Below are 256574 nucleotides of genomic sequence, written 5' to 3'. Positions count from 1 at the left end.
GGTCGGATCTATAGTAATTCCTTTGGAAGTCACTAGGTATCTAAGGAACTCGACCTTATATTAGTAAAACTAACATTTGCTTAGTTTATAATATAACTATATAGCTTATAGCTTCTTAAAGACTTGCTAAATATAGGAAGTATAAGTATTATAGTCCTTTAAAAAGATTAGGACGTTATTAAGGAAAGCTATATAGAAATCGTCTATAAGTTGCTCTAGTGCCTAATAGATATAACTTTAGAAGGTTGCTAGGGCGTTGGTTAACCTAAAGGGTATAACTAAGTATTTAAATAGGCTATATTAGGTATAAAAGGCTATCTTCTATTCATCCCCCTCTTTAATATAGATTCGATAGTAGGCCTCCTTAATATCCAACTTACTAAAGTACTTAGTACCAATTATACAGTCTAAGATCTCTAAGATCAAGGGCAATAGGTAGTAGTTCTTCCTTATAATTTTATTAAGCCCTTAGTAATCGATATAGAGTTGGAGAGTACTATCCTTCTTAGATATAAATAAAACTAGGCTTGTAGCTAGGCTCTAAGATTCTTAGATATACTCTTTCGCTAGGTTTTTACGAAGGTATTCCTTAAAGATATCTAACTCCTTTTAAACTAATAGGTAAATAGGCCCTACTAGCGATATTATACTTAGTAATAGCTCGATAGTATAATTAGTCTTACAATATAGTAGTAGAATATCAGCTTTAGTAGAGTCTAATATATTAGCGAAGTCTTAGAGCTTGTCATACGCAACTGTGGCAAGGGCACCCATGACCGCACCGCGGTCAGGGGTGACGAGCGTTCCCTTAAAAAGGGGAACCTCACCTGGAACCCCTTTGTAGGAAGATAGACTGTATCAACATACTTTTGTGACATATACTAGTGTTCAGGAGTGCCGTTTTATTAGCTAACGAGGCTGAGAGGCATTGATCTTTCTTACCCTTATACGTTTACCGCTAGATGGTCACCGAGGACCATCGGCGTATAACAAGTGGTGCCTACTAACGATTCGAACCTATTCGCTTCCCATCGAAGGGAGCTAAGTTCGGATCGAGAGACATCACAAGTTATACCTAGCAAGTTATATAGAGCAACGCCTAAGGCAGATAATACTCCTTTGTAAAGGAGTAAGCTTCGGAGTACACGATCTATAACGAACCGGTTTACGACCTAGCCACCGTTATTCTAGTACTAAACACTCGCGAGGAGTCAGAAACTAGACGGATTCAAGCCTTATAAACGCCAACGTCTGTAAGGACGTACGGTAGACACTCAAGTTCATCAAGGACTTCGAGGTCATCTACAACGTCTAGTAGGTAACTGCTATCAATCCCTAAGAACTCCAATACCTAGAAGCCGTAGTATTACTCGAAGAGGCACTAGAAGAAGACGTCTACGCCCAACGGTACATCGAAACACTGTACATCGTAGAGTATCCTCCCTTTTAGATACTCGACAATCATATTCCTCGCGCCTACTTTGCAACTATTAGGCGTAAAGTCCGAATAGCCGTTAGTAAGAACCTTATCCTAGACCCTAGGATCGAAGACGCTGCCTTAGAGACTGAGGACTTAACCTAAGAAACGCCAGAGACTTTAGCACTAGAGAGTTGGGGACCGCCAGAGACCCCGAAGCCTTAGGGGACCAACGATTAGTAACTAGGACTAGCTACACCGCTAGAAATATCGGTAAGAACTAGATGTAATCCGACTAAGAACTAGCTAGCAATTCTACTAAGCCTAACCTTCTAAGAGCAACTAGAGCCCTAAGATACGCCAACTATTCCTCAATAGGGACACGAAACCTACATTGTTAATAGCTACAATCTCGGTGGACGCTACTAAGTACCGCTAAGAGGATTATAGGATCCACCGCCTCGGAACCGACAACCTAAAGAGGAAGACCTATCATCTCCGACAGCTTAGCTAATCAGCGCTTTCGACTAGGTTCCCTGGCTACTACTATAGACGCCTAGCCAACTATCCTAGTACCTATCCAAGCTTCCTAGACTAGACATAGTTATCTAGAATCCTAGAACAGGATATATAGACAGTTCACTCGATTCCAATATCTCCTTACTATTCCAAGAGATGCTGAGCCTACTACGTAGACAAGTAGCTAGACCCTCTAGACAAGGAGCTAGACCCTCTGGACAAGTAGCTAGAGCCGTAGATATCTAGGCCGCTTTTGCTATATAGGACTTTCTCACCTAGATGACTAGAATAATAGAGAACCTAAACGTTATAATCGAAAGGGCGAACAGGGCTATAGGTATAGAAGACTATTAGCCCGAAACCAAGGACGGAAGTACTACGTCTTTGTAATCGTCTATATCTACGTCAAAATAGAAGATTTAGGACATTGGTCTCTTTTAGCCGGATATAGAGAACAAGGCTAAGGAACCCTAGGACCTATAGTACGACAAATAGCAGCTATACTATAGGGATGTCAACCTTTGGGTTAAGTAGGTAGATCAGGTCGTTAGATACTACCTAGTAAGAGAAGAGACCCTATATATAGAGATATAGACCCTACTTCGAGGATCAGTGCTACAATAGTACGAGCAGTAGCTCTCTGCTATAGAAAAGGTAGTATTGACCGTGTCTATAAAAGCGTAGACCGAGCGCTTAAAAAAGGAGTTTAGTATTAAAAGACACGAAGTAAAGAAATAGCTAAACGAAAACCAGTATACTATAAAGGACAACTATAAAGACAAGCTAGTCTAGAAATTTACTATAGAATACTTCAAATATATACGCATTTAGGGAGATACTACTAAGGAGCAACGTCTAATATACCTATATAACTACCTCTATCCAGAGCTTTGCTAGCTATACTCTAAACCAGATATAGCTATAGAGACAAGCGTGTTCCTTAGTATCCTCGACATTAAAGTATATATCGTCAGAGACAAGCTTTGCCAGGACGCCGCCGAGGGCTATATCATTGGCTATAGTCCCATTGCTAACAACGTAGATATAGAGTACGACGACGAAGGACGAGGAGACGACTAGGAGGATAGCAGAGCCTTCTAGATAAGAAGAGGTAGAAGAGGATACCGCGATCCTTAGAGAAGAGACAGAGACAAACCCTAGCGACCTAGAAACAATTGGTATAGAGATGGTGACTAAATATAGCTATTTAGTGACCGAAACTTCTATAATACAACTAGATGTAGAAGAGGATATCGACTATTCAACGATCGTAGAGGAGGAGTTAGACCGTTCAACGGCTAGAGAAGAGGCGACAACGGCAACTAAGGAAGATCACCTCGACCTCGACGACTTCAATGGATTCGGATATATATACATAAGAAGTAGTTCGAAGATAGCACCTTCTTATACTATAGTGAGATCATAGTGATAGGAGACGACGAAGACGCCAACCTTTACTGCGAAATACTAGAGAAGACTAGGTACATTCTTATTGACGAATACAACACCGAAGTCAAGGACGAGGAGCTAGAAGACAAGGAAGCTAACAGTTCTTACTACTTATATTATACCTTTTACTAGCCTAGACCAAGTTGGAACAAACTACTACGATAGCTCCTATAGATTTAACAATGTACCGCCTATAGCAGAGTCTTTGCGATACATTGTAAGCTTTTTAAGTATATAGCCAACGATAGTAACGAAGACAAATGCAAGCCTATACAACCTTAAATGGACCACTAGCATAACCTTAATAATAGCGAGGATAAGCTTGATAGTAAGGATATAAACTTTACGCTAACCAAAGGACAGATCGTAGAAGCGTAGCTATATATATCGCCACTGAAAGCATTGGACAAGCAAGCTATATACCTTATAATCAACATTAGCGTGAACCTAGGCGAGCTAGACACCAAGGTTTACTTCGATATAGGTAGCAACGCTAACCTCGTCAATAAGGAGTTTATCTCTAAGTGGGCTAAGAACTTGTATTGGATTGACGTAAAGCTGCACTTTGTCAAAGGCGTTAGAGCCTATACCAAAGTCAAGAAGCAAGTCGAGTTTAACTTCTATATTCAAGGAATTGTCTATAGTACCAACGTGGACGGTCATTTTACTATAATAGCCAACGTCATTGAAGGCTTAGGAGCGAAACTATTGATTAGAACTGACTTTATACTCTACAATAGAGTAAAGATTAACTTCAATACGTCTACCTATTACTTCTAGTCCGTTTACAATATAAAGGTGAGAATATATATAAAATGGAAAAGAACAATCTAGAAGGTAAAAGCCGTAAACACTATGACGGTCGTACCTATAATGGAACATCTGATCAAGACTATATTCAAGCCTATAGACACCGATAACGACAATCTAGGTAGCTAGAAACGTAAGCTCTACTTCGCTTTATACGTCGAGGGTATACTAGACGCCATTGTAGACACAAAGAGCGTATACCAGGCCATCGTAAGGAATAACACTGCTCGCCCGATCACCATTGTCGAAGGACAGCGTATTAGACACCTTCTTCAGTATAGCCTAGAGGAGGACATCTAGGCAATAGTATAGAACTTTACATAGTAGACCTAGGATAACGTTACAGACGATAAATATATATAGATAACAACAACTATATAATAAGAGCTTAGTAGTAAGGAACCGATAACAAAGACATTGACAAAGGATAAGTATAAGCTACCTACTAAGCAGGAGTTCTATACGCTATCCTATAACATCGAGAGCCTAGACGACATCCTATATATTAAGTCAGCAACAAGGGTAAGCGTCTATAGCAAGGACAGGCGGTATATAAAAGAAATAAAGGCATTGCTAGACAAGTATAACGTCTTCTATAACCGTGGTATTGTCCCTATACTAAAGGATTAGAAGATGAAAATTCTACTTGTCGACGAATAGCAAAATTAGCTTAAGCCTGTTTAGGTTTACCTACTAAGCGCTAAAGACTAAGTGATCGTCGACGAAGAATACGACAAACTATATACGTAAAGAAAGATAGACTTTATAGACTAGCCAACCCCTGTCGCTTGCCTAGTCTTCGTAGTCTACTATATAGTTGTTGAAAAAACCAAAGGCAGAGCTATAGTAGACCTCTAGCCCCTAAATACATTGGTAGTACCGGATATATACCCGTTGCCCAACTAAGACAACATTATAAACATATTGATAGGCAATACGATCTTTATAGCATTCGACGCCTCCAGATTCTTCTTCCAGCTTCTAGTCGTAGAAGAACACTATAACCGTATAGTGGTTATTAGTCCTAGAGGTTTGGAATGCTTAAACGTTGTGCTAATAGGATTTAAAAACTCGCTAGCTTTTATATAGCGCTTTATAGACCGTTTATTCCGTAAGCATAAACACTTTGTATACGTCTATATCAACGACATTATCATCGCTAGTAAGAGTATAGAGGAGCACCTCAAGTACGTTGAGATGGTTCTTAATATCCTCGACAAAGTATACATTTATATTTCGGTAGAAAAATCCTTCGTAGCCTACCCGTCAATGAGACTACTTGGCTATATAGTCAATGGCGAAGGAGTAGCCAAGATAGACGACAAGATCGCTATATTTAAGAAACTTAAGTTCCCCAATACCCTCGAGACCTTGGAATAGTACCTTGGTATAGCCAGATAGCTACGTAAGGGTATCCTATAGTATATAGCGAAAGCATAGCCTCTATAGGACTATAAGACTAAACTCCTTACTCAAGGGAGAGTAAGCGAAGACCTTCCTATCGCTAAGTCGAAGAACGCTAGGAAGGTATTCACCTCGAACGTTAAATTCAAGCCTACGCTAGTAGAACTAGAGTCCTTTAGGCTATTGTAGGAACACCTATATAAGTAGTACTTCCTATATTATCATCGTCCTAACAAGCCGCTATTCATCAAGCTCGATATAAATAGCAAAGGATATAGAGCAATCGTCTTTCAACTCTATAGCGAATAGGACAGCACTAGTATCCTTAGCTAAGATATCCCGAATAGCGAGATCTAGCCTATTATATTCTTATCCCGCCTAACTTCCAATATAGAAAGGAAGTACAGGAGTATAGAAGTAGAAGTCGCCACTATCGTATAGGTAGTTAGGAAGCTCTGGAAAATAGTATAGTTAAACCAATACCCTATGAACATTCTAATAGACTATATAGCGACCAGAGGTATCGTGAAGTATATATCTCTCGCCACTATAGACCTCGCAAAGGCCAACCTGAAGCTCGTCAACGCTATAAACTAGCTATCCTAGTTCGACCTCAACATTTTCTATATACTAGGAAAGCTCAATGTTATACTAGACGCCTTGTCATATCTACCAACCTTCGAGGAGAACGCCCCTAACGAAACCTAAGACGCTACCAACGAACTGGAGGACATTTAGTCCACTACCTAGATCGACATTGAAGAATACTACACTATAGACACTAGCACCTTCGAACCAGTTATCAATGACGAGTTCAAAGCTAAACTAACTGTAGCTTACTCTAACGACCGCTAGTACAATAAGATCATTAGGAGTCTCTATAATATAGAAGAACAAGCTAAGAAGATCGCTAACTAGAGAGAATACGAAGAGCGAGAAGGAGAGTTGCAAAGAAAGTAGCACCGAAAGCTATAGCTTAGACTCTACGAACTAAAGGACAGTCTCCTCTACTACGTCGACTACAAAGAAGCGAAGAAGCTTTGTATCCCTAGTAGCTATATCAAAGACATTCTTACTGTTGTATACGACAATACTCACCACTTCGGTATAGACAATATAATGGCGAACCTCTTAGTATTTACGTTTAATCGAAAGCGCTAGATGGTACATAAGTACGTTCGGCACTGCCCTATATATAGAGAGAACTAGACCTTAAGAGAACCGAAGCCTAGAGACCTTCAGCCAATTCGGACACCGCTATAGCCTTTCTATATTATCACTATAGATTTCATCGTCGGTTTGCTCGCTATGCTCTCTAAAGGGACACCGTAGTCAATGAAAAAGTACCTAATCCTCAACGCTATATATACCATCACCTACAAGTTTAGTAAAAAGAAGCTTCTTATAGCTAGAAACGACAAAATGTCAATAGAGGAATAGGCAGTTATAATCCTTAGAGCGCTGACGTATATAGATTAGGGACTCCTAGCGTAAATCATTAGCGACCGAGATACTAAGTTCACCTTTGACCTATAGAAAGAAATCTTTTGTATCCTAGGCGTTAACCTTCTTTTCTCGATAGCCTATTATCCCTAGACGGATGGTTAGTTAGAAAGGACGAACTAGATAGTAGAAATCGCTATCTATATAGAAGCTACGGAAAAACTAGGAACGCTATAGCCTCTACTTCTCTCTACGTTATAGTACAATCTCAACAATACGCTTATAGTCACTATCGGAAGATCGTTGAACAAGTTGGTATATAGCTTTAAACTACGCTCTATCCTAGATATACTTTACTATAAGAAGGGTATCGTTACCTCCGCCGAAGCTATTAGTGTCCTTAGACAGTAGTATTAGGAGGAAGTAGTGGAACAGATCGATTATATAAGCGCTATCGCGAAGATGCGTTACGACGATAAGTATACGCCTACCGAGTTCGAAGTAGGAGACACCGTTTACCTACGATTGTACGACGGATACTATCTCCTAGGAAAGCCTAAACGAAAGTGGTCACTATAGTGGGTAGGACCGTTCAAGATTATCTATAAAATCGACAAGAACATCTACGAGCTTGACTTCCTAGCTAGTTGGAAAGTCTATCTAGTGGTTTTAGTTTCTTAGTTATAGAAACCGGATTAGGGGAAAGACCCCTTTGGCCGTGATGCGGAACCCCCTGGCCCTGTGATCGTTGACGGAGACAAGTACTAGGAAGTCGAGAGAATCGTGTAATAGTATATCACTTAGAGGAACTGGAGACCTAAAGTCGAGTATCTAGTACAATGGAAAGGATTTATTGCCAAAGACGACTAGTGGATCCTATATATCTAGCTTGTTGACGGTGCTAGGGAACTTGTCGAGGAGTACGAAAAGGCGAACCCTATCGACTAGGAGAAGAAACACTGTAATAAGGGTATCGCTATTAAGGAATAGGAGGAAGTAAAGGAGATTCCTCGATCCTAGAACCGAGTTGTCGTTGAGCTGCTATAGAGGAAGGGTAGTAACCATTAACAGCTATACTATTATTGACTTTCTCCTTCCTTCTTTCTTATTTCCCTCTCTTCCTTTTGTTCGATTACACTTTCCTTGTCAGAATATGTTCGCTTTAGTATATTTATTACTGCTATACCACTATTAGACGTATAAGCACCGTCCTCTATCTTATAGATCCTTTGATTTTTCTTCTCCTTACCCCTTACTTAGATATTACCAACGCTTTTAGTTATAAAACTGTAGTTATTCAGTTCGTTAAGCACTTTGCTTATTCCAGTTTTCCTATATCCAGATTTGCTATTGACCTTGATCTGCAAATGGTTAGGGAAAGCCATCCTATTGCTATAAAGGTATAGGGTTTTAAGCCTCGAGGGCACAATGTTCTATTCTCCGGCCGTCGCTAGATGGCAATACTGTTCATTGGCCGTAGGCACCGCGCTATTGTTTTTGTTTACTTTTAGAACGGCCCAATGTAGGCCACTACAATTTCCTTTCTTTTTGTATATCAACCTCAACGTATCTATCTTCCCTAACAATTCCTTATCGTAGTTATTTACGTTCGCTGTACGATCGATCGTCAAACCTTCTTATCACTAAGCTACATATATTTATACGAGCTACCGTCAGTCGGTATACGCTTACGCTACATTCGTGAATCGAGACAATCTACTGTATATTCTTACGATATCTATATCAACGACAGAGGCGACTATATAGTCGATTTTTTTAGCTTACTAACGTCATTGAGTAGCGAAGCGCTTGAGCACGATTATATCGATATTACAGAGGGAGATACCCAACTAGCCTTCGTTGCTTATAAGATACCTCCCTATATAAGAGAGACGCCCGCTAAAGGCTACGCTATCAACACCTAGAAGAGGGAGAGTGCCCGACTTGTAGCTAAGTAAACGGGAGGAGTAAAGAAAATTGACAATACGCCTAGCGTTCCTTCGTACGCCCTAGGAGCTTCCGTGTCCTATTAGGCTATCACCAAAGACGTTGTTACTAGAACTATTTGCAACAACGAAATGATGGCCGCTAAAGAAGCCGATATAGCCAAAGTAATCTAAAATAGCTTGGAGACCGTTCGTAAAGAGCGATAGTAGAATGTCACCGTAGACCCTATCGTAGTGTCTAACAACGAATAGGAAGTCTACGAGGACTACAACGAAGCGCTAGATAGCGACGCTATATAAGAGCGTTTAGAAACTCTCCTAACTTATAAGTATATGGAAGGGGAGCAGCCCCTACAACGTACGCTAGGGATCAAGTATCCGGAAACTAGCAACGTCTCCTCCGCTAGCGCGTAGTACTAGGAAGTCTAGTAAGCTCTATATATCGTGTTAGAAGACGAGGCTACCGCAACTAACGACGACCTAGACGTCTCCGACGACGATAGTGCCAATTACACTAGTGATAAGGAGAATATAGCGACCGAGCTATATCGTATTCTAGAGCTATAAAAGACCTATATGTCCTACGGTTATTCCCATCGCCCTACGAAAGCTATAAACAAGTATATCGCCACTATAAGCGAGGCACTCGCCTATACGTATATAGACTTCGGCTATAACGAAGAATATATAGCTAAGCTTACGACGTAGTTCGTTAGATTCTATTGTATAGTCCTAAAAAAAGATCCTAGTGACAAACTAGCCGGCTTCGCTTACAACTTACATGTCTATAGGATCAAAGGTATAGTCAAAAAGGCCCTCAAGGAGTTCTAGGAGACTGGAATAGTGACTATAAGCCGTATGCCAACCGCTATTAAGATCCTCGCCTTATAGTATATATCGCTTAAAGGGGAGGGCAACCCGTCTATTAACGCGATATTGGCAAAGCTCGGCCTAGTATACTACAATAACGCTAAAGCTATAGATACAACAAGCGGTACTAATTATATAGTTACTATAAACAACGCCGCCATCAAATCCCTCTAAACCGATATAAAGACCGTACAAGCGTTCACCAAAGACCTATTGCATTTCGTATAGAAGTACCAAACGCATATCAAGGAAGTCGAGAACATCGCTATAGAATCCGTAAGACGTATCAACGCTATAGATATAAATAGGAACGCCGGATACGTAGAGCTAGATACCTTTGCCTTCTAGGCCGACCTAGATGAAATACACTATCATTGGATCGAGAAGATCAGCGATATATAGCAAGCCTACGACAAGACTATAACGGAACTCCATTGTACGGACAATACGCTCTACAAAGACGTCGACGTAGTTATACGTATAACCTCCGATATATAAGACATCATCTATATAAGTTTGTCGAAGCGTATACAAGACCTCGAGCGTTATACAACAATCCTCGAGGCCCAAACGATTATACTAGGCGCAATTCCTAGCGAGACGGAAATTACAAGATAGACCATCACGACCGTCCAGCCCGACAAGCGCCAAGAACCAGTACCTAAGGTTAGCTAAGCCGTAACCGTAATAGCTATATACTCCACCAAGACCACGTAGCCGCCCACCTAGAGAACGCCTACCAAGGCACCCGTTGCCAAAGCCGCGCCGCTAGTTGCATCGATGACACTAGCCAAGACGCTACAAAGCTAGCGTAATGAGAGTATCCGTTCAACGTCGGGAGCTAAAACGGTCGAAGTCACCGCCACCAAGCGCTAGCGCAAAGTAACCATTGACGACAAGGTATAGAAGATGCCGATACGTCCTCCTAAGAAGCTTAAGAAGACGCCTACTTCCGCTGAACGTAAAGCGGCAACAAAGGCCTCCAAGGTCGAAAGAGACGACCCTTATACTAGTGATAGCACGGTCGATCTCAATAAGTGGAACAAATGAACGGATATATCGCAATAGAGGACTTCGCTATAGGACGAGATGACAGATGTAAAACCTATATAAGGTATGATGTAGATTAGTTTTCTTCCCTTTCTATACGCTCCTTCATCCTATATTGAGTTCTATAATGATGGCGAGGACGCCATCTTTTTCTTCTTGTCCCTAGGCACTTGTTATACGCAACTGTGGCAAGGGCACCTATGACCGTACTGCGGTTAGGGGTAACGAGCGTTCCCTTAAAAAGGGGAACCTCACCCGGAACCCCTTCGTAGGAAGACAGACTGCATCAACATACTTTTGTGACACATACTAGTGTTCAGGAGTGCCGCCTCATCAGCTAACGAGGCTGAGAGGCATTGATCTTTCTCACCCTCATACGTTTACCGCTAGATGGTCACCGAGGACCATCGGCGTGTAATAGAGCTCCTTAGGGATTTTGTCCTTACTTTAGGACAGTTTCGCCTATATCTCTTTGTCCTCTTCCTCTTTAGGGAACAAAGCTTGTAGTATATTAGAATATATAAATAGAGCGTAAACATAGGGTTTTTAGTACAACGTTTTAGCGAACTACTTTAAGCGTTTAAAACGAACTTTAGCGGTCTTAGGTATAAACTACTATTCTTTAGCTATTAGAAATAGTAAAATATATTCTTCTACTATTGTAGATATCCCTAGAATAATGGCTGATCTTCCTTTAATTAAAGGGCGGTTAATAGCTATATAGGAGACGTTGAGCCTCTATATTACACCTTTTCTATTTAATAGCTCTAGGGGTATAGAGAACATTCTATATAACTAGGATACCTAAGCGTCTACTATACGAGTCTATAGCGAAAAGGGCTTTACTATAGGAAGATAATACTACTTTATAAACTCGAGGCTAACTATATTAATCTTAGTATAGGTATCTAAATCTATTGTAACCCCCTAGGGTTTCTTAGTATATAGGGTGGTAGTAGCTTAGAAGTATTCTATAACTTAGTCCTTATATAGGAAAAGTACGCTAGTAGTACTAGGGCCTACTACTAGGTACGAGCTTTTCCCTCCTTTTCGCTATTGTCTTATAAGTAACTAGGGCTTGTTTTATATTCGGTTCTTAGGGTATAACGAATACCTCTATAGCCTCGACGTCTTATACCTCTAACCTTGCCTATACCTTTAGGCTTCTTAGGATAGTTATAGAAGAAGTAACCTATCTTGCTATAGGTCTAATAGATAAAGGAATTGTTACTTCTATTCTTCGCTTCCTTATTATTATAGCTCTGCTTTTCCTTCCCTACTACGTTGTTAGAGTAGGGCCGACTATAACGATCCTAATATATAAATTGCCCTCGACCTCGCTATCTATAATCAGAGAGCTGCCTAGATCCTTAACCGACTTTTAAAGGTCTCTAGCAAATGTTATACTGCTTAACGTTCTAAATCTAGGTTACTAGCTAAACTATAGCCTTATAGGTCTTAGGCTTTTCAAGGAAGTATTAGTCGATATACAACTAAATCTATAGTGATAACTTAGAGTAGAATAGGAGAGCCCGTTTCTTATTGTCTTAGCGCTTAGTCTAGGCCTCTAAGGAATCAAGGTATTAATAGAAGTTTAAAGGGCTTTAGCCCTCTTATTGTTTCGCCTAGTCGATAGCCTTAGCAATTTTCAACTAACTGTCGGCAAGGTCCTTAATATACAAAGTGGTCTAGTCTTCAAAGACCCTCTATATCGACTCTACTACTGCTCGTTCTTCTTTTAATAGATTATTATAGTAGCTATACTAGTAGATATATAGCATTTATTCTATTTTATCGATAGTAAAGAGGATTCAATTCTTTTCTATTTTAAAGCATTTAGGGTTACCTTTAAAGGTTTAATAAAGATCTTAGAGCTAAATCTAATATTTTCAAAAAGCAACGTTCTTTTCTAATAGTATAATGTTCTTAACCTTAATAGCTTAGCGATCTTACCCTCTATCTTCGCTATTATCAGTTGATTTAGTACTATTCCTCTTCCGTTTACTAGGCGGCTTACCTATTCTTAACGACTAAAGCAATTCCTACTTCTAGTCCTTAAGCTTTTTTAGGGCCTAAAGCTAAGTAATATAGGCCTATACCCTCTATAGTAGGTCCCCTATAGAGAGCGTCTCTCTCTATAGTAGAACACTAGGAGGTAAAGGAGATAAGTAGCGAGAGCTAGGAAGAGACTTTATTTTAAAATTATAAAGTTATATCGGATTTATAGGCGAATTAATAGTAACTAATAGCGATAAGTAGGACGAGGATATAGATATCTAAGTCGGGGTACTATAAACGGATAGCATCTTAGCTAATAGAGGAAGAAGGATCAGAATCTATAATAGGAGTCTTCGAATACTATTAGTAAAATGCCTTAAGGTAGAGAGTTATAGTGTTTAGGACGAGTAGCTATAGTCTCTAAAGCAATACTATCTATATATATCTCCTATTATAATTAGAGGCTAATCCTTAGAGGATTAGGAATCTTCCTCCGCCTCGGTAGGCGACTGCCTACCCTTTTAGCTATAGTTCCTAGGCTCCGAGTATATACGTTATATCGTACGTTATAGATATAAGCTTCTGGGTTCTAGGTGCTTACTCCGTCTTAGAGCTGTGCTAGCTCCTATTCGATAGCGGTTCGTGTACGTGCTATGACAGTATTACCTAGATAGGAACCTAGAGAATATATTAAAGCTTATATAGAGGCTAATTTAAAGGCTAATTCAACTCTATAAGCAAAGGCCAATAGGTTTTAGATAAAGAGGTCTAGAAATAGCCTTGCTAACGACGCAAAGAGCAATATAAACGAAGATTCGCTACTATATTGACTAGCTAATTACTCTAAGAGAGCTATAGCTATACTTCCAACGAAGAAGCCTAAGGTCCTTAAAGTAGATATAGTAGATACCAACGCCCCTAAAGAGGGTACTGCTCCTAAAGAGAGTACTACCTAGGAAGAGGGTAATGCCCCTAAAGTAGGCACTGCCCCCAATATAGGCAACGCCTCTAACGTAGGTACCAACATTATAGCGATATTTAGCTACTAGTACATTGCAAGAGTATAGTAGTAGAAAGCTATAGGCAAATATATAATGAGCTTTGCTACGATCCTAGCTATATTCTAAATAGGTTAGAGATATCCCCTAATCAACTTAGTGATCTTAGATTCGAAGTTAACCATTTATATCGTCAACTATCTAAGTAGGTTCAAAAGGCCTCCTAAGTTGGCTACGTCTAATGACTATATCTAGGTAGGCGAGTACCCTATTTAGATTAAAGGATATAGTAAAATAGATATTAAACTATAGAACAACGAGGGTATTATAGTCCTTACACTATACAACGTAGCTTACTGCTCAACCTTTATATACAATATTGTATCGTTGAAGTAGCTTAATCGACGAGGGATCTAGTAGAACAATAAGCTAGAGAGTATACTAAACTATCTACTTAGACGCTAAGATTATATGCTCCTTAGATATACTACGAAGAAGCTTTAATAATATATTCTTGAATATATGCCTAAAGACTATACGCCTATAGCCTTTACCACCTAAACAAAGAGACTCGATCGCTAGGCTCGCTATATAGAGAATGTAGTAGATACTATAACTTAGTACCTACGCCTTAGCTATATAGGCCTAAAGGCCTTTAAACACTTTGTCAATTGCTTATAAGGAGGGTATATTAAAGGTATACCAACGTTTAAGTATAATAGCTATAGCCTTAGCAAATTAAAATATAGGCCTAATTGTATTCCTAGACCATTGAACTTGTTACGGACCGGGCTGTACCCGGGCTAGGTATATGGGGCTGCGCCCAGGATCCGCAGCGGCCCCGGGACGGACCCGTGGCGGGCCCGCCTCGCGCCCAGAATAACATCGGTCCGAACCCACTTCGCGAGCCCCTAAAAAACTCTACGCGCAGGGACCGTAGCCTATACTTCTCCTTTTTCCTTCCTTAAGGTAGTTGAATAGAACATCGTGCGCTTATCTACAGACGCTATAAGGCCAGTACGTTACAGTTCAACTACCTTCACACAGATGGAGTAGCTGTTACTTTCAGGTGTGGACGAGAGCGGTACGCCAGGCGTTTCGACGCTGGTACTGAGTGGGCCGGACGCCACTATAAACAACCCAGGCGTCCTACAGGTCCCGGACCTAGATTGGGTCCACAAACACTTCCAACTCTTGCAGGAGACGATCGCACGTTAGAACACAACCATTGAGGAACTTCGCGTAGCCTAGATTACCATAGCTCAGACTATGAACGCCCCCACGATAGCAAACGCCTAGGCTCCGACGACTGACACCGCAGCTCTGGCAGCTCCCTGGACGTAACGGAAGCGCCTCCCTATAGGACAACCCTTCGACGGCAAAAAGGAGCTCTTTGCCGCCTGGAGGGCCACGATAGCGTACGTCCTAGTAGCGGACCGGGACTTTATCGGGGGTCCCCGCGACCAGTGGGTGTTCATTTAGAGGAACCTTAGCCGGGGGGTCCAGGCCAAGGTCGTAGCCTTCTACGAGTTAGGAGGACCTAGCTGCAACTACGACCTAGGAGCGTTTCTCGAATATCTCGCAATAGTCTACGTAGACCCCTACAAGCAGGTTATAGCCTTGACGGAGCTAGATATGCTCCGCTAAGGAGACAACGAGCTGTTCTCCTCCTTCATTGTTCGCTTCGAGGCGAAGCTATCGAAGGCTGGAGGACTCAATTAGAGCGACAAGGTACGACTTATCAAACTACAACGATGCCTCTCCCTAAAGTTGAAGCATATCGCAGTAGGACAGGGGGTCCTGCGGAACGACTACGCTACGGCCATTGCGAGGTACCGCGAGATCGCCACCGACCTAGAGGCCCTCCGCCTAGAGGAACGACACCAGCGGTCCCGGGGTAAGCGACCCGGGCCCAACGTGGACGCGGAGAAGGATACGGATAGAGATACACCGATGACCAGGATCAATACGACCCACACTGCCCCAGCCCGGGGGGGAGCCAACAGGGGTTATGGAGGAAAGTAGTAGCGGAACGGAGGAAAACGAGGCGCGAACGCGCCATGGGCGAAGTAGGTGAGCGACGAGGTACACGTAGCGCGCCAACAGGCCAGAGCCTATATCCGTTGTAGGTGCCAGGGCCACTTCGTGGCCACCTGTCCCTTCGCCCTGGCCAAGAGACCGGCTCCTCAGGTCGACATCAACAAGTTGGAGGCTAAGGAATAGGTAGAGGAGGACTCCCCCTCTGAGGAGGAGGAGGGAAAAGAGTAGCCCTCGTACAAAGTCTCGTATAGGGGCCGAAAGGACCTAGCCGCTTACAGAACGAGTTCACAGAGATTAGAGAGAGAATGGATAAGCCCCCCTTTCTTATCCCTATTTTTCTGAACTCCTCTGGTTTTGTGAACGTACAAGTGGATAGTGGGTGCTAGAGCTACAGAGCTATTAGCGAGAGAGCATGTCAGAGGTTAGGGATCGAGCAGATAAGCCTGCCGACTCCCTGCACCCTGGGTGTTGTAGTCAAGGGGGTGCAAATCACGAAGAAAATTACGCGCATCGCCCACGTCACGATAGACGTCGATGGGTGGATCAGTGCCGCCACATTCTACGTAGTACCGGGGCTAGCCTACAACGTTATATTGGGGCTCCCCTAGATGAACCACCGTGGGATCGTGCTGGACTTGGCCAACGGGGTCCTTACTGTCAATTCGCAAAGCGGCCTACAGGTACGCGAGTGCTCCTTATGGTAGAAGGAAGCCAACGCCACCCTAATAATAGGCGTGGTGTTCGTAGGCTTGGCCCGTAGGGCACAAAGGAAGAAGTCTGAAGGGGCACGAGACACGTTCCTCGTCACTAGTATCCGCGAGATAACCATTATACTAGGAGCGGCCATCTCCTAGCCCAATGCCGACCCAGACCCAAAGGTCGCCCTGCCGGAGGAGCTGCGTGACTTCGCCAACCTCTTCGACAAGGAGAAGGCGAACGACCTCCCCCTCTATCGGGGGGAGGCCGACCATTATATCCGTCTCAAGACGAGCCTGGACGGGAAACCTCCCGAGCTCCCGTAGGGACCCTTGTATAATATGCCAAGGGACCATCTCCTAGAGATTCGGAAGTAGGTCGTAGACCTATTGGATAAGGGATGGATCTGGGTAAGCTCCTTATCGGCAGCCGCCCTAGTCCTCCTCGCAAAGAAGCCGGGAGGAGGATAGAGGTTCTACGTAGACTACCGAGCCCTAAACAAGATCACTAAGCAGGACCGGTACCCGCTCCCCCTGATCAAGGAGACCCTTCGGTCCCTAGCCGGGGCCAAATGGCTTACGAAGCTGGACATTAGGGCCACGTTCCACCGTATCCGGATAGCTAAGGGGGACAAGCACCTCACAGCGTTTCGCACGAGGTTTGGACTATTCGAGTGGCTAGTCTGCCCCTTTGGGCTCGCAGATGCTCCCACGACGTTCCAGAGATACATTAACAACGCCCTCGGTCTAACGCTAGGAGACTACGTGACGACATACCTTGACAACGTCTTGGTGTACTCGAGCGGGAGCCGAAAGGACCATATAAAGAAGGTATGCGAGGTCCTCCGAAGACTGAGGGACGTAGGCCTCAACCTGGACCTCAAGAAATGCGCATTCGCGGTAAAGGAAGTCAAGTACCTAGGGTATATCGTGGAGGCTAGGGTCTATGTCCGCCCCGACCCCGAGAAGATCAAGGCCATCCGCGAATAGGAGGCACCCCGCAAGGTCTAAGGAGTACGGAGCTTCCTAGGATTCGCTAATTTCTATCGCGACTTCATCCCCAACTTCTCCGAAAAGGCGGCCCCATTAATACGCCTCACCCGCAAGAACGTCCCCTTCCGCTAGGGCAAAGAGGAGCAGGACGCCTTCGACACGCTTAAGGCCACGTTTATATCGGAGCCGATCCTCGCCCAATGGGATCCCGAGAGAGAGACGATCGTAGAAGCGGACTGTTCCGGCACAGCACTTGGTAGATGCTTGTCTCAGCGGGGAGAGGACGGGGTTCTTTACCCTGTGGCCTACCACTCCGCGAAACTGAGCCCTGCCGAGCGCAACTACACCATCTATAACAAAGAGCTGTTAGCTATCATCTCATGTCTCAAGGCCTAGTCGGCGGAGCTTTGGAGCGTAGTGGCCCCCTTCACTATCCTGACCGACTACAAGAACCTTGAGTACTTCACCTAGCCACGTCCGATCAGTGAACGGTAGGCCCAATGGGCGGAGACGCTCTCCCTATTCAACTTCGAGCTGAAGTACCGGCCAGGATCCCAGGCCTCGCGCCCCAATACGCTCTCTCAGCATGAACAAGACGAGCCTGAAGATAGCTAGTGTATCGCCTAGCTGCTCCCTCCGATCAAGGTATACCAGACTAGCGTGTAGGAGGAGGCTAGGTTGCCTATGGGAGAGACGCTCTTCGAGGACAAGCAGCTCGTAGCCCTATGGGATGAGGGTGTTGTCGGAGACGAGCACTACGCTCACCGGCTCCGGGCTATTCACGACGGAGCTCGGAAGTTTCTAAAGGAGGCGAACGTAGCGCAAACCCAGATCGTAGACTGCTCCCTCAACGCGTAAGGCGCACTCCAGTTCCATGGCCATCTCTGGCTCCCCACGTGGGAGCCCCTGACCACTACGATCATCTAGCGGATCTATAACTTGGCCATGTCGGGACACCCAAGGCGCAACGGGCTGTTCAAAATGCTCTAGAGAGATTACTACTAGGACCTTATATCGTCCGACGTAAAGCGGTTCATTAGGAACTGCAACCAGTGCCGCCGGAGCAAGATCTCCCGGCAGCTACGTCAAGGGCTTTTGCAACCCCTGCCTGTCCCTGATCGCTTCTGGAAGCAGATCTCCATTGACTTTATAACCGACCTCCCCGCAAGAGACGAGGGGGCGCCTAGCTACCTTATAGTGATCACCGACCGCCTCTCTAAGTACGTATAGCTCGAGACGATATACTCGATAGGAGCGGAAGAGTATGCCCTCTAGTTCCGTAACGTATAGTGGCGCTTCCACGGGTTCCCGACTCAAATCATAACCGACCACGGGTCGGACTGGTTAAGCAGGTTCTGGACCGCGCTATATAAGGCGGTAGGGGTAGAGCAGCTCCTATCGACTTCTCACCATCCCTAGACGGATAGGGGAACAGAGCGGGTCAACCAAGAGGTATAGGCTATCCTCCGGATCTTCGTCTCCTTTACGCAGTACGACTAGCCCGAACACCTCCTGGCCTACCAGTTCGCGCTCAACAACAGGGACTCGTCCATAACCGGGGTAAGCTCGAACTACCTCCTCCACGGGTTCGACATAAGCCCTATACAACTCATTACGATCCCGACGGCGCCCACAACGACCCCGGAGGGCCGCGCTGCCAGGTTCCTCCGCCATCTGAAGGAGGGAATGGAGTGGACCCAAGCAGCCATCGCGTATATGCAGCAGCAACAGCAGGCGAATGCGAACCGCTCCCGCCGCCCAGCCGAGAGGTTCAAGGTAGGGGACGAGGTATAGCTCTCTCTACGCAACATGAAGACGAACCGCCTTAGTAAGAAACTCGACTGGCTAAATGCCAAGTACAAGGTGGTCGCAGTACCTACCCCCTTGACGGTGACGCTCGATATACCAAGTGGTCTACACCCAACCTTCTATATCGATCTGGTCGAGCGAGCAGCCTCCGATCCGCTCCCTTCGCAGAAAGTCATGGACGAGCGGCCAGACCCTGTATAGGTTACGTCGAAGGAGGGTGTTCCTCAACAGGAGTATAGGGTAGAGGCGATCCTCAAAGCTCGGAACGCTAAGGGGAGGGGAAACAACCGCGACGTGTACGTCAAGTGGGTAGGTTACGACAAACCAACGTAGGAGCCCCTAGAGAACTTCTTGGATACTGCCGCACTCGACGAGTTCGAACAGGAATAGGGAGACGCGCGATACAACGACGGGCCGGCGTCGAACCGGAGGAGAAAGGGAAAACGCAATGTTCGTATATAGACTACCCTACAAGAAACGACAACGACAAAACGAACATAGCTCGGTGGCACCACCAGACGTACGGTCACCCCGACACGTCTAGCTACGGCCTCATCACGAAAGAACGACAAGAAAAACACGAGTATAGGGAGGCCCCGACGCGCCAACTAGGTCTCCTTCCTCAGATACGGGTAGTCCTCCGGCCTCACCCTGGCGTCAATCCCACGGTACCGCGGAATACCTAGGCACGAGCTGAGGGGAGGCGGGGTCAGCGGCCGACGTATCACCTGCTCTGGGATCTCCGAGGCAGGGCGGGGGCGGATATCAAAGTTACTGCAACTGCTCCAGTCGGTAGGTTGGTTCGATAATAGGTCGAGGCGCGGGATAAAGCGGGAGCGGGGCCGCGGCAAGGGACGGAGCCGTCTCTGGCCCTACTCCACGGCCTCTTCGTCTCCAGACAGCACCATATCGCCAGCGGGTAGGTACTCGACACCCTCGTCAGGCGACGAGAGCACCTCTACAATCGGCTATCTGTTGGACCCGCTAGGGGTCCAGGGTAGGGGATCAGCGCGCTCCCGAGGAACGTGGGCGAGGTTCTCGAGGGGAGAGGATAGACGGCGCTAGGGACGTAGGACGAAGGGAACCAGGGCAATGTCGCGCCCAGTGGGAGTCGTGCCGTAGCCGCCTCGTGGGGAGGGGCCAGACTACGGCGAGCTTAAAACGTAGTCGACGAGACGGTTGTTGGTGTTAACGACTGTCGTGATGGCGTCGACCAGATAGCGCATATCGCGCCGGTAGGCTTCCTCGTTGCTCATTAAACGATAAGTTAGGCGGGCGGCTAGCTAGGCAGAGCAGTCCAGGGAGGAGGCAGGCGGATTGTAGGGCACTAAAGCCCCATAGCGGCTCGACGTAGCGGGGGAGGCGACCAAGGTCCGGGGGACAGTGCGAGTCGGGGTCCGCTCAATGGTGGACGGAGGGAGCAGTACTAGCTAAGCGGGGACACGATACGTCCATACGTTGTTAAAAGCAGTCCGGAAAGACTGCGTCAGCTTCCAGAATTCGCGCTTGAGGACTACGCAGCGAGCGGGCTACAAGCTCATCTTCTTCTGGGCTAGGGTCTCGATAGCCTGGCCCGTATTGTACGCCTTGAGGATTTTCTTCAGACCGGACCGAAGGCAGGGGTTTGTTGCCTACAATACGAAGTCCTACTCGCATATGGCATAGGCCCTCCAACATTCTTCGCAGGATTTGCCGCGACCAGGGGTACATTCGACCTTAGTACCACTAAGAAGGCGAGCGACATACTACACGTAGAACTCTCCCTTGTCGGGGAGCAGTTCGTTTTCTTCGTCGTTGGAGTCTCCTTCGACAACGAACCTACCGATCGATAGCTTATCGTTCTTCTGACGATTGTTTCAGTTCTATGACGTCGCGGTTAGCGAACGACTTGGGTCTACAGCAGAGTCGTCCTAGAAGCACTTACATTACGGTCTTCGTTATTATCGCCACCAGGACGGCGGCCCGCGCTACTACCTCCAAGAGTAGCGGCGGCGACTGACATTTTGGCGTTCCTACACGCGAACGTGGCGAGCGAGTTTCGGAACTGTGTCGCTATCGAAGGGGGGGACGAAGAGACTCTTGCAGGAGCCGAGGCGGTAACAAGCAGCGCGCTCGAAGGTATAAGCAGACGCGAGGTGGGAGCGTAAAAGAAAAGAAACGTGTACAAGGTGGAACGGGGAGAACGATGTCACCGCGCAAGAAGGGGGAAGAACGGATCGTGGGGGAGGAAGGGGAGGCGCGCGTTGGGTACGGGAAGAAAATACGAGAAAGTCAAGTTGCACGGGAGGAGGGGTTTAAATGACAGTAGGCGGGGTTGGATCGCGTACAATCAGTAGGCACGCTCGGTGCGACGCGGTTACAATATACGAACGCGCGAAGCGAGGAAGGGCCAATCAACGGCTTGCCGGGCGATGTAAACAAACAACTCGAGCCCAGGCAACAGGACGGCCGCGAGCGGCAAGGCCTCAACAGGCAACCACGCCGGACCACCCCAATAGCGAGGCAGGCGCCGTGCAACCGGACAGCAGGTACCGGCGTCTATCACGACCGGCGCCGCGCCGGACCCGAACCGCGCTCGATACGACGTCACGTATACTCCAATTCAGCTACCCAACGGGGCGGGGGGGGTATATTACGGACCAGGCTATACCCGGGCTGGGTATATGGGGCTACGCCCAGGATCCGCGGCGGCCCCAGGACGGACCCGTGGCGGGCCCGCCTCGCGCCCGGAATAACGTCGGTCCGAACCCACTTCGCGAGCCCCTGAAAAACTCTACGCGCAGGGACCGCAGCCTATACTTCTCCTTTTTCCTTCCTTAAGGTAGTTGAATAGAACATCGTACGCTTATCTGCAGACGCCATAAGGCCAGCACGTTACAGAACTATAGCCTAGGTGATAGGATCGCCCTAGATCTATACCCTTTCTAAAAGGGCCGACAACACTTTAAACATCTACTATTAGCGATAGATCGCTATTCAAATATAATATAGGACTACTATCTATACAACTACAAGGTACTAGGTATCCCAGTAGCTATTAAACACCTTGCTATACTACTTAAAAGGCAGTATTAGCTATATATTAAGGTCCTAAAGTATAATAACGAATTTATATAGGCGAGCGCTATTACTACCTAGATAGAGAAACAAGGTATTCGAATAGAGCCTTTAGCGCCTAATACACCTATATAGAACAGAGGCGCTAAACGCTTAGGGGGTATAATCAAGGAGAAGGCTAGAACAATAGCTATTAGTATATAGTTGCTAGGGCAACTATAGCTAAAGGTCACTAGAGCTATAGTATATCTCTATAATAGGACACTATCCTTAATAAAAGAGTAGATAACGCCGTTAGATTACTTTTATACCTTCTTCGTTAAGAGAGATAGCCTAAGAGCCTTAGAATATAAGCTATACCAAGGGCATTTAAAGGTCTATAGTTGCAAAGTATTCGCTATAATAGATACTACTAAAAAAAAGAAAGGCGTCTTAAACAGTTCCAACTAAGAGCTTAGATTAGCTACCTTGTAAAATATAATTCCTTAAACATCTACTATATCTAGAACCTAGCTACTAACTAAGTAGTGTATATATATAATATAATCTTTAACGAGAAGTAGATATACCTAAACAATTTAAAGCTTATAGTATAAGACATTCCCTAGATAGACCTTAAAGAGCTAAAGCGCTAGCTTAATGCTAGAAGCGCTAATAATACTAATTAGCTAGATAATAGTAATCTTATACCTATAGCTAAGGAAAAGGATATAACAAAGGCGTTTAGTACGCTCTTAACAACCTTTAAAGAACTAGAAGAGAGCCTAGCTACTATCGAAGAAGTGTTAGATACTATTATAGTAAAAAGCAATACTATTAGTACCTTCCTAGAGTTCCAATATCCAACTTCTCTACCTACTTTGCTAAACGCCTTAATCGCAACTGCCTTTCTAGGCTTATGTTCGTCTAGAGCCTTTAAAGGAGTGTTCTAGCTATAGGAGGCCGCCTTTAACGTAGGAACGTTAGGCTCTAGAGTAGCTAAACGTAGGTACTTAAGGAGGGTCCTCTATATAGAGGAAGAGAGAGAGGAACTCGCTTAAAAGAGTAAAAAGAAGGCTAAGAAGGTAGTCGGTACTATTAAGAAGGAAGATAGTAATACTAAGAGGATCTCCTAAAAAGAAGTCGATCGCCTATAGTAAGAAGGTAAGCTTAGATCTATCTACTAGTCGATACTTTTGCCTATACCTTAATAGTACTTTGAACTCGAAGATTACCTATTAGGCTAACTGTTTCTAGAAGCTGAACGCAATTATCTTCGAAGCTATAAAGTAATAGACTCCTAGAAAGAGATTCGCTATTATAATAAGGAGGTCTAAAGTAAATAGATCCTAGATTATATATAGGTATACATCTATAAGTTTAATAAGAGTAGGTACCTCGTTAAGTATAAGGTAAGGCTTATAGTATATAGCGATTAGTAAAAGAAGAGGTTTACTAAAGAGAACTATATAGCTATACTCGCTATATAATCCTTTAGAACAGTGCTTACTACTATAGCGAGGTTCGACCTAGAACTAAAGTAGTTTAATATAGTCAACGCCTTTATTAATATAAAGATTAATAAGGACATTTATATAGAGATACTATATAGCTATTGTAAACTAGGAACTATCCTAAAGCTAAAAAAGGTACTCTATAGCCTATAGAAGTCTCCCCTCCTCTAGCAACAAAAGTTAATAACTACCCTAAGAAACCTAGGGTTCTAGGCTATACCGTAAGAGCTTTATATTATAACGAACAAAGGCATTATCATCTTCTTTTATATAGATAATATCGTCTTCGTCTATTGTAAAAAGGGTCAATACTAAGCTAATAAAGTAATTAGCTAGCTATAAGAAAAGTATAAACTTATAAAAGGAGATAACCTCCTATAGTTCCTAGGTATAGAGATTTATTACAACTATAAAAAGCGCTTGATTTAGCTTAGCTAGATAGCGTATATCGAGAAGATTATAAGGTTAGCCTAGGAAAAAGGAGAGCTAGAGACTCTAATAGCTAAAGGCGAATTGCTCCTATATAATAATATTACTAGCTATAGCTCTATTAAGCTCTATTAAAGGAAGATTAGCTTAATCCTATATACTACTATCAATATACGCCTAGACATTGCCTTTATAGTGAATTAAGGTGATAGACTGCCTAGACATAGGGACCTAGTTTTTCTATTCGTTTCAGTGCGTTATATTCGTTGCCAGGGGGTCTAGCCCTCTAATTATATATATTTAAGTAGGCTAAGCCTATCTTCTTCGTCATTAAGCAAGACATTAAGCAGTTGTCAATATACGTTCGTTGACACTACGTTGGTGGTTCTCCTTCTTCTAGGAAGGCTATTAAGCCTCTCCTTTTGTTGTCCTACCTCTGTCTAGACGATAGGCATTCGAGCTATTGAGCTCTAACCGTATTCTCGTTGTCTTCTGTCTTTTCTACTATATTCCACTAGATATACCTGAGCTACGTATCTTCCTCTTAGGAGATATCCTTCCTACCACTCGATATACGCTATCTTCATCCGTCTAGAGGGGCACTATATTCCTCTAGGAGCTATCTTATATGCCTAGTCCTAGGTGTGGTAGGGTAGGTTAGTATAGAGGTTTTGCACTATTTCAATAGCCTCTAAGTTTATATAATTCAATTAGAACCTAGGACTAGAATACTACTATATAGCTAATCGAATATTACAATATCTCTATTGAACAAGGTTCTAGGCCCTCTAGCTAGGAAGAGGAGATATCCTAATTATAGCTAGTAATACTAGCTTTGCCAACAATAGTATTAATTATAAAAGCTTATAAGGTTACGCTATTATACTATTTAGAGGGCTAATCGCCTAGTAAGCTAGTAAATAGGATATAGTAACTATATCGACTATAGAAGTAGAGTTGTTGGTACTTATATAGGTAGCGAAAGAAGGTATATTCCTTTAACGCTTACTAGAGGCATTGGAGATCTATCTAAATAACAAGATCCTATCGATCTAATATAATAACAAGTAGATAATCTAGCTAATCAACGTTAAAATACCTATACTATAGACAAAGCTAAAATACGTCGATATTTATAACTATTAGCTATACTAAAAAGCTTAGAACAAGAGGGTTAGTGTAAATTATATACTTTTAAACTAGATATTAGTCGACAGCCTAACGAAGGCGTTAGAACTAGAGCCCTATAAGAAGTTTATAGAAATGTTTAATCTAGTAGATATCTAGGCCTTTATTAAAATCCGTATCTACTAGGTAGCAAAGAAGGAAGAAATATAGGGCTAGAAGAAGGCTCTAGCTAAACAGAAGGTTCGATTTATAGTGTAATATATAGGATTGAGAAGGGTAGGCGTACAAGGCTCAGTAGATCAGGGCGATAGCAAAAGGACCTTAACACTATAGAATTACTAGATTAGGAAGGACATAGTGTCGGGAATAGCTTTATAGATTACTAGATTTGATAGGCTAGAGCCAGAGGCTCGACCTAGGGGGGTATATCAGAACTAGCCTGGCCTAGGGTAGCGGGCCGGCCTACCGAGATTAGGATCTACCGGCCTAATGCCCAACTGCCGCCTAAGACTAGGCTCCTAATCAGGAAAACTCTCCTACAATACAACATCCTCAACACCACGATTGATCCCAGTTGTGTGCATTGCTTGCATCGTGATAGCTTCATCTTCCTAAGCCTGCGTAGCGGTTCCAACAGTACAGTTGCCTGCGCCTCTATTTCAAAGAGGGCGGCACGGCCACGCTGGCGGAGCGCGTGCGGTGGTCACTGGACCTCGCCCGCGCGATCCAGTACCTGCATGACCACAACGTGCGGCAGGTCGACATCGGCGGGCGCAACATCCTGCTCGACGCGGAGCGGAACATCCGGCTGTGCGACTTTGCCGGGTCGGCGATCGACGACACGCCGCCGACCATCGTGGCCCAGGACGGGTTCCGCCACCCGGACGACGACGAGGCGACGGCCGGGACGCTCCGGGCGGAGCTGCACGCGCTCGGGTCGGCCATCTTCGAGATCATGACGTCGACGTGTCCGCACTGGCGCGAGGAGGCCGAGCCGATGGGCAGGGCGCTCGATTTGATGCGCGAGGGCGTGTACCCGGATGTCGGGGGCGTGGTGCTGGGGCGTGTGATCGCGGCGTGCTGGAGGGGGGAATACGCCTCCGCGCAGAAAGTGGCCGACAGCATTGCGGAGGAGCAGGAGAGGTCTTGCCTCGGCGACGGTGCCGAGTAGAGTGAGTTGACGGAGATGACTCTCGCTCAATCCCTCAGATACTACCAATTGACGCTGGCACATGGCTATAACGCTGCATGTTGCTTGTTGGCCCTTGACCTAGGTACCATGCTGTAGTCTCTCCTATAAAAAGCGCTCTGATCCGATCAGCTGTTTGATACACCAACCACTGGCACTGTCTCAATCGCACAGCTTCGTTCCCATCTCTGACTCTATCAAGCGATATGAAACATAACAATATTCGATGCTCAGCAATAAGTACTCTCGATGATTCCAATGCACATGTAGTCGCTCATTTTCTCGTCTTTTCCATTAGTACTTATATCCGCTAGTACATATAGGGAGGTCGGTCGCCAAAGGGACCGAGATGAGCTACGCCGTTCTACTCTAGCAGCTCGCGTAGACTAAAGCCCGGCGACGGCTCCTTCTTGACCATACGGATCCACTCTTCCCGCTTCATAATCCGTAGGCTGTCTAGCGCGTCGTAGCAGACCATCAGCTCTGTGTCCGCGGGCAGGGGCGCGTCGTCGCCGTTCATCGTCCCCAGCGCGCCGAGGATGTCGTTCCGCAGGCCCATGAGCCACGGGTGCACCGCCGTCACGTAGTCGTGCACCGTGACGAAACCGCCACCGTCACCGCTACCCTCGGTAACACCGCCCGTCCCCGTCACCACGACGCTGAGATCCTTCACACCCACCGGCTTCACCGCGCCGCACGCGCAGTGGCTTCCCGCGACACCACCACCACCACCACCACCACCATCATGAGGGGAATGACCACCGACCTCATCGCCGCCCCCCACCCCGTCCTCACAGCGAAACCCATCCGCGCCATGCTCCCAATGCACCTCCTCCCAAGAATCCACCCACTCGTCCAACTCCGCCACGCGCACCGTGACAGCCGAGACGCGCGGTTCGCTAACGGGCTGCCGCGAGACCGGGTGCCACGCGCCCGCGCCCGCCGCCGCGTCGTAGTAAGGGGCGCGGCGTGCCGCGAGCGGGTCGGTCGGCCCGCCGCCGCCGCCGCCACCGCCGCCGCCGGCGGCCGTCATGACGGCGAGGCCGCTGGTCTCGAGCGTCGGCCCGTCGAGCGGCCAGAAGAGCAGCCTTCCGCCCGTCGCCGAGGGGGGATACCGCTTGCTGGGCCGCGCGGAGTGCAGCGTAGGTGGGGTAGGGCGGCTGGAGGGACGGTTGGGGAATGCCTGCCAGGTCGGTCATTTTGTCACGGCGGCGACCCCCGGAACGGATGGATTGATTTTGGCTTGTTGTTGTTATTGTTGACAATTTTGTTGTTGACCAGATTGCAGAGACCAGGGAATGCAAAGTAGAGAATGGTCAGAGGCTAAGTTGTGTTTTAACCGACAACCAATTAGGCAGTTACACAGTATCCGTAGAACAGCTGAATGGTACATTTTTGACTCTCCACTAACCGACCTCTAACTATTACACCACACAACAATCAAGCGGAACACCACAGTCGCAGTCGAATTACCCATCTCAACCCCCTACCACCATCACAAATAAACTCCTCAAAAAGCAAATCACACAAGCAGACGGATATAAGATCTTGCGCAGCCACGACCCCCAAAAACACCAAAACCGATGCTAACCACCTCAGGTCCCTCCCAAATCCCTGGTCACCCACAGTGAAAAGAAACCCCACCGTTACAGGGAGATAGCATAAAGTCCGCTAAAGAGACATGCATCATGACGCCAGGCCCAGACCCTAGCTCTGAGCCGGAGCCATAACTTCCTCCGTCCTCCCAAAGTTCTGGCTCGCCCGCCGCAAGTTCATCATCATCTTCTCCAGCAGCGCCGCATTATCTTGCCCACTGACATCGGGCGAAGCGGCAGCCGCCTGTTGCTGGACCAGCGCCATTGGTTGTTGGACCTGCGGCGTCTGGAACGGCTGTGCTGGCTGAGGCCACGCCTGAGACGCCGGTGGTTGCTGCGCGGTCGGGCTTGGCGCCGGCGCTCCCTCCTGAGGAGACCACCGCAGGGTTTGCGTCGGGTGAACCGTCGCATCGCCCGGGGGAGGCCATTGCCCACCCTGAGGCGAGTGTGCGTGATTGGTTTGTGCGATTGGCGTCGCCGTCGATGTCCCGTTGGTTGGAGGCGCTTCAGACGGGGATGGTAAAGCTGCCTGCTGTCCGGCGGCTGCTGGTACGGGCGGCCTCGCACTACTCTGCAAGGGCGCTGCCATCTGTCTCACGTACGGCGGCAATGGTATTGGGCTATGGCTGTGTTTCGCGGGCGGCGGCTTGGGCTGTGTTGCGGCCGGAGCTGGCTGCGGAGGTGATGGGGCCGGAGGCTGTGACACTGGCGGCCAGACATTGTGCATAGGCTGGCTCGCATGTTGTGTCGGTGACGCTCCGTATTGCGGTCGGATTGCAGGGTGCAGCGGCACCGAGCCAGATGGGCTGCCCTCGTAGGATTGACCCGCAGGGGCTGTTTGTGGTGCGAAGCCCGGGCTCTGATAGGGAGATGATGCCTGAAACGGACTGCTTGCTGCCGCCGGTGTCTGGGGAGATGGGGATGGTTGACCGTTCGTCGCCGGTCGGGGAAGAATCTGGGCATATGCGGAGGCGTGCGGGCCGTAGGATGCAGCGGACGGTGTAGGTGGGGCATTGGGACGCGGTTGAAGAGGCTTCAGAAGCGAGGCGGGCACCTGCCTCACCGGACTCTGGCCAGACCCTCCCGAGAGAGCCTTTTGCGTCTTGATCAAGAACTCCCGGTGGTTGCCTTCGTACCCGTTTGTGAAGCCTCCCCCTTGCCCGTAGGCATAGGGCGTCCGGTACCTGGACGAGTCCCTGCTTCAGTGTTAGCCTTCTTCTCCAGAGCCTGAGATGAGACACGGCAGCGTTACCTGTTATGATGAACCTGGAAATAGCTGTATTTCTGGTACGCGCTGATTGGTCCTGCTGCTCCAGACGGCTGGTCGCCAAAACTTGGAGGTCTCAAGGCCGAAGAAGTCATCGGTGGCGGATGCGGCATGGAACCACCAGCCGCGCCCGATGGTGAAGACCAGGCTCTTGAAGGAGGCTGAACAGATTGCCCTGATTTCATGTGAGCAGGGGGCCAGGTCAAGCCGGGAAGCTTCGGGAATCCATTACTACCTCCGACGGGCGCGAAACGATCCGACGAATAGAGTGCTGATGAGTGCTTGCGTTGAGTGTTCGAACCAGACGGCTGATACTGCTTTACTTTAAGCGGGATCTGGTACGGCGGCGGCTGCGGCAGTTGGTGATGCACCACCTGTTGCTGTTGTGGGGGATGTTGGAAGACATGATGATGCTGGAATACCGGCTGCGGCGGTGGTTGTGGCTGCATCTGTTGAGGTGGGGATTGCTGGTGCAAAAGCGGGGACGCCGACGCCGATGGCCCGTTGACAGCAAACATCTGCGACGTGAAGACGGGAGATTGCGCCCCAGAAGTTGGCGCAATCGGCTTCCGCGGCTTGTAGACATATGGCTTCTCCTGCTTTGGCGCCTGAGCACCTGGTGATACCACGGTGACAGACGGATGGGTTGGGTAACCTCCCGGAAGAACCGGCATCGATGGAGGCCCCGCGGGCATCCGCACCGCGGCCGGGGCCACGGGCTTCGGTATTGTATCCAGGAAGTTGCCCTTGGGGTTATACCAAGGCCTGGAAAGGTCCTCGGTATACTGAGCCTTGGCTTCCGTCGACGTCTTTCCGAGGTAGTACCAGATCTGGTTCTCCTTGGAAAAGTCCACTTTGACCTGCTCCGGATTCTTGCCGGGATCGCCCGTATGGAACTCGGCCCAAACAAATCCGGTGGCGAACTCGTCGTCCTTCCTGGGAGCTTCATCCACAGCTCGCTTGGCATTGATCGCCTTCTGCGCCTTCCTGGAGGTCGGCATCGGGATGGCGTTGGCTGAAGCCTTGGGCAGGCGGAAATCTGCAGGGTCTGGCAGAAGCAACCACTTCCACTCGACTTCAACCCGATCGCTGCGCATCGTTAGCCGGTGTCTACAAGCCCGACTTCGGTTAACGTACCCATTTGGAATGACGTCGACGAGCACAGTCTCCTCGTCCGGACGGTTCTCCACTACCACACCAGCAAAGATATCCCCGCGGTAATATTGCAGTTGGCAAATATCGTGCATCTTGAGGGCCCTGGCGGCTTCGCGGAGGTGGGTATCCTTCTCGAGCGCCTCGCCGTCCAGTTTCCTGTCTCTCTTGGTCCGATGGAAGCGGCAGCTGAACTCGAAAGCCTGCTCCTTGTATTCGGTACCGTCCTCCCCAAACACGGGTACCTCGGCTGACTCCACGAAGACGCCAGCGGCGGCCGCACAGGTGGCGTGGTAGGACCTCGGGCACTTCTTCTGAGAGCATTGAAAGCACGCGCCCTTCTTGGAGCGGCAGTAGAGACACTTGAGCTCCAAGCGGGCCTTGTCGATGCCGGCCACATTGGCGACGATCTCCTTGTCGTCCACCGTCTCGAGGTACGTCTCGGGAAGATAGAGGGCACACATGCGATGGGCTTTGCGGCCGTCGTCCGTGGGCAAGATCTCTGCCCCCGGGATGTCGTTGGGACAAAGACAGCAGGGCGGTTCGACATGCGACTTGAGACGCAGGCGGATTTTCTTCTTGGCCCGCGGCTCCTTCTCGTCCGCTGCGCGCTTGCGTTTCCGGCCGGGCACCTTGACCCTGACGGTGTGACTCGAAGGTGGACTCGGAAGGCCTGTGTCTTGATCTTCCTCATCTTCTTCGTCTTCTTCATCCTCGTCTTCCGTTTCCTCGTACTCGGTCTCCTCTCCGCGCAGTTTGCGCTCGATCTCGTAGACATCGATCCACACGCTGTCCTGAGCCTGGGCACACTGGCACCTCTTGGCGATCTTGCCCATTGGAAGCCAGCTGTCCAGTGCGAAGTTGACCGCCTCGGCGCAGTTGTAACCCAGATTGTATCCAGAGTGGTAGCCATATGGATACGTGACGACGAACTCGCCGGGATACGAGACGCATTTGTTGACGGTGATGTTGTAGTGCTGCTTCAGGTGCGACGGAGAGATGAGGAAGGACTTGTGCCGCAGGAACTGATCGCAGGCTTTCGCTTCCGTCGGCCAGATGTTCTTCATGGCGGCTTCGAAACGGCGGGCGTCGGCTTGAGAAATGCTGTACCACTGCTTTGGCGCCCCGAAATGCAGGTAATTGATGCTGTAGAGGTCGACGTCTTCCAGATGCCAGGCAAACGTTGCCTTCCACATACCGAGGTACAGATATGCCGTGTTGACGCCGGGAACCTTGGTACCGAGGACGTCGAGGAGATTCGGCAGCTTGTTCAAGTTCCAGATCTTGGTGGACTCGTCGAACAGCGTGCCCGGAAGATCCGCCCCGTACAGAGGTGGAGCATACGTCAGTGTCTTCCAGTAAATCTTTTCCAGCTCTTCGCACCGTTCTGGCGTGAACTCGGAAACATCCATTCGATAGTCAAAGTCCTTGAACGCGGCCTCGTCGATCATGGCGGAGCCTTCGCGGCGGATGTACTTCCGCCGCGCCGACGTGGATTGGGTTTTCGGGTTGGACTGCTTAGAAAAGCCCATTCGCCGCACAACTGGAGCATCGCCCTCATCTTCGCATTGCTCCTCTGGGACGCCAGGGTCATTTTCCACGGAGTCCAGGACCTCCTCTCTCTCCGGGTTCGGCGAAACAGGCGTCATCGGGCGGTCCTCGGGTTCTTCGGTTTCGTCCTTTGCAGTCCTTGCCGACCTGCGCGTCACCCTTCCTCCTCTCCGCTTCTTCGCCGGAGCGGCGGATGGCGCGGATCGCGCACTCGCACTCGGCTGTGCCGCCGCCCGAGATCGGGTCGCCGGTTTTCTGTCCGAGTTGGCACGACGCTCGCCTCGCCTCGCGGGAGGTTGATGTTCGCTTTGCTCGCATAGCTGCCTCCATTGCGGGAGGTTGTAGGAGCGCTGGTGGAGAATATTGACCTGTCGGTAGGTACCATTGGAGCCCATGATGTCCTGCTTGATCGGGTCGCGCACGCGGATCTGCTTGACAAGGTTATCCAGCGGCGGCAATGCGTCCTTCCATTCCTGGGGCGGAATGATCTTGATGATGCCGGACTTCATGCCGTACTTGTCAACCTTTTCCATCTAGATCCCCCCTGTTAGCGGCGCCGTTGGTAATTGAACTCGGGGCCAGGGTGAGAGTGCACGTACGAAGAGCTTGAAGTCCTGAAACTGCTTCATAGTCGGCTTAAACACGGGCACATTGCCGGACCAGTGGTCGGGGAGGATCTCGCCGATGTCTTCGGGCGGAGGCGCCGGTTCAGGTGCGGGCGGGTCCTTGAGTTCCTCCTCGAGTTCGGCTTTGAGCACGCCGTCGAGCTTGCCGGCAACTTCATCGAGGTCGCTAAGCTCCGAGTCGCTGCCGTCGACATCCATGGCATTGTTGCTGTCGGGCGGCGAGTGCAGGCCAATCGGCTTGGAGCTGTCGGAGGGCATGTCGACATCCACAGCCATGGGCGCCGAAGCGCCAATCGCCTCGATGGACATGGTCTGGTAGCCGGGGCGCTACATGCGTCCCGATGTCTGGCAATGACGACAATCGAGCTGCGACGATGAGAGCGAGCTGAGGGGTCGGGTGCTGGTATCACGGATCGACAAAAACCGGTGCGCCTCCCGCAGTAGCGCCAGCAAGTGCCGCGTCGGCAGGAATCGATTTCTGAAGGTTCGGCGTCCGGATTGCAGGCGGGGGGGCTGGGGCGAGACGGAATTCTGGCTGCTTGCCGATGCCAGTGGGTCGATTTGGAAGGAATCTGGGCTGATCACCTCCCTGGCAGGGCCGGCACAGAGGGAAAATGCGGGCGGGCACCAAACGGGAAAGGCGCTAAACTTGGCTGGTTTCAGTGGGCAGGTGCAGTGAGTTATCGCTAATCGCATCGATCGCAAGGCCAGGCGACGAGGAATCGTCCTTGCAGGGCTGGTCAAGCCGCCGAAAACCTCTTCGATTAGACGGTGTTCTTGTTCCTCTGTCTTTGCGAGTTTGAAAGGAAAATCATATAGTCGCAGGCTGTGTGACTTGAGACCAGGCCTTAATGCGACATCCGCGGTGTTCGGCTTGATGGGGGGTGATTGAAGGGAGGAAGGATGGCCCAGGTCCTTGCCACTTGAACCGTCAAAGTCTGGGCCCACTAGCCTCGATCGGGAAAGGAACGCACGAGCCATCCAAGCAGCAGATGCTCATTTCGTTTGCGGCTGAACCACGGCGGGGGCGTATTCTGCGATGAACGGGCGTCATGCCAACGTCCCTCCACGCGGGGATATCGCAGGACAACAAGTTTCTCGGCCAACACCTACTCGCTGCTCCAATTATTCGGGCATCTCTGGGCAGTCATGAGAGCGGAAACTGAAATTTGCCACGGGTCAAGGACGAAGGAAAGGTGTTCGGGAAGTCCATCTATCCCGCGTTGCGATGTTCCCTGCAAAGGCAATGACGACATAGGAGCTGTTGAGCGTGGATGGCAGCAGGAATGGAGCACTGCCGAGTCTGGAAACTCAGAACGAGATGTTGCAAGAGTACTCAATCGAACTGATGATGAGCCCTGACAAGAATTAAAATGCAGACAATAATGGCAACGACTGTACAGCCCCGTGCCTTAAAACGAAAAACATCCACCTCACCATTGCTAACCTCAAGAGCTCCAACATCATTGTGCAGGCAGGAGCCACAAGATCTCCGCAAGCTACCTCCACTATCACGCAGGGACTCAGCCAGCCCGCCAGCCCTGCAGCAGCGAGATGGCGACAGCAAATCGGGTCGGAGCCAGATAAGATAAGATGCGGGAAGCCCATCCAACAAGTTGAACTCCGGAGCCCCTGAGCCACTCGGGGTGCACCACAGGTTTGCGGAGTGGGGGTTCAGGCGAGCAGGGTTCTCCGCCGGCCCGCCCCGGAGGGGCGCACAGGACGTGGGGATACACAGACCATTTGCCAAGTCGGCCGAATGCCAGTGGACTGGCCGCTTGTCAGGGGGGCGGAGATGCCAGCGTCGCAAATGCGCGCACCAGAAGGCATGTCGAGGTCGTCACTAAGCAACTGTGTTTCTTTGCGGAAGCAAGGTGCAAGGTCAACAACCATGTCCCGGGTACAAGAAGCCGAAAAAAGAAGGTAAAAAAGAATATACAGAAGTGAAGAATAAGTCCGACATCATCGCGTGCTTAGATGCCCAGCTCCCAGGCCGAGGACCTCAAATGCCATGAGGACAGGGTCTACCGCCAGCCATGCGATGCCTGCGTATACCGCCAACCGGGTCAGTTTCCGGACACCCCGACGAAGACAACCACCCTATCGGAGGAAAGGCGAAAAAAACTTACCCGTATAAACCACCAACTTTGTAACCACCTCGACGTCGTACCGAACTCGCGGCTTGACCAACTGGGAAAACACCTCCTTCTCGCCCAGCTCGTCCTCCTCCTCCCCAAGATATAAATCCCCGCCGGCCACGGTGTCCGGCGCCGGCGAATCCAGCGTCGGGCTCGCCACCGCGGTCCCCGTCCCCATGGCCCTCTCGAACTCGGCCAGCCGGCCGCCGCTCTGCACGCCCGAGACCTGCGAGCACTCCGCGTCCACCGCCGCCGCCTTGTCCCGCAGGCCGTTCATGCTGGCCTTACTCCTCACGGCGCCGGTGTCGCCGCCGAGGCTCTCGCGCCGCTTCCGCTCGCGGTACGCCAGCGTCTCGTACGCGTCGGCGGCGCTCTGCGGGCCGACGCTCACGGCGCGGCCGCGGCCGCGGATGCTGCGCACGAGCTTGGGCAGGTCGCTGACGTTGGGCAGGACGTTGTCGTCGCGCAGGCGCAGCGGCACGTCCTTGTACTTGGAGGCGGGCACGAAGAAGCGGCGGGGCAGCGAGAGGCCGTGGGTCTCGATGACGCGGAACAGGTGGGGCAGGACGCGCAGCAGGGTGGGCTTCATGAGCTCGCGCCAGGCGAAGATGACGGCGACGCCGAAGAGCAGGCGGGCGACGGCGCGGGGCCAGCCGAGCGCGGCGATGTCGAACGAGGCGGCGGGGCCGTTGTAGAAGCGCGCGAAGCGCGAGTGGCGCGCGAACCGCCAGGTGCCGCACTCCAAGCCGATCATGACGCCGGCGAAGGCGACGCTGTCGTCGAAGCACGGGCAGTCGTCGGCCGGCTCCGGGTGCACGCGCACGAGCACGATGATGATGAGCGCAATCGTCAGCGGCGCCAGGTAGTTGCTCGCCAGCAGCCAGGCCTCGATGCGCGGCGCGTAGTGGAACTCGACCAGCGAGATGGCCGCGCCCATGATTGAGCCGACGATGACGTCCAGGAAGCCGTGCATGCCGCAGTACAGGCGGCCGACGACGATGGAGAGCGCGTAGAAGTAGGCGAGCGCTTCGAGCGCGAGGGTCGTGGGCGGTGAGAAGGTGTTGCCTTCGCTGCGCAGCGTGAGGATAGCGTAGACGGCCACGGACACGGCGTTGGCGGAGTGGGTAGACGGAAAACCGTACTCAAGGGCCGCCGAGCCGGACATGGTGATGCGCTGGAGGGGCGGAGAGAGTGGTCGCGGAAGGGAGCACATGTCCTTGATGAAGCCGGTGAAGAAGACGCCCGTAGCGAGGATGTGGACGAGTCTGTGGTTGACGGTCCATGTCAGCTTCCGCTCCCACGCCCCTTCTTGGTATGTTTTCAAGTGGCTCTACCCTTTGCCGAAGTCCTGAAAGCCACACCAGAACAGAACTGGTAGCCCAACCATAAAGAATGTGTGGGTGCCAAGGTTGGCCGTGATGGCGAAATAACTATCAAGGGCGGGCGAGCGCATCGTGCTCTGCAGCGCGGCCAGGTACGGCGTCTCCCACCGCACGATTGGGAGCAGGCGCTGTCGCAGTTGGTACCGCCATTTCGGAAGGGCTCGCTTGTCTGGTTGTTTGCTGTTAGTCGTCGTATATCTACCTGAAAGCACATGTCTTGGGGCGCCGCTGCTCGAAGTGCGATCGAAGGGGTCGGCCGAGGTGCGAGGCGGGGCAATCAGGGGGACCGCGGGGAGGGCCGATGAGATGGCGTGGCGGGAGCGAGAGCTGGAGCGGGGAGGGGAGGGCTCGCGGCAACTCACGTACAGTGCTGTAAACTCTTCAATCCGGCATCGACAACGCCATTCTCGGCTTTGGGCTCAACGATCGTAGGCGGCGCAGCATCGGAGAGCCCTGAGCCGGCGCCAGAGCCGCGGTTGGGCGGATCCATGGGGTCGGAGCCGTGCCGGTGCCGAGGCGTTGCTCACCAGATCGGCCGCACAGTGAGCAGCAGTGGCGGCAGGCGGGCAAGCAGCGAGCGGGTGTGTTGCGTCGTTCGCAATGCCAAAAGGCACGCATTGATGTGGTGTTGTCGTGTGTCGAAGGGGGAGCGGTGGGGGTACCGACCTTACGCACTCCAAGCCAAGTAACTGAAGTGGTCCAACCCTGAATTTCCACTTTGAGGCCGCCCCCCAATGAAGTGCGCCGTTGGTGGAGTGGAGCTTGGCGAGATTGATAACGTTGATTCGTCCCCCAGAACTTCGAACCCCTGCGCAACCCCTGACGTCGTGTCCATCATCGGCAAGCTTTAACCCACGGTCCACGGAATTCCAGCACGTGAAGCGCCCAAGTAGGTCGGCCAGACAGCAGCAACACTCCCAGCGCCCACCTCAGAATATGACCTTGCTGTCGCTAGTTGGCAAAACAGCCTGCATAACAGGCGCCACGGGTGGCATTGGCTTCGCCATCGCGACGCGGTTCGCCCAAGAGGGCGCCAGCGTCGTGCTGGCGGGCCGCTCTGCGTCCAAGCTCGAGCACGCGCTCGCCAAGCTGCAGCAGGTCGAGCCGTGGGCAACAACACCAACAGCAACTCCCGACAAACCGCCCGCTGCCCACAGCACCGTCTGCTTCGACGTGCGGAGCACGCAGGGCTGGGAGACCCTCGTGTCGAAACACCCAGTCAGTCATTTCCCCTGATCATTTCATTATTCCCTCCACCTCCCTCGTATCAGCTCTCCAGAAGAAGCCAGGCCCGCAGCGTCCACTAACACCACGGCACCACCCCTGCTCCCGCCGCCCCACGCGTAGAAGATCGACATACTGGTCAACTGCGCCGGACAAACACAGCAGGCGCTGCTGCTGCGCACGAGCGAGGCGCGCGTGGACGAGCTGCTCGACAGCAACCTGCGCAGCGCGGTGTGGGGCTGCCGGGCCGCGGGCAAGCGCATGGTGGCCGCCAGGAGAGCCGGCGGCGCCGGCGGCGCCGGCTGCATCATCAACGTGTCGAGCCTGCTGGCGCGGCGCGGCGCCGTCGGGACGTCCGTCTACGCTGCCGCCAAGGCTGGTCTGTTAGGTACGGAGACTGGCCTGCCTACATTACCTAGTGGTGTAGTGGAGTGTTAGTGCAGGACTCTCAGTCCGGGTCTAATACGTGCATGCCGTGGCTTAGGCTTGACGACCGCGCTAGCCCAGGAGTTTGGGCGCTCCGGCGTCCGCGTCAACGCCATTGTGCCGGGCTACATCGACACCGGCATGACAGAGGGTGAGTCTGCGGCTGCTTGATTTCGTGAATATCATCGCGATGAAGCCTCTACGGTATTTTCCCACACAGAGTTGCCGGCCGGCCATTTGCGCCTCTCTCCAACTCCCATCCGGTTCCGCATTCGTACATTTGCCCAAAAGCTAATCCTACATCCCGTTCGCCAAAGATATCCCGCAGAAAGACGAGATCATCAAAAGGATACCGCTCCAACGCTTCGGGACGGCCGAGGAGGTCGCCGACGCCGCAGCCTTCCTCGCCAAAAACCAGTACGCCAATAACTGCATCCTCACTCTCGATGGCGGGTTAAGTGCCGCCTGAGGCTGGTTTGTCGCGGGCAGACGACGCGCTGCCCGTCTGATAAGGACTTCTCAGTCATCGTCAATGACAATGGCACCCCCGGCGCTGTCGTCGAGGACCACGATTTCATTGTCCTCCTTATTCGGCTTCGACCATGCGGAAGTCTTCGCCTTCTTGGCCGCCCCAACATCCTCAGGGCCATCCGGATGTGGTCGCTTCGCTGGCGTGACTTCGACTATGGCCTCGTTCTGTTGCCTACTGCCGTTCTCCGTGCCGAGCCCGTTTTGGCCGTGCGCATCCGGCGCTAGTGTCTTCTTGGGCTTGGTCGGAATCTTGACTTCTTCCGAGGAGACGGCTTTGATGGGCTTGTCCTCGAGGGGCTCCTTGCTATACGCGGGTTAGCAGAGCTGGAGCAGAGGGTGGACTTGGGGATCGGGGCCATACGCCTCCTGGATAGCGACCACCACGTTGACGTAGGGGTTCTCGTCATCCTCGTCGGTGATGGTCAGGAAGGAATCCGGCTTGATGCCTGTGAAGTATTGTTAGATATGCATGGCCGACGGTGCGCTCAAAAACGCGTGCTTACCGAGTTCACTCAGCTTTTTGTCGAGGTTGTCCGTCTCATCCGGATCGTAAAGAATGCCGACCTCGTTGCTGACGGAAATCTCCTTGTCACCGTAGCCGAGTTGGAGCTTCAAAAAGTCCTCCACGAGGTCGTTCAACGTCGCCCTCGACAGGTCGACATAGGCCCGCGTCTGGAAGACGCTGCAGACCGGGCAGTCGGGGTTCGGCGCCCTGGATTTATCCGAGGCGAGGAGACGGGCGGGCGCAAATGGGGTCAGGAACACTTCCTTGGCCCTGTCGTACTCGCCCTTGAGCACCTTGAACGCCTCGAGGACGCATAGACCGGCCACTATGGCGTTTGTTGTCGCGATGGCGGGGATGATGTTGCCAGCCATCTGCTTGATGTCGAACTTAGACTTGCGATCAATGCCGAAGAGAGTCGACCTGATATTTGCGCTCGCAGCGACAAAGTCAAGCGTATCGTCGTCATCCTTGTCAAACGTGATGATCGCAGCCTGCCCTGAGCCGTTTGTGGCAGCCTTGAGGTCCAGCATACGCTTGCTCAGCCGGTCCAAGCTATCCTTGAAGACGACGAAGGTCTCTTCTAGCGACCAGACTCTCTGGTCGTCTTTCAACACGGCATCTTTATTTGCCAAAGCCCCCGATGCCCTCTCTAGCAGATCCTCGTACTTGAGGGGCTCTGGCGGCTTCCTGCTCTTCCACATGTCCTCCATAGACCGTAGCCGGACTATGTCTGTGTTGAACACCTTGTCAAAGAGTATCTGGTGGAATTCCGGGCTGCCGACTGACTCGCGAATCGTTCTTAATACGGCAGACTCCCTCTTGAGTTCTTCGATCTCCTGTGCGTTGTCGGCGTCGGAGGAGTGGTCAAAGACCGACTCGTCCTCGCTTGTTCCAAAGATCTCGTTGAGCAGGTAGCTCTTCCCCCAGACAATGCAGTGGATCGGTTGGCTCGGCGTGCTCCGGATGGTGCAAACGGGGAACGTCTTGGGTGTTTCCTTCGGCGCGCAGTCATAGCAAGCCGTGACGCCTTTCCTGATGACCTGAACCTGGCCATTGAAGCCGGTTGTCCCGCTCTCGATCAGCGGCACATCAGCTGCCAGGCACATCTTGTTGACGTGGCGCCTCGCCTCCAGATTATCCAGCGCATTGAAGACCAGCCGGAATCCGCCAAACCATTCGATACTGAAACGAGGATCTTTGATGTTCGCATGGTACGCAACGATCTTAACGGCGGGGTTGAACTTCTGGGCGACTTCTTTTGCAACCTGAGTAAACGGTGGCTTATCAGTTGGTGGACGGCAGCGGAGGTTTGGAAGCTTGTGTGGGATGTTTTACCAGCGCCTTCGACTTTTTAATATGTTCTTGGCGGAACAAGAACTGTCGGTTGAGGTTGCTGAGGTCGATAGTGTCGAGATCGACGACGTGGATCTCGCCAAAGCCGGTAAGCACGAGGTTCTTGAGCAATTCGCAGCCAATGCCGCCGGCGCCGACCATCAGAACGCGCGACTGTTGGATGCCGGTTAGCAGCGACATCAGGTCAGGTTCGCCGCCAGACCGCATGAGAAACATGGTTGGGCAGCGGCGAATGGGACGACCAAGTGCAGGACGACAAGAACGGAGAGAGTCGGCCAGGTGAGGTGCGAAGACCCAGGGATGGAAGAGGGTTGAGGTTGAATGCGGAGCAACTTGCGCGGCGAGGGACAAGAACCATTATTGGCCTTTGGGTACACACCTGCTTAACCTGCGCATTCAAACCGCGACCCAGCGACTGCGCATTGAAGGTATCGGGGGTCAAAGAGGGTGCGGGCAGCGGCGCAACCGGCGCAATCGGCGCTACAAACGCGGTGCTACCGGCCGCAAGTGCCGGATCCATGACGCAATACCAGCGACGGAGAACGGGAAAGAGGACAAAGATGGAATGGTTTGCGAGCTGCTGAATGCAGGAGCAATGGGCCAAATAGCCATTCGCAACAGCGCCGTCAAGAGTTGGAAATTAGCCCAGCGTCGCGGGATGCCCACGGCATGGAGGCAGTTACCGTAACTTGAGGAATTACTGCCGTCAGGAAACGCTCTTGCGGATCGGCGTGCTGAGTGGGGCAACACGCATGGCGCGCGCGCTCCCGTCCAGTGGAGCCGCTCCACTTAAATTGCCCACGGCCTCCTACCACAGGCACAGCGAGCGCATAGATCACCGCTCTATCCAAACACGGGAGCAACCCATCAGATGCCGGGCGACAAAGACGAGGATTGATCACCGTACCTTAGATACCGACGCAGTGCTCTGTACATGAAGAGGAGTGCCCTCGCTGAACTACGGCCGGCAGGCAATACCTACCATGGAGCCCTGGTCCTGGCAGGCAGTTGCCCGAGCCGGACCGTCGGGGGAACCACAAGATAGGCTCTTGAAGATCTAGTTCTTCAGATCTAAGCACGGCGGTTCTTGCGTGGCAGCGGCTGCAGGAGGTGGACGAGCAGTTGGTTTTTCTAATCAAGACTTCGTCCCAGGTTCGGCGAGCTCAGGCCCGCACCAGCCTGCGTCAGTGGCTTGTGCTGTCGGGAGACTTGAAGCGGACAAGCCTAAATGGGTAGGCATCTCTGAGATACACGCCCGGGCGGTTTGTTAATACCGATGAGGCGTGGTAGTATCAGTGCCTGGTAGCCCAGTTAAGAGCGCACTCGCCGAAGGCCTCCTATGTTCTCTCGGTATCTGGTGGACCTGAAAGGTCTCTCGAGCTGTTCCAGGTTGTTGGGCAGACAGTTGACACAACTGAACCGTTTTGCCGCAGGCTTTGCCAACACCAGACTCACCACCCCAGCCCTTCGCTCACTCATTATAGTCCAGCCTCCGCCACTCCCCAGGTTCCCAATTTCCGACCGACACCGGGCCCCTTCTCAAACTCTGCCGCCGTCCTCCAATTCCACACTTCCCCAGTAGACTCAACCAGCAGCAATAAACGCTTGCTGATTCCTGCAGAATACCGTGAGAGAAATAATCAAGCGACAGATGTCAAGACCGAAGAAGGTGTCGGCCTGCCCCACAACGTCCCTTCGAAAGGGTCATTGTCCGCCAAGTCTCTGTTGCGGCTGGTTGCACTTGCACTCTTCACATCAAGGAGGGAGGAGCATCGGCAAGGTGGGGACGTTCAAAATCAAAACCGGTAGGTTCACAGCTGAGATTCAAAGCCCCGGGAATATCTCTTATGCCCCTGTTGATGAGAAGATGGATGTGTCCGTCCAAGGGGCGCGATATGGTCAACGGCTCGATGGCGTCGGCTTTGGAAGTCACGGCACACATCCAGCGCCATGATACCGGCACCTGCGGCAGCCGTTCCGACGGAAGATGAGGCTTCCCGGGCCGCTTCCTGCAGGACATCCAGCCGCCGACTGAGGATGTAGCTGTTGTTTCTGTTGGCTGCAAGGACCTTGGCCATCGTCAAGCCGAGCCCCGAGCCTCCGCCGGCGACGACTGCCCGTCCCATTCAGATCCAACAGATTCGCGGGCCCCGGATCGCTAGGAGAGCGTCCAGGCTACGACAGTTAACAATCAACAATTGTGGCATAAACTCCTGTTGCTGGCTGCTCCATCCCTCTCATGAACATCCTGCTCTGCTTAAGACAATCACTTACCTATACTGACGTGTCGGGCAGGGTATATACATAACACCACGAAACGTTGAGTTGTATCTAGCATTTTTCAATCAACTGCGAAACGGGATCCGGGTCTTGGGTCCAAAGTTGTATCACCTCTGTAACTGACTTCATCAAACTCGAGGCAATGTCTTTGAGTGTCGGAAGCCCGTTTCGCCCCCAGGTGGCGCTTCTCTTCGTCGACCTCCCCTTCGGTGCCGTGACCGTCGTCGTCACTCTCCTCGTCCTTAAGCTGCCACCGGCCAAGAAGGCGGAGACGCCCATGGTGAGATCAGGTCCGGACAACAGACCTGAGTGGCAGCGTCTGCTTCATCCACGGGGTCGTCTGCTTGCTGCTGGCTCTGCAGTGGGGTGGCACGACATAACCCTAGAGCGACGGTCGTATTATCGCCCTCCTCGTCCTTGGTTGCTAGCGCCCTGCGCCTGGTGCTCTGGAAGAACAGAGGCATGCGAAAATCCCCACGTTTCCTTTTGCCTCTGGGCAGAACAAGACTCCCCCCGACCGAAGGTTACGCTTTTGAAAGGGCACCTCATCAGCCAGTTGGGAGGTGGGCCAGGGTAATGTTGCGTATGTTAAGGGTGGGCGCCCAGCCAGAGGCAGACTAAGGTGCAGGGGAGCTTCCAGTGGGTACTCCGCACTCCAAACTTTCCAGGCGACGGAGTACCACTGCAGAACTCAGGCTTATGCAAATTAAGCAACAGCTAATGAAGGCCTGAAGGAAGATTTCACATTACGAGTGTTAGAGATAGGGGCTTGTTTAATTCATTTACGTGAGCATAGCGTTTGTATCACAAGGCTAATTGGGAGCAGTCATCTGCGAAGCCGTGAAATCTGGAGCGCGGTGCACGTTCCCCTCCTTGAGAGATCGAAAATTGGCTTGCTGTTTTCATGCCAATTTCCAACCCCTCTCGCAACACTGAACCATACCACCACTCCTCTCTCTCACAAGACCGTTTGCCCCTCTCACATAATGTCCGACGACGAAGCCGACCCGGAACTCCTCGCCCTCCTCCGGCAGCACCTGCAGGGCAAGCTGACACTGGCCGACGACCCGGAGACAGGCGTGCTGGAGGGGGCCGAGTACGTCTACGACAACGCGACCGACGTCGCGCTCGACATGCGCTCGTGCAAGAACGCGGCCGCGGCCATCTACGAGCAGATGCAGCGGAAGCAGTACAAGCCCGCCGCCTGGTCCGCCCACGAGCTGCACCCGGACAGGGCCGCGCTCGGCGAGCAGGCCACCGTCGCCTTCATCTTCACCATGGACCTGCTCAACTTCTCGTTCTGGTCCGAGCGGTCCGAGGCCGACCGGTTTGCGGTGGAGTACCGCGGCAAGCGCTGGACCGGGTACTGGAGCCTGGTCGCTGCGCTGCGGCGCGCGTTGGATGAAGGTAGGCTTGCCGTCCGTGTGCAGATGCCGAACGGGCCTCGGTTGTCGTTGTCCGCTGCTTTGCCGGCGTTCTTTTGCTCCAGATAAGAGGTTAATGCACCTTGTCAAGGCATCCCCATTACGGACTCGCACTTCTGGCAGGACGAGGAGGCGTGCACCCTAGACGCCCTGAAGCAGGTCTTCAGGTCGTGCACAGACGAGGAGATGCCTCTGCTGGCCGAGCGGCTGGCCTGCCTGCGCGAAGCAGGCCAAGTGCTCTACGAAGTACGTTTCCGGCCGAGCCGGCTCGGAAGCTTTCCTTGACCCTAGTTCCCATAGCCGCATCCGCAACCCGGACTCTGACTTGCTCTCCCAGAAATACCAATGCAACCCTGTAAACCTGATTGAGGCGGCAAACGGCTCCGCGGCCGGCCTGGTGAACCTGCTGGCCCGGGATTTCAGCTGCTTCAGAGACGAGCATGTGTTTGAGGGGCGGCGGAAACCGGTCCGCTTCTTGAAACGAGCGCAGATCCTGGTGGCGGATCTGTGGGCGTGCTTCGAGGGCGAGGGCTACGGGGAGTTCAGGGATATTGACAAGATCACCATGTTCGCCGACTACCGCGTGCCGCAGATCCTGAACAGCATGGGCTGCCTAATCTACAGCCCTCCGCTGGAGACGGCCATTCGGGCGAAGAGGGAGATTCCCTCCGGAGGAAGCTGGGAACTACAGCTAAGGGGTAAGCAGAACGCTTTCCATGGCCACAGCCACACACCACGCTGACCCCGTCCAGCATGCAGCATCTGGTGCGTAGAACTAATACGGAGGGAGATTGCGAAAGCGCATCCGGGAACGCACATAAACGCCATCCTCATCGACTTCTTCCTGTACGACACGATGAAGGAGATGGAGGCAGCAGGAAAGGAGACCGTCCCACACCACCGGACAAGGAGCATCTGGTACTGAGCCAGGCCCGCTATATAGTCCACAGCAAAACCGATTCGCTACCTCGGAGGTCTTAAGCAAACACAGACACAGCCAGACCAGTCTTTGATAAGCAACAGTGACCTCTCAGCAAATGCCTCCCCATCCGAATAACTCCAAGACGCCGCCACCCCGAAAACGACCACCGCCAGAGCAAACCCGCAGAGCAAAGCGTAGCACCGAACCCGCCCGACGCGAAACGCATCAGACCCCAACGGAGCCCACCGCAGTCGAGTTCAGAAGCTCGTCCATATGGGCCCTCTGGATGCCCGCATTCCCCTGCGCCTCCTCCTTCAACAGCACCGCCAGCACCTCAATCGGCGGCTTCAGCCCGAGCCTCTGCGCCCGCTGCCACCGCTTGATCCTGGAAATACCGATGCAGGGCTATTGAACCACCACCACACGTTAGCCTGAGTTACCCCCGTGTGTCCTGTTGCCCCAAAAGCCAGGCAAGCAGCAACAAGCAGGATGGATGAAACGCCAGACAGAGAGAGAGTGTGTGTAAACGTACCCCGTACTGCGAGCTCACGTCAAAGTACCGCAGCACCTTCTCGCCCGTGCTCAGGCCCTCGGCGTGCTTCCGGTGCACCGCGCGCGCGCGGCGCCCGGCCTCGATGCCCGCCCAGTACCGCTCAATCGCCGCATCCGTGACCTGCGCGGCGGCGCGGCGGTCCGGATCGGTCTCCTCGTCTGCCGCCGCCGCTGTCGGCGGCTGCTGCTGCTTCAGCTGCTGCTGCTCGATCTGTTTGAGTCGGCTGTCGTCGGAGGAGGAGGGGGAGGGGGCTGGCTTCTCGTCGGTGGTGGCTGGTTCGGGCGAGGGTGCGGGGATGTATTCTTTTGCGCGAGATGGCGATTTGTAGCCTTCCTTGCCGGTCTTGATGGCCTTGGTGACTTTGTGCTTGAAGCTGAGCGTCGACTGCTTGCCTGCGCCCACGGCGGGCCGAGACGATCTGCGGGTGGTGGGCATCTTGTTGGTGACGTCAGGTGCGAGTAGTAGGCGGTGTCTGCGGGGAGAAGAAGAATCGTGCGATCCGAGGAGTGGTGGTCACAGTTGATGGCAAAGAAATGGTTTGGTTCAATTGCGACCTGCAGATTGACGTGAGGTCTGCGGAAGGGGGAGGCGAACTCGGACACACAACTCGATTGGATTGCTGCTTGCGGCTTGGCGGCCTGTCAGTGCAGAGGCGCTGGCGGGGCAACGTGCAAATCACGACCGATGCGCCAACTCACGTGATCTGGGCCTGGGCATGCACTAACAGAACTCAGCCAAAAGTCAAGGCCATGTTGTTAGTCAGCGGCGGTGACATACCTCCCCTCACCCCGGTAATCCCACCAGACACATTGAACAACCAAACCTAGGAAAATGAATGAAGATAAACTTGCAAGCTTGACCTGACGTATTCCATCCAGAAGATATATGCGGTTTGCAAGCAGCATAACGGTGTGTCTTGGGCCCTACGAAGCTACATTTCTTCCGTCTCTGCCAGCTTCCGTCAACGGGAACCCATTCTCCGTTTTGGGGACCTAGAAGAGGAAAGAGTGTGAAATAAACGAGCGAAACTCGGAAAGAAATAGCAACAGTCGAGGGGGAGGAAGCGACAAATCCTCACTTAGCATAGGCTGACCTGGTTCTTATGGAGGTAGAGGCAACCGACGGTGGGAACCTCGAATTGATGTGGCTCCTCGGTCGACGACCCAGGCTCGAACATGTTTGAGCGCGCGGCTCCCAGCCAGCTCGTTGGCTGTGTCTTGCCTAGCTACATATGAGCCCGGCACGCATGAACCGCGCTTCCAAGATGTCGCAACCAAAGGACCCTGTGGGAACTTCTCTGAGACAAATCCCAGCGTATCCCCAGCAGTGTTTTTGGTAAAGAATCAAGGTATCTGGCCAAGCTCTGTCGGCACATTTTCTCTATCATCTCAGGAGAGCAACCCACAAAAGCAAATCGTACACCGTCATTCCCATTCCCTCTCGGCAGCAGATGCCCCAGCGCTGCGCTCAAGACCCTGTAGCCTCCCGGTAGAAGGTCAGACTGCGGCTCGCACCCGCCGCGCAAAACATCTCGCTCTTCCCCATGCCCGGCCCCAGGGCCCGCTCGGTCTTGGGCAGCCACCTCACACTCCACAGCGCCGATTCCGTCTCGCTGTGCGTCGCCACGCAGACACCGCGGGCAACATCCCAGACCTTGACCTTGCCATCGAGCGATCCGCTCAGGAGGTACTCGCCCGTGTCGTTCCAATCCAACGACGTGATCCACGCTGGCCTGGTGCTGGGCGTCGTCAGGTTGCCGACGTGCTCGCCATGCTCCATGTCGTACAGCGCAATGATGCCAGCGTTCCCAGCGGCGGCAAGGCGCTTGCAGCCTGGCGAGAAGGCAACAGCCCTCACCGGCTTTGCCAGACCTGGCACACCCCCGTTAGCTGACCGTCATATCCATCCACCCTTTTTAACCATCTCCTGTACTCTCACTCACCAGACAACGAATACACCATCCTCCCGGCATCATTATTGAACACATATACCGCGCCACTCTCGTGCCCGCTGGCCGTCAGCCGCCCGTCGCGGCTCAGATCGACCGCCATGGCGAAGCTGCCGCCCCCGCGCGCGCCCGTCTCGTACGTCTGGATGCGCTCGCGCGCCGCGATGTCCCACACGTGGATGCGGCCGTCGCTGGTCGTGCACGCGAGGTAGCCCTCGTCGGCGCTCAGCGCCACGGCCCACACGTCGCCGCCGCCGTCGGCCTTGGACGAGGAGGGGGCGAGCTCCCAGTCGAGGCGCCACTCATCCTCGCCTGCGGTGTCGTTATTTCCCGCTCGGTTGCGGGTCCAGACCTTGATCTCGCCGCCGAAGCCGACGCTGGCGGCCACGGTGCCGAGCCCGCCGCGCGCGGTGCATACGTGGTGGCACCCGAGCTTGTGCGCGGCGGGGATGGTTTGCTGGAGCGGGAAGGACGGGTCGGTGGTGCTGTGCACGCGGAGCGCGGACGAGCCGCTCGCGGAGAGGATGGAGGTTGGCGTCGGCGCGAGGGAGAAGATCTCTGCCGGGTGCGCTGCGAGTGGGTGGTGTTAGTGGCGGAGCGCTAGGAGAATTGGGAGGGGAAGGGAACGAAAGGCATCAATGGCGGGGTCGCGCGGCTTGCCTTCGTCCACTGTGTGGGCGGTGAGGTATTGTTTCGACTGGAAAGGGAGTCAGTAATTGTGGCCGTGTGCATGCATGCGTCGATTCTTGCCATTGTCACCTGTCCATAGACGAGTTCCTCGCTTTGGTGTGATTTGCTTCCTGGAATGGTCGACTCGCGATGGTTGCGGGCGTGAACTCGGGGTCGCGATTGCTGCTACAGGCGGATAGATGGTGGGGCAATTGCAGCTCCCTATCAGACGTCAGGAGGAGCCACATCAGCCGACGACACGGAGCAAGATCCGTGTTAGTTAGGTACCTATTTCAGGTCTCTCTTGTCAAGCTGCTTCTCGAATACGGAGTACTTCCCCTTCCATTCCGATCATGCCGCTGGCCTCTTCTAATTGCCTGTCGGAGGCTGGGTGCTCCCTCCCGAGTAAGCATCACCGGTATAGAGCGCAACAAGACCCCTAATAATGTTACAATATATGTACACCAGATCTTTCCCCAGGCTCCGTACATAACTCGCGCGGTTGGATATGCCCGAAGCGCCATCGGCGCACAGCATAATCCTCCCTCCGCCTCGGCAATGCGCCTCGTACATTCCACTTCCTGTTGAGTCTCCCCTCAGCTTTTCTTCGCCTGAGCCGCCTGGTTCATCAACTCCTTTAGCTCTGTATCGTACCCGAGTCAGCATAAAATCTTCCCGCCTAACGGGCTTGTTTGGTTCGTCCTCACTCGCTGTGCAGTGCGGGCACAGATAGTGCATCCGCTTGATCTCCCCGCATGCAGGACACTTGCACAGAGACGTCGTGTCCTTAAGCGCCTTGCCCGCCATCTGCCTATGCCTCTTCTTCATGTGCGAGGTCTTTTTCTTCGGCACCGCCCTGAGGATCGACTCCCAGATCCCCTCGAGAATGGATGGTAGTGATGGCAGGCCAAGCTGCAGGCCAACGGGGACGGCGAGTGTGAGAGACGGGAACAGCGGAAGCGACAGCTGCCGGACCTGAAGTTGTATCCTTGATGTCGGAAAGACTGCCGGGGCAAGGAGTTTCGGAAGGAAGTAGCTGGAGGACGCCATCCTCATCGTCGGTGCTGCCAACGCCATCTTGTCTTCCCTCGCGCGGTTCCGCCGAAAATCGGGCGAGTTGTCGGACGGTAGAACTGGGCCGGGACCTCCCTGAGCTCAATCGGACTCCTTGAATTCTGCACTTTGCCCGCTGAGAAAAGGAGACTCCGGCATGCCCCTCTGTCGTCGCTTCGTCGCTTCGCTGGGGCTCGTTTCTGTGGATCGCGCCGTCAATGGCATCGCCGCAGAAAAAATGGCGGCACACGGAATCTTCCACCTCGAGTGCGGCAGACAGCCGGCAGGGCTGGCACGGTCCACCTGAGCTCGGATGCCGCACGCTCTCACTAACCCAATCGGGGTCGCGCCTGGGGGCAGAGGTCCCACAGGGCCAATCACGAGCAGTCCACCTCCCTTCCCCCTTTCCCCAGCCAGCTTGAGCAGGGAAATTATCGCTTGCCCAAGCAGCTGGTGCTGAGAAGTCGCGAAGAAAATCCCCTTCGACAACCACCTCACCCGACAGATCACCCGGCCTCAATTGCTGCCCCCAAACCCTCCATCGTCCCTGACTCACGTTGTGCATCCTCCGATTACCTCGCGCCACGCTCTTTTCAACCACTTTTTGGAATAGAGACCCCGAGCGCGGCTAGATCAGCCAGCAAACCGAAGAAAATGGCGTCGGTGCCTGCCGCGACCATCTACCCCCAGAGCCATGTCGGTTTCGACAGCATCACATCCCAGATCGAGCGCAAGCTGCTCAAGCGCGGCTTCCAGTTCAACATCATCTGCGTTGGTCAGTAGTGCATCTTGTCCCGCTCTCGAGCTGCTCTTCTACTCCACCTCGTATCCGTGGGCCGGCACTGACGTGTCTCGCGTTGCAGGCCAGACGGGTCTGGGCAAGTCGACTCTGATCAACACCATCTTCGCGTCGCACCTCATCGAGTCCAAGGGCAGGCTCAACCCCGACGAGGTGATCCGCTCGACCACCGAGATCCAGTCCGTGTCCCACATCATCGAGGAGAACGGTGTCCGCCTGAGGCTGAACATCGTCGACACGCCCGGCTACGGAGACCTGATCAACAACGACCGGTGCTGGGACCCCATCGTGAAGTACATCAAGGACCAGCACTCGGCGTACCTGCGCAAGGAGCTCACCGCCCAGCGCGAGCGGTACATCCAGGACACGCGCATTCACTGCTGCCTGTTCTTCATCCAGCCGTCGGGCCACTCCCTCAAGCCGATCGACATTGTCGTGCTGAAGAAGCTGTCCGACGTCGTCAATGTTGTCCCCGTCATCGCCAAGGCTGATTCGCTCACCCTGGAGGAGCGGCAGGCGTTCAAGGCTCGCATCAAGGAGGAGTTCGCGTTCCACAACCTCAAGATGTACCCGTACGACAACGACGAGTTCGACGAGGAGGAGCGGGCTGTCAACAGCCAGATCAAGGTGGGTCCTGCATGTTCCCTACTGATTGGCCAGAAACTGACGCAGCCCGCAGAGCCTGATCCCCTTCGCCGTCGTTGGTTCCGAGAAGTCCATTATCGTCAATGGCAAGCAGGTCCGCGGCCGGCAGAACCGGTGGGGCGTTATCAATGTCGAGGATGAGAACCACTGCGAATTCGTCTACCTCCGGAACTTCCTCCTCCGCACGCACCTCCAGGATCTCATCGAGACGACTTCTCAGATCCACTACGAGACGTTCCGCGCTAAGCAACTGTTGGCGCTCAAGGAGAGCAGCGCACAGGGCAGCAGACCGATCAGCCCGTCGGCGGACCGCGAGCTCAGCCGCAGCTCGCAACGGATGACCATGAACGGCTACTAAGCCGCCCTGGGACTCCCTTCTCGGCACTTTCGGCGGATTGTGCAGTGTTCTTGCCTGTACGACCGCGAATCCTTTGATATCCCGGCAGAAGAAGTGCCAAAAGCTCTTACAGCAGGAGACGGCGTCCGAGACGGACGTTGCGGGGGGAGCGAATAGCGCGGCGCAACTTCGATGCGGTTTACAGGTCATACCCCTTTGGCCTATGGTGTTTACGTCTTGTTGGCAAATCCGTATTCCGTGGATTGGCGTTCTTTCCCTCCTATTTTCTTTTAGTCTCCGAAGCTCGTTCGCATCTTTGCTGCCTCTTTTCCTTTTTTACTTAATTACCCCGGCCCTCGATGCTTGATAGGGATCTGGGCTTGCTAGTTTCGATACCTGGCGGAATACCAACTACGCGATGTGCACTGCAGGGTCCGTTGTCAGCTCGGGTGGTGACTGCCGCTATGCCTGGTGTCAATTTGCTGAGACAGGTATATTGGTGGGCCTGATTGCGGTTGTGAAAGTGATGGTCAAGTTGGACATGTCTGTCCGTGTATTGACGCTCACGCATTTGGCTGTGGTGCCACTCCTCGATCGTCCCTGTATTGATACGGTTGCCGCAATGAGAGGTCGAGGTACAGAACTCGAGAATACAAGTGGCCACCTTCAGAAGAGCGTGCCGTGATTTGGTGGTCCAGCACGGCCACTGTGATATGGTGCGCCGACAGTTGCACAGTCGCTCAGGGTTAGGGTGACTAGCTCAAGCGGTCTCCCGCCTGGCCGACCGACGCGTCTCTCAAAACGCGTCCACTCACACCATGGCTCACTCACCCCGGTCTCAAACCATCACTCCCCCACGCCACGGCAACCACACGCAGCTCACGCTTTTTCCTTGGAACATGTGATGTGAATCAACTCAATTACTTAAATTCTTACCCCCACATACGTACCAAAACACAGCCACCATGTCAGCCCGCCCACCACAACCATCGCCATGCCGAGAGCGCAGCCAAAACCGAAACCACCAACCCCACCACCACCGGCCCTCGCCAAACCCCCCGCTACCCCCAACCCAATCGTCTCCCTCGACCCGACCAGCCCCCTCGACCCAAAACCCCTCATAGCCGACATCCCTCCGCACGCGCTACTGCATCCCCGGCTCCGTCTTCCTCGTCGAGGCCATCGACCGCTGCGTGCCCGTCCCTGCTGCTTCCTCCTCTTCCTCTTCGTCGTCTTCTTCTGCTGCTACCTCGTTGCCCGCGGCAGGTCGCAGTCGTGGTGGCAGCAGCAGCCGTCGTCGCAGCACGACTACCTCTCGCTACCGCGCCGTGCGCCTGCTGCTTGGCGACGGCGAGCTGTGTATCCAGGCGTTTGTCCGGCCTGAGATGCACTGCTTTGTCGATCGGGGCAGCGTGTGGGAGGGGTGTTATGTGCGGGTGGATCGGTTTGAGCTTGGGTTTGTGGAGGAGGAGGGGAAGGGGAAGGTGGTGTACTTGGTGGTCGGGGATTTGGTTACTGTCGGGTGGAATGAGGAGTATCTGGCGATTCTGAACAGGGAAAGAGAGGCGAAGGGTCCGGGAGAGCCTGAGGGTGAGAAGGGGGTAGGGGATCAGCGGGAGAGCGGTGCTCCAGAAGGGAAAGAGGAGGAGGAGGAGGATGTAGAGGACCTGGAAGAGGTGTTACAGCAGCTGGTTGCGGATGCCGAGTCCGGCGAGACCGCTGCACCGGCGTTGCACGACGACGGGACGGCCCATCCTGTTGCGGATTCTAAATCTCCCGCCCCCAAGCCCCCCATCAAGGAGGAAGCGCCCGAACCCGAAACCGACTACATCTCCGACTCCGAGGACTCGGCCTTCGAAACCCTCCAAGTGTCCCCCAGTCGGATCCAACAGCGGCGCATCGCGGTCGCCGCCCCTGACCCCCGACAGGAATTCCAAACCGCCATCATCCAGCAGAACCAGCACCAGCATCAGCACCAACACCAACACCACGAAGCCCACCACCACCCACCCCCGGTCCCGAACAACCCTCTCCCCCGCCCTCGGCCCTGGCAACCGACCACCCCTCTCCAGCCGCACAAGCTCACCCCGCTCTCCGCCATCCCGCACCTCCCCTACCGCCAAAACTGGATGGTCAACGTGCTAGCCGTGGTGACGGCGCTCGCGCCCGCCGAGCCGTCGCACATCGCGCCCTCGTACCGGCAGCGCACCGCGCGGCTCGCCGACCCCAGCACGCCCAAGCGCGTGCTCCTCAGCGTGCTGCTCGACCCGGACGCCTTCGCGCCCGCCGTCGGCAGCGTCGTGCTGCTCCTCGGCGTCAAGAACCACGTCGCCGACGGCGGGTCGCTGCGCAAGTACGTCAGCGACCGGCCGAGGGGAGGGCACCGCTGGTGGGTCGAGCGGCCGGAGGGGCTGGGCTGGTGTTGCGAGGAGGCGGAGCGGTTGAGGCTCTGGTGGGAGGGGAGGGGAGGAAAGGTGGATGAGGTTGGGGATGGGTAGAGAGTGCTGGTCCTGTGGAGTGAGCGTTGAAGGTCTAGAAGGGTCTTCAGGGATCTTCAGCGTTGAGCTGGAGACGGGTTTGGTGGGGTGGCGAGGCGAGCGGTGACTGACTTGAAGGGACACTTGCTGGCCCTTTCCGTGTCTGTCTGCTGTTGCGCCGAGTAGCTCGCCTACTTGCGTCATTGTGCTTGGTATTGACCAACGCCGGACATCATCAGCGTGGTTCCCGCCGTTTCTGGTTGGTTTGGAAGCCAGGTGGTTACTCTCTGTTCAGGACCGGATCCAGCTGCGGAGTCTCGTCCCGCCAACCGACGGCATGAGTCCCGCTAATAGCGACCCTCGGTTTCGTTCTCCTGGATAGCGCCCTTGCGGTCACGCAAGATCCGGATACCGGCTCTGGCAGCCGGCGCACCAAACCGCTCTCCGGGGATGTTCTGGGGGCAAATGGCGAAGATGGCGGACCCCCGCGAGCTGTGGCTCGCTGATGGCCTGGGCAGCTGGGGCCACCGACCAGATCCCGTTCTTTCCAGTCCAAATTCTACTGAGCAACGGTTCCTCTGCTACACGACCAAGCTTGCGACACGGTACCCGAAGCCGGCATACCTGTGCATTCTCGACCGTGCGTGGCCAGGACGGCGAGGCGGCGCTGACCCCGATGACGCCGTGGGAGGCCAAGAACGGTCTTCCGGGCGCGTTTCACTGGAGCATGCCGACCAATGCCTGATCAAGGATGACACAGGGACGCATTATTTTTTGGAGGATCTGTAGCGTCATGAGGTCTACGCAGGCTCTCTCAACAAATCCGCTGCCGCCACCGCTGAGCCCCTGTCCCATCCCACGCCTCACAGCGTGATGGTATGCACATAGCGCAGCTTCCCCTTCTCCAACCTGAACTCATGGCTATCCGCCACGCCGCCCACCGCCGCGAAGTTGCACAACACATCAATGCTGCCCATCTCGGGATCGATCACATAGCGCCTGTCCGAGATGCGGTTCGTGAAGCCGCCCCTGGGCGCGCCGACGGTGCAGGGGGAGTTGCGGGCGGAGCCCTCGATGCGCTCGCAGGGGGTGCCCCAGGGGACGGCGTCGTACGCGGACGCGTTGGTCCACATGTCGAGGTAGGCGTCGGCGGTCTGCTGCAGCAGCGCGCGCGAGGGCTGCTGCGCGGCGTCGGTGATGGGGCTCCAGTCCTCGGCCTCGATGTACGCAAGCGTCTGGGCGGCGTTGAACGACAGCGAGCCCGTCGTGGCCGCGATCGTGTCGATCAGCGTCACCTGCGCGCCGTCCGCCGTGTGCCGCAGCTGCGTGCCGATCACGTACGGCTTGGGCGTCGTCGCGATCAGCTCCGTGTAGCTCGCGCACGCGACCGTGTCCGCCGTCGTCTTGTTGTGCGCGATCTGCAGCGCCGTCGCCAGCACGCCCGTCTTGACGTCGGCCGCCTTGTTGTTCTCGCGGTATTTGTAGTCGGACGTGAGGAGCTTGGCCAAGTCGCCCAACGCGCCGTTGGCCTGCGCCGCGATGTAGCTCTCGGCGGCGGAGACGAGCACGGCTCGGCTGCAGTCCGCTGCCCCGAGGGATGGCAGTGAGAGTGTGGTGAGAAATGCGAGCACCGCTTTGTTGGACACCATTGTTGTCGCGTTCCGTCCGGCTTGTCTAACTTGGATGTCGACTGGGGCGAAATCCGGAGGTTGGCGGACGCTTCCCAGGTACCGGGCGCGCGGCGCCATATATATATATAACTGAGAACTAGATTACGGACGGAGATCCATGATGTTCTCCCAATAGTTTCACCGGGAGTGAATGGCATAGCTGAGAACCCCTCATGATTATCCTGGATCAATTGCCGATGGAGTCCGATTCATTTAGCCATATTGGGGGTGTAAGTGGTACCAGACAAACAACGGTTGCCTCTGCGATGAGTCCACTTGCCGGTTGTCGTCTGCACTTACGTGGATAACGACTAACGGTTGTACGGTGCCTGATCCTTTAAGACCCTCCTAGCCTCCATTTCAGGGCATTTCATCATAGGTCCTCATTGGAGCGCGTGTAGCGCCGGCCCCGGACAACTGCCCGGGCCGCTTCCGAACATGCAGTACGCTGGTTCTCGCCCGTTAGTCACACGCTTATACAATCTTTTGTTTCTACTTGTGGTCCCAGCGCCCTACGCTTTAGCTCCTCTTGAAAAGCCGGAATCGATTCTGAGAGAGGATTTGTTCAGCAAACCAGAACTTACCGGTGAACTATCGTCTGCTTGGGCGGTCGGAAGTCGGGAGCAACCCGCCGCATAATACTCTGCGCGGTTTGAGGTTAGGCATAGTCGTAAACCGCAAAGGGAATGATGTATTCGTATGCGGAGGTGGTCGGATGAGCACATGGTGCATACCTAATCATGGGAAGCTGTGGCTGAGCCGCTCGAGCTGAAGGCCGAACGCCAGACGGTGAGGCAGTGCTCCTCGCAAGGCTCCTAGCCATCATCAGGCTGCTTGACGGTGTATCTGTCGGTTCCCGACAGCATCAGCATCGTCGCATTGACCGCGACGCTGGTAGTGCCTTGCCCAGGTCCTCTTCTCATCACACAGTATGGCTTACAAGCACGAGCCGCTCCCAGACAATGAAAGGTTCATCAGGCTGGTCTCGATCCAGCCCGGCACCGCCGAAGCGGACATCGTCGTCTACCTCGTCATCGCGCCCTTCTCGGCGCAATATCCCCCTCGCTACGAAGCGCTGTCCTACGTATGGGGAACAACAGACCACCCCGAGACCGCGTACGCGACGTCACTTACGAGCAGCGGCCGCTGGCCGCCGCCGTCCGGGACGCTCTCCATCACGCGCAACCTCGCCGTGGCGCTACGCCATCTCCGCCGCACCGACGCGCCACGCGTGGTCTGGATCGACGCGCTGTGCATTGACCAGGCCAACGACGCCGAAAAGGGCCCGCAGGTAGCGCTCATGGGCGAGATCTACCGGCGCGCGACGCGGGTGGTGGCCTGGCTCGGCCCGGAAGCCGACGGCAGCGACCGCGCCATGGCCGTGATGGACTACCTCGGCGCGCAGGTCGTCCCCGGCTACGGCGGCCACTACGGGCTGCGGCCGGCGCCGGGCGCGACCGACCCGCGCCTCAGCGACACCGCCGTCGCGCTGCCGTTTGCCGCGCCCGAGCTCGAGGCCGTCTACCGGCTGCTCTGCCGCGCCTGGTTCGACCGGCTCTGGGTGCGCCAGGAGATCGGGCTGGCCAGCAGCGCCAGCGTCGTCGCCTGCGGCGCCCGCGCCGAGGTCGCCTGGCCGCGCTTCCGCGCCGCCCTCGCCGCCCTGATGGCCAAGCGCCACCGGCCGTTCGAGCATTCGCGCGAGCTCGACGCCCGCATCGACCGCATCCGCGGCTTGTTCTTCCAGCCCGGCACCGTCAGCCTGTCAGCCCTGCGTCACTTCTTCGGCTACGCCCTCTGCGCTGACCCGCGCGACAGGGTGTATGCCGTGCTGTCGATGCTGAACCGGCCGCTGGGGATCCGGCCTGATTACTCGTTGACGGCGATGGAGGTGTACGAGGACGCTGTGGTGCGCCACATGCGCGCCACGCTGTGGATGGATATTCTCTTCCAGTGCGAGCTGCCGGTGGACGGGGTGCCGACGGGGCCCAGCTGGGTGCCGGACTGGTCGCGGTCATCGCGCAATGTGTGGGATTGGGGTCACATGTACGCGTCGGGCAAGTTGATGGACTGGTTTCGCCTCGACCCGGAAAGAAGGACGCTGACGCTTGCGGGGGTCGTGGCTGAGGTGGTGGAGGAGGTGCGGCCGATCCCGTTCGAGCTCAGCATGGCGCCGGAGGAGGTGTTCGAGGTGATCCGCGCCATGTTGCCGGGGAAGGCAGAGTTGGAATCGGCCTACGTCGGCGGCGGGACGCTTCTGGAGGCGTACACGCGCATGCTGATGTGTGGCCTTCTCGCCGAGAGTTGGCAGCCGCCGCAGCCCCGATTTCCCACACTTGCCCAGGCACAGGCCATCGTCTCGCGCCTGGCAGCCAGCACCGCAGGCAATGCAGCCGCCGGGCTGGAGGACGCGGCCAGCGATGATATCGTCCGGCAATTTGCGCGCGTATCGCGCAACTACCTCGCGGAGAAGTGCCTGTTCCGCGGCCGAGACGGCCATGTGGGCGTGGCACCGCCGTCGACCCGCCCCGGTGACGCTGTCTGCGTGGTTGTGGGAGGCAATGCTCCCCTGATCCTCCGCGCTGCTGACCACGGGTGCTTCCTCGTCGGGGCTTGCTATATGCCCGGCGTCATGCAGGGCGAGCGCCTGCTCGGGCCGCTCCCCAGCGATGTCCAAGCAGTCTCGTGCCCCAACGGCGACCCGGCCACGGCAGATTACACCAGCTCGCAAGGATTCTGGAACGCTCGGACTGGAGAAGTCTTCTTCCTGGACCCGCGACTGTCAGCTCTGCAGGACATTGCGCCAGACTACCCCGAGCACGTACGTCAGCTGCTAGAGACGCCCTGGGGTCGCATGATCGCGGAACCGGAGCATCTGCGTCGGCTCGGCGTGAACATTCGTTACTTCCGCATCGTGTAATGTGTCGTGCTTTACTTGAACGAAATGCCGCTCTGGGCCGGCGCCTTTGCATTGCTCGCGGTTTTCTCCTCCGACGGCGAGGACATGCCTCCAACATCGACGTACTCGGTGATCAGGCAGTACGCTTCGTCGTCCTCAATGTCAGAGTACACTGTTGGGACTCTGACAAGCGATGTCAGCACAGCAATCGATCGCCTCCCATCTTCAGGAGGAAAATCGCCGTGCCGGGGGGGTTGATGTTTAGGATACTTTTCGTTTCTGTCTTTTCACAGGTCTTGAAAGGGGTGAGCAGAGCAAGCACCTCACTTCCTCAGTCGCGCGTTCAACCAGCCCCAAAGTCCGAAAGCATCGTTAACGGGCAATTTCTTTCATAGCTACGAGTGTACATCATAGCGAAGTGCAGTGTATACCCTAGCAACGTTTAGGGCCTATGGACTCCTACCTACAGCCAACCAGCCTGACGCTCGGCACGAGCACGCGGCCATCGTCAAGCAAGAACAGGCTGGCTCCCACTGCGGCCACCACGCTACCTCACTGTCGACCCCCCTCACCTGCTTCCGCCCTCCACCAAGCAATAAGAGAACCGCCGGGTATCGCATAGCCTCGAAGCCTGATCTAAAAGAAAGAAAAGAAAGGCGAAAGTGGTGGTATCAACAGAGAGAATGTCCGCGCTAGCAAGCAACCGGCCACACACCCACACCCCCCTTGCGGCCAATCCATCCCATCCACTTTGCAAAGAGCAAAAACGAGCAGAGGGAAGGGAAGGGAAGCAAAGCCCGGAACGCGCCTCCTGCATGTCTAGCTGCCTGTCAGTTATGACAAAAAAGGAAAACGGAAAAAAAAAGAGACCGTTCTGACGCTGAGATGTGACTGTAAGTTGAGCAGAAGAATGCCGGGCCCGTCTGTCTGAAGGAAGGGGTATATCCATCCATCCATCCATCCATCCATCCATCCATCTACGCGCCGCCGCCACCACCACCGCCGTTGCTCCCTCCCCCTTCAAATCCGTTCATCAGCCACTCTCACCACCACCAGCAGCCCCCTCCAAAGCCGCGGCTGCAGCCGCTCCCAATCCTGTTTCCGCCTCAGTACCAGTGTCGCCGACACTCGGCGCACGGCTGCTGCTCGCAGTCGTCCCCGCGACCGCTACCTCACCGCTTACCACGGCCGGCGCCTGCTCCGCCTTCCCCTGCACCTGTACCTGCACCTGTTGTTGTTGTTGTTGTTGTTGTTGTTGTTGTTGTTGTTGTTGTTGTTGTTGTTGTTGTTGTTGTTGTTGTTGTTGTTGTTGTTGTTGTTGTTGTTGTTGTTGTTGTTGCTGCTGCTCCTGCTGCTGTTGTGCCAGCCTCCTCTCGCGCAGCCTCTCCTCCCGGGCCCTGATCTGCTCGCGCTCGCGGGCGATGGCCCTGGCGCGGCGGGCCTCGATCTCGTCGCGGCGGACGAGGCGGCGGAGGGCCTCGCTGGCCTGGACGAGGCCGTCGATGCTGATGGCGTGGTTGGTCATCTGGTGGTTGATGTAGGTGTAGACCTCGGCGGGGCTGGCGCAGGCGAGCAGCAGGCTCTCGTTGAGCTTGAGCAGGGCCAGCGCGACCTGGAAGAGGAAGGCGCCGCCGTCGTGCGGGGTGCAGAGCACGACGTCCCAGACGCGGAAGAGCGCCTCGGCCGAGAGGCAGTCGGTGAAGAGCGAGAGGAACCACTGGAACGTCATGGTCTCGAGGTCGATGGCCAGCGCGTCGAAGTGCGCCGACAGCTTGGGCAGCACCTCGGCCACGTACTGGCGCAGCACCACCTGGTCGGCGCGCGACGCCAGCAGCGAGTGGTCCAGGTAGTTGGGCGGCAGGATCGTCTCGATCATGGACGCAAGGATCCAGAAGGCGTCCTCGGCCGACGGCATGATCAGCAGCAGGTTGGCGACCACCAGGTTCATGCCCTGGCAGTAGCCGACGTCCGGGTTGTGGCGGGAGTAGGCCAGCAGCACCTCGTGCAGCTTCTGCACGCCGGGGCCTTTGCGGAAGAAGATGTTATCGGTGAGCGTGCGCGTGATGTCGGCTTTGATCTGGAGCACCACCTGCGGGTCGTCCTGGTCCTCGGGCCGGTTGATCAGCGACGAGTAGTAGCCGGGGATGCGGAGCGAGTTGGCGCCGGAGCACTCGGACCAGATCTTGGCGCGGTAGGCGACGGGGATCCCGCCGAGGACCAGCGATCTAAACTCGATGGCTTTGGCGCGGCCGATTTTGCCCTGGATGCCGAGGCTGGCCACGCCAATCAGCTCGCCATCGCTGAGCCGAGTCTCGGGCATGACGGCGGTGGCCCGCTGGAACCTAGCTTCAGCGGCAGCCGCCGCGGCCTCGCCATCGCGTTTTCGCTCGGCTCTGACCTTCCTGAGGAAGTCGTTCCACCGCACCGTCTTCTCCCGCTGCAGGGTGTCGTGCAGCTGGTTGAGGTTCTCCAGCAGCAGTTTCACCGGCTCGGCGTCCTCCTTCGCGAGCGTCGCCGAAGGCTGCTCGCCCTCGGATGGCGGATGCGTCTCGGTGTCACTAGGGGTTATCGGGCTAGGGGTAAGCGCCGCGGTGGTCGTTGCCGACGGTAGGAAGCCTCGGTCTTCGGACATGATGCTGGGCGAGTGGCTCGGTGACTTGGGCGCTTCGATCGCGTCCAGCACTTCGAACCCCTGCGCGCTGATCGAAGGCGTGTGCGAGAGCAGCTCGGTGGGGAAGGTCGCGACCTTCAGATAGTCCTGCCACCGCTTGGGCTTGGCGTCTTCGCGCATGTCCTCCGAGGAGCCGGGCGTGCCAGGGCCGCCGTCGCTTCCGAGGCTGGTCTTCCCGCTGGCGCTATCCTCCAGCAGCACCGGGGAAAGGCCGCTCCGGCCGTGGGATATCATTTCGGCGCGGCTGCCCTTCTTCGCGTGGCGAATCATCTGGGCGGCTTCCCGTTGGCGCTTCTTCCTCCGCTGGTCGTAGATGAAGCCGAAGCGGTCCGTGAGATAGTCTGCGCCTTGGTAATTGTTGTAGATGTGCGTCAAGGTGGGTGGCTGAGCCTCGGCTGGAAGGATGGTGTCCATCTCGACCGGGCCGTAGCTCTGCTGCGGCACGATCGGGTTGCCTCCGGGAGTATCGACCATCGTATCCCAACGCTCCTGCGGCTGAGTCCGCGGTGGCACTTCGATCGGCCGAATGGGCCCAGGTGGCCGGCGCATAGCCATCAGGGCCTTCGGGCCGCCTTGCGCCGAGACGGCGCGAGCGGAGCCGCTCGTCTTGACACTCGAACTAGAAGATGTCCTCAACGAGCCGCCGCCTTGCGCGCTGGCTGCGCGCCCGCGAATCTCCCCATCGCGCCCGACCGACGCAGCTCCGGCAACCAGCCGCAGCGCCATGCTCGCGAGAGACGGCTTTCTCGCGCCAGACCCTGAGTGCACACTCGACGCCCTGCTAGGGTTCCGTGTCGAGGCCTCCTCGGGCGGGTTGAATAAGTCGTCCTGAAGCGGTGGACGACGCTCTGCCGGGGCGGCTTTCACTACGGCCGGCCGCAGCGTGCTGCCTTCTCTGGTCGCGCTGTTAGCCCGACTCGACTTGTTAGCCGAGCCGCTCCCCCAAAAATAGTCCTTCCAGCCCCGTGCTGTGCTCTTCCCGGCCTCGGAGTCAGAGCCAGCAGGCAGCGGCACCGAGCTTGCGCGGATGGTAGCGTCGTCGACGGCGTGGCGAGCATGCGCATGCCTAACGTCCTCGGCCATCGCGTCCGTCATGAGATCGGAGAGTCCGTCTTCGGACGCCCGCCTTGACGCCCCGCTGGCCCTTGCTTCCCGCTCGATGGCCCGCAACCGAGTTTCCAGATCCAAGGTGGAGAGACCGCATTCCAGAACGATCTTGCGCAGCGCCCGCTCGCGCTCCTCCGCCCGTCGGCGCATGCTCGCGATCTGGGCATCGCGCTGGGCCAGGTCTTCGGCAATCTGGCGCACGAGGTTGACAGCGCCGTGCCGCGCGATCAGGCGCTCAATGTGCTCGTCGGATGCGTGGTGCAGCGCGCCGGGGATCTTGCGCGAAGCCAGCGGCGTATCCTCGAACAGGGCACCGCGGGCGGCCGAGGCGGGCGAGGTAGCCGTGAGGTGCTCGACGATCGCCGATGGTCGCAAGCCCTCTGGCTGTTGGTTCTGCTCTGTTTGACCTTGTCCCTGCTCTTCCACATCGCTCCGTTCCGAGACGGCCAGGCTCTGGCCCGATGTCTTGCGCGATGAGGTCACCGTATTCTCGTCGTCGTCGCGGAAGAAAGGCGATCTTTCTTGGCGGGGCGAATCGGGCGAGAACGAGGGAAACGAGGTCAGGGACTTGTCGGAGGGGGCGATGGACGAGGCCGAACTCGGCGGCTGGGACGTCAGCCTCTTGCGGGTGCGGGCGTTGGATCGACGGCTCCTTATCGAGGTGCCGGATTGCTGCGAGATGGAGCGCTCGAGCGGGGCCGTCGAGGCAGCGGTAGTGGCCTCCATGTCGTCGGGGCACCCTGTGGCATCGTCCTGGGGTTGCGGCTGTTCGGGCGGCGATGGAGGCGCCACGAAGTCAGTCGCCTCCACACCCTCGCAGGTCTATCACCCTGTCACCTCCCCTCTTTCCATGTAAACAGTAGGTCGGTATCGAGAACGGACGAGTGTGGCGCTCGAAGATGGTCGAAAAAAAATTACGGATGGAAATCGTTGAATGGTCGCACGCGCCGAAATTTATCAAGAGCTGCAGTCGTGTTCGTCACGCGTGGTCCAAGCAAGCTAAACCACGGTCAATTTCGGTGATGCAACAACCTGTTTGGCGGCTCGTCATGCAGGACTTGCAATCATGCGTGCCATCGTGCCTGGAATTTGTTGGTTTGCGGATCTGCGCCCAGGCCACAACTGCCGCAACAGCGGGAGATCTCCAGGCTTGCGCCGGCCGTTGATTGGCCCGGCACGCCAAGCCTTCAAGCCAAGCGTTCCAGGTTGCCCTTGAACCAACAGCCCACCTTTGCTGGGGTGCATGCCCCACGCCGCTCCAAACCGCTGGAGGTCTTTCTTTTTGTCCCGAAGATTGACAAAACTCGATTCTTTCAATTCTGAAGTCCAGAATGCAGGCTGAGAGACAGGGCGACGTTGCGTTTACAGCACATTTGCACGGCTGACCGAGCAATCTCTTGACTAACTCTTTGAGGACAAACCAAGGGAATGATTGATGACGAAGGAACTGACAGCCGGGGGCTTTGCTTGACAGCTCGATTGCTGACATCCCGGTGCCACAGTCGCTGTGCAAGCATGACGATGCGGGATAACCCCAGGTCTTCGGTGGCTTGAGGATCGATAACCTTAAATGCCTAGCCCAATGTGTAGGTACCTTGGCCCTTACAAAAAATTGTCCGACCCGTACCAGAGCATCTCAAATGTCACCCAAGGTGTTACGTTTTGCACCGAGTAGCACTAACTACTCAGAGTTACCTATGCTGATTCCTTGTGCTTAATCTCACAACTTCATCTCCGCTTGAGGACGACCATGGAAGTGCAACAACCCTGGGCCAAGAAAACGCCGCGGACGAATCTCACCCGCCAGTCCTGGGCCCCAATATCAGCCTGGCAAAGCTTGAAATGGGAACGGGGGACCCATGCAGTGCCTAGGTTATCCAGGAATGTGCAACGGCATCTCCAGCCAAGATCGAGACGCAGAGTCCATCACGACTCCTGCAGGCTGACTCGTCAACCGAGTCAGCTATTCAGATTGCATGGCATCAACAACAACAGAATTGCATGGAGTCAACAACAGAAAGGTGCGGATCATTAACTAGTAAGAAGTGTCACGAGTCTCGGGAATAGAAACCAACACAGGGTGTCTGGGTGCCTGGCTATCCGTGTGTGGTTCTAGGACAGTGTCTGTCCAGTGTCTAGCTTTTATAGCCGTGAGCATTACACATATTCTGTACCCGGGGTGACTACGACGAGGGGGTTTGCGGGTGCGAAGGACATGAGCGAGCCAGCCGTCACCCTATTTGACAGCCTTACAAGGGAACTAACAGTGTCACTACTCCTTTCTCATATCTCCTTTTCCATAGTTTGCTGGCTCCGTCGATTGAATAGAAATCAGTTGTATAACTATCTGATTCATGTTTCTACCACGAAAATACTCCTCGCGCTAATTTATCGCCATCTTACTCCACGAAGAAAGTCGTCAGGGACCGCGGCGGCACGCTAACCTTGAAGCCGGAGCCCCGAATCTGGTACGACGCCACCTTGGTGTTGTTATGAGTGTTGTCGGCCAGGTACGCCACGGCCGTGTGCTTCTTGAGGTTGCAGCCGGCCAGCTCGATGTCGACGTCGCGCTCGAAGTGGGCGGCGTTGATGACGGGGATGGCGACGGTGCCGTTGGTGTTCTCGAATGCGCTGACGTACAGCGTCTCCACGCTGCTGGCGGCGTCGATGCGGACCGCGCCCGGCCGCGCGAAGCGGAAGTAGCCCGCGAACGCCCATAGCCGCGCCGACACGTCGAAGCTGTCGCCTTGCAGCCGGATCAGCACGGCGTCGCTGCCGCTGCCGCCGTTGTTGTCCTGCGAGCACCACCAGTGCAGATAGCCTGACGTGTCGCTCCGGGTGAAGGCGTTGTGCCTGGAAAGGGGGAAAGAATCAAAACCATGTTAGTGGAGGAACTGGGTGAACGAATTGAGACAGGATCGCTCACATGTAGAGTGCCCACTGGAAACCCTCGGCGAGCTGACCGGTGGTGTCCCAAGTGTCGTTCCAGTTGCCGCTGCCATCTGACCACTCCGTCTGGAGGTTGGGCTGGCCCTGCGTGTTGAACTTCTCTTTCGGCTCGCTCTGGTAGTTGTGCCAGGTCGCAACGTCGTACAGGTGGCCTCCGCCAGCCGACTCCAGCTCGTAGAGGATATCGCGCTCCTGGCGCGCACCGGTGGCATCGCAGCAGGACACCAGCAGGTCCTTGCGGTACTTCTTGACCGTGGGGTAGAGGACTTCGAGGAAATCCTTGGCCTGGTAGCCGTCCGAGTCCATGCTGGCGTAGGTGACGGGGTTGAAGTCGGGCTCGTTGTAGGCGCCGAGCATGCCGATTTTGATGCCGCGCTGCTCGTATTCCTTGACGTACTGGACCAGATAGTCGGCGTAGGCCTGGCGCCAGTCGTGCGTGCAGTTGCTGCCGCGGACACCGCAGATGAAGCCGCCGTTGATGTCCGTCGCGTCGGTTTTGAAGCAGCCGGGAGCAGACCAGGCGTCGGCGTAGACGAAGAGGTCTGGGTTGGCTTTCAGGGCCTGGCGCGTCAGCTTGAGCTGGCAGCTGTCGGCCGTGTCCTCGTCGGAGCCAAAGGTGTAGTTAGCGGGCGCACTGGGGGACGCAGGACAGCTGCCGAGGATGCCATCTGTCGGGCTGGACCCAATGCGGTTGCGGAGGATCGACAATCCGCCGATGTTCTCGCTGAACAGGTAGTCGCTGACCAGCTGCTGGTTAGCGGCAGACAGTCCACGAGACCCGGTCTGGTCACAGGCGACACCGAAGGCACCCGAGCAGCCGCCGCCCATCATGGTCTGATATCGGACGCCGGCGTTGACTTTGACCTGTACAGGAGGCTCATTCTGGACGTATGCCCACGGCATGGGAACATACTGAGAAGAGGCTGTGGCGGCGGCGCCGAGGAGGATCACGAGTGATGCCATCTTGACCTATGGGCGGAAGACAATCGCGCGTGAAGAGCAATCTCTCAAATTCGAGAAACCAGCAAACCTCGCAGGCTTTATACACGGTAGGGTAGGTATTGGCTACCGCTAACTAACAGGCCCATGAATACCTGACTTCTGCCGGGCATATTTCGGGGTTCCTGGTCTTCCCCGGTCGTCCTCGTATCATACATCGTCCCAACGACATCGGCCTCTTCGGCGAACGCCATTGTGATTTATCCAGAAGTGTGGTTAGGTGCGGAGAAGCTGGAGTCTCGCAAGGATGCAAAAGCAGATAACACGGGGTTAAGACAAGCTTTTCGCCAACCTCGGCGCTAACCCCGAGTATGACGTTGGCCGACAGGCCAAGACGGACAGCTCGGTGGGCCGATATGGATCCTCTCTTCCTCAACGTTCCATGCAGAGTGATATTAACCGGATGAGCCGCTTGCAAAACCGGGTCGTTGCCGTTGCTCAGTGCATCCCCGGCTGCCCCCCGCTGCCAGTTGTTGCTTTGCCAGTGGAGCGGATCTACACGGTGCCTAACTGCGCCTGGAAGGTGCTATGCAAGGTACGGATAGTACACCCGAAATGGGCATTCTGGGACATGGTGTTGGAAACAGGCCACGGCAAGTGGCCGCAGTTCGGCGTGTGACTGTTGAGTCTCGACTCTCAGCACACTCCAACCGCTGCTCGTGCCCGCAGGCACAGAGCGGCCAATGTCAGATTCGGCAGTCCTCCATCCTAACTATTCAGGAAAGACTAACCATTGAGATGACGACTGTTGAAGCCCTTGATATGACACTATATACGTGTTGAAGATGCTGATGCTGGATCCCTCGGACCGTCCGGCTGGTATATTGGGTCTCTAGAACAATGCTAGGCGAAAGCTGGGATGAATGGAACTGGAGGACGTCGAGCGTTTTCCAGCCGCGAACAGGCGAAATCGGGCGCATGGATTGAGTTGTTGCAGCCGTTCATATCTGGGTGACCACTTCCGACTCCAGCTCCTCGAAGCCAGCGTCATCCACCACATCGCCGTCAAACTCGTAGCGTCCATCCGGCCCGAGCGCCTGGATGTCTACGTGGACCGGCGCTGTCGGCGCTCGGCCCACTTCAATGTCCACTTCGGCCTCTCCCCAGTACGGCGCCACACGTTCCCAGAGCCGTTCCCAGGCACTGTCCTCGTCCATCTCGCCCGGCCGCAACCGAAACTGCATCTTCAGCGCACACCGGCCGCGGAAGAAGATGTGCCCCACGCACCGGAAAATGCGGTCCGCCCCTGCAGGTTCGAGGAGCAGGTCCCTGAGCACGCGGTTGTCCCCGGGATCCTCCTGCGACACGGCCAAGAGCAGGCAGCAATACTCGACCGACTCGAAGCCGTGGATCCAGTCGGGCATCTCGCCGAACAACTGGCGGCCGTGCAACCCGTAACCGATGTCGCGGTCCAGCTGCCCGTCCACGTAAAGGTGGCGGTGTCTCTGCGATGTGTCGAGCCGCCATCCCACAATGACTCCTCAGCCGTGTTCCAGCAGAACTCGATCCAGATATCTGGGGCCGTGGCCAAGCCGTTCCTCTTGAAGCGACGGCTCCACATCGCCTTCCGCAACTAGCAGTCTCCGTTCGGGGCCGCAAACTGAGCCATTAGATCCTGCTATTGCACGACCGACCTCTTGGTCTGAAAGTTGCCGTCGCCCTCATACACGATGCAGTCTTGAAGATTCTGCGCCATGCAGCCGAGTGCGCTGAGGCAATGCGTTGCAAACATGCGACGCTCCCTAGGTCCCGTCGGATTCGACATGGTGCGCATCTGTGGACAGACCCTGTGAAGTGTGCTTCCACTCAACGTTAAAGCCCCGTCCACGTACTCGAATTCATCTTCGCCTGCCTGGCGGGCTTCGTGCGGCGGCGCGGTGTAGAGTAGTTTGACATCGTGTGCTGATTGCGCATCTTCAAACGGCCAGTACCGGCTGTCAGGGGTAAGCACTGATCTGAGTGCCATCTAACCGCGGAAGTGATGCGAAAATCCGCAAGCGAATTGAATCGGAGTTCCAAGGACACTTTGACTCTGGGAGAAACGGCGAGATGGAAGCGCAAATGGACTCGGACTTAATGGATGTATTCCGTATGTTATGTATGGAAGAGCAAGCCTTGAAAGCAGCACTGGCACCACCCCAAGACACGACGCATGGTGATGTGATGTGCCAAGGCCTGAGCCCAGTGATTGCACAGCAGGGCACTCGCCGCTTTCGGCTTTTGCAATCCCTCAGAGCAGGCGGACGCACGAAGCTGAACCAACAGCGCCACGCCCGCAATCATTCTCCTTGCCAGGCCGAGGCCCGTGCTTGCAGGACCAACACCGCTGCAATCCGGTCGTTGGACCGTTGTTTGCGGTTCGTGAACCACGGTTATGCCGGAGGTTTTATTGGACTGGAACCCATAAAGTCTCTCTCTCATCCGCTCGTATCTATCTCATCCGAAACCTCCAGGCTCCATCCCAACACTTGCACCCATCTTCCACAACAACACACAACACGGAGTTCGAACCCCACCGCCTACCACTACCATCATCACCGCCACCACGGGCCACGCCTGAGCACCAGCTTCCTGTCGCCTCGCCGCACAATTTCCTCGCCGCCCATGTCTCGACCTCCCCTGCTTCAGGACTTGCCCGAGGACGAACCATGGCCGCCGGTTCCGCCCGACGCCGACGAACGTGCTTTGGACGTCGAAATGCCCGAACTGGCGGTCAGCAGGAACTCCATGATCTACCGGATCAAAGGGCAGCCCTCCAAGGTCTTCAAGTTCAAGGGTGGCTTTCGAGAATACCAACTCCAGAAGGCCGCCGGGGACTGCGCCATTCCCGTCTGTGGGAAGGTGATCGGCAAGCTGAACATCGGGAATGGCCGGCTCTACTTCGACGGCTTCATCATGGATCTCGCGACTCCCCTTTCAGCGCCCGGCGCCGTGCCGCCATCGCAGCGCCGGAGCATCATGCACCAGATGATTCACGTCGTTGAGCGGCTGCACACGAGAGGCATTGTCCATGGCGATGTGAAGCTGGAGAACATGCTTCTCGACAACCAGGGTCTAGTGCGGCTGTGCGACTTCGGTGAGGGGCGGTATGTCGACGAGGACGAGCGGGTCTGGCATGGAGCTACGACCATGCCTTTTGAGTCGCTAAACAGGCTCCAGAGGGCCGAAGAGTCTGGACGTGACCCGTCGCCGCCTATTGTGGAGGATGATATGTTTGGGCTTGGCCTGAGCATCTGGCAGCTGCACACTGGGGAGACTCCGCATGGGGAGTTTGCCGATGATGACATAGAGCTCAAGGAGAGACAGCGGAAGGGACAAACAGTCGACGTGGCTGCGGTGCAAGATCCGGAGACCCGTGAGATCATCACAAGCCTCCTCCGGATGGGAGGAGCTCGTATTTAGTGCGGAGAGTGTGGATTGTTGATGATTGCTCGCGCAGTGGTTCCGGGTAGTTTAGAGCTGGAATAGAACATTTGGTTTGGCTAGGTTACTTGACGCCTAACGTGAAGTGAAAAGAAACTGAATGTATAGCCACATAACTGACGGGGCCAGCGGGTATTGCGTGGATATCAGTCTCCATGTTGGGGCAGAGCAAACTGTCCCTGGTTGCGGTGGTCACCTGGACACGCTGAGTCAAAATCCAGCCTTTTGTTCTCCAGATTGATTCGTCGGTCGAGCAAGCCCCATTCCAACCTTGCCTCTCCCCCTCCGAGATTGGCTTGAGCCTGTGAGCAAACATGAAGCCAACGGGCCCCAAAAGTGGCGAACCATTGCCTTCCCTCCCAGTCAAACTGGAGATCCTGGGCAGAGGCCAACCGACAGGTCGTGTGTAGTAGACGTCCTAAGATTCCCCGAGTTCTTCTTATCGGCAGGAGCAACCACCCGGCCCGAAAACCAAGGTTTCGCGGGACTCAAAGGTTCCAGTTAGACTCAACTCCACATCCTACAGCCAGAAACCACAAACGAGTTGAAGAAGCGGCCTCGCTCTAAGTAAAATTCCGAGAAGACCATCCTGCAGGTGGGGATGACATGTAGATCAAATTTGTGGTCCACCCTCTCGCTGGTGCGCTGAGCTGGCGGCCCTCGCTTGTATCCGTTGTTCTTCGCAAAGGATGTTCGTCTCTGCTGGTTCCTGTCTTGATTGTGTATTGCCACGCGTCGTTTTCTTGTAGAGGCGCCACCGCCAGATGCATCGTGCCACGACTGTGACGGGATAGGTGCTGTCTTCTCATATATACCATTTCAAGACGCTTCTATCTTTACGAGCCAATGAGAGCGCCTGCCGTTACTCGAGTCAATTTAGGCGGCTGTCATCCGAAGTTATTTGAGGTTGATCCCTAGTAAGAGATGATCTGGTTCGGTGGAATGAGAGCCCGACCGCCCACTGAACGCAAAGCTTTTTCTCGCTCAGGCAGTACGGGATGTCGTATTTCGCAACGGTGGCGTTCGTATTTTGGAAATGCAGCAGGAGTCTGGTACGACACTTATATGATCGGAAACTCGCCTATAAAACCACCACGCCTACTCGAAAACTGCTTGTATGTACCTCGAACTGTCTATGCACCAGCCGAGTTTCTGAGCAGCATCATGCGACTCAGCACCATTTCGTCCGCCTTCCTCCTGGGCTGTGCCGCCGCGGCACATCTCCAACAACGCAAAGCCTCCAAAACGGTCACGCTGTACGACTGGTCCTTCGCGCCGGGCGAGCACGGTGTGATCATGGTGTCCCAGTTCCTGCTCTGGCCCGATGAGGTGCTGTGCGCCGCTGAGAACTATACGCTGCCTTCGCCGCGGTTCCCCTGCAATGACACAGCTTGGGAATGGTCGCTGGCACAGACCAACAACACGTGGGACATGCACCTGTGGTACACAACCGACACTGGGTAGGTCCAGGGTGCTCTTATCGTGGTTACTAAACAACGATCCAACGATCCTGACTAAATGCTGGGTAGGACACTTGAAGGAGTTCTGCATCCGCGGTGCAACGGGCTCAGGGGTTGCGAGCAGATCGGCAACGTCACCGGTACACTTGTGCCGCCTCAAGGAGAGTGAACGGGAATATCTTAGTCTTGCGTTTACGGGGGCGTGGCACAATTAAGGTTCTTGTGATACTGCCTAGGGTTGGTCAGACATGAAAGAGGCGCTTTGCGAGTGGCCAGCAGTCTCCGGTCCGTTGCCGTCGGCTTTACTTGGTGTCTCGCCGCATCTTCCCTTCTTCTCTTCCAAGTTTCTTTCCTTCTCCGCCACACAAATCGCGAAAACCAGCGCCAAACCTCTCTCGTGATCTCTTCACGCCTACGCCCATCCCACGGTTATTCGGTCACCTGAACATTCAAGTAACTGTCGAGGCACGTTGATGATCGATCGAGGACGGATCGGAGCGGTTGACGGACGTAGTTGCATGACAAGTCTTTTGCTCATTGCATCTCGTAAATGCAACCTGTTCGGGATTCGGTGAGGAGCGAGGTAAGTGGCTACCTGAGGTAGATATGCATGCCTCGACTCTGAGAGTCGCTTTTAGCTGAGCTATTCATCAAGATACATGAGTATCAAATCCGCCAACTCAGGCTAATTCATATCGATTCTAGTAAGTATTCCAATTGGCAGTAACAGAAGAATGAGAGAGAGCGGGAAGAAGATAGACGGAGCCTTGGATATCATCACGGCGTTGTTATGTGCAACCATGAAGTTGAGGTGAGAGAAACGAAGCTATGAAAGCAGCTGGTGGAGTATGAGCTACGCCCCATACAGTAAAACTGTTGTCACCGATGCTATTCATCGGTTTTTGTAAGCTTTATTCATGGTTGGGTCTACAGTAGGGGAAAAAAAATAATAAAATAAAATTAAAAAAAATAAAAAAAATTTGCGAAGCAGGTGGATTCGCTCATCCTCTCTTTGACCCCGGCCAGCACTTCTCATTCATTCACTACCCCGACTTGCCTTACAAAAGAAACACGAGTTCAATTTCCAACAAGCCGATCGTGATCCAGACGTTCCTAGTCTTCGCAGCTCTCGACTGACTTGCAAGACATTAGCGGCATATAACTCAGTCCTTCCTCGTCACCTTGCCAATGCCCTCCAGCCCCTCTAGAATCTTACAGGCCTCTTCCCACGATTTATCACCCTCATACAGCTGACTCCTCAGGTACGCCCACGACAGCCTCTGCACGGCCGCCAACCGCTCCGGGCTCTCGTCCTTCGTCTCGGCCGCATCCCACCCGCTGATCCCCCCAAACCCATGCTCCCCGCCCACCACCATCAAGGCGTCCTTCGGCCCCGGGGCCAGGGCATACGGATCCAGATGCCACTCGGCGCCGCGCACTGTCAGATACGGGCTCCCATCCTGCTCGCCCCAGACCACCAGCGCGGGCGTGCGCATGCTGCTAAAATCCACGTCGTAGCACGGCAAGATCTGCTTCCCCGTCTCCGACATCGCGTCCCCACCCCTGCCAGGTGCCCCAAACACCACCCCCGCCTTGATCCTCCCGTCCGCCAGCTCGGTAACCGCGCCGTCCCGCGGATCCGTGTTCTTTGCCCCCAGCAAGAGGCAGGCGGTAACCCCGCCCGCCGAGTGCCCAACAACAGCCACGCGCTCCCGATCCAGCGCCCCGGCGCCAAGCCCGGGCACGGCGGCCTCGATCTCGGCCAGGCGGTCCAGCAGGATCGTCATGTCGCGGGCGCGCGAGTCGACGAAGAGCTCGCGCACGGAGCCGGCGTCGAGCGCGAGGCCGAGGACCCGCGAGTTGAGGTGCGTGGGCTGCAGGACGGCGAAGCCGTGCGCGGCGTAGAACTCGGCCAGCGGCGCGTAGCCGTCGAGCGACGGCAGGTAGTTGCTCGGGCCGTGGCCGTGCGAGAGCAGGATGATGGGCAGCGGCGGGCGGCGGCGGTCGCTGGAGGAGGAGGAGGAGGAGGAGGGCGAGGGGCCCGGGGAAGAAGGGAAGGTCACGCGCAGCTCGAGGTCGACCTTGCGCGAGGGCGTGCGGAGGACGACCGGGCTGAAGGAGAGGACTGGGGAGGGAGGAGTGGTCGGCGGGAGCGCGGCAGCTTTGCCGATGAGGGAGTGCGGGTTGAGGTGCATCTTGGTTGATTGGATGGTTTGTCTGGCTTGGGAGAGGACCAGGAGTTGTGTTTGGTTGTTGTTGAGGCCGAGGCTGCACTCTTACCGACACAATGCCCACAGGTTCCACGGGTAGATATAGAATAGAGATAGCGGCCTCCTCGAGGACTTGTAAACGGTCCGCGGGCTTAAACCCGTCTACCACCGTTAAGTCCGTATCCCCGTCGAGAACTCCAAGACATCGTCTCTACTGCTATTTGTCAAGATGACAAATATCAGGCAAATAAACACACCGAGATGACTAATAACTATCACTTTCAATTGACTCTAACCGGCCTGGCAGCTGCATGCTCGGACTACATAGCTCCGCAATGCGGGGAATCCGAGTGCCTGCATCCCGCCTCCACCTCTAGCGCGGATCCTTATTTGGACAACAACTGCATCTTGGCAGCGTGTGTTAATGCATAGTCGTCAAACATAACGCCGGGTACCTCCCAGCTACTAAGCACTACCAAGCCTACCTAGGTACATCTTGGAGAAGCCATACTTTGTAAGCAAAGACACGTCGAAAGACCTAGAAATATCTGCAAGGGTACCTGCAGGATGGAGATGTAGGATGCAGATATTGATGGTAATTCAAGTTGGATGATGTGTGGAAAAGGAGGAAGTGGTGGGAGAACCCCTCCGGCATGGAAGGGGTGGGTTCTCCACACAGGACCCTCACAAGGAGGATCTCACAGTACCTCGAGACCATCTCATACGTCGGACGGTGACTGCTTCGGAATTCTTGAATGCAGATAACGCTGATTTATAGCAAAGCACACGATCCTGGAGTTGTGGGCCTGTGCCATCCAATATGTCAACCGGACTGAAGCGGCGCTCAGGGATGGATTTGTTGTCGCCAGCTTGGGTGTCTCGAACTCTCAGCGGGCATGTTCTTGAGCTGCTTGCAATGTGCGAGGAGCGGATGCCACACCGTCAGCCCGTCCCGATGTGCGCCGTATTGTAAGGGGAAAAAAAAAAAATAAAAAAATAAAAAAAAATAAAAAAAAATAAAAAATAAAAAATAAATAAAAAATAAAAAAATAAAAAATAAAATAAAAAAATAAAAAAAATAAAATAAATCAAGAATAAAAAAAAAATATCTGACTACAGCCTCGAACCCCTGAAACACCGAATCCAAATCCAATCTCCAATCTCCAAGCAACCTCTATCACCACTCAAGTTCCAACAGGTACCTAGCTATACTAGTATAAACTTTCGAGGAATCTCCCCATGGAAGATTGAAGATCTTTCCAGAGCTAGCTGATCGCCATCGTGACGCCTATAGTATATAGCCCCAGCGCCTAGCCGCTCGTAGGTATGATGATCATCGTCCTCGCAGTGTGCCCGATCTGTCGCCTTCTTCACAACCAACACCACTTCGGTCATTGGCTGAAAGTCCTTCTTTCCTGTCAACCCAGACCCGAATCTCAGGCAAGTTATTTGTATCGCATCCTCCGACTCTGGGAAGATGACTGCCTCGTCCTCAAACTTGATCGATGTGAATCGAGTAGTGCCAAGCCCATCCTGGGCCTTGCCATTGGGAAGCTGAATTGGCCGCAAGGGATGTTGAGTCATCGCACGCCCCAGAATTGCGTCGGCAAACACGCCCACCCCGTGGATCTCGGCCCGCGATATCGTGCTGGTGAGCTCCTGGCCGGTCCACGTTACGATGCATTTCTCGAATCTGACCTCCCAGTCCACGGGCTCATAATACAGGTTGTATCTGATGGGGTCTCTGCACGACAGCCACGACCATGACGGTATTCCCAGCTTTTGAATATACGCTCTGTTGGTTTCCCTGTCCCGTTCTTCATTACGGTCCATCTCCAGAGTGTAGCATGAATGCCACAGGAGTCCCATCATGAGATCTTCTTGCCACAAACCGACAACCGGCGTCCAGTTTGTCATACGCTGGAAGTACCGAGAAATGCCAGCGAAAGCGGCGAGTCGGTCGGTAGGCCGTGTGAGGTGCATCCTGGAGTATTGCACTGTCCACTCACTCCAAGTATTCGAAGGGTTGCTCCAGTCTGGTCGACCGGGAAAAGGCAGGCTGCGGTACTTCGCCCCGAACCGAGCGAGGGGAGCCGAACTAGCCTCGTGGCTGTTGTCCTCACACATGTGCTTTGATTGCTTGCACTGCCAGAAGATTAGATTGGTAGAGAAGTGAATCACACGAGGTGAGAGAACTAGTTCTTGCAAAATCCAGCCTCTCGAACTCAGTACCGACTCTTTCGGCAGACGAGAAGGTTCGCCTGCCCGGCCATAGGCGAGGACATGATGACCGAACCGAGAGAGGTATCGAGGCACAACGTCGAGAAACAAACCGCCAGTGCTGTCCCTCGCATCCGCCGCGGCAAGCGTAACGTACGCGTTGGAGTAGATGCTCCCCATTTTCGACGCCTCGATCTCCCAATCGTGTGCGCTGAGCGAATCGTCGCAGGCCTCCTCTTGAAGGATGCATAATGCATCAATCCAGATGTGCCTGAGGCCAAGGCTCGAGGTTACCCGAACGGCATCCCGGAAGGTCCTTGGCAGCTCGGTCAGAGGAACACCGCACGCAAGGCGAGCCATGGTCGACCTGGTCAGCTTGAAGGGCACACCGGATGGACCCCAACAGTGGCTCAGCGCCGTGTAGTCGATGTGCCTGCCAGTAAGTGGGACTTGAATAACCAGAATACGTTTTTCGGCACCCTCTGCGTACACTTCGACAAGGCGAGAGGGGCGAACATCCCGGCTGAAGGCTGGGTGCTCGCAGAGGCTGTGTGACGACCTGCACTCCCGAATCCAGTTGAGGGCTTTCCAAACACGCGCTTCCCATGTGACCACGCCTTCGGGAGTGATGAGGTCTTTTCCATCTGGTGAAGACGCTTTTGCTTGATTTAGCATGAAAAGTGCCGACAGACCGTCGCTAGGTCTCGGTACAAGAAGAAATACTCACTATTTGCGCACACAGTCAGTCCTCTAAGCATAACGCTAAGACTTTGAGGCGTGCAATCTTCATTGAGTGCTTCCAAGTGAACATTACGGAGCAGTCTGCGGCGGCAGTCGCTACACTGGAGTGGAATCGCCCAAATGGCCTGGGCAGCGGTTACTGTCGAGTCCGACAGTGATTCACGGCACTCAGGGCAGAAATCCTCTTCGTAGAGGTCGATGATGTTAGGCCATCCCGCCATTCCCACCATGCCATAGAACAGAAGTCACGGCCTGGCGATGGAGAGCGAGCACGCGTTGGTATAGCCAGCGTCTTGCGGTGGTTGTTGCAGAGAAATTTGACATGAGGCGCAGAAACCCCGCTGTGCTTTGGGTTGGGGGTGGTCGAATGCAAACGGCTGCCTAAACACCCCCAGCCCATGTGGCGGGAGCCAACCTATTGGTGCTGCGTTTTGGACACTCCAGCTCAGCTGAGCAGAGAACCCGAGGAGTTGCTGGTCGTAACCCGTAGCATGCGGTACGATGAGCTTGACATCCCTTCAACAAGCCTCTAGCCTGTAATCTTCTGAGCAGGAGGGCAGCTGGAACTCGGCGGTACGGGCTGGTCCGAGAATGCTTGAACACCTCTATTGTCACGGTGTCACCTACGTATACCAGGATACGATTCGTGAATATGTAATAGACTGCAAATCAGATATCGTAAGCCATATGTTGTACCTCCCTCTTAACCCCCAGCAAGTCGCTCGAGCCCCTGCTCATCCATTAGGACGCACTCAAGGACCACCCTCATCCATTCGCTCACCCTTTGTCTTCTCGAGTGCAGCCTTTCTCAGCCTTCGGTATCAGGCTCATATTCGTGGACTCCATAAGTCAGTTACCATATGCTGCTCGAGAACCCGCACTGACCCATTTCCGTCCTTCTAAGTAGCCCTACTTTCCAGTATGACCAGCCATGCCGGTGTCACATCCCCAGAAGCAACCCCACGAGTGTTTTCGAGCAGCCAGTGCACCTTTTGTTTTCTCTGGAATGCCCAAAATATCAAGCAAGGATACCTCTGCCGGTTCGTCATCTCATCCTTCAACGTCACCTTGCCGTTTCCCCGGTATGGCTCTACAACCCGTCCGCCGCTTTTGAGGTCCGACCTTTCCCTAGCAAAATTATACTCTCCCCTCATGCCTGTCATCGCCAACGCTGGACATTCCCGACACCGCAGACGCGCCCGCCCCTGCAGGCGCCGTCACGCTGGCGATGCCGCTGCTCTGGCTCGTTCTGGGACTCATCTGCTCTCCACCCTCACCAGTTTCCCGTTCCCCAGTTTTACCTCCCACCCCGGCATCCACAACATCGTACTGACCACCCCCCGCGGCACCACCACCACCAGTGCCCGTCCCCGCCCCACTCCAACTTCCCCAGCTCCCTCTCGCATCGCGCGCTCCTTCCAGCACCGCCGGCTCCTTCCCAAACCCCCCTTCACTCCCCACCTCTCTCTCCGCGCTCCGCTCACCTACACTCGCGCCCCTCTCCCCCTTCCCCTTCCTCACCACCCCTTTCGACCCCAGCCCAGCCGAGGCCGACCCCCCCGAACCCCGCCGCGGCGTCGGCGGCTGCGGCGGCGGCGGACTTGGCAGCGCCTTAGTCGGCGGCGGACTCAGCGGCGGCGGCGTGCCGACCCCGACCCCGGGGCCCGCTCGGCCGGGCTTCCCCGTCCCCGTCCCCTTCCCCGTCACTGTCTCTGTCAAGGAAGTGGACGATACCACGGGCGACGGCGCCGGCGCCGGCGCCGGCGTGACAAGGTCCGGAATCTCCAGCATGCTCTCGTGCGGGCGCGGCGGGCGGGTGGGGGGTGCGTGCTGCTGCTGCGGGTTGGGGTTGGGGTAGGGTGGGTCTGCCTGCGGCAGCGAGTAGCCTGTGTGGTACTGGTACGAGGACGGGTAGGAGTGGTAGGTCGGCGGGGGCAGCATGGAGGAGGAGGCGAGGGAGGCGGGGGGAGGGGGTGGGGGTGCCTGGGGCGAGGCGGTGTTATTGCTGCTGTGGCTGCTGCTGCTCTTGGTGGTACTAGCGGTGGTGGTGCTGCTGATGCGGACGGCGGGGCCGGCGAGGCCGGTGGGAGCACTGTCTGCTTTTAGGGCTGCTGGTGGTGGTGTTGCTGATGAAGGTGGTGGTGGGCTGGCAAAGAAGGGAGTGCCAAGGCCGACGCCCGCGCCGACGCCGATGGGGATCTCGTGCCGCAGGGACGAGTGCGCGGTCGAAGTCCCCGCTGGACTTCCCGGGGCGGTGGCCGTGTAGCAGCTGCTTGCACGGTTGACGGTCGTGGGATCAACGGGCCAGGAGCCAGGCACGGGGACCGGCAGGGAGAAGGTGGATCCCTGAGGGGAGAGAGCGTGCGGGGAGAGGGGCGCCAGCGGGCTAGAAGGCAGATAGGCTCCGCGGGGTGTTACGGCGCGTTCGTGGCGCGGCACAAGTTTGTTGGTCGTCGGCGAGCAGATGGGCGATGCGGGAAAGACGGCGCCGCTGGGTCCGTGGCCGGGCGGCGGGCTGTAAGCGGGTGTCAGGGGTGTCAGGGGTGGGGACGGGGAGCGGCTGCCGGGGCGGAGGATGGAGGGCAGGAATTTGCGGTCGCGCAGGCGGAGGGGAGGAACGATTGCGCCTGTGCCCATGCCAGAGCTGGTGGGGGAGATCAAGGGGGTGGGTGAACTGGCCGGCGGGATGTGCGAGACGCCATGTCGTGAGCGCAGAGCGCGTCTCTTGCGCCGGCGGAGCCAGACGAGAGCGAATGTGATCAGCAGAATCAGCGCCAGGGCAGAGCAGATTGCAGTTGCCGCCTTGCCCTGTCCAGTCATGCCGCTCCCGGACGTTGTCGATGCGCCTGCTGCTGGAGTCCCGGTGGCCCCTGGAGCTACGGCGCGAGATTCGGATGTTGCCACGGATGGCTTCGGCGTTGCCGACGTCGTCGTAATAACCGTAGATGTAGAGCCGATGGGAGTCGGACGCTGTGTCTGTGCCGTCGTTTGCGAAACTTGTCCCACGGTAGCCGAGCAGATGCCCGGTGTGTTGACTTCGGTGCTGCATTTGAAGTTTGCCGGCGGCGGCCCGGGGTCAATTATCGAATGGAACCCAATGCTAGCAAAGCGTGTCAGCACTGGGCGGCCGGGGCGCGAAAGGAAGGGCGCCAGGACGGCTCACTTCTGGCAAGTGTTGATGATCAAGTCGACGGTTGCTAGCACGGCACTTAGCCCCTGACGCACTCTCTTGTAAACGAGGGCACACTCACGGTCTTGTCCGAGACCGCCGGTCTGGTTGATCCCAACGCCGCAAAACGTCGAGTCGCACCAGTAGAGCGACCAGAACTTCCGCACCGGCAAGCTGGTGTTGAGATACTTGCAGCCTTCAACCCAGCCCGAGTGGTCTCCCCAACCCTTGAGCACGCTCTGTAAGAACTGTCCCTTGCAGCTGTGCAGGCACTGACTGGGATCAAGCTGCCATTGTTGCTGTTTTATCTCGGCCGGGTTGAAGTAGCATTGACAAGCATTGCCGGCACTGGTATCCCGGGTTCTGGCCCCGTCCATGTCCGGTGGGTGTGGCGTAGGAGTTGCCATGGCAGGGCGTTGTCGGGAAGAGGCAACGAGGAAATTTTACAGCGACAGGTATAACGAAGAACATATCTCGAATCTCCGACAGGAGCGCCGCCAGGCGATGGTCGTGATGTGCAGCAGATAAGAAGCGGCTTGCAGGACAGCCACGGCGGACGGGCCAAAAAGCAGGGCAGAAGCCTGAGAGAAGAAAACCAAGGTCAGTGTCTGAGTCGAAGGCACAATTCGACAGAAACAGACTTCTCAGAACGCCTCAGTTCTCGCCCACCGGGCGAGACAAGATCGGGGAGGGGGAGCCTACCAGGGTCCACGGGCGACTGCGCCCGGCTCGGAATATATACCCCAGGAGAGCGCAACACAGCACAGCACAGGATCTCCGCGGTTTATCTGTACTTGCCAGCCGCCCGCCGACAGGCACGGCACTTCTGTCCAGATCGCTTGCAACGCTGCGCAACCACAACACAGTCACAACGTCATCGAGGCGGGAGGACGAAGAGCAACACCGTCGAGCTTTCAGAGCACTTCCAGTGAGAGGGAGTGAAACCAGCAAGACTGGCGGACACTCCCACATACACGCACAGATGAGATAGATACGTCCTTACTCCAGGCCAGGCCCCAATCAGAACTCCCACCTCCCCATCATTCACGGTGCCCTCTTTCCCTCCCCTCGGGCCCCCCACCGGATACCGTAAAACCCTCCAACACCTTTCACCTCCCACTAACCCTCACTAACGACTAGGCAGCTGTGCGAAAATACGCAACGTTCCCGTTACACGCCGCCCTGCACCCATCCGTCCCGGCCCCCGGACGACACTGAGTCTGACTCTCTCCCCCCCCCCTCTCTCTCTCGTACGAGGGGAGGACCCACCCACAATGCGTGTGCTATGAAGTGACTGGCATCCCGTGTGCAACGGCTGGATGTATTCCCTGTGCGCGTATGCGTGGGTGTGTACCACACAGATGCTACCCCGTCCGGACGAGGGTAAAAGACGGGAGGAGGTGTCTGCTGCTGTACCGAAATGTACCCGAGTCCGCTTGCAATCTCCAGAGCACACTTTCCCGTCCCTTGCGCCCGTGGCTTGCGCCGCTTACCGGGCCTTGCTGGACGACGACCGCGGACAGTTTCCTGGCATTCTGCATGGCTTCCTTGCCTGGCTGTGCGTGGAGAGAGACTCCCGACACCGCAAGACGCCTCGTCTGCGTCCTGCCGTCCGTCGGCTGTGCGGGAGAAGGGCCGCCGGTGGGGCCGAGAATGGGGGTGGCCGACCGGAGGGTGTGTTGCAGGGGGCAGCGGGCTGTGAGGTTCCTCGCCAGCCGATTGAACTGGCATCTGGTTTGTGGCATCTGGTTTGTGGACGCGGGGATGAACCAGCCCAAGTTGGGCGTAGACGCGAGGCCCTCTATTTCTTTGGACGACACACCAACGGAGAGGAGTCGGCTGGGGAGGGATTAACTAGCCCCATGTCGTGATTCTAGCTTGTCCTGGAGTATTCCTCACAACACTGCCTGGTGATGAAGAACCTAGCTACCTTACCTACCTGCCCTGGGAACTGGCCGTGAGGAGGTGCTAACACTGAGGCCCCGAGTGTGTAGGTGTCTGGTTTGTGACGGCCCAATGAAACGGTGCATCCAGTTTGTGCCATCGGGTGCAGTGCCGCTGGCGCTGCTTCTTCTCGCCCAGGCGCGGTGCGAGGGACAAAGGTCCAGGGGCTCTGGGACCCGGGCATGTCCAATCGCTGTCTGAATTGCCCCGAGTATCGGTTCGTACTTTCTAGCGCACAGGTGATACGGTAGGGAAAGTGAGACCAGCCGTGTGTACCTGACCTCAGGTACATGCCGTAGTGTTCTTCTAGGTAGCCAGGTATGCTGCCTCTCTCGCCCGGGGCGCGGTCACGCATGTCCGCAAACGCGACGCCTGCGGATTCGTTTTTCGTCGGGCTCGTGTCGTCTCGGCTTCACCGATATTTCGTCGCTATTCCTTCCCGCATCGCATTGCATGGCATCCTGCAGAGCATACGATAGAATCGGCGCAGATCCCATGCCGACCGGACCGCCTCGGGACGTCATGAGAAGGGCTTTCGGCTGAACCCTGGCAGCTCGTGCGGATACGATGGCGCAAGAACCCTGCAAGTTGCGTGGCCTGCCATGTGAGCGTCGAGATCGACATTCTCGAAGCTCAGCCGCACGCCTGCGCGGGGTTTTCGACGGCTCAGCACAGCATTCCATGCTTGTATCCGCGTGGCGTTCGGCGGTGGACGAGGAATCGAGGGGGCAAAACCACACCACGTGGATGACGATCGGACGCGAGAGAGCGGGAGGCTTTCAGGTTTCGAAGCGAATTAGACAACCCTGGCTTGTTGGAAATCTGAATAACACCGCTGTCAGTGACCCGGTCTTGCGCCCCGGGTATGTACATACCACCTGGTATCTTTAGGAGATAGCGCAAGCAGCCAAGCCAGCACGCCGACGTGTGACAATGGGCATGCTGCCCAAGAGTCCAAGGGCAGGACACTCCGAAGACACTTGCGTTGACATGGTGTCCGGCTACGGTCCTTATAGCCCAACAATCGAGGCTGCTGAGCCAGCACTATGTAATGCTCAAACCACAGATCATTGACTTGACCAGACCAGTAACTCATCTTTGACCGAGACAAAGTGCTTGGGAGGCGAGTTGTGACTGAGCCGCCCTGCGGTATTACGTGTGCGACGACTCGATGAATCATAAAAGAGCTGAGTTTCGTTCACGGTCTCCTAGTCTCGGGGAGCTTATCCATCCTCGTCATTTCTTTTCCATACGCAAGCCCATATCTCATTCAACGGAGTTATCATTATGTTTCAATACGCTCTGGAGACGCTACCCTTGCAACCAGCTTTATTGTTTGTGCTTTTGCAAAGAAGGGCCAAGCAGATTACAACTGACTGTAACCTGGGATTTGCGGACTATTTCACTGGTCAAGGTAATCATCGGTCACTCAAGGCAGACATCAGAGCTAATGTGTCAGTAGTTACCTGATTCATCGGAATCAAATCTGCCATTGCTGCCCAGAATACCCACTTTCATCCGTATCTCTTCTACCAAGATGGCAGGAGAGCCTAACTTGCGGAGGTTTTCAAGATGTGAGAAGACGCGATTGTCTTACAGGAGCAGGGTGTCCAGGGGTCGCAGTGTGAGATCAGCAGGCTCGCACTAACAGATTCGCTCGGCCGAGGTGATTTGGACCTCGGCCCACTAAGGTTCCCCGCGCTCCCGCGGCCTGCTTCAGGCTGGGTTTGAGAAACGACGCTCAGGTTTTCTTTTGAGTTCCAGCGACAAATTCAGTAGAGGGGGAACCAGGCGTGAATTTCCCGAGGTGGACTGCGCATAATGTCCGACTCGGCGAAGCGGCGCGTCCAAGCGATCGGCAACCAGCTTGCCGACAGCAGCATCCCGGCCGTCTTCAAAGTCGCGCCGAGCGGGCCGCGCGTCGCTGGCAAAGTCGTGATCATCACCGGTAATCCTACCACCTCGAGCGTCCAACAGATTAGATTTTAGACTTTTGGTACTCACCAAGTTCAAGGCGCGAACTCGATCCTGGGCATCGGCCGTGCCTCGGCGCACCAGTTCGCCGAGCACGGCGCCAGGGCCATCTACATGTGCGACTACGATGGCAGCCACCTCGAGGCGCACAAGCGCGAGATCAACGCGCTGTGGCCCCAAGTCGACGTGCACACGCGGCAGTTCGACGCGGCCGACGAGAAGGCCGTGAAGGAGGTCGTCGACGACGCGGTCAAGCGGTACGGCCGCCTGGACGTCTTCTTCGCCAACGCGGGCATCACCGGTCCGCACACCCTCTTCACGCAAATGGAGGCCGACGACTTTATGGAAACCCTGCGGGTGAACACGCTCAGGTCTGCGCATCCGCATCTGCATCTTCCCCCTTCTCTTCCTCGCTCCCTACCTACCTAATCACCCCGGTCGGTTCCCCGCGCACTCCCAACTAACCCCGCCCACGCAGCGTCTTCCTCGCGGCCAAGCACGCGGCGCCGGCCATGCAAATCACCTCGGCGGCGAAGCCCAGCCCGTCGGGGAGCATCATCGCGACGGCGTCGGTGGCGGGCTTGCGCTCGAACGCGGGCAGCAGCGCGTACTCGGCGTCGAAGGCGGCGGTGATCTCGCTGGCGCAGACGGCCGCCTTCCAGCTGGCGGGGACCGGGGTGCGGGTTAACGCGCTGTGCCCGGGCCTGATCGAGACGGGCATGACGGCGCCCGTGTTCGACACGGCGCGCGCGCGCGGCACCCAGGGCCGCATCGGCCAGCTCAACCCGCTCAAGCGCGCCGGCCACGCCGACGAGATCGCCCGCGTCGCCCTCTTCCTGGCCAGCGACGAGAGCAGCTACGTGAACGGCCAGGCCTGGGCCGTCGACGGCGGCCTCAGCGCCGGGCTTCCCTACGTCCTGGGCAAGATGGCCTGACCTTGGCCCGACTAGGGTGGGAGGGGGAGCTGAAGCCAGGGGAGTTCAGCTTATGTGTTTGCAGATGTAGGAGGGCCGGGGGTTCGGTTCATCCTGTAGCCCTCCTGGGAGGTAAGAGATTCTGAGATTCTGCTTCAGCGCTTTCCTGACGGATCGGATTGTTGCGTGTCGCGTGCTTGAGGGTTAGGGCTGAATGTGCCTTGGAGGGTATGGGCGCAGGGGAAGGTCTCACTTTCACAACCAGGCATGCCGCACGGAGGAAATGAGACATCGCAAGCTCAATTGGACTGGAGTGTCCGGAATACAGTAGTTAGACGAGCTCTCTGCTAAGAACACCGAACGAAAAGTCGAAACAGGCAGCTGACAATCCGCCTCAGCTTAAATCGTGCAATGTCGGTCACCCCTTTTGGACTGAGGTCCCGAGGGTGTGGGACAGGCGTGGGATGCATTTCGCACTAGTGTGAAAGCCACTGTGGTCGGGCGCGGGGTGCACGAACGCCAAGGTGGGGGGGTAGTCTGGGGTGCATGTGCCTAGGCAGCCCAGTACGCTCGGCTTGGGGGGTAGACGTTAAAGAGGTCCCGCCAAGACTAATTTCGGCCAATTGTCGGCAATGTTTTTACAGCGTCAGTACCCCGCTAAGACCGCTAAGCGGTTTGTACTATCGCTAAGGGTTAGTTCGCTAGGGGTACGGGGGGCGGCGCTAGCCCCCTACTAGTTAGGGTAAAGGTTATAGTTAGGGTAAAGGTCAAGGTTAAGGTATAGGTTAACTTTGTTTTCTTTTTTTTCGATTTGGTTAAAGTTTTATAAAGCTATTGCTATAAGTCTTTGCAATTCTTGTTGTTGATATTGCTTAAAGTTATTGTAGCCTCGTTCACCTTATAGCGATTGTAAATACTTATAAGCGGTAGTCTCTGAAATTAGTCTTAGTAGGATCTCTTTAACGACGACCGCTTAGGGCCTAATAACTGCTTAGTGCTTTTATATTATATAGTGTAGTATAGTGTAGGTAGTTTATAGCGTTTAAATCGAAAGTTTAGCAACAAATAACTAGCGCTTTATAAGCTATTTATAAGATTCTTAGACCAAACTTTGGTGGAGAATAAGAATTATCTCCGATCCTCAGATCCGTGGTGGGAGAAGACGTTAGACGGCAGCCTAGTTCCATTGGGTTAGCTAGCTCAAACATAGGTGACCCCAACTGTATCCTATAATATGCTTGACTGAAATCCAACCTCCTAACCTCTAATTGTCTACCTGTGTAAAGGTGCCTTGGTTTGTACAATTACAGTGGCGGAGCCCGTTATCCCCCCACAGCTAGCCCTGTTGTGTTGAGGAAATGGTTATACAATCTAGACTACAAGCCTTGTTCCAGTGCTAGGTCAAGATCTGCGGTCTATCAACCAATTGCAAAGCCCTCCACTGCAATAGGCGCAACCACATTTCAGCCCTAGACACTAGTCAAGCTAGTGAAGCGAGATTCTAGTAGGGAACTTTAGGTATATATACAAGCAGCCTCTTTTAAAAGGTCGTCGTTAAAGAGGTCCTACTAAGACTAATTTCGAAGATTACTACTTATAAATAATTATAAATCGCTAAAGGTAAGTAGGATTGCTATAACTTAGAGCAATATCAACAATATAAAACTATAAAGACTTATAACAATAAATTTATAATACTTTAACTAAATTAAAAAAAAAGAAAACAAAGATAACCTATACCCTAACTATAATCTAAATCCTAACCTTAACCTAAATCCTAACTAGCAGAGGGCTAGCGCCACCCTTTGTACCCCTAGCGAACTAACCCTTGGCGATAGTGTAAACACCTTGGCGATCTTGGCGATGTACTGACGGTGTAAAAACATTGCCGACAATTGGCCGAAATTAGTCTTGGCGGGACCTCTTTAACGTCCACCCTCCAAAAGTAGCCTTTGTCTGCTGGAAATGCAGAAATGCGGAAGCACAGCATGTAGCAATACGGGAAAGAATAGGTAGCAAGGCCGAGTCCGAGTATTCCGTGTATAAGGCACGGTATAAGCCGGTTGATTGGGCCTTCCCATCGCTGACCGCCGCAATGGCAATTGCTGACGCTGTTGCCCAAGAAACTGACATTCTAGGTTTTTTGCAAACCTCGAAAGTGGCAGGAAAGAGGACCCCTCACTCCAAATGGGGCGTAACGTTAGTGCTGGTGATCATGGCCCGGGAGATGGCTGCTGCAAACTGGAACCCTGCAACGCTGCTGTAGTTACCCCCAACTGTGCACGACCGAGCAAGCTGCTGTGGCAAAATGATCGGTCATCACAGACACCGGGCGTTTGTGGGTTGGTGGCATGGTGCCGGGCGATCGGGTCTCGGGTGGGAAATGGCAAGAACAAGGCCAATGGCTGCGGTCTACGTCAGCTACCTCCTCATGTCACTGTCTCCTGCGACTGGCTTTCCACATGTAAACTTTTCGCGCTCGCGGTCCAAGGTTTCTGCTCGAGTTACCAGGTGCCTATAAGAGTCTGCGGTGCTTGTGAGCCTGCATGCGTCACGCAGTCCATGCGCAGTCAGTCGCTCGGTGCGTGAGCCCTGGACAGCGAGGCCCAGAACCCCCACACGCACCCTCACCTATCCCTGCAGGCCGCCCGCGAACAGTACACTTGAACATACCTACACTAGCCAGGTGTAGGCTCATCAGCAAACCAAAAACAACCTTCAGAAATCACCCACTTTCATAAGCCACGGCCACCTCGGCGTTCGACCCATGCCCTCCGCGATCCGATTCAAGTCTCTCGCTCTCAGGCGCCTTTGAGCGACTTTTTTCTCACGTGCTTCAGAGCTTCTCCTGAAGAAGAAGCCCACTTCCCCTTTCCGTCAACCAGCCCTGGTCCGGGCCGTCTCCACCGTTCGCACCTCGTCATCTGCCAGCATGTGCAGCAGCATGTGCACGACGAGATAGCCAATGCAGCCCTCGCATTCGGGTCCTTGGGCTGCGATTGCGCCTGAGAGTCTTGATCGTCTTGTCGAGAGCTGCGCTATCTGCACATCTCGGTCGCTGATTCCCCTTTCGCCTGTCGCAGAGCGCCCCATCCGGCGCTGCCGACAGCCTACCGCAATCCCTTGTCCAACGCCAGGCACAGCGACCTGGCCGGATACGCCAAAACCCGGAATTGTGATTTCTGCTGGCATCCATTGCGATGCCGGTGGGGGACAACGCGCTGGTGTCGAAGCGGAGTGGAAGGCCGTACGATCACGACGGCGTGCGCGAGGAGGCGAAGGGGTACCGAACCAGACAAGTTTCCGGACGTGACGAGGCCGAGATGGAACTCTGGGACAGACAGAGCTTGTCCTCGACGGCGACAACATGGAGCCGCCAATCCAGCCTGGGACCGTCCCCGACTGTCTCTTCCGCCGATGAAGAGCAAGAGGCGGAGAATCGGATATCGGGGGGTCAAGGAGGGCCTCTGAGCGATCCGAGGCTCGCTGGTGCATTCCAGCCTTCCACGGCGCCGCTGGACAGTTTAGCGATCGGTCCGGAGGAGCGCATCTCAGCCGGAGGTCGACCGGCCAACTTTGGCGTTGTCGTGCCAGGAGTCTACCGCAGCAGCTTCCCGCAAGTCGAGGACTACGCGTTTATTGAAGGCCTGCAACTCAAGACTATCATGTACGTTGCCAGGTCCGGGTGTCCTCGAGGGATTTCAGGCGCTGACGCGACTTTCTAGCACGTTGGTGCGGAAGGACTTCCCCCGTGGCTATGATGCCTTCCTCCACAAAAACGGCATCAGGCATTACGTGTTCGACATGAAGGGCACGAAAAAGGAAGACATCCCGATCACGACAATGAGGTCCATTCTCCGCCTCGTCTTGGACCGTCGCAACCATCCGTTGCTGATCCATTGCAACCACGGCAAGGTACGTGTCTCGGTCCGCTCTCATCGCGACGCGGTAGCGGCGCGGACACTGACACAGCGCAGCATCGCACCGGCTGTGTCATCGGCGTCGTCCGCAAGCTCTCCGGCTGGGCCCTGACGGACATCATCAGCGAGTACGAGGCGTATGCGGAGCCGAAGGCGCGCGCGTGCGACATCAAGTACATCACGGGCTTCGAGCTGGCCAACATCTCGAGCTTGTCCCGCGAGGCGGCGAGCTCGCCCTTTCGGAGTTTCGCCTTCCTGCGCGCCAGCATCTTCGCCCTCGTCATGCTCGCCGTCTGGCTCGTCTCCGGCAGCAGAATCGCCGCCGCCAGGGGCGCCCCTCCCCCGCAGCGCAAGCCGCCAGGCGAGGCCGGCCGGGGGATCTAGCCCGCCATGGCAGCCATCATGATTGTCGCCAGGTTGAGTGAAGGGTAGTGTGGCGAGGAAAGGCGAGGTGCTTTTGCCGGGTTACGACGCCCTCAACGGTCATTACCGTTCTACAGGACGCCATCGAGCTATATGCGGGCCTTTCATCGCAAGATTCTTCGACCATCATCTTTCGGCATCCATTTTGTCAGCTGTTCGGTCGCTCGGGTCCCGGCGCCCTGATGAGCTGGCACCACACATGATGGGCGGCAGCAGCCAGCCAGTGCTTCTTGCACACTTCACCGCACCAAACCAACAAAAATCAACAACAAAAAAAAAAAAAAAAGAAAAGAAAAGAAAAAGAAAAAGAAAAGAGAAAAAAGAAAAAAGAAAATGGCCATGAGTGGTTGCATCACACTTTGGGCACTGGCGAGCTTGGGGACTTTCGACGAGCATTTTTTTCCCTCATGGTTCTGTTGTCTGGGATAGCCGGAGCATCATACACGCAACATTGCATCGGGTCGGGAAGCATAGAGAGGACTGGGTTGGAGACACATCAAGTGCTGAGCCGTCTCCTTTGGCGTTCTATTGGCTGGCTGTATTTTTTTTTTTTTCTTTTTCCTCTGCTATATTCCTTTTCCTATGTACGGGTAGTTTGTTTTGTGGTTGCTGTCAAAACTACCCCCAGGCTTGTATGTTATTTGTACACTGTGTGGTCTTGCATTGAACACTACGGCAAGGATTATTCCAGGTCTTGTACGCAACGGGGTATCATCTTTTGCCTTCTCTGGAGATGGCCATGCCTTTGTAATACAGAGATAGAAGAAAAATGTCCCCATGATCAGATGAAAGGTGCAGTTCTCCCTTGAACTTGCACCTTCCAGATAGCCTTCAGAGTCTAACCAACCAGGCGGTGCTTTTCCCTTGCCTGATTCACCCCCCCAAACACCATCAACCCATCAGCCACGGCATCTACCCCGCCAACCCACCACTCGCTTACGCAAGCTTCAATCCCGATAGATCCCCCACCGATTCAACTCCCTCCGCTCCTCCTCCTCCCGCTTCCTATCCCCGGTGGCGTACACGTACAGGCCGGCGACGGCGTTGGCCGCGCCGAGCGCCATGGCGGAGCCGCGCACGACGCCGCGCACGGAGAAGAAGCGGCTGCGCAGCGAGGCCGCGGGCCGCCGCCGCCGCGCCGCCAGCAGCGCGTACATGCCGCTCCACGCGGCCGTCATGCCCGCCCCGTCGATCTTGAAGCCCGCCAGCGTGAGGTAGCTGCTGAAGATCAGCAGCGGGGTGAAGAGCATGGGCAGCGGCTGGAAGGGCCGCGCGTGTTGGGAGATGATCAGGGAGGTGAGCGTCATTGGCGGGATGGCGGAGGCTGGGGTTTGAGAAGGTGGTGAGATATTGCTCTGTTTGTTTTGGTTCTTTTTTTGTTTTGGGCTTGGTTCAGGTCAAGGGGTGAACTCAGGGTGGGAGCACTCACTGCCCCAGGCTGTGAGCCTGGATGTCAGCCCTTTCGGCGGTTCGAGGTCCTCTGTGGGTGCCATAGGGGAAAAGTGCCCTTATCAGGGCTGAACGCAGGGTTGTAAGGCTGGAGGAACAAAAATTGGGTGTTCCGACTCCTCAATTGTCCTGGCCCGGCATTGAGCTCTGTGCTGCTTGTCTCGCCGCTGAGTCGCGCTGTCGCAAAAAAGTGCCCTTTTGAGAGCAGTGACGTCGCGCAGCTGGCTTATCTGCTTATCGCAATGACTAAGCTGTTCCCCCTGTTCCTGACCCCACGACGTTTCCGGTAACGCACGGACAATTTCTGTCAGCGAGCCAACTTGCGGGACGGAAAGTGTCCAGAACACACATGCGCTGCGTTGGACGGGAACATCTTTCGCCAAACCTCCAGAGGCACCCACGGCCAACATGAACCCCTGAGTCGCATCATCCGGCCGCTGCTTTATGATAGCCGGGCCCGCGAATCACCTCGGCTTTTCTTGCACCTAAATACGGGCCTTGCTGCGCTTTTCCTCAATCCAATCGTCGCCTAAACAACATTCGCGAGAAACACGCCGATCTCGTCCACTGCATCCATCTGAAACCCCCCCACCGATAACACGCAACCGACCTCCCCTCTAGCACCAACACAGAACTAGGGCACCATGCCCGACGCCTCCGCCTCCGGCGCCTCGGCGTCCCAGAACGACGGCTCGTCGGCGCGCAACCGGCGCGAGCACAACCAGGGCAACCAGGAGCGCAAGTACACGGCGGAGCAGAAGGCGGCGGTGCTGCGGATCCGGCGGTGCCAGCCGACGGCGTTCTACGAGATCCTGGACGTGCAGAAGACGTGCAGCGACGGCGAGATCAAGAAGGCGTACCGCAAGCTCTCGCTGCTGACGCACCCGGACAAGAACGGCCACGAGCACGCCGACGAGGCCTTCAAGATGGTCGCGCGCGCCTTCAGCGTGCTGGGCGACAAGGAGAAGCGCGAGAAGTACGACCGCTTCGGCACCGACCCCGATAGCAGGTTCGCGAGCGCCCAGGCCCAGGCCCAGGCACAGAATCCGTTTGCTGGGTTTGCTGGCCGGAGGGCTGGTGGCGGCGGCGGTGGTGGTGCAGGGATGTGGGGAGAGGAGGAGATTAGTCCCGAGGAGATGTTTGCAAGGTTCTTTGGCGGCGGTGGGTTTGGAGGGCCGTTTGGGGGTGGTAAGTGGCTCGGGCTATCACGGCTTTGTTCGTTTGTCTTGCAGGGCTCAAGGTGTGCTAACGCTTTATCCTCCAGGCTTCGACGCCGGGCCGCAGTTCGTCTTCAACTTCGGCGGGCCGGGCATCCGGGTGCATCAGTTCGGCGGGGCGCGGCCACGAGGGCGGCCGCGCAACCCCGGGCAAGAAGAGCCGGCGAGCACTTGGAGCACACTCGTCGGCTTGTTGCCCATCCTGCTGCTCGTCATATGGCCACTTCTCTCATCCATCTTCTCGGGCATCACCTCCTCGTCGACGCCCGCCACGCCCAGTATGGTCTTCGATGATCCGCACCCGCCACTGTACACGGTCGAACGCACGATGCCGAACCTCAAGGTGAAATACTATCTCAACCCCGCGGACATCCAGTCGTACAGCCCGTCTAAGCTCTACTCGCTCGACAAGAAGGCCGAGGTGTTGCTCGTGCAGCAGCTGCGCAGTCGATGCGAGAGCGAGATGGCGCACAAGCGGCAGCTGCAGGAGGCGGCGCAGGGCTGGTTCTTCCCGGACCCGGAGAAGATGGAGGTGGCCAACGCGTACCCGATGCCCGCCTGCCAGAGGTTGAACACGCTGCGGTTATAGTATGATGGAGAGCGGAATGTAATGTTTAAACGGGCCGGGAGAAACTGCTTAGATGTTGCGCCGTGGCTCCGGGACGGTCTACGGTATTGGGCCATGGCGGCGTTGGGTGGGTGGTATTTGCATATGAGCGTGCTTGGGATCGTTGTATAGGTATCCATAGATTCATTTCCCCGTCGTGGAAGGCGTCATGATGAGTTTTGCGGCCATTGCTTTTGCAGTATGTCGGGGGTGGCAGGGAGGGTTACGACGTCCTTCACAGTCCGCATGTCCTCCGTAAGTGCCGGACGCCCGTACCACTGGCAGCCCGCATGACGTAAGTGGTCTCTGTCGGCTGGGCCCCAAATCCTCAGTCTAGCGTCGTTCTCTCACATTGTCTCATTTCCTAACAGTGTTCAAGGAAACTGAGGACGCGTAATTTCATGGCCAAAAGGCCGAGGAAGGGTCACGGAGAGAGACCTGCCGCCACCTGGCAGCCTGGAGAGATGACGAGGCCTGCAAACCGCCTGTGGCTCGGGGCTCCTCGCATTGGTCAGAACCTGTTTTGCCCCGCAAAAGTCGCCCGAGCTGCTTGCCTTTCAAAGCGGACCCACCCACTGTTGCTCGACGACAAACAGTGAGAGCCACCCCATGACGGATGCCCGCACGTCAACCACCAACCACTCTCTGCTGTATCTTGCAATTGTTCCTCGAGTCACTCCCAGACAACCCAGGCAAACTTCCTTCTGTGCCGGGCTTCTAAATTGTAGACCCTGCGGATAGACCGCTAGTTCCGTGCTGCATGCTCATGCTGCTGCTCGCTGCTCTTGAATCGCACTCGAACCCCGCCATCGACCTCGACCGTCGGCTTTGCAGATGATGCAAACCTGTTCCACCGTTCGCCTCCAGACACCACGACACTATCGGCCATCCCACTTCGGCCAAGGACCGCGGTTTTGCTTGCAACTAGGTATAGAGAACTAGACCGGCCCTACACGACGTATCTCCCGTTTCGACTGCGATCGAGCAGTTGCCGCCGCTGGCCTGCCTTCGCATTCTACCAACTCATGTGCCGCGGGCCACGGGGTCCCTCTCGTCGACCACGAGCTCTGAATAGGCGTAATTACAAGCTGGTCTCTATAGCTGCACGATGGTGACGCGAAAGCCTCTTCCCGCGCACCCCGCCCTCGACCCAGCTCTCTTGCAGCAGGCACGGGAAGCATGGGCACCGAGCAACGAGGCAGATGACACAAGATGGGACGGCGAGGCAGTTCGGCCACGTCAAGGCCAGGCAGGAAGCACGGAACCGCCGCCGTCCGACACCATGAACGCTGTGAGGCCTGGCGTCAATGCCGACTTTGTCGGCGTTGGGGAGGAGGGCAACGTGTGGGCCGAAAGTGCAGCCGCGCCGAAACAAACGGATGGCCTGAGCGAAGTGCCGGTGGCGCCCGGACCCGGCAGTAGCCATGAGCCGGACGCAAATGGGAACCAAACGGCTGCGACGGGCCAACCTTCTCTGCCAGTGCCGTCAGCCCTGGGGCCCGAAGGGGGAGTGCCGAAAGCAGAAACCAACCCGTTTAAACGGAAGATGTTGTCTCTTGGGGCGGAGGCTGCGGCCGGCAAGCAAGATTCAGCTGACCGCCCCCAACTGCCGGCTCTTCCCGTCGACGACTTCTCACAGCTCAGCCTCAACGAGACCAGCACCAATCCCTGGCAACCAGCGCTCGACGAACACAAGGCGACCCCCCCGCCGGCCCCGAGGCTACTGGACCAGGAGGTCGCCGGGGACAATGTTTGGGCTTCAGCAAAACCATCGCGCCAGCCCACCCCTAAGCCGACACCAGCCTCCCCGGCGCTCTTGTCTCTCCCCTCGGAGGAAGGATCTGCCGGTTGGGAGGAGGAGCCGAAGAAGCAGGCAATTTCTTCGACGCTTATTGACACGGCTGACGAGGAAGTGCTCGACGATACCCGTACATGGGATGACCTCAAGCCTATCGACAAAGGCAAGAGCCCTGCGCAGCTGCCGCCGGTGCTGAACAAGGGGGCCGCGGGAACAGACGACTGGAACTTGATCGACGTGGAGACGCAGCCTAGGCCCCTTTCGAGGCAGAGCACTTGGGAAAACTTCAAGGATGAGGACGATGCTCCAAACACAACGTCTGCAGCGGGGGCAGGCGGGGAGACAGCTCCAGCTCCTACCTCATCTCCGCAACGGTCGAGCGAGGCAGCGCCCCCGAAACCGCAGCGCCCTGTTGACAAGTCCGAGACATACCAGATCAAGAACATTACATGGCACGACCCAACAGCGGCCAAGAATCCCAGAACGTCGCCCATCCTCGTCCAGAACGCCAATGGGCCATGCCCGCTAGTGGCGCTGGTCAATGCGTTGAGTCTCACAACACCGGCAGACGTGACAAGCACGGCGCTTGTCGAGACGCTGAGGTCACGCGAGCAAGTCAGCCTCGGGTTGCTGCTGGATGCCGTTTTCGATGAGTTGATGTCGGAGAGGCGCACGCAGCCGGACGTTCCCCTGCCGGACATGACGGAGCTGTATGATTTCCTCCAGGGTCTGCATACCGGAATGAACGTCAATCCGCGCTTCATACCGACGCCGGGTGTTGTCCAGGCCTTCAAACGCACATCGCTGACGCACCTTCATCCCACGGAGCGCATCGACATGATTCCGGGGACCTTTGAGCACACCAAGGAGATGGCGCTTTACTCGACCTTTTCGATCCCGCTCATCCACGGGTGGCTGCCATCCAAAGACGACGTAGTGTATGAGGCGTTCTCGAGGCAAGCGGCGTCGTACGAAGACGCCCAGAACCTCTTGTTTCGAGAAGACGAGCTCGAAGAGAAGCTGTGCGACCCTCAGCGCGGCCTTAGCTTGGAGGAGCAGCAGATCTATCAGGACCTCCTGACGATCAAGTCTTTCCTCAGCATATCGGCGACGCAGCTCACCCGGTTTGGGCTCGACGTCATCAGAAGGGCCATGAAGCCAGGCTCAGTGGCGATCCTCTTCCGCAACGACCACTTTGCGACATTGTACCGCCACCCGCAAACCCTGGAGCTCTTCACCCTGGTTACCGACGCCGGCTACGCCGGGCACGCCGAGGTTGTGTGGGAGTCCCTCGTCGACGTCAATGGCGAAAGCGCCGAGTTCTTCTCGGGCGACTTCCGCCTCGTCGGCGGCGCGGCTCACGACCAGCCGGGTCCCTCAGCCGGTCGCTCGGCTGACGCGGGCCACGACGGAGGCAACGACGGGTGGACAACGGTCCAGAGTCGCCGCGGCCGCGCCCACGCCCATGCCTCCCGTCAGAGCGCCTCGGTGGAGCCACCACTGTCCCCGAACCACGAACAGGAAGACCGAGACCTCGCGCTGGCGCTGCAGCTCCAAGAGGAAGAAGACGAGCGCGCCCGCGCCGATCAAGCGCGCCGCCGCCGCGAGAGCATGCTCTCGGAGCAATACATCGAGCAGCAAGCCCGCACGGGCGCCAACACCGGCGCCGGCGGCCACGCACGCCGCGGCAGCAGCTCCGCCGCCCTCGCCACCGGCCGTGCCCGGGGCGCCTCGCACAGCACCACCTCCCTCACCTCCTCGACTGGCTCCTCCGGCCGCCGGCAGCAGTCAGCCCCGCGCGCCGGCCGCGCCGCCTCCACCTCGTCTCCGTCCTTGGCACAGCCAGCGCACCAGGCATCGTCCTCCGACGCCACCACCGCCGGCCGGCCTCGCCCCTCCACACAAACAGTCCGCTCCCTCCTGCCCCCGCACACCACCACCACCAGCACCCCCACCACGTCCACCGTCACCGCCACCAACCGCCCTGCGAACGCCGACGCCCTCGACGACGACGACGTCCCGCCCCCGTCGTACGAACAGGCGGCCAAGCAGCTGCCGTACGTCCCGCCTGCGGGCCACCCCAGCCACCCGGCCAGTCCTCCGACGGCGGACGGGGCCAGCGGGAGGAGCGGGGCTGCGGGTGGCGGGTTCCTCTCAGCACCGCCGCCGTCGTCGCAGGGCTGGGATCCGGGGCTGGCTCCCGCTCCAGGGCAAGCGCAGGGGCAGGAAAGGCGGAGTCCGAGGGGTGGATATCCCGCTGTCCATTACGGTGATGGTCGCGGCGGTGAGGGACGGGGAGGGTATAGAAGGGGCTGGGGAGGCCCGTCGTCGCCGGCGCCGGTGCCGGCTGGGAGCGCGGCGGGTGGGGGTAGCGGGCGGGAGCGGGATTGTGTAGTTATGTGATTTACCTGCTTTTTTATTTCCAAATCACAACTGAGCGGGCGTGTGCGAAGCAAGGGGATCATGGATACGAGTTACGATGGGATGGTCATGGCGTGGGTGGTTTGGTTTTCGGCGAGGCAGTGAGAGAGGGGGTTTTAAATGCGGTTGGGTAGGCAGGCTTGGGGTTGCACGGTGTGGGATGTACTTGTATTGATAGATGGGATCGGCTGGGGTTGGGTCATGGCAGCCTGGCGAGCGAGGGTTTGGCAATTGGCCTGGTTGAATACTCTACCAATCGCACGCTTCGGCTTCATTGTTGCTGCAATAGCACGCTTCAGCTTCATTATTGCTGCCTTCTGTCGTGGTGTCGTGGACTTCTTGTCTTGTTGTCTCCTCGCTAAGGGGAATTTAGACTTAAGACGTGTTGAATGTGGACAAACCGGCAGCACGGAGTACTGAAGAGCGAGCGGACATAAAGTGTAACGTATTGATGATGAAGGTGTAAGTTACCAGCAGTGTACGGGATCCGATTGGCTAGGGTTCCTGTTACAAGGTAACGTCGGGGGTGGGTCTCGTTTCGTTTCCCTGACATCACCCGCCCCCAGATGTTGTTGATGTTGGACGTGGACCTGCGTGTTCGAGTTGGGCCTGTCGTGCCGCGTACGGAATAACATTGTGCATCCGCGCCAACGAAGCTGGTTCCGGGGACGGATTGATCTGCGCGAACTCCCAGCGTCGCGGACTCTGAGCGTTCATTTGCTCGTTTTCATTTTCCCGACCACTCTTGCGTCCGACCGGAACGGCGCGGTGAACTCAGCCCGTTGAAAGTTCACAGTGAACACAGCGGTGCCCAGAACTGAGCTCAACCTGCGTTTTCACCCTTCATAATCACAACAGCCACTCCCCGAAAGAAATACACCACCCACCATGGCTACTTCAACCGTCGGCCTCATCAACAACTGGTTCCCGCCTAATCGCGAGAACTACGAGCTCATCCTGTCCGTCTGGAAGTGGTTTCCCCTGGTCCGTAATCATCCCGCCCGCCACCATTCCCTCTCTCTCGCCATCTAACCCTCACCCAGGCCGCCTCCCTCCAATGGCTCATACCCTGGTACGGCATGGGCAAAACCTCGGTGACCTCGCGCCTCAACCTGCCCGGTCGCCTGGGCTGGCTGCTGATGGAAACGCCAGGCTTCCTGACGCTGCTGTACACCCTGCGCACCCTGCGCTCCCAAACCACCACCACCGCCGCCGCCGCCGCCGGCAGCGGCGGCCAAGAACCCCCAAGCCTGCCCTACCAAAACCAAGTCCTGGCCGCCCTGTTCGTGCTGCACTACACCTACCGCGCGCTGCTCTTCCCCTGGCTGCAGCCGTCCATGTCGCCGCTGCACATCATCATCTTCCTCTCGGGCGTCGCCTTCCAGCTGACCAACGGCCTGCTGCTGGGCGCGTGGCTGGGCGCGTACGGCCCGACCACGCCCGCGCAGTGGGCCGCGCACCTGGCGCCCTGGCCGACCGCGCAGTTCGCCGCCGGGCTGGCGCTCTTCTACCTCGGCCTGGCCGCGAACTACTACCACGACGACGAGCTGCGGGAGATCCGCCGCCGCCGGCTGCGGCAGGCCCGGGGGAAGGGAGGGAAGGGCCAGGGACAGGGCGTGGACAAGCACTATGAGATTCCGCAGGCCGGGCTGTTCAAGGTCGTGCTGTACCCGCACTACCTGGTCGAGTGGATCGAGTGGGTCGGCTTCTGGATGGCGGCCGGGTGGGGGTGCGCACCGGCGCGGTGCTTTGTGCTGAACGAGGTCGCCGCGATGCTGCCGCGGGCGGTGCGCGGTCGGCAGTGGTATGTGGAGAAGTTTGGGGAGGAGAAGATCCGGGGCCGGTGGGCGGTTATTCCTGGGGTGTGGTGAGGGGCGAGCGGATGGAGGAAGTATCATGGCGGTGTGGTCAAGGCTAGCTGGGCAGCGGAACTGACCGAGGGACGAAGGGCATCGTATTCAACAATGAGCATCATTTTTTTTTCTCGGACTTAGCTCCGGGATATACTCGTGCATGTACATAGGCACAGCTGCCCGGCCAAGTTGCTTTCACCCGTCCCCTAGCAGGTTCGAATAAACTAGTAGAGATATATTCCTTGCTATGGCGCCTTCTTGATTGAGAACAACACACAAAGAAGATTCACACCGCTCGGGAGGTATACGGACCCCTGAAGTGATGACAACACAAAACGCCACCCATGCCCGTTCGACCAGTTCCCTATCGTCCGCAATCTCTCGGCAGCGCAAAGTCACGAGCCCGCATTTGGGTGCCTGACCCACGCTGCCGTGCTAACCAAAAGCAGCTCACTCACTCACCACCGGTCCCCGCCTCTTCTACTCCTGCTCCTTCGCGGGCTCAAAGATCGCCCTCGCGGGTGCCGGCGGCGGCGGCGCAGGCGGCGGTGGGCTTCCCGGACCCGCTCCTTCACCGTCCGCCCCGCCGCCACCGATCGGTGGCATGGGCAGGCCGGGCTCCACGCCCTGGGCCGGCTTCGGGACTGCCATCGGCCCGAGCGGCACGGAGATGCGCCCCTCCAATTTCTCCCCGCGCAGGACCTTTTCGATCTCGGCGCGGTCGAGCGTCTCGTACTCGACGAGGGCCTTGGCGAGCAGGTCGAGTTCCTTCCTCTTGGAGATCAGCAGGGCGCGGGCGCGCGCATACGAATCGTCGAGCACCCTCTTGACCTCGGCCTCAACCATGGCCCGGGTCTCGGAGCTCAGCCGCTCGTACTTGCGCATGTATTCGACGGGGCCGAGACGCTCTGACATGCCGAGCTGCGCGACCATCTGCCACGCTATCCTGGTGGCCGAGTCGAGGTCCTAGGCTTTCAGTCAGCGAAATACTCGGATATGCCGGGGTAAGGAAATGGAGGGGAAAACCACGTACTGCACTGACGCCGCTCGTCACATACTCGTTGCCGTAGACGATCTCCTCGGCGACCTTGCCACCCATGGCACGGTCGATGTGGCCCATGTAGTCGCGAACAGTGTACGAGTACTTGTCCATCTCGGGTAGGAAGGCCGTGTGGCCCAGCGACTGTCCGCGAGGGAGCACGGTAACCTTGTAGAGCTCGCCGGAGCTGTCCTTGGAATAGTAGGCAACCAGCGCGTGGCCGGCTTCGTGGTACGCCGTCATCTCCTTCTCCTTGGGCGTGATGACCATCGTCTTCTTCTCGGCACCCATGAGGACCTTGTCTTTGGCCCACTCAAAATGCGTCTGCATAACGGCTTTGGCCTTGGTCTTGCTGGCGCGCACGGCTGCCTGGTTAACGATGTTCTCGAGCTCGGCGCCGGACAAGCCCGAAGTGCGGGCCGCAATGGCCTCGATGTTGACATCCGGACCCATCTTGATCTTCTTCGCGTGGTGTTTCAGGATGGCAATCCGGCCGCGGACATCGGGGAGGGAGACGACGACATGCCGGTCAAAACGGCCGGGGCGGGTGAGCGCCTTATCGAGGGACTCGGGGAAGTTGGTAGCGGCCAGGATGATGACTCCGCTGTTCTGGGCGAAGCCGTCCATCTCGGTCAGCAGTTGGTTCAGGGTCTGGCGCACGTAGGTGGCATCGCGCGAGTTGCGCCGGCCGCCTATGGCGTCCAATTCATCGATGAAGACAATAGAAGGAGCCTTGGCCTTGGCGGCATTGAAGAGTTCGCGGACGCGCTTGGCGCCCACGCCGACGTAGATCTCATCGAACTCGCTGCCAGACATGAAGAAGAAGGGCACACCAGCCTCGCCGGCTACCGCCCGAGCCAACAGAGTCTTGCCAGTGCCGGGGGGCCCGACGAGGAGGACGCCCTTGGGAAGCTTGCCGCCAAGGTTGTTGAACTTTTCGGGATTCCGCAGGAACTCGACCAGCTCTTGGAGTTCCTCCTTGGCCTCATCGCAGCCGTGCACATCGCTGAAGCGGGCCTTCTGGTTCTCGGCTTTGGCTTCGACGCCCTCAACTTTGCTCCCGGGTCGCTTGAAGGTGGTCATGCCCTCAACGACCATGGTAACGATGACCAGGCTGAGATATGCGCAAAGACCGAACCATAAAAGAAATTTGATCCATCGCAGAGCGGCCGTGCCGAACGTCTCGTCCACGATAACGTGCAGAGGCCCGTTTTTGCCACCATTGCCTGTCGAGAAGGCCATGTTGCCACCGGCGCGGTGAGCGGCCACAGCCTGGCCGACAGCCTGGAGGCCGGTCGAGTTGAGCCCAGCGGCATTGGCGGCCGCGTCGCCTTGGGCGGCAGCACCAGTGCTGCCGTTGATCATGGCCAGCGCCTTTTGGTAAGCCTCGTCGGCCGCCTCGTTCGTCGCAAACCGTCCTGCAATGACCGCGTTAGCATGGGCCAGAGACAACAGAAAACGAATCGCGGTCATAGCGCACCAGACTGATACCGCTCAACAACAATTGCGGGCATGTTAGCCTTCAAAAGAAGCTGATAGAAAGAGTTTTGGGCCGTGGCGCTGTTCGGGTTCCGGTTGGCGACGGCCTCGCGGTTGGCGAGAAGATCGCGCGGGACGCCGCCGGTGCCAAAGGCGCGGGACTGCATGTTGAGTAAGGGGGAGTGCGACCGGATCCAGGTAAACTGTTGCATGCGGCTCGGCTGATAGGTGCTCATGGACCGGAGGCCGGGCAGCCTGATGAGGGGGCGGCCCACCAAGGCGGCATAGGAGCGGCGCATGAGGGGATTCGCCATGGCGAGCGAGCGAGGAGACAGGGTCGACAATTCAGAGAAGACGTCGATAGGTGATGCGTTGGCGAGGCGGCGGTCGAGGAAGCGCGGTGAGAGGACAGCGTCGCGGAGAAAGTCGGGGAGCTCGGGTTTCGCCTGGGCCACCGTGTTCCTTTGCGCGTGGATCGGAGCGTCCTCGTTGGCAGCAACGGAGCGTGCTGCGGTGGGCGCCCCGGCATGAGGCGCGGCGGCGGCGCGGGGTAGTCGAGGTTTCGGCGTCGGAGCGGCGGGGGTCGGCACTCTCCAGGGGACGGCGAGAGTGTTGGCCAGCGACGGCCACAGATCCGACGTCGCGGCCGCGATGCTCTGGAAAACGGTTTCGCTTAGCAAGGAGATAAAATTGGAGTTCCACACGGTCAAACTCACCGGCAGCCCACTTGCGTGGAAAGCCATGGTGTGCGCTGACTGCCCGCTGACTGCGGGCGAAAATGTCAGATCTGGCGGGATGCAGCTGCGGGTTGCGGAAGGGAAGAAGAATGATGCAAAGCACCGCCGAACGTTGGGGGAGGCAAGCCGCTGATTGCCCACGGATTATTCCGCAAGGCTTGGCAATCTCGCCACCCCAGTTCTGCCCAGTCAGCACACGTGATCTGGCGTCGCACCACCCGTGCTCAATCGCGTCGCCTGATTCCATGCGACTCGTTAGTGGAAGGAAGAGCTGGGGAAGCCGAACGATCAGGCAACCCACAATCGGCAAACTCAAACCTCGAACCTCCACATTCTTGGCGAGCTCAACGCAGCGGCAATCATGAACCGCTCCATTGAGCAGTCGCTTTTGTCGCTGCTGCCGACGCACAACGCGGCCCTCCCGCAGCCCCTCACGGAGCTGGCGAGCTCTCTGCTCGCGCAGTCGAGGCACCGCGCCAGCACGCTCAAGGCCGAGGAGGAAACGGCGCGGCCATACGCCTGCGCCCATCTCGCGTGCGAACGGCTCAAGACGGCACTCGACCTGCCGCCCATCGACCCGCGACCCCCGATCCCTCCGCGCATCTACAAGCGGCTGTTCAACCACCTCGACAAGATCCTCCCCGCCGCTGGGTCCACACCGAGCCGCACACCTGGTACCCCGGGCGGCGTCCTCGGCAGCGGCCGCATCCGCACGCCCAGCTCCAAGCTCCGCGAACAGCAACTCCTGGCCACCTCGCCGCTGGCAAGCAAATCCCGCGGCCCGCCCTCGCGCACCACCCCGAGCAAAGACCAATCCCTCTCTCACTTCCGCAACCCAACCAGCAGCAGCGCCACACCCCTCACCGACACCCCCACCAAGAAACGCACCACCACCACCACTCCCAAACCCACGGCCCCCACCCCAGCACCCCCCGCCCTCCCCCGATGGATGCGCCCAACCCTGCGCTTTCTGACAACCCACCTCGGCCCAGCACCGATCGGCCCCGTGGTAGCGGCGGGGCTCGAGTCCGTCCTGGCGCCGGGCGGGCAGCCGACGGGCGACGCGTGGGCGCGCGCGCACCCGGTGGCCGTGCTCGGCGCGCTGTACATCTTTGTCTGGCGCGGCGTGACCTGGCCGCGCGAGGGGGAGGAGGTCGACCGCGAGCGGTACGTGCGGTTCCGCCGCGAGGTGGCTGCCTGCTTGGAGCGGGCTAGGCGGGAGGTGCTGGTTCCGTCTTCTTCTGGGGCCCAGGCTGGGTCGGAGGAGGAGGATGGGTGGTGGGATGGGTGGGAAGGGGAGGTAAGCGTGAGGGAGTTTGATGTTGCTGCTGTGAGGGGGAGTCGGCGGGGGTGGTTTGATCTGGAGTGGGTGAGGGGGGTGGAGGAGTTGGCGGAGAGGGAAAGGGCGAGGCAGGATGGGGAGAGGGAGGACGGGGCGGCGGCGGCGGGGGAGGCGGTGGTGATGGGCCTGGTTGGGCGGCCGGATAGCATGTTCCAGGAACGATACGACTACCTGAGCGAGAGGAAGAGGAAGGCCTATGCGGAATGGAAAGTTGGGATCCTGAAACGGATTAAAGAGTTGGAGGCCCGGTAGGCAAAGCAAAGCGACGACGGCTATTGCCTAGGCTCGTCTATTCTCTATCGTCACAAGTACAGTCCTGCGCCGACGGCGAGCCCTACGCACCAACCTTCTTCAGGCTGTTTACCGTATCGACGATGCTCTTCTCAAACGGAATCCAGTCGATCTTCAGCAGCGCGCTGGTCGCCGAGTTGTCGAACTTGTACCGCTCGTTCTCCGGCGGCAGCTCCCCGCCCTTGGTCTCCTCCGTCGGCAGCAGGTCCTTATACTCAGGGAAGTTCCTCCGCACGATGCTCGCCATCTCGGCGTGGCTGAACAGCCCCGCGGTCGTGAACAGCCGCCTGCCACCGGCCTCGGGGATCTCCAGCCCGGCCTTCACATGCGCCGTCGCCACGTCCCTGACGTCCACCCAGATCATGGCCGCGCCGGTCTCGGGCACCTCGTCGCGCCACTTGCCGCGCAGGCAGTCCACCACCCGCTCGTTGCTGGTGTTGACCGCGTCCAGCGCGGGCACGTAGTGCGCGGGGGCGAGGGGGCCGAAGACCATGGGCGGGTTGACGGTGACGAGGTCGAAGCGGGCGCCGTTGGCCGGGTCGCGCACGAAGGCCCAGGCCGCGCGCTCGGCCAGCGTCTTGCTCGCGCGGTACGCCGTCGGCCGCGACCGGTGGATGTCGGCCAGCGTCACCGGGTTCCATGACGCTTCGGTGTACGTGTGCGTCGGGTCGGCCGTGTGCGCCTCGTCGATGATGGCTGCGAAGGACGAGGTCACGACCACCCGCCGCACTGTCGGCGCGGAGCGCGCCACCGCCTGCAGGATCGCGGTCGTGCCGATCACCGCTGGGTCGATTAGGTCTCTTTGGGCGTCGGCTGGGAGGGGGGATTTTGGTTAGCTGTGTTTGGGGTTGGGGAGGATGTGAGGGAGTGAGAGGGGAGGGTGTACGCACTCCACCTGTAGTGAAACGGCGAGGCCGTGTGGAAGACAACCTCCAGGCCGGGCGTCTTGACCACCTCGTCGAAGGCGTCGGGCTTCGCGATGTCGGGCACGATGGCCACGACGAGGTCGCCCGACACGGCCTGCGCGGGGTGCGCTTCGCGGATCTTGGCCGCCTTGTCCTCGCTGCGCACCGTCGTCACCACGCTGTGGCCTTTGGCGAGGAGCTGCTCCAGGATGTGGGCTGTGGGTGGGGTGTGTCAGTCTGGGGTGTGTGTGCTCAAAAGCGCCGTCATCCTGAGCCATAATTCCATCTCCTGGACAGATCCTCGCTCGACTGCCTCGGAGGAGGGTATGCATATTGTATGGAAAGAAAAAGGCATGCTGTCTTGGAACTTACCAGCAATAAAGCCGGAGCCACCTACGCACGCAGTCAGCCACACGCTGGAGAGTGATACCGCAGTTCCACACAAGCGCTTACCTGTCAAGAGAACCTTCGTCATGTTGGTCGGTTTTCGCTTTCTTGTCGACACAGCTGAGCACGATACTTGTGTGAAAGTGAGTGGCAATTGACGGCTCAGACGACAATGCTCACTGTCCTCATTTATGGACCGGTCTGCGATGGGGGGTCTGAGTAAGACCTCTGCATGCCGCTTGTTGGCAACCCCGCTTTCGGCCGCCCCTCCTTCTTCTCCCTGGTGGAGTGCCGGCCGCCGGCGTTAACCATCGGCGATGCAGTAAAGATCTCCGATTCGGGCCATCTTGGCAAATGGTTGCCGGTTATCTCCGGTAGCCCGCAAACCCCATCTTCGGCTTCTCTCGTTCTCAGGCGAACTCAGTCGTGGTTGTAAGCAAGTCAGCGACGGTCCAGTCTCGGTTTCAGTAGCAATTTCTTTTTCTTTCCTTTTTTTCCTTTCTTTTTTTTGTTTCTTTATTTTTTTTTTTTTTTTTTTTTTTTTTTTTTTTTTCGGAGGCATGAATGGCGCCGTGATCCTGACGAGACCAGATTCGAATGATCAAGTTCGCCGGACGCGAGCTGGCAACGTGACCTATGTCCGGAGTTAATCCATACATTCTTCGAGACACCGCTGGTCGTCTAATAGACCCAATAGTTGCGCTATCCCTTTAAAATTGGTGAGAACCTACGACGATATATTGGCTCCCGGGCCTCGTGAGCCGGCAAGGTCCGCAGTCTGGCGTTCTGTCCAGCTCCGGGAGACCTCCCTCAACCTCCTCCGAAGTGATCCGGATATACCGTCGAGGGTCATCCGGATAACGCCGTTGACAAGGTACAGCCCAGTTGCAATAGCTCGTGTAAATCGTGGCCATTTGCCAGGCCACGCCATAAGCGAGAGACCGCAAGGCACCCGCACACGGGTGCTCATTGGCGGCGGGGAGTTTATCGGTGGCTGCCCTCGGTCGAGCCGGCTGGTACGGCGGTTCGGAGAAGTGCCACACGGCCATGTCCTGGACGTCCGGGTCGTCACCGAAGCCGCCATGGAAAAGGCCCACACTGCGGCGGAGCACATCTTGGATGTAACAGGCTTTCAACCACTGACCCAGGTCGAGAGGCGTACCGGCGACGCCAATCGAAAGCCGTTCACCATTGCACGCTCCTGGATGGTGCGGGCAGGAGACAAGCCGGCAGCGGTAGCGCTCGGGAAGAGGGCCGACTGTGGCGTCAGCCAGCGGTGTTATCTGACCCTTGTCCGCGACGGCTGCAAAAGCCTGGTCGAGGTTGGCTAAGACCTCCGGGTCGCGGTAGAGGCCGGGCCAGCATTCTTCCGTCTCCTTTCTGTAGAGAACGAGCCGCCTTAAACCCGCAAGGTTGCCACGGAAGCAGTACATGACCGGAGGCTCGGCGCAATACTGCAAGAGCGTCTTGATCCGCGGCGTCGCAAGTTCCTCGAAGGTTTCAAAACCCAGCTCTCCGCGTCCAGCCGCGCCGACTAGCGCGGCCCAGGCAAGCGGGTTTTCGAACTCGAGAAGGCGGAACTGGTCCATGTGCTGAATCTCACACCTGTCGGCCAGACTGCTTAAGGCCTCGTAGCTGAGGACGAGAATGTCATGGTCGGCGAGGATGTATGTCTCCCATAGGCGGCCGTTCCAAGGGGCAATCTCGAATCGATGCTTGTAGATAGTCAAGCCAACCTGGCGGGACTGGTGAGTGGCGTGGAGCAGCGCAGGTACCCTCTCGCGAGCGTGTTGCGGATCGCGGACCCCCCTTCGGGCGAACCGCCGGCTTCTCTGCTCAACCGTGTCCGCCTGCATAGAAACCATCCGGACGACCGAGGCGGCTTCCCTCCAGATCTGGACGTGCAGCTCCGTTGGGAGAAGCGGGAACAGGTGGAAGGCAGGTTCATCAGAGTACTCAGAGCCACAGCGAACGCTGTCCGGTGCGCTGGACGGAGGGGACTGGCCGCGTCCAGGCATTTTGTCCTTTTGCAACAAAAGCTTGGAGTTGTTGCGCGAGTCGCTGCGGTGAATGGAAGAGGGCGGGGCGAAACTGCCGTTCTCGTTACCAGGTACTTGGGGAGCTGATCACCGCTGTTCGGGGGGAACCCGGGGAAGGCCATCCATGTCAGTCGGCGCTTCTAGGTTGAGCAGTCACATGCGCGAATACAACACCTACATTGCATCGTTGGTCTGTCTTCGTCCAGGTTTTTCTGCGCTAGGCTGTCCTTGAGCCTCTGATTTTGCGTGGTGTCTGGTGTCTCCCACAGTCGGTGGAAGGACTGTTGAGGAGAGGCCCAGGCTTGTTTGGCAAAGCCGCAACTGAAAGATGTTTTGTGCTCGCCCTGGCACTCTGAGGCAGCCAATCACCGATTGTCAGTGTTTTACAGCCCCTCCTACTCGGCCGTACTGTGGTAATCCGTTCAGCAGGTAGCCTGTTCATCTCGAGCCGCGAAATCTAGGTGCGACATCGAGACTCTCCCTCAACCCCCAACCGTCGTCAATCAACAAGAAGACGATGCCCGAGAAAAAGTCCGTCAGGCTAAGGAAGAATGGCAACGGGCACGATGGGAAGCAGCGAGGAGGGATATAGCTAACGGCACGTTCAAGTCACCACCCGAGATGCGCATCCCCGTCGTCATCTCGCCGGGATGGACTCGATACCCAAGACTCTCGAGGCAACACTTATCAGAGATCACGGGGCCCGTACGAAAAGGTATGCAATCGTTGTCTTGTCCTTGAAGGAGGGTGGTGTCACCTTCCTCCCTGCGATCCTATCCGCTCTTGTTCAGACCTTGGTTTGTACACATTTCGCTCTTATCAACACCTACTTGAAGAGGCAATCTTTTCAGGCCCTCCTCGATTTGCCAGCTTAGGCTCTGCCGGCTCTGCCTGCGAATTCAATCTCTGATCACAATTTGTTTACCTGTCTCCACGTACGCGGCTTTCTGTGCCAATGGAACTGTGAGCTTAATTCATCTCGTTCATTGCGCGCGATATTTTTCTTTAAGCAACTCCCAGCCTCCCACTCAGACATTGGGAAGCACACCGACTTTGTTTTGCGTGGTTGTAGAGTCTACACTCTGGCCAACAGGTACGGATCACAGCCCGTCCTATCGGGTATCAGAGACTTTCGCTTTCCGGGGAACATACCCAAACCCCAAAGCCAAAACTAACGATCGCAAGGTTCTTTAATCTTGTTTTCTTCCGTCCGGTCGGGAGGTTGCATATCCTTCCGCAGCCTTCTTGCCACCCAGCGTCAAGCGTCCGTTTGTCGCCTTGTCGCCAGCTTGAGGCCCACCGATTCTTCTCTCCATGCCAAACCGACTGTATCTCCTGGGTTCTTCTGCAACCCGATCTGTCAAAGGAAAAACGGCTGGCAAGACGCTCATCAAATTTGTCACTCCGAAAACCGTCATCATCTTCCATCGCCGGCACATCACCCTTCCGGCCTGAGCTGCCGCCTGCTCCCGTCATCGCCATCATCATGTCGGCCGACGACCAACTCATGCAAGACCTCGGGCTTGCTCTCCAGCTGCAGCGCGAGGAGCTGGAAAGCCTGAAGAATGGGAGGAAGGGAAAAGGCCGTGAAGGAGAAGCGGACGACCTCGAGTGCGCCATCCAGCTCTTCGAGGCCGAGCTGTCGTCGTGCGCAACCCAAGCCTCCGACAGCGCCATGTGCCGCAGCATCGCCCGCGCTGTCGTGCTCGACGCCGAACTAATCCGCGCCATCACGCAGCAAGAGGAGCAAGCGGCGCAGGACCGAGTGCTCGCCAGCCGGCTGAGCTCGGGCGGTATGGCACCGTCAACAGCGGCGTCTGCCCGACGCGCTGAGGTCGTGCGCTGCCAGGACCAGGACTCAGACGACGACGAGCAACGTCTGACCGAGCTCTGGAGATTCAACGTTCCGCTCGACCAACACCCGGCCGAGTCCTCGACGTGGGCCGCGAGCCGGCCCGGCTCGCCATCAACACACCCAAGCGGAAGCGGCCGGTGCGGCAGCGAACAGCCGACCATCGAGTGCAACAGCTGCGGCGACCACCGCCCCAGCGCAGACGTCGCCCGCTGCGAATGCGGCCACCACTACTGCCGCGAGTGCCTGGCGACGCTGTTCACGCTGTCGCTGACGGACGAGTCGCTGTTCCCGCCCCGGTGCTGCGGCCGGGCGATCGCGCTCGACGGCTGCCGGCCGCTCCTCTCGGCCACGCTGGCGGGCAAGTTCCTGGCCAGGAAGGCCGAGATGGACACGCCGAACCGGACGTACTGCCACCGGCCGGCGTGCTCCGCGTTCGTGCCGCCGCCGTTCGTCGTCGCCGACGTGGCCACCTGCGTCCGCTGCGGCAAGAAAACCTGCGCCATCTGCAAGGGCGCCGCGCACGACGGCGACTGCCCGCACGACGAGGCGGTGCAGGAGCTGCTTCGCGTCGCGGCCGAGAACGGCTGGCAGCGGTGCTATGCTTGCCATCGCCTGGTCGAGCTGGAATATGGGTGTAATCACATGAGTAAGGACCGACCCCATCGCTTGCCCCCATCCTCTTCCTTCAAACAAGACAAATTGCTGATGGATTATTTTGCCCTTGCCCAGCCTGTCGCTGCAAGGCCGAGTTTTGCTACATCTGCGGAGCCAAGTGGAAGACGTGCGATTGTCCGCAATGGAACGAGGACCGGCTGCTCGCCCGCGCGAATGTCATCGTCAATCGCGATCCCGGCGCCCAGCAGCTCAACGACGCAGGGAGGGCGAACCGAGTGGAGAGGGAGAGGCGCAACCTGGTGCACAACCACGAGTGCCAGCACGACAACTGGCAAGTCCGCCACGGCGAAAACCGCTGTGAACAGTGCCACGATGACCTTCCGCTCTATATCTATGAATGCACGCAGTGCATGCTCTTGGCCTGCCACCGTTGCCGGTATAACCGTCTCTGAGGGGCGAAGTTAGAGGGACGGAAGGGGGACCGGATAGCGGTGATTTGATGGAGCGTCGCGGACTACAACCGTTGTGAGCGGTGGCGGAGGAAATGTATTCTATGTCGTGACAATAAGTAACGACAGCATAGAGCCATAACTAAACCATTCAGACTCCCCGGTGACATACCTTGACACTCGACATTCGAAATCATCAGTATCATGCTACATCACCGCCGGACGATAGCCAGCCACTCCTCAAACCCCCTGCCGCAGCGGCCTCATCCTCAAGTACATGCCATGCTCCGGCTTGATGGTGATGACGCCCCTGGGCACGGCGCTGTCCTCGTCCATGGCCAGCTCCCACTCAAACGACGTGACCAGCGCAGCCAGCAAGCAGCGCATCTCGGCCCTGGCGAACTCCTGGCCGATGCAGCTGCGCGGGCCCTGGAGGAAGGTGAGAAAATCATAGTTGCTCTTCGCCCCGCCATGCCTGTTGGCCCTGCCGTCGTCCGCGTTGATCCAGCGCTCGGGCCGGAAGGCCGCCGCGTCGGCGCCCCAGATCTCACGCGACCGGTTGATCTGCCAGATCGACACCACCACCTCGGTGCCCCGCGGCACCGCCTGCTCGCCCAGCCGCGTGTCGCGCAGCGCCTCCCGCATCGTCAGCGGCACCGTCGGGTACAGCCGCAGCGTCTCGTGCATTACTCCGTTCAGGTACGGCAGCTGCCGCAGCGTGCCCGCCAGGACGTCGGCGGATGGTGGGGGCTGTTGTTGTTGTTGTTGCTGCGCGGTGATGATCTCGCCCAGCGCCGCGGTCACTTCGTCCCGCAGTTTCTGCTGGTACTCCGGGTGCTTGGCCAGCAGGTAGGACGACCAGGTCAGCGCCGAGGCGGTGGTTTCGTGTCTGTTGAATTGGGTGATAAGTTAGTGGTGGGTGCAATGGTGGTGATGATAGTGAGCTCCTGGGTGACATAGACATACCCTGCTGCCAGGAAGGTGAGGAGCTGGTCCTTGAGGACCTCGTCGTCAAAGTTGTTGGACTTGATCAGGAGCGACAGAATGTCGAAGTGGTCGTCCTTGTCCTGTTGGATGGCCCGTCTCTTCTCCCGGATCAGGTCCCGGCAGATGTTGTCCAGCGAAGAGATAAGGTAGACGAAGAGATCGTTCATCTTCCAGGGAAACATCCTGATGACGGGAAAGCCGACCGCGAGGCAGAGCGTGGCGAAGATGAGCTTCTCGCGGTCCGGCTCGAGGAGTTGCTCGTAGATCTCCTGCAGCGGATCGCTCGCCTTCTCGACCACGTTCAAGGCGCGGCCCATGCCGGCGACGCCGATGATGTCGAGCGTGACCTTGCTCGCCCAGCTCGTCAGTTCCAGGACGGCCGAGCCCTTGGACTCGGCGCCAGCGGCGTTGGCGATCTCGCGGTTCAGCGCGCGCATCAGGATGCCGGCCTTGGCCCACATCATCGGATACAGCTCCGTGATGTGGCGGGCGTGGAAGGCAGGCATGGTGTTCTTCCGGAGGAACTTGTGCTGGTCCTCCTCGAGGGTGATCAGGCCATCGCCGATGATGCGGCGCAGAAACGCGCTGATCCTCTTCGGCTTGGAGAAGTCGTAGCACTTGTGGACGAGCAGGTCGGCCAGCAGGCGAGGCTTAGCAACGAGGATCTGGCGCCCAAAGGCGTCGAGGGCGATCAGATCTTGATCCGGATAGCGCTCGGCGAGATCCAGGAAGAGGTTACCCCCGGGGCCATCCTTGACGATCAGAGATATGTAGGCGGCGCTGAGTAGCGCCTGTGGTGCGACATGGTCAGCTTCTTTGATTTTCTGGGAACCTGGGAAGCCAGACTGCCAACCTACTTTAGGGCCAGGAATTCGGCGCAGGGGGCTAAAAAATCTCGGGTACAGAAACGCCCAGAAGACGATGCCAAACGCATAGTTGACCAAGATCGCACCGACCACGGCCATGAGGTGGCCATGTGAGCGGACATAATCAGGATACAGCCTGATGGCCAAGAGGGCTTCGACGGCCGCGGCGAGTGTGAGGCTGGGGAAGCCGAAGAGCTGAGATGCTAGTGTCATGTTGAGACTAGTGATGAGGGAAGCGGCAGTACAACAAGGAGACCATGTGGTACCGAAAGGGGATGAAGGAGAAGACGAGGTAGGTACTTATGAACCCTGGCTCATGAGGAGGGAACCGAAGATCAACGGTGCAGGAGGTGGTATTCAACGGAATGAAGCCGCTTAGAGTGAGGGAATGATCAGTTCGGGGTCAGGAACGATGATTCTCAGTGCCAGTGCCCAGTGCTCCGTTGAACGCGCGTCGAGGCGAACTCAAGGCATGTCCACCAGAAAGTCGAAGCCGGCAACACGGAGCGAAGCAGGCGAGACAGCACGGCCGTTTCTGTGGCATACTGTGGACTGTATAGTGCCGAATGTCGGTGCTGTACGGATCTACGGAGTCCTCCGGTCTGTACTGTACCTCGCCCGATCCCAGCTAATAGTACATTCAGCAGGGTTTAAGTCTCGGCTCTCGGACTCGGGGACCCCACCGAGCGGCCACGCAAGTCGCAAAGTCCAACCCGATTTAGCCTAGCCTGCGAGTGCAGGAGGAAATGGGGAGGGGGGTGAGTGCCACAGGGCGATCGACCGTGCGACTATTCCGTCGTGGAGTGTCAACATCCATACCTATCCTAGAAAAACAGGCACCAAAGAGGGCGTCCCGAATCTAATTTGTTAAGCTGCGAAAGGTAACGTGTACGGAATACACGCAGTAGCTCACGGATATTACTGGCATATTGTATTAACAAGACCCTGACCCCTGAGACCCGAAAGACGGCCGAGTGATCTCATACACGCATCCCAGCCATCCACATCCCATTCATATGACGGGCTCTCATCCCCTGGGGCCTTCTCGAGTCCTTCCCTCAGCCCACATACGGCGGAAGAAACCACTCCTCGCCCGCCAAGCCAAGAGCAGGAGGACTCGTCAGCTCCGGACCCCAGCCGACCGCCGGAGCAGCATCCGGCAACGCCAGCGGCAGCAGCGGCGCCGACGCCGGCGGCGTCCCCATAGCACCCAACCCGCCACGTGCCGCTAACCGCTCGCGCAAGAACTTCTGTTCCCGCATCCACCTCGAACTCTTAACAACCCCATCATCCACTCCCTCCTCCCCCTCCTGCTCATCGACGCGCAGCCCCGGCCCCGCAGCAGCGCGGATGCCGATGCCGGCGTCGAGGCGCGCCAGCACGGCCGTGGCGCGCCGCAGCTGCTCCGGCGACGCCAGCGCGCACGACGCCACCAGCCGGATCGACTGCACGATCACGATCGCCGCCGCCCCGTCGTGCGCCAGCGTCCCCGGCGCCCCGCCGGGACCCACGTCGCCCAGCGCGTAGGGAACCGAGGCTAGCATGTCCTCGATTGCCAGGTGCACGTGTTGTTCCAGGATGGGGACGCACGCGGTGAGGCATGGGTCTGGGATGGTACTGCTGCTGTTGTGGATGCTGGAGTCTCCTGGTTGTTGTTGTTGTTGTTGGTGCTGGTGTTGTTGTTGCTGTTCGTACTGGTGCTGCTGGTAGTGGTGGTACGCGATCATGCTCATCAGCAGGATCAGCCGCTCGGACCGCACCAGGATGATGATGCACGCCGTCTCCGGGTCGTAGTGCGTCGTGCCGGCCGCGACCTCGCCGAGCGCGGTCGGCGTCGTGCGCCCTTCGAACGTGTTGCGCCAGTAGGCGGCCGCTTCGGCGTCCCAGTTGTGGAAGTCGTCGAGCGTCTCGAAGCAGCTCTGCAGGAGGGCGGCTTGCTCCTGGGGGTCGAGCAGCGCGTGGTCCGGCGACAGCAGCCGGTTGCGGAGCGACACCGTCCGGGACATCATGGCCAGCGCCCGCAGCAGCGGGTCGAACACGCCCCAGGCCGTGGCGATGGCGCCCGGATCGACGTACGTGTCGTCGTCGTGCAGGAACGAATACACTTGCTAACCGCCGAAGAAACGTTAGTCCACCTCGTTAATGTAGCGGCAGACGCAAGCCGTCAGGGAGGTGAAAGTAAGAGCACCACCACTCACCAACCGGATGAGGGCCAAGAACAGGAGCTCCGCCCCTCTACTTGTCACGATCTGTTCGGGCCCCCGCTTCTCTATGAGGTAGAACAGCCCGGGCGCGTGCTCGCCCGGGTCGCCTGCCGCCTCGCCGCTGATGTCCTTCAGCGTGCACAGGAGCAGGATCGACGTGATCACCTTGTCATCGGTGGCTTGGTCCTCGGACCGGATGATCTCCTGCAGCATGCGGATGGCGCGGCCGTAGTGGCGGTACGACTGGACGCGGAACTTCTCGCCGCCGAACTTGTTGTACGCCGCCATCTGGGCGACGCACAGGGTGGCATTCTCCAGCAGGCCCTGGCTGCGGGAGTCATACATGCTGGGCAGGAAGCTCAGGTGGCCCGGGAAGCCGTCTTCCGGGTTGGGAGACACAAAGCGACGGACGAAATAGAAAAGAGACACGTCATCGTAGGACGGGTCTGGGGCGCGGACAATATCGACAGGTTGGTCCCATCGTACGATCTGGCCGGCTTGTCTTTGTCGTTGTTCCTCTTGCTGCTGCTGCTGCTGCTGATCCTCGCGTGGAGACTGAGAGCCCCGGCGGTGGTCAGGACCCGCTACGCCGGTCTGCCCTTGCTTCCCACCGGCCGGAGCCGGCTCCGGGACGAGGACGGCTGACCACGGACTGGACTGGCTCCCGCGATGCCGGAACTGAAACTGGTCCGTGTAGCCGGGGCATGGCTTGCCGTAGATGCAGCAGCGGCGACATGAAGGCTTAGCTTCGTCGCACTTTTTGGGCGGGCAGTTAGTCGACGACCGGCCGAGTGGTTTTTTTTCTCCGCTCTTCCTGTCGAAAACGAACCTTGACTTTCCGCTGGCGGCAGCGCAGACAACCCGTGCTGAAGCGCCCTGGAAATACCATTATCGCTAGGATTCAAGACTGAGGCAGGTTTGGATTGCGAGCGCGCGTGGCAATGGAGCCGTGGCGAATGCCGAGCGCGGAGGACGGAAATCCGGGGTAAGGCTACAAAAACAGGGGGGATTTGGCGTTGCAACCCGTTTGAGCGACGCGAGCTGCAACTGGTTGACACGTGCCCTAACATACCTAGAGACAGCACCTTGATTTCCTGAGTGGGGTTTAGCTTGCGAATCCTTCGGGAGAAGAGCCGAGGTCGACCGGACTCGAGCCGGGTTGCGCAGATCCACCACCATGCAACACCACGTAACACGTCCCCCCGCTCGGATTCCACGGATACTCGGATAGATGTCAGATTGTGATAGATGTAGAGCCAACGTCTCAAAATGAAGTTCACACCTCAGCCAACTGTGAGACGGAGTCCTCCATCCTGCCTGGGGCTGTCTCGTTCATTCTAGACCCTATCTGAAGACCCGATCACCTCTCATCCTCCTCGAAGGCTGCTGTCGCAACTTGCCAGCCCGCCACTTGTTGACCATGGCTTCTGTACTCTCCTCTCCGGTCGTCGACACGATCGTTTCCGCAGCCCGTCTAGTCCTCTCCCCCCTCTTCACCGGGCCAATTCTCCTGTCCCTGACATACCGCCCTGACACGGTGCGGCATGTTCTCGGCATCGTCGCGGAACACCTCCCGCAGTGGGCTGCGGCATCCCTCTCGTCACTGCCGCACCCTCCAGCCATCACCGTCCTTCGCGTCCTCGTTGCCCTGGGGCTCCTGCGCACGGCGAACCGGGCGCTCAACACCATGGCGCACAACTCGTGGCGCCTGACCGCGGCCCCGGGCTGGGACTGGCCCAACGAGATCGCCGTCGTCACCGGCGGCTCGAGCGGCATCGGCAAGGGCATCGTCGAGCGGCTGGCCGCCCTCGGCGTGCGCGTCGCCGTGCTGGACATCCAGGACCTGCCCAAAGACCTGCAGGGCAACGCCCGGGTGCGCTTCTTCCGCTGCGACGTGACGTCGTCCGAGTCGGTGGCGGCGGCGGCCGACGCGGTGCGCCGCGAGCTCGGGCACGCGAGCATCCTGGTCAACAACGCGGGCATCGCGCGCACGGCGCCGATCCTGCAGGCGGACGAGGCGTTCCTGCGGCGCATCCTCGGCGTCAACCTGATGTCCATGTGGTTCACCACGCAGCAGTTCGTGCCGCACATGGTGCAGCGCGGCAAGGGCCACGTGGTGACGCTGGCCAGCATCGCCTCCTTCGTCGCGCTCGCCACCGCCGCCGACTACTCCGCCACCAAGGCCGGCGCGCTCGCCTTCCACGAGGCCCTCGCGTCCGAGCTGAAGCACCAGCACAAGGCGCCGCACGTGCTGACGACGGTGGTGCACCCCAACTTTGTCCGGACGCCGCTCGTCCAGAGCTTCGAGGGCCGGCTGCAGCGCGCGGGCGTGCGCATGCTGACCAGCGACCGGGTGGCGGACGAGGTGGTGGCGCAGATCAAGAGCCGGCGCGGCGGCCAGCTGGTGATTCCGAGCTCGGCCACGGGCCTGTCGGGCATCCGCGGCTGGCCGACCTGGCTGCAGGAGTTCGTGCGCGACCGGGTTGCCTCGGGCGCGGTGAAGCCGTAGGGTGGAAGCAAGAGAGCATCTGTAGGGTAGGATAGCTGGCTGGAGATGCGATTCAGGGGCTTCCCAACTTGATCAAGTGTATAATCAACGATTTAGAGCATGCGCGAATCAAAAATGGCGTTCTCGATACTTCGCGAATAGCTACCGCCGAGATGCCTAATTTTCCCCTGACTTGGTTCGGACTGTGTTGCTGCTCGGCAGGGACAATTACCCGCCGTTGACTTACACGTGAAACAACCAACTACACACTACACAGTAGGACAACCGTACCACGAGGGTTCGGGCTTCCAGCCTCGCTACGGATGCATCCCGTAGCGCAGATGGGGCTTGGCCCCACCGTTGCACTCCCAGTGGGTGGGTGGCCTGGCAGAAGGGGTAAGGGGGCCCGAAAACGATATAGGAAGCAATGGACCTTACCACTTACACCAACACCCTTCCCACCTCAGCCGTCCCCATCTTGAAGCTCTCAGTACATACGCCGTTTTGCACGATACAGCCCAACATGAAGCCGGCGCAGACTGCCCTCGCACCGGTCCCGGCGCGCAACACAAAGGGCACCATGCTCTTTTCTTACGTCTACACGTTCCTGAGCACCCCGTTCATCCTCTCGCGCTTCGGCTTCGACATCCTCCTATGCCTGCTCCCGTGGACGCGGCCGACCAGAGAATGGTCTCTCCAGCAGGCGGTGCGCATGCGCATCGTGCGCCTGGTGCTGCTCTACTGGTCGCTGCTCCGCTGGGGCGACCGGCTCAGCCTGCGGCCCGGCCGCGAGCGCAACCGGTTCGAAGTGCTCCCGCCGCAAGATCCGAAGCTCTACCAAGGCGCCCTGGCCGACGCCACCATCCAGCCGACAAGCATCGGCACGACCTGGACGCCGGCGCGGCCGCCGCCCCCGGCGCTGGTCCGCCCGGACCTGGTCGTGGCGCTGCACTTCCACGGCGGCGGCTTCGCGATCGGCACCGGCCGCGACGCCGACACGGGCTTCACGGCGCAGACGCTGCTGCGCCACCTGGGCTGCACGCACGTGTGCACGCCGCAGTACCGCCTGGCCAGCGCGCGCGACGGGTCGGGCCGGTTCCCCGCCGCGGTGCAGGACGCGCTGACGGCGTACGTGGCGCTGGTGCGCGGGCGCGGCGTGCCGCCGCGCCAGGTCGTGCTGTCGGGCGACTCGGCCGGCGCCACGGTCGCGCTGGCGCTGCTGCGCTACCTCGGCGAGCACGGCGCGGAGCTCGGCCTCCCCCCGCCCGCCGCCGTCGCGCTGTGGTCGCCCTGGGTCGACGTCGGCGCTGCCCTGCGCCTCGATATGCGCGCGTCGCCTAACTACAAGACCGACTACCTCAACCGGGAGTTCGGGCGGTGGGGGGCCGCCGCGGTGGCGGGGGTCGATGGTGTGGAGGGCCAGGTGGACTCGGTGGAGCTGAATGGAGGGTACCTCGCGCCGCTGCATCACCCGTTCACGGTCAGCGACGAGGGCATGCCGGCGCCGCCGCCGCTGTTTGTGCAGGGCGGGGACCGGGAGGTGCTGTGGGACGACATCGTGCTGCTGGAGCGGCGGTACCGCGAGGCCGGGTGGACGACGCACCTGCATGCGTCACCGCACTGTCCGCACGACATCCTGCTGCTGGGGCCGAAGATCGGGTTTGCGGCCGAGACCGAGGAGGCGGCGCGGGCGGCGCGCAAGTTCTTCCTCTCCACGACGGACATCAAGCTGCGGGGGTCGGGGTAAGCAGGGGTGCCTTTGCGGAGTCGCGGACGGCAACATACACAAGTACACTATGCTAGGAAACCTTGGGTTAGCAATGGATGGAGTTCGTAAACTTTCGTTTCTCTGAACTGGTATCTTCACATGACAATGAAGCCAGGCCGAAGAAGAGTGCCGAGGCCGTTGCGTGCCCGTTGTCCGGTAATGGAGGTGAGGTTGGTGTAGAATGAGTCCAAGGTTCAAGATTTTCGGCGTCGTGCGGAGAAAGCAGAGGGGATAACACCGTGTGCATTGCTTTCCGCGTTCACTGTGATGGCTACACTGGGGTATTTCCAAATTGGCTCCTCTCTTCACTACACTCGCTCGGCATTACTTCCCCCTCCAGGCTTAGCTTCCGACTCCCGAGTTCGGAATGCGCCAGGTTTGCAGACAGTCATGGAAGCAGGGTATGTACACTTGTAGTTATACGGACTACAGTACCGCAGCGTGTGATGTCATGTTGCCTGCCTTTGCTCCCTAGACTGGGGTTACTAGTCTTTCCGAGCGGCAGCGGTTCGCAAAGTCTGGCCCAACCTGTAGAAGCTTGCGATGTCCCGTTCCGCCATGACTACTGCAGCTGACGTTCACTGTACAGAACAAACTACTTGGTCAGATTGCCGAGCCCATCGGGTCTTTTCCGATGGACCCATGAGCCGTCTCCTCGACGTCGGCGAGATCCCGCTAGTTCATTCGTAAGTCACCTTGCGAGGCGCATCGAGTTGCCGCCCGGCAGACGTTAATGACGCGTGTATGTACAACTACCGCAATATCAGAGTTGTGGGTACCCGTAATGCATGGACGGAAGAAAACCACAAGCCGAGGCTCGCTCTCCGCTCTAGAAACTGCAAAGCATCCAACGCACACCTTCCAGATCATGATATCTTTGAATCTATGTCTTAACCAGCTGCTTTTTACTCCCAGAAACACACAGAAAAGTGGAAGGGGTGAAGCGTCTATGCAAAAAAACCGCCAGTCCTCCAAAACCACCACTTTGATTCATCAGACTTCCTGTGTCTCGCCGCGTCCACATGGCCAACGGCATCCCCAACGGCATCCCAAATGGGCGGCCCGATGACGGCCTATTCTTTGACATCCTCATCATCGGAGCGGGCATCTCCGGCATCAACGCCGCATACCGCATCCAAACCGAAGGCCCCGCCGATACGACCTACGCCATCCTCGAGAGACGGAGCTCGCTCGGAGGGACATGGGACTTGTTCCGCTATCCCGGCATCCGCTCCGACTCGGACATCTTCACGTTTGGCTTCCCCTGGTATCCGTGGAAGCACAAGTCCACGCTCGCGTCCGGCGACCAGATCAAAGCCTACATGACCCAGGCCGCCCAGTCGCAGGGCATCGACCACCACATTCTCTACGACCACAGCGTCGTGTCGGCCAACTGGAGCTCGGCCGACAAGAACTGGGAGCTGCAGGTTGCCGTGGCCGGGCGGGATCAGCCCGCCACCTTCCGCGCGCGCTTCGTGCTGCTCGGCACCGGCTACTACGACTACGAGAAGCCGCTCGAGACCGAGATCCCCGGCATCGACCGCTTCGCCGGCAAGGTCATCCACCCGCAGTTCTGGCCCAAGGACTACGACTACACCAACAAGAACGTCGTCATCATCGGCAGCGGCGCCACCGCCGTCACCCTGCTCCCCGCCATGGCCGAGACCGCCAAGCACGTCACCATGCTGCAGCGCAGCCCGGGCTACATCTTCTCGCTGCCCTCCAACGGGCTCATCACGGCTTTGCTCTTCGCCGTGCTGCCCGCCGCCGCCGCCCACTACCTCAGCCGCATGTTCTGGCTGGTGACCGGCCACCTGAGGACCTGGTTCTGCCGCACCTGGCCGGGCCTGGCCAAGATCGTGATCCGGCGCGCCACGCAGCGCCAGCTGCCGCCGCACATCCCGTGGGACCCGCACTTCCGCCCGCGGTACAACCCCTGGGAGCAGCGCTTCTGCGCCTGCGTGGACGGCGACTTCTTCGCCGCGCTGCGGTCGGGCAAGGCGGACGTGGCGACGGGCACGATCCGCACGGTCACGGCGGACGCCATCGAGCTGAACCCCGGCGGCAGCGTCGCGGCGCTGCGCCCGGACGTGATCGTCACCGCGACGGGGCTGCGCCTGCGCTTCGGCGGCGGCATCGCCTTCCGCGTCGACGGCGGCCCGCCCGTGCGCTGGTGCGACCGCTTCGCCTGGCGCTCCGCCATGCTGCAGGACGTGCCCAACCTGCTGTTCCTGACTGGCTACGAGGCCGCCTCGTGGACGCTTGGCGCCGACGTCAGCGCGCGCCTGCTCGTGCGCGTGCTGCGCCGCATGCGCGAGACGGGAGCCCAGGTCGCCGTGCCGCGCGTGCGCGCGCCCATGCCAGAGAAGTCCATGATGAGCCTGACGTCGACCTACCTGAAGAATGTGAGGGAGGTGCTGCCCAAGGGCGGGACGGGGGTCTGGGCGCCCAAGACGAATTACTTCGCGGATATGGCGAGGGCCAAGTGGGGGAGTCTTGACGCCGATTTGGAGTTCTCGTAGGCATGGTTTTGGGTCATTGTCGATAACTCCAGCGTACGTGTACAGTGTAGTGTATTCCGTACACTCAGGGGTAATTATGGCCAAGGAAATTACCTGGGCATTTTTCTAAAAAAAGCAAAACCCTGACTCGCAGCCCATCGATGATTGGGGGACTCGCTTATCTCGCAGTACAGCAATACTTCCCTCGCTCCGCAAATTCATCTCAGACCGTCCCGAGTCCTTGATTTAGTGTCTGAAATCAAGGCTAGTAGACCCTGTAGTAGTTCAGGAAGCGTTCGAAACCACACGGCCAGTCGCATTCTCATCAAGCACTCCAGCCTCAGCCGTCCTTCCCCAAACTGACCCACCCGCTTTGTTTGCTTGGCGGGCCGGGATCTTCAGCGCATGTGCGGGGTGCAGTAGGGTGCAGTAGGGTGCAGTAGCGCAGAACCGGCGATCCCAATGTCCGGAATAGGGGTGGCCTTCCGAACCCTCCAACCTCTGCCTCGGTATCCTGCCTCCGCCCAGGAAGGCCTGTGTGAACACAACGTACCTGACATCGATGCCTCGACACATGACGTGCTGAGTCAGTGCGAATAATGAAAGGATAGCAGTCAGAAGCGTCAAGTCCCAGTTCAGGAGCCCTAAAAGAGCCTCGCTGCCCGCTCACTCACCTCTCATCGACACGGCATTGTCGGAAGATATCTTCACAAACAACCTGCCTTAAAGCGCCCGCTTTGCATCGTCAGCCTCTCACCTCTCATTCAGTCGGCATCTTGTCATAAGAAGGCTTCAACATGACTCTAAGCAGTGTAACCGCTCAGACCGGATACCTGGACAACCTGACGGCGGAGGAGGAGGGCAAGCTGCAAGAGGCGTGGATCCATATCCTGCGTCTCTGCGGCGTCGAGGAGAGCGTCAAGCACAAGACGCCCGACCGGACGCGGGAGCTGCAGCAGCACCTCAGCGACAAGTCCGCCGACGTGTTCCGGCGGCGGCTATGGAGCTTCATCCTGGCCGACCACCCGGACGTGCTGGTGCTGCGCTTCCTGCGGGCGCGCAAGTGGGACGTCGACGAGGCCATGGCCATGCTCGTGTCCGCCGTCAACTGGCGCCACGAGCGGCGGCTCGAGGAGGACATCGTGGCCAAGGGCGACAGCGTCGGGCTGGCCGCGGCGCGGTCCGCCGACGAGGAGAGCTTCCTGGCCCAGTACCGCTCCGGCAAGGCCTACGTGCGCGGCGCCGACCGCGAGCGCCGCCCCGTCTTCGTCATCAAGGTCCGCCTGCACGACCCCAAGCTGCAGTCGCCCGAGGCCATGGAGGCGTTCATCCTGCACAACATCGAGACCATCCGGACCATGATCCGGTACCCGGATGAGAAGGCGTGTCTCATCTTCGATCTCACCGGCTTTGGGCTCAAGAACATGGACTTTCACGTCGTCAAGTTCCTGGTGCAGGTCTTTGAAGCGAGATACCCCGAGTATCTGGGCGTGGTGCTCGTTCACAACGCGCCCTTCGTCTTCTGGGGTCTGTCCCCCCCCCGCTCCTCCTTCGGTTTCAATTGAAATTCATCTTTCTGATGTAGTCATCTAACCGTGTCGCAGGCGTCTGGAAGATCGTCAGACCGTGGCTCGACCCGGTGATCGCCTCCAAGATCAACTTCACCAACAGCAACGCGGATCTCGCGCGCTTCATCGAGCAGGAGAACCTGCAGAGCTGCTACGGCGGCAAGGACAGCTGGGAGTACAGCTACATCGAGCCGGTTGCCGGGGAGAACGAGCGGATGCAGTCGGAGAAGAAGGCAGACGTCGAGGCGGCACGGGCCGAGCTGGTCCGCCAGTTTGAGCAGCTGTCGGTCGAGTGGGCGTCGTTGGAGCCGAAGTCGGTAGCTTCGGTGCAGAAGGTGGCCGAGAGACGGCACATGGCCAAGAAGCTGGCCGAGGCCTACTGGGACTTGGATCCCTACATTCGAGCCAGATCGTACTACGACAGAGCCGGCGTGCTTGGCGCTACCGGCGCTGTGGACTACAAGGCGGCACAATAGGGATTCCGGCTACATCCATCATACCAACGACTCTTCGAGAAACATGTGAAGTTGTCATTGTAACGTCTTACTGCATAGTTATGGTGTGCCGCGTAGAAACACCGTTACGGAACTCAGGGACATGTTCCCTTACTGCGTGCTAGCTCGAAAATATCTCAACGAGGCTGCACCGCTCGACGAACTGGGCCCACAACACAGTATGGGTACGGGCCAGGGAGGCCCATAACAACTTGCGGGGAGGGTAACATCGCTCCATTGAAGCGTGCGGGGAAAGATGGGGGTATCTTAGTTAGTTAGTATACCCCAGATCTTGGCCGAGGTTCTGTCAGACAAAGTTGGCTCAGGGGAGGGGTGTGGGCAGGGGTCGATGCTGGGTCCACACCCGGTTCTTGAAGGCAGTTCGCCCGATGCAGCCAGACTGGCTAGAATTCGTGCCATGTGCTGCCGAAGACCCTAGCCCAGGTTCGATAAAGTCTTCAAAGGCCTTGCTATCACCTGCCTGGGTCCATTCTGCGGCGTGTTCTGCTCGAGCTCACTCTCGACGTCCTCCCTGACCCGCCAGCACCGGACGGTGTAGTCCCTGAGACCCGGTCCTTGAGCCTTTGCCCTCGGCTCAGCGCCAATAATACGCCAACATGCGGTTTTCTAAGCTGCTTGTTGCGGCCCTGGCCCCCGTCGGCCTCTTCGCTCGCCAGTCCGTCGACCAACTATCGCCTGGAGAGCTTGTTGCGCTCCTGGAGAAACACAACCTCGCGATTGTTCCCAAGTCGGAACTGACAGACGCCCTGACGGAGCTCAATGCCCTGCTTCGGAGCCAGCAGCTACAGGCACGCGACTTCTCCCTGAAATTCAAGAGGGCAAACAGCACTACAACAACAACATCCTCCGGTTCCGGTTCCAGTTCAGGCTCCGGCTCCGGCTCCTCCTCCAACGGCGGCATCAGCATCCCAGACCTCCTCGGCACCGGCGACCTGGGCGACCTGCTCAGCGGTCTCCTCAAAACCCTCGAAGACCTTCCCGCGCTGCTCAAGGCGCTCGAGGGCCTGCTCACTGCCGAGTTCCTCCAAGGCTTCCACGATGCGATGGTCTACCTCGGCCAGGCGCTGCAGCCGCCGGCGCCGGCGCTGATCCAGGACCTCCTGAAGAAGGGCGCGCCGCTGCTCGACCTGCTCAGCGAGATCGACCTCAAGGGCCTGCTGGACGAGCTCCAGGGCGTCGACCTGCCCGCCCTGGTCGGCGCCGCGCTCAAGCTGCTGTCCGACCAGAACCTCAACGACATCCAGTCGCTGCTGACCAACGGCGCGGCGCTGCTCACGCCGTCGTTCGTGAACCAGACCTCCACGCTCATCGGCGGCGTGGCGCCGCTGCTGAGCGAGCTGGGGCCCTTGCTCGACAAGGTCGAGCCCCTGCTGGACAAGCTCAGCGGGTTGGATCTTGCCGGCCTGTTGGATGCCGTGGAGCCGCTGCTTACCAAGGAGTCTATCCAAGGCATCGTCACCTTGCTAGGTAACGCCGAGGCTCTGCTGACGGCCGATACCGTCAAGCAGCTTAGTGGTCTCCTGACATCTGTTGGTCCACTGCTTGACAAGCTCCAGGGCCTGGATCTTGAAGGCATCCTGGATGCCGTCTCGCCGCTTCTCACGAAGGAGTCTATCCAAGGCATTGTCACCTTGCTGGGTAACGCCGAGGCTCTATTGACGGCCGACACTGTCAAGGAACTCAGTGACCTCTTGAAATCTGTTGGCCCCCTACTCGACAAGCTTCAAGGTCTAGATCTCGAAGGGATCCTCGACGCCGTCTCGCCCCTGCTCACGAAGGAATCCATTCAAGGCATCGTCGGCCTCCTGCAGAACGCGGAGGACCTGTTGACGCAAGACACTGTCAACAGCCTCAAGTCCCTGCTGACCACCGCCGGCCCACTGCTCGACAGCCTCGGCCAGGTCGACCTCAAAGGTCTCCTCGCCCAGGTCGGCCCTCTGCTGGAGGAGCTCGGCAAGCTCGATCTCAAGGATCTGCTGGCCGCCGTCAGCCCCCTGCTCACCTCCGACTCCATCAAGGGCATCATCGGCCTGCTGGGCAACGCCGAGAGCCTTCTAACAACCGACTTCGTGGGACAAACCAAGACGCTGATCAGCGACGCGGTGCCGCTGGTCTCGGCCCTCGCCGAAGTCAACCTCAGCGGCCTGATCAAGCAACTACAGCCGCTGCTCGACGCGCTGAGCCAGATCGACCTGGCCAGCCTGCTGAAGCAGGTCTCGCCGCTGCTCGCGCAGCTGTCGCCGCTGCTGGGCGAGCTCGGCAAGCTCGACCTGCAGGGCCTGCTGGCCGCCGTCAGCCCCCTGCTCACCGCGGATTCGATCAAGGGCATCATCGGCCTGCTGGACAACGCCGAGGCCCTGCTGACGGCGGGCTTCGTCAACGAGACGCAGACGCTCGTCGGCGGCGCGGTGCCGCTGGTCGCCGCGCTCGACGAGGTCGATCTCAAGGGCCTGCTGGCTACCCTCGCGCCGTTGCTGAAGGAGTTGGGCGGGATTGACTTGGCAGGGCTGCTGGCGGCCGTCAAGCCGCTGCTGGACGCGGTCAAGAAGATTGATGTTCAGGGCATTGTGGATCAGATCTTGCCGCTGCTGACGCCGAGCAGTATTAAGGCTATCGTGGGTCTGGTCAATAATGCGGGCTTGCTGCTGAGCCAGACGTTTGTGTCGCAGACGTCGGAGCTGATTGATGATGCTACACCGGTATGTTTTCTGAATCGCTTGTTCTGTGGGTGTTGACTCTTGGCTTACACATGCTGCTTACAGCTCGTGGCAACCATTGCCGACCTCGTCCACGCCGTCCTCAAGGAGTTTGTGGGCAAGCGGTAGGTTGCGGCGGGATAAAGGTTGACGATGACGAAGGGACGAGTAATGTGGTTTCATGAGTAATAGCGTCATACGCATCTAATGCTGAATCAGTCCATGGGAGTACGCGGCTCCGTAGGTAGTCTTGGAAGAGAGACTACTCATGACCGTTCGGGCGGAGTGATTTGGTCTCTAATTGAATTTGGACTCTGATTAGTACAACAACATTGTATGTGCATATACTGTACCACGGAACAACACACGACAATGGACGTGTTCGTGTTTACTGGAAAAATGGCTATCTACGACTCGATGGTGTCTTCTCTGAGAATGGACCGCTACCAGGATTTGCTTCCCCCTATCCACACATCTGGTTGAACCACGCAATAACATCGCCTAACTCAGCCTAACGGCAGAGATTGCAATTCCAAACTCACTTCCAGCTCCCGAAATCTCTGCCGTTCGTGGATGCTTCTTTGGCATGCATTGTCACAAGCCATCCATCCACCCTGGACGTCGACTTACACCGCTCGCTTGACGCTTCACCAGAACGAGATTGTTCCGAGATCCTCCCAGCAAATAGCATGCTTGCCCACAGCAGCTATCCGTCCTCAATGAGCCTCGGCAATCCCAAGAATGCGGGGAATGCGGGGAAGACCGAGTCATACGGCGGGAAGTCCCTTGTGCCTGGGCTGTCGAGGCACTCCGGGACCCGAGATAATCAAAAGCCGCGTCGCAAGCTAATCCCTTTCGAGGCCGAACCGGTGGGCGGCGCTCTCCACCCCCGGCATGCATCGTGATGTTCCGGTGGGGGTTGCATCGGGGATTCTTCGCCTTGGTGTTGCCAACCTACCCAACTACACTAGTGCACCTGTTAGCCGGGATCACAAAGATTTGCGCTAGCTTACCATGGCAAAAGCGTCGTCTTTGTTTGTTGGGCAGCCATTCATCAGGCGGGCCGTACGCCTTGACGGAGCCTGTGTCTGTTGTCGCCGTCGCTCGCCAACCCCTGAGGCCGTGGCTCAAGCAGCGCAGTGTCTAAGAGCCATCGTCGCAGCAAGACCATGGCCACGACGACTACAGGACCGCCGGAGAGCTCTGCCGCCAAGGTAGCGGACGCCCGGCCTGAGAACGTCCTCGACGACGCCTCTTCGGTGGACGATGGCGTCCACGAAAAGCAGGACGCGCCGGTCGGTGCCTCCAAGTGGCAGAAAGTAAAGCAGCACTTCCGGCGGTTCTGGTGGGCTCACCTCATCGCGGTGATCATCTTGCTGGCCATCTTGTTACCGATCATGTAAGTATGCGCCTTCAGAAGTGCGGTCTGAACGGCTGGCTGACAAGCAGACCAAAGATTCAAAGTCATTATCCCGGCCATCATCAGGAACGTCGTCAAGAGCCAGGAGCTGCCCGTAATAAGCGGCGCCCTCAACTTCACCGCCCCGACCCATCTGAACATGTCCATGGACACCTCCCTGGACACGCCACTCGGCGTCAAGATCGATCCCCTGGCGCTCAGCCTCTACCAGCCGCCCGCCGACCCCGACCACGACGACTCCGACGCCAAGGGCCCCTTCTTGACGCTGCAGATGCCAGAGCAACACGTCCACCACCTGACCAACGTCTCGATCCCCGAGCAGACCGTCCAGGTGCTCAACCAGACGCAGATAACCGCCTGGTTCAACCAGTTCTTCGACAACGAGACGGTCGACCTCCGGCTCAAGGCCGACCAGCTCAGCGCGCACCTCGGCGCGCTGCACTACGACGTCAGCCTGGACAAGACGGTCAAGGTGCCCGGGCTGAACTACCTTGCGGGGTTCGGGGTGCAGGACATGCAGTTCACGATCCCGCCGGACCCGGCGACTGGGTACAACCTGCGGGGCCACTTGCTGATTCCCAACGCGGGCGTGATCACGCTGGGGCTGGGCAACGTGTCGTTCAACATCCTGGCGGGCGACGTCAACCTGGGGCTGGTGCACCTGTACGACCTGGACCTGCGGCCGGGCAACAACACGCCCTACTTCGAGGGGGAGTTCTACTTCGACCAGCTGGTGCCCAACCTGGCGGCCGTGCTGGCCTCGCAGCAGGCCGCGCTGGCCGACGGCGTCGTCGAGCTGCACTCGCGCGGCAACGCCACCGTCAACTACGGCCGCCACATCCCCTACATCGAGGGCGTGCTCAACATCAAGCGCATCCCCATGCGCATCCCCCTCACCTCGCTGCTGCTGGACGTCGTCGAGGGCGTGCTAGCCGGCGGGATGAACGGCACGCAGCACCTGCCGCTGCTGGACACGCTCGGCGAGGTGCTGGGGAATAAGACCCTGTTTGAGCAGATGCTCAGCCATTGGGATGCCGCTGGCGGCGGCGGGAACGGGACGGCGGCTGGCGGCGCCGCCGGGGGGAAGAGGTCGGTGATGAGGGCGGTGGGGAGGTCGATGCGCATGAATCTGTTCAAGTTGGGCTTGAGGAGCCTGCGATCCAAGTTTTGATGGGAGAACGAATGAACGAGAAACGGTCATGGGGGGAATGAATTCAGTTTATGCTCGACCGGGCAGTATAACGAGGGTAATGAGAGACATGGAAACGAGCTAACGTTAGTTTTAATGTTTATGACTTTTCTTTCTCATGGTCGTCCAAACCCTAGAGCTGAGATTCGGATGCTAGTGCTTTTGCTGTTAATGGGTTAGGTTGACACTTGACAGAAAGAAACAGGAGGAGCATACCGAGACCACATACCTACAAGCGCCCTGGCAGGATCAACCCCTTCCAGTGGTAACGAATGACGATGGTTTGCCCGGTCGGCTAGCTGGCAACTTCAATTGATGAAAAGGAGGCCAATGGAGGCAGTCTGAGCTGACATGTGGAGAGGGCCGTTGCTTGTTACATGGCGCTGGTGAGGAAGCAAGAAGGTCGAGGCGCCCCGGGAGAGTTTCTCTTCGAAAATCGAGGCGGGTAGAAGCTCTGTTTCCATGACGTTTGTTCGCAACTACCCCAAGGAACCTATGTCTGGCCGGTGCCTGGATCGGGTGAACCCGGTGACGCGGCTCGCACCTACCTCCCTGACCTTACCTGGTGTCGGTCGGACTGGCTGATGCTGTCAGTGGAAGTCAGTGGAACCGGGCACCAAAAGCAACGGAATCAGGGTTAGGGCCTGGAAGCGCCCGAAAGCCTTGTCCTGGTGCTCCTGGCGAGCGGCGGCTGCCGACGGCGGGGCAGCGGGGAGAGCGGGGCTGATAACCTTAGCTCGGAACCACCCCACTCTCCCGATAAGCTGTTGTTCAGAGAACGGCAGGGAAGTGGGAGACCAACAACCTCGTTCGCTCTGCTCTGCCTTTGGTCGAAGTCTTGAGAGGAGGACCTTCGGTCTTATCTGTACGGACAGACCATGAAAAATGGAGTTTCATGACTCCAACTGCCTGTCTGGAGGGAAGCCGGCGATACCCTAACTTATGCGGGGCGTGCCGGTCCTGCAATGCCCAAGTGACCTACTAAACCGACCGCAAGGCGAATGACGTGGGAGTGGGCGTGGCTCTCTTAACCTCCTGCAGGTTGCCACCCAATCTGCTTCGCACCTTCACCTCGACGCAATTTTACATACCTCGCTGGACGGGGTCTTCCACCACGACTTGAGCACGTCCGTTTCCGCAGTCGCTGGCCACGGTTCTGGTTTCCTGGAGCATTGTTACCCCGCGAGATCGGCCGTGGAATGCTTCAACGAGAACGATAGCGTGTCTTAAAGCAGTCACTGCTTGGACCCTCCTACTGGCCTGCGTTTACGTACCTTGACTCCATTTGAGGCTCAAGATTAGCCGGATAAGACGGATTCCACCGGCATCTTCTTCGCCATGACGCCCTCTATAGTTCCAACAGCACCACCCAAGGCGCCGGCCGGGACGCTGACCACCGCCTTCGACGACACACTTCGCTTCTACCTCAATGGCACCCGCGTCGTGCTGGACGAGATCGACCCCGAGGTGACCCTGCTCGAATATCTCCGGGGCATCGGCCTGACTGGCACCAAGTTGTACGTCTAGCCTTGTTCCGCTCCGCACCTCCTCATCTGAGTCGCCGAACACAGCTAACCTCTCCGTCAGAGGGTGCGGCGAAGGCGGCTGCGGCGCCTGCACCGTTGTCGTCTCGCAATACAACCCGACCACGAAGCGCATCTACCACGCCAGCGTCAACGCCTGCCTCGCCCCACTCGTCTCCGTCGATGGGAAGCACGTCATCACCGTCGAGGGTATCGGCAACGTCAAGCGGCCCCACCCGGCTCAGGAGCGCGTCGCGAAGAGCAACGGCTCCCAGTGTGGCTTCTGCACCCCCGGCATTGTCATGAGCCTATACGCCCTGCTACGGAACAACGATGCGCCCACCGAGCACGACATCGAGGAGGCCTTCGACGGGAATCTGTGTCGCTGCACAGGTTATCGACCCATCTTGGATGCTGCCCAGACATTTAGTGTGCGGAAGGACGCCAGGGGACCGATCAGTGGTTGTGGGAATGCCAAGGCGAATGGGGGCAGCGGGTGTTGCATGGAGAATGGTGGCGGGGGTGGGTGTTGCAAGGACGGGAAGGTGGACGGCGTTGACGATCAGCCGATCAAGAGGTTCACCCCGCCGGGCTTCATCGAGTACAAGCCGGACACGGAGTTGATTTTCCCGCCTGCGCTGAAGAAGCACGAGTTTAGGCCGCTGGCTTTCGGCAACAAGCGCAAGAAGTGGTTCCGCCCCGTGACCCTGGACCAGTTGCTCGAAATCAAAAGCGAGTACCCGACCGCCAAGATAATAGGCGGCAGCACCGAGACGCAGATCGAGATCAAGTTCAAGGCCCAGCAGTACCCGGTCTCGGTGTACGTTGGCGATATCCCGGAGTTGAGGCAGTTCTCCTTGAACGAGGACCACCTGGAGATTGGCGGCAATATTACCCTTACCGACCTTGAGGGTGTCTGTCAGGAGGCTCTGAAACACTACGGGGAAGCACGTGGACAAATATTCAGTGCCATCTACAAGCAACTGAAGTACTTCGCTGGCAGGCAGATTCGAAACGTTGGCACGCCAGCTGGTAATCTGGTTACGGCGTCGCCCATCTCGGATCTGAACCCCGTCTTCATGGCTGCAGACGCCGTTCTGGTTGCGAAGACGCTGGGAAAGGACCTCGAGATTCCCATGGCAGATTTCTTCAGGGGCTACCGCCGGACGGCGCTACCTGCGGAGGCGGTTCTCGCGTCGATCCGCATACCAGTCACCCAAGAGAAAAACGAGTTCTTCCGAGCCTACAAACAAGCAAAACGGAAAGATGACGACATCGCCATTGTTACCGCGGCCCTGAAGCTGCGCTTGAGTGACGACGGGGTTGTCGAGGCGGCCAACCTCGTGTACGGCGGTATGGCGCCCACAACGGTCGCTGCGAAGCAAACGAATGCGTACCTCGTCGGGCGCAAGTTCGCAGAGCTGGAGACCCTTGAAGGCAGCATGAACGCCCTTGGGCAGGATTTCGATTTGAATTTCAGCGTGCCAGGTGGCATGGCCTCGTACAGAAAGTCGTTGGCGCTGGGTTTCTTCTACCGCTTTTACCACGAGGTGATGCAGACGCTCGGCGAGAAGTCAGATGAGGAAGCCGTCGCAGAACTCGAGCGAGAAATCTCTACCGGCAAGGAAGACAAGGAAGCGGCTGCAGCATACATGCAGGAGACGCTTGGGAAATCCAACCCTCACGTGGCCGCCCTGAAGCAAGTGACGGGCGAGGCGCAGTACACGGACGACATCCCGCCCCTCAAGAACGAGCTCTACGGCTGTCTCGTGCTCTCGACGAAAGCCCATGCCAAGATCAAGTCTGTCGATTTCGCCCCGGCCCTTGACATCCCGGGCGTGGTCGACTACGTCGACAAGAACGACATGCCCAGCGCGCGCGCCAACCGCTGGGGCGCGCCGCACTTCGAGGAGACCTTCTTTGCCGAGGACGAGGTGCATACCGCCGGCCAGCCGATCGGTCTTATCCTTGCCACGTCGGCGGCCCGCGCCGCCGAGGGCGCTCGTGCGGTGAAGATCGAATACGAGGAGTTGCCTGCCATCTTCACCATCGAAGAAGCCATTGAGAAGGAAAGCTTCTTTGATTTCTTCCGAGAGATCAAAAAGGGCAACCCGGAAGAGGCTTTCAAGAACTCTGATTATGTGTTCACGGGAACTGCAAGGATGGGCGGGCAGGAGCATTTTTACTTGGAGACGCATGCATCACTTGTCATCCCAAAGCCCGAGGATGGCGAGATGGAGATTTGGTCGAGCACGCAGAATCCGAACGAAGCGTGCGTATCCCTTTTCCTGACCCCTTGGACCACCTACTGACCCCCTTTTAGCCAGGCATATGCTGCTCAGGTCTGCAACGTCCAGTCCAACAAGATCGTCGTCAAAGTCAAGCGCATGGGCGGAGGCTTCGGCGGGAAGGAGACACGATCCATTCAACTCAGCACTATCCTAGCTTTAGCAGCGAAGAAGACGCGCCGGCCAGTGCGCTGCATGCTTACACGCGAGGAAGACATGGTCACCTCCGGCCAGCGGCACCCGTTTCTGGGGCGGTGGAAGGTGGGCGTCAACAAGGACGGCAAAATCCAGGCGCTGGACCTGGACATCTTCAACAACGGCGGCTGGAGCTGGGACCTCAGCGCCGCCGTGTGCGAGCGCTCCATGACCCATTCGGATGGCTGCTATATGATCCCCAACGTTCACGTGCGCGGTCGCATCTGCAAGACGAACACTATGTCCAACACGGCCTTCCGCGGCTTCGGCGGGCCGCAGGGCATGTTCATTGCCGAGTCGTACATGTCAGAGGTCGCGGACCGCTTGGGCATGCCTGTCGAGCGACTCCGCGAGATCAACTTCTACAAGCCGAACGAGCTCACCCACTTCAACCAGCCCGTGACCGACTGGCACGTGCCGCTCATGTACCAGCAGGTCCAGGACGAGGCCGAGTACGCCAAGCGCCGCGAGGCCATCACCAAGTTCAACGCAGAGCACAAGTGGCGCAAGCGCGGCCTCGCCCTGATCCCCACCAAATTCGGCATTTCCTTCACCGCGCTCTGGCTCAACCAGGCCGGCGCCCTCGTGCACATCTACCACGACGGCTCCGTCCTCGTCGCCCACGGCGGCACCGAAATGGGCCAGGGCCTGCACACCAAGATGACCATGATCGCCGCGCAGGCGCTCAACATCCCCATGGAGGACGTCTACATCTCCGAAACGGCCACCAACACGGTCGCCAACGCGTCCGCCACCGCCGCGTCCGCCTCGTCCGACCTGAACGGCTACGCCATCCACAACGCCTGCGCGCAGCTCAACGAGCGCCTGGCGCCCTACCGCGCCAAGCTCGGGCCGTCCGCGACGCTCAAGGACCTCGCGCACGCGGCCTACCTCGACCGCGTCAACCTCTCCGCCCAGGGCTTCTACAAGACGCCCGAGATCGGCTACACGTGGGGCGCCAACACGGGCAAGATGTACTTCTACTTCACGCAGGGCGTGACGGCGGCCGAGGTCGAGGTCGACACGCTGACGGGCTCGTGGACCTGCACGCGCGCCGACGTCAAGATGGACGTCGGCCGCTCCATCAACCCGGCCATCGACTACGGCCAGATCCAGGGCGCCTTCGTCCAGGGCATGGGCCTGTTCACCATGGAGGAGTCGCTGTGGCTGCGCACGGGGCCCATGCGGGGCAACCTGTTCACGCGCGGGCCGGGCGCCTACAAGATCCCCTCGTTCCGCGACATCCCGCAGGTGTGGAACGTCAGTTTGCTCAAGGACGTCGAGTGGAAGGATCTGAGGACGATCCAGCGGAGCCGCGGCGTTGGCGAGCCGCCGCTGTTCATGGGCAGCGCCGTGTTCTTTGCCATCCGCGACGCGCTCAAGGCGGCGAGGAAGGACTACGGCGTCGAGGCGACGATCGGGGTCGACGATCCGACGGATGGGTTGCTGAGGTTGCAGAGCCCGGCGACGCCGGAGAGGATCAGGCTGGCGTGTGTCGATCCCATCATGGAGCGGGCTCGGGTCAAGCCGAAAGAGGGGGAGGAGAGTTTCTTCATTGCGATCTAATCAGTAGGGGAATGGATGGTTGAGGGTGGTGGCATGCACAGGAGCAACACACTTGGGGTCTTGACTTTTTTTGCATCTATCGCTGGGTTTGCATCCTAGCCCGTTTTCTGCGAGAATATGGTACCTACAGGGTGATGTCCTTGTCTGTTGTTTTCTTCGGCTGTTTAATGTCCCGCAGGAGCTACCGGCCTTGTTCAAAGCTACCACCACTTTCCTGAGCTACCTGCCAGAGATCCATGTGCGTGCGGTCCATTGTCCACAACGCTCTTGCATACGTACACCTACGCGGATGCAGAATACCTCCAGGACCTACCCCGAAGGCCCTCCATCCAAGCTCAGCCGCAGGTACTTGCTCTGCAAGATCTCTTCCAACCTCCCATCATTGCAATAGTGGGCCAAGTTGATGGCTTTCGTCGCCCAGTCCCTCGCGCGCTCAACTTCGTGCGCGCCGTAGCAGTCAATGGCGTGGTTGAACGCCGTGGTGGCCATCCACTCCAGCTCTTCCTCCGGCCAAGTTGCGTCGCTCTTCGCGGGCGGAGTCAGCAACCGGTTCTCAAGGTACAGCGTGGATGACGAAACTGTACTGTACAGCAGTGGAAGAAAAAATAAAAATGAAAATAAAAATGCTCACCTCTCGCAGCTCCCTTGCCTTGCTGCACGCCTCATCCAGCAATCTCATCGCCAACCCGTCGTCCAGCGGCAGCGTCGCCTGGAACAGGCAGCGTGTATACTTGGCCAGCTTGACGGCGTCGAAGCTCTCGAGAACCCAGATCTCGTTGACGATCTTTCGCATGGTCGAATACAGGACTTGGAATAGTCAGACAACAAGCACGGCCATTGGGATGTAGGGGATGACGGTGTACCTTGTCCAGGAGCCTGGGCTCTGAGGAGGCTGTCCGCCATGGCCTGAAACGCTGTGATGTTCTTGCACGGCACCGCTCGTTGCACGATACTGCCCAGGTCTTCCCACTGCTTCAGCGCGATGGCAGCCTCAAAGTCAAACGCGAGCAGAGTGGCGTGCTTGCGGAACATATCCTCCTTTGATTGCTCATCCAGATGCGGGAGATACTCTGGCAGTTGGTTGTCGAAATCGCTGATGTGCTTCCGCATGGTGCCATAGTCCTGCAGCTGCTTCTCAACATTATCCTGGGTCCGTGCCAGCGCGACCAATGCCGATGAGATCACGAAATTGGAGAACAGCGTTTTCAGAGACAGGTCCACCTTGGACCCGAGATCCGACGGAAAGTGACCGATGATGCGGACACATGCCGTGAGCATCCTCACCACGCAGCGGAGGTCCCATGTTGCGCTGTTCTTGAGGGCTAGGTTGTAGGCGTTTCTGCTGAACCATTCAAGCTCGTCGACCGTAAACAGCTTGCGCCCTGACGTCGGTTCTTCTTTCTGGCGGTCGAGAGCGAGGACAACTGACGCTGTTGGTGCACTTCCAAGAGTCGCAAGAACGTGAGGGGGACATACCAGCATCGAACTCCTCACAGAGGTCACCTACGATACCGTTTGTGTCCACCCCTGGCCTGTCTGCCAGCAAGTTCAACAAGCGGATCGTACACCGAAACAAAGCAGGGAGATGGATCGGATTCGGCTCCCTATACTCGTATTTCTGGTGAAGCTTCCGCAGAGCCGCAATGGCACAGGCGACGTCGCCAGTCTTTTGAGACTCTGCGATGCAAGCGCCGAGGTAATCGATGTGGTCCGAAGCTTGAGCCACAGTGTCGAGGCATTTCTCAGCCATGGCGCGGTCCTCGAGACGGATGGCAACCTTGAACGCTAGATAGGCCGTCATAGGCTCTTGCCAGCTCTGAGGAGACATCTTGTGGATGATGGATGCCGCGGCATCCAGGCTATTCCTTGCCAGCGCGCACAGGAGGAGCTTCCTTTCCATTGTCAGTCCGGTCCCGAGAAGACACTCGAGGAAAGCAAATCTACCTTTCAAGTTTGGACGTGTTGCGAGGGCCACAGTTTTGGAAGACGCTGTGCATCGAAAGCTGACACCAGCTTTCCGCCAGGGCATACTGGCCCTGGCTGTAGTTTGATTCCAGCTTCTTCCACAGCAACTACAGAATCGTCAGCCAAGGAGTCATGAGGGCGGTATGTCTACCTACCGCCTGGGCCGCGACGGCAGCTTCTGCGCTTAATGGCCTTGCGAGATGCCCAAGGACCCCCTGTACGGCGTTTATCGTCTCGACAGAATCCCGCTGATTGGTGATCATCCACATGCGCGTAATGACCGCTTTCTCCATCCACCCGTCTTGCTCCGCGCCGCCTATCGCCGAGATGAAGTCGTCCAGCACCGCGCACCCGGCGCCCGGGCTCTTGTCGTGCAGCTTGCGGATGTGGTGCATGATGAGTTTGAACCCAGAGTCGGAAAAGGAAAAATCCCTGATGAGGCGTCGAAGGATGTCCGCATATGCTTCGCCGTCAAACACCTCAGCGGGCGTCTTCTGGAGCAGTTCGAGCTTCAGCAAGGACACTACGAACTTGTTGCCGGCTTCCGACTCGATATAATCCACCATGTTCTTCGCCTTCTCATGGTCCTCGGGAGTTCCGGTCCCTAGAAGAGCTGTAACAAGGGCTTGCTGAATCGCCAGACGCAACTCGAGTCCTTCCCGGGATAGCTGCTCGAGCTCCTGGTCGTTGACGACTTGATTCGCCCGCTCAAACCACTTTATGGCAATGGCGAAGTCATTCCGAGCGGACAGCGATTTGCCGATTTCGTAAAGCACATCCGCCAGCCTCTCCGCGTATTCAGGGGTAAGGAACTGTCGGAGACGGTCCGCTTTGGTGTACATATGCTCCGCCACATCGAGCCTGTCTTCCACCCAGGACTGTTATTGTCAGCACTCTTCAAGTTTTTCCTGTTACAAAAGACATACCAGAGCGGTCCGCATAATAAAGTATTCCACCTCCAAGCAACGACACTCCTTGACCTCCTCCTCCGGTATCCTCTCCACCACATCCTGCAACCACCCCTTGTAATCAGCAACCACTTGCAGCACCGGACTCGCCAACGCCGCTTCACCCGCGTCTTGCCAAATCCGAGATTGCCAGTCAGTGTCCAGTGTCAACAGACAACAGTCCCCGCATGGAAAATGGAGACTTACCAATACAATCCCTCACCACCTTCAACCCCAACCTCATCAACCTCACCACGACCCCAACCCTCCCATTCTCCCTCGGCCTCGCCACCCCCAACAAATGAAACGCGAGCACCCTCCCATGGAGGTACAGCCTCCCGACCCTGCCAATCCGGCTCTTACTCTTTCCGCCGGCTTTCTCCTCCTCCCCTTCCCGCCCGGCCTGGCCGCCGCCCGCTTCTGTTTTTTCTCGCTCCCTCTCTGCTTTTTCTTTGTGAGCCCGCCCCAGGCGCGTGCACACGTTCCACAGCGCCGTCGCGAGCTCGTCGATCTCCGGGTCGCCGCTCAGGCCCGGCACGTACGTCTGCTGGCAGGCGTGCAGGCGGGCGACGTGGCGGGCGATGTCGGCGACCAGGTCGTCGGTGAGGGGCGTGTCGGAGGGGTCCGGGGCCGAGAGGAGGGTTTTGAGGTTTGTGGCGAATTCTTGTGTGGGGAGTTTGTCAGTTGTTATTGTGGATGATGTTGTTGTGGCATTCTGCCATGGTGTCGGGGTTGCGGAGCTGGTGGTGGTCATGGCTAAAAGGGGGAAAGGGGAAAGCACAAGGTTCATCGGGGATATCTTCCGAACGGGATGAGCACTGGAAAGGGGGAAGAAGGAAGGGTGGGTGATGATGGGCATGGAACGCACCGACGGCTGCTTCGATATGCTTAGCTGACTTGCTGGTTGCCTGAGAGCCAGGTCTCGGTGTTCGGTTGGGAGGCATCGCGGGGGGAGCGCGGTGTCGCGGTGTCGCGTAGAAACTCAGGTTGTGGCTTCCGTCTAGGGAGTGAACTGGTTTTCACCAAACTGTCGAAGTTATCTGGGATCAGTAAAGTGGCGGAGGCAACGCTTGCACGATGGCTGGATCAAAAGGCGACTTGATGAGAAAGACAGGATCGAGGTTTTGGGAACTCGTAGATCGTACAGGAAGGAAGGTAAGTGTTGCCTTGCTCAGGTACCCGAACGACAGCCAGCTTGATCTTGGGGAAGGCGCGATGGTAGCAGGCAGCTAAGGTAGGTCGGTAGGCATCCAGCCATTGTCTTCACAGCCACTTGTGTTGGAAGAGAAAACTCTTCTTCGATGCATATTCCTTATTTCTTTTTTTCTCCTTTGCCTGGGTATCTCAAATATGAGAAGTGGTATCTTTGGTAACCCCAGTCAAACCGAACCCGCGTACATTGTGCTGCACATCCGCATCAATTCACCCCATGATACCCCATGATAAAACACAGACCAACCTGCTGCTTGTCTTTCAAACGCGAAGTCCTGGAACCATCGCAAGTGTGTCGGGTCCCAATAAGCGCCGCGCGATGCGACGTCAAAAGCGTATATCCACAAAGGCGGGGCTATTATTGCTCAGGTTCGGGGTCATGGGGAAGGAAATTCCCGATGATCAGACTCGGACTGCAAGGGTCAGCGAGGGGCAACCGCGAAGCCGAGCAAGGGAGGACGGCATACATTTTGTGGTCGTCTCTGCGGATCCTGAAGGAGAAACAACAGTTGACGACGTGGTTTACCCCGTCAATCGGACTCTTGAGCGAGCACGCGGTAAGGAGCGTGTCGTGCGCGGGGTCAAAGGCGATGGTCCCGAACTCTTCCCAGTACCGCACGTTCGACTCCTCGGTGAGAATCTGGTGTAATGCAATCTTGCCCTGGTGCATGCGTCAGCAGGGAGGGGGGGCATGCAACCCGCATAGGTGTCGCCAACTCACCCCTCGCAAGTCCTCGACCGGCACCTTTATGAGCTCGGCCATTTCCTTATTTCCTCTAAAGATCTCTCCCGTCCGCCGCCAACAGCACGCCGGGACCGCCATACTCGCAAAGACACGGTCGTAGTCCATCAGCGTCCGCTCGAACCACATCTCGACCAAAACCAGGTCCACGTCGGTTAGGTCCTTCATCTTCTCGCGAAACTTGGGTCTGAAGCGGTCGAGCTGTCTTAGGATCTTCTGCTTCGATGACGGGGCGACGTGAGTGTCGAGGTAGCTCTGGAGACGGGTGTATCCCTTGACGTAGTTGAAGGGCTTCAGCAGCCCGGCCTCGTATTTAGCTTGGAGGACCTGGCGCATGCGCTCCTCCGGCGTGGCATTCCCGGTCGGGTCTGCTGCTTGGAGGTAGTATGCGCGCGTCTTGTCGGCAGGCAGAGTACTCGCGGGCCTTGAAATGGACTTTCCTTGCTCGGCGTTTGCGACGGGCATGGAGCCCCCCGGCGTGGCACTTGGAGGAAGCATGGCGTTGTTGGGGGGGAACCCCGAGGCAGGCTCGGCCTGCTTCGAGTCATCGGCCAGAAGCGCGCTGTCATCGAGCAGGCTTGTCTGCAAAAAGTCGTTTAGGAGAGTAAACTCATTCGTCACCTCGGGCGCGATGCCATAGCTGGGGTTGAAGTTATGCAAGTGATGCATGTCGTGGTAGTGGTTCCGGGAAGCCAGCCAAGCGTCGGAGAAACCGGTAACTGCGGAGAGCAAGCTTCAGCTCCTGTCCCGCCCCAGATGACCACCGGGGGAGGGGGGAGGGGCTCTGAGGCATTTCCAGCCACCTACATTCGCTCATAGCGGCCTCCAGGCTGTTGGCCGCTATGCCGGACACCGGCGTGGGTTGCACGAGCGGGAGAGAGTTACTACTCCGGCCCGCTAGCGGGGCGGTATCGAGTGCAGCCTTCTCCGCCTGTGCCGGGCCTTTGCCCATGGCCGTGACGAACGATGGAGGTCTCATGGCACCGGCATCTTGTCTGGCGGAGCTGGGTCCCACGTCCGGCTGCGATTGGGTCTCCTGCGCATTCGATGGACCGCTCTTGGATTTCCTCGTTTCGTTTTCACGAGGCTCGTCATGGCACAAGTGCCCAATGTTGCGTTTAATGCATCTGGTACACGGCCTCGCCTTGCCACGGCATCACCCCAAGTCAATATCTGTTCGCTACCGAACCAATGATCCAAGATCTTTAGAGCGGAAGTAAAGGGCCGAGGGGCACATACGAGATCGCACGTCATGTGCTAAGTAGCGGGACACGGTTAGCCACTGAAACGACCTGCGTTGTGCGTCTTGTTGCCGCATCCGCCTGCTTGGGAGTCTGTGTACCGCTGCAGGCGGGTTTCCGCGCCGGTGGGCAGTCCAGAGCGCGCGACCAGCGAAGGGAGAAGGCCAATTGCTGGACAGGGCGCGAGCGCAAGCCGCACGCATTGGGATCGGTGACTTACAGATCGACGGCAGTAGAGACAGGCTGCGAGGAACAGGCAAAGGCGGAGTCAGCGGGCTGAACACAAACACATCCGTGCGAGCAATCTGCCGGCCACCCAACTCACCATGGTTCACCTTGCGCCGCTTCTTCGGGGTCCTGTGGACCTCATCGGCAGCTGCCGCACGCTGATCTTGGGCCTTGGCCTCGCCCTCGGACTTGGTGGCATTGCCCTCGCTCCCGGCTGCGCTCTCCATGGCTTTCGTTGCCGTCATTGTCTAGTGGACGCGTCTCCCATTGGGTCTCGTGGTTACGCAATGGGGGTCGAGTTCGCAGCTCATTTGAGCAGGGCAGACGGGTCCCCGCAGAAATTGGCGACGATTCGATGGCCCTTCCGACGCAGCGCCCACTGCTCTGGTCTGCTGCTGGTGCTGCTGGCGGTGCCTCCGCCGCGCTTTCTGCAAAGCAACGATCCTGTGGTGCTCGTCCGTTCTTCGTCTGGCGTCCTTGGCGTCTCGGCTGGTGGTGACGCAGGCGACGTTCGTAACGGGGGCGACGGGTGTGGACGGCTGTAATCGGCTTGCGAGGCCGCGATGTCGGTTGCGCTCGGGTGGAAAGGCTACTGAGGCCGTGTACAGAGCACTGCCGCGTGCAATTGACCGCATTCCGTGCGCGGTCCGGGCCAAGTGCGCACTCAGAATGGTATGGCCGCCTCGACTTGAGTTGAAGAAATCGCTCTCCACCGTCACAGCGTCTCCAAGCCAATCTTGCGCACAGTGGGCGGGACCTTGGGGCGCAGCGGGTCCGGGCGACCAAGGGTGGAGCCCGAGTTGGCATGGGAAGCGGGGTGGATTCAGTTCAACCGAGGGGTTTGGGTGGGGCGCCAAGCAGCGCGGGCCATCCACGGCTGACTGGGCTGAGTCGCCCCACTGCAGGCCCGGGGGCAGTCTCAATTGCTCTCTCCCGCGTCCTTGGCAAGCACCACACCTCGAAGTCAAGGGCTATATTCTGGCACGCCTCATTGCGGCCTCTTCTGTCTGAGCATCAGTCCAACAACACCTAACCCAACGCTGTTGCGATATGGTTTAGAGATTTTGTCTCTCCTTTTCATGGTTCTCCTTCGGGTCTCCTTCATCACTCCGAAAAGCTGTCAGGTCCTCATCATGCGAGTTCCTTCCGTTTGCGGTTGCCAGGTGCTTGTCAGCGTGTTCGGACCTTCGCCTGCTAGCTCACTACTAGGTGGCCCAGCTAGCCGAATTGCGCTTTTCTGGCTCGTTTATTCGGGACGAGGGAGCTACGCAGCGGCCCCAGTCATTCGGTGGTGGAAAAATATGGTTGCCGGTATCTGAAAAGCTGCCCGTGGCGGTATCAATGAATTGGTCATTGTTTTTTCCTCGTATACACTTGCGGAATGGGATTCCGATCACTTATACGGATTACTGTGGTACACCACTAGATGGCCCCTGCACCCATCCTTGACAAGCACCTAGCAGTCAAGCCATTTGCATTCCTGCTTTCGCTCATTTTTGGTGCTGAAAGGGATAAAATAAGCTGAGGCATCCAGTCACAAGACTGGGTTCGACTGCAAATACAAATACCCCTCTGTCACTTCTGCTGTTGCGGGGCCATGTCGCCAGCTCCAGTTTTTGTTCCAGCGACTCGAATGTTCATGTTCTGTTTGAGCCTGTGGGATGTTTACGCACTCGATGGGTGCTCTGCTGCATGTTCCTGCTACTGAGGCGCCTTTCACAGGTGCTCCAGAACCTCGGAATCTCAGTACCCTTCAGATGGCACTAGCATGATTGCATCGTTGCCTTGCCTACAAGAAGCAAAGCCTTGAATATTAGCCAGGAAGTTATGTATTAACTACCTTAGGTATGCAACAACGCAGGGAACGGTCACTTCATACAGGAAACCAAGGAATTAGAGTGAAATACTTGGTTGGATGTAAATGGAGACCTTGCACGACTGTCTAATTCTGACTTCAAGAACCACCGTTGTGAGTATCCTATTAGGCGGGACAACGAGGCTGCATGTATCCGTCCTTGTGTCTTTGCTTTGAATCTGGGTCGGGTTTCCCACAGCATGTGACAGAGCTGTGAAGACGCTCGGCAGGGGACGGTTCATAAATTGTGGATCCCCAGGCAGCCATCACCTGCTTGCACCGCGATTTTTGCTGACACGGCCACCACCCCGCGACTGACCCCGCGACCACCAGCCCGATTCACAAATCCTATCCACTCTCCACAAACATAGGGACCTTGATCGGCCGCTCCATTTGCGCCCGGGTGGTGACAGCACTGATTGTCGCCATCCTGAAAACCCGGGTCTCTGTTATACTTGCCAGCCCTCCTTCGCTTGTCTGTCGAACCACCTCTCTTTGGTCCGGTTTTTGCGTTCACAGCGCGTGGGGTCGCGCTCCAAATTCCCCTTTAAGAGCTTTGTTTGGACCCCAAGATCGCGACGATGCCGCCCCCAAATACTCCCGAGGAGGACTCATCGGTGATTGTGTCGGCTTCACCGCCGGCTCTCCCCAGTTCTCGCCGCGTCTCTTCGCGTTCAATCGGTCCGATCGAGCTGTCGTCCCAAGGATCCGCCTACGTCGAGATCGACTACCCGGCGCTCGAGTACGTCGGCCCCGTGGACGACGCACTCCTCTGTCCCATTTGTCGGAACCCGCTTTACGACCCACTTACAACTCCTTGCCGCCATACGTTCTGCTCAGCGTGCCTTGAGCAGTCAATCGAGGTGCATTCGATCTGTCCGATCGACCGCAAGCCGCTCCCCGATTTATGGGACTGTCGTCTACCACCCTTGATCGTCAACGAGCAGCTGGACCGGCTTAAGGTCAAGTGCCCGAACACAGGCTGCGGCTACGAGTGCTCCCGCGAGCACATTGCCGGGCACTGCGAGCGGCAGTGCCAGTACACACCGGTCCGCTGTCCCGACCCCGGATGCACTGAGCTTGTTGCCCGGGGACTCGCTATGTCTGAAAATCAGTGTCTGCACTACGATATCAGTTGCAAAGACTGCGGCGAGGACGTGACGGCTGCCGAGTTCCAGGTGCACCTGAACCTCAGTTGTGATAAGTCGACAACCGAATGCGCGCAATGCCACCAACAAGTGGTGCGGCACCGTATGGGATTGCACAAATCGCGAGACTGCCCCGAGGAGCAGACGGAATGCAGGTGGCATGAAGCCGGGTGCAAGGTGGCGGACAAGCGTCGGATCGTCCAGCAGCATGAGGAGAGCGGGTGCATGTTTGAGGGCATTGGACGTCTATTAACTCTGCGAACGAACGACTGCGAAACTATTTCCGCCCTTGCCAAGACCATCGGCGACCTCAGCAGCCGCCTTGCAACTCTCGAGGCGGGTCGCAGCCCAAAACACCAAGGGGTCCGACGACGCGCCGGAGACAACAACGATCGTCCCGTGGTTCCACCTCCCGCGCCTGATGATGGAGTACAGGCCTGTCTCGAGGAATACATCCTCCCGCGGGTCGAGAACTTGGAGAACAAGCTCGAGGGCATGCAGCAGCGGATGATGGAAAGGGAAGAGCAGCACTCACTGAGCCTGCAAGCGGTCGCGCATCTCAACGACCAGATTGCCGAGGTCAACAACAAGCTTGGCGTCCTCAACATGCACACCACGTGGCTCCTGAACAGGCAGCGCCAGCAGAGCCAGGTGCAGCAGCAACGGGCCGGGTCGGGCGCGGGGTCGGAGAGCCCGTCGGAGAGCCCTGTGGTGTCCCGTTCTACCGAGACGGACGGTGCACGAGCCGGGTCGTCTGAGACGAGCGGACGGCCGCAGGCTGGCCATCGGCGGAGTGGGGAGGGAAGGACGGGCACCCGTCTGTGACGGTATCAACCAGTCTTGGGATTTATGCCATTCCTGCCTCATGGTTCGTTTGGGAGTGTTGGAGTTGCACATGACGACGAGATGTGAACGGCTTGATGAGTTACGAATACTTGGCAAGAGGGCAATGGCGTTTGGGAAACTGGGGACCGGCAACAGTACATCGGTGCGTTGGGACATGTGTGCCCCAGGATATAGATCATGGGGGACCCCTGGAACTTGAGAGATTCGACCATCTGTGTATGTCAGTGGAGGTCGATTGGCGCCAACTTGGCCAAGCACGGCAAGAATCCTTCTGTAGTCACTGGTGTACAGAGTATGTATGCAATGAAAACCGGCCTGTTGCACAGAGGTGTGAATTCTCGCCGAAGCTTGGTCTGTAAATTACTGTATTACCGGAATGTGCCTCCAAGGACATACCTTACCCAAAGAGTTGTTTATTCCGTACTCCTGCGATAGTTACATTCAGCCATGGTAGTCCGGACATCAAGGCTGTGATATTAGTAATCCAGCATCTAGCTGCTTCCATCGCACGTTCCTGAGGCCCGGGCAAGGACTGTGTAATCCGTGCGTATGCTACAGCAGGTTACCATGGTTATCTTCCGCCGTGTTACACGGGGTGGGCGGGGCTCTGACTCCGGCGCGCAGGGATGATCAAGGTGCACGCAATTGCTTGGCAGTTGACATGCAGCCTGATGAAGCTCTCTCCACACAGCAATGTAGCCCCTCCATGACCCCAACCCGGAAACCTTCCCGGTCAGCGGTTTTTGGCAGCATCAGGCAACAATTCTTACAGTCGCCTCAGCATCACTCCTTTGAGGCGCGTTATCAGTGTCCGGGCTTTTCGGCAACTTGACTGCTCTCTCTCCAACTCAGTCACCACTCGCATCGATATCCGAGTCGTCCCGAACGTCAACACCAACGACCGACGAGATGGACCCGGCCAAGCAGCCCCCGCCAACTCCGGCGGTCGATGCGCCGGACCAAGAGACGATGGAACGGATCCGCCAGCGGAGACTGGCCAAGCTAGGAGGACCGCAAGCTTCATCCGGGACCGCGGGAGCGAGCTCGCCCAGCACCCGCACCGAAACACCTCCCGCCCCCGGGCCCAGTTCCTCGACGGCCGCCGAGCCCAAGACTGCGACGAGCGAGGCCGAGCACCCGCCGTCGCATGAACCAGCCGCCCCGAAGATCAAGATCTCGCCGACACCGTCAGCAACCCCGCAGAGCACCGGCAGCGCCAGCAGCAGCAGCAGCAGCAGACCAGGTATTGCCGCCAGCCAAGAATCCCGAGCGAAGAGGCGGGCATCAGATATTGACGGGCCTTCAGCGACCGCGCCGCCAAGGAAGCAGGCCTCGGGAGCGTCGGAGACGATCGAGGACTACGCCGACCGGGTGCTGTCGAGCATCTTCCGCGTCACCGTCGACCCGAGCCGCACAGCCGACAGCTATGGCCACAAACTTACCTACCTGCCGAACCTGGGTCGGGACCTGGCCGACGAAGGTTCGCCGCTCAAACTATCTGTCGGCCGGCTGGAGGAGGCGATCATGGAGGCTGCCACGGCGTTTCCCCACGAGCGGCCGCTGCTGGACTACCTGCTGCCCTGCTGGAAGCGCGTGACGAGGACGCTCAAGATGCTTCGTGGACCCGCACCGGAGAAGGAGGCGCTGCTCAAGGAGGCGAGACGGTTGTGCTTCAGCAATTGCATCTTCGCCTTGACGGTGCCAGAGCTCTTTAGGTAGGCGGCCTGATGCCGGTGAACCACCGCCTCGTGGGCTGCTCCTGCTAATTCCTTCCGTGTCCCGTGCAGTCGAGATGCGAACCCACAGCATGATACCTTGGTGCCATATCTGTTGCGCGAGTTCGAGAGCGAGGGCGGGTTGTGCATGGAGTTCTTCGTGGAGGCCGTTGCCCGCTTAGACGACGACGACAGTATTGCCCCGCTGTTTACGAAGGCGATGGCGGACATCAGCAGCAAGCTGGCTACACTGAGCATGAACGACGATTACAAGCCCTATGTCAACGTGAGTAGCCTGGCGGATCCGTGGGCTGCTGTGGCTGACCTCTCCAGGCACTCTTGACATACGCGCGGTTTCCGCCGCTCTTGAATGCCGTGGCGCAGCACCCGTGTTTCCAGATGGCGCAGTCGGCTCCTGGGATTGAGAAGAATACCATCCTCGGTCCCTTCTTCAGGATATCTCCGCTTCAGCCAGAGGTGACCACGGTGTATTTCTCGGGGCCGAGGACGATGGATAAGGCGCGCATCCAGACATCGCAGAGCGCGCTGCAGTTAACCCTCGAGGCGCATCAGAATGATCTTCGGACGATCATCAACGCCTTCATCCGCGCGAGCCCTCAGGCCCGAAACAAGGTGCTGGACTGGTTCGCCTACATTATGAACGTCAACCACAAGAGACGAGCCATGCAGGTGGATCCCCGGGAAGTCTCGTCGGACGGTTTCATGATGAACGTGACTGTCATCCTGGACTGTTTGTGCGAGCCTTTCATGGACAGCACATTTTCGAAAGTGGGCCGCATCGATGTCAACTACTTCAGGAGAAATCCAAGAGTCGACATCAAGGATGAGACGAAGCTGAACGCGGACCAAGCGCAGTCGGATGCCTTCTACAGCGAGAAGGTCGACGGCGAGTCGAACTTCATCACCGAGATTTTCTTCTTGACCTTGGCTGCCCATCACTACGGTAGCGAGGCGGCAAACTCGAAGATGAAGAACCTCGACAGGGACATCAAGTACTACGAGAAGAACATTGCCATGCTGGAGGCGGAACGGCCCAAGCTGCTGGACCGGCCGGAGCAACTCCGCTTGCTGGATTTGGCGATTAAGCGGCACACCAGCGTCCTGGAGCGGTCCCTTGCTCTGAAGTTTTCCATTGAAGGGGTCCTGCTGGAACAGAAGATGCAGAGCCGGTCGCTCCAATTCATGAGGTACGTCACGGTCTGGTTGCTGAGGCTTGCCAGCCAGACCGAGTACACACCGGACAAGGAGCTGCGGCTCCCGCTGCCGGCAGGCCAACCTGACGCGTTCAAATGCCTCCCCGAGTATGCGCTGCAGGATGTTGTCGACAACTTCAAGTTCGTCTTCCGGTACATACCGCAGATCATCCTCTCGGCAGTCGGCGACGAGATGATCGCGCTCTGCCTCACCTTCCTCGAGTCGTCGGAATACATCCGGAACCCGTATCTGAAGTCGTCGCTCGTCACACTGCTCTTCCAGGGGACATGGCCTACGTACCAGTCGAAGAAGGGTGTCCTGGGCGATGCGATGACCAACACCAAGTTCGCGAACGAGTACCTGCTGCACGCTGTCATGAAATTCTACATAGAGTGCGAGTCGACCGGCGCCCACACCCAGTTCTACGACAAGTTTAACATACGGTACGAGATCTTTCAGGTGATCAAGTGCGTCTGGTCGAACGACGTGTACCGGCAGCAGCTCGTTCAGTCCAGCAGGTGAGTCGTCGTCGGCAGTCCTCCGGTCTTTGGTGTCTCTCTGACGATAGTGGCGGCGCAGAACCAACCGGGCCTTCTTCGTCCGCTTCGTCAACCTGCTGATGAACGACGCCACATATGTGCTTGACGAGGGTCTGAGCAAGTTCCCCAAGATCCACGACCTGCAGGAGCAGCTGCGAGACCCCAACCTGTCGCAGCAAGACCGCGAGAAGACGGAAGAGGACCTCCGCACCGCCGAGGGCCAAGCCACGTCGTACATGCAGCTCGCCAACGAGACGGTCAGCATGATGAAGCTGTTCACGACGACGCTCAGCGAGGCCTTCACCATGCCCGAGATCGTGCAGCGGCTGGCCGGCATGCTCGATTACAACCTCGACATCCTGACGGGGCCCAAATCCAAGACGCTCAAGGTCGAGAACCCGGAGAAGTACTACTTCAACCCCAAGACGCTGCTACCGGAGCTGGTGGACATCTACATCAACCTTGGGGGCTCGCAGGCCTTCGTCGACGCCGTCGCCGCCGACGGCCGCTCGTACAAGCCGTCGACCATGGCCGCGACGGCGCACATCCTGCGCAGCAAGCACCTCAAGGACGAGCGCGAGGTGCGCGCGTGGGAGGCGCTCGCCGCGCGCTTCGAGGCCGCCAAGGCCGCGCTCGACCGCGCCGAGCTCGACTACGACGACGCCCCGCCCGAGTTCGAGGACCCCATCATGGGCAGCCTCATGTCCGACCCGGTCATCCTGCCGTCCCGGCACATCGTCGATCGCTCGACCATCGCCCAGCACCTCCTGAGCGACCCCAAGGATCCCTTCACGCGCCAGCCGATGAGCATCGATGACGTTGTGCCGGACGTGGAGCTACGGGAGAGGATTGAAAAGTGGAAGGAGGAGAAGAGGGCCAAGGCTAGGGCTGCGAGTGCGGGTGCGGGTGCGGACGGAGGGGAGGCGATGGATACTACCGAGTGAAGGGGATGATGGAGCCTCGGTGGTGGGATGGCGGGGTAGTAACGCTGGATGGGATAGGGAATGCTGTGGCGATGGAGCTTCCCTTTATTCATGATGAGATGGGATCCCAACGTCGAGTGTCTTTTTTACCCTTCTTTGACTCGCTTGGGACTGGGAGTTAGAGGTGTTGGCCGGGGTAGGGGGAGGTTGTGTTACCGAATTGCTTTTGCGTTCGGGTTCAACCCAGATTTGTGTCGGGCTTATGTAGGCAGGTAGCTATTCTCAACAGCAACGAGGGAGAACCGTCGTTGCGCCAGGTACCTAAGTAGTAACACCTGCATGTACCTACAGCGTCGTTGTGATCTAGCCGTGGTCGGCCTCCTTCCGGATAGGTGTCGGAGCGTAGCCTTCGTTTCTGCTTGCCTCCTTCACTGCCAGGCTACTACTGCCTGGCACCGTATTTCACACAAGACGCTGCTTTTTTGCCGCCTTCATCACTGAGACAACACCCCACGACGAACTCGCGACACCCTACTGGCTACTGGTAGCGTTTCCGGTCAGCTTGACCGTGACGACGGCCCTGCCGGGGATCGAGACGGTGACCTTGCCGCCGGACAGGGTGGCGGGGGTCGACGCGAACTTGGCGCTGTTGCTGGTGACCCATGCGGACGCGTTGGCGGGCGTGAAGCCGGAGGAGAAGGCGAGGGCGGCGGACTGGGCGGCCGAGCCGGAGTTGGTGAAGACGACGACGACGGAGCCGTCGGCGTTGACGAAGGCGCCCGTGATCACGCCGCTCGGCGAGCCCGTCGCCGCCACCCGGTACGCCCCCGGCCGGATGTGCCGCGACCACATGGCGAACGCCCAGAAGATGCCCGACGGCGTCGCGCTGCGGCCGTCCAGCGTGTCCACCAGGTGCATCGCCGACTGCGTCTGCCGGATCTCGAACCCCTCCCAGAAGAGGTAGGCCGACAGCTCGGCGCGCACCATGGCCACCGCCAGCTTGTTGGCCCAGGTGAAGCCCTCGTTTGCCGCGCCGCTGCCGTACCACGTCGTGGTGAACTGCGTGTTCGGCCCGCCCTCCGTGTTCCACTTGGGCAGCGGCGTCGAGGTGATGGCGCTGGTGGCGTCGGCGGAGTACGAGTGCGAGGTGATGACGGCGAGGTACGAGGTCACGCCGGACCGGACGAGCGCCGGGACGTAGTTGTTGGTGGTCGTGCCCCAGCCCATCGCGTCGCAGCAGGTGAGCTGTCCAGGCGAGGCAAGCTTTCGTTAGTGGCGGCGGCCAACACCAGAAAGGGGTCGGATAGGTAAGGTAGTTAGTTACGTTAGTGCTCAGGCCAGCTGCTTGGACGGTCTTGTACAGGATGGGGATAAAATCGATGGCCTCGGCAGCGTTGCTGCTGATCTGCATCTGCGAGTAGCTCGGGCTGAAATCGGGCTCGTTGAGGAAGCCTAGGTGAGTGATGGGCATGCCTGCGGCAGCGTAAAGCTGCACGTATTTGACCAGGAAGTCGGCATAGGCCTGCCTCCAGTCGCCCGATGAGCACTTGTGGCCAGGCGTGCCGCAGAGGTAGCTGAATATTCAATCCTCAGTTAGCCTGCCTCACCCAAGACTGCGGCCCAGGGGGGTTGGGATCCAGCAATCAAGTCATTACACACCCGGGAGAGCTTTCCGAGCCACTCGTCTTCATAAAGCCCGGGGCGCTCCACGCATCGGCGTAGATAGTGCTCACCCCGTAGCTCATGGCCTGCTTGGTGAACCACACCTGGCCACGGTCATCATCATCCCAGACGTATGATGGGGTGGCCGTCGGGGAGCCGGGGCTTTTCGGCTCGATGCTGTCGCCTTGGCCGCCCGAGCCGATGCGGTTGCGGATGATGCTGAAGCCGGCGCCGGTGTCGGTGCTGAAGAGATAGTCGAGCGCCTGCTTTTGGAGATCGGACGACGCGTTCTGGAACTCGGCTGCACGCCCGAACGCCTGCGAGAAGCCGAAGCCGTCGATCCGCTGGTACTTGGTCCCGACCGATACTGTCACGGCCGTCTGGCCGACCACCAGCGTGACGAGCTGAGCGGCGACGGCGAGCTTGTTGAGAAAGGCCATTGCGTTGAGGAGCGCGTCTACCTCCGTGAGCGGGAGAATGATGGCACTGGAGGAATCGTTCTAGGCAGTACGGGTATCTCTCGACAGGCAAGAAGCATGTTTATACACTTCCAGTAGCAGTGAGTCCGTTGAAAGTTGTGAAACCAGCCCACGTGGGAGTTACATCGTCATATTCTACATCACGGAGCAAGGGATGCGATTCGGGGTTTTCCTCTGCATGTTCTCTTATTTCTCCACCGTGATGTTAATGGCCAAGAGCCTCGTTCTCATTCCACCAACCAAGCTGGGACCCAAGGCGCCGGGTAGAATTGAGACGGCCCTTGGCTGCGGTAGCGAAGGACTTTATTGCGGGAGGGCGCGTGAGGGCGCGTGACTGCCGGGGTCCAGTGCGTGCCAGTCGATATTAAGTTCAATATCTTGGAAGCCAGATGTATGCCCGGACTAGAAAAGAAGCGAACAAGGGGGTCCGTTTGGGCGGAGAAAAGATTGTGCGAGCAACAGGGTCACAACCCGTCGGGCTGTAAAGGGTAAATCGGAGGCGGATGCAACGGAACGGAATGCAGTATGTAAGACCACCGACTGCCAAGCTGGACCTCGTATTAAGATCGGGGAAAAGAAAGGACCTACTCACTTTTTGGCCCAGCGACAGCGCAAACCTGTTGGACACACACCACGAGCGCTACAGACTGGTGAGGATGTTGGCGGCGCGTACCAGCGCCGATATGAGAAGCACGACGACGATGTGAAAGATGCGCCGCGAAGTGCGCATCTAGGCGACGTAGACAGACCACGAGACGCTGTCGACGGCCTTGATGTCCACCTGCATAAGCTGCTGGAACGCACCCACCGCGGAAATCCTGCCGTCGACCATCCACACAACGCGGACACAGCGCGAAAGGATGTGCAGCTGGTGGGTGGCCAGCACGCGGCACGCGTCGCGCAGCAGGCCGCAGATGGCCTCGGCGAAGATGTGGGCGCCGGCGGGGAGGGCGGCGAAGTCGGCCTGCAGCGCGCACGTCCTCACCACCGCGCCGTAGAAGACCGCGTCGAAGGGCCGCTCGAACAGGACCGGGAACGCTCATCAGAGGGCTGAGTCAGGAGAAGCTGAGCAGACTCCAGAAGCCGGCTGTTTGCTCTCGAGACACCTGTCGCTCGGCGGGAACTTCGGAGGCGTTTCCTCGCCGGAGCGGGTTCAGCCGTTTGCAGAGCCGTCATCCTAGCAGGCGTGTTCAAGGTTGTGATCCCACTAGCCCGAGTCCAGCTGATGGTGCGATGTAAGTGGTAGGGGCAGGGCACTCAAGAAACGTCCCTGGATGGGCGACCCAATGTAAATGAAGGCCATCGCGGTCAAGCCAGCCGTCGATACAAGAAAGGCCCTAAACTTGCCTGGTAGGAGAGCCTAGAGCAAGATCTCTTGCAGCACAGCAGCCGCGTAATCGCACCAGTCAAGTCCATCAACATCAACTACGACCAACAATCCCGAGCAATTGCGAACGACCAATCACCGCCAGTACGGGCGACTGCACAATGCCCCGGCTGGCCAGAAACCTGAAACTTGGCAGAGGGCTAGGCTCCAGCCTCTTTGAAAACCACAATCCTTCGTCTGGCCAGGTCCGCCATCACAGGATTGGCAAGACGGTTCTCGGGCGTGGAGAGACACCGGAGACAGCAGACCTGGGGTGGGAAGAGGCAGGTGAATTGCGCCTAATACCCGCAAGCATGCAGCCGTAACCTGGGGGCCAAACCGGACACTGAGTGGCGGAGCTGTCCTGCACGCGCTAGTCAGAAAGATCACACGACTTCTGCTGACGTTGCCTTGGCAGATGACGACGCGGCTGCGACGCGGCATCTGCGTACGTACAGTATGAGGACGAACGTATGTTCACACACACGTCTGCACCGGGCAGAGGATTGCTCATCTGTGCATTTCTGAGATGCTAGCTATGCCGGCCGACGTGAAAGGGCAGAGTGATACCAACTTGCCAATGAATCATTAGAACGTTAGATAAAATTTACCTTGGGTATTTAGATAGTTCAAGTCAGTCGAAGAGAAATGATACCAAGTCTTCTCATTGCCTTCCACACACTTCATTGATTAATCATCTTAGCTAGCCACGGCAGACAGAAAACAAAAAGACAACACTAGCCGGATGCCAAACGGCGATACCAAAACCATCATGACGGCCCCAACCTCCTCCCTCACCTCCTCGGTCGCCAGCGCGTACAGCAGCAATGCTACACATGTGTTGGAACCGCTGCGCAGGCTCAGGAAGATGAAGCTATCACGATGCAAGCAATGTATACAACTGGGATCAATCGTGGTATTGAGGATGTTGTATTGTAGGAGAGTTCTCCTGATCAGGAGCCCAGTCTTAGGCGGTAGTTGGGCATCAGGCCGGTAGATCCTAATCTCGGTAGGCCGGCCCGCTACCCTAGGCTAGGCTAGTTCTAATACACCCCCCTAGGTCGAGCCTCTGGCTCTGGCCTACTAAATCCAGTAATCTATAAAGCTATTCCCAATACTATGTCCTTCCTAATCTAGCAATTTTATAGTATTAAGGTCCTTCTACTATTGCCCTAATCTACTAAGCTTTATACATCTACCCTTTTTAATCCTACGTATTATACTATAAACTGAACCTTCTATTTAGCTAAGGCCTTCTTCTAGCCTTATATTTCTTTCTTCTATACTACCTAGTAGGTATAGATCTTAATAAAAGCCTAGATATCTATTAGATTAAGTATCTCTATAAACTTCCTATAGGACTTTAGTTCTAGCGTCTTCGTTAAGCCGTTGGCCAACATCTAGTTCAAAGGTATATAATCTATACTAACCCTCTTATTTTAAGCTTTTTAGTATAGCTAATAGTTATAAATGTCGATATATTTTAGCTTTGTCTATAGTATAGGCATTTTAGCATTAATTAGCTAGATTATCTACTTATTATTATACTAGATCGATAGGATCTTATTATCTAGATAGATCTCTAATACCTCTAATAGATACTAAAGGAATATACCTTCCTTCGCTATCTATATAAATGCTAACAACTCTACTTCTATAGTCGATATAGTTACTATATCCTATTTACTAGTTTACTAGGCAATTAGCCCTCTAAATAGTATAATAGTATAACCTTATAAGCTTTTACAATTGATACTATTGTCGACGAAGCTAGTATCGCTAACTACGATCAAGATATCTCCTCCTCCTAGCTAAAGGGCCTAGAACCTCGTTCGTATAACGTACTGGCCTTATAGCGTCTACAGATAAGCGTACGATGTTCTATTCAACTACCTTAAAGAGAGAAAAGGAGAAGTATAGGCTACAGTTCTCGCGTATAGAGTTTTTAAAGGTTCGTGTATAGGGGGCTTGGGCCGATATTATTCTAGGCACGAGGCGGGTCCACCTTAGGCCTATAGCAGGCCCGTTATAGGACCGCTATAGATCCTAGGCGTAGCCCTATATACCTAGCTCGGGTATAGCCCGGTCCGTAATATACCCCCCCCTTCCCGGATAGGGAGCTGGTTTAGGGTATATATAGCGTAGCGCTAGGCGTAGATCTAGTGTAGCGTAGGGTCGATTATAGTGAACGCTAGTGTCCAACCTAGTATTTAGGCGGCTTAGCGCTATTGCCTATAATCCTACTATCTAGCTATAGGTTGTTTGTTTACCTCGCTTTTATAGGACGTTAATTAGCCCCTTCCTCACTTTACGCTCTCCTCCGTAGTAGCTATATCGCGTAAGGCGTACTCGCTGATCGGGTACGATAGACCCTCTACCCGTTGCCAATAAAACCCCTCCCCTTATACGAACTTGCTCTCTATATTCTCTTCTCGTTTCCAATGTACGCCCTCTCCCTACTCCTATAACTTTGTCTTCCTCCTATTTATATATCGATATTTCTCTCTTTATCCTACTTTATATATATTCTTCGTTTATTACGCTTCTATCCTATATATATCTTCCGCCTTTCGTATTTTTTCTCACCTCCTATTTACTTTGTTAAGTATTTACCTTATATATTGTTGGCCTCTTCTTATATAAGCTATATAGTCGTCTAGTGTCTATACTCCTATTGTATTAGCCCTATCGTCGTTATTATATATTCGACTACTTTACCAACTATATCTACTACGTTTCTATTTTATACTCGACTTATCTTATAATCTTTCCTCTTTATGTTCGCTTAGTCCCCTAGCTATCTCCTTTATATATATAGCTTATATACGTTCTATCTACTTGCTTTACCCTCTATAGTAGCTTCCTATTTCCTTTATAATTCTAATATATTTCTAAGACTTATCTACTATAATATCGATAGTAGTTACTTCTCTTAGAGATAGTAGCGAGGGGCGTCGTCCTAGAGGGGACGACAACTAAGATTGCAATGTATATTACCCTATATTAGGCCTACTCTAGCCCTAGACTAGAAGCTAATAGCGTCCTAGATAGAACTGTAATAATCGTAGTAACTCCTTTTATTACGCTATTAATAGCTATATTGTAGAAGGAGATTCTGATAATAAGGATAACGCCCTTTTAAAGAAGAAGGGAGATATCTACCTTAATTATATCGAGTAGCTTCTTTATAGTAACTTAGTAGATTACGTTCAAGGCTAGGGAGAAAGCTACTTAGAATATACTAAAGCCTATACTAAATGCTATTAGGATCTAGTACTTTAGACGACGAACGCCTCTCTATACATTAGTCTAAAACGCTTAGTCAAATTTTATACTAACAACTAAGCTATTGCTAAGCCTACCTAAAAGAAGACTAAGACCGAGCTAGCCTATTGTACTATCTTAATACTATAATTTAGTACTTTTATATATAGCTTCTATAATATAATTGGTATAGCCCTATAATATTGGTCTCCAATACGCTTTGCCTTTATATTTAATATGCTTCTAGCCCCCTTTTTATCTCCTTCGACCCTAGGCTAGCGAAGAGCCCTAGTTCTATACTAGGCTCCTTAGGACAATCTCGCTATATAATATTATAGTCACCTAGTTAAATATATAGTACAATATCTCGATTCCTCCTAGTAAGAGAATCGATATATTATAGAGGCTATTTATACTATAATATAGTCTTAGGCAACTGTCCTAGAGACGAATTCACACCTTGTAGACTATATTATTATATTTACTACCCCTTTACCCGTCTATACCCCTTAGGGGTCCTGCCCTCGCCACTCTCCCTATATACGTTCCCCCACCTATAACCTATATTATAGTCGACGCCCTTCCTCCCTAGTGAAGGATATACTATATACTCGTCAAGCGTATATACAACCCTTGCCTCAGACCCCTTACGTCGTCGTTCTACCCCCTTATATACTCGCTCCGCCTATATACTCGTTCGAAGATAAGGAAGAAATTATCGATATAGGTCCTATTATAGACTTTAAATAAGTAACGTCGCTAGTATATCCTATTGTTTTTTCGTATATAGTTTCGTTCTATCTAGGTTTAGGAGGATAACTAGACTTAGATATATTATAGTTTTCCTATACCTATATAGTTGTATTTATCTAAGTAGCTAGTCTTTATAGAGTAGTCTATATACGAATATAATGTTTCCTCTTCCTCCTTTAGTTCGATATTAGCCTATTATTATATTATATGTCTCTCTACTTCTATTTAAACTCGTTGAACGTAGTAGTCTCTAGGAAGTTCTTTAAAGGCTTCTATATTAGTTTATTATAATCTACTTATTTAATATATATATCGTAGTTGTTCCCTCTTCTTTTTATATTCTAAGCTTTAAAGATCGCCTCTACCCTATATTCCTATTAGGGAATACCCTTCTTCGATATAACCTATACAAGGTCTAGTCTCTTATCTATAACTTTCTACGAAGGGAATAGGTTAGAAGCTGTTCGTTTAACTAAGTCAATATAAAAGGTCGAGTATAGACCACTTAGTATATTGAGCGTTATCGTTAGCGAAGTTGGTACCGCGACCACCTTATACTTAGCATTTAGCTAGTCGAGCTTCTTATTAGGGCGGTTCGTCTTTATATTATATAGAGAGAGCTATACCTTATCCCCTACCTAGAACCTCTTAGCTAGGTGGCGAGAGTAGTTTATATTCGTCTATTACTATTGCTATATATATATAATAGCTATTTAGGTCTATTCTATCCCTTTCTTTAAGTGACGGAGGAACCTAGTAGTACGACCTTCTAAGGATGCTATAGACGCTATTAAGATCGTAATAAGCTATATAAAGCTTATATCGAACCTATAGAGGAGGTAGTTTAGGCTTACTCTGGTTCTAGACGAGTCTTTATTATTAAATATAAACTAGTAGGCTAGAAGATGTTTAAGCTAGTTATATTGTATAAAGGAGACGAAGATCTAGAGGATTGCTTATACCTCTTAGTTGACCTACTCTATCCCTCTATCCGTCTAAGGATAGTAAGAAGTCGATAGGAGCTGCTCTACCTCTACCGCTTTATACAACGTAGTCTAGAACCTACTTAGCTAGTCCGATCTATAGTTAATTATAATTTAGGTTAGGAACCTATAGAAACGCTACTATATATTATAGAATCGAAGAGTATACTTTTCTATTCCTATTAAGTATATTGCCTTAAGCTATATATACTTAGAGAGACAGTTGGTAATTACTATAAAGTAGCTAGGCGCTCCTTCGTCTTTTATAGAGAGGTCGGTTATAAAGTCAATAGAGATCTATTTCTAAAAGCGATTAGGGATAGGTAAGGGCTATAGGAGCCCTTGATATAGCTATTGAAAGATCTTACTTTAGTGGTACTAATTATAGTTCTTAATAAACCGCTTTATATTAGACGATATAAGGTCCTAGTAATAATCTCTATAGAGTATTTTAAATAGCCTATTATACTTTGGGTATCTTGATATAGCCAAGTTATAAATCTGCTAGATAATTATAATAGTTAGAGGCTCCTATATAGGGAGCTAGAGACGGCTATAGAACTAGAGTACGCTTTATATATTAAGGGAGTAGTCTACGATCTAGGTCTATACTATATTCGTCTTCTTAGGAAACTTCTGAGCTCCGTTGTAGACGACTTAGAGCCGATAAGCGTAGTGCTCGTCTTCGGCAATACCTTCGTTCTATAGGGTAGTGAGCTACTTGTCCTCGAAGAACGTTTCTCCTATAGGTAGCCTAGCCTCCTCCTATACGCTAGTCTAGTATATCTTAATTAGGGGAAGTAGCTAGGTAATACGCTAATTGTCTTTAGGCTTGTCCTACTTACGCTAGGAGAGTATATTAGGGCACGAGGCCTAGGATCCTAGCTAGTACTTTAGCTCGAAGTTGAATAAAGAGAGTATCTTCGCCTATCTAGCCTATCGTTCGCTAATTGGATATAGCTAAGTGAAGTACTTAAGATTCTTATAGTCAGTTAGGATAGTAAAGGGGGCTACTATACTTCGAAGCTCTGCCGACTAGGCTTTGAGGCATAAGATAATAGCCAATAGCTCTTTATTGTAGATAGTATAGTTGCATTTAGTAGAGCTTAGTTTTATAGAGTAGTAGGCTATAGGGTAAAGGACCTTGTCCTCCCTCTACTAAGACAAGTATTTGCTAAGTACTATACTAGAATAGTCCACTTCTACGATTATCTCCTTCTTGGGATCCTATTAGGCGAGGATTGGCTCCGATATAAACGTAGCCTTAAGTATATCGAAGGCCTCTTATTCTTCTTTACCCTAGTGGAATAAGATATTTTTATAAATAAGATATATCAATAGGGCCGCCTTCTTAAAGAAGTTGAGGATAAAGTTGCGATAGAAGTTAGTAAACCTAAGGAAGCTCTATACTCTTTGGACTCTATAGGGTATCTTCTACTTATAGATAGCCTTGATCTTCTTAAGGTCGAGGCAAATATAGACTCCTATCTCTACGATATACCCTAGGTATTTAACTTCCTTTACTGTAAACGTATACTTTTTAAAGTCTAGGTTGAAGCTTATATCCCTCAACCTTTGGAGGACCTTATATATCTTCTTTATATAGTCCTTCTAGCTCTTACTCAAATACACTAAGACATTGTTAAAGTATACTATTATATAGTCCTCTAGCGTTAGGCCGAAGGCGTTGTTGATATATTTCTAGAACATTATAGAAGTATCTATAAGCCTAAAGGGGTAGACTAGCTACTTAAATAGCTTAAACCTTATATAAAACGTTGTAAAGTACTTATCCCCCTTAGCTATCTAGATATAATAGAAAGTAGCTCTAATATCTAGCTTTATAAGCTATTTAGCCCTAGTTAAGGACTAGAGAGTCTCCTTAATTAAAGGGAGTAGGTACTAGTCTTACTTAGTAATCTTATTTAGAGCCTAGTAATCTATATAGAACCTCTATCCCTTTCCTAGCTTCTTTATAAAGAGGACTAGGGTAGCTACTAATAAGGAGTTTACTTAGATCTATCCCTTATCTATTAGGTCTACGACCTACTTCTAAATCTCTAGGAGATAGTCCTTTAGTATATTGTATAAAGGTCTCTATAGGAGCTTAGGAGGTTTCCTATCTAGGCTCGTCTTAAGACGGATATAATAGTCGGCCTCCCTCTAATAGGGAGGTAGACCGTTCGCCTTTTCTTTGTTGAAGAGGTCGACGAAGTCTCGTAGCTCCTTTAGTAAAGCGATCTTTAGGTCTAGGTCGACGTTGGGCTAGGAGACGGCCGCCCCTAGTATAGTAGTTATCTCGTAGATACTAATGACGAAGAATATATCTTAGGCTCCTTTAGACTTCTTCTTTTATACTCTATAGGCTAAGCCTATAAACACTACGCTTATAATTAGGGTGGTATTAGTTTCCTTCTACTATAAGGAGCACTCGTATACCTATAGGCCACTTTATAAATTAACGGTAAGGACCTTATTAGCTAGGTCTAGTACAATCCTATAGTAGTTTATCTAAAGGAGCCTTAGAATAACGTTGTAGGCTAGTCTTAGGACTATATAGAATATAGTAGTACTGATCTACCTATCAATATTTATTATAACCTAGGCGATATATATAATTTTCTTTATAATTTACATCCCCTTGACTACAATGCCTAGGGTATAGAAAGTCGATAAGCTTATTTACTTAATCTCTAATCGCTAATATACTCTTTTGCTAATAGCTTTATAGCTCTAGTACCTACTATCTATTTATATATTTATAAAACTAGAGGAGTTTAGGAGAATAGGGATTAGAAAGGGTAGCTTATCTATTCTCTCTCTAATCTCTATAAACTTGTTCTATAAACGGCTAGGTCCTTTTAGCCCCTATATAAGACTTTATATAGGGGCTACTCTTTTCCCTTCTCCTCCTTAGAGGAGGAGTCCTTTTCTACCTATTCCTTAGCCTCTAGCTTATTGATATCGACCTAAGGAGCTAGCCTCTTAGCTAGGGCAAAGGGATAGGCGGCTATAAAGTGACCCTAGCGTCTACAACGGATATAGGCTCTAGCCTATTAATATACTATATATACTTCGTCGTTTATCTACTTCGCCTATAGTATATTTATATTTCGCTTTTCTCTATTCTACTACTACTTTCTTCTATAGCCTCTGTTAGCTCCCCCCTAGGCGGGGGTAGTATAGGCTATATTAATCTTAGTTATCGATATATCTTCGTCTATATCTTTCTCCGCGTCTATATTAAGCTTAGGTCGCTTACCCTAGGACCGCTAATATCATTCCTCTAGGCAAAGAGCCTCTAGATCAATAGCGATCTTATAGTACCTTATAACGGCTATAGTATAGTCGTTCTATAGAACCCTCTATCCTACTACGATATACTTTAACTTTAGGAAGAGGTATCGTTGTAGTTTAATAAGTTGTACCTCGTTACTCTAATTAAGTCCTTTAGCCTTTAATAGCTTCGCCTTAAAGCGAATAAGGAAAGAGGAAAACGGCTCGTTATCTCCCTAGTAGAATATATCTAGCTTCGTCAAAGCTATAACCTACTTATAGAGGTCTATATAAATGGTTGCGAAGTACTTGAGGAACGCTCCTAGGTTATAATTGTAGTAGGGCCTTCCTAATTTATAGAAGGCTATAACTTTAGCCTAAACTCCTTAGCTAAAGTTCCTTTAAATGAATATCTATTGGTCGTAGAGGCCTCCGATAAAGTCCTAATCCGCTACTAGGATATATACTATCGTAGCCCTCTAGGTAGTAAAGAGTTCCTTCTTACTGTCGAAGGGTTGTCCTATAGGGAGGCGCTTCCGCTATATCCTAGGAGCTGCTAGAGCTATAGCGTCAATCGTTGGAGCTAGGGTATAGGCTATTGTAGGGGCGTTTATAGTCTGAGCTATAGCGATCTAGGCCGTATAGAGTTCTTCGATAGTTGCGTTCTACTATATAATCGTTTCTTATAAGACTTAGAAATATTTACGGACCTAGTCTAGGTCTAGAATCTATAGGACGCCTAGGTTGTTTATAGTAGTATCTAGTCCACTCGGTACTAGCGTCGAAATGCCTAGTATACTACTCTTATCTACGCCTAGAAGCAACAACTGCTCTATCTGTCGAAGGTAGTTGAACTATAACGTACTAGCCTTATAGCGTCTATAGATAAGCGTATAATGTTCTATTCAACTACCTTAAGGAGAGAAAAGGAGAAGTATAGGCTACGGTTCTTATATATAGAGTTTTCAGGGGCTCGTGTACAAGGGGCTTAGGCCAATGTTATTCCGGGCGCGAGGCGGGTCCGCCTTAGGCCCGTGGTGGGCCCGTTATAGGACCGCTATAGATCCTAGGCGTAGCCCTATATACCTAGCCTAGGTATAGCCCAGTCTGTAACAATACTCTCTATACAATGAGCCTAGCGATTAAGTCTCTTTGTTTAAGTAGTAAAGGCTATAGGCGTATAGTCTTTAAATATATATTCGAAGATATATTATTAGAGCTTCTTTATAGTATATCTAAAGAGTATATAATCTTAGCGCCTAAGTAGATAGTTCAGTATACTCTCTAGCCTATTATCGTACTAGATTCCTCGTCGATTAAGCTACTTTAACAATATAATATTATATACGAAGGTTAGATAGTAAACTACGTTGTATAGTATAAGGACTATAACGCCTTTATCGTTTTATAGTTTAATATCTATCTCGCTATATCCTTTAATCTAAATAGGGTACTCACCTACTTAGATATAGTTATTAAGTATAGCCAACTTAGGAGGCCTTTTAAACCTACTTAGATAGTTAGCGATATAAATAGTTGACCCTAAATCTAAGATTACTAAGTTAATTAAAGGATATCTCTAGCCTATCTAGAATATAGCTAGGATCGTAGCGAAGCTCACTATACATTTGCCTATAGCTCTCTACTACTATATTCTCGCGATATACTAGTAGCTAAATATCGCTATAATGTTGGTATTTATATTAGGGGCGTTGCCTATGTTAGAGGCAGTACCTACTTTAAGAGCGTTACCCTCTTCCTAGGTAGTACTCTCTTCGAGAGTAGTGCCCTCTTTAGAGGCATTGGCATCTGCTATATCTACTTTAGGAACCTTAAGCTCCTTCGTTAGGAGTATAGCTATAGCTCTCTTAGAGTAATTGGCTAGTCAATGTAATAGTAGATCTTCGTCTATATCGCTCTTTACGTCGTTAGCAAAGCTATTCCTAGACCTCTTTATCTAAAGCCTATTAGCCTTTGCTTATAGAGTTAAATCGGCCTTTAAATTAGCCTCTATATAAGCTTTAATATATTCTCTAGGTTCCTACCTAGGTAGTACGCTCTTAGAGTTTAAGTAGTAGTATCGCTCAATTAAATAGAAATAATTATAGACGTAGCACTTCCTTAATATATTTAAAGACCTTATAGAGGTGCTAGGAGCTATAGATATATTTAGCTTATATTTAGAGTAGGATCGACTAATTCTAGCTCTCTCCTTATAGCTAGCTTAGCGCCTAGGGCGATCCTCCTAATCTTCTAGTTGCTTAGGGTCCTTATTTTCTTTCTCTCTAGGGCTATATATCGAGAAGGATCCTTTCCCTATATAGTTAGGCGCCTTCTTAAGAAATAGGTATATACCTTTATAGACTTCTATAGCTATATTTTAAAAGGTTAGCTTTTCAAAGATCTCTATCTTACTTATAGTATAGAGGGAAATAAAGCTTAGGAATAGCTTCTTTAATATAGCTATTAGTTCGTTGAACTATAGGCTAAGATCCTTTACTTTATTTATCTTCTAAAGGGAGGCCTTATTTATTAGGTTCTCTTATTTAATAAGCTACCTCTCGAAATTAGCTTCTTTAATATATATATTTCTAAAGTATTTAAATATATCGAAGTAGATATAAATATATATTTAAAGCTCTATTATCATTTTAATAGTTAGCTAAACAATTTTCTTAAGGTTATTATATTATATTTAAAGGTTAATATACTCTATAAAGTAGGTAGACCAATAGTTAGCTATTACTATAGTAGTTATAAAGGTCAATATCTAGGTAAGGTAATTAGTCTAGCGTTTATAGTCCTTATACTTATAGTCTAGATCCTTCTCAACCTATATAATAACAATAGTAATATTATTGTTAAACTACTTCTCTCTTTTATTATAAAGCTTCCTTTAGCGGCTATTCAATGCCTTGACATTAGGCTACTCTTATAGACCTTCGTTCTTAAAGAGGGTCTAGGAATCTATATCGTTATCCTAGGCTATAAAGGCAGTACTAGGCTACTACTCGCCTATAGTGGACACTCCTAGATCGGCTAGAGCTCTTATAGCTATAGCCAGCGTAGAAGCCTATAGTTCAACGATATATTCCTAGAGCTTACACTAGATACGTTTATAGGCGAGATCGTAGGTATTAGCTAGTATAGGCTTCGAGAGGAGCTCCGCCTTACCCTCGAAATAGTTAAGTAGGTCGAGATATTTAGCCTTATTGACGAACTTACAGTTCTAAGCTACCTAGTTATCTAAGCTAGCTAGAATAATATCGATCTTTATATCAGCTTTCGAAGATATAGTAGTTGCTACTAAGCGCTATATATAGGGCTATATACTTAGAGATAGAGCTAGGTTTTCAAGCCAATAAGACTCTTAATTATTAAAACTGCTACATAGGCTTAGGAAGATGAAGCTATTACAATGCAAGCAATGTATATAACTAGGATCAATCGTAGTGTTGAGGATATTGTATTGTAGGAGAGTTCTCCTAATCAGGAGCCCAGTCTTAGGCGGCAGTTGGGCATCAGGCCGGTGGATCCTAATCTCGGTAGGCCGGCCCGCTACCCCGGGCCGGGCTGGTTCTGACAACATAGAGGCGTCAAGCCGGCCAGCGGGAGCAGCAGCAGCACGGGCGGCAGCAACAGCAGCAGAACCAGTCCCAGACACTACAGCCCGTCGCTGTTTTGGTCCCTTCGACCGGGCCCCAGCACCGACCGGCACGGAAACGCCATGCCTTGTCGCATGCAGCGGTGAACCACGAGCGGGTCATGCAATGGTTTGAATTGGGTCTTGTTGGGTTGGAGCTCCGTCTAGGACGAGGGGTGGTAATTCACGGTTGGTTATTCTAAGGTGGCGTTTGGCATAAGCAAGGGACATCGGAGGTTGAAGGAAGGGTTATAGCGGGCCGAGTTCAAGTTTAGATTCGACTTAGAACAGATGTTTTACCTCCACAAAATAGAGCACCGGTAACAGTGGTCTTGAAGCATCGGCCCACACTCGTTTGTTAAAAAAAAAAAAAAATGAAAAGAAGTAAAGAAAGAGAGAAAGAAAGGAAGATAAAAAGAAAGGAAGACAGAAAAGCTATTGAGAATGAGTTGTAACAGGAATGTGCTCAGCAAGCCTACCTACTGTTACAGAATTACGTTCCTGCCCACAAGTGCCTAGTGCCTATAGGTGCCTTGTCGGTTTTAATTGTCTCCTGGCATTCGTGTTTGATTTCCAATCGTAGCATATGTTGCATGCTGCTGCACTTCCTTGTAGCTCCTTCCTACTATCCTCAGGTAGATTCCCTGTATTGTCAAAGACCATCTTCCTTCACGTAGGCAGACGACCCGTGCTGTCGCACGGCGACCTGCACGAAGCCAACGTCATGGTCCGGCCGGGCGCGGTGTCGTAGCCATCGTCAGCCTGGCCAAGCTCTTGCGCTAGGTCGTCCTGGTCGTGTGGCTAAATGGCTACAACGAGTTTCTCAACGTGTCTCCGTGGCGCTACGACGCAAGTTCGTGGTCAACCAGACCGTCACCCACCGGAGCGCATTGAAAGAGGTTCGCTGCGCTCGAGTAGGGACAGACAGTTGCTGGGTGCTTTCGCTCAAAGGCAGCGCCCGGCCAGTGGGACGGTGAAGGGAGCTGGTAGAGGTCGAGGCATGAGGAATCATTACTCATCTCATCACAATGAAGACCTAACAGAACTAGGGATTTGTGTGCAGATATGCTGCGAGTTTACCTTTCGGATTGAATTGGAGTGGTCTTGGGTTCTAGATTGAGTAGGTAGGTGTCGAATCTAGCATCCGTCTCTCCGCGAGAATCCGTCATCCCCAACCGGCTATCATGGGAATGATACCCTGGGGTCGCACTTGAGGCAAGTTGTGGCGTCCTTGTGTTTTGACATCCGTTGTGAATACCCGCTAGGCTCGTGTTCCTCCGCATTCTACCAGCGCCATCTTACCCACAATGTAACGTTGGGGATCCTAAAAGGAGATTCAAGCTTCCTGCCCGTGGCTCAAGAAGACAATTGCGGAGGCAATCTCCCGAAACCAAGCCACACACGCACAGCTGGCCGCTTCAATCTCTGAATAACGTTAGGCGTATAAATACCTGTTATCAGGAATCTGTAAAGAAATAGATGGGTGCCACTACGTAGGCCAAGGGACTGGCTTGAGCAACGAATAGATTGACAAGACCACCTAGACTGCTTGGCATCACCAGGCGACTACGCCCACCGTCGTCATGCGGCTCACCATCTTGGCACTGACCACTTTCGCTGCCACAGGGTGCGTATTTTACCTACCATTAACCACCTTACCATTCACCAAGCCTTTACATCTTCCCCCAGTCAACGTGAGCAGTAACTAACAACGCGAACCTAGCGCGTTCGCGAGCGAGCTGACGGCAGCGCCAACCCCAACCACCGCCGCAGCCTGCCAGACCTGGAAGACGAGCACGATCTGGCAGGGCGGCGCGTGCCCGCAGATCTGCGTGCCGCCCGGCGACCCCATCTGCCCGTCCTACGCGTGCCCCGCGCTGACCCCCTGCGCGACCGGCTCGACCCTCACGACGCCGCCGATGACGCCGGCCACGACCACCGAGCGCGTCGAGACCGACTCCGCCGCCTGCAGCGTCACCGAGTACATCTACCGCCAGTGTGTGATCTGCGGCTGTCTGGGGTGCCCGAAGTGCGTCCCTACGCGTGCGACGCCGACGCCGACGCCTGCGTGAGGGGGGAGGGCGTGAGGGTTTGTGCTGGCCGTGAGGGTTCGGGGAGGCTCGGCTGGCAACGCGCTTTGTACATAGGCACCGGTAGATGTATTACTGCCGTAGGAGTATGCAGTGTTTTGCTACCTACCTAGGTACTTTCTCTGTTAGAACAAGGCGGTTATTAAGGCCGTACTTCAACTGACTCAAGCAACAAGACTCAATCCTATTCGTGGGTGTCGCCGGGTTCGGCAGCCAGACCGACAAGCTGGACACACACCGCAGTTGGCTACCGCCATTGTCAACATGCTCGCTGGCAACTACGCCAAGGCCCTGGAGGCTGCAACCATCGTCCTAGCTTGTCTGACGCGGCTTTTTGGAGGCCGGCATATTGAGTCGCGCGAGGCAGCCAATCCCCGCGCCTACCTACCCTCCTGACCCGCATGTTGCACTTGAGGTCGGGCGAGCAAGAGGGCAAGTGGGCACGACGGATCCGATCTGACAAGTTTTGGCCACAGCCACCCCAAGACTCTGGAGGCAACAGTGATTCCTGCGTTCAATTTCAAGAAACAGTTCCGACTGTCGGAAGCCATACGTTAGAGTATCAAATTGCCGAGCGATCTCCGCCGGCTTCAGAGTACTTCCCCCAAGTTTAAAGCCCAAGGCCGAACGAGCGATTTCTCACTGGACGGCAGGGGACTGTCGTACTGCAAAGAGTTGGTTGAAGGTGCCTCCAAGACGCTCAGAACTCTGCTGTTGCTGTCTTCCGATAACCGCGCAGACGGTTTGCCCACTCGGGTTTCCCACGCAAACACATCTAGAGCCAGCAGGTGCCAGGAGAGCACCGTAGGAGGAAGAGTCCGACTATGCCTTTATCGACCAGGTCTTAAGGTGCATTCACCATGCCGGCCAGCGGTGCCCGCTGTTGCGGGAGCTGCGCGGCCGGCGACCAGAAAATCCACCGCCGGACTCGGCGAGTAGTGCACACCAGTCTCCGCCTCTGCCTCATATAGATGCAGCAAAGGTATTTCTCGGATCTGCAATGTGCAGTGCTAGGGGTTTTCTGCGACCCCTTTAAAAACACATGCCAGATTTTTTAGAAACACATGCCAGCCAGGGGCGGTCCGTGCGCTCCCACCAAAATTTTGCAGCGCGCATCGCCACGCTCCCTATCCGGCATGTCGCCACAGAAATCCCGGCTGGCGATGCGGCAGGCGAGGCGGCAGGCAAGGATCTGGGCGATGCGGCTGGCGACGCGGCTGGCGATGCGGTGGGCAGGGCGCTGCGCAAGGCTCTGGGAGATGCGGTGGGCGATGCGGCCCTGCAGCCTTCGAGGGCGGCGAGGTTGGTGATGGCTTCGTTGGATGGCGACATAGGTACGTACCCGCGGCATTCTCGTGGCGACATGCATGCTAGGGACTGTGGTGGCGCTCGCTGCAAAATTTTGGTGCGAGCGCACGGACCGCCCCTGGCTGGCATGTGTTTCTAAAAAATCTGGCATGTGTTTTTAAAGGGGTCGGGTTTTCTGGGGTTGCTGCTGCGTCCGCGGTGCATGCAGTAATAAATCAAACTTGGGATCAAAACCTGATCCAATGCTTAACCCCTGGATCTATGGCAGACAGCAGCTTGGCAAGAGGGCTGTCCCAGCACACCAAGTCTCGAATCATTCATGCGCCTGGGCCAACACACAGCCAGGTGCCGCAGCCGCGGATTTCTCCATCCGCCCGGCCCCTACTAGCACATTAATCCAATGACGCGGCATAACAAGCGAGCGACCATTCCAGTCGAATCCAGCCCCTCCTTCTCCGCATTCGGGAGCCGCCGTGGGTTGCACCATCACGCCGCGGCCAGCCGACCCCTGGGAAAATGGACTCCGGATATTTAACCTGCCTACGGATACTGATACCAGTTATGGGTGAATGCTGTGCTGTAGCGGAAACCAGACCGACTGGACAGACGGAACTGGCGTGGGACATGGCACTGTTAAAATATCAGGACTTGGGTCTCCCCCTTTCTGTCGACGCTCGCTAGCACTCAACACCCCCACCAACCCAGGTCTGAATTAGTGTACACTGGAAGCTAGAGAGTTCTTGAGGTCGCCATTCCTAAATGCAGCCCCAATTCTACAACGTCATCAACGACGAGCTGCGGGGCAGCAAGGAAACGCACCGGGTGATCGATCCGCGGACCGAGGAGGAGCTCTGGCCATGCCCGGTCGCTACGACGCAGGACTTTGAAGATGCCGTCGCCGCGGCGCAGAAGGCCTTCACCAGCTGGTCCCAGACGACCGTCGCCGAGCGCCAGGCCCTGCTGGTGAAGCTGGCCGACGTGATCCGCGACAATGCCGAGGAGCTGGCCAGCATCCTGATGCGGGAGACGGGCAAGTCTGTATGTTGTCGGTTCGGTTCACGCAGAAACCATGCCCGGACATTGCCTGCTAATCAAAGATCCCTTCGCGCTGCGCAGAAAATCGTCGCCGACATCGACATCCAAGCCGGCATCGCCCAATGCCTCTACTACTGTCCGTCTTCCCCCCTCACCCACGCGCAACTCAACAAATGACTAACTCCTCCCTCTCCGCCAGCCCAAAACGCGCTCGAGGACGAGATCCAACACGAAGACGCCACAACCAAGGTGGTGGCCACGCACGTCCCGCTGGGCGTGGTAGCCGCCATCTGCCCGTGGAACTTCCCGCTGATCCTGTCCAACGTGAAGGTCGTCTGCGCGCTGGTGACGGGCAACTGCGTGATCGTCAAGCCATCGCCGTTCACGCCGTACGCGGTCTCGCGCTGGGTCGAGCTGTCGCGCGGCGTGCTGCCGCCCGGCGTCTTCCAGGTGCTCAACGGCGGCGCGGACCTCGGCGCCGCCATGACGCTGCACCCGGGCATCGCCAAGATCAGCTTCACCGGCACCATCGGCGTCGGCAAGCGCGTGCTCGCCGCCTGCGCCAAGACCCTCAAGAAGGTCACCCTCGAGCTCGCCGGCAACGACGCCTGCATCGTGTGCGCCGATGCGGACCTCGACAAGGTCGTCCCCTGCGTCGCCAGCGGCGGGTTCTTCAATGCCGGCCAGGTGTGCGTGGCCAGCAAGCGGGTGTATGTGCATGAGAGCATCTACGACGAGTTTCTGGCGCGGCTGGTCAGGGAGGTGGAGGCGCAGTACGCGATTCGGGAGGACGGGTTCGCGCCGAGCGTGTTCGGGCCGCTGGATAACCGGGCGCAGTTCGAGGTGGTGAAGGGGATCATCGAGGACTGCAAGAGCAAGGGGTATAACATCGTCACGGGCGGCAAGACGGAGGGCGTCACGGGCAAGGGGTTCTGGCTGCCGCCGACGATCGTGTCGAAGCCGCCCGAGGACTCGCGCCTGGTGCAGGAGGAGCAGTTCGGTGAGTCTCCGGCAACCGTCACCCTCGCAATACTACCTACCTACCTCGAATGAGTAGTACCCACCTATACTGACCTGCATCATTGATGTGACTACCGCCCGCAGGCCCCGTGCTGCCGATCCTCTCGTGGTCCGACGAGGACGACGTGATCCGGCGGTCCAACCTGGCCAACGCCGGGCTCGGCGCGTCCGTCTACTCGTCGGACCTGGCGCAGGCCGAGCGCATCGCGCGCCGCCTCGAGGCCGGCGGCGTCTGGATCAACCAGCCCGAGCGGCCCAACTTCGCCGCCTACTTCGGCGGCATGAAGGACAGCGGCTTCGGCGGCGAGATGGGCAAGCAGGGCCTGCTGTCCTACGTCTACACCAAGTGCCTGCATTTCGCGAAGTGAAGTTTCGTTCAGAGGCAGAGCAGGGCTGGGAATGGGAAGGAATATGGTTGCGTGTCGGTATTCAGTGTTCGCGTCTTTGTCTACCTATGTCCTGGCGTTTCTCCTATGGCAATTCTGTGCCTATGCTGTGAACCTGCCTAATGAATGCGTCTCTTTGCGGCGCCGTTATTGATTTGTCATATGACGGACGCGTTAAAGGGCCAACAGTTACGATGCCACGGCTACAGCTAGGTCAGGCGCCTATGACGAGACCCGGCCTAGTCCATCTTGCGTAAGGAGGCAGGAGGCGGGGGTGAAGGCGACGTTTGTGTGGGGAGCGAGAGCGACAGGAAGCATTAGGTACTTGGCGGCCGAGGGCCAGTGAAGCCTTCCAGAATCAGTATCTTGGCAGCTCCGACGATACAAAGCTATCGGTGTTTATTCATGGAGAGACAGATCCTCAACCTCACCACCGGCGCCTCACGGGTTGTTTGCGTCAACGAAACTTCCCTGCCATCCCTTACGCGGACTGCCCGGTCTCTCCATCCTCCGCTTCCTGGCTGCCGCGCGGGGGGACTTCGACGATGAGGGCGCAGTAAGAGTAGGTCGTCATGGTTGAGGGTTCATTCCCGTACTCAATAGACAGTCAACGTCTGAGTTTCGAGTGATTCCAGATTATGACAGTGTAGGAGGGACCGGGGGATCGTCCACTTACAGCAGTCCAGGAAATCTGCGGTTCTCTGTGTCCGAGATCATTGAGCCAGTGTATGTCCTCGAAACGAACATACTCCGGCAGCGGCGTCGGTTCCGGCTCCGGCTCTGGCTGCCGCGTCCGCGTCCGATCCCTAGTCCAATACCAACGATGACGCTTCATGTACGCCCCAGGGACCTTCCCGGTCCACTCGTCGTACGTCTCCTGGAGCTCGCTGTCATCGAGAAAGCCCCACATGGCCCAAGGCAGTTCCAGGCCAACGACCGGGCGCGCATCGCCGCCTTCATCGGAATAGTGAAGGTCCGTCACGACGGGTCGGAAGCTGACCTTCAAGCCGAGCGAGCGGAAGATCTCGTACATCAGCATGTCGGCACCCTTGAGGTTGTCGGGCGCGAGGAAGTTGAGCTTCGTCCTGCTGGTATGGGGATAAGCATGGCTACAGTTGTATCCCAGGTATCCGCCTGCGTCATCCGGGTCAGCCAGCCACACTCCACCCATAAGCGCCCGGGGGTTCTACTCACCCTTTTCCCAGCCATCGTCTTGCACCAGAGCGAGGACAGTCTTGTACAGCGGCAGATGTGTGGCATCGAGCCAAGGGCAGTTCCCGCCGAGCTGGCCGTTGCCCCGAACACAGAAGAGGTTGTAGGTGAGCGTGAGCCGATGGCCCTCGGTCACCTCCAAGACCTCGTGCTCGCAGTCGCTGTAGAAGGCGGCCCAGCCGACGGAGGCACCCTTGCCGTCGTCCTTGGAGTTGCTCCAGTCGAAGGTGACCGTCTTGCCCTTGTGTCTCACTTCCAGTGCACCGCCACGATGCTCGAGCGGGAGACAGACGACCAGGGAGCCAAACTGGGTGGGAGAGCGCGGTGTGTCGACGTGCGCCTTGAATTTGCCGGACGGCCCGGAGTATAGCTTCGTTCAATGGTAAGCGGCGTGATAAGGCTAGAAGATGGGGGAACACTTGCGTTCAGCTTGTACAGCTCAGCCTTGACGCTCCTGGTCTGCTGCGAGTGGCGAAGGCTCGGCAACAGGGTTTGGGCAATCGTGTCCACGATGCCAAGTTCATACGGATTGAAGGTGGAAGAGAAGCGGGTCGGATCCAGCTTCAGAGCCTTGCGGTACGACTCGTCGTAGACATGCTCACCGCCGCGGCCAAAAGTAGCCGGGGTCATGTCCTTGATGAGCCGGTCCAGATTATTTTCCGTGTTCGGCTCGAGTGGAAGGGTGAGCTTGGTCTCCGAAGACAAGGTTGCCTTCTCGTCGGAGTCCCAGCGGAGATCGATCGGAAGACAGGACGTCGCCCGGAGGGCCTCGTCGTCGGCCTCCTCGGCTGCGTCGACCAGGCTGGGCACGACCGGGACGGAGCCGCCACAGGCGAAAGTGACGGCCACGGTCTCCTTCGCCACGGACTCGCGAAGTTCCCGGAACAGAGGACTGTCGGAGATCCGAGATGGAGGAGCTGTCGGCATTTTCAAGTGCCTGACATTCCACTCGGGTACCACATCCGGACTACCCGGACTGGAGACACCGCTTGTGGTCGGGCTGGGGGGACTGCTTGCGGACATTGCTCGGTCGTACGGCTTGACTAGAAATGAACTAAGGAGTTGCTAGGAGTTGCGGAAGTGAGTGGACAAGAAGGAGAGAGAAAAGCGCCGGGCTTGGAGAGGAACTCGGAGAAAAATAAGGACTGCACAGGACACTTGTGCTGGGCGGTCAAGCAGGCAGCAGAAACCCGGGCTGCGGTTTGCACATGCACAGCACTTGTGTGAGTCCTCGACTCCTAGGCATCACTACAGGGGCTCGCCATTTGGCATCGCGAGGGCCAATTGAGTCCGAACTAGTGTAGAGTTACATACTGTGTACTGTGTTGTTGTTGAGCCAAGAACGCGATTCACGTCTGGGTTTCCCTTTTCAGGTTGCACAGGGAGCTGGTGCCTGGCCTGCCTGGCCTGCCTGGCCTGCCTCGGCACAGCTGCCTCAACCCCGCATCCGGCCCGGGGTAGTTTGTGTAAGTGGGGGCCGAATGCCGCGGAGCCATCGGATGCCCGCGGGTGAAGGGCACATGCTGTGCAACGAACGAGGAACTCGGGATGGCATCTTCCAGTTCACTCCTCTTTACTGTCTGATCAATCACAGCCCATCTCCGTGAGGTCCTCCAGCGTCATCCTTCGGAATACAGAATACAGAATACAGAGCGACACACCATGGCGCCCAAGCAGAAGCAGGCGTGCTACGTGCTCGGCGTGGGCATGACTAAGTTCGTCAAGCCGCGCGGCAAGATCGACTACACCGAGCTCGGCTACGAGGCGGGCATCAAGGCCATGCTGGACGCGCACATCACGTACGACGACGTCGAGCAGGGCATCGCGTGCTACTGCTACGGCGACTCGACGTGCGGCCAGCGCGTCTTCTACCAGTTCGGCATGACCCAGATCCCCATCTACAACGTCAACAACAACTGCTCGACCGGGTCGACCGGCCTGGCCATGGCGCGCAACATGATCGCCGCCGGCGGCGCCGACTGCATCCTGGTCGTCGGCTTCGAGAAGATGATGCCCGGCAGCCTGCAGAGTTTCTGGAACGACCGCGAGTCGCCGCTCGGGACCACCTATGCCATGATGGCCGCGACGAGGGGCGTCACCAAGGCGCCCGGCGCCGCCCAGATGTTCGGCAACGCCGGCAGAGAGTACATGGAGAAGTGCGTACTACCCGCTTTTCACTCCAGCTCTCACTCTGAGCTCTAAGCTCACTAACCGCCCCTCCCACTCCCCCAGATACGGCGCCAAGGCGGAGGACTTCGCCGAGATCGCGCGCATCAACCACCAGCACTCGGTCAACAACCCGTACTCGCAATTCCAGGACGTCTACACGCTCGACGAGATCCTGGCGTCGCCCATGATCCACGAGCCGCTGACCAAGCTGCAGTGCTGCCCGACGTCGGACGGCGGGGCCGCGGCGGTGCTCGTGTCGCAGGCCTTCCTCGACGCGCGGCCGCACCTCCGGGGGCAGGCGGTGCTCATCGCGGGCCAGTGCCTGGCGACGGACGGGCCGTCGCTCTTCTCGCGCAGCGCGATCGACCTGGTCGGGCGCGAGATGACGCAGCGGGCGGCGCGCGTCGCCATGGCCGAGGCCGGCGTGACGCCCGCCGACTTCGCCGTCTGCGAGCTGCACGACTGCTTCAGCGCCAACGAGATGGTGCTGCTGGACGCGCTGGGCCTGGCCGAGCCCGGCAAGGCGCACGAGCTCGTGCGCGCCGGCGGGATCACCTACGGCAGCGGGAAGGATGGGAGGAGGGAGCTGGTGGTGAATCCGAGCGGCGGTTTGATTTCCAAGGGGCACCCACTCGGCGCCACGGGCATCGCGCAGTGTGCGGAGCTCGTGTGGCACCTGAGAGGATGGAGCAACAACAGGGCGGTTCCGGGCACGAAGTGGGCGCTGCAGCATAACCTGGGCCTGGGCGGGGCGGCGGTCGTGACGGTGTATCGGCGGGCGGACGGCCAGGAGGCCACCGTGTTGGACTCGGCCGAGGTCGGGAGGCTGAACGGGCTGGGGTATAACCCGGCCGTCGAGGCGAGGGGGTTCACGGAGGAGCAGGCGAGGAGGGTGAGGAGTAAGGACAAGACCAATGAGTGGGCCAGGACGGCCACGCTGCCGATGATGAAGGCTGCGCAGGCGAAGGTCTAGCTGGTGTGGAGGTCCGCCATTTGTAAATATCAATCGAGGGAATGTCGCTGTAATTAATGACGTCGTCGGTGCCTGTTACGAATTCAAATCAATGCAAAGTGTGAGAATTGAGCAAGCGCCTAGCTGCTTCAAAGCAACGATGATGGATATAGTGAACACTAGGTACTTTGCAGCTGCGAGCAGCTCTCGAGGCTGCCGCCATGGTCTCCCGAGTCCAGGCCCAAGCACGATGCCGAGATAACAGTCCTTGAAGGCCGCAGTACACCCGGAGTCATGAACCCGAAAGCAGCCTACCACTGAGATACCGGACCCGCAAGATCCGCGTCCAAGTCGAATAGGAAAGGACGGCTCCCCAGTGCCAGAACAGCGGCCCAAGATGCTTCAAGCAGACAATCAGCCGATACAGAACTGAGGAGGCGCTAAAATGGTGCCACGCCCGGTCAGTGGGTTTCGGGATCTGGATCACCACGGAGCTGATTCAACAAGGATCGGATGTTAATAATGGGACGAAATTCCCAACAACAACGGCTTAATTCTGGTTTGGAGCAGGGCAGGCCAGGCGAGGCAGGAACCTGGAAATGGAGGGAGGGTCTGGGAAACCGGAATCCCGGCTTGGCAGCTGCGTTTCCTGCGCTTGCGGGCTCGTGCACTGCTGTGTCGGAGTTTGTTCCTTGAAGCTTCGATCGGGCTGATCATACACGCTTTCCACTCCAGGAGCCCAGACCCCCAAGATTATGCGTTGCATCGTTGCAGCGGAAGGAGCAACGCAAGCGCTGTTGATGCGGTGGCGCCTACCCACGGCGGTCTGCCTCGTTGAACGCTCCTTCCTTTACGCTACCTCAGGAAGGTAGTTTGCATTCATCCCGCCTAAATTACCTTACGCAGTAGCTGCTGTGATGGTTCTTTCTGGGCAGTTCCAATTCCCGGTCGCCCGGGAAGTTCTTCCCTCTCCCCTGCTTGAACTTTAAGCTCCGACGACCCGCCGGCAACACCACGTTTCACCCGGACGGACCCCGCCTGCAGCCGCATTCCGTTCCAGCAATGGCTATCGCTTCCATGCCGCCGGGCCACGCATAAACGACGCCCGCATTTACACGGAGCCGCCGGGCCTGCCCCTGTCTCTTCGTCAGCGTCGCGTGCGTTGTGCGCTGTCACTGTCGCTCGGCCCTCAAGCCGAGTGCCATGATCAGCCGTGTTTGTTTTTCAATCAATAGCCTATTTCTCCGTTGTGCGTCTGCTTGAGGGCGGCACCTTTACTTTACGAAGCGAGAGTCAGAGCACCCCCGGTATCTGGAAAAACGGGAGGATGAGGCCCTTTGCCGTCCTCTTACCTTTTCTCCATCGTCGGTGTACTTATCCGCGGTTCCCTGGAGCACAGAGGCGCTATGCGCTTCCAAAAGCCGTCATGCCACCCCCACGCCGCGATCCGCGTTTTACCTTTTGATCTACCCCAGGAGAGTCCCAGCCTTCCCCGGAACCAGGCGCGCCTTGCCGGTGGTAGGCAAGCCTCCGCCGTTTCGGAATCCGCTCGATCAGCCATGGTTGCTTGTACCCTTTAGCCGCGAAGACCAAACCTTATTATGTCGGCGAGGCCGTGCCCCTCCCGGGTCGGCCAGCCTTAGCAGCATACAATAGTTGATGGCACCCTCCCCAACTGGACTTGGCCTCCCCCTTGTCTCGTTTATTCATCTCTCTCCCTTTCCGGTGAGCCGGTACGATGCGGCGTTATCGAGGCCTCAAAGTCTCTGCCCAACGCCATGGCTGATTCCGACGCCGACCTCTCGCGAGGGCCGGTTCTTCTGTCCTTTTCCCTTGCCACCGCCAGCTTCGCCCTGGCCACCACCTTTGTTCGATTTTACAACCATGCCGGCATCTACGGCCGCTTCGGCGCCGACGACTACACCAGCGGGGCGGCCACTGTGAGTTCTTGCCCCTGGGGGCTCTAGACCGTGAGCATGTGCGTGGCAGCATCAAATGTTGACCGTGGGCGCAGCTGGTGGCACTAATTGGGACCGTCTTCGGCATCATCGAGGGCACCGCGTCAGATCCGGTGCGCGCCTTAGAGTTCAATGTGCTAGGCCAGCCGTGGTACCTCCTCAGCGTCACGCTCAGCAAGATCTCGATATGTCTCTTTTTCATGGGCCTCCTCCGGCGGGCGCGCCAGTGGAGGCTGCTGCTGGCTGGGCTTATCGTCTTGCTGGCCGTCGTCAACCTGGCTTTTGCCCTGGCCGTCTACGTTCAGTGCCGGCCGTTGGACAAGGTGTGGATTCCGTCGATGGTCGGCAGCTGCTCGGATCCACGCGTCCAGCTTTATCTGGGATATGCGCAAGGCGGTGAGCCGTCCGTCGAGATGCGACTTACTTGCCAGTAGCTGACAGCCGCAGCATTTTCGGTGTTCTCCTGGGTTTTCCTTGCTCTGTTTCCGATGCTCATGATTCGCGACATCTCTCGCGCCGGCGAGCCGGCCTGGCCATTCTATGCTACCTCTAGTCTGAGCTGCATGTAAGTCCCGCCAACTCACAACCTCCTTCTTACCTCACAGCAACGCACTAACACAACCACCACCAGCTCGGGGATCTTGGTGATTGTCCGCACCGCCCAGGCCTCTGAAACTAGCGGCGTCAGCACGTACACAATCCACTTCTTCCTCGCCTCGCTCATGGCCAAGTAAGCCCGCGTTCCCCTCCCCTTCCGCACGCCATCCCACCCCTTGGTCCTGGTTTACTCATACCGACAACAAAACTCAGCCTCGAACAAAACATATCCCTAATCTCCGCGAACCTCCTCACTTTCGGCACCCTGTTCTCCCCTACTTCCAGCACCACCACCACCACAACCACATCAACCACCTCCACCCGCCGCCGCCGCCGCCGCCGCAGACACCACCACCACCATCACAAAGCCCGCCCCAGAGGCGGCACGCTCACCTCCACCACCACATCCGTCTCCACCACCTCCAGTACCAGCCGCTCGCGCAAGCCGTCCAAGCGTGCGCCCAGCAGACGCGGGCCGGATCCTGGTCCGCCAAACGACAACAATCCCGCTACCACCACCACCACCACCACCGCAACGACCACCAGCGCTGCCAATACCACCACCGGCACGACCGGCGGCAAGGCGCGCAAGGGAGGCGGCCCGCCCAGCCGGAGCGACAGCGCGCGCAGCATCGTGCGGCCGGACACGCGATCGAGCACCGCCACCGCCACCGCCACCGCGGCACCAGGGAGAGGGAGTCTGGAAATGGAGGGGGAGGACATTGAGTTAGGTCTGGGCGGGGGAGAGAGGGCGGGCGACGGGGCTGGGTCGCGGCCCGGATCGCGGGCTGGGTCGCGGATGGGGGCACGGGCGGTTGCGGGTGCGGGTGGGAGTGGGAGGGGCAGTAGGAGTGGGAGTGCGCTGGGCCGGGGAGGGGCGGCGGAGGAGGAGGAGGGGTATGATCTCGGCGAGCGGCAGCTGCGGCGGCTGGGGGAGGATGGGCCAGACGAAGGCGAGGACGAGGACGAAGATGATAATGATGATGATGATGATGGGTACAGTGACAGTGAGAGTGACAGCGGAGAGGAGGACGGGTACTCGACCGACGAGGGCAGCGACATCGACCTGGAGGCGTGGCCGCGGGGGATCATCAAGACGGTCAGCGTCGAGGTCGTGGAGGAGGTCAACGAGGAGTACGTTGCTGCTGCCGCCCAGGCCGCGGCGGCCGCTGCGGCGGGGGGGAATGCTCCTGGCGGTGCCGGTGGTGCCGGCGGTGGTGTTGTCAGCAGCACCAAGGGCGTGGGGAAGAACACCGTGACCGTTGTGCCCGGGGTGGTCGGGGCGAGCCAGTCGCGGCCGCGGCAGGGGCGGGACAGCGCCTCGAGGGTCAGCGGTGGGAGCGGGATCGAGCAGGACTGGGAGGCCATGTTGAGGGCTGGGCCGCCGCGGTGATTTCATCGCCAAACCCCTTTTCTTTCTGTTTTCTTTCTCTTTTTTCCCCTCTGGTGCGCTGCGTGCATGGTAACCGGCGCCCCCGAGAGACACATTTCACTCATTGGATAGCTTTGCTTGGTCGGTTTTAGCGACGGCGTTGAGCGACGGCGTTGGCAGAGAGTCTGCATATCATCTCGGTCCAACGGGTGTGCGGAGTCGGCGTGGGATGGGAAAGAGATGTTCAGGACGGGCATTGTTGTCATTCGTTTGCTTTGCTGGACGCGGTCGTTTCGCCCCTCGGACTGAGGGCTGCTTGCTGCGATAGACGATACCCGTGTACGATTAGGTTGATTATTTTTTTCTCTCTTTTTTTCTTTTTTTTTTTCTTTTTCTTTTTCTTTTTCTTTTTTTTTTTTCTCCAGTCTGTCTGTATTTGCTGCGAGACAAGTAATCACAACCCAACAAGAGGCTTCAACTGATCTTTGATCACGCTCTATTCATGCCGTCAAGCTGCGCTTCGCCCTGGGCTGCCCTCTATGGTTCACTCATAGCAGAGGCATATATACACAATATCATACAAATCAGCACCCAGCTGCCGGGCCTCCGGTGAACATGCCACGACCCAGGTCAGGCGCCCTATCCCTTTTCAAGTACAGTTATATAACCCCTGCCCATCGATGCCATGCTCGTGAAGCTATCACTTCCGCTTATTCACAAGACTACCCAAGAAATCCACCATGAACTGCTCGTCCGCCTGGCTCAGGCTCCACCGCGCCTTGAGCGCCTCGTACACGTCCAGCACGCGGGCGCGGGTGGAGCAGCGCGCGAAGGCGCGCAGCGCCCACATGGCGAGCCACTTCTTGACCTCGAGGCCGGCGGCGCCGGCGTCGAGGGCGTCGAGCAGGGCGTTCCAGATGCCCGTTAGGCGGCGCTCGCTCCAGGGCGAGCGCGGGTAGCCGCCGTGGTGGGCGAAGCCCTTGAACAGGGCCAGGAAGATGGCGTGGTGCAGCGGGATCTTGAAGAACTTCATCTCGTCGATGTAGGCGGCCGTCTTGGCCAGGTCGCCGCGCTTGACGCCGTAGTGGTTGACCAGGATGCGGTAGGTCTGCAGGTCCGGCGCGAGCGGCGCCATCCGCTGCAGCGCGGGCCGCGACGGCGGGTGCCGCCGGCCGATCTTGGCGAACATGAGCAGCGCCTGGGTGATGGCGCGGTCCGATGTGGGCGTGCGGACGGGCACGCCGGGACCGCCGTCGGTGCTGTCGCCGTCGCCGACCCTGTCGAGGCTGGCGGCCTTCATGCGCTCGTACAGCCGCTCGGCGGGGGCCTCCTCGCCCGACCGCAGCAGGCCGCTGATCATGGCGTTGAGCACCACCGTGTCGATCATCTCGCCGGCGTTGACCATCTCCTTGTAGGCGGCGCGCATCCCGCTCGTCTCGTGCTTGAGGCCGAAGAAGTGGATCAGGCTGGTGTAGTGGTAGCGGTTGTAGTGGTGGCCGCGTCCTTCCATCTCGCGGTAGATCATCTCGGCCAGCGTAAAGTTGCCCGCCTTGCAGGCAACGTCGAAGAGGATGTTGAAGGTTACATTGGTGGCCTTGATGCCGGCGTCGCACTCCATCTCGCGCCACAGCTTCAGGGCCGCCTCGACCTCGGTCTCGGTCACAGTGCCGACATATCTGGTGGCAAAATTGATCGCACAGTTCCACTCGGAGGTGGTCAGGGGAATGCCCGTGTTCTTGACGTCCGCGATGAGGGCGAAGTATCGCAACATAGATCCGGAGTCCCGCTCGTCGGGCTGACCGAAGACACGCAACAGCTGGTGGCGGAAGCGGGCGTGTATGTAGAGCATGCGCGGTTCCGGGAGGCGCTGGTAGATCTCGTAGATGTGGTCGAGATCGACCTTGTGAGGGCTCCGGAGCCGGGTAAGCACGGCGAAGCGGAGCTCCCAGAGGGTTTGCTGCTCCTCTTCGCCGGCCCGGATCACCTGCTCGAGGGACGGGTAGGCAACGTCCTCGATGGTGCGCGCAAAGGTGATATGCTGGGTGTCGGGCTGCGCATAGCCCCGCATGTAGGGGTCGCGGAGATACTCCAAGTACTCATCAACCGGGCCGATCTCTTCGCCATCGTAATCGTCGACCAACGCGAGCAATTCCTTCTTGGTTAAGCTGCGCAGTCGCCTCGGCTTGCGCGGGGCGGAGTTTTGCACGGTGTCATCGCCATCAAATTCGGGCTCGAGATCTTCCTCGGCCGCTGCGGCGGTATGGCTCTCACGCGTGGGGGGTATGGAGGGCCCGGGGGAGCTGCGCGAGCGGGTATCGGTCGAAAATCGGAGAGATGGAAGGGCCAGCACCGGGCGGCGCCGGACCGAGCACACGGTGTACCGGCGATGGGCACTTCGTCTTGGGCCTTCACTGAGGCTATTATGGGTGGAACCAGCAGAGAAGGAAGCAGTGGCGGCAGACCGGTTCGACGACGAAAACAACGACAGCGACGGGCGGTGCAAGGAAAGGATCGCGCCGCATATCGACCCGTCAAATCGGCTGGAGACTCTCATGAGCTGTTGTCCAACATGGTGGCTTGCCGTCAACCCAGCCTCTCGCCCAGCGATGTAGCAGCCCGGGTGCGTGGTTCAGGGGACGGCGTGGGTGTTGGCGTTCGGCGCCGGGACGTGATACCATGGGTAGGCACGGCTAGGAAGTTAGATGAACCGGGCAGCGAGAAAAAGTCGAGTTTGGCGGAGCTTATCGCAAGCCACTGGCACCGAGAACCTGCAGCGGAACGGCAGGGGTCGGAGTTAGCGCGAGTGGGTCTTGGTCCCGTCCGTCAGAGTGGGCTGCGATTTGGCGCCTTGGTGAGGGGACAAATTTGCGCCGGCACTGCGCACCCATTGGAGGGGTCCACTGAAATTTTGGGACCCTTGCTCAGTGGAAGCAAGCCGCAGAGCTCCACATCTGTTCTGCAACACGGAAGACGACCACGAAGACGACAACGAGGAGCAGCAGTCCCAGCGCTGGCGCGCGAGAGGAGAACGCAACAACCGATGGTACCGCTATAGCGCCCTCCGCGATTCTCGATTGACTGCCCGCCCACACGTAATTTGGGGGCCCTCAACCGCCCTGCCCGACTCGTTCTCGCACCCAACTCCTCCCTCGTCCACACCAACCCAGAAGAACCCCTCGAGCACCATCCAGAAACATGGTCCGCGGCCGCCAATTCCGCGCGGCGCGGGTCTACGACACGGCCAAGGCGCTGCTGACCCCGCTCGTGCACAAAGACGGGGTCACGGAGCGGACGGCGCCGCCGTGGCTGCAGGCGGTGACGCACATCCCGCCGGCGGAGGTGCTCACGCGCCCGTACCCGCTGCAGCACACGGAGCCGCGGGACCGGCTGGCCGGCGGGCGCGTGCCGCGCAACCTGTTCCGCCCGACGCGCATCGTGCACCCGGAGGACGAGCTGCGCCGGGACTTCTACCGCGACCACCCGTGGGAGCTGGCCCGCCCCAAGCTGGTGCTCGAGCTCGACGGCCAGGACGCCCGCTACCGCGACTGGAGCAAGGGCCTGCGCCAGCCGGGCATGGCGCTGAGCGGTGAGAGGTAGGTCCATGTTCACTCGCCTACTGGTGGCGGCGGGACTCCCCATCTGGTTTGGTCGAAGGGCGAAACGAGAGGAATTCATGCGTATAACTGACACAATCCCGGCGAAATAGCGTCGTCCAGCGCCAGCTCTGGCTGATGGAGAACAAGGGCATGTCGAAACAACGGGCGTATGACGTGGTGCGCAAGGAGTTCTACAAGCTGCGGCAGCAGGAGGAGATCGAGCGCAGGATAGCGGCCGAGGAGGCGCGCATGTACGGCGCCTACTTCGGCAAGACGCATCTGCAGATCGGCATGGAGCTCGAGGACGCCATGTACGAGCGGTGGAAGAAGTGGGCGACCGACGAGATCGCCAAGCTCGAGGCCGAGCGGACTTCAGCGTACACCAACGTCGTTGATACCGAGAGCGGAAGGGATGAGGACGAGCTGGATATATGAGTCTCGCGAGCGGCAAACCGATGTCGAGCGGGACCAAACTGGGGTGCCTGCTCGTGTATACTTGTGTATAAAAAAAATGTTCGGCAGAATAGAACTTGGTACAGCATTTCACGGACGAGGAGGCGGGATATCGGACGACTTCCTTACCTTCGACACCACATCCTGGCGTCCCGACAGGTTCATTAACAGTTTCCTTCCGGCCCAAGTCCGGATCTAGGTCAGATGGAACGGGGAAGAGAGCTTTCCGCCCCTCAATCTTCAGTTTAGATTGAAAACTAAAAAGATTTTATACCACCGTATGAAATGGGCCCTCCCTGGCGCCCAACCCAACTCCCCCCACAAAAAAAGAAACACACCATAGCCATTCCGGCCACGCCCATCCCCCGCAATCTCCCTCCTGGCCGTGCCCAACCTACTCCTGGCCGGGCCGGCGCAGGCCGAGGCGGTCGATGACCGAGACGGCGGGCGGCCACGCCACGTCCTCCGGGCGCTAGCCGGGGGGCGGCAGCGGGGCGGCGATGGGGCCGACGTAGAGGGCGCCGGGGACGGCGCGGGCGAGGCGCTCGTGCTGGACGCAGAAGACGTCGGCGATGCCGGACCAGCGGAACAGGCGGCCGGTCAGGCTGAGCGAGCGGGTGCGGGCCCACGACTCGACGTACACCATCTTAAGGCGGCCCGGCGGCACCAGGCAGAACAGCTTGAGCAGGTGGGCGACCGCGCACACGATGAAGCCCGTCGCGGGGCCGTTGGTCACCACCACGTGCGGGTACTTGAACTGCGCGCCGTGGCGGGTGCGCGGCCGCGCGTCCGGCTCGCGCGTCAGCGCGTTGACCGCGTGCACCGCCGTCAGCAGGCAGGTCAGCGGCGCCGTCCACAGCGGCTGGTGCACGCGACGCGCGCGCGGCACGTGGAACGCGTCGATCGTGCCGGCGGATTCCCGGTCGTAGGCGCGGCGGATGGTGGCCTCGAGCTTGATGACGCGGTCGAGCGAGTCCTGGTCGCCGATGCCGACGAGGTAGCGGCGGTGCTGGTTGCTCTGCGGCTTGAAGTGGCGCTTGATGATCTCGAGCATCTCGGTCGTGTGACCGCCCGAGCCGAGCACGTACAGGAAGTAGACGGCGGGGAGGCGGCTGGTGTCGGGAACGAAAGGAGAGGTGCGGGTGATCCAGCGACGGCCCTGCTGCGGGCGAGGCTGGTCGTACTTGAGTGAGAGATGGCGCCACTGAGACGGTCGTCAGTCAGAGATCGATCGGGAAGGGGGGAAACACGGTCAAGACGAGCGGGCATGTTGGGCTTACCACGACGAAACCGATGAAGACGCCGATGATGGCGGTAATCCAGGACCAGGAGAGAAGGAAAAAACCGACTGCCGAAACGAGAAAGATGGCGAAGAGACCGAGGAAGAAGAAGGCGCCGAAGTCGTCTCCGCCAAGATCGTGCAACATTTCCAGCGTAACTTCGCGAGCTGCCTCCATCTCGGCGTCCTTGTTTGATATTGGCGTGGAGTTTGGTCTCGGTGTCTCGGTTGATTCTGGTGGTTGGAGGTTGGAAACGTCGGCAGCGATCTCTTCATCCGAGGTCGGCCTGATCTTGTTGTTTGGTGTTGGGAAGAAAACTGGCGACGAAGAATAGGCCTGACTTTCTTCTCTGCCATTGTGCGGGTCCATCGCATCGTTGCCTGTACTCTGGTGTGGTTCCATCGTGCTGTGATGATGTCGTCGCCGACTAAGCGACGAGAATGCTCAGCCGCGGCCTGCGCGGCTTGTACACTGCTGGGCCACCGTCCAAGCCGCAGGGCCTGAGTGGTCGATGCTGACCACCCAGGAGCCGAGGGGCAGAGTTGGGTTGGCTCAGGGGTAAGCGCAGCACGCACGCTCACTGAAGCCGTCTTCGATCTATAATCTCTCCGTTCTTGTTGTGTTTTCTCCAAACAAGGGCGAAAACAGAGACTGCGAAGAACAAAAGGGGGGGTTCAGAGTAAGTGAGACCCGGTGCGGTTGTGGTTGTGCTAGAAGAGCTCGACTGATGTCCAAGTTTGAGTACCGCTCCGTGAAATGCGTGCACACAACCCCCTCGGTGAAGATCTACATGATGGGTCAGTCAAGGAAGTTCCAGTGTACAACTGAATTGGGACACTCGTTTGGGCCCAACCGACAAAGAAGACTATGACTCTTTCGAGTCTGAGGTCTGCGATGTTCTATCTGTTGAGAAACAGGAGTCGATCTGTGTCTGAGTGGATGGATTGGCTACAGCGATGTGTGAGAGTCACGACTTTACAGCAAACGAGGCAGGGGGCACGTCGGATGGAAACAGGAGGTAGTTGCCAATGAGCTGCGGGGAGTCGCAAGTTTGAAGTCAGACGTGGTGGGCCAGAATCGGCTGTTCTGTGGTTGGTGGCTAATGTGATCCGAGTGAGGTTGTGAAGCTACTTCTTGGGCTGGAAGCTGTGTGTTGCCCGTGAGTGCCAGCAGGGAGGTAAGGTATGAAGTGTGGTTACCAAACAGCTCTGCTGTTATGTAAGTTACCTAATTGTGATAGTTATTGTTGTCCACTTGTAAGATGCATTGTGTAATTCCCTGCTGTGGGGCACTGCGGGAGTATGGATTATTCTCCACAGGAGGGAAGACAGCTGCGGCTTGAGAAAGCTCATTTATCTAACTCGCGCTGAAAGAGCCAATCTGCAGGCGGGAACACACTGAAAATCAAGACCGCCCGGCAGAATCTGCCCCAGCAACAAGCAACAACAGAAACAGAGAAACACCATCGAAAGTCAAACACACGCCTGACTGCCCCCGCCCCCTACAAATAGGCATTGTCGCCAAGCCGGGCCGGGTCGCATTGTGCAGCCGTCATCCTGGCATGCTTGCTGTGGTGTTGGCTGTGCAAGCAAGATGCCGCGACTCCATCGCACGCGCTATCTGACGTGCTTCTACTGCGGCCGCAAGACCTCCACCCCCTACGACGGCCGCACGCGCCGCTTTGAGTGTCCACACTGCGATGCCACCAACTACCTCGACGAGGTGCGTATGACTAGCACTCCTTGATTTTTTTTTTTTTTTTCTCTTTTTTTTCTAGAAAAAAATCACGGTGCTGACTGCCCCTGCTCCCGACAGAACGGCGACATCACCGACCCGCCCGTCTCGACCGACAAGGAAGCGACCCCGCGCCAGTTCGCCGTGCCGCGCGCATCGTCGCCGCCCTCGAGCCCGACCACCAACGCCTCCATCTTCTGCGACACCTGCCTCAAGAACCAGCACCTGCTGAGCGCCTCCCTGGCACAGTACCTGCCGGACCCGGACGACCCCGACTACGCCGAGCGCGAGAAGGGCCTCTACCGCTTCCGCCGGAACCAGGAGCGCCTCTACCCGCAGATATGCGCCGAGTGCGAGCCCAAGGTGCGCCAGCGCCTCGAGCAGGCCGCCTACACCGCCAAGACGGACCTGCTGCGCCGCATGCTCGACCGGAGCGCGAGCGCGAGGACCACCGCCAAAGCCACCGGCTGGCTGGAGCTCTTTGATGCCGCCGGCAGGTGGCTGTGGGTCGCCGGGTTTGTGCTGCAGCTGGTCTGGCACGCTGTGGTGGTGCACGAGCTTCTTTTGCGGTACTTTACGTGGGCGGAGGTGGATGAGAGCCTGGTTACGGTCCGGTGGCTGAGGATATGCGGGCCCGCATTGGGCAGGCTTCCGGCTGCGGAACGGCTGCTGAGATGGAGTGCGTTAGCCAGCGTGCTGGGCGCCTGGTGGAACCCGCGTTTTGCTCAGATATTTAGGGGCTTTACCAGGCACATCAGCGGAGTCACACAATGGTACTTGTTCCAGGCCATGGCCGTCGCCCTCCGCATTGGCCTGCCCAGGCTGGACTTGACGACGCCAGATCCGTCGCGAATTCAAATTCAAATGCTGATGGCAGGCCACGCCTCTGCCGTGGGCTTTGTTTTTCTAGTATGTTATCCTTCTTCCGTGTCTGTCGGTTATGGTAACACAATTACTGACGTCTCAGATATTCACCCTCGCGCCACGCTCCATCAAGATCAACGTGGCCCCTTTATTCAGCGCCTCCTCTTCCTCCTCTCAATCCCTTCAGCTTCGCGACCCACCAGAGAAGTCTGCCTCCTCCGCACGCCACGACGAAACAAAATCCATCGCCGACCTCCTCGACGAGATCTCGCGCTCCCCAGCCTCCAGCACGCCTCCGAGCCCCGTGGAGCTCTCCCCCGCCATCCCGCGCCGCTCCAACCTCCCTCCCATGGGCCACGCCCACACGCAAGCCGCCCAAAAGCTGACCACCTCCCTACAACAAATCAACGCCCTCAACATCTCGCCGCAACCCATCTCCTCATACGGCCGCTCGCACCGCGCCACAGAAGAAATGGACTGGTGCCCGACCCCCGTCCCCCCTCCCTCCACCACCACCACCACAAGCACCACCGCGTCCTTCCAGTCCCCCTACCGAGCCTTCAACACTCAAGGCCAGCGCCCCGCCCAGCCCTTCGGCGCCGCCCCCACCGAGCCGCCCTCCCGGCCCTTCTGGTACCGCGTGCCGCCCGCACCGACCACCCCGGCCCAGCGTGTCTTCAACCCGCCCAACCAGCCGCGGCTGCGCGCGAGCCCGGTTGAGAAGCGCGAGGCCGTGCGATTTCGCGGGGACGGGCTGACGCTCGCAAGGGAGGAGGGCGGGTCTGCGGCTGGTATTGCTGGTGGTGGTGGTGGTGGTAGTGGTGGTGGGACGGCGGTGACGTTTGCGGAGCCGAGTTTTTTCGCCGATATGGTGGTTGGTGGGGGCGAGAGGGAGAGGAGTGATCCGAGGAATGAGCTGTCGGGCATGTTTGGGGAGGGGTTTCGGTTGGATGGTGACGAGGGAGAGCGCAGGGGGAAGCAGGGCGGTGGGTGGTTTAGGAGGTTGGTGGGTGGTGGTGGTGGGAAGGGGGATACCGGGAGGAAAAAGGCGTGATTTTGGCATGGTGTTATGCATAGGGCGGTTATTTGGGTTGTCTTGTTACGCTCGGTTACTACTTTGTTGGTTTGGGTAGCTGGGCATGTCTTATGCTGGGTGGGACACGGCGAGCATTGCATTGCGTGGATTAGGGACTGGGTGGGCGGCTGTTTGTAGAGGTCATTATCTTGTCCGTTTGGTCCGGCCAAACTACTATCAAAAGTTTCCCGTCCACTCCCTCCTTATGATATCTCCCATTTCAACTTCTAAGAAATCCACACCCAACCGGCCCGCCGGCTTCCAAAGAAGGCCCCGTTCCCCTCCCGTCCCACATCCTCATCATCCGTCTTTCCCTCCCTAATCTCACCATCCGTCCCTCCCCAACCTCGCCATCACCCTTCCCCAGGATTTTCACCTCTCCCCCCCAGTCCCAGCCAACCGATCCCTCAAAATCCCAAACCTGTCCACCCCCAACCTGACCTCTTCCCCCCCACCGGCGGCAACAAAATCCCCCTCCAAAACCCGCCTCCGCCCCTCCGCCACAGCCCGGACAACATCAAAGTCGTCGAGGGTAGGGAACGTCCGCGCCACGCCCCGCGCGCTGTCCCCGCCCCCGCCGCGCGCGAGGACCCCCGCCAGCCGCGCCGCGATCGCCTCGTTGAGGTAGGCCACCGTCTCGTCGAACGAGAGTACGCGCGAGATGGGCAGGAGGTGGGAGGCGAGGAAGCGCGCGTGGTGGTGGGGGCGGTTGGTGTATGCTTCGGCGGCGGCGCAGCGGGGGCAGGGGGGTTTAGGATTGTTGTTGTTCCGGGGGTTGGGGGTGGGGTTGGGAGTGGGATTGGGTGTGGTTGTGTTCGGGGTGGAGGCGGCGAGCGGGGAGGGGGAGGAAGAGGGGAATGGGGAAGGAGGGTTGCAGAAGGGGCAGTGCGCGTGGAAATTGGCGATGATTTCCTTGCGGAGTTCGGCGATTGAGTCGGGAGGCGGGCAGGTGTTGTTGTTTTTGTTGCGGTTGGGGGAAGAGGCTGCGTTTGGGTCCGGGTTTGGACGGGGTGCCGGTCGGACGGGCGAGCGGACGGGGCTTGCATCCGGGGCTGACGGTTCGTGGATGGGTGCATCTGGGCTCAGATCCGGCGCGGGACGCGGCCGACGAGGTGTGGCCGGTGGCGATGGCGCGGCGCGGGGCTGGTCTTTGCGCTGTCGGGGCGCGGACGGCGCGCACACCGACGGGGCGATCAAGGTCGCCTCGCTGCCGCCGCCGGCGTCGGACGGGATTCCATGCAGCCAGGATGAGACTATCCGGGTGTCGACGTAGTTGTAGGCGTTGAAGTTGCGTGCCATGGTTGGTCCGGCGGCCGAAGCCGTTGTTTTGTTTTCACCCGGGAGAGGATCAGAACAGGGCCGATTCAGCGAAGCTAAGTTTACGCCGGCTCGTCACCAACTTGTTCCGTCGACGAGAGTTGAACAATCCTCAAACCCGGTGAAAATGAATGGTGGTCGTGGGAGCGCGGGAGACGACGCCACCCGCTGTGTTTACTCAATTGCCTGATTGGGCAGTTGCCCGGGGAAACCCTGCGGCTCACCACCGTAAGGGGTTGCAGGAGACACAACCGGTCACCACCGCGGACCCTCGTGACATCATAATCATTCATTACAGTACACGGCACATCACTTCACCTTGCTCATGATCGTCTCCGGGCCGCGGGCCACATCCATCTGCGCAGCCCGCGCCTTGACGGCGTTCAGCATGCTTCGCTCAAAGTCGTCGCGCGACCGCAGCACGGCCTCGACCCAGCTGATCTGCAGGTCCCAGTACCGCGCCTTGAAGGCGGCGAAGGCGTCTGGCACCGCCTCCTTCTCGACCGACAGCAGCTGCAGGAACGGCTCGGTGACGCGCCACGTCTCCTTGATGGAGTTGCCGACCGCCGGGTTCGGCAGGCTGTTGAAAAAGTCGAAGGCCGTTTTGAGGTCGTCGAAGATCTTGTCCTGGAACTGGTCCGACCGGCGGAACTTGGCGCCCTTGTTGCGCACCGCCGACAGGTACCGGATCAGCAGCTCGTCGGCGAAGATCTCGATGAAGATGTCGACGAGCGAGTGGTGCAGCACCTGGCGGTAGTCGGCGACGTACTCGTCGAAGGTAGCGATCATGCGCGCCATCGCCGTGGTCGTGTACCAGCGCGGCGTGAAGAAGTCGGGCATGACGGATTTGAAGTCGACGGCGAAGACGAGCTGGGCGAACTTGGTGATGCACCAGGTGCTGAGGTCCAGGTAGCCGTCGCGCAGCGCGGCCACCTCGGCCTCGGCGCGGTCCATGTACTGCGGCGTGACGAGCGCGCTGAACTTCTTGCGGAAGTCGCTCAGGTAGGACACCCGGCCCTCGTCCTCGTTGTCGTCGATGCACGCGATCTGGTCGTTGGCCGTCGCCACCAGCCAGTCCTGCAGCGGCTGGAATCCCTCGAGGTCCGCCACCTTGCCCGTCTCGTACCGGGCCGCCTCGTCCTCGAGCATCTTCTGCCACGACTGCTGGCGCTGGCGCAGCCGCTGGAACATGGCGTCCACCACGCCCTCGGCCACGTCGGCGCGCTTCGAGTTGGCCGCCGCGTCGAGCTGGCCGCGCAGCATCCGCCACAGGTCGACCAGGTTCTTGTTGCGGAAGTAGCCGTACTCGTCCTGGTCGAGGTTGCCGCCCTCGACGCAGCGGTCGGCGAAGTCCTTCTCCTCCTGGGCCCAGATGCGGCCGATCCACTCGTCGAGGAACTTGATGATGAGCGCGCGGAAGTCGCGCACGAGCTCGGTCTCGCGGTTGTCGATGACGTGCGGCGTCAGCTCCTCCTGCTTGAAGCCGAGCTTGCTCATCTTGCGGTAGTACTTCTCGGGCCAGCCGACGATCTCCAGCGTGTGCGCCGACGAGGTCGCGGGGTCGTCGATGAGGCCGACGAGGAAGTCGTGCATCATGCCGTGGTAGATGTTGGTCCACGTCCGGAAGATCTTCCACTTCTTGGGCATCAGCTGCACCATGCCGAGGCGGACCGTGTTGAGGTCGTTGAAGTACCACCGCAGGCTCTTCTCCAGCTCGGCCGGGTCTGCCAAGAACTCTTGCTTGCTCTGATCAAACTGGCCCCGGCCGATCGTCCGGATGGCTTCGAGAAATTTGTCCTTGTAACCCCGCACCGTCTTGGCGCCGTCCGTGATGCTCTGGAACCGCGTGGCCATCTCCTTGTGGTCCTTGAGCGCCTCCTGCAGCGCCAGCACCCGCTGGTCGCTCTTCTCCTCGGCCTCGATAATCAGGGCGAAGCGCACGACCAGGCTGGTGTTGTCCGTGATGACGAGGTTGATGAGGCTCCGGGCGACCAGGTTGATGTGCTCGTCGAACCACTCGATGGCCTCATCCAGGCGCTCAAAGTAGTCCTCCAGGGTGGACTGCAGGCTCGGGTCGTCGGCGCGCTGGATCTGCTCCATGGCGTCGTCGCGGATGTTGCGCAGCTGGGTCAGCTCGTAGTGCACGGCCAGCAGGTTCGGCATGTTCTCGGCGTCCTCGTCGTCGCGGCGCAGCATCTCCTGGATGGCGGCGAGGCGGTCGTTGAAGGTCTCGAGGTTGTGGCGCATGGTCTCGACGGCACCGAAGTTGCGGTGGGCCTGCGACACGAGGTTGATGGTGGCGAAATCGGTGATCATGGTCTGCGACTCGGAGCAGATCTTGTCGATCTTGATCATCTCGTCCTTGACCTGCTGCACCGTCTTCTGGCCGTCGGTCAGGCCGTTCATGCCGGCCTGGATGGTCTCGAGCTGCTCGCGCAGGCCGGCGCGCAGCTGCGAGTCGACGGCGGCCTTCTTGCGTGAGAACTCGGCCTTGAGCGCCGCGATCTTGTCGAGGTCGTCCGGGTGCCGGAGCAGCTCCGACAGCTTGACCGGCGGCACGTCCATCGCTGCGCTGTCTGCTGTGCTCCTTCGCCGTCTCAGACCATCTCGCGTCGTGTCGAAGGGCGCGCCTCCGCGGGGAGAGGTCGTCTGGTGGTGTGGGGGAAGGCTTCGTGTTTCAGTGCTGCAGTTGATCCAGGAACCGGCGCAGGCTGGCTGGACGCAGTAAGGGCCCTCAGGGACCGCGGGTCTGTGCGTATAGACCGTGCATATACACTAGACTTCGTATATTTGGTAACGTATGGTATTTTACCATACACGGCTCCGAGCAAACAGTGTTATTACTTTGGAGAAGCATTCAAGCAGTCGGCGATTAGTGCTGCAGCCTGTTCACGGCTCTGATCCATCGTTGGCAGGTTCTCCGGCGAAAGGTGGCAACCGAAAGTACCTGGTGTTCTTGCTTCCTGCCCGTGGCTCCGATCTTGCGATGAGTCCCCCTCCAAACGACATTGGTGGACGAAAGACTGGACAGCATGAATGTCTGGATATAATGTTGCCCCAATGCAGCTATTTCAAACGCTGAACTGCGGGGATTGAGAGGCAGATTGGAGCATGTTGAGTGGAAAGCTGCCCGAGGATGCAAGTGCTTAGAGGGACCTTCCGACATCTACAATGCCCGGCCCTGCGTGGTCCCCCGCACCTTCCCATCAGGTTGCAGCAGCCGGCTTGCCGCTTAGCTAGCAGAACTCAACGGCTTCCCCCCGAGCGCATCCCTCTGCAGAACATAAGTGGAAGATACATTTCCTGTCTGGTGGTCACGCGCTCCTTTTCCCAACCACTGCGAGCCGTGCCAACCTCGCCATGTCTGCACGGACCGAATTCCACGGTGACCCGATCGAGGAAAACACACTCTATGTAGTCCTCTACGAGCGGAAGGCCGTCGGAGAAGCTTACGTATATTCTCCAGTCCTTGTTTTTCGCTGAGCCCTCTGGGTTCGCCCGCATATAGCTGACGCATCGCAGCACTGGGCGCTTCTCCTCGCCGGTCCGGGAGAGTCTGGTCAGATACACCAGGCAACTGACCGTAATGGTCAGTGGGAGTACGAAATCAAGGACCTTCCCCAGATTCAGCCAACCGCGTCAATGATCTGCCTGGTCGGAATCGGCAACATTCAGCCTGACAAGCGGGCCAAAGCCGAGGAGGCTATGAGAAGCGTCCATGTGCCTCCCGAGGGCGGGACCTTGCGAACAGGAGAGCCGTTCAACTGCCGCACGTGGCTAAAGCTTGCCGTCGCTGCCCTCCAAAAGGCAGGCATTCTCAACCTTCCGCTGCATGTCGGTAAGTCGGGAACCCAAGCGAGTGGGAAAGGGCGTCCCTTTGCCTTGTCCGTTGGCTTTGCTTTCCTTCTTCTGGGACCAGATTTAACCAGGTTGTGGCCTGCAGAAGACGTAGAGACAAGGCTCAGGATCAGGGCGAGCAGATTGCTTGCGGCCAAAGAGACAAACAGCAACGAGCTGCCCTCTGTGACAGCTCGCATTCTGTGAGCAGCTCACCTCCTTCTGGGTTTTGGGGATGATGGCAGAGGAGAGAGAGATGCCAGATCGAATTGAGGTGTGATAGGCCGGGTATCTTGAGTGCTGGACATCTCCCGTTCAAAAGATCCGTGCCCATAGCCGCCGTTCCACCGCAAGTTCATGTTCGAAGTCCCCCAAACCCTGAAAGATGTCGTCGGCCAAGTCCAACAGCCGCTGTGGCGTATACCTTGATTCCAGCCCAAACCGGAAGCTGGTGAATTCCCAATACGTCGGATACCAGCCAGAGTGTTCCCAGTCCACAATACCAGCCAGCCTCCCGTCACCATCAACGATGATATTCCGTTGTGATAGATCGCCGTGAGTCAAGACGATGTCATGCCCACCACGCTGGATCTCGTCGGGGGGTGGAGGCCGTCGTGTGCGAAGGAACTCGTGAAAATCCTCCTCGGTTGCGAATGGACCGTTTGGTTTTCGCGTTCCAGAGATCAACTCCATCCGGACATGATGACAACCTCCACCTGTAGCGCCGGTGACAGCCTTCATTGGCGCCGTACCAGGCCTCACTTCCTTGGGCATGGCACGAAGCTTGGCAAGAAAATCGTTCAGTTCCATACCCAACTTGTGCAACTGGTCGTCGGTAAGCACAGTGAACATCTCGCCCAGCCTGTGCCCAGGAATGCGGGACGTCACCATGTAGGATCGCTCCGAATCAGAGACGAAGTCTAGCGGCCGTGGCACGTTAAGATTCGAGTACCTTCGAATCAGCTGCAAGGCGCCGTATTCGTTCCGTAAAGGCCCGTCCGAAGACACACTGCAATACTTGATGAACATATTGCAGGGTAGTCTCTGCACTTTGATAGCAGTGGGCCCGTACACAAACCTGCCAGCACGATAAAGCACAGCGTAGGCCCGAATTCGGACACGGCTCGGTACACGGCGCCAAAGAAACCAAAACGCGTGGGAGAACGGCCCCCAGGCTGCGGACAAGAGCCGGCATGCCATGGCAGAAAGCGTTGTGTATAGAGATGCCAGGTGGCCGCGAGCTTGCCTCTGACTGATCGAATTCGAGACACGGACCCAGCTAATGGGCTTGGAGAACCGAGCGACCAGCTCCAATGCTCGACCATCCGGTAGATCAATATCACATCCAGATTTGTCGAAGAGTCGTAGGTCTCGATCCAGCCCCAAGGCTTTCACGATGGCAGGCTCCGAGGGGCCGCCTATGCCATTCGGGTTGAGTGAATACTGTATGGCGCAAGAATATCAGCAACAGAGTTCCCCTAGTCCGTATTGGATTTAGACTCCAAGCCTGGTCCTCACCTCCCGGCAGGTGCTCACTTCCCAGCGTGTCGTGGGCATGGCATAAATCTTCCAAAATCCCTCAGAAAGGGCCGCAGCTGCAGACGTTCGCACAAGCCAGTGGCTGCCAAAAGGATAGCACGGATCTTGACAACCGGCAAGGACCCATTCGCTAAGTTCTGGCCCCAGAAACACACCAAGCAGGCCGTGAAGGGCCTGAACAACAAGAGAGCCAAATATTAGCCACCTCAGAATCCCAAGAAGTGTCGACCAGTCCTGGTTGCAGGCCTACCTACCGGGTCGAGTTTAACTTGGTGGTTCTCAAAGACGGGCAGGATAGGATACACAGCAAGGCGATCCCGCCACGAGTCGCCTAGACCCGAAAGGCGGCAGATGCCGCCTTCACGTCGCGTGATTACAGGCACATAGCGGCGGTCACGCAACGGCCGGCCCGGACCATCGTGCACAACTATGTCGAAGGGAAGAACGATTGTCAGCCAGAAGGCAGCAGGCAGAAGAGAGAAGGGTGAGGGGTTGCTTACAGTAGGAAACCAGCCTGACCCAATCGGAGCAGAAAGCGTCAAGACAAGCGGCAACGTCGCCTTTGGTGCCTTCGGCAGGGATTCGGTCCAGCAGATGTTGGGCAGCCCGATCGCAGTCAGCAGCTTCGGTGACGAAGCACTCCAACAAGACGCCCTTGGGGTGCGGGAGCTTCACGCTGCGTATCACGCCTAGCGCCTTGGCTGACAGCTCCGAGAAGCCTTCACGGACTTCCATGTCCAAGTAAGCATCGGCACAATCGGGCGAGTCGCAACCGCAAATTGTGGTGGAGCATGAACACAACACAACATAGTGTGCCCAGGAGCTGCTTGCTTTGGAGTCGCCTGCACAGAGGTCGCTGTCCTCGAATGAAAGGCGAGTTCGCTGGTCCGTGCGCCGCCTCCAAGCCTCGGTATGGAATACAGTCAGAGACATACTGATTCGTTAGTCCGCACCACACCGAGAATCGATCCCAGTATCGGCACCAGTCATCTCCCTCTGTGAGTAAGGGTGGGCTGTCAGGAAGGATGTGTGACACCATCCACGACAGATATCCCCCCTACCCCTTAAGCTGATAGGAACCAGGCCATCATCGTTCCGAGATGAGCAGGGCATCGAGATGGGGGCACCTCACCATAATCCCAATACACCCTTTCCTCCCCACCGAAGCCAGCACAATATCCAAGACACAGGCCTCCACTAGAGCGACCCAAGGAAACAAATCGTCTTGATGTTTTACTCTATCGGCCCCGGATCAATATACACAGGCCCCTCCCCGGCCCACAAGCCTTTTCCCAGCCCCGTATCACGCGAACATCGGGAGCCGCGAGTACCATCTTCCCACGCTCACAATCTGCCGCAGCATCCGAGCCAATGATACCCAGCCCACCACTTTACGCCTTGGCGGGGTGGTACGTCTGCCAGACTGTATTCCACAGCGTCAGCACCAGATTCATCATCACCCAACTCCTTCCCCATCCTCCCCGCTCCTCCTCCTCCTCTCTCCTCCCAGCCCAACCTCCCAACCCTTTTCCAGAAAAAAGAAGCAAGTAAAAACAAGCAAAACAGGCCAACAGAAAACAGGGGGAAAAAAGTGTATGCATACCGGCAACGAGAAAAGGCAGGCTAAACCCCGTCACGCAGAACGTCCAGTAGCCGATGGTGAAGCCGGGCCCGCGCTTGCGCGGGTTGAACGGGATGTTGGACAGCGGGCCCTCGGGGTAGTGGTACGGCGACGAGAGGCGGGCGCGGGTCGTGTGCAGGCCGCGGCTGGCGCTGCTGCGGGCGGCGGCGGCGGCAGCGGTGCGCGCGGCAGCGGTGCGGGTAGCGGCGGTGGCGGAGAGCATCTGTGTCGAGCAGAGCACCGGCGTCGCGCGGTGGTTACCTAGTTAGTTTGCGGGCGGAGGAGGAGGAGACGGGACGGGACGGGACGGGATGGTTGGGGGTTGTGGTTGATGCGAGGGGCAATTGCGATTGGGGATGCGGCTGCGGAGGGGATTGGGGTCGGCGGGATGAATTGGTCTCGTACCTTGAATGAGAGGAGAGTGTGTGTTGTTGCGTGGTTGTGGTGGTGGTGTTGTGTCCTGCCTTGGAGGTAGGTTGAATGAGGTGAATTCGAGCTTGTTCCGGTTGTGACACTAGCGATCGGGCAACTTGACGCTCGGATTGGAGGAAGCTCGGGCAAGGTGGTGTGACTTTTTGCGAGCGAGGAATTGGATGGCCGCAATGCAGCGGTAGCTGTTTACGTAAGCCGTGCTCCTCGGGAGCTTCGGCTCAATCGTCGAGGGTTAGGGTTGGATGTGGTCGCGGTTGCGGCGGCGAGCGTAATGAGCATATTGAAGCATCTCACCGGCGACCAGGGAGCGGATTGGCAGAATATGGGTGTCGGCGTCCCTCTTGAGCTCCATATAAGTTTATTTTACCTCGATACTGTGCTATGTGGCTGTTCCACTCCCACTCGATCACATCTTCCTCACTCCATGTTTAGGGTTTAGGGGGAGGCCGAGATACAACGGGTATTCAACTACATCCATGCGCTATCTACCTGTCTATTCCTCACACAACCCACATCTCTATCTCAGCGTCACCAGCTCCTCGGCGCTCGTCGGGTGGATGGCCACGCAGTTGTCGAAATCCGCCTTGGTAGCGCCCATCTTGAAGGCCACGCCGAAGCCCTGCAGCATCTCGCCGCTGCCCAGGCCCAGAATGTGCAGCCCGACCACCTTCTCCTCCGGCCCCGCGCAGATCAACTTGTACGCTGTCGGCCCCTTCTGCTCCGGATCCATCATGGCGTAGTACATGGCCGTGAAGTTCGTCTTGTAGATCTTGAGGTTCTCGCGCCCGTACTTCTCCACCGCCTGGGGCTCCGTCAGCCCGATCGCGCCCACCTCCGGGTGAGCAAAGACGACCGACGGGATGCCCTCGTAGCTGAGCTTGGCTGTCCTGAACTGCTCCGGCCCGAACAGCCGCGCCGCCAGCTTGCGGCCCGCGGCAATGGCCACCGGCGTGAGCTCCACGCGGCCCGTCACGTCGCCGAGCGCGTAGATGTTCTCGACGTTGGTGTTTTGGTAGTCGTCCACCACGATGTGGCCCCTCTCATCGACCTTCACGCCGGCCGCCTCGAGTCCGAGGCCCTGGGTCGCGGGCGTGCGGCCAATCGCCCAGATCAGGTGGTCCACATCGGAAAGAACGCCCTCGCTGTCGCCCTCCTTGTAGTGGATCGTGAGCTTGCCCGTCTTCTCGTCCTTCTCCACTTTGCTGGCCGAGCTTCGCTTGTGCAGCTTGACGCCCAGCCTCTCGTACTCCTTGGTCACGGCCTCCTGAATCATGGGGTCGAAGTTCCGCAGGAAGGTGTCGTACCGGATGAACAGGTGCGTCTCGACACCGAGCGCGTTGAACATGCCCGCAAACTCGACCGCGATGTATCCGGCGCCGACAAGGGCCACCTTCTTCGGCAGCGTCTCGATGTCGAAGAAGCCGTCGCTGTTCGTGCCGAGCTCCGCCCCGGGGATCTGCGGCGGGATGGTCGGGTAGCCGCCGACGGCAAGCAAGATCTTCTTGGCGCTAACCACCGTCTTGGTGCCGTCATCGAGCGTCACTTCGGCCTGGTTGGGCGACAGCAGCTTGGCCCAGCCGTGCACGTACTCGACCTTGTCATTGGCCAGGTTGCGCTCGTAGATGCCGTTGAGCCGCTGGATGTAAGCATCCCGCTTCCTCTTGAAGGTGGACCAGTCGAAGGGGCCCGTCTCTTGTACGTTGAAGCCGTACGCCCTGGATTGGTGGATCGTCTCTGCGATGGCAGCGGCGTTGAAGGTGACCTTCTTCGGGACACAGCTGCAGGGCACGAGATCGTCAGTTTACTGGCGCACAGCGTCTGCATCAGGGCCGCGCACACTTACCCAACGTTGACACATGTCCCGCCTAGTCGCTTGCCCTCAATAATCATCGCCTTGGTCCCGTACCTCGCGCTAGCCGCGCGGGCGGCGCCAAGGCCGCCGCTGCCGCCGCCGATGACGAGGAAATCCGTCTCCTTGGAAATCGGCGCCATGGCGGGCGATGATAGCGAAAAGTGGCGCGAGATGGTGCTGATGCGGCCTGTTGCAGATATCGACGATAGCAAGGGGCGTCTGGCTATGAGAGAGAACGATCGCATGGGAGAGGGAAGTCGTCTGCGACGGCGCAAAAGGCTGTCGGCAGGAGGCTGTCGCGGGGTGGAGGGGTTCTTTAATATTCTGAATCCGCCCGCAGGGGTGACAAATCAGGGCGATGACGTACCTATGGAACAGAACTTTTTGCAAATGCACAATGTTGCAGTGCTGACTTTAGCCTATGCAGTATTCCAAATCCTACTGCAGAGTATGCGACTAGAAAGACCGAGGTTGCTCAGTAAGCAGTCCGAACCGGCGACTGAGTCGCCGACTCGACGGGTCAGGGCCGGCACGGAGCAGAGGTCTGGCCCCATCGCTCCGGGGCGAAAATGGAGCGGCGAACCCCGACATTTTGCAGGGGTTGGGTTGGGTGAGGGATCTTGGATGATGGGCCCAGCTTAGTCACCATCTGTGACTTCCCGTCTTACCGGTCACCGAGCTCACCGAGGCGCCGACTTGGTTTGCTCGCTCCAGGAGTTATGTGCACATTTCTCCTGCGGACAGGGTCTTCAGCTAGGACAACTACATCAACAACACCAGCCATTGAGGTTCGATTTCTAGCTGATTGCGCTTAGAGTTCCACAAATATTGACAATTGATCGTAGATTCCTTCTCACTGCTCAGCCTCATCCCGTGCCCTCATTCTTCCCTCTCACTCACATCGTGCCAATGCTTCAACCACATAGCCTAAGCACCATTTTGCCACCATGACCAACCCGCCCCTGATCAAACAGTCCGCGGCCTCGCTGCGAGCCCTCTGCGCCTCGTGCGGGCTCAAAAAGTCCGGCACCAAAGCAACCCTCGTCCAGCGCCTCCGCCGGGCCGCCAGACGCCTCCAGCCCCTGCCCCCAACCGTCCGCATCCTCAGCATCGACCTCGGCCTCAGGAACTTTGCCTTCTGCCTCCTCAGCCCCGCAGCCCAACAACCCCCCGCCTCACCATCCCAGCAGCCCGCTTCCTCCCCCGCCATAATAACCTCCCCCGTCCACCTCCACGCGTGGCACCGCCTGGATCTGACCCTCCCCTCAACCCCGACCCCACCCCCACCAAAAGCAGACCAAACCAAAGGCGGACAGAACCCAAACCTAACCCGCGAAGACCACGAAGAAGGAAGAAAAGAAGAAGATGACGATAGTGAAGAAGAATTCTCCCCCGCCGCCCTCGCCGCCCTCGCCCTGCGCCTGGCAACCACCCACCTGCTGCCGCTGCGGCCGAGCCACGTGCTGATCGAGCGCCAGCGCTTCCGCACGGCCGGCGGCGCCGCCATCTTCGAGTGGACGCTGCGCGTGAACACGCTCGAGGCGATGCTGCACGCCGTGCTGGCCGCGCTGCGGCGCGGGAGGCGCTCCGGGGCCGATGATGATGATGTTGCTGATGGTGGTGGTGATGGTCTTGGTGGGCTCGGGGGAGGGGCAGGGGTAGGGGCAGGGGTGGGAGTGGTGGCAGAGGTAGGCGGGTGGGACGGGGAGGTGAGCTCGGTACCGCCGAAGCGGGTGGGCGGGTTTTTGTTCCCTTCTGGGGCGGACGGGGAGAGGTTACCGGCCGGGGATGGGGTCATCAGAGGGAAAGGGAAGAACGCGGCGTATCTGGCGCTGAAGAGGGAGAAGGTCGACCTGTTGACGGGGTGGTTACGCGATGGCGAGATGGTGGTACCGAAGACGGCGCAAGCGAGGGAGATGGCGGGCCTGTTTCTGGAGGGGTGGGAGGCAAGAGAGAGGAAGAAGGCTGGCGGTGGTGAGAAGCATAAGGGGTACCGTAAGGGAACAGTGAGGGCGGAGAAAAAGGCGGCGGATGAGCTGGTGACTAAGATGGATGACTTGTCCGATGCCGTGCTGCAGGGGATGGTTTGGCTCCAGTGGCAGAGAAATTTGGAAAGTCTGGTGAAGCAACAACCGGAACTGCTCGATGAGCATAGGGGGTGAAAATTGGACGGCTTGGGGGGGGTTACGGGGAGAGGGGGGGGGGATGGATGTGCTTGAACCCGATGTTGAACATGGGGTGTGGGCAGCCTGGCTGATATGGGTAAAGCTACCCCGAAGGATTCGGGACTCTCAGGCATCATTTGAGTCAACCGTAGACGACGGTTCTGCAACGAAAACTCCAGCCCCGCAGCACCGCTTGCCGGCCCTTCTTTTCATCCGAATCACTCTCCTTGCCATGCAGCGCTTGTACACTTGGTCAAGCAGGGACGAGGCGGGTTATAGTCCGAGACGTGTGGTCATGGTCTAATTCCTCCAAGTTGGCTAGGGTATCATCAAACCTCTCTCCCTCTCCAGCTCTAATCACTATAGTAATAATCGTCGTACATCCCTTCTTCCCGCTGCGTGCTTACCCACTCCTCGCTCGCCAGCCCCTTCATCATCCTCTTCTTCAGGCCGGGCGCGTCCTTGTGCCAATCACAGGCATAATCGCACTCGGGCACCTGCTCCTCCCCGAAATATCTGCAGATTGCTGCATGCCGGCAGGTATCCGTATCTTCGCAGTACTGGACCAGCCGGTTCAGACTCTGCAACCTTGCCTGCCTGTTCCGGTCGCCCGCCCCGTCCCTCGCCGCCGGGCCGTCCCTCATGACCATATTGCACACCCGGTCCCTGTCCTCGCGCGCATAGTACAGGAAGCAGTAGCTCGCATTGCCGTCGCGCCCCGCTCGGCCGGCCTCCTGGTAGTAGCCCTCGAAGCTCTTGGGCAGCCGCCAGTGCACGACAAACCGCACGTTCTCCTTGTCGATGCCCATGCCGAAGGCCGTGGTCGCCACGATGATGCTGTACCCGGGCTCGTTGGCAAGCCACCGCGCCAGCGTCTCCTCCTTGACTTCCTTGGGCAGCTTGGCGTGGAACGGCCGGGCGCCGATCTTGTCGCAGCGGAGGGCGGCCGCGAGAGACTCGCACTCGTCGCGCGAGATGGTGTAGATGATCCCAGGGACGCTGTCGACGCGCTCGCCGGCTGCTTCGAGCTCGGGCTTGCGGTCGGGTGCCGCGCGCCGCGCGTACACGCCCTGTAGCCAGGTGACGAAGTCGTCGTAGCGGTCGTTGGCCTCGTCGCTGGTGAAGCGCACTTCGAGGTGGAGATTCGGGCGGTGGGCGGTCATGGTGAAGTTCCTCAACCGGTCGGGAGTCTTGTCCAGACCGAGGGTGGAGAGGATGTCCCAGCGGACTTGTGCGTTGGCCGTTGCTGTCAGACACATGATGGGCACGTCCGGGAAGGTTTCGCGGAACCACGAGAGGCGCTTAAAGTCCTTGCGGAAGTCGTGGCCCCATTCTGAGATACAGTGGGCTTCGTCGACGACGACGCGGGCGAGCTCTTTCTGCTCGTGGACCAGCTTGAGGCGCTCACGGAAGCGGTCCAAGGAGCAGAGCTCGGGCGTCACGTAGAGAAGGCGGGTGTGCGGATGGCCTGTGGCGAGGTCCTGGTAGATGTAGTCCCGCTCGGCCAGCGGGGTGTTGCTGTTTAGCGTGCGGGCATCTACGTTGGCGGCGCGGAGGGCCTCGACTTGGTTCATCTGTGAGGTCAGCCGCGAGCCTGAGGGGACGAGAATGGCTCTGGGTCACGGCATACCATGAGGCTAAGCAGAGGGGATATCACAATCGTAACTGGGCGAGAGGTCAGCTCAGCTTCTGTCACCCCTAGTGGCAACTTCTGAACTATCTACCTACTTCCCCGATCTATCACAGCAGGAAGCTGGAAACACAAGCTCTTGCCGAACGATGTGGCTGCCTGGACGAAGACATCTTTGCCATCGAGGGCCGCGAGGATAATCTCGCGCTGGAATGGTCTGTTCGAAGTGTGAATTCACATACACAAATTCGAGACTCATAGAGAGTGCTTGGTGATACCTGAATGACTCCTTGTTGAATTGGCGTCGAAGGGTGAAGTCGATGTCCCGGAACGAGTCGCTCCTCGCGAGAGGCATCGTTGCATCGTTGTCGTTGTTCCAGGTTGCCTGCCCGATCTTGTTGCTGACTCCGGCTGAGCACGGGTTATGCCGGATTCCTATAGCAATCCCTTGCGACGAAGCCTCCGCAGCATCTTTTATGAGTAGCTGCCCGGTTACTCAGCTGGCAATGTTTGGAATCTCCGTGGACCATCGTAAGATACCTAGCTTTGTGTCTCTGTGAAAGGGAGTGATGGAGAGCTCGCTGTCCTACCAGCCGGGTTTAGCGGCCTTCCCGATCGGGTATGGCGCTGCGCCAAACCCGAGTCCTTCAGCGCCCAGCCGCGCCCGTTGTCAGTGCGAGTCGAACCTCTCCTCTCCAACGTCCTCAAAAGAACGAACTCTCGATGCACAAAAATACAAATGACTTCCTCATGTCAGGACGGTGATGGGGGTGTAAGCCAAACGAGCCAACACCCAACAACATGAGTTTCACAACCACCCTGTTCACCAGGCAGAAGCATGCTGGATGGTCACACAACTGGCGCTTTCAAGCGGCCAGTAACTAGGTAGCTCGTGGCAAGCAGATTTGGCGCGCGTCAAAAATCGACTGGCCAGGAACGGCTCAGCTGTCGTTCAAACGGGCGGATGCCGCCAGATTTCGATGGGTCGGATCTCCGGAACGACATTACCGCGCAGGCGTTGCCGATTCTCGAACTGTTGACTGCCGACCCGAGACGGCTCGACCGTTCATGAAACACGCTTTGAGCGTGACGGTCTTCCGCCGTATACGTGCTCCTTGAGCGAGTCCAACTCCGAAGAAGCCCTGCATCACCCAGTTCTCGACCGGCCGCGGGAGGCCGTGTTAGCGGAATCGACGGAGCTTCTGAGCCGGCCTTCGAACAACAATGAATCTCGCAATCTCGTCGTCACGCTCAGCGCCATCGGCCTTATTTTCCTGGTGCGCGATACTGCCAAGAGGGCCGGCTCGAACAAGAACAATTGAGCTCGTTTTGCATTAGCCAACCATACAGGTCTTCCATCAAGAATTTCTCAAGGTCTAGACGGACTGTAAGAGACTCGCCGTCATCGTGTGCCGTAATGTCAGGATGCGCTGGCAGCGTCTTGGCACCTGGAACCCGAGTGGGGGATTCCCGACCGAGTCAATCCATGGCCGAAGGACTTCGTCGATAAGTGGTAGTGGGAATCTAACACCGCCCTAGCCCCTTCCGACCCTCGGCCTCCCATCAACAGGGCGGGCCAGCTAAGGAAGAGCCTCGAGTACGGCGAACGTCCGTCGCCTCCTCCACGCTCGCCCCTCCAAAATGACGCCTCGACCTCTGAAGCCGAGTGCTTCATAATATCCAGGTTCTGGTTCATTTACTCGTTGGAATGCAACGAATTCGCGAGAGGGCAGATCGCATCCCTTGGCAACAACGTGGGCGACCGAATCATGACGATGATGGTCCGATGACGATGTGGCGTAAAGAACGAGGAGACTGGCAGAAGGACTGCGAAGTGCCGGGGGACCGTCACCGTCCGGCGTCGGGATGGAAGTGCCGCCACGAGAGCCTCTTCCCGGAGCCTGAAGACTTGTCACTTCTTGATTCTGATAGCCTAGAATTCACACCGTCCGAGGTGGACGCGCTTGCAGCCATACGGACACCTATGCCTTCACCTCCGAGGTTCGCTCCGCCGGAGCACGTTGGGTCTAGCGGACCTTACCATTCTGGGGCCTGGTGATGAGCCGGCGCTTGGTGGTTACAATCCGCCGCGGAAAAGGCGGCTGCTACAGCGCTGGACGGGGACGCAAAGACAGCCGCCCCGGCGGCTGGGAAGCTGAGAAGACGCCGCCGAAGGCGGGCGCAATAAGTTGCCGGACTGGCTCAAGGGTCAGTGGCAAAATGATGTTCCGATGCCCTTCGATGTGTGCCCCTGCTGCACCTCATTTGTGCCCCTGGTAGTCATCTCAGCTCGCCCTGCTGATGCCATGTCGCCGGCCTGTCATGCGCCACACTCACCGCGAGGCGGCTCCTCGACTTCCCACGTCCCACCCCTTTCACACAGCTAGTTCCAGTCTCTGTCACACAGTGTTCACCCATGCGCAGATGAGAATCACAACAAGAGGGACAAATGATGACCCGTGTAGTTCCAGAACATTCTTCCAAGGGCATCGGTGTCGACGGCCCCTCGGCGGTAACTCCTGGCGATCTGCCTCGGCGACTCAAGTTGAATGTGACGAGCATGGAAGGGCTGCCGCCCTGACAAAGCCGAAGGATGCATTTACAGCCCAATCATTCCATTCCTTTGAAAAGCCTAGCTATCTCGCTCGGAGGTTCCCGGCGGTGGCTAGCCTATCGTTGTAGCATATGCGTGTGTTCCCAACCGGAGACCGGGCCGCAAGATGCGTGTCGATGCTGAGCCGCAGCCCGGCTCCGAGCTACAGTTGATGGAGGTCGACCCCCTGAGAAAAGACGTTCGCTGCTGCGATATTCCCGAAATAACATCCCCGCGGCGTCGGCGCTAGCTCCGCAGCCGCACGTGGAAAACGTTGAGTGGGGAACAAACACCACCACGGGTCATGTCATCACATTGCGGGCCGATCTCTGGGCCGATCTCCGTCTGATATTTTTTGTGCGTCTCCTGGCTGACATGACTCGCCTGGGTGGCCCAAGGTTTACCGGTTCAGTCTTGTCGACGAAGTGCTCCAGCTCAGAGTCCGAAGCCTCCTTGCTCTTGCCAAGAATGCTCTGGTGTAGTGTAACAGAGAACCTGGCGGGCAGGTGGGACAGGATTCGACTCGGTCAGATATGCTTACATAGCACAGGTATTGTGCAGACGTTGCTGCGTATTGAGCGGGGAGGCGTCAAGTCATCAGCGCCAAGGGTTGCACGGCTTAATATTGTACCAATCGCCACGTCTCGATTGGGAGTGCAGATCGCTTGAGTTATGCACACAATCAAAGCTTCCTTTCAGTGTAGCCGCTCCTGCGCGTCGGGCGGTACGAGAGCACCGGGAGCGGGGAAGTCAAGGCACACCACACCCTAACGGTCAAGTGGAAGGTTGTTCCTCGATCAGGCTTCCATGCACGCGCTGTTTCGTTTCACCTGGAAACTTTGGCGTTTTGTGGGTGTCCACGCGCTCAAATGTGACCCCGCACGTAGCCAATCAGTTCTGCGGCAGCGTGATGTCTCCGTGCTCAGGACGCTCCTCATAGGTACCAAGTAAGCGTTCGTGGATGGCGTGCCTGCTGCCGCAGTGTGTGACGTTTGGAAAAGCTGTGTGCCTTGTCCCTTGCAGCTTTGTGGCGCGCTAGGCCTGTTTTCGTGCCAGCCTCCCGCTGGGTTATTCTTAAAGAGGTCCCGCCAAGACTAATTTCGGAACCTACCGCTTACAAGTATTTACAAATCGCCGTGAGGGGAGTAGGGTCACCACGACTTTGAGTAACATCAACAACGAAGACTTGCAAAGACTCGTAGCAACAACTTCGTAAAACCTCAACCAAATCGAAAAAAAAGAAAACGAAGTTAACCCGTACCCTAACCTTGACCCGTACCCTAACTATAACCCGAGCCCTAACTAGAGGGGGGCTGGTGCCGCCCCCCGCACCCCTGGCGAACTAACCCTTGGCGATAGTGCAAACCCCGTGGCGGTCTTGGCGGGGTACTGACGTTGTAAAAACATTGCCGACAATTGGCCGAAATTAGTCTTGGCGGGACCTCTTTAAGATCCAGCCTCCCGCTGGCTCATGTTAGAGACACGCCCTGGCCAAGGCGAATGGGACGGCACGGACCCCGACAAGCGGGGTCGCACCAGTTCTGCCCAGCACGAATTCTGCCACACCCCTGTCCAGCCAAGATGCACCCCAACAGTGCCCCTACACTAACCCCTATGTTGCTACCTGACATGGGCCCGAAACGGCAGCGCAGCACCAGTCCAGACAGAACAAGGCCGGGACAATTTTTCGAACCGTGAACTTGTCACCTGCGTTATCCGCACGAAACCGTTGACACTTGACACCGCTGTGTCGGGACATCGACGAGAGGACGTGCTGCTTGCCTCTTGCCGTTCCCCCGGGTTGTTTTGGCACCGACAAAATAACCTCCCCAGTTCACCGCCGGGGTCGCTTCCCCGAACCCCCTCCCCCTGCCCCCGACCACGCGAGGTTGGTCTCGCCATGAGCCCGCCCGATCACCCGACCGCCCGTCACCACCTCGCCCAGCCCGCCTGAAATTTCACTCTTTGACCTGGTCTCACGCAAGGTCGAAAAGCGTTGACTGAGTGCTGGCACCCTCGGCCGCACTGTCGTTGGGACTGGAACCGAGCGGGGATCGATTGACGGGCGATCGCCTGCGGTGGACTTGATGGACTTCCCCCGGGGCCTCCCCGACAACCCGGCGCAAGCCCGTCGGGCTATCGCCGCTGCCGCGCTCGCGAATCCGACACCTCCACCCCCCGTTCCGAGCCTTCGAGATGTGCCCTCAACGTCGAATCTCTCGGCGGGCCAGCCCGCCTCGCCCAGCCAGGTGCTTGCTATGGCGCGAGAGGCGATGCGGGTCGCCCACGAGAACGAGGCCAAGGCAGCCGAGGCCAGCGGCGTCGCCAACACGCTCAAGCCCGGCTTGACCGTCGACCTGAGTAGGAAGAAGATCCAGACGTTGCCGGAGGAGATTGTGGACATCATAAAGGATGAATTGGAGCGGTGGGTTCCCCTCACTCCTGCGCTGGACCTGCTGTGCCAGTTGTCTAACGCTCCGCAACAGCCTTGCATTATCGCACAATTACCTGCAAACCTTTCCCGCCAGGTTCTCCGAGTGCACATCCCTGCGGTATCTCAACGTCCGGCAGAACAGGATCAAGGAATTCCCTCTGGCGGTGAGCGTTGCTTGTGCTGTGGAGCCTTGGGATCTACTTGTGCTGACCGAGCCGGCATTCCAGCTCTGCGATCTCAAGTCGCTCGAAATCCTCGATCTTGGCCGGAACATGTTGCAAGTTCTCCCGCCTGAGATCGTCAAGCTTTCATCTCTCAAAGTGTTCTCGATACCGAAGAACAAGATCACCCACCTGCCGCTGTGTCTAGCCGATATGCCATCGCTCTCTGTGGTGAAGTTTGAAGGGAATCCGCTGAAGTTCCCACCGCCAGAGGTACTACAAGTGCAGGGAGCTGGCGGGCAAAACGATGGCGCTTCAAAGGAGAATGAGTTGACCGAGGTCGCTGCCACGGCGCTTCTCAAGAAGTTCCTCAAGCAAGAGGCCAGCGGCCAAGCCGAATCACCGGCCGACGGCGCGTCGGAGGGCACCGAAACACCCCGGCCCACGATCAAGCGAGTCTTTAGTGGCAGATTCCCGATCAAGGTCAATGGGAACGAGCTCCCCGACGTCCGATCTCCGGCTCTACCCCGGCCACCGCCGATACCAACCCGCTCGCATTACCGAGGGCTCTCGCAACAAAACGCGGCGCAGCGGCGGCCAGGGGTCATGCCGCTGACCATTGGCAACCCCAATGAGCGATTGCGCAGTAACTCGGAGACCATCATCCAGACCTCGAGCCGCGAGCGATCCGAAAGCAGGTCCCGGCGGATGGGCATGGTGTCGAAGCGGTCTGAGCTCAGTACGCTGGAGGAAATCGACGTCACCAACCGCTTCAGCCACTACCGCGGGCTCAGCCATGGGTCCGCAATGCAGGGCAACGGGGCAGCCATGCAGGTGAAAAGCCCCAACATGGCTAGTCCGGCCGAGCCAGCCTTGCAGCGGCCCGTGTACGTTCGCAGGCTGTCGGTGCTGCCCGAACGACGCCGCGAATCCAAAGTCTTCGACCCGGTGCTGGAGGCTGCGAAAGGCATCCTATACTCCATCTTCCAAATCCATCCCATGATCCAGACGCTGGTCGGCCTGACGAACGACGGCACGTCCCGAAGGTCGAACCTCGAGATCGTGGTCTACAATACGAATGCCCATGTCGAGCAACTGGAATTGGAGATCCAAAGACACGACCAGGCGGCAGACGACGGAATTGGCCAGAAAGAGAACGAGAACGTCCAGCGAGCCTGCCTCACCCTCATCAACGCCTACACCCACGTATGCTCGCTTCTGATGAGCAACGTCGACCTCCTCCTGGACAACGGCGATCCGCGGTATATCCGCACGATGCTGACGCACCTCTACAATAGCGTCATGGAGCTGCGTGTGACATGTTCTCAGGGGGCTCCTCCGGAGGGCGCTCAGAGGTCCTTCCCCGCCGTAGCTCGACCCGACTTCGGCGAGACGATACGGCCTCACTCTCGTGAAAACTCGGTTACGCCAACCGCTGATCGGGCGGCTGCAAACGGCAGACCGCGCAACGGTACATTCGTCTACAACCCGAGCAATCTACGAGTGGCAACGGATGTCTCGATGCCGTACGCCAACGGCGCCGGCCGCCCGCCGATGGTGAGCGCAGCGACGCCACGGTCCGGCGAGTCGTTTGCATCGACCAGCACGACGGGCACCCGCAACCTCACGGCCGATTTCACCGAGGAAGATCGCATCTTTGAGAGGATATTCCTGTCGCTCCAAAAGACGACGGAACTGGTCATGCGCGTCTTGCCGACATTGAACACGCAGTTCATGTCGTCGATGCGGGCGGCCGCCGCCCAGCGCTCCGCAGACCATCTCGTCCAATCCTGGCGGGCGCTCGTCGCTAAGTGCAACACGTCCATCCAGCAGACCGAGGTGCTCAAGGCCAGGCTGTCGTCCATCAAGCTGAAGGAGCCCGGCATCCGGACGCAGTCGGCCTTCTGGCGCCTGTGCAACAGCTTCATCGACTCGTGGTACGTCCTGATCAAGAAGATCATGCAGTTACAAAACGACATCCAGCTGCCCGTCGACACCAAGACGCGCCTGCGGCCCATCCAGCAGAGCATGAAGGAGACGTGCGACCTGATGATGTCCTCGCCGTGGTCCTACTTCCTGCGCCAGCCCGGCGCCGAGCCGCTCGCCAGCCCGTACTCGGCCGGCGGCGGCGGCGGCGGCAGCGCGCAGGCCCCCTCCGCCACGCCGGTGCCGCTGCCCATGACGCCGCAGAGCGCAGCCCTGGGGCCGGCCGTCCAGGCCACGGTGCCGTCCACGCCGCAGAGCGCCACGTTCTCGTCGGCGTTCTCGGGCGTCTTCGAGCGCGACCGCTCCGATACCATGCTCTCGATGGGCACCGTTGCTAGCGGAGGAGGAGGAGGCGGCGGCGTCGGCGGTGGCGCGTTTGGCAATGGCGGCATGCCGGCGTCGCGCAGCGGGACTATGAATTCCAGCTCGACGGCGAGCCTGACCACCGCCAGTCTGAACTCGATGAGCAGCGTGGGGTCGCACGACGGGGTGCTCACGCCGTCGTCGGCGCTGAGTCCGGGGGGACAGGGACCGCTGGCGCAGGCGGGCTTTAGGTTTGCGAGCGGGGGGGGGAATATGAAGGTGGGCGGATATTAAGAAAGGCTGTTGTGGGAGAGTTTTTTTGTTTCCTTTGTCGGGGGCATTTTTGGGGGGGAAGATATAGGCGTGTCGATACATCATTGCGGTTCAGGGCGGCATTGAGCGGCATGTTGATTTTGGTTGCATATGGATATCCATAATGTCTTGTCAATTGAATTGAATGCATGGTTGGTTAGCCCCAGCTGGACGAGAGGCAATGACAGCTTGTGCTCCATCTCTTCTGCGGGGACACGTTGTGTGACGGCGTGTACATGTTGGTGATCCTCACCAAAAGGAGCGTTGGCTGACAATGCGTGGTAATGCGTGGTCCACGGAGTTGGTTGAACAATCCACAGCCGCTTCGCGCTGTTACACAGTGTTCCACGGCAGACAGACACAGCTTGATCTCCCATCTGTTGCTGTGGCTCTGCGACCTCGCTAACCACCGGCAAGTACCCCCGCATCAAAACTCACCTCACTCACCCACATCAACCCTCCACGCGCAGCGAAACGCAAACGACTCGTTCCATGCTGGCATGATTCGGCTCCAATTCCCGCTTATGCATATCTTTGGCTAAGAATCAGCGCCTGCTACATCCACCCCCGGCGACCTTGAATTTTTTGATTACAAGCATACTCCCGCGATGCCGTTGTCGTCCCCTCCGATGCCCCTCACCGCAGCGTCGATAAGCCGGGCACAGCCGTCGGCGCCGTCCGTCACCAACGCTACGGCCACGGCAGCCTCTCCGTCGGCAAGCAGCAGCAGCGCCAATGCCGCAACCGTGGCCGCCCGCAAACCTGTCAGCTTCTTCTCCTCCCTCCTCTCCGGCAGCAGTACCGGCACCAGCACCCGGTCCGGAATCAAGCCGCCGTCCAACAACCCCACCAGCCCGGCATCCGTCGCCGCTTCTTCCGTCTCCGTCTCCGTCTCCACGTCCGCCGCGCCTCTTCCCCACTCGTCCGCCCCGTCAACAACCACCACCGCCAGCAGCAGCACATCAACCACCACCCCGTCCCGAAGCACGAACACGCCAACCCAGCCCACCTCTGCATCCACCTCAATCCCGTTCCACCCTCCTCCTCCTCCCCACCTCCAACCACCACCACCCACCTCTCACCCCCCTCATCCACCGCCGCACCACCATCCTCAACCTCAACCGCCGCCGCCGCCGCCGCCAACAAGCGAGCTAATAACCCAAGCGCGCACCGCCGTGCTGGCATCGATAGGCAACCTGCTGGACCGGGAACTCACGACGCGGGCGGCGCAGCTGCACGTGAACCACGCGGCGATCGGGCGGCAGGAGCGGGAGGTGGCGCGGGCGACGGCGGGGCTGCGGCGGGAGAACGAGCGGCTGGGCCGGCTGGCGGAGGCGCACGCGCGGCGGGTCAAGGAGATCGGCGACGTGCAGAACTGGGCCGAGATGCTGGAGCGCGAGTTCCTGATTCTCGAGGAGACAGTGCGGTTGGTGGATCGGGGTGAGGAGGGTGACAGTGCGAGTGGGAGGGGGAGTCGGAGTCGGAGTCGGAGTGATGGGGAGGAGGAGGAAGAGGGGAGTGAGGGTCGGAGCGGGAGCGGGAGTGGGAGTGGGAGTGAGGCGGGTGGAAGGGAGGACGGGTTGGGGACGAGTAGGGATAGGCACGACGGCCATCATCGAGAGGACGGGGAAGGGGATGTAGTCATGAACGATGCCGCGGGGCCGGAGACGGTGCCGCTGCCTGCGTCGCCGCCGGCGGGAGAGAGCGCCTTTGTGGACAGGGAGGAAGTGGCAGCGGAGTCGTAAGTCAGGAGAGCGTCAATCATGTTCACGAGACAACGAACTGTGCGTTTTATCAAAACAGGTCATTATCTAGGTGATTAACAATTACGGATAACGCAAGCGCAGCGTCTAAGTCTATATCTCGCGCAGCGTAGCAATAACGTCACCCCGTATGGCCACCCTGGTGTATGGCCACCCTGATCTTTTCCATCGTACATCCCCCATTGAACCACCGCATGAAGCACGCCTGCGGGCTCAGATCAGCCCCGGCAGCATGGTGTACCGCTTCTTCTTGTACCGGTCGCCAAACTCCTTACGCAGCGCCTTCTCCTTGCCGCGGGACCAGCTGCGCATGTACAGGATGCCGATGCTGATGAAGAACACGACGGTCCAGCTGCGGCTGATCAGGATGACGCCCAGCCAGGCCAGGACTTCGAACATGTAGTTGGGGCTCGTGACGAGGCTGCTGCCGATGCAGTTCGGGATGCCCTTCTCGGTGCCGCCGGGCTTCCTCAGGCTGGCCAGGTGCCGGTGCACGACCCAGTTGCACGACTCGCCGACGACGAACAGGGCGAGGCCGACAAGATCCAGCGGGCCGAGCTCGTCGCGGGCCGACGACTGGTCGGGGCGGTAGATGTCCAGCGCGCAGAGCAGGCCGGCCGCGAGCCAGTAGAAGGCCGAGTTGCGGACAATGTTGCGGGCCGGCATCGTGTTGGCCGAGAACTTGTGCACGAAGAGCGTCTCGAACTCGCGCTTCAGGAAGTGGAGGTGGAACAAGGCGAACAGCAGCCACTGTACGCGCGCCATGGGCGCCCCGACCCGGCTCTGGTCGACAAAGGGAACGAAGCCGTACAGGATCGGCCTGACGAGGGGGATGAGGATGTGGAAGAGGATTGGGCCCAAGTATTCGATAACGTATACGGTGCGCCAGGCGACCTGGGGGCCTGCGGGGTGTGGGTTAGCAACGCGGTGGCAGGAAGAGGGGGGGGGGGGTGTCTTCTTGAGGCCGACGCAGGGATGGCGTACCAAGATCCTTGACCACGACCTCGCGGGCTTCTTTGACGTGTAGGTCGTCCCAGATGAGCGCATGGCGGTTCTTGAGAGTGTGTCTGAATACGGGGTCGAACAGGCCGATGCGGTTGAAGTCGCTGATGCCCGTTTTGCGGGCAATCAAAATCTTGACATTCTCGACGGTGATGTCGTGGGGCAGCTCTATGACCCCCGGCAACCCCTTGATCGGTTGGCTGGGGTTTTTGTTGGTGAGCTTGACGTTGGTCGCCATGGTCGGTGACAAGCTCTGCGTCTCGAGCGCAATGGCAAAATCACACAGTAGGTAAAGGATTTGTTGGGGGCCTAATTGAAGCTAATAGCTGCAGTGCTGTGTTGAATAGCTGCCCAGTTAAAGGTTTTGAGAGCCCCCAGGCTGGAAGGGAGCTGTGGTCGAGGAAATCTGGTTGCCAAGCAGTTGTGGGTCCACGGGTGCCGCGGAACGGTTGCTCATTGCCTTGTGGGGCCTGGCAGGGATGGCAACTTCCCAAATGGCAATGTCGCTCGTGAATTCAAGCAGCGACTGTTGCCCACAGGGATCCGAGAACTGCGGAATAAAAGGAAAGGCAAACTAGGATGCCATTGCATGAAGACGGAAGCTCACATGTGATCGGAAGAAGGCGAAAGGAAAGGGACAATGGAAAATAAGGGGCAAAGCAAAGGAGAAGGAACGAGAGGAAGGGGTAAAACATGTCGACCTGATGAATCCCACCTGCTGAGCAAACAAACATGGCGATCCCCAACAACACAAACGTCAGGCATGTCAGAGCAGGCCCATGCCTTCCATAACGGCACCAGATATGGTTATCGGCAACCCGTGACTGGGCTAGGGAAGTCGCGCGACCGCTGGGATGATCCGTACAGGTATGTGCATGTGTCCTGAACAGGCAATATGAATGTCATAAGAGCGTCCTGTGTAAAACTCGCAGAAGAACGGCATCTCGGGGGCCACGGGTGATTGGATGTCAAACATGCCCGTTCGCATCATTGACCGTTTCTGCCTCGCGGACCGGCTCTCCTTCAGCATCCCAGTCAATGTTGTTTTCCAGACGAGTGCGTTTCCCAGTCACAGCATCGAACGCACGAATCTCGAAAGATGGGAATTCGTGCGATATGACCCTGACCCTCCGGGGACGCCCCAGGCGCAGGGACAATGCTGTCGCCTGGGCTTCCATGGCCTCCTTCAACTGCAAGAGGTCGTCTCGCGAAATAGACCGACAGCGGCCGACATAACGATAGGTTGTGACTGCGACGGTCTCGGGTAGCTCCGCGAGGCTCAAGTTGACAATGACATCGTCGAGCGGAATAGGGGCGTCTCCGGGCGGAGGCTCGAGCAAGGCCTCGCACATACTGTCCATCCGGCAACGGAGTCGCCGCAGAGACGGAAGCGCGGCATTAATAGAGCGACACAGATGCGCGCCAAAGCTGAGGCCCCAGCGTAGATTCCAGCCCACGGTGTCAACCTCCAGAGACGTCAAGTGGCGGACCGAGAAAAGGTCCGCGAGAGGCTGGGTGATCACTAATCCCGAGCGTTGGAGTCCTCTCGTGGTGACCGCGAGAGAGCGCACACCCTCGCATTGCTGCAGCACAGCAGCCAACTTAGTCAGGGACGCCTCGACCTGCTCAGCAAACTCCAAGGAATCTGCGGGGACGCAGCCGCCGGGCCACAGCCGGCTGATGACATCCCGCCCTTCAAGATGCAGGCTGAGACCGACAATGTAGGGCTGTATCCGGGCAAGGACCAGCTCGCCATCGGTGGCCTTTTTCAGCGAGCTCGTCGTGAGATGCACGTCTCGGGCGAACACCTTCCAGGCCAGGGCGTGCCACTTCCTCGACACAGCCAGCCGGCGCGGGTCTTGCGCAAAGAACTCAAACCCTAGGTAGGCGAAGATGTGGAACAGGAGCTCCGGAGGCAGTTGCAGGAGAGTCATTGGGGGCGGATGAATGGAACGAGCTCAAGGGAGCCTGGACAAGAAAGTTGGTCCGTGGGACACGGCTTTGTAACTTACACAGCTTAATTATACTCCGCATTTCGCAGTACCGTACAGTCCTGTACTGTACATACATACAGACCTTATCGGACGTGCTTGGCACGGAGCGCAGGAACGGTAATTACGCTGGACATACAGAATAATTAACACAGTGAGCACTTCTTCGAAGCTCACTCACACCGCCTCTCAAAGGGAGACGTGGGCCAGCGGCAGAAAGGTGGGGAACTCGAGGCATCGATAAGGTTAACCGACTTTTTTTTGTGTCCCATCAGCATCGAGCGCCGAAGCATCGTGACGCTGGCCGCTTGGGACAACCGATGCAAGGGAAAGACAAAGAGCGATTCTTCCCCACGCCACACCCGCCAGTACCACCACAACAACGAGTTCAAAGGGGCGCTCGAATCCGAGACAGCACATGAGAGGCCGACAATTTACGCCTGCACCATGGATGACCTCTTCGCCGTGTTCGAGGAGCAGCCTCGCGCTCCCAAGCGCAAGGCCACAGCTGACGCCGATGTCGACATGGCGGACGGTGTCGGCGTCGGCGGCGGCGGCAGCGACCGGGGCAGCGACCGGGACAGCGGCAAGACCCAGCACGCTGCCACCAAGGTAAAAGTTGAAGAGACACAAGTCGCAGACGAAGAGTCAACAACAAATGGCACATCATCGGATGCCCATGGGCGCGGCGACAACAAGCGGCGCAAGACAGAAGAGGAGGCCGAGCCCATCATTACGGACACGTTCGAGACGGCCGAATCCCGAGAAGTCAAGGCGGCCGAGGGCTTCGCTCCCTCGACAGACCAGGCCTCGCTCGTGCTGTCGCACAATATCCAGCACCAGGTCGCGCTGCCGCCCGACCTCGACTACGAGTACATCCCGCTCTCGGAGCACAAGCCGCCCGCAGAGCCGGCGAGGGTGTATCCGTTCCGCCTAGACCCCTTCCAGGCCTTGTCGGTGGCCTCCATCGAGCGCGACGAGAGCGTGCTGGTCTCGGCCCACACCAGCGCCGGCAAGACCGTCGTCGCCGAGTACGCCATCGCCCAGTGCCTCAAGCGGAACCAGCGGGTCATTTACACCAGCCCCATCAAGGCGCTCAGCAACCAGAAGTACCGCGACTTCCAGGCCGACTTTGGCGACGTCGGCCTGATGACGGGCGATGTTACCATCAACCCGACCGCCAGCTGCCTGGTCATGACCACCGAGATTCTGCGCTCCATGCTATACCGCGGCTCCGAGATCATGCGCGAGGTCGCCTGGGTCATCTTTGACGAGATCCACTACATGCGCGACAAGACGCGCGGCGTCGTCTGGGAGGAGACCATCATCCTGCTTCCGGACAAGGTTAGATACGTCTTCCTATCGGCCACCATCCCCAACGCCTTCCAGTTCGCCGAATGGATCGCCAAGATCCACCGCCAGGCCTGCCACGTCGTCTACACCGACTTCCGGCCGACGCCGCTGCAGAACTACTTCTTTCCGGCCGGGAGCAACGGCATTTATCTCATCGTCGACGAGAAGGGAAACTTCAAAGAGAACAACTTCAACGAGGCCATGGCTAAAATCGAGAGCAAGAAGGGCTCGGACCCGGCCGACTGGAGCGCCAAGCAGAAGGGACGCGGGAAAAACAAGAAGACCAACAAGGGCGGCGAGGCCCCCGCCGAGCAGTCCGACATCGCCAAGGTCATCAAGATGATCATCAGGAAGAAGTTTCATCCCGTCATCGTCTTCAACTTCAGCAAGCACGAGTGCGAGCAGATGGCGCTCAACACTTCCGTCATGAAGTTCAATGCGCCGGACGAGGAAGCCATGGTCGTCCAGGTGTTCGAAAATGCGATCAATCAGCTGTCCGAGGACGACAAGAATCTGCCCCAGATCAGCAACATCCTGCCCCTGCTGCGCAAGGGCATCGGCGTCCACCACTCGGGCCTACTACCCATCCTCAAGGAGACCATAGAGATTCTGTTCCAGGAGGGTCTCATCAAGGTGCTGTTTGCGACCGAGACCTTCTCCATCGGCCTCAACATGCCGGCGAGGACGGTCGTCTTCACCCAGGTCACCAAGTGGGACGGCGTCCAGCGGCGGCCGCTGACCTCGTCCGAGTACATCCAGATGGCCGGACGGGCCGGGCGCCGCGGTCTCGACGACCGCGGCATCGTCATCATGATGGTCGACGACAAGCTCGAGCCCGATGTGGCCCGGAGCGTTGTCGTCGGCCACCAGGACCGGCTAAACTCGGCCTTCCACCTCGGCTACAACATGATCCTCAATCTGCTGCGCATCGAGGCCATCTCGCCCGAGTTCATGCTCGAGCGGTGCTTCTTCCAGTTCCAAAACGCCCACGGCGTGCCGCAGCTGGAGCGGGAGCTCGCCAGCCTGCAGCAGGAGCGCGACAGCATGATGATACCCGACGAGAGCACCGTCAAGGAGTACCGCACCATCCGCCAGCAACTGGACGGCTACCAGAAGGACATGATCAGCGTGATGCAGCACCCGACCTACTGCCTCAAGTTCATGAAGCCCGGCCGCGCCGTTCACATCGTGGCGCCGGACGGGACCGACTTCGGCTGGGGTGTTGTTCTCGACTTTGTCGCGCGCAAGCGCCCCAAGTTTGGGCAGCCGGACTGGCCGCCGCAAGAATCCTACTTCATCGACGTCCTGCTCAGGGTCTCGTCCGGTAGCCCCGAGGTGAGCTCGCTGCTCAAGGGCGACACGGCCGTGCCCCCGGGCGTCGTGCCGGCCGAACGCGGCGACAAGGGCCGGTGGGAGGTAGTGCCGTGCCTGCTGAGCTGCATGAAGGCGCTCAGCCAGATCCGGCTGCACCTGCCCAAGAACGCGGCGTCGGCGGAGCAGCGGGAGATGGTGGGCAAGATGCTCCTGGAGGCGCAACGGCGGCTCCCCGACGGCGTCCCGGTGCTGGACCCGCTCGAGAACATGGGCATCAGGGACGAGTCGTTCAAGAAGCTGCTGCGCAAGATCGAGGTGCTCGAGTCTCGCCTGATCGCCAACCCGCTGCACAACTCGCCGCTGCTCGACGAGCTGTGGCCGCGGCTCGACGCCAAGCTCGCGCTCGGCGAGAAGATCAAGGAGAAGAAGCGGGCCATCGCCAAGGCGCACAGCGTGGCGCAGCTCGACGAGCTCAAGTCGCGCAAGCGCGTGCTGCGCCGCCTCGGCTTCATCAACGAGGCCGAGGTGGTGCAGATGAAGGCGCGCGTCGCCTGCGAGATCTCGTCGACCGAGGGCCACGAACTGCTGCTGGCCGAGCTGCTCTTCAACCGCTTCTTCAACGAGATGGCGCCGGAGCTGTGCGCCGCCGTGCTCAGCGTCTTCGTCTTCGACGAGAAGGTCGAGGCCACCGAGCTGCGGGAGGAGCTGGCCAAGCCGCTGCGCGAGATCCAGGCGCAGGCCCGCGTCATCGCCAAGGTCAGCGCCGAGAGCAAGCTCGAGGTCAACGAGGACGAGTACGTGCAGAGCCTCAAGTGGCAGCTCATGGAGACGGTGCTGGCCTGGGCGAACGGGCGGCCGTTTTCCGAGGTGTGGTATGTTTTGACTTTTTTTTCACCTGTAAAATCTAGACATCTTATTCTTATGTGTGTGATGCTGACATTTTTGTCCTCCTGCACAGCAAAATGGCCAACGTCTACGAGGGCTCGCTGATCCGCGTGTTCCGCCGGCTCGAGGAGCTGCTGCGGCAGATGGCCGAGGCCGGCAGGGTCATGGGCAGCGAAGAGCTCAAGGAGAAGTTCGAGGCCAGCCTGTCCAGGATACGGCGCGACATTGTCTCGGTCAACAGTCTGTATCTGTAGCGCGGCGAAAAAAAGGGTGAGACTTTGCATCAGCGATCATCACGTTGCGGGGTTTGGGAGTTTGGTTTCGGCGTTTTGCATGGTCTGCAGGGAAAAGAATACCATTGCCTGTGTATTGTTTTGCTTGTTGTCAGGTAGATAGACTTTCGGGGGGTCGACCAGCAAGGAGCATCGGAAACCGCGGCGGCGTGGACTGGGGCAAAGGTAAGGGAGTCAGTCCCGTTCGGGGCTCGCCGCATCCGTCCGCCGGGAATCAACACGGCCGCTCGACCAGCGCGCCATAGCCCGCCTGCTGTGCTCTATGATTATTCATTATCCGTGATGCATGCGGTCCGTGATCTGGGGTATCAAACAGAAACTCAAGCAGCCAACCGTCCCATATGCCGTCTCTCTAAACAAACGCAATGCCTTGCGCTCGGTCGTATACAGGCAACCTCCCAACCCCCAATCCCCTATCATGTCGCTCAGTCAGATTTGTTGTATACACACAGACAAAGAAAACAAGGCCACAAAGCGAGAAAAAAAAAATTCACCCCTCCCCCGTCAGCGCGCGCACCACCCCGACCGAGAGACTCAGCAGCACGCCGAACGCGACAAAGACCTGCATCCGCCGCGACCACAGGCCGTCCTCCTTGCCAAGCCAGCCGACCACGCCGAGCGGGAACACGAACCCGATGAACATGCCGCGGATGAGGGGGCCGGCCACCGCGCTCAGCCCGAACGCGTCCTCCGTCCCGAGCCCGCCGCCGCCGGCACCGCCGAAACCGTCCGCATCCTCCCCGCCGCCGCCGCCGTCCATCCACCCCCCCGTTGACGGGTCGCTGCTTGGTAGGAGGGTGTACCCACCCCCACTAACACCATTCCCACCAACACCACCTACATGATGGGAAGGAGGAGGAGCGGCAGAAGAGTCGTTGTCCAGCCACGCGTCCTCCATCGCGCGCAGCGCGTCGGGCGAGGGCATGGTGTCGGGCGTGAAGCGCGCCGTGTGGATGGCGCGGAAGTGCGAGCGCAGCGTGGCCACCTCGGCCGGGGTCAGGCCGGCCTGCAGGAGGCGGTCGAAGCCGAGCGGTGGCGGGGCGGTGGTCGTTGTCGTCGTTGTCGTCGTCGTGCTCGGTTCCCCTTGGTGCGGGTGGGTTTGTAGCGAGTTGGTGGCCGTGGCGGCGGCGGCGGCTGGGTTGGAAGTGACCAGGGGTGGTGGTCGTGGCGGGGGACTTGGGGTGTGGGCTTGGGAGCCCGGGAATGGGGATGTGGAACGGGATGGGGCGACGGAGGTGAGCGAGGGTGGTTGTGGGGGAGGGGCCGCGGCCGCGGCGGCTTCGGCGGCGAGGTCGGCGGCCGGGAGGGCGTCGCCGATGCTGCAGTTGATGAAGACGCGCTGCTGGCGGTGCGGGTGCACGCCGACGGGGGCCTTGCCCTTGGGGTCGGCGTGGTGGGAAATCGGCGGTGGTGGAGGAGCCCTCAGGACGGCGCTGAGCACGGAGCCGTCGGGCAGGATGCGGCCGTTGTGGATGAAGCGCAGACGGGCGAGCGAGGCCTGCGCCGCTGGTGAGGGCTGCGGGCTGCCGTTGGTGGGCGCATTGTCAGGGTCTTGGGCAGCGGCTTCGGCCTCGGCGCTGGCTGCCAGACGGCCCCGGATGAGGTGTTTCAGCGCGACGACGGTGGTCTGGTGCGGCGAGGGGATGTCGAGGTGCAGGTCGGGGAGCGCGGTGCTGAAGCGGATGGTGACGTGGAGGGGAGGCGGCGCGGGGGTGAAGGAGAGGGCAGGAGGGTCGGGCGGCGGCGGCGGCTGCGGTGGCGCTGGCGGACGACTGTCGCGGGAGCCTCTGGGAGAGGAGGCGGTCGAGGAGCTGCTGCTTGCGCTCGCGCTCGCGTGGGCGCCATTGATCCTGTTGGAGTCGCTCATGGTATATGATGTGTCGCCGGACCCTGACTGCCGAGGAGGCGAGAGGAGGAGACAGGAGGAGACCAGGAGAGGTCACCGCTCGGGCAGAGGCGACTTCATAAGTGCATGTACAGATTATCTGTATTCAGGGCTCAACGGCTAGGGTGTAACCGTACTGCTTGTTGTGTTCGGGTTGGTTGTCATGCAGCGGCGCGATCACCGAGCCAAGGGGTGGACGAACTCGCTCTTTTGATAAGAGGTTGCCGTCAGTGTCCAGGGTTGCCGATCCGCAGCTGCTGTTGTCCGGCATTTCGGAAAAGATTCGTTACGCTGTAATTACGGATTGCACTACCTAACCACATCAGTTAGCACGGAACAACTGCCAAGACCTCTCTCCGCCATGCGCTTCTCCAACTTCTCCACACCTATTGCTTGGCTGTCTTGGCATGCACTTCACGGGGGTGTTTCATGCAGCAACCTGAACGTCATGAGATAGATTGAACTGCAATGCGCATTTCGCGCCCTGGAACTATCAAATATACTATCAATATTCATGGACCGCCAACAACGACAAGAAAAAAAGAATAAAATTAAAAAGTAAGAAAAGAGGAAGTAAAAAAGACAACAGACAACGCAGCCTAATTCTTCTGAACCGGCCCAAACCCAGCCCAACCCAACGCCAGCTGTGCCCTCCAAACCTGTCAAGCTTCCTTGTATTCCGCTTGCCTGCGCCCTTCCCATTCCTCACGCAAGATGAGTCCAATTCGATCAGGAAGAAGAAACTAAATCGAGAGAGAAAAGCTGTGAAACGGGGATGACCCCAAACACAGACGGAACACTGACCAGCTCACTCCTGCTGCGAGCCCCTTCCCAAGCGACGCAGGGCGCACCTGCCCAGCGAGCCAAACACCCCCGGCCGAGGGCGCTCCACCCCACGGCCCCCGCCGACCGCGTTCTCGCGCGCCTCGAGCTCGCTGATGGTGTTCTGGACAATTGCCTGAAACACGGCGTCGACGTTGGCCCCGGTGCGCGCGGAGCACTCGCCGTAGCCGTTGGCCTGAATCAAGTCGCAGGCCTGCTCGCCCTGCGACGCAAGTCAGTCTCCGGGTCCTCCGCGGACTGGGGAACAAGGTGGGTGGTTGAAGTCGGTTCGGGGAGTTGTTGCCTTACCAGATCCCGAGGAACCGCCGCGGCGGTCGGGAGGTAGTTGAGCTGCAGGACCGGGACCTCCGGCCGCACGTCGCTCTTCAGGCCCAGCACGTAGACGTCGCCGTTGTGATGCGAGGCGTCCAGCTTGGGTTTCCACTGGCGCAGGTAGCGTGTCAGTCGTCGCGCACCGGGTTTGTTTCTTGTCTCGTAGACTGGGATGGGAGAGATATCTCGCTGGGCCCAACATACCACCTGGGAGATCGCGGCCAGGTTCTGCACCCTCTCGAGGCTGAAGCAGATGATGGCGGCGTGGAAAGCGGTCGGGAGGAGCGGGCCCGCATGGTCGCTGGCCATGAGGCCAGGCAAGTCCCACAGCTCGACGTACACAACCGAGCCGTCGTCGAGGCGGACGGCGACGAGCTGACGGTCCGGGACGAGAGAAGTGTATGTCTGGGATGCGCTCAGTCAGCTCGGTCGGATGGACGCTCGGGCACGGAGAAGGGGGGTGAGGGGGGGGGAGGACGGCATACCGGGATGAAAGAGCCCTTGCCCACACGCCTGGCGGAAAGGAAACGTCTCGTGTTAGCACAGACGAGCTGAGTCTCCGAGCAATTACTCACTTGAAGAAGGCCGTCTTGCCGGCCCCGGCAGATCCCACGATGGCCACCTTGAGGGTGCGCGGGGGGACGGACGTGCCGGCTGCTGAACCGGCCGTCGCGCCAAACAGCGATCCCGCGTCGGAGAAGGCGCTGAAGCGGAGGGAACGGTCGAGGTGGTCACAGGGACCAGGCGCAGGTGCCGTGGTGGTGGCGGCAGGGGTGGTGGTGGTGGTGCTGGTGCCGGTGGCGGTGGTAACGGCGTTGCCAGCCACAATGCTGCCGACGAACGCGGGGGAACGGGGGATGCGGGTCTTGGGTCCGCTCTCGGTCTTGGTGGTGGTGTTGTCGTCATCGCGGCGACCAGTCATGCGCGAGATGGCGCACTGGCAAACGTTGCCCAAGCGACTGCGCTTGGGCGCCGGAGGGTCGTTGGGGACCGCATTGTTGTTGTTGTTATCGTCGTCGGGCTAGACAAGGGGCGCTTGTTAGTCTGGTTAGTTTCCCAAGCAAGAATGACGTGTGAAAACAGGCGCTTGAAGGGCTGCTGACTCGGTAGGTGCGGTTCATGGTTTGGAAGAGCAAAGGGCGATGAACCAAGAACTTACTGCGTGACACTTGGCGCCAACCCGAGCACTCTCTCCCTGGCCGCTGCCGCGCTGGGCAGCAGCCGACGCAAGTCTTTTCTCCTCCTCCTCCCACCTGGCAAGCCCCTCCTCCCTCTCGAGAGAAAGGGCCTCGAGCCCGTGGATCCAGTCCTTGATCCGGTCGGTCTGCCGAGCTGTCAGCACTGAGCGGCCGTTTTCCCCCTTTGAGTCCCAGGCGCAAATGCGCAGAAAATATGCCACCCCTGGGATTATTACAGCCCCCTCTCCAGACCAGGACGCTCGCAGGGCAAGCAGAAGGCGCTGTGGGCCCACCCTTCGGTCGACGTGGAGGCGTACGCCGGCAAAGTCGACTCGGCCAAGGCCAGGAGGCGCCTCGGCTACCCGAACGCAGTCCTGATCCAGAGCCGCGGTCGTACGGGCATGACGTGCCTCGACTGCAGCCATACATAGGCCGGGCCACGGGTCTTTCACGGGCTGCCGGCGCGTCAAGGGACACTTCGACAGGGCCTGCGGCAACTGCAAGTGGCGAGACCATGCGTCACGGTGTTCCGTACAAGACCCAGAGGAGGAGCCGGGTGAGGCGGACGATTGGGGGGGAGGGCCGCGGAGGACGCGCAGAGCCAGACCACACTCAAATCGTCATTACATACCTTCTCATGGCGGACCTGACCCGGCCCCACCGCGTTCTCCCTGGCATCTAGGATGCCCCGGGAGACGGGGAGAGGCCGGGCCAGCGTCCCGGGGGGGGCGGCGTCGTCGTCGGCGCGGGCGGGGCCGACGGGGGCACTGGCGGGGGCGACGGGGGCGGCAGCGGAGGGGCCCGCGAGGGTGCCCCGGGGGGCGGACCAGCGCAGGTAGCCCGGCTGCGGACGGCCGCCGGCCATCCGCAGCGGGAGACGCGGGGGACGGTCGGGGGGCGACATCTTGGTTGTCGCCGTCTCAGTTTTATTTTTTTAAATTTGAAAAAAAGAAGAAGACGAAGGCGGGGGGGCAGCGGCCGAGGCGGGAGGCGATGATGGTGGTGGTGGTGGAGGAGGAAGAAGAAGAGGAAGCGAGGGCAGCTGGGATGAGGAGAAAAGGTGAGGAAAGATCGGTCAGGACGAAAATCTGATTTATTCACGCCTTGACCATCGTGCGCTGGGAGGGCGAACGTGTAAGAAGATTGGTCCAAGCGCCATCTTCCGTCTGATGAGGTGGTGATTAAGGCTGTGCCTGGCAAGAACGTTGGTATTTTGGTGTTTTGGGGGTGTGATGTGGACAGCCAGGCCACCCTTTATCGCATGCTTATGCTCACTTACACCGAACCAACTGGAAAGGACGGGGGGCCTGGGCAGGGTAGTCTTGTAGCAGAGATAGTCTCTTTCTCTTGTAAGATGCTTGAATATATAGCAGGGCGTCATGCTGGTGTGGTCCAGCAAGAGGCGGGTTTGGACGTCTCTCTGAGAATGACCACTTGCTGGCCCAGCTTCACCAGCGGTCTAGCATGAACTGGCGTTAAGTGTACTTCATCCAGATGGATAGCTTTGAAAGATTGAGTGGCTCCATTGATGTCTCCAAGTCTTTATCATAGTTCATCTGTCGAGAAGCAGACTGTTCGTTTTGAGAGTAGTCGTCAGGGTTTCCTGTGACTGCTGGCACTCTCTCAACCTGTCCACTTTTTTTCAAGACTCTTTGTCAGGATATGACCTAGCATAAGCCAAGGTGTATCCAAGTTCACAAGGTGACCTTCCCAACCCGTGATAATAACCTTGAAGGGAAATGCATGGTGATACGGTTCGGCTGCATTTCCAACAGATAGTTGCTCACCGGCTGTGGAGGGGGAGGTGTCAGCCGCTGTTGCACAGATATGCTCTGTATTCTTAGACTCGCTTTATATGTTGACAAACACTGAATGCAACGGAAACTTCAGGCATATTCATTAACCCTCATGACAAGCAAAAAGCAAAAGCTTAATGTGCCCTGCATCCTGGAGTTCGAGCATCAGTCTCATGTTTGACACGATGCCCACTCTATGCCCGTGAACAACACAATGTATATTCTAGAAAGCCATCATGTATATACCGCTCAACAATACGCACTGGAACATGGACTTTGTGCCATGCCCTCGAGATATCCCGAGTAAGGGGAATGGCGTTGTCGATATTTAGATAAAGGGGCCATAATCTCATTGATGCATATAAGCCAAGATTGCTCTGTACGGAAGCTTATCGGCGCGGACCCGAATTTCCCCACATTTCCGGATTGCGCCAAGAATTGCACAATCGCGCAGAATCCGCAACACCGAAACGGGGGCGCATCTGGGCCGGAGGCCGATGACGGACCTCAATCGACTGGGTCCTGGCTGTGGCCGCCGAAAAGCATAACCCGGTGGTTCCGCGCCTCTGGATCCCACGGCGGAGCGCTGAATAACGTGGTGACAGCAGGGTCTTCCCAGAGCCGTGATTGGTCTCTTTTCCGTTTTGCAAGACCATCCGATGCGCTCGCCATTGCCTGCCACGCTTGCGCCTCTGCTCCGGCGACCATTGACCGCTGCAGCGCCCAGACTCACGTTCACCCTCACACTCACACCCCCACCCACGCTCACTCTCACGCTCAGGAGAAACCTGCACAGCACCTGTCCTGCCATGAGCGAGAAGCTGAAGCCCGCTGCCCGCGTTGCGAGCCAGCGGCAGGATGTCTGGTAATAATTAACGTTATTTCACTCCCGCTGTTATCATTGCATTCACGTTTTGTGCGAGTCTCAAAGTCATGACTAACACTCACGCCCAGGACCATCATCAACGAGGCTGCCGCCGCCTCGCCCAAGCAGCCCATCATCAACATGGGCCAGGGCTTCTTCGGCTACAACCCGCCCGGGTTCATCCTGAACGCCGCCAAGGACGCCCTCAACAGAGTCGAGTGCAACCAGTACTCCCCGACCAAGGGGCGCCCGCGGTTGAAGAAGGCCATCTCGGACGCCTATGCACCCTTCTGGGGCCGCAAGCTGGATCCCGAGACCGAGATCACCATTACCACAGGCGCAAACGAGGGCATGTCTGGTCTCATTCTCCGAGCAATTCTAGCGTACGAGGCTGCTGACCTGCGCCAGGCATGCTGAGCGCCTTCATGGCCTTCATCGAGCCGGGGGATGAGGTCATCATCTTCGAGCCCTTCTTCGATCAGTAAGCAGCCCCGGAGTGACTCTTATGGCCTCACCCGACTTGCCCCTGACACTCCAGCCAGGTACATCAGCAACATCGAGATGCCCGGCGGCAAGATCGTCTACGTGCCCATGCACCCGCCCAAGGAGGGCGCCGTTAAGACGCTCTCCGCCGCCGAGTGGACCATCGACTTTGACGAGCTCGAGCGGGCCGTCACGCCGCGGACCAAGATGCTGGTCCTCAACACGCCGCGTATGGAGGCCTTCCCCCGTTGGGGGCCCCCACATAAGCAAGCCCTCGTCAATACTAACACGACGCAGACAACCCCGTCGGCAAGGTCTTCTCACGCGACGAGCTGCAGAGGATCGCCGACCTGTGCCTCAAGCACAAGATCATCATCCTGTCTGACGAGGTCTACGACCGCCTGTTCTATGTGCCCTTCACGCGCATTGCGACGCTGTCTCCAGAGGTCGAGCAGATCACCCTGACGGTCGGGTCCGCTGGCAAGAACTTTTACGCCACCGGTTGGCGCGTTGGTGCGTCTCGCCGCTATCTCTCGCTTGCCCAGCATATGCTGACGAGATGGTTCCGATAACGTCAACAGGCTGGTTGATGGGCCCGCCGCACCTAATCAAATACGTGGCGGCCGCGCACACGCGCATCTGCTACTCGTCCGTCTCGCCGCTCCAAGAAGCCTGCGCGATCGGTCCGTTCCCCCCCTCTCCTCTATTGCTGCCCTTTCATTTATCCCCCCCTTGTTGTTGAGCTAACAGACCTTCCTTTCCCACCTTCAGGCTTCGAACAAGCCGACGCGCACTCCTTCTGGGACGAGTGCATCGCCTCGATGCAGCACAAGATGGCCCTCTTCAACGCCGTCTGGGACGAGCTCGGGATCCCCTACTCGCAGCCCGAGGGCGGCTACTTCGTCATGGTCAACCTGGCGCGCGTGCGCATCCCCGACGGCTACCCGTTCCCGCCCCACGTGGCCAGCCGCCCGCGCGACTTCAAGCTCGCCTGGTTCCTCATCCAGGAGCTCGGCGTCGCCGCCATCCCGCCCAGCGAGTTCTACACGGACGCGAACTCCCACATCGCCGAGGACTACCTGCGCTTTGCCGTGTGCAAGCCCGATGAGGTGCTCGAGGAGGCGAAGGTCAGGCTGCGCGGGTTGAGGAGGTATCTGGAGTAGGGGCTAGTATCTCGGTAAGGTGGTTGGTTATTCTTGGGGAGAAGAATGACGGAGCGGACGGTCGTAGAGGTAAAGGGAGGTAAGCGTGTCGTTGATATGAGGGCACTGGAAGGCCGAAGAGCAGGAGCTGGGCCTATAGAGAGCATTATTAGAGGGTTGAAGGGGTGAATAGGACCTAGATTTTTCGCTTGCGCTTGCCCGCTCTTCGTCCGCCCATATTCCCATCGACAACTGACTTCGTGAAAACATTGATCGATATATGTTACACGCCGATATATATACCACGCTAAGCTAGCTTCTATACACTGGGTAAATATCCTCCATACCACCAATCAAGGCCGATGCACGCTCCTAAAAAGGCGTCTCCCAGTACTGCAATAAGTCGTCCGAAGAAAACGGTGGCACATTTCCCGGCACCTGCGTTCCTTCGTCACTTCAAAACGCCAACTCAACGACATCAGAGATGATTCTCATTTTCTCTCCGGCGTGAGCCTCCACACTGCCACAGACGGTCGACGTCCCTGGGATTTCCCCAGAGCTCGGTGGCCGGTGGCTGAGCTGGGTGTTTCCCTCCTCTCAGCGAGAACTCCGCCTCCGACCTGGCAAGCTTTTACTCTGGCCTCGTTACAGAATCATAGGGCGACGAAATGAGTGGCTGCAGCTCTTACGATGTCACAAGTCGCTTCTGGGCTCTGAAGAGGCGCGAGAGTCGAGCATCGCGACTCGGCACTTCCGTACCCTGACCGCAGTGCGGTCATGGGTGGCCCTGTCACAGCTACGTGTGACAAGTGCCCGGGAACGAGAAGAAAAGATGGCGTCCTCGCCATCTATACATGGTTCAATACAGTGAAGGAAAATACATGAGTGCTTGGCTCTCTGACCACATGAACATAAGTGGCCTGCGGCCCATCTTCTTGTTTGTCATGCATCGAAGATCAAGGACAACACACACAATACAGTCGCACCATACCGGCGGTTTTGCTTTCCTTTTGGAGGGCTGTTGAGCCCGTCCTCTCGTTGATCTACGTGTGCCCAGACGTAGGGGCTACGGGAAGCGGCATTAGGGCAACCGGCCGTCCCGGCGCTGGCCCGGCGTCGTGGCCATCCTCTTGGGACGAGCGGAGAGTGTTCTCTCGCACGGCCGTCCAGCTAGCTTGGGACGTGAGCAGAGGCTGCAGGGGCGTGGAGGGTGCTGGTCCGTTTTTCCCTCAGCCCTCGCGACTCGGTCCCAGAGCGATAGCTGATTTACTGCATGAAGGCGTAACTAGCTTGGCTGTACAAATATCCGATGAACTGATGTCGTACTCCATCTCCTGTTTACACTCTTCAGGGGCTGCACGCGGCTCCGAGCCCGCACGGCTATCTACGGCTCGACGCTCAGGTTCGCTGATCAGGTTGAACGACCTACAAGTCGGTGGCCAGCATGACTTGCTAGGACCCTTTTGTACTGAGTTGTTGAGTCGGGCTCGATGCTCCCCTTTCTTTCCGTGTTTTTGTGCTAAACCCCCTGTTGTTTACATCATGACCGCTTTGCCTCCTAACCCCATTCCCTTGTATTTCTCCTATCTTTTTCTTCTCAAATCGTAGTACTTGTAAATATTTTTGCGGGTTTGTAGCTATTACGTAGATGAACCGATACTTTCATCAATGCATCAGATAGGTGCCTACCCGTAGAAGCTTGCGTCAAGACCTTCGGAAAAGCCAGGCGGTTACGACGGGCGCCCTAGCCCTAGCATTGGACTGAAAGTCGGACACCACCTTGCCTCCACGTCGACCATCACCAGCTGAGACACGAACACATATGCACCAAAAAAGAGGGCCAGGAGAACCAAGTTGGTCATATACTCGCAGAGCCATACAGAGCGCACAGAAAAGGCATCGGCGGCCAATGCACATCCCAGACCCAGCCATCCGTTCATCCACCCCAGGCCCATATCTACACGAAAGCAACCCCTCCCCTGTTCTACCCCAGCACGCACTTGACGCTCAGTCCCGGCCTACCCAGCCAGCATACCGTGGAAGCCATACCATACCAGGCTGCGCCCCTGCTGTGCCCCTGCTGTGTGTCCCGTGCACTGCGTCCTGATCCCGGGCAGGAACTGCAGGGTACTTATTCCTCACTCGGCGGTGATCTCGACGCTCTGGGGGACGCCGTCGGCCTCGGCGCTGTTGACCTTCTTGCCCGTCTTGGCGATGGTGCGCAGCACCCGGTCGTAGGGCAGCGAGGCGTCGGCCACGACGGTCGCGGTCTGCGACTCGAGCGAGACCTCGTAGCTCTTGACGCCTGGTTTTGGGGGAAAAGAAAGAAAGGGGGGTGCGTTAGTAAGTTGAATAACAAGTTGGTTGGTATGGTTTGCTTGGGTTGGGTTGGGTTGGCTTGGCTCGGTGCTGCTGGGATGGGGAAAAGGGTGGTGGTAAATAGGCGGGAAGAACGGCGTGGGAAATGCTGGCGGGAAGGACGGGAGGGGAGAGAGTGACGGCGCGGCGGGAAACGGGTGGTAGGAGAGCGGAAGAAGTAGGTGAGGTGGAACGTGGAACGCACCCTCCAGCTTCTTCAGCACGCGCTCCACGGCGCCCGAGCAACCGCTGCAGGACATGCTGACGTTGAACTTGTAATTGTGCTCGCTGACGGCGTCGGCCATTGTGACGGTGGTTAGGAGGTTGCGGCTGGGCAGGTGTGAATATTTGTGCTGCTGCTGCTGCTGTAAAGACGACGATGCGGGGGCGGGGTCGCCGGAGCTGTTCGGGTTCGCAGCGGGACTCGGGGGGAGGTCAAACTGAGGAATGAGTAGGCACTTAGAAGATGTGCAAGTCAGGTCGCGTGAGAGAACGTGAATTGAAGACGCGCTTTATCTCAGTTTCACCGGGAAAGGGGGACCACCAAGGTCGAGGGCTCAGGCTTGTTTGGCGTTGGTTTGAGGATGGAGCTGCCCCGCCGGCCAGGAACGAAGGGTGGGGGAGGGGTCTTTAATGTTCTGCGGGAGCTGCCAGACTTGCGACGGGAATTGCGCCGAACAGCAATTGCCCGGATGGTGCCATCGAGGTACTGCGAGATTTGTGCCGTAGAAGGGAATGGAGGGCTATTAATAATGGACGGCTTACCTTACTGGCATGATGACGTTTTTCCGCCCCAGCCTTCTGGCCGGGGCCTCCTTCCGTTTACTTTCACTTACACGGGCAGCGCTAGCCGAACGCTCAATACGGGGACACCTTGCCATCCTAGGTCTTCATGACCCAGCGCAACGGGAGGATCCAGGGGTCCACGACTTGTATCTGCGTGGAAGGGCTCTTGAGTACTGTGTAGTTCAAACCATCTTGAAGACATAAGGTCTCACTCCGCATTGCTCGCTGTGCGACCTGCTTTGATCTTCAGAGAGCTCTTCAAGACTGTAATTTGAGCGCGTCTGCGTAGCAGACATGAAACTTGCTCAATCTGACTCACCCACTGTCACACCTCGCGAGTTTCGGCCCTCCGTCCTCAGTTGCTTAGGGAGTCCGGGGCTGATCCGGACGTAGACACTCCGTTACTTTGTTCCGGCAGAACCACGGCAGCTGCGTGCAACACCCACCCGGCCTCGGCCGGTGATACCGCGTTCCCACTCCCACTTTCGCGGGCTCAAGCGCAGCCGTGTCTAATGGTACATGCAAAGAGCGATGCTACACTGACTGGAAGCTGCCCAGCTGACCGCAGCGCTACTACTGCCTTCCGGCCGCCTCCTCACCACGCTCACTGCCCTCCTCCTCGTCGTGCCCGCCGCCCCCCTCGAAATCATCGACGCCCTCAAACTCGTCCTGGCCCCAATCATCCTCTTCCTCCTCCCAACCATCCCCTTGGCCCCAGCCGCCAGGCATACCCGTAGGCACCTGAAACTCCTCGTCGGGGTCCACAATCTCCATCTCGGTCCCGTTCATGAGGTACGACAGGTAATTCAGCAGTCCCGGTTCGGGCGGCAGCCGCACAAACCTCCGCACGCGCCCACCATCGCCCTCCGGCTGCTCGGCGCCGCCTCTCTGGTCCCGAGGGTCCTGCGGCGCGTCGGGACCTTCCCCGATGTCGTCGTCCTCCCCAACGTCACCGCCAGCGCCGCCGCCATGCTCGCCTGCTCCTCCCCCCAACCTCCCCCGCAGCCGCTCCTCGCGCTCCTCGACCTCGAGCCGCAGCTCCTCCATCAGCCTGGCGGCGGCGGCGCGCATCTCGTCCGCCTCGCGGCCGGCGCCGGCGAAGAAGGCGGCGCGCGCGGCGTCGTGGTCGACGGCGAGCCACGGCCGCCGCTGCGCCTCGCTGGAGAAGACGTTCTCGGCCAGCGGCGGCGGCAGCGGGTCGAAGTCGAAGTTGGGCGCCGCGTGCAGCATCTGCCGCGGCACGGCCACCATCAGCGCCGGCGTGTTGTCCAGGTAGACGAAGCGCGCCGTGGCGAGGGAGACGGGCGCCCCGCGCGGGAGCTCCCACGGGTCGTCGACCCGCGCGGCGGCGGCGGCGGCGTCTTTGAGCAGCGATATGGTCTGCGGCGTGTTCCAGAGGTCTTTGGCCATGTGTATGTAGAGCTCCGTGTGCAGCTGCTCGTCGATGTCGCGCGGCTGGTTGCCCCAGACGGACCTGGGCGTGTCGAGGTTGAGCGCGCTGAAGAGGGCGCAGTAGACCCAGGGCAGGGTTTCCATGCCCTTGATGAGCGTGGATTTGGCGGTCTCGAGGTCCTTGAGTTGGAGATAGGCGAGCGGCAGGGTTTGCTTAGCATAGGCGCCCGCTGGGATTTTGCCATCGGCGTTGTCGTCCTCGCTGTCGAGGATGCCCGAGTTGCAGAAGTCGATGAACCACTGTGCCTCGCGGGCGCGTATGGCGAGCACGTGGATCCAGTTGATCATGGCGTAGGGGTCGCTGTGGTTGATGCTCAGCAAGAGCTTGGCCCATTCCAGCGCCGTCCGGTAGGTGCCCTTCAAAACCAGCTTCTGAATGAGATTGTGGCCGGCCAGGTAGAACTGCCGATTCTCGGGCCTGGCAAAGCTCATCCGGGCCTGTCCCTTTTCCAGTTTCTTGCGGAACTCGCTGAGGGTGGCTCGGCCGAACGTGAAGAGCGCGCGCTCGATAAGGTCGGCTGCGAGCGCAGAGTTCTGGTCCTGCCTGGCGACCTTGCTCACTTGGATGAGCGAGGAGACGTGGTACGGGTACCGGTGCAAGAAGTAGACGATCTGCATGGGGTCGTACATCTGGACCAGGCCGAAAAAGCTGGCTTCCAAGTCCTCGTATGTCTTGTCGTGGGCGTAGGCGAACTCCACTTCGCCGGACGACGCTTCTGTGATGCGGACCATCTTCAGCCCTTGGGCGGTGCTGCGGGGCCACGATTTCTTGCCGTCGATGAATGGGTTTGCGCGCAGGACGGTGTCGAACATGCCCTTGTTGCCACCCGGCCCCAGGCCGGGATGGGCTGCCCGAGCGCTGAGGAAGGTTTCGAGGTCCATATGTTGTGGTAGTGTCCGATGCTGCCTGTCCTGCGTCCGCTCCTCGACTTCAGCCACATCCATCGCCTTCCCAAAGAGCCTACGCATCTCGTTCACGGCTTTGAGATGCTGGAAGTTGATGCGCAGGAGCTCGTTGAGCCCGTTGGTCGGTTCGCCTGCTGCTGGCGCGCCCCTGGCCGGGCCTCCCGGCGGCTGCGCTTCTAGCCTGAGCTCTTCCAGCACCCGGTCAATCTCGTCCACGGACTCGCGCTCATCCTGGGCTGGAGCTGGCGTTTCGGCCTGCTTGCCTTTCTTCTTCTTCTTCTTGGACGACTTCTTCTTGCTCTTCTTGGCAGGCTCTTCTTGCCTGCTGGCCTGCTCCTGATGCGCTGGGGGAGACGCAGCATCGTCAGACTCGCTCTCCTTGCGCCCTTTGTCGCCGCCATCGCTGCCATCATCGCCATCATCGCCATCATCACCGGCATCGCCTAGAGCCGCAAAGCCCGAGAACATGTTGCCACGAGGCTTTGCCACGATGAGCTCGTCGTCGGATTCATCGCTCCTGTCGCCAGTCTCATTCTGCAGGCTTAGCAGCTCCTGCTGCTTGCGGAGCTTGCGGAGCTGTCTGCTGGCCATGGCGGTTTTGTTTTGAGGTGGCCGGGGGTTGAGGTTCGGATTCAAGTGACAGGCGACAAGTGAGAGTGAGATGATGCAGTTAGGTGGTGGGGTTGTGTAATGGAGGGGCAATTTCGAGAGCAACAGCGCTGCAGAATCAAGACCCTCGGTTGCACGTTCTGGGAGGTTGAATAAGCGTCACGTTCAAAGATCTGATGGAAAAGCCATCACCCACAAATCCGTCCAGACCCAGCGTTAAGATACGGCAATTCGCTGTATATCGGAACGCCAAATGACAACATCGCTGATACGCCGAGGGAGTCAGAGCAACAAAAAGGGCTCCGGTGGGGAGACGAGCACGGACCCCACTCAGGATACAAGACAACAAGAACCAAAGTGAAATAAAAACGACAAAAGCGGCGGAGATAATCGGAGGGGGAAGTGAACGTGGAAGGATGAAGTAAGAACGAAGACGGAAAATAAAGCATAAAGATGCTCTACAGTTCCCACCTAGCATGGCCGAAATCAACTTCCTAGACGGACTGGCATGCCATGGTGTTCGTTTCAGCGTACAGGAAGTGGTGTATCAGGCACTGCTGTGTATGTAATGTATGTACGGAATACATACGAATACAATAGTTACAGCACCTCCTCCCTCCACCCCTTTGATACCGTTCGTAGTGACGCGAGTGCAATTCCAGTTCTGGTTGACAAACCGCAATGTCCCTTGGTCAATTGAGGGCAGCGCATCCACTTCAGGTGCCGGGAGGCCGAGCAGGACGAGCGACGGTTGAGACCAACAACACAGCCCCTTGACAAAGGCCTCCGATTGACCCAACTGCGTCGAGCGATGAAAGAAGCCGTTTCCTTGCCATTCGAAGCCGGAATGTTGCCCTGTGCATCCGCTCAGCGCGGTCCATCCAGCCTGCGCTTGGCGGTGCAGCTGAGTGGATCTCGCGTTGTCGCCTGTCCCTCTGCATGGTGCCCGCTAAGTTAGCCTGCGGTGGCGTTGGGTGGTGGTGCGGTTAGGCTTTTCCCCTTCAGATTTCCTCCCTTTCTCGTGAGGGAGCCTGGGGAGGCTGAAAATGACCCCTGTCGCTGCAGCATGAACCCCTGGCGGCAGAGGAGGCTCAAAAGATGGCGAGGCTCTGCTCTCGCGCAGGTACTCGATTCCACAGGGTGCGCCTCCGTCCTTGAGTCTCGTTGTCTTCTGTGACTGCTGCTTCTCATCCTCTCTTTCCTCTCCCCACCACCTGGTGGCGCAGGAGATGGGGCTGGCGCGCCTGCCATGGCGCCCCGGAAGCATAACGACAGTGTCTTGACGAAAGCGTGGTGCGTGTGCGGCCTGGTGGTGAGCTGGATTGCCGGAATGAGCGCGCTGCTCGCGGGGGGCATCTATCTCTACGGCGAGCTCCGAGATGGGAACGCCGCTCATATCAGCATGTCCGACACTTGGCGGGAGGTGCTGCCCTTGGGACTGAATATCTTCGGTCGGTAACCGCCTCTTCCTCCCAGCCGTCCAGGGCTTCCCTGACTGACAGACCGACCTGTTTCAGTGACGCTGCTTAACGACAGCATGGGTTACATCCATACCTGCTCCCTCCGCTGGTCATTACATCGGGAAGGCAAACTCGACTTCAACTCGAATCTGCGCCTTCTCACCTCGGCGAAACGCAACCGCCCCAACAGCGCCATCCCCAACGCCATCTACCTGGCCGGTATCGTCCTCTCCTATGGATCAACATCGCTCATTTTCTTGAGCCTGAACCCCCAGCTGGCGCGCCTGCTGGGCAAGGATTACGACAACGCCGACGTCAACGGCGTCCACATCAACTCCATCGCGCTCTTCACCCTGGGGGGCGGCTTCTTGCTGCAGGCCATCATCACGAACTGGGCCCTGGCGCAAACGGACATCCCGACCTGGAGCTCCAACCCGCTCGACGTCGCCCTGGCCTGCACGTACGAGCACGACGGACACCGCGTGGTGCGGCGGGTCGGAAGGTGTATGATGGGCGTCCACCTCACCAAGAAAATCCCCGGGTTGTACAAGCCAATACCGAGGCAGCGGCCCATGATCACGGCACACCCCCACGTGCGCTGGATCCTGGCCCTTCTGTGGGCACTGCCGATCCTAAGCGGCATCTGGGGCGGTGGGGTATACGCCTACATCCTGCGAGACGCCCGAAAGGGCGTCTTGGGACGGTCGTGGTCGCTCCTCCCGGTGTTTACCGGCAACATTGACACGAACTGCCGCACCCACCAGTGCACCGATGGCACCTCGGTGCTCAATGTCGGCTGGAGCGCGTCGAATGGGACAGCCGGGACCGTGGGCGCCGTTTTCCTCATTATGGGTTTCCAATCTGTCGTCACGCTGTCTCTGCACTGCGCGGAGCTGATCGTCAACCTGGCCCGCGACGAGAAAGTGTACCGTGCCCTCATCGGACCGAAAGGCACCAACGGGCACTACAACTCCATCCTCGCCGCCTGCACGTCGTGGCGGACGCTCTTCTTGTTCGCCCTCAAAGCCGGGGTCCACTGGATGTTCGGTCTCGCCATCAACCTCCAGTTCCGGCTCGGCGTCAACATGCAGCCACCCCAGATCTTCTACTTCGCCGGCTTCTCCCTGGCCGCGGCCGTCTTCGGGCTGCTGCTCTCCTTGTGGCGCCCCGGCGGCTACCTGCCGCCGTCGTACGGCCACGTGCAGACCATCGTCGACATCGTCGACGAATGGGCCCCGTCGGGGTGCATGTATTGGGGCGAGAAGGACGCGGTCTACCCGGGCTACACCGGCACGAGCACGCACCCGCTCCCCGAGCCCAGCGAGACCCGATTGTACGGCGGCCAGCACGACGGCCGCCACCCCGGGCCAGCGTGGGCCAGCGCGGCGCCGACCGAGCTGCGTAACCTCAGCCCGTCACCCACCACGCCGACCGTATATTCCCCTGGGTTCACGTCTCTGCACCCGTACCATAGCCAGTGGGCTCAGCAGGCGCACCAGGCGCAGAACCGGTCGAGCCAAAACAGCTTGAACAGCGCATATTCGGGCAGATCTGGCCGTTCGGGACGCTCCGGCTACAGCACGCAGAGCACCCAGCCACTTCTGTCAGGCTATAATATCGGTTAGTGAGCACTCTGGCGGACTTAATCATCTTTGGCGCGGGGTGTTTTGGATTTCTTCGGGAGCAGGCAGGTCAAGAAGAAAGCGGTGCCGGGTGTCCTCTAGATCAGTGTAAAACAGAAAAAGGCAGGACTTGGGCGCTTTGGATTTCGTGTTTTTATTGCATGAACAAGCTTGAACAACGGTTGATAGATGCTGCTGAAAGCTGCCTGACCATGCGGGAACTTAGCACTGTTCAAATTGGGCCGGGCAAGTTCAATGAAAGGGTTCTCTGTTCCGTGGTATCCGTGCTTGTGAGGCCCACCGTGGCCGTCGTGGCACGCACTGTGGCTGGTGCGGGGTCTGAAATACCAGGTGCCAGCCGCGCACAGATTGATCGGGTTTGGCGCGAACTCTCGCGAAAAAGAAGGAGGCTGAAGTTTGTTGAATTTTCATAGGTTGTGTGCAACCTGATCTGCTGAGCTGCGCCTCTCTTTCCCCGACCTCCAAGCAACAAGAACACACACAAGCACAACAGGGCAACGGTGCGCTGCGCGTGTTCCGGAACAACGTGCTAGCCCGCTGGAACTGTCTTCCGGGGAGGAGGAATCTGCGCAGTCTCATTTCCTTTTCCTACTTCTGCGATACTCCGCCTGAATTTTCCGCCACCGCGCCTCCTGCTTCGAACCGAGCTTGCATTTCGTCACCACAGAATCAGCCGTCTCTGATCGGCCACCATGTCCGAATTTCTCGGGTTCGTTCTGCGGGCCGATGTGCACTTTTCTCGCGGGCCGACCGTCTGCTAACCACCTATCATGCTGCAGATCTAGGATATCTCTCATATCGCGGAGCGACATTCGGTGGGTGGCAATTGCGCTTCCGCCCTCCCTCCCTTGGTCGCGCTGGCCCAACTAAACAAAGCCTCTCTGCAGATATGTCGGCATCCTGCACAGCATCAACTCGGATGACTCGACCGTTTCCCTCGAGAACGTGCGGTCCTTCGGCACCGAGGATCGGAAGCACAATCCCGACGAATACGTCCCGCCGTCGGACCAGCTCTACGAATACATCGTATTCCGCGGCACCGATGTCAAGGACCTGAGGATTGAAGAAGGCCCCGCGCCCGTGAAGGAAGAGAAGCCACCCGCCGTGCCGAACGATCCCGCGATTCTTGGAGTAAGTCTCGCCTGCTCCCTTTCTCCGCCCGCCCCAGTCGGCCCTATCATGATGAACCATTACGGATGTAAAACTTTGCTTGTCTGAAATGCGCAAACAAAACAATGTTGAGACCTCCGTTGCCTTCCTTCTGATCTTGTGGCCGCAACACTATTTTCTAGCTCAGAAGTTCGCTTTCAAGCGGTACCAGTCGCTAACCTCCGCATCCTAAGGCCCGACCCCGACACAACAATGTCGCTCCAGGACCCCCAGGTCCCCCCGGTCCTCCTGGCCCTCAAGGCCCGCAAGGTCCCATTGGCCACCCGGGTCCTCAGAACCAGCAGGGCCCGCCGCCCGGCGCGCCGGGTTTCGGTTACTTTCCCCCGCCACCCATGGGAGGAGGCTGGGGCCGCGCCGGCGGCCCTGGTCCTGCGCCGTTCGGTGGCATGCCTTATCCGCCCCCGGGTTGGTTTCCGCCGGGCCAGGAATTCCCGCCCATGGGCCACAATCCTTGGAACCCCTATCAATTTCAGCACGGCCCTGGTGGTCATCCAGGTGCACCCGGTGGCCCAGGCGGTCAGGCTGCTGCTGGAGCTCCGGCGGCCCCCGGCGCTCCCGGACAAGGTCGTCAATCCGCAAACCAGACCCCGAGCAATCAGGGACCTACGCAAAAGCCGGCGCCGATTGGGCCTTCGGCAGATAAGAAGCCGGTGACACCCTCCCAACAAGCGGGGCTCGCCCCTCAACCCAAGCCAGTCAGCCAGGCGCCCAACCAGCCGGCCGCGGCGCCTGCACCGCCCCCGCCCGTAGACTCGAAACCGACAGTGGAGGAAGTCAAGGCGACAGCCGCATCGCTGGCCAGCCACGCTCCGACTCAGGCAACACGGGAGCCAGCCAAGACCATCCCTACGGGGCCGAAGAGCAGCCGCCCCGCACAGATCCTGCCTGCAGTGCCTCTGCCGGCTGCTCTCACCGCCAAGGCCGCTCAGGCTCCTCAAGCTACGCCCAAGCCGGCTCCCGAGAAGACCAATGCTGCGGCCGCTGCTGCCGCTTTGAGGGACGCCACCCAAGCTGCGAAGGAAGCTGTGGCGGTTGCCATGGCCAGACTCGACAACTCGGCTACGTTGCAGCAGGCCGAGGCAAACGGTGTCGACAACCTGACCAAGAAGGTGGAGGAAATGAGGTTCAACGCCCCTCGTGCGAGCCAGCAAGCGAACCGCGGCACCCGGGGTCGCGGCTCCCGTGCTCCCGCCAAGGTCGAGGTCCCGGACACCGACTTCGACTTCGCGTCGGCCAATGCCAAGTTTAACAAGCAGGACATCGCCAAGGAGGCCATCGCGGGGTCGCCGCTCACGGAAGGGCAATCGGGCGAGGTGATCACGCCCGAGTCCGCGGCCGATGCGCCCGCGCCGGTCGAGCCGGCGTACAACAAGGCCAAGTCGTTCTTCGACAACATCTCGAGCGAGATGAAGGACCGCGAGCACGCCGGGCAGAAGCTCGGCGGCCGCGAGTGGCGCGGCGAGGAGACGCGCAAGAACATCGAGACCTTCGGCCAGAGCAGCGTCGACGGAGGCTACCGCAGCTACCGCGGCGGACGCGGGCGCGGCCGTGGCGGTCGGGGCCGCGGCTTCCGTGGTGGGCGCGGCAGCGGCGGCGGCGGCGGCGGTGGTCATGGCGGCTACCGCCCGCGCGAGGCCCAGCCCACGGCGCAGTAAATCTGCACCCCTCCTCCTACTACCTCTCCCTCTCGGACTCAGTCACGAGAGAGAATGAGATTTGATACAGCCAACCCCGTCTACCTTGCCCGATCGATCGCCCGACATAACCCGCGGAAGTTTGTTGGAATGTATGAGTAGTCACTGCCTCTGGACTTTGGGGACATACTGGGCCTTCTTTTTTTCCGCCCTCCCGTTTTTCAACTACCTACCAGCGGCGGTTCGGAGGCCGGTCTTAGGTACCTACCTAGGTAGTTAGGAGTTAGGGGACTTCCACAGCATCATCGTCGTCTCTTTTTCTTTTCTTTTCTCTTTTTGCTCTTTCGTATCATCTACTCCGGGAATAAGGAGTCGCTGGGTGGTACACTAGGTTCAGTCTGTGGATTGGGCGGGTTGGGTCATTTCTTCCGTCCGGGTACAGCAGGTGCAAGGTGCAAGGTTGCCGGGTGCCGGTGTGGTTGCGGTTTGCGGGTTGCTGCTGGTGCAGAGTGACACATGATGCTACGAAATGAAGGAACGAAACGGAATACATGTTTGACTGCCTGCCTAAACTGGTATCTATCATGGTCTCGCCGCATTTTTGTGTTTTTCATGAGTTTGTTGCTGTGGTTGGCTTGCCAGGGGAGGGCGAGGTTGCGTGCGTTCTGGGTTCTTTTTGTATGTGTGTGTGTCTCGATCAAGATGAACTGATGGGGACGGAGTGGTGATGCGAACTCGACACACACATACTAACCATGGTATTTCTCTCTTGCTCTTCACGGGGGGCTGTGAGCTGGTGGGAGGGGGAGTACCATGGTGTTGGTTGCGGTATGGGTGAGAAAGGTCTGAGGTTGTGGGTATGGACGGGTTAGTTTTGAGCCTCATGAATGGGCATACATGGACATACTACGTATGTGGGCTTACTTAGATGTATAAGTATGTACATATTACGCGGTACGTTGGTTGTGCTTGTGCTGGTGGTGGTGGTGGTGGTGGTGGTGGTGGTGGTGGTGCTCTGAAATGAATGAACGCGAACATTGGGTAAGTATCCCAAGCATCAATGGGTTTGTCATCGGCTGGGTTGAGCTTGTTTTCCTCCTACGTCTTCTACATGGCAGGCGTATGCTGGTGTTGGTCGTGGCTGGTTGGGTGTGTGTGCTGCGTCGTCGGGTGGGGCTTTCAGAGTGTGCCAGTGCATGCGGACGGGTGAATTATCAGGCGTGTGTTTGTGTCGTTGTGTGTTTGATCCCGCGCTAGAGTTGAGCAGAAAAAGATGAGGCCTGAATGAGTCGAGGTTGGATCGAGTTGAGCTTTCGGGTCCTGGTGCGCATGCCGAATGTTCGTCCCGGATGGTTGCATGCAGAACTAGAATCTGACGGAGTGTAGGCGGCTTGGCGCATGTCCTACCCTTTTGAAGGCGTGGTTCCTCTTCGTCAGAGTGTTATATACAACAGTTTTTGTGAGAGAAGGGTGATGGTGAAGCACGCCGTTCATGACCCCGCGGCAATACATGCGGAACGGCGACTCGTTGATCAGCATTCTTAAGTTTGTATTATAGTAGTTCTTAGAGTGATTCTGAGACGGTCCGGATGAGAGAAAAGGTGGTACTGCTGGGACGAATATGCTCAAAAGAAGCAAGGCTCCCAACAATTCAAATCCACCCAATTCAATTCAATCCAATTCAATGCAATTCAAGGCAATTCGGCCCTGTTAGCAATCAATCCTAGGCCTAGATTTGACTTATTTACTTGTAAATATTTGCCAAGACCGCATATTGGTCAGTGCTTCGTAAGATGCCTCTCAGCCCGCCTAGCCCAGCCTAGCCAGCTACCATAGCCACCACCAACCGCCCCGTTTTTTTCCACTCTCTAGCCTTAGTATACAAACGGAGCTAGTTATAGAGTCGTATCGTATCGCTAGCTCTCTAACTGAGCCAACCGACTACCCTAGCAAGTGCTATAGCTATAGCGATGCCTGAGACCTCTATAGGCCTAATAGATATACTACGTAGCCGCCTAAGCGTTGCTAAGCAGTTAGAAACGTTGGCTAGCACTAAGGTCGAAGAACTGCCCTATAACTCTATCGTCGAATAGCCCAAGGTCGTACTACGTGGTAAGCAGTATATCCTAGAAGACTAGCTAGCTAAGAAGAGGCCCTAGAAATCGTAGATCGCTAACTATAGGAGCTTCCTTATCGAGGCTACTAATAGCAAGGCAAGAGAGGTATCCTAGTATTATAAATACTACGATAGACTCTTTAAGGCTACTATAATAAGTACTCCCTTAGCCTATCTCGCTAGTAAATATAACTGCTATAACGATATAAAGGAACTGCTAGCAAAGAGACTAAAATTGGTCTTAATATTATAACGAGCTATAGCTAATGCCCTAGTCGTTAAGCTAATAGCTAATTCGATTAAAGTGTTGCTCGTTACCTAAATCGTTTAAAACGGCCTCCCTTTTATAGTTGTTGAAGATTATTATTATTATTATTATTAATCTTATACCGAAGAGGCACATTAGTGCTTTGCCACTAAGGGTAAGCGGTCCCTCCACCTCTATATACACCACTTATACGTAGCGCCTACGCTATGTTCCTACTATATAGGGCGGGCCTCCTCGATTTCCCCCTTTCCAACTTGCTAGAACTTACCTTTCTAGCCTAGTGGCGACGGAGATATAGTGGCCTGTATAGCCCGTTGCGCGCCACTTGCTTGTGTAGTGTGCCCTTGGCGCGAGCGCCTTAGTCGCTAGGCGCGTAGTATACGTGGGGAGAGCGGCTAGAGGCCGACCTTTCTATGCCTCTTCTTCCTCTTATAGCCCTTGCCTATATCATTGTTCTCGTAGCTATTCGCTAGAAGCTCCTCTACTGCGCTGCCCTAGCTATTATACGCTGACTATACGCTTGTAGAGCCTTCCGCTACTCTCTTGTATCCTACCTTGCCTTCGACGTTTAGTTCAAACGTTAGCTGGTATTTCTATAGGCGCCCTATATGTATTAGCTACCTTGTAAGCGCCTAAGCGCCTCTTCTATTTCTAAGTAGTATAAGCAATGTATATTGGTCCTAGATGCTAGGCCTTCTTACTATAACCGCTAAGTCTTTGTAGTATATTGCGAGGTAGGCGATAGTCTTAGGCGCCTCGCTATAGCGGTAGAGCGACGTAGACGTATCTAGTATACTTTTCTAAAATAGGAACTGCCTTAAGCTAATAGCTTTTATATATACTTATATAAAGAGACAGCTCTATACTTTGTTAATGTCCTTATATATCTATAGTATCTAGGTAAGGGGCTCTAGGCTATATAGGTTAGCTACTTCTTTATAATATACCCTCTCTAGCCTCTTAGCGTCTATATAGTATATTTATAGCTCTTTATATACCTTCTACTCCTCTACTATAACTACGTTTATATTGGTATAAAGCTAAGGCTTTTAAGGCCTTTATTTATTATCTTCGCTACTTTCGCTCTACGCCTCTTCCACTACTGTAGGGCAGTATAAGAGGAGCTATTCTTTAACCTATACTTGCCTCTGTTTTATAGGAGAATCCCCTATAGCTAGCCTTGTCCCTAGGGCATAATATATATAGCGCCTCCTCTTTAGCCTTAATACTACCTTTATATATTATTATTATTATTAATCTTACACCGAAGAGGCACTTAGTGCCTCGCTACTAAGGGCAAGCAGTCCCTCTACCTCTATATACACCACTTACGTATAGCGCCTACACTGCATTCCCGCTACGTAGGGCGGGCCTCCCCAATTCCTTCTCTCCAACTCGCTAGAACTCACCTTTCCGGCCTAGTGGCGACGGAGATATAGCGGCCTATACAGCTCGTTGCACGCCACTTACGTATATAGTGCGCTCCTAGCGTAGGTGCTATAGCCGCTAGGCGCGCTATATACTTGCGAGGAGTAGCTAGAGGCTGACCTTCCTACGTCTTTTCCTCCTCTTTTTATACCTCCCGCCTACGCCTAAGTTCTTATAGCTAGCCGCTAGAGGCTCCTCTACTACGCTGTCCTAGCTACTATGCTCCTATTACGTATCTATAGTACTCTCTACCGCTCCCCTATATTCTACCTCGCCCTCGACGTTTAGTTTAAACGCTAGCTAGTACTCCTATAAGCGCCTAGTGTATATTAGCTATTCTATAATCCTTTAAACGCCTCTCCTACTCCTAAGTAGTACAAGTAGCATATATCGGTCCTAGATATAGGGCCTTCCTATAGTAACTATAGAGTCTTTATAGTATATTGTAAAGTGGGCGACGGTCTTAGGTACCTTACTATAGTAGTAGAGTAGTATAGACGTATCTAATACCCTCTTCTAGAATAGGAACTACCTAAGGCTAATAGCCCTAGTATATACCTATATAAGAAGGGAGCTTTATACTTTACTAAGATCCTTATATACCTATAGCACCTAGGTAGGAGGCTCTAAGTTGTATAGGTCTACTACTTCCCTATAGTACGCCCTTTCTAGCCTTTTAGTGTCTATATAGCGTATCTACATCTCTCTATATACCTTCTACTCCTCTACTATAGCTATATCTATATCGATATATAGCTATAGCTTTTAAGGTCTCTAATCGTTATCCTCGTTACTCTTGTCCTATACCTTTGCTACTATTGCTAGGCAGTATACGAAGAACTAGCCTTTAGCCTATAGTTGCCTCTACTTTATAGAAGACTCCCTTATAGCTAGTCTCGCTACTAGGGTATAGCGTATATAGCGCTACTTCTTTAACTTCAATACTACCTTTATATAGATATTATATAGAAGCTATATAAGCCTAGTTTTCTAGAGCCTCTATTTAATATATACTATCTAGCGGTTAAGGTATAGGTCGATAAAGGGTACCTAGGTTTCACTTTCTAGGTTATAGACTAATATAACCTTATATACACTAGCAACTACCTAGAGGTAGCTTAGCTACATTATACCAAAGTTGTATATAATCCTATAGGGGGTCCCTCTAATCGGCGTTAGAGTATACTACGCTACTACCCTATATAAAAGAACGCTCCTAATAATCTTTATATAGATCTCCTAAGCTTATATAATATATACTCTATACGTCTTTACTATAAGTCTTATAAAGGTAAATTTCTATATAGCTATCTTAGCTTCGACTACCCTCTTATATACCTAAAACAAGAGTTTATAGTCTAGCTATACGCCTAGGAACCTCGCCAACTCTATAGGCGTAAGCCCTAGCTAACCTTCGCTAAGGATATTAACGACCTTTATACGTAGCCGCTATACCCTTATAAAGTAGATAAGCTCGCTCTTCGCTAGTTTAAACTATATCCCTCGTTCTATAGCCTATTTCTTATACTTAGTAAACCCTTTCTCTAGTATATAGTAGTACACTAATATATCCTATTCGAATATAAGAAGGTTAGTGTTATCTACGTACTCGACCGTTAGGAGCCTAGTATATATCTCAAAGATATAGAACAAAGGGGCGATAAAGAAGATAAATAGCATTAGCGATAATAGCGAACCCTATAGTATACCTTGCTATAAGGTCATCGGCTTAGCTATAATCCTATTGAACTATAAGCGTACTATATAATCTTTAAAGTAGCTCTTTAAGAGTATAATTAGCTTCCTTTCGAAGCCTAGCTCCTAGAGTGTATATAGTAGCTAGACCTAGTCGACCTAGTCGAAAGCGCCTTTTAAGTCTAGTTGCAATAGTAAAGTATAGACACTATATGCCTATACTATCTTTACTATATTAGTCACTACCTAGATTACTACCTCTATAGACCTATACTACTAGAAACCTATCTATATCTCTAGGAGTAGCTTATATACTTTAGCTATATATATTACTTAGTCTACAATAGCTATTTTAATAATCTTGCTTACTATACTAAATAGCGATATTAGGCAATATATCCCTACCTCTATTAGCTATTCTAGAGACTTCCCTAGCTTTCTAAGGATAACTACCTATATAACGTAAAATCTATATAGGAAGTACTCTAGTTTAAAATAGGTATATATAATCATTGTAAGCACCTTTGATAGCTTACCCTCTTTGTTATAGGCCTTAAGGAACTTATTAGTAAAGAGGTCTTCGCTAAACGCTTTATTTAATCCTATATAGCTTATAATCTCTATAATTTTAATATTGTAGACCTCCTAGCTAATAGGCATAGTATTGCGAAAGGACCCTTTAAGCTAGTCTTAGTCGGGGATACTATTATACTATACCTATAGTATAGAAAAGAAGCGCTCTACTAGCGCTTTAGCCTTTTAAATATATATTACTACGCTCTAGGGCTTACTAGGCCCTAGCTAGAGCGCTAGCAACGTTAGAGGCTTAGGGTATTAGTAGCTTCGAAGTCGTATCTACCTCTTAATATTCTATATTAGCTTCTACTCTTTCAACGCTCTAGCAAGAGAGTAGCGCTAATATAGCGTCTACAACCGCCTAGCGTAGCGTTTAAACTACTATACTACCTTATAGTAGTATATTTAGGAGCTCGCTATATAGCTTGATTGCTAGACGTGTTTAGCCCTTTTTACTTCTTATATTGCTTCGTCAACTTCGAGGTTCTATTATAGCGTATAGGACCCCTAATTAAGCTTCTAGCGTAGCGCCGCTATATCTATAATATTAGTTAGCTTATATATTAAAGTGCCTACCGTATCCTTAAGCTACTCTACTATATTGACCTCCTTTAGTAAAGTAAAGAACTACGCCTTAGCTTCGTACCTTTTATAGTCTAATAGCGCCTAGCTATAGCCTAGTAGTATAGTAGGTCTACCGCTACTCCTCTTCAATGGTACTTCAGCTATCTAAGGTATATAATCTAAGCCTACTAAGTCGAGTGGCCCTAGCTACTAGGTACCACTACTCTATATTGCCTAGATATAGTCGATTGTACTATCTCTATTACTTTATCGAACCTAGGTAGATATACTACAAGGTATACAAAGCTTAAGCTCCTATTCTACTATAATCCGAAGTAGTGTACCTACTAATTAGAAGGTTCTATTGTACTTATCCTATATTAGGTAGTAGGCGTTGAAGTTGCCTATAAGTACATTGCGCCCTCTTAGCTCCTACTCTACTAAGGTGTAAAGTAGCGATCGCTACCTTAGCTTCTAGTTAAATAAATAGATAGACTATACTATAAAGGGGTCCGACCCCTCCTTCTTAAACGTCATTACTATCTAGTTTTCCCTAGCCTTAGTAGACTATATCGTATAGTTAAGGCGCTTACTTATATACAACGTTGCTCTACTAGCGTTATATATTATTTTATACCATCCGCCTTATTTATAGGGTAGGGTAGGCAAGGTCGTAGTTAAACGGATCGATAGCTTTTAAATCGCTACTAGGTTAAACTCCTCTCTCCTCTCTAGCGCCTAATTAAAGCGATGTCTACTACTATCGGTATTCTAGTAGAGTACCCTCAGCGTTATAGCTATATACTTAGTATAGAATAGGGGCCCTTAGTTATAACTACGTTAGGCTATAAAGCTAGCTCTACGCTTATATCGCGTAGGGGCGCTATATAAATAGCACTCCTGTTCTATGCTCTAGCTCCTTAGAACGTTTACGAGAGTACCCTAAACTAGAATAGGTCTATACCGTTGGAGCGCCCTACCCTCTAGATGTTAGTAGGCTAACCTACCTTAGTAAGGCACTTCCTTAGGCGCTACTCCCCTAACTTATCTTCCTAGCTTCTATACTATATATTCGCCTCTATTACCGTCGTTACCTAAAGTTAGGGTATATAGAACGTAAGTAGATAGTCAAGGAACCACTCCTTTATATATTTATGCTACTCCTATACGACCTTATAGCTTTTATCGAAGGCTATATAAGCACCTCTACAATTAATGTACTTTGGCTAATGCCTAGCTAGGTTAATCTTTACTAGGCACTACGCCTCTTACTCCTTTATAGTACTACTATCGCTATATACTATATAGGTGTAGACTAGATAATATACCTCCTCCTCTTTATAGAATATCGCCTTATACCTCTATTTCCTATATTTAAAGTATAGAATTGTATATACTATGCCCTTAAAGCACTTATAAAGGTAGACTATATAGTTGAGTAGAATACCTTAATCAATAAGCCTTATAGCTTCTTCAACTATATAGAGCTCGACTAATATATATATTGTCTATAGCCCCTAATCGCCCTTAGTACTATCCTATAATATATATAGCCTTATATATATAATCTAGACCTTATTCTCTCTTGCTAAGTCTACTACTAGGTAGCTAAGGTTATCTCTATATCTCGTTAAGGCGACTAATCGTATACCCTTCACTAATACTATAAAGGTATAGTATTTAAGTATTATAATCGCCCTAAATATAGCAATGACCTATACTTTATTGTCCTTATTAACGAACTACGTTTAACAATCTTCTTTAAATATAATTACTATATTCCTACTCTTTAGTAGCTTCTATATTATAATAGCGCCGCTTCTACTACCCTCTATAGTTGCTCCTATCGTAGCTATAGCTATATTTACTGTCTAGATTATATCCCCTACGCTCCTATTAACAATATTCGTAGGTACCTACTTAAGGTTGATTATAAGCTTATAAAATAGCTTCTTTAGTATATACTATATATAGCTCTTAAGTAGTGATGCGGAGAAGTGCCGTAGATGCGTAGAATAATAAGATATAGATTGATGATAGTGGTAGATCGAAGATCTAGGCGGTAGCGCGCTAAGAAATATATATCTATAAGGTAGAACATATATACGCATACCGCCTGCCCAAATGGGCCTAGCGTTACAAAGTCTACAACGCGGGGCATAGGGCACCCTTATCTAATCTATATATATAGACATATAGGTTATATAACCCCCCTGTTCCTCCTGCCCTATATCAAGTCCGAGCCTATAGGAAAAAACGGCAATGCCCTCATTGCCTTACCTATCTAGATCCTCCATATTGTCAAATACCCTTCAATTAAATACTACGATGTAGGGCCGGAAGCATAGTGCCAGATTAATCTGGATAGCGATCAACTAGCTTCTTCCATATCTTGTCGTCATCAGCAGGAACAGGGTTCTTACGAGGCCGGCTACGCTTATAGGCCGGTTAAGGTGCCTAATCAGGTGCCAGAGGCTCCTCTCAAGAGGCTAGGCGATCCAGATGATCGCCTTTGCAAGCCTAGTATTCGTTGATTAGGCGCTACGTATAGCGTAGCTTATATACAGTCTTCTAGACACTCTCTTCTTAGCTATAGCTAGTCTATTTGATTAGGTATTTAAGGCCTTTATATATAACCTTATAGTCAAGGATTATATCAACCTCGTATTCGTCATTTAATTCGTTGTTATTAGAGGAGCGGTCCAATTGAAAGTCGACGATCGGGCTAGGAGGCGGCGTATTATAGCTAAATAGATCCTCTTCCTAAGGAGCTAGGCGAAGGTAAGCAATGGAGACGACTAGGTAGATACCTATATTAGCTAGGAGATCTAGTTCGTATACTAGGCGCCTAACGTAGCGCTTGATCGAAAAAGGCCTAGTACGCTATTACGAATACTTCTAGGACGGGTTGCTTAGGAGATAGTAACTATAGTATAGATATAAATAAACCTTATTACCTATATTAAACTTAATGTTACAATGTTTACTATTGTAATAGCGCTTAGTGTATACTACTACGAAGTCTATACTCAATTGAGTATCCTAATATAAAGTATCTTATAAGGCTAGAATAGTAGCTAGCCTAGTAGCGGCCTAGTTGGTAAGAGCTTCTAATAGTCTAGGAAGCTTAAAGCCGAAGAGCTATTTATAAAGTAAGGATTTAATAGCTTTAGTATAAACGTTGTTAAAGTACTATTGTAAAGGTATAATAATATTTAGCTAATTGCCTTTAAGGCGCTTAAATATATAGAAGCGGATTGTAATTTCTATAGTCTAGTTCTTATACTCTAAGAGGCTATCCGCCTATAGGTAATAGGATATTGTCATTAGCAACTTGGTGCCTAGAGCCTTCTAGACGCCTTGCTAAAGGTCGGAAATAAACTTGCGATCGTAGTCAAAGATAATTATAGTAGGTACGCCCTAGTCGCTAAGAAGCAGTTAGCAAATTAGAACGTAGCCCTATTCCTAGGCTAAGTAGCTAGAATTGCCTAGAATAAAGAGGATATACTTCAATAACTTGTAAAATACTATAAGTAAGCTGTTGAAGTAGTTGTAATTTAGGAGCTGCTAGAGCAAGCTAGTAGCTAAGACCTTTAGTAAGCCTAGAATGAAATCGATAGCGATAATGTATATTAGTAAAGTATTAGATAGCTAAATCAGTTAATAGTTGCCTAGTTTAGAGCGATAATCCGTTATATTGACTTAGCACTCTAGGTATAGTTTAATATACTTCTTAACATTATAGGTTTTATAAGCTATTAATATACTTTGTAAGTCGTATAACATTTACTTAGTACTAAAGTGGTACTTCTCGTTATAGGTAGCTTCCAAGATGGTTTAAATTATATTGTAAAGTATATAGAGTAAGCATAATCTATTAGGTCGAATATTATAGAGAAGGCTATCTACAAGGATAAATAGGAGGCTAGGCTAAGAGAAAACCTTACTACTGCCCTCAGTGGCCAATTCGACGGTAAGGTCCTTGATAATAGCTATATACTTAGCGTTATAAGAATATATAGCTATAAAACGAGCTTAAAGGTCGTTATCCAACTTCGCTTCTGTAAAGGCGAACCAGATGTTGTCGAGGACTATATTGTCGTCGACGGAACCGTTCTTATAGCTTAGGTCGTCCTATAGAGCCTTTAGATAGCTAAGTACGTTAGGCACTAAATTTAGATAGCCTAGAAGGTGATAGATTTCTAAATTATACTACGAGAGGTAAATAGAGATATTGATAAGCCTATAATTAGCTTGCTTAGTAGATGATGTGTCTAAAATAGTCTAGTTAACAATGCCTTTTATAGAGGTATAATCTATAAGGACAACGACAGGCTTATACAACGAATAGATCGTAGTACGTAGCTTCTTAACTATTTAAACAAAGTAGGCGACTTCCTATTTAGAAGGTCTATACCGGAGTTCCTCCTTAGTAAGGCACTAGCTTAGGAATATAACGGGCCAAACTTGAGTCGATGGGATAATAGTTCTAGGCTTCTATTTATAGCTATCGGCAAGGTAGAACGCTATAACGCCAAAGCTATACTCTAGACATCTATCGATCTATAAGAAGAGGGTCTTATTAAGGTTAAAGTAGACTAGAATAGTCAGGTCTAGCTTATAGATAGTATCCTAAATAGCTTTAAAGGAGGCTTTCTTAGTAGGTATAGGCTCAAAGAAAGTCTTAGCGCAATAGGCAGTGTACTTACTAAGGTTGCTATTTTACACTTGGCTAGTAGCTTAGCCTTTTGTAAACAATATAGTCTTACAGTTCTAGAGAAGCTCGATAAGCTATACATAGTATAGGATTAGATAGCGTAGAAATCCTAATATACCGATATACTACTTTAGAGCCTTTAAGTTATTTAGAAAGGCGAGGTTCCTAAAGACGGTAATACAGTACTCTATATTGGTCAATTCGAATCTATCGACGTAGAAACTAAGTAGCTCTACGCTAGGATATACAATATACGACTTAGCTAGTACGATAAAGATATTCTTCTTCTTAAATAGGCTAAAGATAGTCTCTAAATACTTGGTATACTTGTCGACTATATCGCTAAAGATAATAATATCGTCGATAAATACTTAGGCAAAAGAGGCGTAGGGGCGAAGCAACTAGTCTATAAAGCGCTAGATATACGCTAGAGTGTTATAGTAGCCTATTAGGTACATCTTCGGCTACTCTAGTCCGTAAAGGCTAATCAGGGTAAAGCGGTTGCAATACAGAGGATATACGTCAAACTAGTAGAAAAAGGATATTGTATCGATTGTAGTGATAAACCTCTTGCCCTATAGGTAAGCGATAATGTCCGACTAGAGTAGTAGAGGGTAGTTGTTAGGCACTATAACCTTGTTAAGAGTATATAAATCGATGACAATGTGGCCTTTAATCTTGCTACGAGAAGTATATTAAACAACGAAAACTAGGTATGTAAAAGGAGTAGCCTTTATAGCCTACTCGAAGCGCTTTTGCTAGTGCAGTTCGTCGAAGGTAGCGTTAAGAACTTTGTGATTATATACGTTTAGAGGGTATTGGCGAGCACGGATCTTCTAATGTTACTAGCCTTCTATAAGAGACACTTATATTATATCCTCTTCGTCCTAAACGATCTAGCCCTTATCCTTCTATAGGCGGGGATAACGCTTAACGATGTTAACAAATCGCTATACTAGCTTACGATCTTAGGTATATACGTATATACCCTCTAAAGTAAATATCTCTAGTAAGTCGGTAGGTATCTTAAGGCTTAGAGTCGAATACTTCTCTAGCACTACCGGCTTATAGTTATCTATAGGCAATTCAAGGCTAGGATTGCACCTATTAGTATAACTATCAGCCTCTAGCGTAGGAGGCGTATTACGCCTATTGGTAGAATCTAGGTGCGTAGGCTTAGGGCTCGGATTATACCTATTGGTATAGCCTTTAATAGTAGGATCCTAGATCGATTAGCGTATTGCCGGCTAGGCTAACTAGCCTAGTAGATATACTAATTGGTATAATATAGGTCTAAATTCGGATAAAGTAGTTAGCTAATACACTGTGTTGCTACAAGGCGTCGAGGACTCTAGTGGATCTCAAGAAGATGTTGGAGATTAAGACGAAATATCGTTTATAAATTGCACTAAGTCTCCTAGAATAGTGTGAACTAGGCTATATATATCGAAGGCGGCTAATATACTAGGGTTGGTATACTAAATAACGGTCTAAACTGAACTAGCGCTTATAGCGGTAGACGATATAGCTGTTAGGGTGGTCGCTATAGTCAGTGCTATAAAGGCTATCTCCTAGGAATAGGCGATATAATCGCTATCGTCAATATCCTTAATTTAGCCGATAGGGTAGCACTTTAGAATAGTGAGAACTCCTTTGGTTAAGTTCTTAAGAGCTACTACCTTAGGGGTTTTAGCGTTAACAACGGCGTTTAATATAGTAGGATAGCGAGCATTGAATATAATAGACCAATCTATTAGGAGAGGCTTATATTCTATAGCGATAAACACTTTCTATTTGGGCTATAAAGTAACGGTATATATAGTCTTGACTTTATATATATAGGGAAACGTCTAGATATATATAGCGAATAGTATATCGAATCCTCCTAGGATACTATATAGGCTAGCGATCTTCGTACTATAATCGATAGAGGCCTAATATAGATCTAGGAAGTTAGCTCCTAACAAAAGGTTAGTAAGTAGCTTATCTACTACCTAGGTAGACTAAGTAAACTTAAGGAGGGCTAGGCCAATAGCGGTAACGCCTAGTAGATAAATGACGAAGGTCGCCTACTAGGTAGGCAAGGTCTTTCTAATACTATAAATTTGGCTATTATAGCGCTTAATTGAATACTCGAAGGTACTTAGGAAGGTCTTATCGATAATCGAACAGCTAGCCCCTAGATCGAAGTAAACTTTTAGGTCCTCGCGGTTAGGCTAAGCGTAGGCCTTGACGTATAAGTATATATAGGCGCTATATAGGCTATCGATGCCTAGGTCGGCTACTTCGGGGGCCTCCTAGACTTCTAGGTTAGCGGCGAAGTTCACTGTAGGGCCAAAGCCTTTGGCAAGTAGGATATCGTCCTTAGAGACGTCGTCGATGACTACGGTTGCCTATTCTAAGTACTTAATAGAGCTAGAAGCGGCTACTAAGTAGACCTTCAAGTGTTTAAAGAGCTAGTTCTAAAAATTAAATAGGGTATCGCAATATTCATAAGTTTAATAGCTAGGGTTGGCTTAATTAGCTTAATAGCGGTAAACGCTTTTAGGAACGATTGTCTTGCTATAGGTATAGATATACGTATTAATAGTAGGAACTGTATTAAAGGTCTAATGGCACTTGTGATAGGTTAGCTTTAAATTATAAGCTATATAGGCGATATTCGATTTGTTAGTATTATTGTAAATAGACGATTTACAATCGGCTTTAGCTTTGTTATTGGCCTCTAAATCGGATAACGTCTTTGAATTAGCGTCGTCAATAAGGTACGCTTAGTCTTAGACTCGATTATTACATTTAGAATTATAGTTATCTAGGCGGTATTTACCGCCTTAATTACGATCTTGGTTATAGCGGTTATTATCGTAGTTCTAACGGTCGTCGCTATAGCGATCGGCGCATCTAGGGAGCTTTTTATTAGACTTAGTATTGCTAGAAGTAGTGGACTTGCTAGTAAACGAAGACTTCTTCAACTCTAGGAACTTATCGTAAACTATAGTAACAAGCGTAGGCTATACTTCTATAATCTTACATATATAGCGCGCTAGAGTGTACTTCGTCTTAGGTCGTAGAAGAAAAGATATAATAGTTAAATTTAAACAGTTATAGATAGTGTCTATAGCGTTATACTAGTTGGAATTATTATAATTGATCTAGCCTACTATATATATAAAACGCAACTTCTTCTAGAAGAAGTTCATTAGAGCGTTAAGGTTCTCTATAATATGCCTAATAGTTAATTGTCCTCGGTTGAACTTATCAACAGCTACTTAGCAATCTATTGTAAAACGCTTTACTAACTAATTAAAGACTATATAAAGGTCTACTTAACGCTATTATAAGCGTTCCTATATAGTAACTTCACTGTTCTACTAGAGGAGGGCTTAGCTAGCGAGAACTATAGGCAAGAGGTATAGGATTTGCTAGGCTACGTTGTAGCTAATGTTAAAGTCCTCTAAAAAAGTTGATAAACGCTAGATAAAGCAATAGATATTAATAAAAATTATATTTTTACTATCTATAACGATGCCTATATCGTTAGGGTCCTTATAACTAGGATTAAAAGTGCTAATATTATTGCGCTTAATCTTAAAGGTAGAGATAGATTAGCTACCTCTAGTATCTACAGTATTATAAAAGTGCTCTTAGTAGCTATAGTTCGGAGGAGGCGAGAAAGGTAGGCGGTTGTTATTTAGGCAGTTATTTAGACGGCGCCCCCTATCGCTATTGTCTAGGTCGCTTAGGTCGTTTAGATTATAGCCGCTAGCGCTAGAGGGCCGCCTAAGAAGTGATATAGCCTAGCGTTAGCTACCCTAAGGCGGCCTGCCCTAAGGAGGGTTGCTCAAAGGCGACTTAGCCTAGTGCTAGCCGCCTAGGCGCGAATTGTTAGGGTATATAATATAGGCCTAGTGTACTAGCGGTGTACCTGTGGCTAGGTTGTAAGCCGTATTGATATCGACGCCCTTTAAGGGAATAGGAAAGGCGGTCTATATACGAAGTTAAGTGGGCTAGACTAGGGGAGGCGCGTAGAGGCTCTCTATTAAAGAGGCTGCCATTGCCACTGAGCGACGGCTCTAAATCGAAGGGGCGTATAGCTATAGCTCTATAGTCGATATAGGAGTAGCTAGCGGAGGCTCCTTAGCTAGCCTAGGATTAGCCAATAGGTTCTTAGTGGTTAACTGAGCGATAGCGTTATCGATTTTACTTAGCTAATTATCTATATTACATATATACTGTGTAAAGAGCTCTTCTTAATACTAGACCTATTGGACGACCTCGCTAATTTAAATAGCGGCTATCTAAAGTTGACCTATAACTTCTAGCAAGTCCTTGAAGTAGTTATAAAAGTTCGTCAACCTATCGAGTATAGGTCGAATCTTAGCAACGTTAGCCCAAAGTTGATTAACCGTAGTAATAGTGCTTTTGAACAAAGTGGTATATTCGCTAACGGTCTAGCTAAGCTACTTAATAAAAGGCCGATTAGTGCTAACATTAATATACTCTAAGAGGTTCGGAATATCTTCCACTTTCTTAGGATCGCTCTAGGTATCTTCGAAGGATAGCTTATCGCCTATTTAAGTATTATCGGGATTATCCTCTTAGCTAGCGACGATATTGCGATAAGTATACTCTTAGGGAGTAGGCGGCTCTAGAGCCGGAGGAATGAAACCTTTATATGAGGTATATAACGTCTTCTCGATCTTCTTAGATATAGCAGTATTGTGTTTAGAGAGTTGCTTAGCTGGCGAGAAGGCGCGAGAACGAGTGTTGTAGCTATGATTGGCCATTTTGCCTATCGCCTTAGTTCAAACTATGGAAGTTAGGTCGAATAGGCGTATTATTGACGTATTGATAGTTGACGAAGGCCTAATAAAAGGTTCGTCGTTGGGCTAGAGAGGGCGTTCTAATCGCTGTTGGCCGTCGCTACTATATAAGAAGAACTGTATAGTTGATTGGCCACTACTGTCGACGACTAGGATCGCCGCTATGTAGACTGATCGATCGATGGCTAAAGATCGTAATCGCTGTCGGTAGAACCGCTATGCGATTGAGGCTCTTCGACTAAACCGTCGTTCAAAGGTAGGATTAGGTGCCTTCAACACTGTCGACCTCGTTAAGTCGCTATATGAAGAAAGTGGGGGTTCAATCGGCTATTGCTGTTAGTAAAGCCGTTGTATAGGCTAGTCGATTAATAACGAAAGAAGAAAATAATTAGGTCAATGATCTTGTAGTCGTAGCTACCACTTAATGTAGAGAAGTGCTGTAGATGCGTAGAATAACAAGATGTAGATTGATAATGGTAGTAGATTAAAGATCTAGGCGGTAGCGCGCTAAGAAATATATGTCTATAGGGCAGAATATATATGCGTATACCGCCTGCCTAAATAGGCCTAGCGTTGCAAAGTCTACAATGCGGGGTGTAGGGCACCCTTATCTAATCTACGTACATAGACATATAGGTTATATAACCCCCCTGTTCCTCCTGCCCTATATTAAGTAGCTAGAGTACCAACGTTATAGCTACGCCCTACTCTACTACCTAGGCCTAGGTCTCTACCTATATACCTCTAGCGCCTATCTATAGCCCAACCTTATTCTTAATCTATATAACCTCCTCTTTTATATAGTCGACGCTTTTATGTAGCTCGTATATATTGTAGGGGCAGTTTAGCTCGTTTTAGAACACCTTATAGTAGTATATATATATAGTAGCCTATATGTATAGCTATATCTTTAGCGACACTAAGGCGTAGAATTCTTATAAAAGCCTTAATCTTTTGTCGCTAGCGCCCTTGGTATATATATTCCGATTATTTGTAGCTCCTATAGAAGGGAGCCTAAGTCTTCGGTTACGTCGGTCAGGGTACTTACGTACATTAGCCATAGTGTCGCGACTTATAGCGCTCGCTATCGGACTACCGCTATCGCTATTGCAACCTACGTGGCTGCTATGCCCCCTCTACGACATTGTAGATAGGGGTAATCGGGTATACTGAGCACGCTCGTGTTGTTGGATTCGATTTTAACTCAACAGTTCCTTCGCAATCGGCGTTTAAGTGCGAAGAAGCTCCGTTTAAGTGTGAAGAAGCTCCCTCCCCTTTTTACCTTTATATATATATTGTATAAGAGCTATATAAGCCTTGTCCTCTAGAGCCTTTGTTTAGTATATACTACCTAGTAGTTAAGATATAGATCGATAGAGGGTACCTAGGTCTTACTTTTAAGATTATAGACTAGTATAGTCTTATATACGTCTACGACTACCTGAAGGTAGCTTAACTACATTGCGCTAAAGCTATATACAATCCTATATAGGGTCCCTCTAACTGGTGTTAAAGTATACTATACTACTATTCTATATAAAAGGACACTTTTAATAACTTTTATATAGATCTTCTAAGCTTATATAATATATACTCTATATATCTTCGCTATAAGCCTTATAAGAGCGAACTTCTATATAGCTATCTTTGCCTCTATTGCCTTCTTATATACTTTAAAGGAGAGTTTACGATCTAGCTATATATTAAAGAACCTTGCCGATTCTACTAGGGCGAGCCCTAGTTAGCCTTTACCTAAGATGTTAACAACCTTGGTATATAGCTACTATACCCTTATAAAGTAGATAAGCTTGCTCTTTATAGGTTTAAACTATATACTTTACTTTATTACCTATTTCTTATATTTGGTAAACCCCTTTTCTAATATATAATAGTACGCTAGTGTATCCTATCTAAATGTAAGGAGGTTAGTATTATCTATATACCCAACTGTTAGAAGCCTAGTATATACCTCGAAGATATAAAATAGAGGGGTAATAAAGAGGATAAATAGCGCTAGCGATAGTAGTGAACTCTATAGTGTACTTTGCTATAGAGTTGTAGGCTTGGCTATAATTTTATTGAACTATAGGTGCGTTGTACGATCTTTGAAGTAGCTTTTTAGAAGTATAATCAACTTCCTTTCAAAGCTAAGTTCTTAGAGTGTATATAGTAGCTAGACCTAGTCGACCTAGTTGAAGGCGCCTTTCAAGTCTAGTTACAATAGCGAGGCGTAAGCGTTATATATCTACACTATCTTTATTGTATTAGTTACTACCTAGATCGCTATCTATATAGACCTATACTGCTAGAAGCCTATCTATATCTCTAGAAGTAGCTTATATACTTTGGCTATATATATTATATAGTCTATAATAGCTACTTTAATGATTTTGCCTATTGTATTAAATAGCGATATTGGGCGATATATCCTAATCTCCGTTAGCTACTCTAGAGTCTTCCTAAGCTTCCTAAGGACGACTATCTATATAGTATAGAATCTATATAGGAAGTGCTCTAGCATAAAGTAGATGTATATAATTACTATAAGTACCTTCGATAGCTTGCCTTCTTTATTATAGGCCTTAAAGAACTTGTTAGTAAAGAGGTCTTCGCTAGGCGCTTTATTTGATTCTATATAGCTTATAATCTTTATAATCTTAGTACTATAGACCTCTTAGTTGATAGGTGTAGTATTATAAAAAGACTCTTTAGGTTAGTCTTAGTCGGGGATATTGTTATATTGCGCTTATAGTATAGGAAAGAAGTGCTCTACTAGCGCTTTAGCCTTCTAGGTATATATTATAGCGCTTTAGGGCTCGCTAGGCCCTAGCTAGAGCATTAGCAACGCTAAAGGTTTAGGGCGTTAATAGCTTCGAAGTTATATCTATCTCTTAATATCCTATATTAGCTTCTGCTTCTTCGACACTCTAGTAAGAGAGTAGCGCTAATATAGCGTCTATAACTGCCTAGTATAGCGTTTGAACTACTATATTGCCTTATAGTAGTACGTTTAGGAGCTTGCTATATAGCTCGATCGCTAGGTACGTTTAGCCCTCCTTATTTCCTATATTACTTTATTAACTTTAAGGTTCTACTATAGTGTATAAGATCCTTGATTAAGCTTCTAGTATAGTATTACTATATTTATAATGCTAGTTAGCTTATATATTAGGATATCTATTATATTCTTAAGTTGCTCTACTATATTGATCTCTCCTAGTAGGGTAAAGAACTACGTTTTAGCTTTATACCTTTTATAGTCTAGTAGCGCCTAGCTATAGCCTAGTAGTATAGTAGCTTTATCGCTACTCCCCCTTAGCGGTACTTTAGCTACTTAGGGTATATAGTCTAAGCCTACTAAGTTGAATAGCCCTAGCCAATAGGTATTACTGCTCTATATTATTTAGATATAGTCGATCGTACTATCTCTATTGCTCT

At 56.0% G+C, this 256574-nt stretch overlaps 79 protein-coding genes across 79 annotated transcripts; 35 read left to right on the top strand and 44 right to left on the bottom strand.

Annotated features, from left to right (window-relative positions):
* Nucleotides 1-5323: 5323 nt before the first annotated feature.
* On the top strand, nt 5324-5575 carry THITE_2059344 (uncharacterized protein; the record flags this gene model as incomplete). The annotated part of the gene is made up of 1 exon (XM_003657558.1): nt 5324-5575. A coding segment is annotated over one exon (252 nt), but the record flags the coding sequence as incomplete, so codon positions are not given.
* Nucleotides 5576-25048: 19473 nt separating this feature from the next.
* THITE_116589 (uncharacterized protein) lies at nt 25049-26719 on the top strand (the record flags this gene model as incomplete). Its single annotated transcript, XM_003657557.1, has 4 exons — nt 25049-25072; nt 25314-25328; nt 25456-25464; nt 26186-26719. 4 exons carry the CDS (start codon nt 25049-25051, stop codon nt 26717-26719), a joined length of 582 nt encoding a protein of 193 aa, XP_003657605.1.
* Nucleotides 26720-27101: 382 nt separating this feature from the next.
* On the bottom strand, nt 27102-27936 carry THITE_159031 (uncharacterized protein; the record flags this gene model as incomplete). The annotated part of the gene is made up of 2 exons (XM_003657556.1): nt 27102-27858; nt 27908-27936. The coding sequence occupies 2 exons, from the start codon at nt 27934-27936 to the stop codon at nt 27102-27104; spliced, it is 786 nt and encodes a 261-aa protein (XP_003657604.1).
* Nucleotides 27937-28245: 309 nt separating this feature from the next.
* THITE_2123471 (uncharacterized protein) lies at nt 28246-33548 on the bottom strand. Its single transcript, XM_003657555.1, has 5 exons — nt 32902-33548; nt 30737-32835; nt 29835-30688; nt 29585-29774; nt 28246-29528 (listed from the first exon to the last, which is right to left on the bottom strand). The coding sequence occupies exons 1-5, from the start codon at nt 33235-33237 to the stop codon at nt 28445-28447; spliced, it is 4563 nt and encodes a 1520-aa protein (XP_003657603.1). The 5' UTR covers nt 33238-33548; the 3' UTR covers nt 28246-28444.
* Nucleotides 33549-34673: 1125 nt separating this feature from the next.
* THITE_2123464 (uncharacterized protein) lies at nt 34674-37151 on the bottom strand. Its single transcript, XM_003657554.1, has 5 exons — nt 36815-37151; nt 36401-36617; nt 35058-36331; nt 34868-34973; nt 34674-34787 (listed from the first exon to the last, which is right to left on the bottom strand). The coding sequence occupies exons 1-4, from the start codon at nt 36936-36938 to the stop codon at nt 34891-34893; spliced, it is 1698 nt and encodes a 565-aa protein (XP_003657602.1). The 5' UTR covers nt 36939-37151; the 3' UTR covers nt 34674-34787; nt 34868-34890.
* Nucleotides 37152-37384: 233 nt separating this feature from the next.
* THITE_2024785 (uncharacterized protein) lies at nt 37385-38062 on the top strand (the record flags this gene model as incomplete). Its single annotated transcript, XM_003657553.1, has 2 exons — nt 37385-37666; nt 37799-38062. Coding segments are annotated over 2 exons (546 nt in total), but the record flags the coding sequence as incomplete, so codon positions are not given.
* Nucleotides 38063-38251: 189 nt separating this feature from the next.
* THITE_2171547 (uncharacterized protein) lies at nt 38252-41124 on the bottom strand. The gene is made up of 5 exons (XM_003657552.1): nt 40867-41124; nt 40470-40640; nt 39133-40399; nt 38991-39075; nt 38252-38933 (listed from the first exon to the last, which is right to left on the bottom strand). The coding sequence occupies exons 1-5, from the start codon at nt 41005-41007 to the stop codon at nt 38618-38620; spliced, it is 1980 nt and encodes a 659-aa protein (XP_003657600.1). The 5' UTR covers nt 41008-41124; the 3' UTR covers nt 38252-38617.
* A 1443-nt stretch (nt 41125-42567) lies between these two features.
* On the bottom strand, nt 42568-43231 carry THITE_116584 (uncharacterized protein; the record flags this gene model as incomplete). Its single annotated transcript, XM_003657551.1, has 3 exons — nt 42568-42645; nt 42892-43014; nt 43073-43231. 3 exons carry the CDS (start codon nt 43229-43231, stop codon nt 42568-42570), a joined length of 360 nt encoding a protein of 119 aa, XP_003657599.1.
* A 212-nt stretch (nt 43232-43443) lies between these two features.
* On the top strand, nt 43444-45142 carry THITE_2123458 (uncharacterized protein). The gene is made up of 5 exons (XM_003657550.1): nt 43444-43521; nt 43594-44174; nt 44283-44433; nt 44525-44889; nt 44944-45142. Exons 2-5 carry the CDS (start codon nt 43754-43756, stop codon nt 45114-45116), a joined length of 1110 nt encoding a protein of 369 aa, XP_003657598.1. The 5' UTR covers nt 43444-43521; nt 43594-43753; the 3' UTR covers nt 45117-45142.
* On the bottom strand, nt 45135-46203 carry THITE_2082804 (uncharacterized protein). Its single transcript, XM_003657549.1, has 2 exons — nt 45646-46203; nt 45135-45518 (listed from the first exon to the last, which is right to left on the bottom strand). Exons 1-2 carry the CDS (start codon nt 46099-46101, stop codon nt 45339-45341), a joined length of 636 nt encoding a protein of 211 aa, XP_003657597.1. The 5' UTR covers nt 46102-46203; the 3' UTR covers nt 45135-45338.
* Nucleotides 46204-46769: 566 nt separating this feature from the next.
* THITE_2123450 (uncharacterized protein) lies at nt 46770-48512 on the bottom strand. Its single transcript, XM_003657548.1, has 4 exons — nt 48365-48512; nt 48275-48311; nt 47609-48184; nt 46770-47537 (listed from the first exon to the last, which is right to left on the bottom strand). Exons 1-4 carry the CDS (start codon nt 48365-48367, stop codon nt 47134-47136), a joined length of 1020 nt encoding a protein of 339 aa, XP_003657596.1. The 5' UTR covers nt 48368-48512; the 3' UTR covers nt 46770-47133.
* Nucleotides 48513-48609: 97 nt separating this feature from the next.
* THITE_109373 (uncharacterized protein) lies at nt 48610-49556 on the bottom strand. Its single transcript, XM_003657547.1, has 2 exons — nt 48991-49556; nt 48610-48926 (listed from the first exon to the last, which is right to left on the bottom strand). Exons 1-2 carry the CDS (start codon nt 49358-49360, stop codon nt 48880-48882), a joined length of 417 nt encoding a protein of 138 aa, XP_003657595.1. The 5' UTR covers nt 49361-49556; the 3' UTR covers nt 48610-48879.
* Nucleotides 49557-49819: 263 nt separating this feature from the next.
* Nucleotides 49820-51546, top strand: THITE_2082796 (uncharacterized protein). The gene is made up of 3 exons (XM_003657546.1): nt 49820-50111; nt 50200-50762; nt 50815-51546. Exons 1-3 carry the CDS (start codon nt 49991-49993, stop codon nt 51136-51138), a joined length of 1008 nt encoding a protein of 335 aa, XP_003657594.1. The 5' UTR covers nt 49820-49990; the 3' UTR covers nt 51139-51546.
* A 565-nt stretch (nt 51547-52111) lies between these two features.
* On the top strand, nt 52112-53615 carry THITE_2092766 (uncharacterized protein; the record flags this gene model as incomplete). Its single annotated transcript, XM_003657545.1, has 2 exons — nt 52112-52195; nt 52242-53615. The coding sequence occupies 2 exons, from the start codon at nt 52112-52114 to the stop codon at nt 53613-53615; spliced, it is 1458 nt and encodes a 485-aa protein (XP_003657593.1).
* Nucleotides 53616-54420: 805 nt separating this feature from the next.
* Nucleotides 54421-55502, bottom strand: THITE_2123444 (uncharacterized protein). The gene has a single exon (XM_003657544.1). It carries the CDS (start codon nt 55241-55243, stop codon nt 54458-54460), a length of 786 nt encoding a protein of 261 aa, XP_003657592.1. The 5' UTR covers nt 55244-55502; the 3' UTR covers nt 54421-54457.
* Nucleotides 55503-56195: 693 nt separating this feature from the next.
* On the top strand, nt 56196-56645 carry THITE_49961 (uncharacterized protein; the record flags this gene model as incomplete). The annotated part of the gene is made up of 1 exon (XM_003657543.1): nt 56196-56645. A coding segment is annotated over one exon (450 nt), but the record flags the coding sequence as incomplete, so codon positions are not given.
* A 1547-nt stretch (nt 56646-58192) lies between these two features.
* THITE_2152287 (uncharacterized protein) lies at nt 58193-62664 on the bottom strand (the record flags this gene model as incomplete). Its single annotated transcript, XM_003657542.1, has 6 exons — nt 58193-58332; nt 58628-58693; nt 58733-58796; nt 59208-59255; nt 59344-59382; nt 59623-62664. The coding sequence occupies 6 exons, from the start codon at nt 62662-62664 to the stop codon at nt 58193-58195; spliced, it is 3399 nt and encodes a 1132-aa protein (XP_003657590.1).
* A 1546-nt stretch (nt 62665-64210) lies between these two features.
* Nucleotides 64211-66087, bottom strand: THITE_2123443 (glycoside hydrolase family 30 protein). Its single transcript, XM_003657541.1, has 2 exons — nt 64865-66087; nt 64211-64791 (listed from the first exon to the last, which is right to left on the bottom strand). Exons 1-2 carry the CDS (start codon nt 65848-65850, stop codon nt 64338-64340), a joined length of 1440 nt encoding a protein of 479 aa, XP_003657589.1. The 5' UTR covers nt 65851-66087; the 3' UTR covers nt 64211-64337.
* A 2512-nt stretch (nt 66088-68599) lies between these two features.
* Nucleotides 68600-69369, top strand: THITE_2123440 (uncharacterized protein). Its single transcript, XM_003657540.1, has one exon. It carries the CDS (start codon nt 68614-68616, stop codon nt 69286-69288), a length of 675 nt encoding a protein of 224 aa, XP_003657588.1. The 5' UTR covers nt 68600-68613; the 3' UTR covers nt 69289-69369.
* A 2563-nt stretch (nt 69370-71932) lies between these two features.
* On the bottom strand, nt 71933-73292 carry THITE_124270 (uncharacterized protein; the record flags this gene model as incomplete). The annotated part of the gene is made up of 2 exons (XM_003657539.1): nt 71933-72776; nt 73276-73292. 2 exons carry the CDS (start codon nt 73290-73292, stop codon nt 71933-71935), a joined length of 861 nt encoding a protein of 286 aa, XP_003657587.1.
* A 1541-nt stretch (nt 73293-74833) lies between these two features.
* On the bottom strand, nt 74834-75874 carry THITE_2059570 (uncharacterized protein; the record flags this gene model as incomplete). The annotated part of the gene is made up of 1 exon (XM_003657538.1): nt 74834-75874. A coding segment is annotated over one exon (1041 nt), but the record flags the coding sequence as incomplete, so codon positions are not given.
* A 1203-nt stretch (nt 75875-77077) lies between these two features.
* THITE_2147932 (uncharacterized protein) lies at nt 77078-80854 on the bottom strand (the record flags this gene model as incomplete). The annotated part of the gene is made up of 4 exons (XM_003657537.1): nt 77078-79040; nt 79104-79137; nt 79192-79396; nt 80603-80854. The coding sequence occupies 4 exons, from the start codon at nt 80852-80854 to the stop codon at nt 77078-77080; spliced, it is 2454 nt and encodes an 817-aa protein (XP_003657585.1).
* Nucleotides 80855-82741: 1887 nt separating this feature from the next.
* THITE_2123436 (uncharacterized protein) lies at nt 82742-84353 on the top strand. Its single transcript, XM_003657536.1, has 3 exons — nt 82742-83001; nt 83068-83398; nt 83506-84353. Exons 1-3 carry the CDS (start codon nt 82875-82877, stop codon nt 83960-83962), a joined length of 915 nt encoding a protein of 304 aa, XP_003657584.1. The 5' UTR covers nt 82742-82874; the 3' UTR covers nt 83963-84353.
* A 2559-nt stretch (nt 84354-86912) lies between these two features.
* On the top strand, nt 86913-88555 carry THITE_2123435 (uncharacterized protein). Its single transcript, XM_003657535.1, has 3 exons — nt 86913-87608; nt 87667-87856; nt 87919-88555. The coding sequence occupies exons 1-3, from the start codon at nt 87142-87144 to the stop codon at nt 88243-88245; spliced, it is 984 nt and encodes a 327-aa protein (XP_003657583.1). The 5' UTR covers nt 86913-87141; the 3' UTR covers nt 88246-88555.
* An 884-nt stretch (nt 88556-89439) lies between these two features.
* On the bottom strand, nt 89440-89777 carry THITE_159008 (uncharacterized protein; the record flags this gene model as incomplete). The annotated part of the gene is made up of 2 exons (XM_003657534.1): nt 89440-89608; nt 89714-89777. Coding segments are annotated over 2 exons (233 nt in total), but the record flags the coding sequence as incomplete, so codon positions are not given.
* Nucleotides 89778-90260: 483 nt separating this feature from the next.
* THITE_2123430 (uncharacterized protein) lies at nt 90261-92024 on the top strand. Its single transcript, XM_003657533.1, has 2 exons — nt 90261-90921; nt 90998-92024. The coding sequence occupies exons 1-2, from the start codon at nt 90378-90380 to the stop codon at nt 91537-91539; spliced, it is 1086 nt and encodes a 361-aa protein (XP_003657581.1). The 5' UTR covers nt 90261-90377; the 3' UTR covers nt 91540-92024.
* Nucleotides 92025-92586: 562 nt separating this feature from the next.
* Nucleotides 92587-95758, top strand: THITE_2082787 (uncharacterized protein; the record flags this gene model as incomplete). The annotated part of the gene is made up of 2 exons (XM_003657532.1): nt 92587-95072; nt 95202-95758. The coding sequence occupies exons 1-2, from the start codon at nt 92666-92668 to the stop codon at nt 95756-95758; spliced, it is 2964 nt and encodes a 987-aa protein (XP_003657580.1). The 5' UTR covers nt 92587-92665.
* An 849-nt stretch (nt 95759-96607) lies between these two features.
* Nucleotides 96608-97891, top strand: THITE_2123426 (uncharacterized protein). Its single transcript, XM_003657531.1, has one exon. The coding sequence runs from the start codon at nt 96856-96858 to the stop codon at nt 97645-97647; it is 792 nt and encodes a 263-aa protein (XP_003657579.1). The 5' UTR covers nt 96608-96855; the 3' UTR covers nt 97648-97891.
* Nucleotides 97892-101023, bottom strand: THITE_2123424 (uncharacterized protein). The gene is made up of 4 exons (XM_003657530.1): nt 100864-101023; nt 100149-100803; nt 98663-100086; nt 97892-98595 (listed from the first exon to the last, which is right to left on the bottom strand). Exons 1-4 carry the CDS (start codon nt 100888-100890, stop codon nt 98110-98112), a joined length of 2592 nt encoding a protein of 863 aa, XP_003657578.1. The 5' UTR covers nt 100891-101023; the 3' UTR covers nt 97892-98109.
* Nucleotides 101024-102160: 1137 nt separating this feature from the next.
* Nucleotides 102161-104341, bottom strand: THITE_2123421 (uncharacterized protein). Its single transcript, XM_003657529.1, has 4 exons — nt 103876-104341; nt 103795-103815; nt 103408-103638; nt 102161-103330 (listed from the first exon to the last, which is right to left on the bottom strand). The coding sequence occupies exons 1-4, from the start codon at nt 103895-103897 to the stop codon at nt 102561-102563; spliced, it is 1044 nt and encodes a 347-aa protein (XP_003657577.1). The 5' UTR covers nt 103898-104341; the 3' UTR covers nt 102161-102560.
* A 178-nt stretch (nt 104342-104519) lies between these two features.
* THITE_2132608 (uncharacterized protein) lies at nt 104520-105827 on the bottom strand (the record flags this gene model as incomplete). Its single annotated transcript, XM_003657528.1, has 1 exon — nt 104520-105827. The coding sequence occupies one exon, from the start codon at nt 105825-105827 to the stop codon at nt 104520-104522; it is 1308 nt and encodes a 435-aa protein (XP_003657576.1).
* A 1528-nt stretch (nt 105828-107355) lies between these two features.
* Nucleotides 107356-108770, top strand: THITE_2058763 (uncharacterized protein; the record flags this gene model as incomplete). Its single annotated transcript, XM_003657527.1, has 2 exons — nt 107356-108349; nt 108433-108770. 2 exons carry the CDS (start codon nt 107356-107358, stop codon nt 108768-108770), a joined length of 1332 nt encoding a protein of 443 aa, XP_003657575.1.
* Nucleotides 108771-108843: 73 nt separating this feature from the next.
* On the bottom strand, nt 108844-110928 carry THITE_2123418 (uncharacterized protein). The gene is made up of 3 exons (XM_003657526.1): nt 110612-110928; nt 109734-110545; nt 108844-109656 (listed from the first exon to the last, which is right to left on the bottom strand). Exons 1-3 carry the CDS (start codon nt 110831-110833, stop codon nt 109008-109010), a joined length of 1683 nt encoding a protein of 560 aa, XP_003657574.1. The 5' UTR covers nt 110834-110928; the 3' UTR covers nt 108844-109007.
* A 750-nt stretch (nt 110929-111678) lies between these two features.
* THITE_2147922 (uncharacterized protein) lies at nt 111679-113530 on the bottom strand (the record flags this gene model as incomplete). The annotated part of the gene is made up of 5 exons (XM_003657525.1): nt 111679-111736; nt 111809-112240; nt 112316-112728; nt 112819-113367; nt 113471-113530. The coding sequence occupies 5 exons, from the start codon at nt 113528-113530 to the stop codon at nt 111679-111681; spliced, it is 1512 nt and encodes a 503-aa protein (XP_003657573.1).
* Nucleotides 113531-114069: 539 nt separating this feature from the next.
* THITE_2123415 (uncharacterized protein) lies at nt 114070-115564 on the top strand. The gene has a single exon (XM_003657524.1). The coding sequence runs from the start codon at nt 114245-114247 to the stop codon at nt 115331-115333; it is 1089 nt and encodes a 362-aa protein (XP_003657572.1). The 5' UTR covers nt 114070-114244; the 3' UTR covers nt 115334-115564.
* A 328-nt stretch (nt 115565-115892) lies between these two features.
* Nucleotides 115893-119602, top strand: THITE_124257 (uncharacterized protein; the record flags this gene model as incomplete). Its single annotated transcript, XM_003657523.1, has 2 exons — nt 115893-117055; nt 118078-119602. The coding sequence occupies 2 exons, from the start codon at nt 115893-115895 to the stop codon at nt 119600-119602; spliced, it is 2688 nt and encodes an 895-aa protein (XP_003657571.1).
* A 776-nt stretch (nt 119603-120378) lies between these two features.
* On the top strand, nt 120379-121625 carry THITE_2132603 (uncharacterized protein; the record flags this gene model as incomplete). The annotated part of the gene is made up of 2 exons (XM_003657522.1): nt 120379-121108; nt 121186-121625. 2 exons carry the CDS (start codon nt 120379-120381, stop codon nt 121623-121625), a joined length of 1170 nt encoding a protein of 389 aa, XP_003657570.1.
* A 440-nt stretch (nt 121626-122065) lies between these two features.
* THITE_2123413 (uncharacterized protein) lies at nt 122066-124755 on the top strand. The gene is made up of 2 exons (XM_003657521.1): nt 122066-124363; nt 124427-124755. Exons 1-2 carry the CDS (start codon nt 122261-122263, stop codon nt 124487-124489), a joined length of 2166 nt encoding a protein of 721 aa, XP_003657569.1. The 5' UTR covers nt 122066-122260; the 3' UTR covers nt 124490-124755.
* Nucleotides 124756-125415: 660 nt separating this feature from the next.
* Nucleotides 125416-126951, top strand: THITE_75172 (uncharacterized protein; the record flags this gene model as incomplete). The annotated part of the gene is made up of 2 exons (XM_003657520.1): nt 125416-125759; nt 125817-126951. Exons 1-2 carry the CDS (start codon nt 125530-125532, stop codon nt 126949-126951), a joined length of 1365 nt encoding a protein of 454 aa, XP_003657568.1. The 5' UTR covers nt 125416-125529.
* Nucleotides 126952-128079: 1128 nt separating this feature from the next.
* Nucleotides 128080-132696, top strand: THITE_2123410 (uncharacterized protein). The gene is made up of 3 exons (XM_003657519.1): nt 128080-128486; nt 128557-130764; nt 130816-132696. The coding sequence occupies exons 1-3, from the start codon at nt 128308-128310 to the stop codon at nt 132539-132541; spliced, it is 4113 nt and encodes a 1370-aa protein (XP_003657567.1). The 5' UTR covers nt 128080-128307; the 3' UTR covers nt 132542-132696.
* Nucleotides 132697-132850: 154 nt separating this feature from the next.
* THITE_2156602 (uncharacterized protein) lies at nt 132851-139518 on the bottom strand (the record flags this gene model as incomplete). Its single annotated transcript, XM_003657518.1, has 14 exons — nt 138974-139518; nt 138869-138891; nt 138647-138664; nt 138215-138551; nt 137387-138126; nt 137133-137326; nt 136318-136374; nt 135661-136271; nt 135433-135572; nt 134662-135384; nt 134486-134613; nt 134018-134400; nt 133173-133348; nt 132851-133066 (listed from the first exon to the last, which is right to left on the bottom strand). Exons 1-14 carry the CDS (start codon nt 139119-139121, stop codon nt 132851-132853), a joined length of 3894 nt encoding a protein of 1297 aa, XP_003657566.1. The 5' UTR covers nt 139122-139518.
* Nucleotides 139519-141020: 1502 nt separating this feature from the next.
* THITE_2123400 (uncharacterized protein) lies at nt 141021-142803 on the top strand. Its single transcript, XM_003657517.1, has one exon. The coding sequence runs from the start codon at nt 141313-141315 to the stop codon at nt 142702-142704; it is 1392 nt and encodes a 463-aa protein (XP_003657565.1). The 5' UTR covers nt 141021-141312; the 3' UTR covers nt 142705-142803.
* Nucleotides 142804-143370: 567 nt separating this feature from the next.
* On the top strand, nt 143371-147297 carry THITE_2123398 (uncharacterized protein). The gene is made up of 4 exons (XM_003657516.1): nt 143371-144440; nt 144513-144726; nt 144774-146173; nt 146235-147297. Exons 1-4 carry the CDS (start codon nt 143635-143637, stop codon nt 147136-147138), a joined length of 3324 nt encoding a protein of 1107 aa, XP_003657564.1. The 5' UTR covers nt 143371-143634; the 3' UTR covers nt 147139-147297.
* Nucleotides 147298-147675: 378 nt separating this feature from the next.
* Nucleotides 147676-149183, bottom strand: THITE_30409 (glycoside hydrolase family 30 protein; the record flags this gene model as incomplete). Its single annotated transcript, XM_003657515.1, has 3 exons — nt 147676-148362; nt 148442-148691; nt 148777-149183. Coding segments are annotated over 3 exons (1344 nt in total), but the record flags the coding sequence as incomplete, so codon positions are not given.
* An 805-nt stretch (nt 149184-149988) lies between these two features.
* Nucleotides 149989-155206, bottom strand: THITE_2092730 (uncharacterized protein; the record flags this gene model as incomplete). The annotated part of the gene is made up of 2 exons (XM_003657514.1): nt 149989-150296; nt 155200-155206. 2 exons carry the CDS (start codon nt 155204-155206, stop codon nt 149989-149991), a joined length of 315 nt encoding a protein of 104 aa, XP_003657562.1.
* Nucleotides 155207-157106: 1900 nt separating this feature from the next.
* THITE_2016962 (uncharacterized protein) lies at nt 157107-157295 on the bottom strand (the record flags this gene model as incomplete). Its single annotated transcript, XM_003657513.1, has 2 exons — nt 157107-157217; nt 157257-157295. Coding segments are annotated over 2 exons (150 nt in total), but the record flags the coding sequence as incomplete, so codon positions are not given.
* An 8392-nt stretch (nt 157296-165687) lies between these two features.
* On the bottom strand, nt 165688-165984 carry THITE_2092728 (uncharacterized protein; the record flags this gene model as incomplete). The annotated part of the gene is made up of 2 exons (XM_003657512.1): nt 165688-165912; nt 165976-165984. The coding sequence occupies 2 exons, from the start codon at nt 165982-165984 to the stop codon at nt 165688-165690; spliced, it is 234 nt and encodes a 77-aa protein (XP_003657560.1).
* A 680-nt stretch (nt 165985-166664) lies between these two features.
* Nucleotides 166665-169007, top strand: THITE_2123393 (uncharacterized protein). Its single transcript, XM_003657511.1, has 4 exons — nt 166665-166979; nt 167058-167112; nt 167176-167976; nt 168081-169007. The coding sequence occupies exons 1-4, from the start codon at nt 166701-166703 to the stop codon at nt 168362-168364; spliced, it is 1419 nt and encodes a 472-aa protein (XP_003657559.1). The 5' UTR covers nt 166665-166700; the 3' UTR covers nt 168365-169007.
* Nucleotides 168920-170826, bottom strand: THITE_2123391 (uncharacterized protein). Its single transcript, XM_003657510.1, has 3 exons — nt 170018-170826; nt 169059-169964; nt 168920-168977 (listed from the first exon to the last, which is right to left on the bottom strand). The coding sequence occupies exons 1-2, from the start codon at nt 170615-170617 to the stop codon at nt 169569-169571; spliced, it is 996 nt and encodes a 331-aa protein (XP_003657558.1). The 5' UTR covers nt 170618-170826; the 3' UTR covers nt 168920-168977; nt 169059-169568.
* A 267-nt stretch (nt 170827-171093) lies between these two features.
* THITE_2123390 (uncharacterized protein) lies at nt 171094-172938 on the top strand. The gene is made up of 2 exons (XM_003657509.1): nt 171094-171750; nt 171827-172938. Exons 1-2 carry the CDS (start codon nt 171257-171259, stop codon nt 172734-172736), a joined length of 1404 nt encoding a protein of 467 aa, XP_003657557.1. The 5' UTR covers nt 171094-171256; the 3' UTR covers nt 172737-172938.
* Nucleotides 172939-174493: 1555 nt separating this feature from the next.
* THITE_2058811 (uncharacterized protein) lies at nt 174494-175107 on the top strand (the record flags this gene model as incomplete). The annotated part of the gene is made up of 2 exons (XM_003657508.1): nt 174494-174655; nt 174730-175107. 2 exons carry the CDS (start codon nt 174494-174496, stop codon nt 175105-175107), a joined length of 540 nt encoding a protein of 179 aa, XP_003657556.1.
* A 1854-nt stretch (nt 175108-176961) lies between these two features.
* Nucleotides 176962-179379, bottom strand: THITE_2123389 (uncharacterized protein). Its single transcript, XM_003657507.1, has one exon. It carries the CDS (start codon nt 179194-179196, stop codon nt 177343-177345), a length of 1854 nt encoding a protein of 617 aa, XP_003657555.1. The 5' UTR covers nt 179197-179379; the 3' UTR covers nt 176962-177342.
* A 179-nt stretch (nt 179380-179558) lies between these two features.
* Nucleotides 179559-180724, top strand: THITE_2123387 (mitochondrial 37S ribosomal protein RSM25). The gene is made up of 2 exons (XM_003657506.1): nt 179559-180235; nt 180349-180724. The coding sequence occupies exons 1-2, from the start codon at nt 179838-179840 to the stop codon at nt 180671-180673; spliced, it is 723 nt and encodes a 240-aa protein (XP_003657554.1). The 5' UTR covers nt 179559-179837; the 3' UTR covers nt 180674-180724.
* A 439-nt stretch (nt 180725-181163) lies between these two features.
* On the bottom strand, nt 181164-181817 carry THITE_2059663 (glycosyltransferase family 1 protein; the record flags this gene model as incomplete). Its single annotated transcript, XM_003657505.1, has 1 exon — nt 181164-181817. A coding segment is annotated over one exon (654 nt), but the record flags the coding sequence as incomplete, so codon positions are not given.
* An 80-nt stretch (nt 181818-181897) lies between these two features.
* THITE_2123386 (uncharacterized protein) lies at nt 181898-182761 on the bottom strand. The gene has a single exon (XM_003657504.1). It carries the CDS (start codon nt 182371-182373, stop codon nt 181912-181914), a length of 462 nt encoding a protein of 153 aa, XP_003657552.1. The 5' UTR covers nt 182374-182761; the 3' UTR covers nt 181898-181911.
* Nucleotides 182762-183564: 803 nt separating this feature from the next.
* THITE_2156598 (uncharacterized protein) lies at nt 183565-185907 on the top strand (the record flags this gene model as incomplete). Its single annotated transcript, XM_003657503.1, has 5 exons — nt 183565-183693; nt 183787-184614; nt 184673-185062; nt 185114-185302; nt 185342-185907. 5 exons carry the CDS (start codon nt 183565-183567, stop codon nt 185621-185623), a joined length of 1818 nt encoding a protein of 605 aa, XP_003657551.1. The 3' UTR covers nt 185624-185907.
* A 109-nt stretch (nt 185908-186016) lies between these two features.
* THITE_158975 (uncharacterized protein) lies at nt 186017-186943 on the bottom strand (the record flags this gene model as incomplete). The annotated part of the gene is made up of 1 exon (XM_003657502.1): nt 186017-186943. One exon carries the CDS (start codon nt 186941-186943, stop codon nt 186017-186019), a length of 927 nt encoding a protein of 308 aa, XP_003657550.1.
* A 163-nt stretch (nt 186944-187106) lies between these two features.
* THITE_2123383 (uncharacterized protein) lies at nt 187107-189684 on the bottom strand. The gene has a single exon (XM_003657501.1). It carries the CDS (start codon nt 189524-189526, stop codon nt 187271-187273), a length of 2256 nt encoding a protein of 751 aa, XP_003657549.1. The 5' UTR covers nt 189527-189684; the 3' UTR covers nt 187107-187270.
* Nucleotides 189685-190224: 540 nt separating this feature from the next.
* Nucleotides 190225-191059, top strand: THITE_2123382 (uncharacterized protein). Its single transcript, XM_003657500.1, has 2 exons — nt 190225-190414; nt 190484-191059. The coding sequence occupies exons 1-2, from the start codon at nt 190322-190324 to the stop codon at nt 191003-191005; spliced, it is 615 nt and encodes a 204-aa protein (XP_003657548.1). The 5' UTR covers nt 190225-190321; the 3' UTR covers nt 191006-191059.
* Nucleotides 191060-192309, bottom strand: THITE_2123381 (uncharacterized protein). Its single transcript, XM_003657499.1, has one exon. It carries the CDS (start codon nt 191996-191998, stop codon nt 191114-191116), a length of 885 nt encoding a protein of 294 aa, XP_003657547.1. The 5' UTR covers nt 191999-192309; the 3' UTR covers nt 191060-191113.
* A 210-nt stretch (nt 192310-192519) lies between these two features.
* On the bottom strand, nt 192520-193499 carry THITE_2123379 (uncharacterized protein). The gene is made up of 2 exons (XM_003657498.1): nt 192838-193499; nt 192520-192764 (listed from the first exon to the last, which is right to left on the bottom strand). The coding sequence occupies exons 1-2, from the start codon at nt 193070-193072 to the stop codon at nt 192544-192546; spliced, it is 456 nt and encodes a 151-aa protein (XP_003657546.1). The 5' UTR covers nt 193073-193499; the 3' UTR covers nt 192520-192543.
* A 31-nt stretch (nt 193500-193530) lies between these two features.
* THITE_2123375 (uncharacterized protein) lies at nt 193531-194558 on the bottom strand. Its single transcript, XM_003657497.1, has 3 exons — nt 194364-194558; nt 193941-194181; nt 193531-193760 (listed from the first exon to the last, which is right to left on the bottom strand). Exons 2-3 carry the CDS (start codon nt 194179-194181, stop codon nt 193729-193731), a joined length of 273 nt encoding a protein of 90 aa, XP_003657545.1. The 5' UTR covers nt 194364-194558; the 3' UTR covers nt 193531-193728.
* Nucleotides 194559-194836: 278 nt separating this feature from the next.
* THITE_2082751 (uncharacterized protein) lies at nt 194837-196644 on the bottom strand. Its single transcript, XM_003657496.1, has 3 exons — nt 196610-196644; nt 196234-196535; nt 194837-196168 (listed from the first exon to the last, which is right to left on the bottom strand). The coding sequence occupies exons 2-3, from the start codon at nt 196485-196487 to the stop codon at nt 194908-194910; spliced, it is 1515 nt and encodes a 504-aa protein (XP_003657544.1). The 5' UTR covers nt 196488-196535; nt 196610-196644; the 3' UTR covers nt 194837-194907.
* Nucleotides 196645-197186: 542 nt separating this feature from the next.
* On the top strand, nt 197187-198404 carry THITE_49485 (uncharacterized protein; the record flags this gene model as incomplete). The annotated part of the gene is made up of 2 exons (XM_003657495.1): nt 197187-197849; nt 197931-198404. Coding segments are annotated over 2 exons (1137 nt in total), but the record flags the coding sequence as incomplete, so codon positions are not given.
* A 248-nt stretch (nt 198405-198652) lies between these two features.
* THITE_2123367 (uncharacterized protein) lies at nt 198653-200656 on the bottom strand. The gene is made up of 4 exons (XM_003657494.1): nt 200316-200656; nt 200136-200254; nt 200038-200072; nt 198653-199981 (listed from the first exon to the last, which is right to left on the bottom strand). The coding sequence occupies exons 1-4, from the start codon at nt 200390-200392 to the stop codon at nt 198761-198763; spliced, it is 1452 nt and encodes a 483-aa protein (XP_003657542.1). The 5' UTR covers nt 200393-200656; the 3' UTR covers nt 198653-198760.
* Nucleotides 200657-201462: 806 nt separating this feature from the next.
* THITE_2092710 (uncharacterized protein) lies at nt 201463-201827 on the top strand (the record flags this gene model as incomplete). The annotated part of the gene is made up of 2 exons (XM_003657493.1): nt 201463-201496; nt 201577-201827. The coding sequence occupies 2 exons, from the start codon at nt 201463-201465 to the stop codon at nt 201825-201827; spliced, it is 285 nt and encodes a 94-aa protein (XP_003657541.1).
* A 2537-nt stretch (nt 201828-204364) lies between these two features.
* THITE_75149 (uncharacterized protein) lies at nt 204365-207808 on the top strand (the record flags this gene model as incomplete). The annotated part of the gene is made up of 3 exons (XM_003657492.1): nt 204365-205055; nt 205117-205228; nt 205292-207808. Exons 1-3 carry the CDS (start codon nt 204718-204720, stop codon nt 207806-207808), a joined length of 2967 nt encoding a protein of 988 aa, XP_003657540.1. The 5' UTR covers nt 204365-204717.
* Nucleotides 207809-208392: 584 nt separating this feature from the next.
* Nucleotides 208393-209651, bottom strand: THITE_2123365 (uncharacterized protein). The gene is made up of 2 exons (XM_003657491.1): nt 209018-209651; nt 208393-208590 (listed from the first exon to the last, which is right to left on the bottom strand). Exons 1-2 carry the CDS (start codon nt 209437-209439, stop codon nt 208416-208418), a joined length of 597 nt encoding a protein of 198 aa, XP_003657539.1. The 5' UTR covers nt 209440-209651; the 3' UTR covers nt 208393-208415.
* A 35-nt stretch (nt 209652-209686) lies between these two features.
* Nucleotides 209687-211116, bottom strand: THITE_2123364 (uncharacterized protein). Its single transcript, XM_003657490.1, has 2 exons — nt 210574-211116; nt 209687-210491 (listed from the first exon to the last, which is right to left on the bottom strand). Exons 1-2 carry the CDS (start codon nt 210827-210829, stop codon nt 209803-209805), a joined length of 945 nt encoding a protein of 314 aa, XP_003657538.1. The 5' UTR covers nt 210830-211116; the 3' UTR covers nt 209687-209802.
* Nucleotides 211117-211518: 402 nt separating this feature from the next.
* Nucleotides 211519-212563, bottom strand: THITE_2123363 (uncharacterized protein). Its single transcript, XM_003657489.1, has one exon. The coding sequence runs from the start codon at nt 212523-212525 to the stop codon at nt 211560-211562; it is 966 nt and encodes a 321-aa protein (XP_003657537.1). The 5' UTR covers nt 212526-212563; the 3' UTR covers nt 211519-211559.
* A 301-nt stretch (nt 212564-212864) lies between these two features.
* On the top strand, nt 212865-216403 carry THITE_2123361 (uncharacterized protein). Its single transcript, XM_003657488.1, has 2 exons — nt 212865-216121; nt 216208-216403. Exons 1-2 carry the CDS (start codon nt 213030-213032, stop codon nt 216386-216388), a joined length of 3273 nt encoding a protein of 1090 aa, XP_003657536.1. The 5' UTR covers nt 212865-213029; the 3' UTR covers nt 216389-216403.
* Nucleotides 216404-216923: 520 nt separating this feature from the next.
* Nucleotides 216924-218126, bottom strand: THITE_2010369 (uncharacterized protein; the record flags this gene model as incomplete). Its single annotated transcript, XM_003657487.1, has 4 exons — nt 216924-217115; nt 217260-217510; nt 217646-217933; nt 218018-218126. Coding segments are annotated over 4 exons (840 nt in total), but the record flags the coding sequence as incomplete, so codon positions are not given.
* Nucleotides 218127-219120: 994 nt separating this feature from the next.
* Nucleotides 219121-221549, bottom strand: THITE_2092703 (uncharacterized protein; the record flags this gene model as incomplete). The annotated part of the gene is made up of 8 exons (XM_003657486.1): nt 219121-219357; nt 219444-219578; nt 219672-219872; nt 219953-219980; nt 220043-220488; nt 220627-220791; nt 220963-221142; nt 221277-221549. The coding sequence occupies 8 exons, from the start codon at nt 221547-221549 to the stop codon at nt 219121-219123; spliced, it is 1665 nt and encodes a 554-aa protein (XP_003657534.1).
* Nucleotides 221550-223250: 1701 nt separating this feature from the next.
* On the top strand, nt 223251-224952 carry THITE_2156589 (uncharacterized protein; the record flags this gene model as incomplete). The annotated part of the gene is made up of 7 exons (XM_003657485.1): nt 223251-223306; nt 223396-223655; nt 223715-223787; nt 223849-224018; nt 224087-224302; nt 224371-224472; nt 224561-224952. The coding sequence occupies 7 exons, from the start codon at nt 223251-223253 to the stop codon at nt 224950-224952; spliced, it is 1269 nt and encodes a 422-aa protein (XP_003657533.1).
* Nucleotides 224953-226646: 1694 nt separating this feature from the next.
* On the bottom strand, nt 226647-227053 carry THITE_2123353 (uncharacterized protein). The gene has a single exon (XM_003657484.1). The coding sequence runs from the start codon at nt 226884-226886 to the stop codon at nt 226662-226664; it is 225 nt and encodes a 74-aa protein (XP_003657532.1). The 5' UTR covers nt 226887-227053; the 3' UTR covers nt 226647-226661.
* On the bottom strand, nt 227054-227812 carry THITE_2123350 (uncharacterized protein). Its single transcript, XM_003657483.1, has 3 exons — nt 227731-227812; nt 227495-227619; nt 227054-227236 (listed from the first exon to the last, which is right to left on the bottom strand). The coding sequence occupies exons 2-3, from the start codon at nt 227592-227594 to the stop codon at nt 227070-227072; spliced, it is 267 nt and encodes an 88-aa protein (XP_003657531.1). The 5' UTR covers nt 227595-227619; nt 227731-227812; the 3' UTR covers nt 227054-227069.
* Nucleotides 227813-228648: 836 nt separating this feature from the next.
* On the bottom strand, nt 228649-231024 carry THITE_2156588 (uncharacterized protein; the record flags this gene model as incomplete). The annotated part of the gene is made up of 1 exon (XM_003657482.1): nt 228649-231024. The coding sequence occupies one exon, from the start codon at nt 231022-231024 to the stop codon at nt 228649-228651; it is 2376 nt and encodes a 791-aa protein (XP_003657530.1).
* Nucleotides 231025-232137: 1113 nt separating this feature from the next.
* THITE_2123348 (uncharacterized protein) lies at nt 232138-234415 on the top strand. Its single transcript, XM_003657481.1, has 2 exons — nt 232138-232493; nt 232560-234415. Exons 1-2 carry the CDS (start codon nt 232292-232294, stop codon nt 234125-234127), a joined length of 1770 nt encoding a protein of 589 aa, XP_003657529.1. The 5' UTR covers nt 232138-232291; the 3' UTR covers nt 234128-234415.
* A 92-nt stretch (nt 234416-234507) lies between these two features.
* THITE_2123345 (uncharacterized protein) lies at nt 234508-237230 on the top strand. The gene is made up of 4 exons (XM_003657480.1): nt 234508-234854; nt 234925-234960; nt 235033-235276; nt 235489-237230. Exons 1-4 carry the CDS (start codon nt 234838-234840, stop codon nt 236968-236970), a joined length of 1779 nt encoding a protein of 592 aa, XP_003657528.1. The 5' UTR covers nt 234508-234837; the 3' UTR covers nt 236971-237230.
* The last annotated feature ends 19344 nt before the right edge of the window (nt 237231-256574 follow it).

This window comes from Thermothielavioides terrestris, chromosome 6, assembly GCF_000226115.1.
Source record: "Thermothielavioides terrestris NRRL 8126 chromosome 6, complete sequence".
Taxonomy (NCBI): domain Eukaryota; kingdom Fungi; phylum Ascomycota; class Sordariomycetes; order Sordariales; family Chaetomiaceae; genus Thermothielavioides; species Thermothielavioides terrestris.
The sequence above is the reverse complement of the archived record's forward strand: the minus strand, read 5'-3'. Positions and strand labels throughout refer to the sequence as shown.

Bases quoted from the DNA above. Each gene is read 5' to 3' on its own strand.
- THITE_2123418 (XM_003657526.1), bottom strand. From the start codon at position 110,833: ATGACACTAGCATCTCAGCTCTTCGGCTTCCCCAGCCTCACACTCGCC. The intron at 110,546-110,611 runs GTAGGTTGGCAG...GTCGCACCACAG, and splicing joins GCCGAATTCCTGGCCCTAAA to GCGCTACTCAGCGCCGCCTA. The intron at 109,657-109,733 runs GTATGTCTATGT...CCAATTCAACAG, and splicing joins CTCACCTTCCTGGCAGCAGG to ACACGAAACCACCGCCTCGG.
- THITE_2123379 (XM_003657498.1), bottom strand. From the start codon at position 193,072: ATGGAAGTCCGTGAAGGCTTCTCGGAGCTGTCAGCCAAGGCGCTAGGC. The intron at 192,765-192,837 runs GTAAGCAACCCC...CCTTCGACATAG, and splicing joins GGTCAGGCTGGTTTCCTACT to TTGTGCACGATGGTCCGGGC.
- THITE_2123443 (XM_003657541.1), bottom strand. From the start codon at position 65,850: ATGGCATCACTCGTGATCCTCCTCGGCGCCGCCGCCACAGCCTCTTCT. The intron at 64,792-64,864 runs GTGAGCGATCCT...CCCCCTTTCCAG, and splicing joins TTCCAGTGGGCACTCTACAT to GCACAACGCCTTCACCCGGA.
- THITE_2123345 (XM_003657480.1), top strand. The intron at 234,961-235,032 runs GTGGGTGGCAAT...GCCTCTCTGCAG, and splicing joins ATATCGCGGAGCGACATTCG to ATATGTCGGCATCCTGCACA. The intron at 235,277-235,488 runs GTAAGTCTCGCC...CCGCATCCTAAG, and splicing joins ACGATCCCGCGATTCTTGGA to GCCCGACCCCGACACAACAA.
- THITE_2123364 (XM_003657490.1), bottom strand. From the start codon at position 210,829: ATGGCGACCAACGTCAAGCTCACCAACAAAAACCCCAGCCAACCGATC. The intron at 210,492-210,573 runs GTACGCCATCCC...CACACCCCGCAG, and splicing joins GGTCGTGGTCAAGGATCTTG to GCCCCCAGGTCGCCTGGCGC.
- THITE_2123393 (XM_003657511.1), top strand. From the start codon at position 166,701: ATGCAGCCCCAATTCTACAACGTCATCAACGACGAGCTGCGGGGCAGC. The intron at 166,980-167,057 runs GTATGTTGTCGG...CGCGCTGCGCAG, and splicing joins TGCGGGAGACGGGCAAGTCT to AAAATCGTCGCCGACATCGA. The intron at 167,113-167,175 runs GTCCGTCTTCCC...CCTCTCCGCCAG, and splicing joins CGCCCAATGCCTCTACTACT to CCCAAAACGCGCTCGAGGAC.
- THITE_2123350 (XM_003657483.1), bottom strand. From the start codon at position 227,594: ATGGCCGACGCCGTCAGCGAGCACAATTACAAGTTCAACGTCAGCATG. The intron at 227,237-227,494 runs GTGCGTTCCACG...CCCCAAAACCAG, and splicing joins CGTGCTGAAGAAGCTGGAGG to GCGTCAAGAGCTACGAGGTC.
- THITE_2123464 (XM_003657554.1), bottom strand. From the start codon at position 36,938: ATGGATCCGCCCAACCGCGGCTCTGGCGCCGGCTCAGGGCTCTCCGAT. The intron at 36,618-36,814 runs GTACGTGAGTTG...GCAAACAACCAG, and splicing joins ATTGAAGAGTTTACAGCACT to ACAAGCGAGCCCTTCCGAAA. The intron at 36,332-36,400 runs GTAGAGCCACTT...CGTCAACCACAG, and splicing joins TTTCAGGACTTCGGCAAAGG to ACTCGTCCACATCCTCGCTA.
- THITE_2123365 (XM_003657491.1), bottom strand. From the start codon at position 209,439: ATGGCCGTCGTGCCTATCCCTACTCGTCCCCAACCCGTCCTCCCTTCC. The intron at 208,591-209,017 runs CTATCGATGCCA...GAAGAAGCTGAC, and splicing joins TTCCCGGTCCAGCAGGTTGC to AGGTTTGCGGGCGGCCACGG.
- THITE_2123440 (XM_003657540.1), top strand. From the start codon at position 68,614: ATGATCTACCGGATCAAAGGGCAGCCCTCCAAGGTCTTCAAGTTCAAG.
- THITE_2123424 (XM_003657530.1), bottom strand. From the start codon at position 100,890: ATGGCTTTCCACGCAAGTGGGCTGCCG. The intron at 100,804-100,863 runs GTGAGTTTGACC...ACCGTTTTCCAG, and splicing joins TCCACGCAAGTGGGCTGCCG to AGCATCGCGGCCGCGACGTC. The intron at 100,087-100,148 runs GTGCGCTATGAC...CGGTCATTGCAG, and splicing joins TGTTGAGCGGTATCAGTCTG to GACGGTTTGCGACGAACGAG.
- THITE_2123348 (XM_003657481.1), top strand. From the start codon at position 232,292: ATGGCGCCCCGGAAGCATAACGACAGTGTCTTGACGAAAGCGTGGTGC. The intron at 232,494-232,559 runs GTCGGTAACCGC...GACCTGTTTCAG, and splicing joins CTTGGGACTGAATATCTTCG to TGACGCTGCTTAACGACAGC.
- THITE_2123430 (XM_003657533.1), top strand. From the start codon at position 90,378: ATGCCCGACGCCTCCGCCTCCGGCGCCTCGGCGTCCCAGAACGACGGC. The intron at 90,922-90,997 runs GTAAGTGGCTCG...TTTATCCTCCAG, and splicing joins TGGAGGGCCGTTTGGGGGTG to GCTTCGACGCCGGGCCGCAG.
- THITE_2123390 (XM_003657509.1), top strand. From the start codon at position 171,257: ATGGCGCCCAAGCAGAAGCAGGCGTGCTACGTGCTCGGCGTGGGCATG. The intron at 171,751-171,826 runs GTGCGTACTACC...CCACTCCCCCAG, and splicing joins GGCAGAGAGTACATGGAGAA to ATACGGCGCCAAGGCGGAGG.
- THITE_2123400 (XM_003657517.1), top strand. From the start codon at position 141,313: ATGCCGCCCCCAAATACTCCCGAGGAGGACTCATCGGTGATTGTGTCG.
- THITE_2123458 (XM_003657550.1), top strand. From the start codon at position 43,754: ATGTCCGACGACGAAGCCGACCCGGAACTCCTCGCCCTCCTCCGGCAG. The intron at 44,175-44,282 runs GTAGGCTTGCCG...CACCTTGTCAAG, and splicing joins GCGGCGCGCGTTGGATGAAG to GCATCCCCATTACGGACTCG. The intron at 44,434-44,524 runs CGAAGTACGTTT...TGACTTGCTCTC, and splicing joins GAAGCAGGCCAAGTGCTCTA to CCAGAAATACCAATGCAACC.
- THITE_2123353 (XM_003657484.1), bottom strand. From the start codon at position 226,886: ATGGGCCTGGGGTGGATGAACGGATGGCTGGGTCTGGGATGTGCATTG.
- THITE_2123444 (XM_003657544.1), bottom strand. From the start codon at position 55,243: ATGGTGTCCAACAAAGCGGTGCTCGCATTTCTCACCACACTCTCACTG.
- THITE_2123471 (XM_003657555.1), bottom strand. From the start codon at position 33,237: ATGTCCATCGAGGCGATTGGCGCTTCGGCGCCCATGGCTGTGGATGTC. The intron at 32,836-32,901 runs GTACGTGCACTC...GGGGGGATCTAG, and splicing joins TTCAGGACTTCAAGCTCTTC to ATGGAAAAGGTTGACAAGTA. The intron at 29,529-29,584 runs GTAACGCTGCCG...ACACTGAAGCAG, and splicing joins TTCCAGGTTCATCATAACAG to GGACTCGTCCAGGTACCGGA.
- THITE_2123387 (XM_003657506.1), top strand. From the start codon at position 179,838: ATGGTCCGCGGCCGCCAATTCCGCGCGGCGCGGGTCTACGACACGGCC. The intron at 180,236-180,348 runs GTAGGTCCATGT...CCGGCGAAATAG, and splicing joins ATGGCGCTGAGCGGTGAGAG to CGTCGTCCAGCGCCAGCTCT.
- THITE_2123450 (XM_003657548.1), bottom strand. The intron at 48,185-48,274 runs GCAAGCCGCGCG...ACCCACTCGCAG, and splicing joins CGCCCACACAGTGGACGAAG to CGCACCCGGCAGAGATCTTC. The intron at 47,538-47,608 runs GTGAGTGAGAGT...GGGGTGTGCCAG, and splicing joins GATGGTGTATTCGTTGTCTG to GTCTGGCAAAGCCGGTGAGG.
- THITE_2123381 (XM_003657499.1), bottom strand. From the start codon at position 191,998: ATGGCATGCCGGCTCTTGTCCGCAGCCTGGGGGCCGTTCTCCCACGCG.
- THITE_2123361 (XM_003657488.1), top strand. From the start codon at position 213,030: ATGGATGACCTCTTCGCCGTGTTCGAGGAGCAGCCTCGCGCTCCCAAG. The intron at 216,122-216,207 runs GTATGTTTTGAC...CCTCCTGCACAG, and splicing joins CGGCCGTTTTCCGAGGTGTG to CAAAATGGCCAACGTCTACG.
- THITE_2123398 (XM_003657516.1), top strand. From the start codon at position 143,635: ATGGACCCGGCCAAGCAGCCCCCGCCAACTCCGGCGGTCGATGCGCCG. The intron at 144,727-144,773 runs GTGAGTAGCCTG...TGACCTCTCCAG, and splicing joins ATTACAAGCCCTATGTCAAC to GCACTCTTGACATACGCGCG. The intron at 146,174-146,234 runs GTGAGTCGTCGT...GTGGCGGCGCAG, and splicing joins CAGCTCGTTCAGTCCAGCAG to AACCAACCGGGCCTTCTTCG.
- THITE_2123426 (XM_003657531.1), top strand. From the start codon at position 96,856: ATGGGCAAAACCTCGGTGACCTCGCGCCTCAACCTGCCCGGTCGCCTG.
- THITE_2171547 (XM_003657552.1), bottom strand. From the start codon at position 41,007: ATGGATCCGGCACTTGCGGCCGGTAGCACCGCGTTTGTAGCGCCGATT. The intron at 40,641-40,866 runs GTGTGTACCCAA...GGCATCCAACAG, and splicing joins TGAATGCGCAGGTTAAGCAG to TCGCGCGTTCTGATGGTCGG. The intron at 39,076-39,132 runs GTAAGCACGCGT...AATACTTCACAG, and splicing joins CAAAAAGCTGAGTGAACTCG to GCATCAAGCCGGATTCCTTC.
- THITE_2123436 (XM_003657536.1), top strand. From the start codon at position 82,875: ATGTCCGACTCGGCGAAGCGGCGCGTCCAAGCGATCGGCAACCAGCTT. The intron at 83,002-83,067 runs GTAATCCTACCA...ACCAAGTTCAAG, and splicing joins CAAAGTCGTGATCATCACCG to GCGCGAACTCGATCCTGGGC. The intron at 83,399-83,505 runs GTCTGCGCATCC...CCGCCCACGCAG, and splicing joins CTGCGGGTGAACACGCTCAG to CGTCTTCCTCGCGGCCAAGC.
- THITE_2123363 (XM_003657489.1), bottom strand. From the start codon at position 212,525: ATGACTCTCCTGCAACTGCCTCCGGAGCTCCTGTTCCACATCTTCGCC.
- THITE_2123391 (XM_003657510.1), bottom strand. From the start codon at position 170,617: ATGTCCGCAAGCAGTCCCCCCAGCCCGACCACAAGCGGTGTCTCCAGT. The intron at 169,965-170,017 runs GCAAGTGTTCCC...CATTGAACGAAG, and splicing joins CTGAGCTGTACAAGCTGAAC to CTATACTCCGGGCCGTCCGG.
- THITE_2123367 (XM_003657494.1), bottom strand. From the start codon at position 200,392: ATGCCTCTCGCGAGGAGCGACTCGTTCCGGGACATCGACTTCACCCTT. The intron at 200,255-200,315 runs GTATCACCAAGC...CACTTCGAACAG, and splicing joins TTCAACAAGGAGTCATTCAG to ACCATTCCAGCGCGAGATTA. The intron at 200,073-200,135 runs GTAGGTAGATAG...CCTCTCGCCCAG, and splicing joins TGCTGTGATAGATCGGGGAA to TTACGATTGTGATATCCCCT.
- THITE_109373 (XM_003657547.1), bottom strand. From the start codon at position 49,360: ATGGCGTTGGCAGCACCGACGATGAGGATGGCGTCCTCCAGCTACTTC. The intron at 48,927-48,990 runs GTGAGGACGAAC...GGTACGATACAG, and splicing joins GTGCCCGCACTGCACAGCGA to AGCTAAAGGAGTTGATGAAC.
- THITE_2082804 (XM_003657549.1), bottom strand. From the start codon at position 46,101: ATGCCCACCACCCGCAGATCGTCTCGGCCCGCCGTGGGCGCAGGCAAG. The intron at 45,519-45,645 runs GTACGTTTACAC...GTGGTTCAATAG, and splicing joins ACGTGAGCTCGCAGTACGGG to CCCTGCATCGGTATTTCCAG.
- THITE_2123386 (XM_003657504.1), bottom strand. From the start codon at position 182,373: ATGGAACCACACCAGAGTACAGGCAACGATGCGATGGACCCGCACAAT.
- THITE_2123375 (XM_003657497.1), bottom strand. From the start codon at position 194,181: ATGCTCTCCGCCACCGCCGCTACCCGCACCGCTGCCGCGCGCACCGCT. The intron at 193,761-193,940 runs GTATGCATACAC...TGTGGAATACAG, and splicing joins CCTGCCTTTTCTCGTTGCCG to TCTGGCAGACGTACCACCCC.
- THITE_2123410 (XM_003657519.1), top strand. From the start codon at position 128,308: ATGACGCCCTCTATAGTTCCAACAGCACCACCCAAGGCGCCGGCCGGG. The intron at 128,487-128,556 runs GTACGTCTAGCC...CCTCTCCGTCAG, and splicing joins GGCCTGACTGGCACCAAGTT to AGGGTGCGGCGAAGGCGGCT. The intron at 130,765-130,815 runs GTGCGTATCCCT...ACCCCCTTTTAG, and splicing joins ACGCAGAATCCGAACGAAGC to CCAGGCATATGCTGCTCAGG.
- THITE_2123413 (XM_003657521.1), top strand. From the start codon at position 122,261: ATGCGGTTTTCTAAGCTGCTTGTTGCGGCCCTGGCCCCCGTCGGCCTC. The intron at 124,364-124,426 runs GTATGTTTTCTG...TGCTGCTTACAG, and splicing joins TGATTGATGATGCTACACCG to CTCGTGGCAACCATTGCCGA.
- THITE_2123382 (XM_003657500.1), top strand. From the start codon at position 190,322: ATGTCTGCACGGACCGAATTCCACGGTGACCCGATCGAGGAAAACACA. The intron at 190,415-190,483 runs GTATATTCTCCA...GACGCATCGCAG, and splicing joins AGGCCGTCGGAGAAGCTTAC to CACTGGGCGCTTCTCCTCGC.
- THITE_2123383 (XM_003657501.1), bottom strand. From the start codon at position 189,526: ATGGACGTGCCGCCGGTCAAGCTGTCGGAGCTGCTCCGGCACCCGGAC.
- THITE_2123389 (XM_003657507.1), bottom strand. From the start codon at position 179,196: ATGAGAGTCTCCAGCCGATTTGACGGGTCGATATGCGGCGCGATCCTT.
- THITE_2123421 (XM_003657529.1), bottom strand. From the start codon at position 103,897: ATGACGAAGGTTCTCTTGACAG. The intron at 103,816-103,875 runs GTAAGCGCTTGT...CTGCGTGCGTAG, and splicing joins GACGAAGGTTCTCTTGACAG to GTGGCTCCGGCTTTATTGCT. The intron at 103,331-103,407 runs GTGCGTACACCC...CCCCCCTCCCAG, and splicing joins GCCGTTTCACTACAGGTGGA to CCGACGCCCAAAGAGACCTA.
- THITE_2082796 (XM_003657546.1), top strand. From the start codon at position 49,991: ATGGCGTCGGTGCCTGCCGCGACCATCTACCCCCAGAGCCATGTCGGT. The intron at 50,112-50,199 runs GTCAGTAGTGCA...CTCGCGTTGCAG, and splicing joins GTTCAACATCATCTGCGTTG to GCCAGACGGGTCTGGGCAAG. The intron at 50,763-50,814 runs GTGGGTCCTGCA...CGCAGCCCGCAG, and splicing joins CTGTCAACAGCCAGATCAAG to AGCCTGATCCCCTTCGCCGT.
- THITE_2123415 (XM_003657524.1), top strand. From the start codon at position 114,245: ATGGCTTCTGTACTCTCCTCTCCGGTCGTCGACACGATCGTTTCCGCA.
- THITE_2123435 (XM_003657535.1), top strand. From the start codon at position 87,142: ATGCCGGTGGGGGACAACGCGCTGGTGTCGAAGCGGAGTGGAAGGCCG. The intron at 87,609-87,666 runs GTACGTTGCCAG...GCGACTTTCTAG, and splicing joins CTGCAACTCAAGACTATCAT to CACGTTGGTGCGGAAGGACT. The intron at 87,857-87,918 runs GTACGTGTCTCG...GACACAGCGCAG, and splicing joins TCCATTGCAACCACGGCAAG to CATCGCACCGGCTGTGTCAT.
- THITE_2082751 (XM_003657496.1), bottom strand. From the start codon at position 196,487: ATGCGATCGTTCTCTCTCATAGCCAGACGCCCCTTGCTATCGTCGATA. The intron at 196,169-196,233 runs GTAAGTGTGCGC...CGTGCCCTGCAG, and splicing joins GGGACATGTGTCAACGTTGG to CTGTGTCCCGAAGAAGGTCA.